The sequence below is a fragment of the Moschus berezovskii genome, chromosome 2 (genome assembly GCF_049115385.1).
Source record: "Moschus berezovskii isolate FMDL1 chromosome 2, NW_MosBer_1.0, whole genome shotgun sequence".
Lineage (NCBI taxonomy): Eukaryota > Metazoa > Chordata > Mammalia > Artiodactyla > Moschidae > Moschus > Moschus berezovskii.
In genome coordinates, this window is record NC_142461.1 from 3,314,288 (window position 1) to 3,598,797 (window position 284,510).

Sequence of the window (284,510 nt, forward strand, 5' to 3'; positions counted from 1 at the left end):
GCCCTTCAGCCAGGGGCGCAAGGATTAGAGTCTGAGTGGGATCTTGCTCTCGGCTCCCACCCTGGCAAGCAGAAAACCCTTGCCCAGCGGTCATCTCCTCTGCTTGAGTTTCTTCCCCTAAATTCAGTTCCTTCAAGGCAGACGCAGCTCTGGATTTAGATATTCTGGGACCCGCTGGGGATCCAGTAGGAGGGAGGGGTGGGGGGGAGAGAGGCAGAAGGGGGAGGGGGCGTGGGAGGCAGAAGGGCGTGGGCAGGGTTCAGAGAGGGTGAGTAGCCCTGAGTGACTCCAGGCCCGTGCTCCCAGGGACATCTGCTGAGCACCGCCTGTGACGGGCGCCCTCTCCTGAAATTTCCGTGCACTCTGCAGTTTAACTCTCACAGCTGCCCTAAGAGGTGCCCCCATCTTGCAGATGTGGAAACTGAGGCACAGAAAAGTCCAAGTGAGGGAATTCTCTGGCGGTCCAGCGGTTAGGGCTTGGTGCTTTGACTGCTGGGGGCCTGGGTTCCATCCCAGTTCAGGGAACCAAGGTCCCACAAGCTGCACAGTGGCCAAGACAAACAAACAAACAAAAAAGGTTCAAGTGGGTGAGCTAGGGTTTGAAGGAGACTCAGGCCCTGTCCTCTGTGTGCATTGGGGTGGGGGCAGGGGAGGGGAAAATGGGGAGGGGCATCCGGTTTGACCCACTGGAGAATCAAGTCCCCACAAACCCCGCCTGCCTTCTGGGCAAATCCAGGTGTCACCTGAGCCCACAGGGAGGAACTTCCAGCCTCAGGTGGGAGAGGTTTCCAGAGAGGTTCCAGAAAGCAGAAGTTGGAGCTGGGGAAAGGCTTGCCTTCTTCTAAGGAAGGCTTTGCTGGCCCTGCATGTGTGTGTGTGTCTGGGGGTGAGTGGACCATTGTACCAATACAGTGCTGGATTCCCTGGCCTTAAGGACCCTGAATATTCAGATTTATCCAAGAGAGGAAACGGAGAGGGTGATGGTTCACTTGTTTTGTGAAGCTGACTCTTTGCTCTGCACTGGGTATTCTACAGTGGGAAGGGGTGGGCCAGGGGTCTTCCTTGAAACCTGAGTCCCTCTGGTGAATTTAATGTTTGATTGCAGGCACCAGGCCCGGGCAGGGGCGTGGGTGGCTGCTGTCAGCCGTGCTGTTCTGGGGGCCCTTCCCTGGGGAGTTGGGGGGCTCCTGACCTGACCGGGCCTCAGCTCCACGTGGGACCGGGCCCTCATGCCTGGCTCCGGACTGTGGAGTTGGCATATCCAGGGCTGAGCCCCGGGTGCCTGAGTTGTTGGTAAGGATCTCCGGGAAGATGCTGGGTTCTGGAGGGTGTGAGGACCAGCAGGCCTGACTCGGAAGCCGGTGTCCTTGCTGCCCCAGCCCCGTCTTTCCCCAGGAAGCTGCCAAGGCAGGTGTCCTGTGTCTTTTCACTGCGCTCGTCCCCGAGTGGGAGACACAGGCTGTCCCTTCCTTGCTCCGTACCTCCGTTTCCATGGTGCTGGGTCAGCCTGTGTCCCCTCCCCTCCCCCAGGGAACCTCTCCCTGTGTTGCTGGCAGCCTCGGATGTATCAGAGGTTGGCATGAGGCCTCTGGGGATCCTGAGGGCTTGCATCTGGGAGTGGATGGTGGGGTGGTAAGAAGGTACGCAAGCTGGGCTAGGGACGCCCTAACTGTGGCCCCCCAACAGCTCCAAGGAAGGCTGGAAACTCCAGGGAGCCGGGGTATGCCGTGGCCACACGCTCGTCTGCGGGGGATCCGGAGTGGGATTTGAACTCTGCCCTGTGGGGCACCCAAGCTTCCAGCCCTGGCCATGGCTGAACCCCAGAGAGCTGCTCGGCCTAAGAGACACAGCCTCAGCCGCTGGGGCGGGGCGGGGAGCCCTGGCCTCTTGCGTGCTGCAGACAGTTCCTTGCCTTCCTCTCCTGTGAACCTTTCCGGGTTATCCTGCTGTTTCAGACCTCGGCTTTAGTCAACACTGGTTGTGTCCGTCAGCTTGAGCAACTCTCGTAACCTCTCGGAGCCTCAGTTTCTTCATCTGGAAAATGGGGGAAATGCAGTATCTATTTCCCAGAACTGGATAAGTGAATATGTATATGTATGTATGTGTGTATATAAGCCTTGGAGGGCTTCCCTGGTGGCTCAGACAGTAAAGCAGCTGCCAGCAATGCAGGAGAACTGGGTTTGACCCCTGGGCTGGGAAGATCCCCCGGAGAAGGAAATGGTAACCCACTCCAGGACTCTTGTCTGGAAAATTCCATGGATGGAGGAGCCTGGTAGGCTACAGTCCATGGGGTCGCAAAGAGTCGGACACGACTGAGCAGCTTCACTCACTGTAAGCCTTAGATCAGCGTCTGGCCCACAGTCAGGAGCAGCTCTAACTACTGGGAAGCAAAGAGGGAGTGTGCCGGGCTAATACCCACAAACCCCTCCTGGCCTTACTGTGCTGATAACTGTACTCCCGAGTTCAGTCCAGAATTGAGGCTCTCCGCCCTCCTCACCCCCCAGCTGTCTGACTGCTGCTCTGAACAGCTGCTTCCTCATCACCCACCTCCCTCAATCTCCCCTCCAGACTCTGAACCCCTGGGGGTCCCCAAACTTGGGAAACCAGCATCCAACTGCAGGGAACAGCACGGTCTAGAGGAAGGACACTGCTCGGCCTGACCTCTGGGGGCCCTGGGACCACCCCTCTGCAAAGCACGGGGGTCGGCTTGGGGGACCCCCTTCCCGCTCTGGCATTCTGGGTGACCCATGACTTGTTCTGTGACCCTCAAGGCAGGAGGAAGGGACGAGACCCTGGGGGATGTTCTCAAGTCTTCAGGAAGGAAGGTCCAACGGTTATATTAAAAAACAAACAAATAAACAGCTGAGCTGCTGCTTAAAAAAACAAAATACAAACCAACAAAAAAAGCTGCTAGCAAAGAGCTGACCCCAGCATGAAGTTGGGGGTAGTAGGGGTTCTTGGGGGCTGGGTGGGAGGGCGGGCTCCCTGTCTCCTGGCCCAACCCAGACCAGCCTCCTGGTCACCCCCCAGGGGAAGGGCACTGCCCTGAGTGGGGTGCCTGCTGGCTGCTCTCATCGCATGCTGGCCGTGGTTTTCAAGGACGGGGCTCCGCTCCTGTCGTGGGGCTGAGGTTGCTGGGCGCAGAGAGGTGAACCTTACCGCTGGACCCACGCGGCTCCTCGATGGGGGGCCTGGGGATGGAACTTAGGGGGCTCCCAGGCCGGGCTTCTGCTGGAGCTCAGGGCTGCTGGCTCAAGGAGGCCAAGCGTGGCCGGGCCAGGGCTTAGGGAGAGGCTGGGCCTGGTGGACTGGGTTGGAGCACCCCATTGTGGGCCCAGCTGGCCCTTAGCTGTGCCTGAGATGGGGTGGGGAGCTAAGGGAGGCGGCTTCTTCCTCAGCATCTCTCCTTCCTTCTGGGCGTCTGCTACAACCTGACCCAAGGGACCAGTCCTCACCCTCCAGGGCGGCGGGTCTCCTGAAGCATCGTTATCCCAGCTCCACTGAACCTTGTTATGAACCTCACGCCCATCTGAGTCCCTTAGCGGGGTCCCGGCCCCCAGCCCCAGTTCCAACATCCCCCCATCCCAGCCCCAAACCAGCCCCGCGCTTGCCTCCGCACGGCTTCTGTTCCCAGGCTTCACTCCTATCCCAAGGGAGCGTACCATCCTTCCCTGCCCGCCTGACCTGGCCTTGCTGAGGAGCCCTGCCAGGGTTAGGCATTGGACAAAAGTCCCTGGACCTCTCTGAGGTCTCGCCTGGGGAGCCCCAGGGAGCTCCTGAGGTGGGCCTCTGCTGGCGTGCTAGGCTCAGACCCCGACTCAGAGCCTAGGCCCCTGGGGATGGAAAGGGAGTTGGTGGGGTGATGGAGCCTCCTGGGTGCTAAGGGTGCTGGAAAATTATGTTGCCAGTTAGGAACACGTCCATTCTGTTTTCTTAGGTGTGGTTGTCCTAACAAAACACGGGCTTTGCTGTGGGTCTAGGGAGTGAGACTGGAAATGTGTGGGTGAGGGCCTGGGTCAGGACGCAGACTCCCCTGGGATGGGCAGGCTGTCTGGACTCGCCTCCCACCACTCTGCCCGCTGCATCCCTCCCCGCTGGGCTGGGAGCAGGGGTCCCCGGAGCACTGGGATCCAGCGAGATGGGACTTGTCTCTGCTTCCGGGGACTGTGTGCAGGGAGAGGGGGCAGGATCTGAGCTGAACTTGCTCAGAGCCCTGTGGAGGTGGTTGCAGCCCTGCAGGCCAGCCCCCGGGCCCTCCCTGGAAGCCCCGTGGAGCTCGCCCAAAGGGTCAGCCTGCAGGGGCCGGCAAGATCCCCAAGCACCTCTCACATCCCGGCTCTTCACCAAGTGCCTGCCCCTTTTGGCAGAAAGTGGGCTGAGGGTAAGGGTGGTTCTGAAGGAGGTGTCCAGTCCTTGGCCAGCCTGATGGAACCGGGCATCCGTGGGGCTGATGGGACCATACTTGGCCCTTGCTCCCAGTTCAGCCCCACCCAGGCTCCTCTGGGGACTGTCCTGTGGCACAGAACCCCAGTCAGACTGAGCCAGACCACTTCTTAAGCCTGCCCTGCGTGTGAGAACCACCATGGAAGCTTGTAAAAAAATAAAGGCACATCCCACCCTGGAACTTCCACTCCACGAGTACCCAGGGAATTCTGATGCTCTACCAGGTTTGAAAATTGGCAGTCCATGGCACCCCACTCATTTTACAAGTGGGGACCCTGATGCTGGAGGGTCCAGGGTCTCACAGCACATGTGGATGCCTGACTCCCAGTCCAGTGCCTTTTCCCCGGTGTCCTGCCCCCAGAGGACCGCCTTGTAAGCATTGCCCTCATTTCCGAATGTCTCTGAAGTTTCTCTCCACGGTTTTTGCATTGGGGGCGTGGGTGAAACCTGCAGAGGATGAAGCTGGGGGACTCTGGGAAAATCCCCCCGAGCCCGCCCTTCAGACACACATGCTGCCCTGCAGCGCCCTCTGCTGGCAGATTCTATTATCGCCTTGGTGCCTTGCTCCAGGCAATTCCAGGGTCAGGCAGGCCTTTGGCTTGGACTGTCTCTGACTCAGCGGGTAGAATGGAGCTGCAGACTGTGATGTGTGTGTCGACTGGACTTGGAGCATCCAGAAGAGAAATACAGTCTAGTTCGGGTTTTTTTTTTTTTTTCCACCCGAGGTTCAGCCAGTCAAAGCGGCCCAAGATTTCACAGTGACACGGAGATGGTTAGCTTTCCTGATGCTGGAATGCTGACAGCCACGGTGACAGGAGATGTGGCCCTGGAGGACCCACAGCAGTGCAGTGAGGAGGGAGCTAGTGACTGCTCAGTACTCAACCGGGTGCTTGGAAACAGTCGGGTTTAGTACGTGCCACAGTCCATTGTCACACAGCATCACCGCTGCCCTTTATACCACCCCCCTTTTTAGTTGAACAAAGTGACGTCCAGAGATAAAAAGTAATCTGCTCGGGACTTCCCTGATGGCCCAGTGGCTGGGCCTCTGCACTCCTAATGCAGTGGGCGGGGTTTAATCACTGGTTGGGAACTAGATCCCACGTGCTGCTGCAATGATCGAAGATCCTGCAGGCCCCAACTCAGACCGGTGCAGCCTGATAAATACATGAAAGTTAAAAGTAACTCTTGAGAGCCCCTTGGACTGCAAGGAGATCCAGCCAGTCCATCCTAAAGGAGACCAGTCCTGGGTGTTCATTGGAAAGATTGATGCTGAAGCTGAAACTCCAATACTTTGGCCACGTGATTGTGAAAATCTGACTCATTTGAAAAGACCCTGATGCTGGGAAAGCTTGAAGGTGGGAGGAGAAGGGGACAGCAGAGGATGAGATGGTTGGATGGCATCACCAACTCAATGGACATGGGTTTGGGTAAACTCCGGGAGTTGGTGATGGATAGGGAGGCCTGGCGTGCTGCAGTCCACGGGGTCGCAGAGTCAGAGACGACTGAGCGACAGAACTGAACTGACTGAAAAGTAACTTACTTTAAAGCTACAAAGCAAGTTCTAAAGGTGACTGACACGTGGAGTGTGTATTATCTGTTGGTCTCTCTGCTCAGAGCTTTCCATGAAATGCCTCATTTAATCTCCACGGAGCCTATCTGATCCTTGTAGGATTAGCAGCCCCGGGTCTGAGGTTCCTACAGGAGAAGTAAACGTGTCCAAGGCCGTGCTTGGCAAGGAAGCGGTAGAGATAGGGCTTGAACCCAGGGAGTCGGGTTGGCGGGCACACCTGTAACGCCACTGCCGCAGCCCTCTGCCCAGCCTCCCGGGCCCTGCCGGCCTCACCTGCGGGCTGTGCTCAGTCCTAGGGCTCCAGAAGCCGCGGGCACAATGCTGCGGGTCCTGGTGGGGGCTGTCCTGCCCGTCATGGTGCTGGCTGCGCCTCCGCCCATCAACAAGCTGGCCCTGTTCCCGGATAAGAGCGCCTGGTGCGAGGCGAAGAACATCACGCAGATCGTGGGCCACAGTGGCTGTGAGGCGAAGTCCATCCAGAACAGGTGGGATCCCGGGGGGCGGCGGCTCGGCGGGGTCCGCACAGGGGAACAGAGGGGAGGAAGGGGACGGGCGGCCCGCGCGTGACCCCGCCGCAGCGGCGCGGACAGCGGTCTGTCCTCTCACAGGGCCTGCCTGGGACAGTGCTTCAGCTACAGTGTCCCCAACACCTTCCCGCAGTCGACCGAGTCCCTGGTGCACTGCGACTCCTGCATGCCGGCCCAGTCCATGTGGGAGATTGTGAGTACAGCCCGCCTCGGCCTGCCTCTCAGAGCCTGGGCCCCGCGGGTGCAGGGGTCGGGGCTGGGGCTGGCCGTCCACGAGTGCCGTGTGGTGGTTCACACGTCTGCCCACAGCGCGTGCAGGATAGGAGCTCTTCCTGAAGCTTGCCTCTGACATCGGCCCCTCATTGAAATCCTTCCAGGGGCGTCCTGCTGTTCGCGAATGAGACCCAGATCTCCGCTGTGTCCCTTAAGGCCCATCCACAAGCCATGCTCTGGCTCCCCAGTCTTCCAGGCTTCAGCCTGCCTTTCTCACCTTCTGTACCAGCTTGACCCTTGACACCAACCCACCTCCTTTCATTCTCTCATACCTACTTGGCTCGCGGTCACCACAGGGTCTTTGCACCTGCCCTTTGCATCCAGGAAGCAGAGTCTGGGCTTAGATCCAGAGGTTCAGGGGAAGTTAAGTGGGCAAAGTCTGGGGCAGCGGGGAGCGGGGTGGGTGGGTGAGGCCCTCCCAGACAGAGGAAATGGCACGTGAAAATCTCAGGCAGATGAGGCAGCAGGGAGCTGGCGGGAGGGGGGCAAGGTCGAGGGCAGGGGCGGGGGGTCTGCGGCAGGCGGCCTGTGGGGAGTCAGGAGCTCTGTGCGAGGGCAGTGGGAGCCCTGGGGGCTGGTTTCAGGCAGGGCGGGCCGTTCGGGGGTCTCCTGGCTGCCTGGGGCTGGGGAGGAAGGTGGCAGGACGTGGGAAGACAGGCCAGGCAGCAGGCTCCTGCAGGGACTCACCCCCTTGTCTCCCCCGACTGTGCCCAGGTGCTCCGGGGGGGCTCAGGCTTCCGGGGTCTCTGGGGTGATTCTTGGTCCTGTGATGCGGGTCGCCCTTGGGGCCTCCCTGCCTGCCCCAGGCCCTTGGAAACGCCGCTCCTCTTCCATCTGCCCTGCCCAGGTGACCTTGGAGTGCCCCGGCCACGAGGAGGTGCCCCGGGTGGACAAGCTGGTGGAGAAGATCCTGCACTGCAGCTGCCAGGCGTGCGGCAAGGAGCCTAGCCACGAGGGGCTGAGCGTTTACGTGCAGGGTGAAGACACGCAGGGCGCCCAGCCCGCCGCCCACCCCCACCCCCAGCCCGGCGGGCGGACCCCCGAGCCCGAGGACCCCCCGGGAGCCCCCCACGCCGAGGAGGAGGGGGCTGAGGACTGAGGCCCCCCGAGTCTCCTCCCTCCCGCTCCCTGTGGAATGTGGGGGTCTCGCCCTCCTGGGGAAGAGTTGGGGGGAGAGACTGAAGCCCCCCCTTTGGCACTGGACGGACTTGGATTCAGACTTGGACTTGGAACGCTTCCCGGTTGCCACGGAGATCTGAAGGGAGTGGGGCTGGGGCCAAGCTGCACGATTTAATATATTCCAGAGTGGGGGGCAGGGGCGGAGATCTTCAGGGATCTTTTTCGGGGCCGGGGGAGCTCACTTCCTGACCGCCTCTGAGATATGTGCCCTTGATTGGCGGGGACAGGGGTCGCTGGCTAGGCTGCTGAGTTGGTGAGGCCATCCAAATTGTGCCAAGGCCCACCGCCCCCCCCAGAGCAGTATCTCCTGGTGGCACTGAGGTGACGGAGGCCCCCACGCCCCCAGGGCAGCGTCTCCTGGTGGCACTGAGGTGGCCCTCCTATGGTTGGGAGTCAGGCCTGGGCAGGCCCCCGCTGACTCCTGGCCCTGGAGTGGGGAGCCAGGCTTGCTGGCTTCCTTGGCTTCCCTGGGGGTGGCGGGAGGCAGGGGTGGTGGGACCTTCTGGGCTGGGGGGAGGGGATGACCCCCTCCATCAGACAGCACCCCTCCCTCCCCCCTCCCTCTTGCCCACCCAGATCTCAGTGCCCCCTCCATGTTCCAGGCCCCTCAAAGTTGATGGAGCCAACCTCACCCTCTTGGGGAACCCTCTGATGCTGGGGAGGGGGTCTCCCTTACCCAGAGAGTTCCCAGGAGGGACGTGGTGGGGCGTGGACTCGGGCTGAGCCTCAAGAAACGAGGGAGAGGAAGCATGAGGACTCGTGGGGCGCCCCGTGACCCTGCGGTGCTCCAGCAGCCCTGCCCCGCCCCCGCCCCCAGCTGCACTTTAGCCCCAGAGGGGGCGGGGGTCCCCGGGGGGGGGGAAGGCGGGAAGGGAGGAGCCCCCCTCTACACCCACAGCTGCCTGCATCCACTCTTTTGTCCCAGGGCCCCTGCCAGCCCCCCAGCCCCCTGCCAGGGGGAGCCCTGGCCCTCACAGCTGACCCGACAAGAGCTTCTGGAGCTTGTAACCAGTAGACTGTCTCCCCGAGGGACCCTGAGTTTTCTCATGAATAAATTCCTTCAACGCCCGTGTTATCGTCCTCGCCGGGAGGCTCTGCTGACCCAGGGCGCCCCTAGGAGAGGCCTCAGGCTGTGCATCGAGCCCTGGGAGGACCCCCAAGGCAGAGCGTGGTCTTCAGACCCCCCACATCCTAGGGGTCCCCACTTCCTTGCAGCCCCTCCTGGCTCCCCCACCTCCTTCCTGTGGAGGCTATTTCTGGCCTCACACGTACCTTGGGTGGGCCTCAAGAACCCCGCTTCTGACTTTGACCTTTGACCCCCTGGGCCCATGACATCTCCTACCCTCAGAGTGACCCAGCTTCAGCCCTTCCCAGTGCCCCAGCCTAGCTTGGCCTCAGAAGGGGAAACAGACAAAAGCAGTGGTTACAGACTGATATGCGAAGCGGGATGCTTTGCTAACTTTATGTGAATTGACTCACTTCACCCTCACCACTCCCTGGCGATGCAATAACTGCCCTCATTTTATAGAAGAGGCATCAGAAGTGCAGAGGAATTAAGTAACTTGCCTAGGGGTTGAGAAAATTCTCCACTAGGACTTGAACCCAGGCAATCTGGCTGAATCACTCTCCCCGTATAATCTTAGGAACTGCCATTGGTTCAGTTCAGTTCAGTTGCTCAATTGTGTCTGACTCTTTGTGACCCCATGAATCACAGCATGCCAGGCCTCTCTGTCCATCACCAACTCCCGGAGTTCACTCAAACTCATGTCCATCGAGTCGGTGATGCCGTCCAACCATCTCATCCTCTGTCGTCCCCTCTCCTCCCACCTTCAATCTTCCCGTTTGTTGATTGCCTACTATGTGCCGGACTTGGTGCTTGACAATGCTTGGAGTCCTTTTCCCCTCAAAATGACCCTATGGGTTTGGTATCATTATCTGCATGTGGCTTCCCATGCTCTGGAAGTCCTGGCTCACGGACTCTGCACTGAGAACGGGCAGGTGGTGGGAGAACTCTGTGATCCTTCCTTCCTCCTGGGCACGGCTGTAGCCACCATACCAGGCAGTTTGTAGATCCCTGCTAAGTTGCTTCAGTCGTGGCCGACTCTGCAGCCCTACAGACTGTAGCCCACCAGTCTCCTCTGTCCATGGGCTTCTCTAGGCAAGAACACTGGAGTGGCTTGCCATTTCCTTCTCCAGGGGATCTTCCCAGCCCAGGGGTCGAATCCATGGTTCTTCTGTCTCCTGCATTGGCAGGCAAGTTCTTTACCACTTGCGCCATCCGGGAAGCTATATCATTTCTCACCCATGGAGGATCTTCATCTTGCAAATGTGAAATGAGCGCCTTTTTGCTCTCGGAGTGCTTTCCCCAGGCTGGCAGACAGTGGCTCCTGGGTTCCAGTCTAGCGCCTTCTGGTGGTAACAGCTGTGTGTGCACACCTGGTCTGTCCTGGGCACCGAGCGCTTCCTGCACGGCTGCTCTTCACTCTTGCGTAGGTTGTGGGCTTCCCGACTACAGAATGGTGCTCCTTGTGATTGAGCAGGACACAGCGACCCTGGGTGGTCCTTTGTCCCTGGTCGTGGAGTTGGGTTGGAGAAAAGTATGTTTCTCCCGCACGCAGCCCTCACTGACCCCCCAGTCAGGCCGGGGCGATCTCTGGCCATATTAGTGAGTCCTTTGTTTTCCAGGTGGCTCAGAGGGTGAAGCGTCTGCCTGCAGTGTGGGAGATGCGGGTTCAATGCCCGAGTCGGGAAGATCCCCTGGAGAAGGAAATGGCACCCCACTCCAGTACTCTTCCCTGGAAAATTCCATGGACGGAGGAGCCTGGGAGGCTACAGTCCAGGGTGTCGCAAAGAGTCACGTACAACTGAGCAACTTCAGTTTACACAACTGGAGGTGGGGGCTGACTGGAGGGCACAGAGAAAGTACGCAGGGACCAGGTTCAAACGGAGGACTTCCTGGGGTGGTGTCCTTGGTTCTAGGCCTCTGAGACCCGAGCATCGTCTTGGCAGAATGAGTCTTGATTAGCGGCTGCCTTCATCCTGTGTATGAAACAAGGTGGGGCACAAATGGATAGATACATAAAGAAATTAATAAGAGGCTGGTTGGAAAGGTGGCAGGAAGCCGGGCTGCGATGCCAAGGAGGTGGCCTGCTGGTGGCAGGCCTGGAGAAGCAGCGGGAGCTCAGACTTCACATTCTTTGCAGGAAGAGCCGAGGAGGTGTCTGCATAGAACCGGGTTTCAGCGAGATGAAAAGCAGTCTCGTGGGAGGATGAGGTTTGTCGGGGAAGGGGGTGCTGGTGACCAGCTGGGAACTGCAGGAGTCCAAGCAGGAGGTGATGGAGGCCAGAGATGGGGGTGGGGTGGGGGAGGGCTAGGGAAGCAGGGGCGCACAGGGGAGGCGCTGCTGATGGGCGTGCGGGCAGCCGGTGCAGAGGGCCAGGCCGAGAGGACAGGGACGCGCCGCTCGTTGTGCCCGTTTGCCAATGGGAGTGAGATGCGAGTCTCTGCCTGCTGATCTTTCCCTTGGTCAGCCTCAAATTGAACCAACAAGAGGACCCAGAAGAAAAATTGCAGGTCCCCCCGCCACCGTGCACCCCCAAGCCCCGCAAAGGTGGAGGAATTGAAAAGCTTGACAAGGGAGAAACCCTAATGCAGCACTGTCCACCCTGGCCTTCCTTCAGATGGGCGTGTGATTAGCGCCGGCTCCCTGCCTTGTTTTTCCCTGTACAGAGCCAGGAGCTCCCGTCTAGTTTTCCTCACCTGCTCTGAGCCTCTGGGAAATCCAGAATTTCCAGATTCAAATCCTGGCTGGGCTGTTTCTTGAGCCAGTCACTGAAGATCTGAGTTTTCCCTTAGCAAGCTGGGGAATATTGATCACACCCACTTCCCTCCCAGGGTCGTGGTGAGCTTTGTATGAATCAGTGCACCTGTAGAGCTTGGAGCAATGGCTGACATAGAGTAGGGCCTCAACGAATGTCAGTCATTATAATAATCATTCTTCATGGGGCTTCCCTGGGGATCCAGCGGTTAAGACTTCACCTTAAGCTCACGGGCTGCAGGCTTGATCCCTGCTTAGGGAGCCACCACCCCGCATGCCTCAAAGCCAAAACACCAGGACCCAGAACAGAAGCAGTACCATCATAAATGCAATAAAGACTTTAAAAAGCGCCCACGTTGAAAATCTTTAGAAAACAATTATTGAGAATAAGTGATTGGCCTGCAACTGCTGATGGTTGGGCTGAGAGTTTTGTTCATTCCCTCACTGAACATGTATTTATGGCAACCTAGCACATGCTGAGGTCACAGCGGTGAACAGAAGGTGGCTCCTGGCAAAGAATCAGCCTGCCAGTGCAGGAGACGCGGGTTTGATCCCTGGGTGGGGAAGAGTCCCTGGAGGAGGAGATGGCAACCCACTCCAGTACTCTTGCCTGGGAAATCCCATGGACAGAGGAGCCTGGCGGGCTGCAGTCCGTGGGGTCGCAAAGGGTCAGACAAAAAGGAAGAACAATATATGCTGAGGATACAACAGTGAACAAGAGACAAATCCCTGCCCTTAGTTCACCAGTTGGTTCATGGCTCCCGTGAGAGCCGCTCTGAGCAGGCCTCCCAGCCCGCCTGGACCCTGGTTTCCCATCTCTGTCATGGAATGCTCTTCTTGGTCCCTGTGCTGATAGGCAGGGAGGCTTGGGACAGAAGACTTCCTCAGTCTTGGCACAAGCCTTCTCTCTCGAGGGAGGGAGCACCCCGTGGCTAGAAATAATCAAGAAAAACTGAGCATCCTTGATGGTCCCTCTCTACCCCGAAATGTTAAGGACGTCTAAGACTGTATTATTCCATGACTGAAATGACAAATTTAAGTGCAGAAACTTCTGAAAAGGTCCTAAATTCAAGATAATAACTGTGGCCACAAGGTGGCACCACTACCCAGGCCCAGTCTTGAAAAAGTATTTTTTTGAGTATAGCAAAGTACAGTTTATAATGTAACAAGCATCTGTGAATCTATCACCCAGAACAAACAAATGCTAACAGTTTTGGTCACATTTTCATAGTATTTGTTTTTTTCCAGGCACACCATGAGGCTTGCTGGAATCTTAGTTCCCCAAGCAGGGATGGAACTCAGCTCCAGAAGTGAAATCTCAAGTTCTAACCACTGGACAGCCAGGGAATTCCCTAGATTTTAAAAATATTTTATTTTTAAAAAGAAGCACAGTTGATTTACAATGTTGTGCCAATCTCTTCTGTACAGCAAAGTGACTCAGTTTATATACATATACATTCTTTAAAAAAATATATTTTTTCCATTATGGCATTCAGTTCAGTTCAGTTCAGTCGCTCAGTTGTGTCCGACTCTTTTCGACCCCATGAATCACAGCACACCAGGCCTCCCTATCCATCACCAACTCCTGGAGTTCTCTCAAACTCATGTCCATCAAGTCTGTGATGCCATCCAGCCATCTCATTCTCTGTCGTCCCCTTCTCCTCCTGCCCCCAATCCCTCCCAGCATCAGAGTCTTTTCCAGTGAGTCAACTCTTCACATGAGGTGGCCAGAGTATTACAGACTATTGAAGATAGTTCCCTGTGCTATACATTGGGACCTGGTTGCTTATCCATTCTAAATGTAATAGTTTGCATCTACCAAACCCAAACTCCAAGTCCATCCCTCTCTTCTTCCCTTAGATTTTTAAAATTTTAATAAAGGAATCAAACTGAAAGAGTTAAAGCAGGGGGCGCTTGCATGCTAAGTCGCCACAGTCGTGTCTGACTCTGCAACCCCATGGACTGTAGTCCGCCATGCTCCTCCGTCCATGGGATTCTCCAGGCAAGAATACTGGAGCAGGTTGCCATTTCCTCCTTCAGGGAATCTTCCCCACTCAGGGACCGAACCGGAGGCTCTTATGTCTCCTACACTGTCAGGCAGGTTGTTTACCACTGGCGCCACCTGGGAAGGCCAAAGCAGAGGGAATAATATCCAATTTCACTATATACTTAAACATCTTAAAATATATTTAACTGACTTAGTTTTGGCTGCACTGGGTCTTCATTGCCGCCCGTGGGCTTTCTCTATAGTCAGTCTCCTGTTTGCTGCAGAGCACGGGCCTCTCACTGCGGTGGCTCCCCTTGCCACGGAGCATGGATTTCAGAGCCCGAGGGCTTCAGCAGTTGGCACGTGGGCTCTGGAGCATGGGCGCAGTAGTTGTGGAGCATGGGCTTAATTGCCCCACATGTGGAATCCTCCTGGACCAAGGATCCTAACCACTGAACCACCAGGGAAGTCTTCACTATATACTTCTAACTTTCTCAAAGCTAAAATGTACCAAGCACATTCTCCATGCCAAATGATTTCAAGGCTCAACCCAGGTGTGTGTCCACTACCCCAGTTTTATAGCTGCAGGGACACGAAAAAGCTTGGCCAAGGTCACAGAGCAAGTAACAGAATTGGGATTATGAACCCAGGAAGCCTCACAGACTCAGTGGACACGAATTGGAGCAAACTCTTGGAGACAGTGGAGGACAGAGGAGCCTGTCGTGATGCAGTCCACTGGGTCACAAAGAGATACGACTGGGTGACTGAACGACACCAACAACACTTGGCTCCAAAGTGTATTCCACACAGGACTTCTCAGCTTTGCTGTTGCTCACATCAGAAATCCCTGGGCTGGGGAGCTCTGCTCAATGTTATGTGGCAGCCTGGATGGGAAGGGAGTTAGGGGGAGAATGGATACATGTATATGTATGGCTGCGTCCCTTTGCTGTCCACCTGAAACTATCACAACATTGTTAACTGGCTATATTCCAATATAAAATAAAAAATTAAAAAAATTCCTGGGCTGAAGAAGTTACTGCAGAGCTGAATGCATTCCCATTTTACAGATGGGAACACAGAGGCTAGTAGCTAAGACTGACACAGCACCATGGTTTACTGATGACACCAACAACCCTGAGAGGTGGGTGCTGTATTGTTCTGCTAGTTACTGCAGAGGAGCAAACAGTGGCCCAAGGAGATGGAGTCGCTGGTTCTAAGTCCACAGAGCTGGTTAGCAGTGGAGCTGGGATTCCAAGTCTGCACTTTCTTGCTCTCTGCCCAGAGCTTGGTATTCTGTTCCCTGAGGCAGGACAGAAATTGTCATGATGGTGCAGGTGGTGTTGGGGGGAGAAGGCAAGCCTCCCCTTGCCACATGGACCTGGCTGTGGGCAGGGACGGGACTCTGGGTGCCACACAGCAACTCGGGGCACGGTATGCAGGGTCTTGAACTTTCTCTGGCTGTTGGGCAGGCCTGAGTTTCAGTTCCACTTGATCTCTTGGCAGCTGGTGACCTTGAGAGAGGCCTTTGGCCTTTCCTAGCCCAGTTTAACAGTTACATCTTAGCATTGGTCTGTGGGTAGGAATAATAAAATAAAGCCCCTGGAACATAGCAGGAGGCATTATTTTCCTGTTTCTGTGGAAGAAAAAGACCCCAACCACCTGAGATTTTCTTTACATTCTTCCCCATTTCCTTTATTTCTATAGCAATTATCATTCTGGGTTTCCTAGGTGGCTCTGTGGTAAAGAATCCACCTTATAATGTGGGAGATGCAGGAGAAGTGGGTTTGATCCTAGTTGTGAAGATCCCCTGGAGGAGGAAATGGCATCCCAGTCCAATATTTTCCCTGGAGAATCCCATGGACAGAGGAGCCTGCTGGGCTACAGTGCATAAGGTCACAAAGAGTCGGACACAACTGACCACACACACAATTATCACCCTATGGCCACTTTAAATGTTTTTTATGCTTAGTCAACTCTGTGAAGTTGGGTCTTTGCTCTGGTTTCTGTCGTGTCCCAACTGGATGGAACAGTGTCTGACACCTACTAGGTGTCCTTATAAATGTTTATTTATTGATGATCAAGACCGTTCCCAAGAAAAAGAGATGCAAAAAGGAAAAACGGTTGTCTAAGGGGGCCTTACAAATAGCTGAGAAAAGAAGAGAAGCTAAAGGCAAGGCAGAAAAGGGAAAGATACACTCATCTGAATGCAGAGTTCCAAAGATTGGCAAGGAGATATAAGAAAGCCTTCCTCAGTGATCAATGCAAAGAAATAGAGGAAAACATTAGAAAACAATACAAAGCAGAAACATTACTTTGTCAACAAAGGTCTATCTAGTGAAGGCTATGGTTTTTCAAGTAGTCATGTATGGATGTGAAAGTTGGGCCATAAAGAAAGCTGAGCGCCGAAAAATTGATGCTTTTGAACTGTGGTGTTGGAGAAGACTCTTGAGAGTCCCTTGGACTGCAAAGAGATCCAACCAGTCCATTCTAGAGGAGATCAATCCTGGGTGTTCATTGGAAGGACTGATGCTAAAGCTGAAGCTCCAGTACTTTGGCCACCTCATGTGAAGAGCTGACTCATTGGAAAAGACCCTGATGGTGGGAAAGACTGAGGGCAGGAGGAGAAGGGGATGACAGAAGATGAGATGGTTGGATGGCATCACCGACTCGATGGACATGAGTTTGAGTGAACTCTGGGAGCTGGTGATGGACAGGGAGGCCTGGCGTGCTACAGTCCGTGGGGTCGCAGAGTCAGACACGACTGAACTGACTCACTGAATCCATGACACTAACCTGTGACACGTCCAGTAGAGACTCCTAGTTCCGGTTGTGAGGGGCGGGAGGAGGAGGCAAGGATACACATAGCAGCCTCACACAAGGTGTTCCAGGCCTATCTACCTGCAGTGACTGCACCCCATCTGGCCTGGGGATCCCCTGTTCCCACTCTTTGGTAGACTGAGAGTGCCAACAGCTTGATCCTTCACCGTTAGTGCCAGGCACTGTCAGGGGACAGGATGGTTTCCGCTGGGAAGGACTTCCAGGAGGAGGTTGCCATTTAAATTTAAGGTCTGAAGGAAGCGCAACAAATTATGTATTATATAGGGCTCCCCAGGTGACTCAGTGGTAAAGAGTCAATGCAGGAGATGCAGGTTCCATCCCTGGGTGGGGAAGATCCCCTGGAGAAGGAAATGACAACCCACTCCAGTAGTCTTGCCTAGGAAATCCTATGGACAGAGGAGGCTGGCGGGCTAGAGTCCATGGGGTTGCAAGAGTCAGGACATGACTTAGCGACTAAACAACAACAACAAAATATATGCGTAACATATATGTACACATGCCTCAAGCGATCTGCCCAGTGTCTCCCCACCGGCTCGCCCTGGTAGCGGGTGGGCAGCCCCCTGTTGGAAGCAGTCCTGGGTGAAGGTGGCCCACAGCTCCCTTCTCCGAGTTCCTCCTGCGCCAAGTGTGAGTGGGGAGGCGCAGGCAGGGGGTGGTTGGTAGAGGCCGCTAGAGCTGGGAGGCGACCTGGCCCGGCCCGGCCCGGCCCTCGGATCATCCCTCCACAGGCCCAGGGGTGCCGGGGACCCCGCCCGCCTGCGGGGCCAGGGCTCGGCTCTGCCCGCCCACCGCGGGGCGGGACGCAGGCTCCGCGGCGCGGGGACCGCGCGCTCCTGGAAGCAGCCACCGCGCCTCCGCGCGCGCCGGGCCCTCGCGGCGTCTCCCGGGTCCCTGGGCGCCGGCCCGGCCCGCGGCCGCCGCCGTCTGTCCCGGGCCCGCGGCTCCTGCCGCAGTCGCCGGCGGCGGAGCAGCGCTCCAGGTACCGAGCCCGGGCGGGAGCGGGGCGGAGACACGCGGCCGGGTGGGGAGGGGGTCCTTCTCTCCCGGCGGCCCGGCCGGCATCCTCCAGCTCGCCGCGGGGACCGCGTCCGCCCGAGCCCGGGGTGCCTCTGCGCTGGGTCCGAGACCTGCGCTCCCCGCGGGGGGCTTGGCTTTGGCGCGTGGGGCCCCCACCCTGCGACGCCCAGCACCCGGGTCCTCCTTGGCACCTGTGTCCACTCGCCGAGAGGGGCCTGCCCCGGCCTGGAGAGCGCCCAGTGGCCCGGGCTCTCACCTCCCCGGGTCCCTGCCCTCGACCCAACGTACCGCCCACCCCTTCCCGGGGCTCTGCGCCCACCCGGCCAGACGCCCCGAGTCCCCGTTCCGTCTCCTGACTTCCCTCCCACTCGCTCCTGCCAGAGGACCCTGCTCCTCAGGTGCCCCCTCCCAAACTTCCTCCCCAGGTGTTTGCTCCAGGTGTTTCTGCATCCCACCCAAGGAAGCCCCAGACCCCCTCTCCATCCCCCTGGGGTGCTGACCCTTGACCCAGAGGGCCCCGCCCATCCCCGCCTTCCCACCAGCCAGCCTCCACGCCCACCCCGCCTCGACCTCCGGACCTCCGTGGGGCCTCGCGTCCTCGCCCTCCGCCCCCATGGTCCCAGAGCAAGGCCCCGCCAATCACAGCACCCCAGACTGGGGCTCGGGGCCGCCGTGGGCTCCCGGGGGCAGCGGCTGGGTGGCCGCCGCGCTGTGTGTGGTCATCTTGCTGACGGCGGCGGCCAACTCGCTGCTCATCGCGCTCATCTGCGCGCAGCCCGCGCTGCGCAACACGTCCAACTTCTTCTTGGTGTCCCTCTTCACGTCGGACCTGATGGTGGGGCTGGTGGTGATGCCGCCGGCCATGCTGAACGTGCTGTACGGCCGCTGGGTGCTGGCGCGGGGCCTCTGCCTGCTCTGGGCCGCCTTCGACGTGATGTGCTGCAGCGCCTCCATCCTCAACCTCTGTCTGATCAGCCTGGACCGCTACCTGCTCATCCTCTCACCGCTGCGCTACAAGCTGCGCATGACGCCCCCGCGCGCCCTGGCTCTGGTCCTCGGCGCCTGGAGCTTGGCCGCGCTCGCCTCGTTCCTGCCCCTGCTGCTGGGCTGGCATGAGCCGGGCCGCGCGCGGGCACCCGTGCCGGGTCAGTGCCGCTTGCTGGCCAGCCTGCCCTTCGTCCTCGTGGCGTCGGGCCTCACCTTCTTCCTGCCCTCGGGCGCCATCTGCTTCACCTACAGCAGGATCTTGCTGGCCGCCCGCAAGCAGGCCGTCCAGGTGGCGTCCCTCGCCACCGGCACTGCCGGCCAGGCCTTGGAGACGCTGCAGGTATGGGGCGGGGGCGCGCAGGGAGACCCGGGCGTGGGGGACGGAGAGGAATGAGCAGTCATTGGGTGCCCACTGGGCATCCACAGCTCAGTATACAACTGCTGGCACTTCCAAGTGGTCATTCCCAGCGCCCATCTTCCTTCTGAACTCCAGACTCAATGCCCAACTGTCCACAGGACCCGCCAGGATGTGGGCAGGTTTCTCAAGGGTAACCTGTGCAACAGGGCATTCAGGGGGTCCCAGCTGTCTCCACCTGCTCCTCACCCGTCCTCCCCATCACGGCATCATCATGGCATCATGGCCCAGAAACTTAGGAACAATTTCTCGCTCATACTCATGGGATTCATCCACAAACCCCTCTGTACCTGTGTCATCTCCATGGACACCTTCCTGATCTCCTGCTCCAAGCCACCCTTGCTTCTTACTTTGGAACCTTTTTCTTCCTGTGCTGAGTCTTCAATGAGGTGCTTAGCTGCCCCACCACTCTTGAGCTCTTTCCCCAGCCAGGGGCTGAACCTGTGTCCTCTGCATTGGAAGACAGACTCTTAACTACCGGACCACCAGGGAAGTCCCTTACCTGGGAGCCTTTGATAGTCTCCCGCTGCCTCCAGCCCAGATGCACTCCTGTCCATTTTCTGCACAAAGGAAACAAAAGGGCGATCCCCTCACTCCTCTCCTCCAAACCCTTCAGCGGCCCCTATGGCTCTTAAGATGGAGAGACCTGGGCCAGGATTTGGCCTGGGACCTGGTCCCGCCAGCCTCTCCAGCTGCACGTCCCCCCCTCTACCCACTCCCCGCTTCTCTGCACCAGCCCTGTGTGTCCTTCTGACGCTCCTAGAACGCGCCAGACTGTGTGCCCAGGGCTTTGCACTGGCTGTGCCCTCTGGAATGTTCTTCCCCTGGGGCTGTCCTTGCCTGACTCTTTAGTTCACAGGTTATTCCTTCCCAGAGGCCCACCCTGACCACCCTGTCTGCCGTCCGCTACCCTGTTATCCCCATCTCGACCCCCAGTTTATTTGTTGCTTTGTTCATTGTCTGCCTCCCTCACTGGTGTGTAAGCTCCCACAAGGGCTGGACTTATCTGGGTGGGTTTCAATCTCCACTGCACCTAGTAGGTGTCCCCTGATTCCTTGTGAATGGGGTGGGTGCTCTTAACTGCAGGCCCTGCATTGTCTAGAGTGGAGCAGGTTGCACAGCACCTGAGTGCTAGCACCCTACTGTCCAGGGATGGGTGTTCAGACTGCCAGGCCTGAGCCTCGGAGAATTAGACCACAGGCCCCCAAGAAGGTCCCAGTGGGCTCTCTAGTATCCTCCAGGTGTGGCCTCAGGTGTGGGAGGTGTCTGCAGGATGGCAGGTCCCTTGAGGGGTGGCGGTTACTGGATAGATGGAGCTGAGAGGCTGATATCCTGGTTGGCAGCCCCCAGGTGGCTCGTCCATGTCACCCCTGCAGTGAGGCCCATCAGCTAGGATGATGGCGTCCTGGGTAGACAGGAGGCCTTGGCTGCAGGCAGCTCTCTGCGCTGATTTGCACTCACTGGAGAACCTTCTCCAGTCTCCGCAGGTGGCTGTGACCCTGACTTGGTTCTCGAGCTTCAGGATGGCTGCCGTGGGCTATCCACACTCTCTCCCTGGGTTCTTGTGAAGGAGCGTTTCCCAAACTTCAGGCTTTTGGGAACTGCCTCATGGCATCTGCCTTGCTAAACTGCCGCCCAGCCTCACACAGTCTGCGAGTCTCTGCAGCCATATGTACTTAGCTTGGAGTCATCTCATCTTTTTACTTCCATGAATTTATTTAGAAAGGAAACTTCTCATCTCTTTCACTAACGGAAATATCAGTACCCTTGCCAGAAATAGAAGGTGATCAGAACCATGACTTCAATGAGGCCGCAGAAGCCCCAGCAGCATTGCTGAGGTCCAGCTTGGATGGCTGGCGATGCTGGAGCCCAAGGCCTGCTTTCTCCTTGTTAGAGGTTGGAGGGCCGTTAAAGATACAGCAGCAGCAGCGTGAGACTTTCTCTTGACATAAGCAGAGGAGCTGGGAGGCGCTCTTCAGGCCTCTGCTCTTTCCCTGTAACTCGGTTATTTTGTTGGGGGCTCACTCACCACCCAAGCCCCTCTTCCCGCCTCGGTCTGCCCTAATGACTGAGGAGGTGTGGAGTTGGCTGGTCGTGGTGGGCTGCAGTGGAGAGGCCTATGTTCTTGGTGTGGCAGTGCCTGTGACGCGCAGACTTTCTTTCCGTGAAGCTACGCAGCTGGCACTTGGACTTTTAACAATACTTTTATTTGTTTATTTTTGGCTGTGCGAGCTTTGCTCCAGCTGTGGCTCCCGGGCTCAGTTGCTCCGTGGCGTGTGCGATCTTCCCGGGCTGGGGATCGAACCCGTGTCTCCTGCATTGGCAGGCGGATTCTTTACCACTGAGCTACTGGGGTAGTCGCTGGACACCCCAAGGGGCCAGTAACCCCGTCCCTGTTTGACAGGTGGAGGGCTGCGTGTGGATGAGGGGAGGTGACCTGCCCACAGTTGCACGCCTGGTCAGGGAGTTTCAAGCTTGGAGCCCGGGCCTGAGCCTTGTGCTGCCGGCCGGTGGTGACGGGCCCCTGAAACCCGGCTCCAGGGTCCCCACCCTGGGCCCCGTGCTCGGCTCCACTGGCTGTGCCTCTCGCTCTCCTCTGCCAGGTCCTCCTGCTCTGCCACCATCCGAGGCACTCCCCGGCCTCCAGCCTCGGACCTGCTTGCTGTGTTCCCCGTTCACTTCCTTGGTGAGCTCGCTTCATCCCGTGACTGGGAGTGCCACGCACACACTGCGGGCCTCCAGCCTGGACCACTCACTTACTTTGCCCCCAACAGAATTTGGGATATTGTTTTCCAGGCTCCAGAGGTAGTCCTTGACTTTTCTTCCTTATATCGACTAATTGATGTGAGTTGCTCAGGCCAGGAACCTTGGAGGCTGCCTCTTTTTCTCTTGCTGCACACCCTGTGTGCTTTCTATGTTTGAAACACATGTAGGCCCGGACCACTTCTCATGTGCCAATTGCTGCCTCCGCACCCCCACCCCCACCCCGCAATGGCTGAGCCCTTCATCTGATGCCCGGTTAGTGCATTGATCTTCTGCTGGCTTCCTGAGCCCATTCTTGCTTCCTTTCGACTTACACTGCAGCCATAGCAATCCCTGGGAATTCCCTGGTGGTCCACAGCTAGGACTCAGCACTTTCCCTGCTGTGAGCCTGGGTTCGATCCCTGGTCAGGGAATTAAGATCCCACAAGCCGGGAGGTAAAGCCAAGACAGAAGAAAAGTGCAGCCCTGCCGTGTTATTCCTTGCCCCTGGTCTGGTCTCCTTTCCCCCCACCACCGCCTCACTCTTTCTGTTTCAGCCGCGCTGGGCTCCTTGTTGCTCCTTGAGCACCAAGCACACTCCTGCCTCAGGACCTTTGCACCTGCTGTTGCCCCTGCCGGGAGAACCTCACGTCACCACACAGATCTCCCCCTAACTTCCGTCCCTTTCCTCTGGCCTCTGCTTGGCTGTCTCACTAACCGCTTGGTTAGTGACAAGACCACACTTGCACAGAGCCCCTCCAGCCCTTATTTCCTAAGTTGCTCTCAGCAGCAAATAGCACCACCTGACAAGTTGCATACTTTCCATTTATCGTTGGCGTGTTTGCTTCCTCCTACTAGAATGTAAGTTCTGTGAGGGCGAGGACCTGTCTTGACTGCTGCATTCTCAGCATCTGAAGGAGTGTCGTGAGTGTCCATGCAGAGTGATGGAGGGAGCGAGATGGACGCAGTGCTTCCCAGAGCCCAGGGCTCAACCCCAGCTCACGTTTCCCCTTTCTCTTGCACTGTAGCAGCAGTTCTTGTAGCTGATGGACCTGCGCTCTTCGGTACATTCATTCACGTCCTCGGTGCTGTGTTGAGTACTTCTCTTTTTATTTACTTATTTAACTGCACTGGATCTTGAAAGTGAAAGTCGCTCAGTCGTGTCCGACCCTTTGCGACCCCGTGGACTATACAGTCCGTGGAATTCTCCGGGCCAGAATACTGGAGTGGGCAGCTTTTCCCTTCTCCAGGGGATCTTCCCAAACGAGGGATCAAACCCAGGTCTCCTGCACTGCAGGTGGATTCTGTACCAGCTGAGCTACCAGGGAAGTTCCGGGCCTTAATTGCAGCATATGGGATCTTCAATCTTCATTGCGGCATGTGGGATATAGTTCCCTGTCCAGGGATGGAACCTGAGCCCCCTACATTGCGATCACAGAGGCTTAGCCACGGGACCACCAGGGAACTCCGCTGAGGACCTCTCTTGTGCAGGAGCTGTCCAGGGCTGTGAGTGCGGGCGTGAGAGAGTCTGAGAAGGTCCTGCCCTCTTGAAATCTACGTTCTAGTTGGAGAGAGAGGTGGTAGTCAAGAAACCCTATCATGATGAGGGTTCTGGAGCTTATCAGAAGGGTGTCTCTTCTAGTAAACATCAAAAATCTATCACTCGCTGTGCGTATGTTTGCAAAATCAAGGAAGTCACAAAACCAAAGGCTGAGAGGCATCTTCATGGGTCATTTAGTCTCTGGGCTTCCCAGGTGGCGCTAGCAGTAAAGAATCAGCCTACGAGTGCAGGAGACATAAGAGACGTGGGTTCAATCCCTGGGTTGGGAAGACCCCCTGGAGGAGGGCATGGCAACCCACTCCAGTATTCTTGCCTGGAGAACCCCATGGACAGAGGAGCCCTTCTTGCCTGGAGAACCCCATGGACAGAGGAGCCTGGCGGGCTATGGTCCACGGGGTCACGAAGAGTCGGACACGACTGAGCGACTTGGCACACACAGGCACTGCCTCTGAGGCAGAATGACTCTCGGCCTCTCAAGCCTGAAATACATCTGTGTGAGTATCTCCCGCTTTCTGGAGCACCTTTTCTCTTGATTTGAATAAGGAAGTGTCAGACTGCACCATCCAGCAAGTACCTAGCTTACAGTCGCTCAGCTTGCTTTCCAAACCACCCAGATCCTAAGCAAGCTTTCTGCCGGCTAGCTTCCGTACTGCCTGGAGAACTGCCTGTGTTTGGGGATTTGGCTTCTGGGAGGCCGCCTTACTCTGGCCTCCTGGGTTGTGACCCTCTTTCGCCACCTGAGGTGGCGCATCCGGCCTGGGGGTGGAGGCGTTTTCATTGTCTGGACCCAGCGGAACTGATGAGAAGGAGCAGAACTTGGAGGGGCGGTGCTAGGCCCCCTTCCTCCCCTTCCCGGTCCCACTGAACCCTTGGCTGCTACCTTGATCCAGTCTCTCGCTTTCCCACAGAGGGACGGGGGCTGGCTCCCAGTCCCTGAAGTCCTGGCCCTTCCGGAGTTTCGGACATGGTTGCCGAGCTGGCTGGAGCATCTTTCTCTGCCTCTATCTGCCTGTTGATGCGAATGAGCTCTTAGAAGGCCACTGGCTGGCTCAGTGGTTTCAGCCAGGTCCTCCCAGCCCCGGGGGCTATGAGAAAGGAGTCCTGCTTAGAGGTCAGGCAGGGGCTGTGGGCTGGAGGTGCAGAGAGGGGCGTGAGACGTGATGATGGAGCCCGTGAGACAGGGCAAGTGTGTGCACGTGCGTGTGTGTGTGTGTGTGTGAAAGGTGGGCGCCCCTGTGGTGATGGCGCTCACCCTTGGGGGGCTCCGGAGGGACCGCTGTGGGCACTCAGCCTCCTGGGGAGCAGCAGGCGGCCCGGCTGGGCGTCCCTGTGCCCTGCGCCCTTTCCTCTCTGCCAGGACTCTGTGACTCTGTGGTCACGCGCTCTCCCCAGCACCGTCCTCTCGCCCCGTCGCCCCCCGTCCCTCCGCCCCGTGGCTCCGCCTCACCCCCTCTCCTCTGCACCAGCATCTTCCTCTTCCTCCCTCCCTCTGTTTCTCCTCCTGGCCCTCCTCCCCCGGCTGTCTGCACCCTCCATCACCCAGCTATGCATCCCCCTGTCCCAGCGATCGGTCTTCCCTCCCATCTCTGCCTCCTCCCCCTCAGAGGAGGCTGTGATCCCAGAAATATCTCGGAGGCGGAGGAGGGGGTGAGCAGGAGCAGAGCTGAGCGTGACAGGCTGGGCTGCCGCTCTGAACGAGGAGCCTGCTGCAGCCGGGCCGGGCGGGGGCTTGTCTGTCTGTCTGGGCCCAGGTTCAAGCCTCTTTCTCACTGCAGCCGGGCCGGGGCGGGGGCTTGTCCGTCTGTCTGGGCCCAGGTTCAAGCCTCTTTCTCACTGCAGCCGGGCCGGGGCGGGGGCTTGTCCGTCTGTCTGGGCCCAGGTTCAAGCCTCTTTCTCACTGCAGCCGGGCCGGGGCGGGGGCTTGTCCGTCTGTCTGGGCCTGGGTTCAAGCCCTGCGTCTTTCTCACTGCAGCCGGTGACTCTGCGTGGGTTGCTCACCTCCCTCCCTCCCAGTCATCACCTGAGGCTGTCTGAAGCGTCATGAGGTGATTTCTATATACCTGGTGCACAGCAGTTGCTTGTTGCTGGACAAATGTTAGCTCTGTCCTTTCCTCTTGATGGTAAAATGCGTGGCGCTGGGAAGTTCACCCCTTTGAGTCTTCCTGGGGGAAAATAACCGTGGCTGCCATCAGCAGCCTCATCACCGTTATCAAGAGCTGAGGTGAATACAAATAGCAATGAACACCGACCGTGACCACTAACTTAGTAACTAGCAGTGCTCACTGTGAATAATGGACAGTACTCACACAGCACTCGCTAGGTACCAGGCGCTGTTCAAGTAACTTTCTATTATCCTACTTAATCCTTATTACAGGCCTACAAGGTGGATGCCGTGCAAATTACCATTTTACAGATGAGAAAGCTGAGGCCCAGAGACGCAAAGTACCTTGCTTAAGGTTGCTCAGCTGGTTAGTAGCAGAGTCACGGTTTGAACCAGGCAGTCTGGCTCCAAGGCCTATCTCGTCACCCTCACACTACGATTAGATGGCTGGGCTTCCCGGGGGCGCAGTGGTAAAGATTCTGCTTGCCAATGCAGGAGGTGCGGGTTGGAACTCTGGGTCAGGACGATCCCCTGGAGCAGGAGATGGCAGTCTGCTCCAGTGTTCTTGCCTAGAAAATCCCGTGGACAGAGGGGACTGGTGGGCTACAGTCCGTGGAGTCTCAAAGAGTTGGACACAAGGTGACTGAGCACACACATGCTTAGGTGGTCATGCAAATTTGAAATTACACGAGGGGATGTGTAAGTGCACTTTGTTTATTTTTTTAGTCCTGGTTGCAGGTCACGAGGCATCTGATCTTCATCCAAAGATAGATCACTGAGATAAGCTTCAGAAACAAACTTAGGGTGTTCTTTAAGAATTCAATTAAATTTTACATTAATAACACATAACAGCAAGGAACTATCCAAGAAATGACTCTTACCACCTCCATTGGTAGACCGCCACTAACAAACTGGGATTTAACGTTTATTGAAACATCCTTTTCTCCCTAAAATCACCCTCATTTTTACCAAATATAACCAAATTAAGACTTGTTTAAAAAAATAGATCTGTTCTCAATAAACTTGACCTGATTATTTATATAACCATAGACCCCCCCCTTTTTTTTTTTGCTGAGACTTTTATGGAGTCTCAAACTTTATTTTTTTTTATTAGAGGCTAATTATTTTACAATATTATATTGGTTGGTTTTGCCATACACTGACATGAATCCACCCCGGGTGTACATGAGTTTCCCCTCCTGAACCCCCCTCTCACCTCCCTCCTCCCTTTATCCTCCCTCTGGGTCATCCCCGCACACCAGCCCTGAGCATCCTGTAACATGCATCGACCCTGAACTGGTGATTCATTTCACATATGACAACATACATGTTTCAATGCCATTCTCCCAAATCATCCCACCCTCACCCTCTCCCACAGAGTCCCAAAGACTGTTCTATACATCTGTGTCTCTTTTGCTGTCTCGTATACAGGGTTATCATTTGCATCTTTCTAAATTCTATATATGCGTTAGTATACTGTATTGGTGTTTTCCTTTCTGGCTTACTTCACTCTGTAAGTACACTTTAAAGTGAAAATTCATCCATAGCGATAAAGTAAACCCCACTGACCTCATCCCGTCACCTCCACTCCTGTCTCTCCGGGCCTCGCCAGTTCTTTTTCCCTGTCTGTGTGTTTGTTTACGAGCCTGAAGAAACGTACGGCCTCGCTTTGTGTCTTCTTTTAAACAAAGGTCACCATGCTGTCTCTGCCTTGCACCCTGTCATCACTTGATCATGCGTCCTGGAGATCTTTCCGTGGATTGATTCATTCTTTTAAACATCTGTATAGTATTTTATAGTGGGAATGTATTTATCCTTTTAAACATCTGAATAGTATTCAAAGGCTTCCCTGGTGGTTCAGCTGGTAAAGAAGCCGCCTGCAATGTGGGAGACCTGGGTTTGATCCTTGGGTCGGGAAGATCCCCTGGAGAAGGGAGTGCAACCCACTCCAGTATTCCGGCCTGGAGAATCCCATGGACTGTGTACAGTCCATGGGGTCACAGAGAGTCAGACACGACTGAGCGACTTGCACTATGGTGTTCTAAACCAGGGCTTATTTAACCACTCTCCTCTGACGGACTTGTGAGCTGTTGTCAATTTCTTTCTGTCATGAATGGAGCTGCAGTATACATCCTTGTTTGTGCTGAGTGAACAGACAGGTGTACGGGTGTTTATGGACATAGGGACCTGCAAGCAGACTTCCCTCCTGGAAGGGCACTGCCAAATTGTCCTCCGATGGCTGCCCTTTGACAGTGACAAATGCCACAGATGTGTGCTGATATAAGCGACGTGCAGACAACAGAACATGCCACGAGGGATCATGAGGTGGCTTTAGGGCAGAGAGAAGTGAGAAGGATGGCATCACCCGGACCCCAGGGTGTGGGCTGGTGGTGGCCCTTGGCTTCTGTTCCATGAGGGCCTCTTGGTGAGAGTGGTGGGGCTTTGCTTGGGGCTGTCATCCTCCAGAATGGAAGCAGCTTGGTAAAGTGGAAAAGGCTCAGCGTCTGGAGCCGGAGGTGACTTTAATTCCCTGAGTCAACTCTTGTCTGCTGTGTGACTCCTGACTAGTTATTTTGCCTCTCTGAGCCTCATCTGCAAGATGGTTATCCTACCTTCCTCCCGGAAACACCAAATGACAGAATGAAGATCAGGTGCAGATGCACTGTGAGCACTCAGTAAGTGGGGATGACAACGAAGGGTGACTGTGGTGCTTTGGTGTGAGAACAGTGTGACCTTGGGAAGGTCCCCCACTCTCTCTGAGCGTCAATTTCTTCCCTCTTGCCTGCTTTCTTGAGTCAATTCTTTGGGGAGAAGAAGAGGCAGGAAAATTCAGGTTTCTTTCCTGGAAGACTGGAGAGGGACCCTCGGATCACGATTGACCCCTCTGGTTCGCCCTCCCATGATGACGGCCCCTATCTTATCTTCCTCAGTGCCTTGATTCCCTAGTGCCCGAGAGCCCTGGCAAGATCATGGCTGTCTCTTTCCTCCTCACCAGGCTCCCAGGGGTGAGGGGGTACCTGTGTGGCTGGGGCCTGCGCGAGATGGTGTCTCCCTCCTCCCCTTATGTCTGTCCCCATTGACGGCAGGAATCCAAAGTCAGAGCAGCTTTTAGGAGATTCCTTTGGGAAAGCAGGTGTCTCTCCCTCCAGGCTGACCAGTGGGGCCACAGGAGGCATGGAGAGTCCAGTCTGGAGAAGAGGAAATGCGCAGGGAGAGAGCAGCAGATCCCTTTTCTCCCTGGCTGCAGCGCAGTGAGGCAGAGCATGTGTCCCGAGCTCTGCGCTGCTTTGGAAAGCCTGAGCTGTCGGCAGGAGACGAGGCTCCCGAGGGCGCTACGAACTTCCCCAACCTCATCCGCACACCGCTGAACGACATCAGGGCTGCTGTGCGCTTGCGTTAACTGGGCGCATGCGTATTATCCGCAGCCTCACAGCGACTCCGTAAGCTGAGCGTTTCCTCCCATCTGACAAATGCGGAAGCGGATTCTCTCAAGATCGCTGAGTGAGCGAGTGGTCGGGCACAGTTTGAAGGCTGGTCGCTTGTCTTAAAAGCCCAGCTCTCACCTCTGCGCAGTGCTGCCCCACCAAGAAAGCAGGAAGAATTAAGGGCCTCTTTTAGGCTTCCCTGTGTGAATTTGCCCTTGATATTTGTCTAAGCAGATTTCACCTGGACAAATACATCGAAAAGCAGGAGTTACCAGGTGCCTGTCTCCCCTCTCCTGCTCACCGCCACCCCAGATCCCATAGGACAGGATGCAGCTGGGGTTTCAGCACCATGGACAGGAACCAGGCCTGGGTGTCCTGACAAGCCGGCGGGAGCAAGGCCGGGAGGGGGAGTTCCTGCACGTGGAGGGTGGGCGTGGGGTGGGTGGCTTTAATGCTCCCTGGGGCTCACGCATCTTGGCTTTGCTTCCTCCACCCCCTTTCCATCTGCGAAGGTTGCCTGGGAACCTGGCTTCTTTCTTCCTGCCGCCTCCTGACTCGTACCCAACCTGTCTCTGGTTGCCTCAAGAGCTAAGCTGGGCTCTTGCATTTAGGAAGTATTGGGGGGAATCTCTGGCCTTTAAATCCCAGGTGTATTCCCAGGCACCACACACACCCTTTCATAGTCCAGTGAATTATGCTCACCCCAGTATTTACATAAGATCTCAACAGAGGTGGGTTTCACTTTGTGAAAAGCAGACGTATGAAAATCCAAGTTGATTACAACACGTGGTTTAGAGGAGGGCTTCACGTTGCAGCTTTTGTGGATTCCTAGGTTTCAGGGATGGACTTCACAGTGGTCTCTGAACTCTCTGGCTATGTGGGAAATTTTCTCTTCTGTGTATGTGTGTGTGTGTTTGTAAACATTTACAACCTGTTTTCTGGGGAGTCAGTTGTGTAGATTCCATTTGAATTTCAGTGGGCTCACAAAGCTGAAACAGTTAAGAGAACTGCTGGGCTAGTGGGTCATCTGGTACAGAGGGCCTTTTAATGTTTTGGGACTCTGGTCTTCAGTTTGTAAAAGTCCATTCGAGCCCCTTATGCCTTGTCTCCCGTGGAGCCTCTCCGTTTTCCTCCTCTTCTCCCCCAGCTCCTGCTCATGAAGTCCATGTGTGGGAATAAAAGATGTCTTTAAGTCCACAATGAAATCTGATTTTAAAATACCAAGGTCCCTCCTGTCCTTAGTGATTTAAAAGATATTTAATTGTACACATTTGTTTGGGGCTAATGTTTTCAAAATAAACTTTATTTTGTGGATCATGAAAACAGTGGGGCAAAATTGTCACTCCACAATATGAAGAGAATCAATTCACAGGCAGAGAGATTGCCAAGCCTCGGACAGCAGCTGTCTTCTTTCGTCAAGTTCTGTTTAATTGCAGCTAATTCTTGAAGTGCCCAAGTGCAGTGCAGGACAACACCGCGCCCAGACACAAACCCGACAGTTCAGGAGGCCCACACTCCCTGCAAAGCACAACACCTGACACTGTCCAACATACACGATCACGAGCCCCTAGGAAATCTCACCGCCCTTCCTAGAGCTCCTTATGCACTGCTAAGTCAGGGTCAGGGCTTGGTGCAGGACCAGGACAAAAGCTCAGTCTATTTCTGGGATCAAGGCTCAGTCTGGAGCTAAAGTTGGGCTCTGTCTGGTCCAGGGTGGAGGCTCAGTTTGAGGCTGTGGTTATGTAGGGCTTAGGTATCAGGGGTCAGGGCCATGAGCAGAGCTTAGTTCATTGCTGAAGGGCTCAATCTGAAGCCAAGGTCAAGGTTCAGCCTGGAGTCAGGGTCAGGGCTCAGTCTAGGACTACAGTTGGAGCCCATTCAAGGGTCAGGGCTCAGTGTATCAGTCTGGGGCCAGGAATAGGTTCAGACCAAATCATGTGGCCTTCCTCTCTGCAGGTGCCCAGGACCCCACGCCCAGGGGTGGAGTCAGCCGACAGCAGGCGTCTAGCCACCAAGCATAGCAGGAAGGCCTTGAAGGCCAGCCTGACCCTGGGCATCCTGCTGGGCATGTTCTTTGTGACCTGGCTGCCTTTCTTTGTGGCCAACATAGTCCAGGTAACGCTGCCGCTGGGGGTGGGTGAGTCCCCGCCTTGCTGGGGAGGCCCCGAATCCAATCCCCCCCACCCCACACCCCTGACCCCGCATCGCCAGAGCTGGGGAGGGAGGCGGGCGGGCAGCCACTCGGAGCGCACATGCTTGCGGGTCTGTCCCATCCATGCTGGGTGGGGTGGTCTGCGCCCCGGCCCCAGGATGTCTCCCACCTCCAGGCCGTGTGCGACTGCATCTCCCTGGGGCTCTTTGATGTCCTCACGTGGCTGGGCTACTGCAACAGCACCATGAACCCCATCATCTACCCACTCTTCATGCGAGACTTCAAGCGGGCCCTGGGCAGGCTCCTGCCGTGTCCCCGAGGCCCCCGGGAGCAGCAGCCGGGCCTCGCCTCGCCCTCCGTGCGGACCTCTCACAGCGGCGCGCGGCCCGGCCTGAGCCTGCAGCACGTGCTGCCCCTGCCCGTGCCGCCGGACTCGGACTCGGACTCGGACTCTGGCTCCGGGGGCTTTGACGGCCCGCAGCTCACGGCCCAGTTGCTGCTGCCTGGCGAGGCCACCCGGGATCCCCAGCTGCCTGCCAGGGCCACTACTACAGTCAACTTCTTCAGCATCGAGCACGCGGAGCCCGAGCTGCGGCCACGGCCGCCTGGGACCCCCACGAACTGACGCGGGCTTGGAGAGCTGGACAGGATGGGACCAGGTCCCCTGAGGCCTTGGACCAGCTCTTGGCTAAGACCAGGAGGCTACAGGTCCTCCGGGGAGCCATTCTGAGCTCCAGTGGGTGGCACTGAGTCAGCACCCCTGCCCACCGCGGGCCTCCAACCTGGACGCTTAGTTGCTGGTTTTAGGACAGTTTTCTCCAGGATGCCTCACCACTGAGTGTAACTGGTGGGTGTGTAGAGCAGGGTTGGAGGACTCCTGGGATTGGGATAAGGCCCTCTTGTTCCAGCTTAGGATGCAGGCAATCATCTCCCTTGCACATCCTATCAGCCTGCAAGGGAGCCATGCCTCTGTCTGCAAAGGTGGCTCAGCGCTGGGCCAGACCCCTTGCTCCGCAGGCCATGACCATCAATCAGCATTAGCTCCTGGGAGTCTGTTAGAAGTGCACGTCCCTGCCTCACCCCAGACCTGCTGGTCGCCAGGTGAATCGTGTGCACGTTATGGTTTGAGATGTGCTGGCTCAGGGGATCTTTAACCTGAGGATGTCTGGCTAGACAGTTTTCAGACCAGCTAGGCTCTCAGGATATACGCACTGCATAGAAAATATCTGAGCCTGGGAGTCAGGCAGGCAAAGTTTGAACCTCTGCTTCACTGCTTTCCAGCCCTTGTACAAGTGACTTAACCTCTCCGAGCCGGGTATTCCACATGCAAATGGGGAAATGATGCCTGCCTCCCAGGGCGTTATGGGCACAGAACGCCCAGCACTCGGCAGGTGGTTAGTGGGTGGTCCCTGCTGCTGTTATAACTCCCGGCCATCCAATCCCCCGGCCCCTGGTGGAGGGCCAGGAAGGGCCACTGTTCCCACTTTCTTGCCCCCGCCTTCCTCCTCCTCCTCAGCCCTGGCCTGCAGCCCACGATCTGACTCTGTCTCCCCAACTCCTGGCTAGGCTGCTGCCCTGCCCCTCCCGGGGGCACATGGGTAGCTGCTGGGTTCTTGCTCAAGATCAAGGATGGGTGTTCCCTACCGTGGGCTTCCTGAGGCCTAGAAGGGAACCATCTGATGAGGACATAACCAGTCCCTCTCCCGCTGCCTTCTGGCATTCCCTGGGGTCAGTGAGGGAAGCAGGCAAGGGCACTGGGTCAGCAGAGTTGTAGAGAAGCCATCCCTGTACAGGGTGGTGCCCTGGGGTAGGCAGGTGGACTCCGGCGCTGGACTTTCGTTTTTCTGTCGGGGAACTCTTGGTTCCCAAAGTCTACCCGCTTTAGGTTCCCTTTCACTCTGAGGTTTTTCTTACTCCATTGCCCGCCTCCCTCCCATCTTCCCATCAGGTTCTACCAACCCCAATCCCAGGGGCCTCCCTGGGTGGCCCGGTGCTGTCCATGGTGCCGAGCAGACTCCATTCTGGCCACGCCACTGACTCTACAGGGGCCACGGTGCTTGTCGGGCTCCCCTCTACCCCAGGCTTGCCCCAGTGGACTCTCAATGAGCCCGAGCTGAGGTAGCAGCTGCAGTGTGGGCTGAATCTACTTGAAGGGCCACTCGGGCTGGAGAAGCCGCTGGTGAAGTGGGAAGAGACTCTGGGGGCGGGTGTCCTGTGTTCTGGTCCAGACTCTGCCCAAGCTTGCTCCCTCAGCAACGTCCTTTCCTCTCTCGGGGCTCAGTCTTCCATAGGTGACATGAGTGGTTTGGACCAACAGCAGCAGGGGCTCTGTGAATATTTGCTGAAGGAACAAATACACATCCCCCTGAGAACCAATTCCGCTCCAATACTCTATTCCCCCAATTCTCTCCAATCCCAGCTGCCTCCTCCCGCGTTTGTCAATATTTTCTCTGCCTGGGCTTCGGTTCCCCCGAATGCACAGTGCAGGAGAGGGATCATCTCTGGCTCTGTCCAGAGCCAGTGGGGGGACCCAGGAGGAAGGTTTCAGGGATGCGGTTACAGCGACGAAGAGCTCGGGCTCTGGAGGTTAACTGACCGGGTTTTGAGGCTGATCACGTGTGTGTGATCTCGGGCAGGTTCCCTAAACGCTCTGGGCCTGACAGTGAAAATGAAGACAATAATAGTACCTACCTCATTGGGTTGTTGTGAGGGCAACTGAGACAATCCGTATAAAGCGCTCTGCACACGGTAAATACTTAATAAACGGTAACAAGTATTATTCTCTATTATTATGACCATCACACCTCTGTTCCTGCCATAGGAAATTCTGCCCCACACACTTCATTCTTGTCCCAGGCCCAGTTCCTGTCCACACTGCCTGCCGATCCAGCGCTTGTGCACCCTGCTCTGTAACAATTCTATTCAGGGCCCCCCTGTGGCATAACTTTGGGGTGGGGGGGCCTTCACGTCACATGTTTCTGATGGCCGCCCCTGTGGTTGTGCAGGGCTCAGCCTGGATGGCTGCATGCAGCAAATCTCGTCGGATCTCCCAAGGGCAGAGAGGGTAAGCTGTCCGCTCCCCACTGGACCCGCTCTGCGGGTGTTTCCACGGCGCCTGTGGGCTGGAGCACAGCCCTGGACAATGGTTGGAGGGTTGGGTGGACACCAGGCTCTTGAGGCTGGAGAGCATGGCAGGGTGGCTCCAGAGAGCTCCGGATGGGCAATCAGACCCCCAGCACTGACCTGAAGCATAGGTCAGCCTGCCTGGCTGGTTCAGCCCTAGGGATCCGTACTGTGCTGGCTTGACTCTGTGAAGCTCTGGCCTCCATTCCTCGGGGAGGGGACAATGTCTTCTTACAAGCCCCTGTCCTTCCAGTACCAACGTCTTCAATTTAGCAAAGGCAGTGGTAGAGATTCTCCACCTCTAGAGCTCGCGGCGGGGGAGACGGTGAAGTGGGGTAAGAGGGTGCTCCATGTAGCAGTCTGGGAAGGTGACTCTCCTCGGGTCAGTCCAACCCTGGGCAGGGCCCCTGCGTCTCATGGGCACAGGCAGGGCAGCCCAGTGGGTTGGCGCCTAGGCCATGGCTGCAGAGAGGGGGGCTCTCAGCAGGCCTGGTAGCAGCAGGAAGGGAGGCCCCTTCAGACTGGTCCAGTCCTGCTGGCACCTGGGCGTGGGGGAGGTCAGGAGGCGTGGCTGCTTTGGGGGTGTCTCCAGACGTGGGAACCTGGGTTTGCCCATCCTGGTTGGTGGTCTGATCCGATGAAGAGGTGGCTGCTGCCTGGCGGGATTCCTCTTGGGGCAGGCTGCCTGAGGCCAGCAAGAGCCCCTTCTCTTCCCAGCTGGGCTTGGTGCGGATGCCCGTGGCCTTCAGGATGACGTCCATCTGCCTGGCGTAGTCCAGGTGGCCACTGACCTGCAGGAGGGCGGGACGTGAGCACCACAGAGCCCAGTCCTCCCAGGACCCCTGGGCCTCTCCAACCAACCCTCAATGATTCTCCAATCCAGAGTGAGTGGGAAGCCTCTGGGTTCAAGGCTGCTCTAGAATTTATTAAATAAAGATAAAGGAAGCTTGAGAAGACTCTAGAGAGTCCCTTGGACAGCAGGGAGATCAAACCAGTCCATCCTAAAGGAAACCAACACTAAATATTCACCGGAAGGACTGATGTTGAAGGTGAAGCTCCAGTACTTTGGCCACCTGATGGGAAGAACTGACTCACTGGAAAAGACCCTGACGCTGGGAAAGAGTGAGGGCAGGAGGAGAAGGGGACGACAGAGGATGGGATGGTTGGATGGCATCACCGACTCAATGGACATGAGTTTGAGCAAGCTCTGGGAGTCGGTGATGGACATGGAGGCCTGGCATGCTGTGGTTCACAAAGAGAAATGACTAAGCGACTGAACCACAAAGGAAGCTTCTCCACAGAGTCTGGGTCCTGTGGGGGCAAGAAAGAGCCTCCCGATAGAAGTCTGGAGTGGCAGTTCCCATTCTCTGTCTGCAGCTTTAGGTTGCAGTGGAAGGGCTCTGTGGCTCACCAGCTGAGGGACCATGGGCAAGCCCTGTACCCCCCTGACCTCCACTTGCCTCAACTGTAAAATGGGGGCAGTAAGAGTGAGTACCTCAGAGGGTTGCTCTGAAGGTTCCCCCAGGAACAGTTCTGAAATTGAAAATAGAGCTATGGCTAGAAAGACTGCAAGGTACTTTCCACAATTCACTCCTCCTTCCTCTTAGTCGTAAGAACCACAAGTGATAGCTGGACATATTCTCCAGCTTCCCTGGCCGGTGAGTGTACTGTGGAGATGTGCTCTGGCCTGTGAGATGAAGCACAGTGTTATTCGGTGCTCCTTGGAAGTCTCTTCAAAAGGGGGAATGCTTCTGCTTTCTCCCTGTTTCCTCTTTCCTGCTGGCTGGGATGCAGACGGGATGGCCAGGGCTTCAGCAATCATCGTGAGCCATGTAAAGATGGCAGAGTAGCAAGACAGAGAATTTTGGCCCCTGAAGGCTGTGGAGCCTCTACACCAGCCCTGAAATGCCTCTTCTGGCCTTTTCCTATGTGGCAGCATCACTTCTTGTGTGTTTAAGCCACTTTATCTGGGCCTCTGCTACGGACAGAATCTTCACTGACACAGGGGTCAAGAAGTGCCTGCTCCCTCCCTGAGAGAAGAGAGACTGCTCACTTCTGTGCTGGGATACATGTCAGTGACTGAGAAACAGGGCTGTAACTGGGGTGCCGACGCCTAACTGTGATAACGGACAATGCCTGGCACACAGCGGGTCCCTAATACACTGGAGGAAATGCACTTATCGGATATACTCCTTTGACAGGTCCTGGGCTAACTGCAGATGAAGCAACTGAGGCAGAGATAAAGGGGCCCGCCCCGGATCACACAGATGTCAGAGCTCCTCTCCTCATGGAAAATCAAGTGTGGTGGGGAAAACCTTAAAAATCATACTCATTTTACAGATGAGAAAAGAGAAGCCCAGAGAAGGGCGGTGATTTGCTTAACGACACACAGCATGTGAAGAGTGCAGCCGTGTGGGGTGTTTGACAGGCTGAATGTGGAAGCTGCTTCGCTCAAATCTTCTCCCTGAAACAGAGCCTCACGCTATCCCCAGCCAGCTTAGGGGGCCTGCTTTAGTGCCAAAGGCAAGCACAAGACTGAACAGTCCCTCAAGACTGAAGAGGAAGGTTTTTGTTTGAAAAGAAGACATGAAAAGAGAGGGGAGGCTTACTGGAAACCCGAGGAAACTACACAAAGGCTCAGCTGGTAGCATCAGCATTTCCATTCAAATCACAAATTACACTGGGTTAGTCCAGGGACTTTTCAAGAACACAGAAGACAATTCCCTGTACAGTTTTGTTATTTTCTCATGATAACCAGAACCTGCCTACTTCCTGCTGTTTTCTGTACAACTGCTTTTGAAGACCGTTCAGTGAAAACACATGCATACACACAGAAGAGGCTTTTCAGATCCCTGGGTTCAGGGTGGAGGTCAAGGTAGGGAGGCATCCTTTCCTAGAGGGTGGACATTAGTGGCTGCATGGTGCTAGAAAGCACCTAAGTTTGGAATCAGAGAAATCGGGGTTCTAGACTTGGCTCTGTCTCTTACTAGTAACAGAGGTGAGTCTGTACAATGTCCTGAACACCAGCTCCTCCATCTGTAAAAATGAGGGCCATGATACCTCATACCTTGAATATCTGCTAAAAGAGTTCAACAGCCTGGGACTTTGCAGGAACTATTCTGCTCCATATATGACCCAACACTCTTTTAAAAAAGGGACATTCCCCAGTTGGAATTAGTGATACCCATCTCATGGGAGTGGTGGGAAGAAATAATATAAACCACAAGGCACAGCTCCTGGTACACAGTAGGTATGCCATACATATGAGTTCCTTTAGTTTTCTTGGAAGGAGAGATAGAAGGTAGGGAGTTAGCTGGGCTGATCCATTTGGGAACCCAAAATGGCTGCTGAAGCTCAAGCCATCACATCTGAATTCCAGCCAGCAGAAGCCCAGACCCAGAGGGATAAACAAGGATGGCCTCCTATACCTTTTCAATGTTGGCAAAGGGCCGGTACTAGGGCTGGGTGGAGGCAGGCAGGACAGGAAGGAAGGGAGGTATTTGTGGCCACAGCCAATGCCAGATGGAAATTCCACTGTGCAACTGCCCCAGAATGCACAGCTCTGGCCTTTCTTGGCCACAGGTTGGTCCAGGCCTCAGCCAATCCTGGCCCCTGAGCTGCTATTCTGCAAAGACGGAGAGGGAGAAAGAACTGGCTGGCAAAGTTCTAATTTTACAGGGATCTGGGGGAACAGGAGAGCAGGAACGAGGTGGGTGGGAAAAAATGTCTTCTGTGCAGAGGAACACTGCTGTGGCTGACGCTGGGTGAAGGTTTCAGGACTTCCCCGGTAGTCCAGAGGCTGAGACTCCGCACTGCCAATGCAGGGGGCCCGGGTTCAGTCCCTGGTCAGGGAAATAGATCCCACGTGCCACGACTGAAATACCCAGCATACCACAACCAAGATGGAAGACCCCGGGTGCCACAACTGAGACCCTGGGCAGCAAACAGAAAAGGCTGCCGTCCAGACCATCTCCCTGGCCACCCGGACTGGGGTTTTCCTCCTGCCTGGGGACACGCGGAATGTCCCTAGGGTCGCGACGCCTCCCTGGTGCTCCCACGCTGCTTAGGGACCCTCTTGGGGGCTCCCCTGTGACAACACTCACAACATGCCACCATTCTCATCTGCTAGCTTCAGTCTGAGTTCTGATAGACTATGTGGGGGAGGGCAGGACCCGAACCCCCACATCCAGCCCTGAACCTTGTAGAGGTTCAGGCTTATCTACGTGGGCTGAGGGGGCCTCAGGGCTTCCTGCTTCCTGCCTTGCAAGACACCTCGACTTCCTAAACCAAAGCTGCTGCCACCTGCCCAACCGTTTCCAAGACTATCAGACCCCTTGGGGGCGCCTTTACCTCTCAGGACTCAGTTTCCTCTTCTGTAAAATGGGGCTAATAAAGATACATACACCACATGGGCTGGTTGTGAGGATACAATGAGATAATACATGTCACAGGCTTAATGGCTCAGGGCTGGAGGTCACTGACAAGAAGCCACAGAAATGTGTGAACAAAGGCAGCGTGAATGCAGTGGTTAAGAGTCCCAGCTTGAGGGAGGGTCTGGGTTCATCCGGCTCTGCCACTCACAAGCAGCGTGCCCTCCTGCAGCCTCAGGTTCTATACCTGTACAGTTCAGTTCAGTCGCTCAGTCGTATCCGACTCTTTGTGACCCCATGGACTGCAGCACGCCAGGCTTCCCTATCCATCACCAACTCCTGGAGCCTGCTCAAACTCATGTCCATCAAGTCAGTGATGCCATCCAACCATCTCATCCTCTGTTGTCCCCTTCTCCTCCTGCCCTCAATCTTTCCTGGAATCAGGGTCTTTTCCAAGGAATCAGTTCTTCACATCAGGTGGCCAAAGTACTAGAGTTGCAGCTTCAGCATCAGTCATTGCAATGAATATTCAGGGCTGATTTCCTTTAGGATTGACTGGGTGGATCTCCTTGCAGTCCAAGGGACTCTCTAGAGTCTTCATTAGCACCACAGTTCAAAAGCATCAATTCTTCAGCGCTCAGTTTTCTTTATGGTCCTGCTCTCACATCCATACACGACCACAGGAAAAACCAGAGCCTTGACTCGACGGACCTTTGTTAGCAAAGTAATGTCTCTGCTTTTTAATATGCTGTCTAGGTGGGTCATAGCTTTTCTTCCAAGGAGCAAGCGTCTTTTACTTTCATGGCTGCAGTCACCATCTGCAGTGATTTTGGAGCCCCCAAAATGAAGTCTGCCACTGTTTCCATTGTTTCCCCATCTATTTGCCATGAAGTGATGGGACTGGATGCCATGATCTTAGTTTTCTGAATATTGAGTTTTAAGCCAGCTTTTGCACTCTCCTCTTTCACCTTCATCAAGAGGCTCTTTAGTTCTTCTCTGCTTTCTGCCATAAGGGTGGTGTTATCTGCATATCTGAAGTTATTGATAAATCTCCCAGCAATCTTGATTCCAGCTTCTGATTCCATCATTCCTCATGATGTACTCTGCATATAAGTTCAATTAGCAGGGTGACAATATACAGCCTTGACATACTCCTTTCCCGATTTGGAAACAGTCTGTTGTTCCATGTCCGGTTCTAACAGTGGCTTCCCGACCTGCATACAGGTTTCTCAGGAGGCAGGTCAGGTGGTCTGGTATGCCCATCTCTTGAAGAGTTTTCCACAGTTTGCTGTGATCTACACAGTCAAAGGCTTTTGCATAATCACTAAACAGAAGTAGATGTTTTTCTGGTATTCTATTGCTTTTTCTATGATCCAACAGATGTTGGCAATTTGATCTCTGGCTCCTCTGCCTTTTCTAAATCCAGCTGGAACATCTGGAATTTCACAGTTCACGTATTGTTGAAGCCTGGCTTGGAGAATTTTGAGCATTACTTTACTAGTAAAGAGATGAGTGCAATTGTGCGGTAGTTTGAGCATTCTTTGGCATTGCCCTTCTTTGGGATTGTAATGAAAATTGACCTTTTCCAGTCCTGTGGCCACTGCTGCGTTTTCCAAATTTGCTGGCATATTGAGTGCAGTACTTTCACAGCATCATCTTTTAGGATTCGAAATAGCTCAACTGGAATTCCATCACCTCCACTAGCTTTGTTCGTAGTGATGCTTCCTACGACCCACTTGACTTCACAAAATGTCTGGCTTTAGGTGAGTGATAACACCATCATGACTATCTTGGTCATGAAGATCTTTTTTTGTACAGTTCTTCTGTGTATTCTTGCCACCTCTTCTTAATATCTTCTGCTTCTGTTAGGTCCCTACCATTTCTGTCCTTTATCAAACCCATCTTTGCATGAAATGTTCCCTTGGTATCTCTAATTTTCTTGAAGAGCTCTCTAGTCTTTCCCACTCTATTGTTTTCCTCTATTTCTCTGCATTAATACCTGAACAGTGGGGTTATTATTCCTACTTCACTGGACAGCTATGGGGATCAAGTGACATAAGGTCTGTAACCCATGCAGAGCAGTGTCTGGTGTGTTGGCTACTGTTACTATTATTGAGTGTCTATTCTGTGCCCTGGTGGCTCAGTTGGTAAAGAATCTGCCTGCAAAGCTGGACACCCAGCTTCAATCCCTGGGTTGGGAAGATCCGCTGGAGAAGGAAATGACAACCCACTCCAGTATTCTTGCCTGGGAAATCCCATGGACACAGGAGCCTGGCGGGCTGCAGTCCAGGGATCGCAAAGAGTTGGATACGACTTAGTGACTAAACCACTGCCATTTAGCCCTGGGCTAACTCCGGGAGTTGGTGATGGACAGGGAGGCCCGGTGTGCTGTGATTCATGGGGTTGCGGAGAGTCAGACACAACTGAGCGACTGAACTGAAGTCCTAGAAATCAGTTGGCATTTCTTCTGGAACACCAAGGTTCCAGAGACCCTTGACTGGGTCTCTGCCCTCTAAGAAGCCTCATGAGGTGGTCCCTGGGGAGGCAGAAACCCCCATCTGCTGCAAACCAGTCCCCACACAGGAGAGGCTGAGAGCGTCAGGCAGCCTGGCCTTCGTCTGCTTCATTCCCTGGAGATGCGCTCTGACTGTGTCAAAGCCTGACCCCGGCTCACCCCTGCTCAGGCATGTCCTGAGGTCAGGAGCCTCTGCAGACCAGGTCTGTGTCACATGACTGCCGCTGGGCTAATGCAGAGGGCTCTGTCCATGTGGGCCCGGCCGGGAGAAGGCAGGTCCTTAGGTCTCAGCCCTGAGCACGGGGCAGGCAGCGCTTGCCAACAGCGGTCATGAGGACTCTGTTGCCAGCAATGTCTCCTCCAGCAAGAATCTTCAAGGAAAATAGGGGGGCAGCACGAAGGCAATGCTAATTACCTCTAATTACCCAGAAGAGAAAAGCACTGCTTTCTGTGATGCATCCTAATGCGATAAAGAGCTATTATTAGGCAGGAGCTGGGAGGCTGCCATGAAGTCATCTGAGCCCGGAGAGGAACCTCTGCAGCTGCTGGTCTCGGGGGCATAACTGAAGGTGGAGACGGGGGCAGGCGAGGGGGGACTAGCGCTAAAGGGCCTCCTGCGCACCGAGCACCGCGCATGCGCCCTGAAAGGACGCGGCGCCTGAGGCAGAGAGGCCAAGTCACTGGCCTGAGGTCACACAGCCAGCGCACCAGCAGCGGAGGCCGGGTTCCGAGCCGGGCCTCTGGCGTCAGCGGCGGGGCTCTTCCCACTGCACCCCATTCAGAGGCTTCCCAGGGCAGAATCGGCATCTTTCAAGGGCTCTGTAGCATCTCAAGGAAAGTTTCACTGAAAAGGAAATTTCAGCCACGCTTTTCCACACTTGGTTCCCGTGGCAGAGGGAGGCCCTGGTGCGGTGGGGCATCAGGTCACACAGAGACCCCTGGACACGGGCCGGGGGCCTCAGCGTCTGGTGGTCTCCTAGTCTCGTGGGCCAAGATCTCCTCACGCCCACTGGAAGGCGGACTGCGCAGACCCGGTTTCAGAGACCGGCTCTACGCCTCTGGTTCTGAGTCTGTCGTCTCAAGCCTCGCTCCGTCATGTCTTAGCGTCGCCCGCCAGGCTCCTGTGACCATGGAATTCTCCAGGCAAGAATACCGGAGTGGGTTGTCATTCCCGACTCCAGGGAATATTCCCAACCCAGGAATCGAGCCTGGGTCTCCTGTGTCGCTGGCAGATTCTTTACCGTCTGAGCCACCAGGGAAGCCCACTGTCTCAGGCCTCAGTGTTCTCATCTGTGACTTGGGGACGCCCACATCCTACTCAGCGGGGTTGCTGTGAGGCTGATATTGCATGAAGCAAGTCTCTCAGGGGAAACGATGATCTAAAGAGATTACTCCAGGGTTGAAGCTCCTATCTGTCCCGGCATGACTGCCTCTTGAACTAGGAGTGATCAGTCTCATGGGTGGATGAGCCTAAAAACTCCTTACTCTTGGACCGACATCAGCCTCCAAAGCTGCCAGTTAGGAAGACACAGGGCTGATTTAGTTGCCTTCCTCTGGTGGGTCAGGACTCGTAAGCCAGGGCCCTGGGAGTCTGGGGGAGTGGAGATATGAGCCAGGACAAGTTGGCCCCCGCAAGATGGTGGCAGCCCGGGTGAGACACCCAGGGGTCCTCAGGGCAAGGTCACGGCCCATGAGCTTCAGGGCTGGCAGTGCCTGATAACGTTCTAGTTTATGTTTCTGTGCCAGAACCCCCCCATGCTCTCTTCAGGCCTCGGTTCAGCTTTAACAAACACGCAGCCAGGGACTTCCCTGGTGGATCCAGTGGCCAGTGCAGTGGATGTGGGTTCGATCCCTGGTCGGGGAGCCAAGATCCCACATGACTCTCAGCCAAAAAACCAAAAGCAGAAAACAGAAGTAACACTGTAACAAATTTAACAGAGACTTCAAAAATTTTCCACATCAAAAAAAAAAAATCTTTAAAAAGCAAGTCAAAAAACCCCCAAAACGTCATGCAACCTAGCTGTGCTGGTGGGGTCAGGGTGTCCGGCTTCCCCTACCACAAGGTGAGTGTGTGTGTGTGTTGAGGGCTGGGGTTGGTGGGCCAGGCTGTTGTTGAAGCTGAAGGGAGGAGCCAAGGTCGTCCCGGGTACCCCTCCCCAGGGACGTTTTCAGATGCCCAGGGAGGGACCTGGTCTGCCTGCTTTCAGACAGGATGGTGTGGCTGGCTCGAACCACACTTATGCGGTACCTGGGGAAACTGGTTTATGCTTTGGAAATGCTTGGCACTTGATAAACGGCAGCCGGTAGTGTCGTAACTGGAAACCAAAGCTCCTGTTCTCGCGGGACTTTCATTGCAGGGACTTCCCCTGGTGGAGTCTGCTTGAGAATGTAACTGCAGCCCACGACCCTCCCCTTCCCCGCGGCCAGTGTCTCTGCCACTGGTTCCCATATCTACCCAACCAGGGGCGATGCCCACTGGCTTCAGACCTGGGCTTGAGTCCTGCTCTGCCATGCTCCTGCTGTGAGACCCTGGGCAAGTCCCTTAGCCTCTCAAGCCTCAGAGTACTCATCTGTACAGTGGGGATGCGGACACTGAAAAAGGCTCAGGGCAGAGCTGGGCGTTGCGTCAGTACATGAAGCTACCGTTAACTCTCCAGGACAGTCATGTAGCGGGGGGACGAGGTTCCTTTAAGCCTGAAGAATGGATCTAGAGACCCGGATTAGGTTTGTGCGGCTGCTGGGGTGGGGCCGTCTGCCCTGCTTAGTGAGATGTGGAAGGATCCTTGCGGAGTATGTTCAACATGCAGACGTACAGGCTCCATGCCTAGAAAATGACGGAGGAGGTCTGGGCAGCGGGGCTCTGGGACCTGCATTCTAAATAAACTCTCCGATGAGTCAAAGGTCAGGGACCCTGGAACACACTTTGCCTTCCGATGCAGGGGGTGTGGGCTCAATAGCTGGTGGGAGAGCCAAGATCCCACACGCCTTGCAGCCAAAAAACCAAAAGCATCAAACAGAAGCAATACTGTCACAAGGTAAACACCTTCCCTGCTCCCTATCCCAAGGTTCTGTGCGTGCGCGCTAAGCCACTTCAGTCGTGGCTGACTCTGTGCAACCCCACGGACTGCGGCCCGCCAGGCTCCTCTGTCCACGGGATTCTCCAGACAGGAATACTGGAGTGGGTTGCCACGCCCTCCTCCAGGGGATCTTCCCGACCCAGGGATAGAACCCACATCTCTTACTTCTTTTGCGTTGGCAGGCGGGTTCTTTACCACTAGTGCCACCTGGGAAGTCCACTCCATGGCTTCACAGCCTGGCAATCAGGTGCTTCTCTTCTGGTCCAGCCTGAATGCCTCCCCCTGTGTCCTCTGGTTGTTCTGGTTACTTTCCGGAGAAACAGACTGTCCTGACTAGTAATCTGTGCTCGGGGAGTGAGTGAGGGCTGTGGGAGGAGGAGTTGGGGGAGGAGTGGAAAGAGGGCAGTGATGTAGGGGCAAGAACATGGGGTTTGGAGGTTCAAATCCAGGTTATCAGTTGCACGTTGTATGATGGGAACTTTCCTAAGCCTCAGTTTCCTAATCTGTGAAATGGGGATAATGATGCCTGGCCCTCAGGCCATGTGCAGGTTAGAGAGGATATGTGCCAATGGCCTGGGGGTACTGCCCTGGCACGGATGGTGCCTGTGAACAGGAGTTACCGCTTCCCAAGTGACTTCTTACAATCGCTCTCTTCCGGGGTGTACCAGGCCAGGGCCAGTGTCCCTGGGACGTGGGTCGCTGGGCTGGAGTAAGATGTACACCGTCCCCACCCCTCAAAGTCGGCCCCAAGGGGTTCGGGGGTGCTCACCACGGAGGACAGGTCCACGTTCTCCACCCTCCTGTCCTGCAGCAGCACAGGTTGCAAGCCGGCCACGCGGAGCCGCGCGGAGGACGTGCGGTAGACAAAGCTCAGCAGCCAGTCCGCCCTGTGGGGGAAAGGACGCAGTGAGAAAGGGTGGATGTCAGCCTTAGGAGGGCCTGGCCTGGCCCCAGCGAGCCTGGTGGGATGGGCGCTTCTGCGGGAAACCGGGGCTCACTGCGCCCAGGGATGGCGGTGGCAGCTGCAGGCGCCGATGCTTTGGGAGCACCACCGGCCTGGCAGCTCCGAGGAAGCCGCTTGGTTCCCTGCCGGCTCCCCAGGGCAAGAACAGCGCTGACGAGCAACAGACAGTATCTGCTGAGCGGATCTGAGGGAACTGGATGCCGTGCTCCAGAAATCAGCACGAGACTGGGAGCGATGCATTCAGCGGCTTGTGGGCTCCCAGTTCCCCAGGATGTCTGGGCCGAGGCTCCCGGGGAGATCAAAGAGAGGCAGCAGGACATCTGTCTCGGGGAGAGGACCACGGGGGTCTCAGACACATGCTCTGCAGGCTGGGACTCTGGGTGTGGGGGCCCCGCCATCTGTGAACGGGAGGGACTGAGGCAGGTCCGGCCTGCAGCCTCCTACCCTCAGCCACTAGGAGGCCAGGGCGACCCCCAGGTGGGTCACAGCCTGCAACACCCCTCCTCCGCTCTCAGGGGTGCTGTGAACCCCGCACTCTGTTCCCCATCACTCCTAGCCAGACATCCGCCCTACACTCCGGGGAGAGGGTAACCGGGCCCTCTGCAGCCTGACTCTTCAGGTATACCGGGCCGTGTCCACAGCAGGCCTGGTCTACAGGGCCCATGGGTCAGCGTTCCCCCTCGAGACCCTCCGCCCCGTCTGGGGTGAAGCTGGACCCTGTGCCCCAGCAGGTCCATGCGTGTGGACACTTCTGTTCCCCTTCAGCCTCCAGGACTGGAACTCTACTCAGCACATCAGGCTGTCTTTGGTTTAGACCGAGTCTGACTCTGGTTAGGAAGGTCCCCTGAGTGCATTATTTTTGTGAGCTTGTTTGAAAGCAGGGCTCTCCCTCCCTGCCATGCTGGGGGGACTGGCTGAGAGTCAGGGCTCCCTGCCCTGCCTGTCTGACCCACTGTCTGACCACAGGCGAGGCCCCCGAGCTGTATGGGACCCACGGTGTGGCGGGCTCTCTAGGCTCCCTGGTAGTTTTGACCCTTTAGGATCTCTGACCACGTGGGTGCCTGTGTGGTTACCACCCTGGACACCCCTGGAAGGACCAGGGTCCAGAGTTGAGGGGCTCTCAACAGACCGTTGGGCTTCCCAGGTGGTGCTAGTGGTAAAGAACCTACCTCCCAATGCAGGAGGTGTAATGAGACGTGGGTCAGGAAGATCCCCTGGACGAGGGCATGGCAACCCACTCTCGTATTAGTGCCTGGAGAATCCCAAGGATTGAGGGGCCTGGTGGGCTACAGTCCATGGGGTCACAAAGAGTCGGACACGACTGAAGCACTTAGCACGCTCACATGCAGACAACAGACCCGCCTGTCGTGTCCCCCCGACTCCATCGTCTGAATCACCCACCAGGCCCCTCAAACAGAAGCCGGCAGGACCACGTCCCAGGTCCCCCTTCCCCACCATGGCCACTGATCACTGAATCCCCCTGCCCTGCTCCCCCAGGACCTTCTGCTCCAGCTCTGAAATCCAGCAGCCTCTCCCCCCAGCCCCTCCCCTTCCTTAAACTCTCACCCGACCACGGCCCTGTCCTCTCAGAAGCTGACCGTGACTCCCCATTGCCCACAGGCTTTCTTTCCTAGAAAATTCCTTAACTCCCTCCAGAGTTAAGCAATACTTGCACATCCCAATGGCTAGCCTCATACTGAAGGCCCAAGAGAGTGTCCCTCAGAATGATGGCTAAGGGGAGGAGGGAGACTGATCCGAGCTGTTCTATCAGCTAATCATGAGACACGTGCATCAAACACAGGGTGTGAGGGAGGCCCCCGAAATGGTTCTGACGTGGAAAGTCATAAATGAGAGACCTGCCTGCGGTACAGTGGGTAAGAATCCACCTGCCAGCGCAGGGGACACGGGTTTGACCGCTGGTCTGGGGAGAGCCCACACGCCGTGGAGCAACTAAGCCCGAGGACCCCAAGTACTGAGTCCGAGCGCCCAGAGCCTGTGCTCCCCAACAAGAGAGGCCACAGCATCCAGGGGCCCGTGCCTCGCAACTCGAGAGTGGTCCCCACTCACCGCAAACGGAGAAAGCCCGCGCCTGGCAACAAAGACCCAGAACAACCAGAGAGATAAGACAGAAAGAAGGTCGTAAACCGGCAAGGTCGGCATCGTTCCTGCCACGGTCCATCTTAACGGCGACCACGCTCCACTTAACAACGTTAACTGCACTTGTTTATACACACGTACAGATGAACTTCCAAGGACAGAGGGTGGTCTACAGTCCACGGGGTCGCTAGAGTTGATTGTCACTTAGCGACGACAGACAGGGCGAGATCATGTGTCAGAAGGTTCCACAGCCTCGAAACTGTGCTGAACGAACCCAGCACTTTTGTTTCATTTTGCGGTTTTTGCAGAGGCCTGCCAGACCCTCTGCACCCAGCGTCTGCCTCTCTCGCGGGGGGTGGGCCACCAGCCCCTGCCTGGGACCACACGGAGCTAGTCCTGCCCTGTCAGTCACCGGCTGCATGACCTCGGGTAAGTTGCTTGACCCCGCTGAGCCTCAGTCTCATCACTGTGAGTTACCTCGCGGGGAGGGCAGGAGCACGCCCAGAGAGGGCGCACTGTGCACCCAGCACTCACGCCCGTGAGCCCTGGGAGGCACTGGGTGTGACGGCGCCCCTCGCTCTGGGCCTTGGCGGTGCTGCGGCCTCTCTTGCTGGGCCCACTGTTTCCGGCTCTTGATGGGCTCCTATCCACCCCTTCACCGTCGAGCTTGCATGTGCCCCTCCAGGGAGTGGCCCTGGGCCCCCACCTGATATTAGTGACCCCTGTCCCTCCGGCGCCTGCCGCGTGCTCCCCTTGGGGTGTCTGTTGCATGTCCTCCGTGTGTCCGTCCCTGGGTCTTCTCCTTTCCCGGGCAGAGAGCTCACTGAGGGCAGGACCGTGTCCTGGACCTGCATCCTGCCTCCCAAGTGAGTCGTGAGCCCCCTTGCGGGGTGGGGTGCCCAGCAAGCCCGGCCTCAGTGGCCTCAGTGCTCCAGGCCAGGCGGACGCATGAATCCCCTGACAGGCACCACGGGACCTGCGGAAGGCTGTGCCCTGGGTGCTCACAGGCCTGGAGCCCCTGGTGGGCAGGGGTCCGCCCTCCCACCACCTGCTCCTTCTAGCATCAGCCCCTCCCCACACGGTGCTGGAGGAGAGACCACGCGGGGAGTCCCCTGGAGCTCAGAATGAGACCCTCTCACTGCAGATGCCCAGGGGTCAGGCAGACAGCTCACCTGAGTTCACGTCCTGGCTCTGCTGTGTGACCTTGGCATTTGACCCTCTCTGAGCTTCAGTCTCCTTGCAGAACAACAGGGAGCAGCACCACTCAGCCCGCCGGCTTCCAGGGAGTGTGTGAAAGCGGGCGAAGAACTTGCAAGTTTTATTAACATACATTATAAATTTATAAGTGTGTATAGTTTGGTAGCTCTGGCCTGAAGCTCCCCTCACGCCCTCACTCACTCTCCATCTTAAGTAAGTTCACCGCAACTAAAGCGTCTTGGGGGCCAAAAATGTGAATGCCTGGCTGCCGCTTAATTTAATCAAGAAACTACAGTTATTGTTTTGGTTTGGACATTCCTCGCCTCTTCTCTCCTTCCTCCTCCTCCTCCTTTTTTCTCTCTGAGAGATGGCTCAGGATCTCACACAGTGATGGAAACCCAAGCGTATGAGCCTCAGGCTCTCAACAGAACAGACGGGTTTAATAAGATTTTGCTGCTTTCATACCACACACATGCAATTTTAATTCTTTCCCTTTGCTGTTTATGAAACACACTAAAAAAAATCCTGTGCTGTGACTGTGCCCATGTTGCTTACTGGGCACCTACAAACAGCTGATCCTCACCCCACATAATCTCCTTTAATCTTCCCAGAACTCCTGTGCAGGACGGCCTCTTATCCCCATTGTACAGGTAGGAATACTGAGCTTCAGATTTGTTTGTACAAAGCCATCCGAGAGGTAAAGGATGGAGCCAAGATTTTAACCAAGGACTGCTTGATGTCAATATTGTGTCCATTCTTTTTCTTTTCTCATTTCTTAAACTGTCCTTACTTAAAAATCTCTTTTATAAATATATAAAAGTCTCTTTTATTAAAAAAGGAGTACATATATACACATATGTAACTAAATCACTTTGCTATGTACTTGAAACTAATGCAATCCTGTAAATCAACTATGTATCAATGGAAAAAAAAATCTTTTAAGCCGTCCTTCCAATCCCTGTCTACTCTTCATGGGTATTAACTGTTATTCGTGTCTCATGGTCCCTCTGGACCTCCCTGTTCATTTCTAGACATACAGATACATATATGCACACGCAGAAACTTTTTCTTTTGAAAGTGGGTCCATAGAATGTATTGTTGCCCTTGCTTTTTTTTTTTAAATTATTCCCCTCTTCGTGGTCATTTAGGTCACTGGGTTGCTTTCAATTTTTATTAAGGAAGCTGCAAGGATCCCCTCTGTGCATCCACCTCTGTGCATGTGAGTATCTATTTATGCAGGATCACAGGAGCCAGAATCTGTGGTATCAGAAGGCTGGCACATTAATAACTTGGATGAAAGTGAAAGTGAAGCTGCTCAGTCATGTCTGACTCTTTGCGACCCTGTGGACTGTAGCTCACCAGGCTCCTCTGTCCATGGAATTCTCCAGGCAAGAATACTGGAGTGGGCTGCCATTTCCTTCTCCAGGGGATCTTCCCAACCCAGGGATCAAACCCAGGTCTCTTGCATTACAGACAAACGCTTTATCCTCTGAGCCACTAGGGGAATCCAATAACTTGGATAGATATTGCCAATTACCCCCCAAAAGGATTCACTAAATTCAGCTACCACCAAGAAATACATACAGTGCCCATTTCACCACATCTTCACCAACACTGAATGTTATTCATGTTTCAGATGTTCGATGATGTGTGGATGGTAAATAGTGTTTTACTTACTTCAGTTGGCATCTATTTCATTAATAATGAGGTTGGATATCTTTTCAAAAGTTTATTGACTGCATTTATTCCATGCTTATGTGTAGATATCTTTTGGCCATTTTCTCTTTTATCTTTTAAAATTTTTCAGGCCATACCATGTGGCATGTGGGATCTTAAGTTTCCAAACAGGGAGTGAACCCATGTCCCCTGCATTGGGAGTGTGCAGTCTTACCACTGGATGGCCAGAGAAGTCTCTGGCCATTTTCTTATTAGATTTTTTAATTGATTTGATTGAGCTCTTTATATATTATGGCTCTTTATCTTTGTTTCTTTGTTCTCTCTACCATATTCTGATTCTAAGAACTCAGCTTAGAATATGAGTGACAGGGTTTGGGTGAGAATGGATACATGTATGTATGGCTGAGCCCCTTCGCTGTTTCCCTGAAACTACCACAACGTTGCTCATCGGCCATTCTCCAACACAAAATGACAAGTTTAAAGTTTGAAAAGAAAAAAGAATATGAACGATAAAGTCATACTAACTGGTTGAACTCTGACGTCTTGGTTAATGCCCTCTATCCATGGCTAAAGATCATCTTTATCTTTAGCTCTGGACATGAGCTAAGTTATCAAAATGATAAAGACTTTCCAAATCTGTTCTATTCAGCTGCAGGTTCCACTTAGGATGGTTGGGCTTAGATCAAAACTAAAGTTAACTGGCCTAGTGACTTAACTTCTCTGAGCCTCAGTTTTCTCACTTGTAAAATGGAATCAATAATACGAACCCCTTAGGGTTTTGGGGTAGGATCTTCCCTTCCTCCCCAGTGTCTAGGGCACCACCTTGGCTGAAGCCCCTCAAGTCCTTCTCAAATCCCCGGCCAGGATGCTTCCTTTCCAGCCCCACAGCCATCAGCCTTTGTAGCCCTCAGCTCTTGCTGGAGGATTGGTCGTATGCGTGGGTGCTGGGACCCCCAAGGCTGTCATCCCCGCCCTGAGACACTGTTCTGAAAGCCTGGACAATACCCACTCCCTTCCTACCAAATAATGCACACGAGGGACTTCCCTGGTGGTCTGGTGGATTAAGAATCCGCCTTTCAGTGCAGGGGACATGGGTTCGATCCCTGGTCAGAGCGAAGATCCCACATGCCACGGGGCAACTCAGCCTGCGTGCTGCAACTACTGAGCTCGCACACCACGACTAGAGAAGACTGCATGCCGCAGCAGAGACCCAGCACAGCCGAGAAATGATGAACAAGTAAAGCACGCCAGGGCTCATTAGTCAGCATTTCAAGACCTCGCATTTGGGGCTCACTCTTTGCTTCTCAGTCTCAGCCCACTCACCCATGTCCCTCTTGCCCCAGATCACGGTGACCAGCCTGGCCTCTCGAGTCATCCTATAAACTGGTCTCGGGCCTGACCCAGGGAAGTCCTCCTCAGGACCTGTCCCTCTCGTGCATCGTCCCATGAAGGAGGCTGCCCACTTCGGAACCCCGGCCTGGGTCTTGCTCCTACCAGGGCCAGTGCCCCACTGTTCCCTGAGAGCCTCCAGGACAAGGGCCTGGCCTCAAACATCTGTGTCCCCAGGTGACACATGGGGACATGAGGTGCTCAGCTAGGGTTGTCACGTCCCCAGGAGCACGGGGTCTGGACAGACCTGCAGTAGCCATTGATGATCCTTCCAGAAACCACCTTCCGGAAAGGCTCCCAGTGCTTGGCTTCTCCATCCACAGGCGCACCCAGCAGGACGACGTCCTCAACGATCCCTTGGCAATCTGGAGAGAGACCCCAGAAAAGATCATCAGCGCCCCTGGCCGCAGTGGGTCCCGCGAGGGACTGTCCAACAGCGGTGGAAGAAATGGATACCACGCCCACATGCACGCACATACTCACTCACTATTGTTCAGTCGCTCAGCCATGTCTGACAGTTTACGACTCCGTGGGCTGTTGCACGCCAAGCTTCCCTGTCCTTGCAGGCGCAAACACACTGGTGCACACAAAGATGCAAACACTCACACGTACTGCGGCTTCTGCTCACCGAGTTTCAGGCCCTGGGTCAAGCCCTCTGGTGCCTAATCTATTCCTACAAAGCCCACACACTGAAACTACCGAGCCTGTGCCCCACAGCTAGAGAAGACTGCCACAGCAAGACCCAGCGCAGCCAAAAAGTAATGAATGAATTAACAAAGCACACATCATCCCTGCTTCAGGGTTAAGGAAAACCAAAGACACTTCAGGGTCACACGGCCCGTGGGTAGCACAGTCCAGGTGGGCACCCACATCTACATCCACCATCCGTGAAGCTCACGGCTGACCGTGGACTCGGATGGAGTGTCTCCCCTTAGAAGGGACTCGTGGCCCCTCACTCGTTGCATGTGCCAGGTGGGAGATACCACAGCCTTCCTCTGCAACAGGTCCCCGGGGGCCTGCACGGCCTGGCGGTAAGGCGGGAGTGCAGGGGAGAGCCGGCGAAAGGGCGTGGAGTGGACGCATTGGCGCTGACTGAGCGGTTCAGGGAATTTCAGGCAAGGGCTCCTCTCACTGCAGCCCGTGGATGAGCACCGGCCCGTGGGGTGTCCGTCCTCTAAGCACAGGTCAGAGAAGCAGCGTCTCTTTGATCCCCCTGCAGACTGGAAGCCCACAGCTCACACAGGGGCGTGTGAGCCGCACTCTGAGAAGCGCTGCTCTCCACCCACGGGTGAGCACGTGCGTGCCCCCCGCCCCCGGCCACTCTGCAGCCCCTGAGCCAGCTGTGTCCTCGGGCCTGGCCTCACTCTTTACAGCTGCCTCCTCCTCTAACCTCTGGGTTCGGGGGGGTGGGGCTCGGCTTGCCTTGGTCACAGCTGTACAGCACAGGGCCTGGTCTATCCTTGGGGTTCAGGAAGGGTGTGAATGAATCGGTGAGTAAATGGCCATCCCCTGGGACAGCCAGGATACGCACTTCGTAGTTGCAAAGCTCTGGGTTCAAATCCCAGCTTAGTGACTTCTGAGCTGAGTCACTTCTCTGAGCCTACAAGTGGCTATGGTACTGCCTTGAGGGTCTCTGGACTGCATGGAGATCCAACCAGTCCATCCTAAAGGAATCTGTCCTGAATATTCACCGGAAGGACTGATGCTGAAGCTGAAGCTCCAATACTTTGGCCACCGGATGCGAAGAACTGACTCATTGGAAAAGACCCTGATGCTGGGAAAGACTGAAGGCAGGAGGAGAAGGGGACGACAGATGATGAGATGGTTGGATGGCATCACCAACTCAATGGACATGAGTTTGAGCAAGCTCTGGGAGCTGGCGATGGACAGGAAGGCCTGGCGTGCTGCAGTCCATGAGGTTGCAAAGAGTCGGACACGACTGAGTGACTGAACTGAACTGAGGGTCTTTAGGGGGATGAAGTCATGGTGGGGAAAAACCCAGGGCAGTGAACGCACAGTGGAAGCTGTCAGGTCGCCTGCCTGCCTTGCTCTCCCACCTCCCAGCACGTAGCTCCTTCTTAGAGTCCTGAGTGCCCCTACATTTGGGGAGTTACCTGCTCCGTGTTATTCTTGGGGAGTGGGCCCTAGAGGGACAACTCAGCCAGCCCTGCCCGTCTCCTGCTGAGAGACACGGGGCAGGTGGCTTCCTCTCCCTGGGCTCCGGTTTCTAACCAGAGCGCGTCTGGTTTCCACTTGAGCTGCGTGTCAGAGTTTGAGTAAGGGGTTCCAGGCTAACGGGAATCTGAGAACCCCTGTGCTCCTCTGGCTCTGGCAGATCAGATTCCCTGGCACAGAATCCTGACGTCACTCCGTGGCTTCCAGGGAGAGGATAAATGTGGCAGAAAGATGTGAAACTTCAGGAAGCTGGTGGTTTGTGTTGAATGGTACAGATGACTCAGATCCTCTTCCACATAAGGGCTATTTCAGGTGCCTGTGTTTCCAGCGAGGCTGTAGATTTTATTCTGAACCTGCTCTTGGCTGATGAAGAAACACAGGGTCTCAGAGGGGATGGGGTGTGCCGAAGGTCACACGGGCAGTGAGAACACAGCTGAGCCTAGAACCAGGTCCTGGGCATCCCTCCAGCAGTAGCAACTCAGAGCGCAGCCATCACGGGGGGCTTATCATCGCCCCCACAGTGCCAGCGGCTGTGGGCCAAGACCAACAACAGAGCTTTGCACTTTCTCTGGACGCCGGCCACTCAGGGCACCTGCCTGATGAATCTCTTTATCTCAGGAGCTTTGCTGCCCCAGGGGCCATCACCTGGCTGGCTGGGACCCCTTGTGGCCAGCAGTGGGACTGCGGCATTCCCCACCAGGTCACCTAGGGCGACCGCCAGGATGCCGTGACTCCCATCCGACAGCTGTGATGAACAGCAAAGAGGTAGCTGCCTTTTGCTGAACTGAGACTAGCAGCTGAAACTCATAAAAACGGCCAGAACAGTCAAATCCAGCCAGGGTGGGCAGCGAGCTGGAAACGTATTTACTGAGGCCTGGTTGAAAACTGACTTAACGAGACCTCCTCCCCTTCTGACGGTTACATAGTCAGAGGTGCCCTCCTTACATTTTAAAACATGATTTGTTCCCTGGGACAAAAGGCAAACCTGGAGATAAGCCACAAAGCAGTCTCTTGGTGACACACAGGTGTCAGCTAAAAAAACTTAGCAGGAATCATTTTAGATCCACCCAAGGGAGAATCCTATGTCCTGTTCCCAGAGTGATACGGTCCAGGAGGGGAAGTCTGAGTTAAGAAAACTGGCCACTGAATTAGATGCCGGGAAAAAAAAATGTCAAAATTCATTGTTTGGTCCAAAACTTTATAATACCAGAAAATTTCGGTCTTCCAGGTAAAACACAGAACATCTTCACTCAGGTACCGCTTTTAGAGTCAAGAAGGTCCCTTCCACGGGCACAGGTGACTCTTCACGTCACAGTGGAGTTCCCTCGTGGTCCAGTGGCTAAGACTCCAACTCCAAATGCAGGGTGTCTGGCTTCAATCCCCGGTCAGGGGACTAGACCCCACATGCCACAACTAACAACACAGCTAAATAAATGTTTTAAAAAAGAAACTGGGATTTAACATTTTAATAATAATAATGAATATAAGACCACCTTACTGCCGTTTAACTGCAGGGACCATAAATGTTTTCTGAAATGTGTGGGATTTATTCCAATTGTTACCATCAACTGTTCTTCCTGTGGATTTTTACGGTGTGAAGATAGTCCCATAGCTTTATGAACAGTCAGGGGTCCAACAAGCATTGGTCACCTTCAAGTAGAGGACACAGGCATGTCCAGCTTTTAGGCATGGATTTCTCATTTTTTAAGCAATCCTGTGTATGTTTTCAATACAAGGCTTTTACTGTGAAGGTGGAGGCCCTTCACCCTGTTAGGACTTTGGAATTAAGGCAGCTCCATCCCTCCAGCCGTGGAGAAGAAATGCTCTATCAGTCCTGGTTTTTTTTTTTTTTTAACTTTTTAGTTATGTATTTATTTATTTGGCTGCACTGGATTGGAGTCGAGGCACACGGGGTCTCCCACCTTTGTCGGGCCCGCGGGGTCTTTCGTTGGGGCAGGTGGGATCTAGCCCCCTGAGCAGGGACTGGACCCGGCCCCGCAGCGGGAGTGGGGCGCCCTGGCCACTGAGGCGCCGGGGAAGCCCTCGCCAGTCCTGTCTTCACCTCTCCACTTCCGGTGCTTCTTGTCACTCACGCGCGCTGTGAGAAGCGTTACTTTTCCAAACTGTCTTTGGCTCCTATCTCTTGTTTTTATTCTTAACACAGCAGCCAAAGTGATCCCTTTAAAAGTCAAGTCATAGGCATGAGGCAGGTACCTTCTGGGGGCGATGGAAATTTTCGACAACCGAGCCGTGCGATGGTTTGGACTGTACGTTTGCTGAAGATCACTGACTTGTACACTGAAGGTGGGGGATCGTGCAACATATAAAATCACTGCAGGGAGAGTCAGACCGTTTCACTCTCATGCTCAAGACCCTCTCCTGGGGTAAGTCATCTTCAGCAGCTCCTGAAGCCCGCCGAGACATCCCCCAGGCGTCCCCTCGCTCGCTCTGCTCCAGCCAGACTGGCCTCGCTGTTCCAGAACATGCCAGGCCTTTCCCTGAGCCCCCTTTCGCTGATCCCCTCTCCCGATGCCCTTCCCGCTGACATCCACATGCCTCCCCCCAGCACCTCTCTGCTTAACTGTCACCCGCCAAAGAGAGGAGGATGCGACCTCCCACCCTGACCAGGAATCCCATCTCTCTTCTCTGATTTCCTTTTCACCACAGCACTTGAGACCATCTGACTTATGACCTAGTTGTCTTTTAAAATCTCCTTTGCAGTCTGTCTGCCACTACATGGGAGCTCCCCGAGGGCTGAGACTGTTCTTTCTCATGTTCCCCAGGGAGGTCTGTATAGTCAAAGCTATGGTTTTTCCAGTAGTCATGTAGGGATGTGCGAGTTGGACCATAAAGAAGGCTGAGCGCCGAAGAACTGATGCTTTTGAACTGTGGTGTTGGAGAAGACTCTTGAGAGTCCCTTGGACTGAAAGGAGATCAAAAGAGCCAATCCTAAAGGAGATCAGTCCTGAATATTCATTGGAAGGACTGATGCTAAAGATAAAGTTCCAATACTTTGGCTACCTGATGCAAAGAGCCGACTCACTGGTAAAGACCCTGATGCTGGGAAAGACTGAAGGCAGGAGGAGAAGTGGGTGACAGAGGATGAGACGGTTGGATGGCATCACTGACTCAATGGACATGAGTTTGAGCAAGCTCCAGGAGTTGGTGAAGGACAGGGAAACCTGGCGTGCTGCGGTCCATGGGGTCGCAAAGAGTCAAACACAGCTGAGCGACTGAACGACAACAGGGAATCCCCGGTGCCTACAGCAAACAGCACCTGGCAGAGGTGCTGTGCTCAGTAAGTACTTGTGGGAAGAATGAAAGAAAGCCACGGGACTCGGCAGTGTGAACCCTTTGTGGTGAGAATACATGCAAAGTTTTTTTTTTTTAAAATTTTCCTCCTGGTACAACTTCTTCCGAGAGGTGCCAGTCGAGGATCTCTGTAGCCGGGATGATGAAGAGCACGTGCTGACTCTGCTGAGAGTAAATGTGAGAGTCTTTAGCCACGGCTCTCAGTTTTTCGGGCTTCCCTGGTGGCTCAGTCAGTACAGAACGCCCCGGCAATACAGGAGACCCGAGTTTCACCCCTGGGGTGGGAAGATCCCCCAGAGGAAGGCATGGCAACCCACTCCAGTATTGTTGCCTGGAGAATCCCACGGACAGAGGAGCCTGGTGAGCTACAGTCCACAGGGTCACAAAGAGTTGGACATGGCTGAAGCGACTGAGCACTCAAGCATGCGCTCAGCTTGGTTTCCAGGGTTCTGCTCCAGGGGAACGGCTGCTACTGGGACTAGCTGCAGTCTGCAGTGGGCAAGAACATGAACGGTCCTTCCGAGGCTGCCCTGACTGAGCCGACCCTCCCTCAGTCTCCTCCCCCTGGCTTCTGACAGCGTGAGCCAGAGGCTCATGGTGACCCTCCCAAGAAGCACCTGACATCAGCCATATTCACAGAATCCCTTGGGCTTGGCCGACATGATAGGAAGGCTTGGGATCTCTAGACCCTTCAGGAACTTCCTAGTGTAGCTCAAGGTGCCCCATCTCTGGGAGCAAAGATGCGGAGCGAATTTGAGGGCCTGCACAAGTGCAAATCACCACCGGCCAACTAAATGCCACCTGTCTCACACGGCGGGTGTCCTGATTCGAAGACAATCAGATGGCTGTTGCAACTCACAGAATTTCTGGATTCAGGTAGCTTTTTGTCATTACATACTTTCTCCACCAGGAGACGCTGAAAGAGTGACAAGTGCCACATGCAGGGCTGGGAAACGTTTGCCAGCAGAAAGGGCCCAGGGGCACAGAAGGTTGGGAATTGCCAGTCTGGGAGAAGTTGCTTGACCCTGAGCACAAAAGAAATCTTCAAATGCTGGTTTTGCCTGAATTGAAGTCAGTTATTTAGTAACTTGGAGCCTTAGCTTCCTGGTGTAAAATGGAGATAAAACAATCATACTGACTTTTCAGGGCTGGAGGGAGGTTGGTGTATGCTCAGGGTGGTGCCTGGCACATGCCCCGTCAGTGGGATCCACTGTTTTTCCCATGCAGACAATCAAGTTGGCAACGAGGTAGAAATGGTGGGCAGGAGGCACTGTTTTTGGAGATGGCTTCGCCATTACAGTACCATGCCTATTTCTAGCCAGCTGCTAATTGCAGGCACTATTTGAGGAGTCAGTGGTGGGGAGTGGTGATGCCGGGCATGTGGTCGGAGGACGAAGCCTCTGGAGGGAAGCAGCTGTACAGTTGTAAACTACGGTTAAACACTTCCTCATTTACTTAAAAACATTTTTTTGGCCCCACCACTCACCTTGTGGGATCTTAGTTACCCAACCAAGGATTGAACCTGTACCCCTGGCAAGGAAAGCACACAGTCCTGACCAATGGACTGCCAGGAAAGTCCAAAAATTAAAAAAAAAAAAAGTTATGGTAAAATACTCGTAACATAAGAGTTTTCATCTTAACCATTTAAAAAAAAATTTTGACGTGGACCTTTTAAAAAAGTTTTTATTGAATTTGTTACAATATTGCTTCTGCTTTATTTTTTATTTTTTAGTTGTGAGGCTTGTGGGGTCTTAGTTTTCCGAGGAGGGATCCCAATCCCTGCACTGGAAGGCTAAGTCTTACCCACTGGCCCTCCAGGGAAGTGCCTTAACCATTTTGAAGAGTGCAGTTCAGTAGCGTTAAGTACAGCCACACTGCTGTGCAAACATCTTGCTTTTTATTACTCAGGACTTAGATAAATCAGTCTCTATTTTGTCTACTGCTCTTATCGCCAGATTCCTGATACGACACTTTTACCGCCTGGTGCTCCTGGCAGTCTGGAGATTGTCTTAGCTTTTCAAAAACAAAACAAAACAAACCACAACCCCCCACCCCCAAGAGCTGAGAATGGCTAGTTCTTCACAACAGCAAGTATCCTTTCACTCTAGAGCCTTGGTCTTTAAAATCCTCTGTGTTGTTGTTTGATCACCAAGTCATGTCTGACCCTTTGCGATCCCCTGGACTGCAGCATGCCAGACCTCCTTGTCCTTCATTATCTCCTGGAGCTTGCTCAAACTCATGTCCATTGAGTCGGTGATGCCATCCAACCATCTCATCCTCTGTCGCCCCCTTCTCCTGCCTTCAGTCTTTCCCAGCATCAGGGTCTTTTCCAATGAGTCAGTTCTTCGCACCAGGTGGCCAAAGTATTGGAGCTTTAGCGTCAGCATCAGTCCTTCCAATGAATATTCAGGGTTGATTTCCTCTAGGATTGACTGGTTTGATCTCCTGGCTGTCCAAAGGACTCCCATGAGTCATCTCCAGCACCACAATTTGAAAAATCAATTCTTTGGCGCTCAGCCTTCTTTAAGGTCCAACTCTCACATCTCTACATGACTAATGGAAAAATGATAGCTTTGACTATATGGACCTTTGTCGGCAAAGTGAAATCTCTGCTTTTTACTATGCCATCGAGGTTTCTCATAGCCTTTCTTCCAAGGAGCAGGAGTCTTTCAATTTCATGGCTGCAGTTACCATCCGCAGTGATTCTGAAGCCCAAGAAAAAAAAAGCTGTCATTGCTTCCACTTTTTCCCCTTCTACTTGCCATGAAGGGATGAGACCAGAGGCCACGATCCTCGCTTTCTGAATGCTGAGTTTTAAGCCAGCTTTTTCACTCTCCTCTTTCACCCTCATGAAGATGCTCTTCAGTTCCCCTTCACTTTTCTGCCGTTAGAGTGGCAGCATCTGCACATCTGAGGTTGTTGATAAACTGTGTTTTTGTCAAACTAAACACTCTTAAAATGTACCAAGTAGGGCTAGCTCTTTCAAAGGGTCCACAGAGAATCCTTCTGTACGATGAGGGGGGACCTGTGTCACTGGGAGTGGCCACTCCCAGCTTCATCTCTGTCATTCTTTCCTCCACGCCGTGGGCTTCGGACAGTGAGGCAGGCCCTGGCGGTGCCCGCCAGGTCTCTCCCACCAGCCTCCTCTAGGAGCCACACAGAAATCTCACCACACGGCAGCAAAGGCCACATCACGTGCTCCCACAGGCCTACCACACTGTCAGTAATGAGATGCTCCCGGGCTGCAGGGACCACAGTCTGAGGAGCAAAAAAGGACGTTCCTCCTCCTGGCAGGGGGTCGTGTGTGCACAGAGCGATAAGGGGGAAGTTGCCTCCTGATGGCGGGTCCAGAAAAGAGACCTTGAAGAAAACGCATCTAACACAAATGAAATCCATGCCAAAGACACGCGTACACGCATGATAAACCCACAGACGCGGCGGAGGGCAGAGGGAGAGGTCCAGGAGCCGGAGAGAAGGGAGATGAAGGCATTTCTGACTGTCCCCCTCCTCCCAACCCTTCAGGGGAATGAGGTTCAGACTAGAAAGAACCGTTTAAGGGAGCCCATCTGGATGGATTATAGGGATTTGGGATGATTTCTTTATGGAAGGAGTAAGCCTTTGATTCCCGTCTCTTCCATTCGGCAAAGTGGTAAGGCTGTTACTAGCATCCGGGGGCCGGAAGAATTAATCTGCATGCCTGACCTCTCGTGGCTGTCCACCCGCCTCTCCACTGGGGGGCTAAAGCGGAGTCTGGCTGCAGACAAAGCAACTGGGAGATGCGATTCCGTTAGAAGGGAAAGGAATCACATCAAAGGCGATGTATGCTATCCTGGAGATGAAAGAGCCAGTTGACTGAATGACAGTCTGCTTTGCATTTCAACTGGTATCCAGTGACAGCCCGGACGCAGTTCTCAGCTAACTGAGAGTTTAGGAACTCAAGGGTCAGGGTGTTTAAGTGTACCTGAGCTTAGTGAGGGGCTCTTTTGCCTGGGTTTTATCCTTCAGATGTCACAGGCAGTGATGTCGGTCTAACTTCATGGGCGCTGGGAGAGGAACTGGACAGAGAGATCTTGCTGCAAAGGTTTTTCCTCTGTTGCTTGTTTTTAAACGAGGTTCTGGTATTTCTATTTCTTAATCTCCTTCTCTTCTTTATCATCATGATCACAGCTTACCTAGCCTAGGTGCTTTATACATACACTGTTTCATTTTCTCCTAGGAGGTAAGCAGGACTCCTCCCATTTTATGATGGGAAAAACTTGCCTCAGAGACACTAAGTAATTTGCCGCAAGTCACACAATGAGGGGCAGGTGGAATTCAGTGATCCCTACATCTTCTCTCCTACTCTACTCTCCTTTCCTACTTCCTTAATCTGGAACCAAAACATGTGTCTTTTGATAACCGCAACATCTTCTGAAACTGAATATTAAAAACAGAACAACACAATTTGCCAAGATAAACAGTTCTAATTCGGTTGATTCAAGACGCACACTAGCAGGCTGGAGTTTGCTGTAAGATTGATATCCTGATGTGGGCCCCAGCCAAAGGCACAGGACCTTTCGCTTTGCTAATCTTGGGAACACCTGCCAAACCACGTGGGTGGAAAGACCACGCAAAGAAAGAGGGGTCTGCATGAAACATGTCACACTGTGCAGTTTCTGATGGGGAGTCACAGCTGTCAGCCCATACCCTAACAAGTGCACTAAATTCCCCATCAGAAAGGTTAAACTGAGGATGATGACATAGCTTAGAAATACAGCTGCTGGTCAGCTTCAGGCTGTGAGCCAGTATAAAGGCAGCAATTTCATTATCTATATGCATTTACATAAATACAATGTCTTATATACTCTATTGGTTAGCTACTGCTGTGTAACAAATAATCCCCAGACTCAGTGACTTGAAGAAGCCATTTGTTATTTCTCATGAGCCTACCAATGGGCTATGCTGTTCTGCTGAGATTATCCTGGCATGCTTGATCCCACTGGGTTCACTTACGTGTCTACGACCAGCTGGTGGGTGGGCTGGGGGCTGGCTATGATTACATGGCTTTGCCTCACGTGTCCTCCATCCTCCAGTGGGCTAGCCTTGACTTGTTCCTAAGGCAAGGGTGAAACCCATGTGTAAGGCCTTCTGAAGCTTAAGTTTTAAATGTATATGATATCATTTCTTTACTTACTTTTTTTAGTGAATGGAAGTCACAAGGCCAGCCCAGATTCAAAGGGTGGAGGAACTGACTACACCTCTTGATGGGAAGAGCTTCAAGGTCATGTTGAAAAAGAAGTGAAAACAGGGAGGGGTGGAGAAGTCTACCGCAGATATACACAATATATCTGAAACACTGCAAAGTACCACCAGCTCACGTGCAATAAGCAGTGGGTTAAAGATCCCTGGTGATGCCAGTATGAGGCGAATGTCTCTTTGAATTCTCACCCAGTGAGAAGAGAAGTGGGGGGAACCCCGGTGGGACTGTTGCCTGGGGACTAAAACGGCCCAGCCAGGATGTTGGCAAGTGGCTGTTTTCAGGGATGTGGTTTTGGGGCCCTGAATGAAGGCAGGATCCTCCTAGAGAACTGGAAAATAGGCCAAGGCAGAATCCTTTAGGCAAGATCAAGGTGGGGTGTTCAGGCACTGATTTGATCAAGTGCCAGATCAAGCAACCAGGTCCAGAGGGCCAGTGGTCAGAGCTGCAGAGCGGGGTCTGGAGGCTTTTATTCAGTTAAGATAAAGGCAGCTAGTGGTTACGAGCACGGTCCTGGATTCCGGGAACAGTGCTAGATGTTCTGTCTATATTATCACAGTAATATTCACTGTTTTTTGAAGTAGAGTTCCTTGAGGAGTTACTGCAGCCTGGGTCTCTTCAAGGTAAACTTACTCAGTCTTTGAAAATATCTTTTGGCTTTCACCTCGAATGATAGTTTAGCTGGATGGATATACAATTTCAGATTGACAGTTTTTTTTTCTTTTCTGGTTTCTATTGTTTTGAGGAGTCTCATCGGTCTAGTTGAGGTTTCTTTGTAAGTATTATTTTAAAAAATTCATTTTAAAAGTAATTAAATAATTCCTTTTTATCTCTGGAGTTCACTATGATCTGGGTAGGTGTAACATATTTATTCTGCTCAAGACTCATGTTCCTTGAACCTCAGGAATCATGTCTGTCAGTCAATCTCAGTCAACAAATTGTATCTCCTATTCTCTCCTTTTTGGAGTTGGAATCAGGCAACTGTTGAACATTAACTTCTCTTTCCTGTCTTCTATCTCTTTATCGCTCCACAATGCATTGTGAGTAATTTCTTCAAGCCAATCTTCCAATTCACTATTTCCCTCTTTAAGTGTAAGTAAGTGCTGGTCACTCAGTCATGTCCGACTTTTGGCAATCCCATGGCAATCCCAGAGGAGCCCACCAGGCTCCTCGGTCCATGAAGTTCTCCAGGTAAGAATACTGGAGTGAGTTGCATTTCCTTCTCCGGGGCTCCTGTAGGGGAAATTAGAATGGTACGTCTCAAGTCCAAGGGAGCCCCCTGGGCACGTTCATTATCAGAGTGATCCTCTCCTTTGTAAGGCACTTCTGACTGCCAGATTGTTGACCTGTGAGCCATTCAGGAGCCATTGCTCTTCTGACCTTAACATATCTAATATGTACCCTAAAGATCTTTCCTTTGGGAAAGATTTCTCTTCAGCTTTGTCTAATCTGTTTAACTTTTCCACCAAAGTTTTAATTTCAATGACTGTTTTTTTCATTTCTAAACGTTCCACTGGTTTCATTTTAAACTCCCTGTACTTTTTTTTCCCAACGTCTTACTCTTTCCACTTATCCTTCAATGTTCTAATTTATGTCCTTAATGATTGTAATCATGCTTATTTTTTGAGGGGGGCACTCCTTCAGGCCATTCTATGAAATTGAGGATCTAATCTTGATGTTTGCTTCTTTGTGCTTTTCCCATATGGTGTTTTTTGTTTTTTTCAAGTGTTTTTATAAATTTCCTGGAATAAGACCTCATCTTTAAAGCTGCTCTTACATGGGAATCTGTACAGTTCGGATTGAGGACCTGTATGATAATGCCTATGGCTGGGAACCTGGATGAAAATCCACAGTGGCTATTACCATTCTGCTGTTGCTTACAACCTGGTGTCCACAGCATTGTCTATAGTTTAGCAAGTCTGAGTCCACTAAACTTCTGAGGCTCTCTGGACTCCAGTGTCAGGTTCCCATTCTGACAGCAGTGGTCATGTTTCCACCGGGCAATTTACTTAAAGTGCCTAGATCTGGGTTCAAAATAAGATTTCCCCGTGGTTGCTTCCTCTTACCCGCTCCCAAGCTTTACAACTCTTTACTCCATTTCTGAAACAGATGGCACAGTGATTGCTGGTCAGGAACAGTCAGGGCAGAGATCACTGATAAAGCTGCTGGCAGTAATGTCTTTATGACTAACACTGCCATATCCTTGCATGAACATCCCTGCCAAACTGTGGCGCCTCGGATCCCAGAGTGGGCCCAGTTCTGGCAGCAGCTCGCCTCTTTGAATGACCCTGTGAGCATGAACGCATGTCTCCGGGCCTGAGTTCAAGTTCCCGGTGGCGTAACTGGAGGCACACCATAAACTTGGTCATTGCTCTTCCTCTTCTCTGCCCATGACTTTCTCCACACGGGTCTGCACAGGGCAGCGGCCTCTCAGCGACCTCTGCGATGCTGTGCAATCCTCACAAACAACCCCATCTGAGTTCCCTTCCATGTTTTAAAAAAAGTGCCACAGGAACCTGATCTTGTATAGTTTTTGGTCATTAAAGAAAAAGGGGACATTGCTAATGGACTAAAGGGATTTGATTTTTCTTTCTTTTCTTAAGAGAAGTTTTTTTCAGAACACTTCCTCCTGATTTTCATCTGGGGAGGAGAAAAAGTTCACTGAAATGACAGCACATGTTGGGTAGCTATTGCCAAGAAAGCCCAGTGGTGCTTAGGAGGGCAGACCTTCTGCTCGATGACATGAGCAGGGGTCCGATGGGGCCACGGGAGCCAGGCCAGGCCACGCCTGTCCATCTCCTCATCCAGAAAGGGCTGAAGAATCGCTGACTTGCAGGGCTGTTGGGAAGACTCTAAGAGATGATGCCAGGAAACACCTTTCCCAGTAGGAGCTCGGTAAATGCTAGATCCTTCGCCTCTTTTTATCTCCCCCCACCTTTTCTCTGGCCACACCTTGCAGCCTGTGGGATCTTAGTTCCTCGACCAGGGATCAAACCCAGGACTCCAGCAGTGAAAGCGTGGAGTCCTAACTATTGGACCGCCAGGGAACTACCCCGCTGCTTTGTATCTCTGATGTCTAATAAATACAGACAAGGAGGATGTGGCTGGCTGACGTGGAAACCTCTCAGCTGGAGGGAGTCGGTGCTCAGTTCCGCACAAGCCCTCCAGGGAAGGCTGCCGGCCGGACCCTCCCCGGCTGCCGCTTGCTGGAAGCCCGCTCCCTGCTGGGCGCGTGAGGTGCGTACTCCACAAGTCACCACCAGGTGGTGCTGTGGCAGCCACAGACGCTGCAGGTGTCCCGGGACACTCTGCCAGGACCTTCCAGGAAAGCCACCTGCAAGAGTTGGGCTGACCACACCCCAGAGCACCTGCCATGCCCCAGGATCCCTGAGACGAGCCCCAAGAAGGCTTCAGACCTGACCCTGCCTTTTACTGGCTGTGCATCCTGGACAAGCTGGGTAAACACTGAGTTGTACCATTCAAGAGACAGGTCCAAGGTACCCCTGGGGCGGTGGAGAGGGCCTTGCAATGGGTTATGGGGCCTAGGCCCACCCAGGTTGGCTGGGACCACCAAAGAGACACTTCATGGGAAAAATCTGGCGGGAACGGTGACTCAGTCAGCTGGCTTCATTGAGTGCGGTTCAACAAGCCCTTACAGGACTTCCCTTGTGGTCCAGCAGCTAAGACTCTGAGCTCCCCATGCAGGGGCTTAGGTTCGATCCCTGGTCAGGGAACTAGATCTCACGTGCTGCAAATAAGACCCAGCGCAGCCAAATAAATAAATAAATACCTATTAAAAAACAAACAAAAACCCCCACAAGCCCTCTTATGGGGTATCTAAGGCTGGGCCAAGGCTGGAGAAGACTTTTGAGAGTCCCTTGGGCTGCAAGGAGATCCAACCAGTCCATCCTAAAGAAGATCAGTCCTGAGTGTTCATTGGAAGGACTGATGGTGAAGCTGAAGCTTCAATACTTTGGCCACCTGATGTGAAGAACTGACTCATTGGAAAAGACCCTAATGCTGGGAAAGATTGAAGGTGGGAGGAGAAGGGGATGACAGAGGATGAGATGGTTGGAAGGCATCACCAACTTGATGAAGATGAGTTTGAGTAAACTCTGGGAGTTGGTGATGGACAGGGAGGCCTGGCGTGCTGCAGTCCATGGGGTCGCAAAGAGTCGGACACGACTGAGCAACTAAACTGTCTCCCTTGCTTGCTAAGCTGTGAGCTATGTTCAACAACAGTCCCCTGAAGCCTCTATCCCCAGCAACTACTAAATTACTAAATGTAAAATTACACGAGTGAGAGTCCAACTCAGGACTTGCCACCTAATTAACATTCTTTCAAGTACCCAGGTGCTCAAAGCTGAAGAAATCATTGTCTCCCAGTCTGAGTTTCTGGAGACAACCCTGCTACCACCCTCCTGACAATTAGGCCGCACCCTGGAGAGGTCATTCTCAGCCGTGGTGTGGTCTTCACGGTACTGGGTCTGGAAACCTTTCCAGTGAGCAGAAGGCAGAGTTGTTTGAGGCTCTGATGGCTAATTAAGCCTGAACCTGAGCACTTGGCTCCTCAAAGGAGAGCGTGAAACGCTCAGACAGAGTTAGGCAGGTTGAAAAGGAAGGTCTTACTACCAGCAGAGCCGGCATCTCCACGTCCCCTTGTGGACCTGAGAACTAGGATCAGTGCTTTCTGCTTTTGTTCTGATGGCTAGGACGTGAGCAGCTGAAGCCACAGCTCAGTTACAGCGGCTGGACAATAACAGGAGAGGGATTAACCGTAGCAGTGACAGGGACAAAGACGGCAGTTTCCGGGCGCCTGCGGCTGCCAGCCATGTTTGCCAAGTGCCTTACATATATTACCCGATTCAGCTCTTTCAGCCATGTGCTGAAGCAGGTGCTGCTAGAGCCACTTCACGGGGGGAGAACGAGGCACAGGGGCTAGGGGCATGTGCTTGGTTGGCCAGTGCAGGGCTGAGATTCGGGTCTCGGCCTGCCTGCGGGGTCCACTCTCCTGCATCAGAGCTTCTCAGCCGGCTTGTGTCTCCTCCTCACATCCGTGCTTTTCTTTTGGTCCTGATGTTCCCTATTTATCCATATTTCCTGAGAAGTCCTGCAAATCCAGGAGATGGGTTTTGCATAAACAAATAAATGTAGGTCTGAGCACCAGTGAGCCAAAGGTGGAAGAAACAAAGGAGGAAGAAGAACATTCTAGAGACTGGAGAAGTCAGAGTTCACACGGGGACACTTATGCTGGGGTGGTAGGGACGGGGGGCTCCCAAACTCAACCTCTGTCACTAAAATCTGAACTGTGGGGAACACACCACCCACAGGCAGGAAGGTTCTAACCTTCTGTTCTACAAAACAGAACTGGAGGTTTTCTAAAAGACAACCACTTTGGGGATATTGGTTAAGCAGGCTTGCTAGTCACGGACATCTTAGATTCAAGGGCAAAAAAACCCCTAACGGTTTTCTTTACGGAATGCTGTGACTGAGATAGCCCATTACTATGCAAATTGAGGAGACATGAGGTGCTTTCTTCCCCTGCTGGGCTCCCCAAACCCCCGATTCTTCAGTTATTATCAACCAGACTCATGCAAGGGACTCATTTATACAAAATTCTCAGGGGCGGGTGGTAGGGGCGGGGCGGTGAGGCCCAAGAGGGAGGGAAACTGAGAAAGGTCCCTGGATGGGGATGTGTTCGGGAGGGGGCACCAGTGCTCACCATGGCCGGGAAAATAATTCCTGGAGGCCACCATTCCCTCTGCCTGCAGAGAGAAGCTTTGGCAGATAATCTGTTTTCCAGGAGCTCGGACACAGAGCATGGACATCTGCTCCATTTACAGGAAATCGACAATTACTGGTGGACTGAAATGAATCAGCGTTCAGTTCCCAACGCTGTCTCTTGTGAATGTGCTTGATAGGGGCTCTGATCAGCTCTGGGTTCAAAATGGGTAAAATCTTGTTTCTGAAAAGCCTGAGAGAAGACCTGGGGGCATGCTGGCCACCTAGGCGCTGAAGCCCTTGGGGGTCTGTTGTGGTGCCAGTGGCCTCCCTGGAAATACATGAACACGAGCAGCCTTGACAGATTCTCTGAGCAGGGCCTAATGTTCCACAGCCCACAATCCACCGACTCTCGGATTAAACCGATTCCTTCCCACATTCCTAACCAACCTGGGCAGAGTAGTAAGCTTCCTGTCACTGGGAGCAAGTAAGCAGATGCTAGTAGAGACTTCTGATGGATGATGTCAAGGGGATCCTATATATGTAGGGGTCTGAACCAGATGATTCCAAACTGTCTGTTGGAACCCTGAGTCTAGGAATCCATAATTTCTGATGTTTGTGGGATAAAATGAGCACTGAAGAACTGATGCTTTTGAACTATGGTGTTGGATAAGACTCTTGAGGGTCCCTTGGACAGCAAGGAGATCAAACCAGTCAGTCCTACAGGAACTCAATCTTGAATATTCACTGGAAGGACTGATGCTGAAGCTGAAACTCCAATTCTTTGGCCACCTGATGTGAAGAACTGACTCACTGGAAAAGACCTTGATGCCGGGAAAGACTGAAGGCAGGAGGAGAAGGGGACGACAGAGGATGAGATGGTTGGACGGCATCACCGACTCGATGGACATGAGTTTGGGTGGACTCCGGGAGCTGCTGATGGACAGGGAGGCCTGGCGTGCTGCAGTGCATGGGGTCGCAAAGAGTCAGACACGACTGAGCGACTGGACGGTAACAAGCAGCACTGTGCGGTCACGCCCACCGTCCTAAAAGGGCAGCTGAGCCATCAGCCCGGGTCCCAGGCCCTCCACGTGCAGCTAGTGTAGTGTGCCTCTGCTCTGTGCCAAGTCCCCTGCCAGGCGACACTCGGGAGAATGAAATGGACAGAGTCCCTGCCCCCAGCCTCTTCACTGGTGAGAAGGATCTCTACCTGCATCTTAGGTTCGTTTGCACATTAAGGGAAAACTCACGGGACTTCCCCGGCAGCCCAGTGGTTAAGACTTTGCCTTCCAATGTAGGGGCTGTGGGTTCTATATCTGGTCAGGGAGCTAAGATTCCACAATCCTCCTGGCCAAAAATCCAAAACACAACACAGAAGTGATATTGTAACAAATTCAGTAGAGACTTTTAAAACGGTCCACATAAAAAAAAAAAAAAGTTAAAAAAACAAAGGAGAGAAAACATGCAAAGCACTTAGTGTGGGTGCCTGGTACAGACTGAGTGGAAGCTGCTCAGCCGTTTCTGACTCTGTGACCCCATGGACTGTCGCCCACCAGGTTCCTCTGTCCAGGGGATTCTCCAGGCAAGGATACTGGAGTGGGTAGCCATTCCCTTCTCTAGGGGATCTTCCCAACTCAGGGATCGAACCTGGATCTCTGCATTGCAGGCGGGTTCTTAACTGTCTGAGCTACCAGGGAAGCCCTAGGTACAGGGCATGCTCACTAAACGCTTGTGGTTAAGTCCCGAGCAAGCCCAGGAGGCCTCCGTGTCCCATTTAACTCCTCAGCCTGAAGCTTAGAGGTAAAGTGGTTTCGCCTAAGGGCACTTGGACAGTGATGAGCAGGGCCTGGCTTTGCACTCAGGTCACGGTCTCCTGTATCTTGAAGTCTCCAGGAGAAGCAGTTGGATGCAGCCAACTTACAGATGCAGGATGGAAGGGGGAGCCAGGGCTGATGCCATGGGCATGGGTTTGGGTGCCTAGAGTGCAGCAGGCCCTGTGGGCTCTTATTGGCCGAGCAAAAATACGTACAGGTGAGCTGGCATATCTCGGGACTTCTTGCCAACGGTGTGGACAGGGCCACCGGCCAGAGACAATGTGCCGGGTCACTAATGAATTCCCTTCACATCTTTTGAGAATGAAGAGAAGCATCAGTGCATAAACAGCTGAAGCAGAACTGATTTCTCGGTTCACATGGCCACTTCCTGGCTCCTCTTCCATGAATCAGTCTGAATTGAGCTCTCTTTCCACTGTTTTGAGGCCTTTGAAAGTGAATGCATAGGAACAGGAGCAATCCACTGGATCAGGGGCCCAGAGTCTCGTGCTTGGATGGTAGCCCTTCTTGGCATCGGGCCCCACACTCCACCCCCGGCCACCTGCTGGGGGCCAGAAATACCCTTGGTCAGAGGATCAGTCACTTCCAAAGCAAATTCCTCCTGTCGGCGGGCAGATGGACCATTCACCTGCGAGTTCTGGCTGCGTTCCTCTCCTGCCCGAAGTTTGGCAGATCCCCGTTCTGTCCTGGTTCTGAGCGGGCAGATCCTGCACACACCAAGCACGTGCTGGCTGACCATGCATGCCGGGAGGTCCAGGAGCGGAGTGGCCTGGGTCACTAGGAGCTTTGGATGACTCCCTGGCTGAGGTCTCGGGGCCAGTGGGGTCCACGTGCTGATGTAGCTCCAGCCTTTCACCACCCAAAGGCCTTGGCACCGTTCTCTGCAGGCGGCACTCATGGAGGACACAAAACATGGGTTTCATGTCCTTCATCAACTGACAGGTAATCAACCACTGACAGGTTCCGGGTGCCTCGGATGTGCCGAGTCCTGCGCCAGGAGCTGGTGACACACAGGTGAGCAGCACAGACAGGGCCTGACCCAGAGCCCCGGGTGCAGAGTAACGGGAGAGCGAGGGAGCGGGACCGAGGGCCAGGGCCAGGCGCTGGGGGCAGCCTCAGCTCTGCCACCTCCCAGCTCCAACTCTGGGGGCCCCTTCGGCTCTCTGAGTCTCAGAGTCCTTGTCCACGCTTTATAGAACATGGTGAGTCAGATGCCTGCCCCACGAGGAGGCTGTGAGGATCCGAGTTAACAAAAGCGACACCATCAAGCATCGGTACAGACATCCGTCCCATCTGCAGTGACGGATATCAAAGCAAGAGCAGGGACTTCCCTTGTGGCTCAGCTGGTAAAGAATCTGCCCGCAATGCGGGAGACCTGGGTTCGATCCCTGCGTTGGGAAGATCCCCTGGAGAAGGGAACGACTACTCACTCCAGTATTCTGGCCTGGAGAATTCCACGGACTGTACAGTTCAGGGGGTTGCAAAGAGTCGGACACAACTGAGCAACTTTGACTCACTCACTACGTCGTCAGGGCTTCCCAGGTGGCTCGGTGGCAAAGAACCTGCCTGCCAATGCAGGAGTCGCAGGAGACTCAGGCTCAGTATCTGAATCAGGAAGGCCTCCCGGAGAAGGAAATGGCAACCCACTCTAGTATTCCGGGCTGGGAGAGCCCATGGACAGAGGAGCCTGGCGGGCTTCAGCCCACAGTGTCACAAAGAACTGAACACGACTTTGCGACTGAGCATGCACGCACGCACTACTTCTGCAAGACGTTTTTCATCACGTCTTGTCTGATTCTCTGGGTCCTGGGCTGGAGCCAGTCCCCATCACCACAGCTCAGAGTTTTGTCTGCCTGGAGCCTGCTCCCTGCCGGACTGGACCCAGCTCTATACTGGCTTCATCTCTGGTCTTCTGGTGGGTAACCTTCTGGGGATCATCCCTGCTTTACCTGTGTGGGGGTCCCGTGGCTGGAGCTCCTGGGTACCATCAACCTCTGGCGCTCTCATCCTAGCATCCTCAGGACCTGCCACATTCTGGCTTCCCATCAAGGGATTCTTCTATCCTGCAAGCTATGAGGCAGGGTAGGGGAAGAAAGGAAAGTTCCCTGTTTTGTAGATCAAGAAACTAATGTTTCAACGGAGAATTAATTAGAGGCCAGAATCCAAGTAAGGTCTTCCGGGGAAGAGTATTGGTGGGAATACTCACTGCCCTTTCCTGGATGTTAGAAACGTCCATTTGCCTTGCTCTAGCTGAGGAAACATGAGTGAAAGTCATGTGTCAGTTCCAGGTGAAACTGAAGAGCTAGTGTGTAATTCACCACACTCTCGACCTCCTACTGAGGGAGCTTCCACTGGCCTGGATGGTTGAGTGACTACAAAGATCAGAGCCCCGGCCTACCCACAGCGGACAGGAAGCACAGTAAGAAATGAACCTCCGCTGTGCTACACCTCTAAGGATGTGGGGGATGTCTGTCACTGCAGCGTAACCTCACCTGTCCTCACTGATACACTGTGAATGTTTATGTTAGATGCTTCACTTACAGAGCGTGCACTCTCTGTTGGCTTCATCCCAGATACACGAGGCAGAGACTGTTCACACACAGTTCCTGCCCTCAAGGGGTTCGTGGTCCAGACACCTATTTGAAAGGAAGCTGCCCACACTGAGCTTGACGGAGGAGCAGGACCAGGTGAGGGGTACCTTGGGGGTGGCTGCATATCCCCTAAGCAGTAACCCCTGCTGTCTGCAACATCACTCAGAAAGGAAATGAAGCTGTGAGATGGTTAATGCCACAGGCAGCTTTTCTTGGGGGAGGCGGAAAAAGGATGGTCTGTGCCTGGGTGGGAGCAGAGGGCCGGGGGAGGCTGGCTAAAAGATGCTGTGCTCTGGGTGACTCTAGGATTTATTGCTACAGCTCATTACTCGGTCTCAAGGGAACCCAGAAAACAATTAGTACATTCAATTGCATTAGAGTAATTCCTTTTTTACATTTCCCCCAACTCAGATAATGACAGCTTTCCTGCAATTAGGAGAGGGTCTTCTCTGTGTAAAGATTAATTGGGTGTTAAATGAGCAGGGCTGCCTGAAACCAGACAGCTGAGCTGTAATGAATTAGATGTGAAACGGCAGCTCTGGGCAAAGGGTGAATAATTCATTCATGACCACAGTCAGCTGCAGACTTGAAGGTGCCCCGCCAGTAACCCAGGCCAGCGCTTGGGAGAGGCTGTCAAATGAGACGGGGTGCGGGGGGAAGGCAAGTGCAGGAACAGAAAGGAACAGAACCTGGGGGCCCCCACTCTGATGGGCCACGGTTAAGGTCACTTGTGTGTGTGGTGTTCTAATCCTATGAGCCCCCCTGGCCTTTTTTTTGGCCTCACTGTGCAGCCTGTGGGTTCTTAGTTTCTGACCGGGGCTCGAACCTGAGTCCTCGGCAGTGAAAGTGCACAGCCCTAACCACGGAACCTCCAGGGGATTTCAAGCCAGCTCCCTCTTGTAAAGTTTAGTATTCTTGCCTGGAAAATCCCATGGACGGAGGAGGCTGGAAGGCTGCAGTCCATGGGGTCGCTAAGAGTCAGACATGACTGAATGACTTCACCTTCACTTTAGCATAAAATCAATGCTCAGTAGGAATGGCCAGGCTCTCATACACCAGCATTTGTGCGCACGACTGCATGTAACACTTAGAGCCTTGACGAAAATACTGTTACTACTCACGGTGTTGCCCGAGTCCCCTGGAGTTCAGAAAGGTGAGACTTGCCTTGCAGTGGGTGTAGGATTCAAAGGGGATGCCCAGATTCCAGAGCCTACATATTTGCAGCAGCTGAGCTGGGTCTCTTGCTGGGGAAGAGCTCTGTGGCCCCGTCCCCAGCTGAGCACAGAGGCCTGCGTCTGCGCGGCCCTTCCGGCTCTGTCTGCCTCTCATCTTTGATGGGTGGGGACTGGGTGAAAGTGAAAGTGAAGGTCACTCAGTCATGTCCGACTCTGCGGGTGGGCGTGTATTGTTTCTATGAAGCATCAGGAGTTCCCTTCTTTCTCTCTGGAAAGGCAGAGAGAAACGAGGGAAACACAGGACTCTGAGGCCTGGTATCAGAGGCTCACTGTCTACCTGGAGGTGCTGAGGGGGCCAGCAGGGCGGACGGGGTCAAAGGGCAAGGCCTACCCCCCACCCTCCCCTCCCGCAGCATGTCCCACCCCCACCACGGCAGTGCAGCCCACGATTGGAATAAGCCTCGGCCACCACGGGCAGACCCCTTCTCGGAGAGCTCTTAACCAAGGGCGAGGCAAAGGGCGACTGGGGTGCTCTCTCACCTCCTGTCCGGACACGGTGGGATGGATGTTACTAGAGGGAAAACCACCAGGCTGATGGAGACGATTCTCATTCAGAGAGTTCTGGCTTCAAGTTTTTCCTTTAGGAGTGACTGGGTGGGGACAAAAGCAGCTGCACTTTTGACCACGGGGCTTCTATTCAGATTCGATCAAACTCTTGTTATTTGGGAAGCTTCCCATCCTAGCTCCTTCTATGTTTAAAGTCCGCCCTGACACAGAGAACAGTGGGGGCGGCAGATTCCTTGGGGCTGGATGAGTTGCTGCTCTGCGTGTGTTAATGTGTGTGAGTGTATGGGAACGTGTGCAAGGGTGTGTGTGGGTGTGAACTGTCCGGGGCTGCCCCCTGCCCTGCCCCCAGAGCCTCCCTCCGCAGAACCTTCTCTGCTCTTCATTCGCCCCACAGTTCAGAGGCCGAGCGTGTCAGCGTCATTCCAGCGCCTCAGCCTGTGCGGGCTCCTGTCCTAACCGTGACCCGCCTTCCAGCTCGGCCCCCCCACAGGCTGCAAGACCACCAGACTCAACATTTCCAGACACCCGAGAGCCCCTCCTTTGTCCTGCTGGCCCAGCCCTTTGGGATGCCTCCCCCTAGGGCCTGTGGGGGACTCCTGCCCACACTCTCCTCTGCAGCGGGCGGCGCTGGGACTGAGGGCCCGGAAGCCCGAAGCCCTGGGGTCGGATCGCGGCTCCGGCTCTTGAGGGCCCGAGCGGCTCCTCCGTGCAGCTTCATTCGTTTTCTTACCCCGGGAGCAGCAAGTCATCCTCCCCCAGGGCTGCGGGCAGACCGAGGCCCTGGCACACGGGGAGTCTGCACCCGGCTCTCGAGCACATCAGCCCACGCTTGATTCCCTTGCTCAAAGTCAAGTTCCCCGCCCTTTCCTGAGCTCTCAGAACGTGCTGGGTGCCAGCGAGACGGTGGGGCACAGGCAGACCTCATCCACCTGGAGTTTGAGATCTAATATGTGTGCCAGAAAGCAGATGTAAAATGACAAGATCTAATACGTGTGCCAGAAAGCAGACGTAAAATGACAAGCTCCGTGGGCTTCCCTGGTGGCTCAGCTGGTAAAGAGTCTGCCTGCGATGCAGGAGTCCTGGTTCGACCCCTGGGTTGGGAAGAGCCCCTGGAGAAGGGAACGGCTGCCCACTCCAGTGTGCTGGCCTGGGGGGTCCTGTGGACTGTCTAGTCCACGGGGGCGCAAAGGGTCGGGCACGACCGACGTCCACTTTCACTTTCTACCTACTCGACACCATAGTTCCCCACGTGTAGCAGGCCCTCATGTTAGAGTTTAGAGGAAAAGGTGTTTACTAATGGAAACTAAACTGCAGACAACAAAGGTCCGTCTAGTCAAAGCTATGGTTTTTCCAGTGGTCATGTGTGGATGTGAGAGTTGGACCATAAAGAAAGCTGAGCGCCGAAGAATTGAAGCTTTAGAACTGTGGTGTTGGAGAAGACTCTTGAAAGTCCCCTGGACAGCAAGGAGATCCAACCAGTCCATCCTAAAGGAGATCAGTCCTGAATATTCATTGGAAAAACTGATGCTGAAGCTGAAACTCCAATCCTTTGGCCACCTGATGTGAAGAACTGACTCATTTGAAAAGACCCTGATGCTGGGAAAGACTGAGGGCAGGAGGAGAAGGCGACGGCAGAGGATGGGATGGTCAGATGACATCACCGACCTGATGAACATGAGTTTTGAGTGAACTCCGGGAGTTGGTGACGGACAGGGAGGCTTGGCGTGCTGCAGTCCATGGGGTTGCAAAGAGTCAGACACGACTGAGCGGCTGAACTGAACTGAACCTGTGGAAGGTACTTTCACATTCATGGTCTCATTTTAATCTCTCGAAGAGTCTCTAAGGTGAGTGTACCAAACCCCACATCAGATGAGGAAGCTGAAGTTCAGAGAGGTTAAGTGATTTTCCTGAGGTCCCACAGCTCATCAGTGACAAACCTGGCACCCAGATCCAGGTCTGCTTGATACCAAAGCCCCAGTTCTTATCAGTTGGCAGTGAAGATCCAGGGGAGGAAGCAGTGACCAGAAGGAAGCTGGTTTGGGAACCAGCCCTGCAAAGGCGGAGAGGCAGAACACCTTCCTCCCCCTGGTCTCCAGCCTCACTTGCCAGAGGCAGCTGACGGTCGATCTCACTTCTGATGGCCTTGGCCAAATGGTCAATGGAAATGAATTCAACTTGTTTAGCAGGGGAATCGAAGAGTTGGCTTGTATTAATGTAATGAAGCTAACAAGTAATTTATGCTCAGTGGAGCCAAAGGTGTGCCTTTCTCCTCTGAATTGAGAATCGGTCAAGTTAACAAGACCACGTCACCCAGGTGGCCTTGTTCTTTGACCACCTGATGCAAAGAGCGGACTCACTGGAAAAGACCCTGATGCTGGGAAAGATCAAGGGCAGGAGGAGAAGGGGGCGGCAGAGGATGAGACGGTTGGGTGGCATCACAGGCTCGATGGACATGGATTTGAGCAAACTCCAGGAAACAGCAGAGCACAGAGCAGCCTGGCGTGTGGCAGTCCACGGGGGCGCAAAGAGTCAGACACGACTGAGTGACTCAACTGTTGCGTACTGAGGTACTCAGTACTGAGGAGTACTGAGTACACCCAGGTACCGAGGAGCCTGGCAGAGGGCCTGCTGCATGGGCTGGGGGATGGCTGACCAAGAAAGGAGCAGGATGATGGCGGTGCAGAGGGTGACAACCCCCCAGGGTGGGGGGGAAACTAGAGAGAGCAGGGGTGGGTGCACGGCCGCCCTGCACTGGCAGAGACATCCCAGCCTGAAGGCCAGGAGAGGCTCAGGGGCCAGCACTGGGCCGGGGGCCTGACCGCCATGGTCTCTGCCGTTTGCCGCTGCTCAGAGGTAACATGAACCTCCTGCTGCAAATGGAGAGATGGACGCATGGGGAGGCTGCATCCTCATCCAGCCCAGGCTCCCCAGCTGGGCAGAGACAGGACCCAGACCCAGGTCTCAGGCTGGCAAAGCCCACGCCCTCCTAACGCCAGAGTCAGAGTCCACCATGTGGCTCCCTCCCCATCTCCACTGTGGACAGAACGCACTGCTCCACCCTGCTGATCTGAGCTTCCCTGGTGGCTCAAACGGTAAAGAATCCACCTGCGATGGGGGAGACCCAAGTTCTATCCCTGGCTCGGGAAGAACCCCCGGAGAAGGGAATGCTCAGCCCACTCCAGTATTCTTGCCTGCAGAATCCCATGGACAGAGGAGCCTGGTGGGCTACAGTCCCTGGGATCTCAAAGAGTCAGACAGGACTGAGCAACTAACACACAGGTCCTGCTTGTGTGGTTTGACCGTCACTTGCTCTGACCAACAGAATGGGTGTTAAGATTAAAGATCGTTGACAGCTCTCTGCCAGTCGCCCCATCTCTGCTGGTGCTCTGCAGGGCAGTGGACCACCCCAGGCCCCGAGCTCTGCACCTCATCCTCCCGTAACCCGCCCCGGGGGGCATCCCCGGCTGACAGATCTGTCTCAAACCAGCATTCAGTCCCGGAGGCCTCACCCACCTGAGGCTGGGGCAGGGGCATCCAAGCTCTCCGCTGCCCTCACGTTGAAGGCACGTCACTGAACGTGCCACGCTCCCACAGGTGTCTGTAGTGGGTGGAACAGCGCCCCCTCCCCCACCGAGATATGCGCTCACAACCTGTGAGTGGGACCTGACTTGGAGAAACTGTCTTTGCAGAAGACACCAATTAAATCACACACAGGTACTTGGTACCAGGTGGCTCAGTGGTAAAGAATCTACCTGCCAATGCAGGAGATGAGGCGATGTGGGTTCAATCCCTGGGTCAAGAAAACCCCTTGGAGAAGGAAATGGTGACCCACTGCAGTATTCTTGCCTGGAGAATCCCAAGGACAGAGGAGCCGCGCGGGCTGCAGTCCGTGGGGTCGCAGAGAGTCGGACACGACTGAGCACGCACGTGCGCGCACTGAGATGAGGTCGTCCTGGCTCTGAGCGGGCAGCCCTGAAGTCAGCCAAGCTGTCCTTCGGGGAGGAGAGAAGGCGCAAAGGGGAAGGTGACGAAGGTGAGGCAAGGGTGCGACGTCGCGCCTGCCAGCCGTGGAGTACGGCCGGCACTGGACGCTGCGGGAGGTGAGGCTCCCGCAGAGCCTCTGGAGGGAACGCGGCCCTGCCAACACCGCAACTTCAGAGCCCCCCACCCCTCTCCCACTCTAGAACCCACATCAGGATTTCCCAGGTGGTCCAGAGGTTAACAATCTGCCTGCCAACACAGAGGACACGGGTTCGATTCCTGTTCTGGGAAGATCCCACATGCCTTGGGGCACCTAAGCCCGTCGCCACAACTACTGAGCCTGTGTCCCAGAGCCCGTGCTCAGCAACAAGAGAAGCCGCCACAGTGAGAAGCCCATGCACTTCAGCGAAGTTGCAACTAGAGAAAGCCCGCATGCAGCGACGAGGACCCAGCGCGGCCAAATTCAGTAAACACGTAAATAAATTAAAAAAAAAAGCCCCACATCAGAAAACCAAGGCCATTATTGCAGGACTATCTCGCATCCACTCTAATCTACATATGGAAGAAATAAACAATTTTCCAAGTAACTATTTTTTCTTTTTCAAACCATTTGAAGCTTTTAACTAAGATCTGGGAACACAGTCACAAGACTTGAGGTCCCCGGTGTGGAACCTCCGGCGTGGGGGATGGACTCAGGAAGGGTTTTGACCTGTAACAACAAGCCAGCCTTACCTTTCTCCTGAGCCATCTCCTGCAGACAGAAGTAGATGACTCTGGCTCCCAGGCTGAAGCCGATCAGGGTGACAGGCCGCCGGCCCTGGGGGAGAAGGGACACAGGTGAGCACAGCGGTTCCAGAAAGGCTGTCCTGACGACGGCAGCCCTTGTACACTTGTCAGCAGCTGCCTTGCACTTTATGCACGGTGGCTGTGCCGTTCCTGACCCGGGCTCTGATGTCTCCACCAGGAGAGGCGCTTATGCAGGAGGGCACCTGCTCGGGAACCGGCTTCCTCTGAGGCTGACAGGCAGTGTTTCACTGGGTTAATGCCCTTTTATCTCAGACCGTTACCCAGCAGCCGTCTCTCCTTCCCCGTCCACCTCTGTGCGGCAAGTGACCGCAGTGAAGGGGGCCCTTCTGGGCTGGGAGAGGGGCCGGGAGGTACCCCCAGATGTGATGGAGAAGAGGCCAAAGGGTGACATGGAGCAGGGGGACAGCTGTTGTGTTCCGAGACGGGAAAGCAGGGTGTGAAATGCTGGCCTTAAACTAGGAGGGGAGACAGTAAGTTAGACTGCTACGTACAGAATGGAAGGCTAATGAGAACCTACTGTATAGCACGGGGCGGGGGAAGTACAGTCTGTTTGCAGGACGCATATTAAGTTAACCTTGACAATGCACTGAGAGCCCCATGGACTGCAAGGAGATCCAACCAGTCCATCCTAAAGGAGATCAGTCCTGGGTGTTCACTGGAGGACTGATGTTGAAGCTGAAACTCCAATACTTTGGCCACCTGATGCGAAGAGCTGACTCACTGGAAAAGCCCCTGATGCTGGGAAAGATTCAAGGCGAGAGGAGAAGGGGACGACAGAGGATGAGATGGTTGGATGGCATCACCGACTCAATGGGCACGAGTCTGGGTAAACTCCGGGAGTTGGTGGTGGACAGGGAGGCATGGCGTGCTGTGGTTCATGGGGTCGCAAAGAGTCGGGCACGACTGAGCGACTGAACTGAACAATGCATTCCAACATACAGTAGGGGCAGACAAGTACTGTTTGAGTCTACTTACACAAGGTGCCTGGAAGAGTCAGATTCATAGAGTCAGAAAGGACCCTGGTAGATCCAGGGGCTGGGGTTGTGGGGGAGGGGAAGGGGGATGGGGACTTAGTTTCATGGGGTCAGAGTTTCAGTCGAGGAAGGTGAAAAATTTGGGAAGTGGGTGATGGTGAGAGTTATACAGCAATGCCTCTGAACTGTACACTTGGACACGATTAAAGTAGTATGTCTTATATTATGTGACTTTCACCACAATAATAATAATAAAAAAAACATACAAAGGGATTCCCCTAATAAGGCTTCCCTGGTGGCTCAGACAGTACAATGTCTGCCTGCAATGCGGGAGAGCCGGGTTTGATCCCTGGGTCGGGAAGATCCCCTGGAGGAAGGAAATAGCAACCCATTCCAGTATTCCTGCCTGGAAAATCCCATGGACAGAGGAGCCTGGTAGATTATGGTCCATGGGGGTCCCCTGGTGGTCCAGTGGTTAAGAATCCTTTCCAATGCAGCGAGCACAGCTTTGATCCCTGGTTGGAGAGCTAAGACCCCACGTGTCTCAGAGCAACTAAGCCTGAGCACCGCAAATGCTCAGCCTGCGCACCGCAACGGGAGTCCGCGTGCCTCGATGAGGGGTCCCCCACGATGCAAGGAAGACCCGCGGCAGCCAAGTAACAAAACACATAAAGAAAGAAACGGGCTCCAAGTTACATGCACAGAGGAATTTTCGGACTAAAGAACTTGTGGAAAGGGCAACCTGGAAAAGAAGGTCAGGAGAGGGGTCTGAGGACAGGAGCTACAGACATGGAAGCAGACGGCAGGGGCAGGTGAGTTTCACGGGACCAACCGGCCTCAGCACTCCACGCCTTTCCCTTGCTTTTGGGCCAATACGTGCATCCACTCTTGCTGCCCCACCTCCATTTACTTCCACAGAAGTCCCTCCATTGAATCATAGTCCAGTTCCACGGGAACTCTGCGGTCAAGGCTGCCAGTCACTGCCCGACAGCCATTCTCCTTTCATCCTTAGAAGCAAAACTCTTGAGCTTTTCTGCCCCCACCCCCTGTCCCAGCTAACCAGACAAAAACTAAGATTCTCCAACTTCCCTGTAGCCAGGGACGGCCTCAGGACTGAGTCCTGGCCAAGGGATGCGACGGGCTTAGCTGCCCCGAGGCACGTGGGATCTCCTGCCCTTCCACTTGTACTTCCTGCCTCTGACTGTCTGGAATGTGGATGGAACCGTGATGGTTTTACGTGGTATCTGGACCAATGGAGACGTGCTCAGAGCGTAGCTCTCTAGACATCTGCGAAGGAAAAGCTGACCCTGACCACACCTGCAGAGGCCTCTGACAGTCCTCACCTGAGTACTTGCTAGAGAGGCACAGTCTGTAATTCTTACTGGTCTGTCCTAGGATATATTTTTGCAGGGCATGGGCCCACCACACATCATTCGGGACCTTAGTTGCCCAACCAGGGATGGAACCTGGGCCCCCTGCAGTGGAAGTGCAGAGTCAAGCCAGGTAAGTTCGCCTAGGACACTTTCGTGACTTGAGCAGGTGGAGCAGTGCAGACCCTTTAAGGCCACCGGGTGACCCCGACATGGGCTCATCGTAGGTATGACATCCGCCCACCAGTCAGCTCCCCTGCTCCCTCCCACCTCCGCCCCAGCCAGCCCTGGGTACCTGCTGCCGGGAGAGCAGAATGTGGGCCAGGTGTTTGCCAACCTCCGCCGATCGATGGAGGCACACGCCCCAGGGGTTGTCAATGACGTTGGCGATGCTGAGGAGTGAGGCTGGCCAGGTGAGGGCGGCCACAATGCCTGGGGAGGAGGGGTACAGGTGATGAAGACAGTCAGGGTGAGGGAGGGGGTCCTTCTAGGGAAGTGACTGGCTGGCCACTGGATGCCCGAGAGAATGCCTGCAGTCTCTATCTTGGGATCTGTAAGTTTGCCAAGTGCTGCCAAACTGCTAAATAGCACAGAAAAGGGAAGCTCACATGTTTCTGATATGTGGACTAGATCTCTCAGGTTCAAACATCTGCCACGGGTGGGAGTCCAGAGATGGCCCCAATCCGTCACGCCACCTTGTATCCCTCCCACTCTGTCTATAACCCTGCAGTGCCCCTGCCCCCGCCCCCTGCCCGTCCACGCTAGGCTCCATCACGTGACCTGCTTTGGCCAATAAGAAGCTGCTGGATGAGAGGCATGAAATGGACTGGTGCCTTTGGCGCACTTCTCCCGGGGGTGTGGGTTAGCTTGCGACCCCAGGAGGGGAGGAGAGACGAATGGAGCACAGCCCGGTCACCCTGGTCGACCCAGACAAAGCTGGCCGACATCGGTGGGTGGCTAGCTGACACACAGATGCATGAGCAGGCCCAGCAAAAGTCAGCCAAAGGAAGCCGCAACACTCCTGAGCTACTGTGATAGATGACTGCATTTTAAGTCATTGGGTTATGGGGTGGCTTGTTACACAGCAGTTACGAACTGATACACTGGGTGATAATGTGATTGGCTGTTTATCTATTTCCTCCCTATGAAGACCATAATAACCATGTCACAGGGTCCCCAAGGGACTAGCACAGTGCCTGACTCCCTGGGGGCCTCAGGCATGCAGACACAGAACCAGTGTGGCTTGGGAGTGGTGGGCATGCCGCTGGTGGGGGACAGGGGAGGCTTACCAGACAACACCGTGTACTTCAGGGCCTCCTGGGCCACCATGTTGGCAAGACCGCTGAGGATGGTCTCCAGGGCGTTGCCGAGCTCCATCAGGTACTTGGCCTCCCAGGCCAGGCAGTACTGCTCACGGCTGCGGGCCAGGGCAGCCCATGGGGCGCTGAAAGTGCCTGGGGAGAGCACAGGCAGGTGGGGTCTCTCCTGTCTGGGCTGGAGGGGGCCCCCACTGTCCCTGACAGGCAGGGACAGAGGCCCACTCCCCTTGCGGGGGAGACAGGAGGGCCACCCCTGCCCACGGGCAGCAGCTGACGGTGGAGCAGGTGTGCCCCCAGATGGAGCGCGGCGCTGCCCTGTGAGCGGGCGGGCTGGGGTAAGACCCGGTTCCTGCATTCCTGAGCAAGGTCGTTAGTGACCTATACTGAGCACTATCCCCTGCTGAGCCTCACTCTGCAGAGCTGTCCAGTGGGGAGATTACTACTTATCTCCTTTCACCGAGTAGCTGTAAGAATTAAGCATTCCAGCGAAGATGTATGTAAAGGGCTCTTGCCTCGCCCTCTGCAGTGATTCTGACATCAAGCTGCCGAGGGCCTACGTGAGGAACACATGGGCCACACGGGCTCGCTCCCTGAAGCAGACGCATTGCATTCACACCACCGGGGACGGTCTGCAAACTGGGGTGGAGGGCTGGGGCCAGCTCTGCCAGGAGCTCGCTGACTCCCCCGACTTTTCTGAGCCTTCATTTTCTCACCGAGGGATTGGAAATGGGAGGGTGATGACAGCAGCACCACGTGCCAGTGCCAAGCAGGAGACGAGAGCCACGACACTGGCAGCCCTCGGCCGCCTGGTCCTCCCTCGGCCCTGAGGGCAGCGGCCCCTCTCCGGCAGGACACTCGGCCCCTGTGACCTGGCCCTTGCCGTCCTCACAGCCTCATTGTTCGTCACGACACTGGCAGCCCTCGCCCGCCTGGTCCTCCCTCGGCCCTGAGGGCAGCGGCCCCTCTCCGGCAGGACGCTCGGCCCCGGTGACCTGGCCCTTGCCGTCCTCACAGCCTCATTGTTCGTCATGTCACCCTTCGGAGACACACGCTTTTGATTCCATCCCTTCGTTCACTGTTTCATTCCTACACAGACATTAACCGGGGACCCAGACCACGCCAGGCCTGGAGCCTGACCCTGAGGATGCAGACCCCGGTCACTGCAGGAAACATGCAGCTCTGCACTGAGGGTTTTCTCAGGGACTCTCTGATTTAATCCTCAACGCAGCTTCGGAAATGGAGCCCCACAATTACAGGGAATAACGTTATTTCATTTTACAATGCAGGAGACTGAACCACCCAGATACGAAGCCCTCAGCCCAGGGAGGGAGAGGACCGTGCAGACCTCACGGAGTCGCTGGTCTGTGGACTGTGGGAGCACGGAGGAGCCCTGTGCGTCTCTGCCTGTGGCCCAAGTGACCTCCCATCCTTGCTTTTCGTCGAGCTTCCAGCTCGCTCGCCTCATCTCCAGGGAATCCCCTCTGGCTCTCTGATGGGCCTCGCACACCCTGCGCTTTCCTGCCCTGAGTCCTCATCACGGCCTACGACTATCCATTTATTTTTGCCTCATCTGGCGCCCGTCTCTCCTGCAGCCCGTCTGCCAAGCACTCGACTTGCAAAGCCTCATGAAAGCAGGATGAGTGAAGGGAGGAAGGAGACAGCTTCCCCTTGCCTCTGGGTTCCGGGTCAGCCAGGCGCCTCGATCTGCCCAACCCAAAGCCCTCGTCCCTACTGGGGGAGCTCTGCTGACAAAGACCCCTGAGGGGCTGCTCCCCCTCTCTGCAGGGACCTGGGCAGAGCTCTGCAGCAGCTCAGGGGTTAACTGTCTCTAGTTATGGAGGAGAAGACAGCAAGCTCCGAGAGAGGATGTGGGCAGATTGTGTGTGTGACTGTGTGCGTGTACACATGCGTGCATGTATGTAAGGCCGTCCATGTGTAGTATACATGCATATACGCGTGTAGCGCATGTGCAAGCACGTGTGTACACACACATGTGTGCATGTACGTGTGTACATGTGAGTATGTAGATGCATATGTATACATGCATGTAAGTGTGTGTGCATGAGGTATGTGCGTGGTGGGCTGTGATGCTGGCCCAGGCTCTGGACCCAGCTGGGCAGCTTCCTGGTCCCAAGGCTTGCAGCAGGGCCCACCGCCCTTCTGAGCCTCGGTTTCTGCAGGTGTCAGAATGGAAAGAGGGCATCTGACTCACAGGGGTCACGGGGACCACATGATAGGCTGCGTGAAAAGCATCACGTAAACTATAAAGCGCTCTCCTGCATTCTGTCACCCCGTGGCCAAGAACATGGGCCACGGAGCTAGACAGAAAGCGGGTGAGCCGTGCCCTGTTCCCTGACTAGCAAGGCAGCTCTGGGCAGCCCTTATCAGCCTCAGTTTCTTCATCTGTAAAATAGGGGTGATAACAATGCCCACCTTTGTGGCTCGGCATGAGGGCGTGAGTGAGCCAATGCGTGCAGAATGCCTGGCTCAGCGGTGAGCTCCTAGGCCACTATCATGAGTGCGTGCAATCCTATGTATAAAGGGACAGACCCGAGAAAGTCTGTTCCCAGCACAGGCAGGAGCAGTCCTGTGCGGATGTTAGACTTCTTTCCTAGCATCGAGGAGGCAGGCGATATTTCCCTCCGGAACTTCGTCTAGCTCGGCTGCATTTCTTATAACAGTCCCCCTCCGCCTGGGGCGCATACCGCACGAGGCTGCTGGGGGAGAGCACTGAAGACCATCTCCTCCCCGCTACCCCCCAGATGAACTTGACTTTGACCTGGAGCCAACTCAGCCAGGGGGTAAGGCAACCATAAAAGACTTGCTCTCCACACTGGTCAGAGCTGCAAGCTGCTTGCTGGGCCCCTCGTCCTCCCTCCCATCTTGGTCTTTCCGTAGCACAGACAGCGCATGAGACAAACGAGGAGGAGCCCGAGAGCCCTGGGTCAGGAGGCCTGGGGTGGAACCCTGCTGCGCCACCTGTCTGCCACGTGACCCCTCCAACTTTCCTCTCCGTCCAGATCAGGGAAAGAACAGCTCTGCTTCAAAGGGTCACACGAGGTAACGCACATCAGGATCCTAGCGCGTGGGTGAAATGCCTGACTGAGGGTGCCAGCTGCTCAGTCAATGCCAGAGACCGCTATGCAGGGGCTGGCCGGGGTGAGCCTCACCAGTAAGACTCTGGGGCCCAGAAAAGCCTCTCAACAGAGCCTGGGCATTTTCTCGCCTGCTTCCTGCTATGTCATTCAGAAGAACTGTGGGTTCCCCGCTGGGAACCCACCAGGCTCTGAGCGTGTGTATCTGGTTGGGATGCTCCAGCCTCCCGGGCCCACCCTGCTCTCTCCCTGGGCTGATAACCTGGCTCATCCTGTTTGTTGAGCCTCACATGGGCACCTGCAACAGTGAACCAGCAGGAAGCGGTACTCGGACTTTTATTTCTCAGGGCCACCCTGGCTGGAAGTCCCCCAGATCACACATGTTCGAATTACAGCAGCAAAGAGAACTAAGTAATGCTTGTGGAATGTCACGAAAAACCTTCTACAGGTCACCTTGTTTAATCTTTGTGAGTGCCCTGACAGGCAAGAATAATCTGCTTTGCCTCACAAGTGAAACAGCCAAGGCACAGAGAGGTTAAGTAAATGGCTTGAGGTCACACAGCCAAGATGTACCGATTTCTCACTTACGTGCTGAAAGTCCACTGCTAACCTCCACTGGTTCTGAGAAGTCCTCCCGGCCACAGCTGACACACTCCTGCGGGATGTGGCCCCACCCAAACTCGTCTCCCAGCCCCTGGCTCCAGCCATCCTCTGCTTCCTTTGCACCAGCAGACCTTTTAATCTGCCCTTTTACGTGGTATTCATTGCTTCCTCTTTCTTTACCTGGCTAACTCCTAGCTGATGAAACTCTTGGCCGAAAGAGTTTCCTCTAGTGACTTTTCCCTCACTCCCCAGAAACTCTGTGCTTCCCCTATTGTGCCATGCATACAGCATCCCTGTAATTCTCTGCTCAGTGATCTGTCTCCTGCCTTGGACCATATATTCCACGGGAGCAGAGGCCATGACTGTGCTGCTCACCACTGGATTCCCAGGGCCTAGCTCAGTGTCTGGCACAGAGTGTGCTCAGTGCTCTGTAAAGCCTGCTGAAAGGATGGACTATGGGTGGATGTGTGGGTGGATGGATGGACAAATGAACAGATGGATGGATAGATGGATGGATGGATGGATGATTATATGGACGGACAGACAGAGGAATGGATGGACAGGCAGATGGACAGATGGATGTGGGAGGGAGGGTGGGCGGGTAGACAAACAGATGCTGGATGGATGGATGGGATGAAGTAATCTCACCACTCTGAGACTCTGGAGGCTCTCCTACCCACCCCTGGAGACATACACTGGCCAGAAGCCTAGGCAGCGTCTGGCCGCAGCAGCAGACCCAGCTCAGCCGACACCCGCGCACCCCACGCCCTGCTCTGCCCCGGTCCTCACGGTATCGTCCGGATGCCAGCCATCCCGTGACGGCGATGGTGATGTGCAGCTGCCTGCCTTCCGTCAGGGGCAGAAACGTGAACTCCTCAATGGCCCCAACACGCTTCTTCATCTTGTATCCTAAGGGCCCAGACACAAAAACGAGGGTGGGGGTGACTGGGGAGCCGGGGAATGTTAGGCTGCGTGGCTCTGTGCACTCACACACTCATCACGGTGAGTGCCAACTGTGTGCCCTGCTCCTCAGCAAACATCTCAGTTTTGAGCTCGTTAACGCTGGTGCCATGATTGTCCCTGATTACAGATGCGAGTAAGAGGCTTCCAAAGGAGGGTGAGCCCGCGAGCGGCAGAGCTGGGATTGAAACTCAGAGCCCAACTTTATAAACCACTGCTCTGTCCTGATTCGGGGGGTACTATATCTTTTTCCTGCCCACGAACTTCAGGAGCATAAACACACCCATCTTAGTAAAAGTGCTGTGAGCGGACCAAGATTTTTTTTTAAAGATTTTTTAAAATGTGGACCATCTTTAAAGTCTTCATTGAATTTGTTACAGTACTGCTTCTGTTTTATTTTGGTGTTTTTGGCTGCAAGGCATGTGGGATCTCTGCTCCTGGACCAGGCATCAAACCCTTACCCTCTGCATTGGAAGGCAAAGTTCTTAACCACTGGACCACCAGGGAAGTTCCCATGAGCAAGATTCTTAATGTGGGAAGCTACAGGCCACCTGGGGAGAGGAACAGGAAACTGTGTGATGAGGGGCCTAGTGACACACGTGGCTTGGAAAGACTCCCTCCCCGCCCCCACCCAGATGATGCTGGTGAATGAAAGGTAGCCGTGTGTCTCTTACATGGGGAAGCTCAAGCGTCTCTGAGGCATCCTGCCTGGAAACTACCCAGGTGGTGACAAGAGGGCCAAAAAGACCCTCTCTAAAGAGTCTACACTGGGGGCAGTTTCACAACCTCAGCCCTCCTGACCCGTGCCGAAGCCTGCTGCAAGTTCTGGGACTCAGAGAAGAGGAAAGCCACGTCCTCTTCCTCCTCTGTCTCCCGGGGAGTCCCCCTGGTGAGAATCTGGGCATGTCCCTTACGGGGCTGGGCCATCCGGGGCCACAGACCCCTCACGGCCGCCGCTGCTCTGGACCCTTACCTGTCAGGCCGGCTCCAGCCGCGCCGAACAGCGAGGTCATGATGGCGATGCCAGCCGCTGAGCCCAGAGCTGCGGCCCCGGCGCTGCCGATGATGGTGGCGGCCCCGGCAGCGACGAGAGGAGCGGCCAGGCCCCCGGTGACGCCTGCAAGGACAGCCGCCCATGCTGGGGACAGGAGGGCACGAGCACGCGGCCCCCCGACATACACGCAAACACACTGCCTCTGCACGCTGCGGGGAGGCAGCCCCCCAGCTGATCCCCCTGCAGTGGACACCAAGCGGGGGGACGCGGGGGAAGGCCCAGCAGTGCCGCCGAAGCACAGGGTGGCTGGAGCAGGGAGCTGGCAGACAGTGGTGTTCAGGGGGTGGCAGACCACACAGGAGCGGCAAGCTGCGGCATGCAGCCTCAATTTCTCCCCAGAGCAAGTGGGAGAGAGCAAAGGACCTTCAACACGCAAGTGAGCAGGCAGCCCATCGCGACTGTGCGCCCTCAAGCCAATCCCTGCAGTCATCCCACACTCACTGCCCGGCCACGTGTCCCGTCTCATCTTACCAATCACCGTCCCGCCTCCCACGGTCGCCAGGCCTATCAGCAGATAGCGCTTCCACTTCCTCCTGTTCTCCTTCTTCTTCCGGGATGCCTCAGCAGACCTGCAGGAGAAGAGGTTGCTCTCGAGGGCTGGTGGTGCCTGAGCAACCTTGATGCCGCCCCTCCTCCCCAACCCCCCAAACTAGCACCCATGCCGTGGCTCTATCATGCAGAGCAAGGCACCAAGGCTGCCCCGGGTCCATCCACCATCGACGGTCTTAAAAAACTGAAAATGCTCTAAAAACCCAGTATGCGGGATATGCTACTTACCCAGTCGATCCATCCTAACAGGGTTGCAATTTGAATAATGAAAAGACAAAGAAGTAATAACGATAACGGCAGAAGCAGCACAAGGTATCTTTCCACAGATGGACTTGGAACGAGTACCAGATAGTTAGAGACTCCATCACCTCACTCTCCCTCCCCACCCCGCACCTTGCCATCTGCGCCGACCTCCCCCTGTGATGTTTGGAAACCAATTTCCCTTGAGAATAACCCTTTCGGATGTGAGAAATGTCTGTGCTGGAGACCTTGGCCTTGGGGCAACAACTAGAACAGTCCGGACTTGAGATCTGAAGGTGACAAAATGTGGTAAAAGGGAAGCACTGATGGAAACTGGGGTCAGGTGAATCCTGAGAATACTTCCCGGCACTAAGGCCAACTTTCCTGCCGACATGCGGCCCGCGGTGCTTTGGGGCAATAAGGTGCAGGAGACAAGGGTGGGAGGCTGCAGTCATTCCCAGCGCGAACTCTGAACTGAACCTGGAGTTTGGACAACAACTCAGTGCTGGAGCAACAGCAGATGCCAGTGATAATAAATGAAGGGTTAATATTTATTGAGGACTTTTAACACGACTGCCACTGTGCTTTGCACTTCGAATGACTTATCTTATCCCAGAAGCAGTTTTCCTTTTTATTGTCTGCGTGTCACAGCCGAGTTCGGGGATAAGCGTACCCGGCTTCTGAGCAGCAGTGGGGAGCAGCATGGGGAATCTCTGTCGAGCAGAGCCTGACAACCGGCCCTGCACGCGGGGACCCAAATGGAAGCTGTTCCCACGAAGCTCCATTTCCCTGAAATTCAGTCCCTCCTTTCGTAAAAAGGGGGATAGGAACGTCTCCCTCCTGAGGCTGTTGGTTTGTAAAGATTAAATTCATTAAGGAACTTAAGTCTCCTGCTAAGTCTCCTCCTGCTCTGCCCTGAGACCAGCAACAGTTGACCAAGATCACTCTGTCATCCTGGGACCAAGACAGTGGGGACTAAATTTAATTTAATTCGTGCCTTCAATCGACAGACTCTCACGGAACGCGGACAGTGGGCGGGCACTTTTGTGCGCTGGCAAACAGGATCACGTGATCGTCAATCAGCACTGTTTCCTACCCATCTCTCGCCTCCTGAACCACAGTTCACCCTCCAGTTAGTGGGGAGAAGTGGGATTGGAGACGGGCATTCAGAGACCTGCTACGCATTTTGGTTGTCGGCCCGCTCACCTCAGCCAATTGTCTTAAATTCCTTAATGAATTCCTTAATGAGTTTAATCTTTACAAACCAGCAGCCTCAGGAGGGACACATTCTTATCCTCCTGGGGGTATATGGTTGCTTCACTACCGAGCGGAAACCAGTTCTCCATGGTCACAGGCGCTGGTTTCCCATGGTTGAAACACACGCCCTCAGACGTGCGGCAAGAAGTTGAACCACACGCATCCATTATCACACGATGGTGATGAAGGGCCTGGACTGTGCAGTCAGGTTTCAAACCCTGTAAACGAGGCTTGGATCCTCCCTCTGCTGTGGTGGGCCATCAGCGTTCTCCAGATGTTCAGTTATGCCCTGCGCTGGTCCTCCCTAAGGAAAAATGATCCTTCTCTGCCCTGCTGAGCTGAGTGGCCCCATGACCCGTTTTGGCCAGTAGGGGGAAGGGATCTGTGTCACTTCCTGCTAAGACCCCTTCTGCTCTGCCCCGAGACCAGCAACAACGTTGACCAAGATCACTCTGTCATCCTGGGACCAAGACAGCGTGGACTAAAGCCACAGCCAACCTGAAAGAAATTCACCTTTTTCTTGCTGTAAGCCACTGAGACATGGAGGTCATTTGTTACTGCAGCAAAACCTAGCCTATCCTGGTGGACAGAGCCACTTACTAACCTCGGGATTAAGTACAAGTAACTCGTCCTGTCTGAGTTTCCTCATTCATGAAGAGGGGATAATAAAAGTCCTGAATTCCCAGGGGTATTGGGAGGGCTGAGCGAGAGTCCACACAGGGTACTGGCATGCTGTAATCATTCAGTGTGTTTATTGCTCCCATCATTCTTTCCATGGTTATGATAATTTCCTCAACACAGGCTGGAGATATACTTTGGCCCTGAACTGCTAGCACCATTTGGGGCAAACAGGAAGGCTGGAAATGAGTTGCTTTCAGTAGAGTTCAAGGCCTGGGGAGAAATTCCAGCTGCTGGGGGAACACATATGAGGAACATACAGGGGCCACAAGCAGCTGGCTCTGCGGACCGACCAGCAGTATCTGGTTCAACAAATGTTGCCTGGGAAACACTCTGCAAACTGGGGGCAGAAAGGTTTCAGCCCAGCTCTGCCACGAGCTCACCGGCTCACCTGATTTTTCTGAGCGTCAGTTTTCTCACTTCGGGACTGGAAATGATGATAGCCCCAGAAGGTGACCAACATCAACCAGGAGAATTCTCCCTCCCTCCTAGTTCCTCCTCTGCCTTGAGGATGGGGTCACCTCTCCAGCAGGACACTCAGGCCCCCTGTGACCTGGCCCCTGCCTTCTTCGCAGCCTCATGGCTCATCAATTCCGAACTTCCACTTTACGCTCCAGAAACACTAAACTGCCTGCAGGCACACCTCCGAAGCCCCAGTCCTGTGCTCCTGCTGCCCCTTGGCTGCCAAGGACCGTCTCACCTCCCTTTGTCTGGCTAAACAGTACTCTCCTTTCCAGAGTTGTCTCCTCCAGGAAGCATGCCCTGAGCCTCAAGGCTGCCTAACTGCTCCTACTCCAGACTTTCCTAACCCTCTGTACTGTATTAGTCTGGGATTCTACACCATTGATTTTCTTTTTTTTTTGGAAATGTAAAATGGCATCCACATTTTGAATTGTTCTTAACAAAGCATTTGTAGATACATACACGGGGGAAAAGCTTCAACATTTCACCTAAGAAATACAGAACATGAGATTGAGATAGAAGTAGACAGGAAAGAAGAAATGAGAAATCAGAATTGGCAAAGATTTAAAAAATTGAAGGTAAAGAAAATTCTCTCCCCTGGTGGCTCACAGGTAAAAGCGTCTGCCTCCAATGCGGGAGACCTGGGTTCGATCCCTGGGTCGGGAAGATCCCCTGGAGAAGGAAACGGTAACCCACTCCAGTATTCTTGCCTGGAGAATCCCATGGACGGAGAAGCCTGGTAGGCTACAGTCCACAGGGTCGCAAAGAGTCGGACACGACTGAGCGACGGAACGGAACGGAACAGAAATGACGAGGTACACAGAGATCATATTTATCTAAAATTATAAGGGACACTGAATTAAAAGTGAGAACATCAAAAAGAACAGAAATGAACAAAAGCAGTGAGAAAGGATCAGAGAGAAAGTCATAGAGACCGAGGGGAAACACACCTGGAATGGTCAGCTCTAAGACCTATCCTGCTGCTGCCGCTGCCAAGTCGCTTCAGTCGTGTCCGACTCTGTGCGACCCCAGAGACGGCAGCCCACCAGGCTCCCCCGTCCCTGGGATTCTCCAGGCAAGAACACAGGAGTGGGTTGCCATTTCCTTCTCCAATGCATGAAAGTGAAAAGTGAAAGTGAAGTCGGTCAGTCGTGTCCGACTCTTAGCAACCCCATGGACCGCAGCCCACCAGGCTCCTCCACCCATGGGATTTTCCAGGCAAGAGTACTGGAGTCGGTTGCCATTGCCTTCTTCGTAGACAATTGATTTTCAGAGGGTAGGCCCTGGATCAACCACATCAGGATCCCCAGCGGGGAGGTGTTAAAAGCACTACTTCCTGGGTGAGGAAAACTACTTGTAACAAGCCCTCTGGTTATCTCAAGTTTAAGAATCACAGGGGTGAACCTTCAGGACATAGATCAAACCTTTCCTGCACTCCACCCACAGGAGCTGGCTCTGGGACTGGCACCTGGATGGGACTCAGAAGATGTTCCTTGGAAAGGAAGATTTGGAGGTGAACATCTCACTGCAGTAATCTATTCTCCCGCTCATTGTCCACGTCTATGAAAACCAGAAAGCACATACATTTTGGCTGAAGAAAATACTTAGCCAGAGTTCAGGCCACTCACCAGCAAGAATGAAGCTTCCAGGATATTAGAACAAATCCCAGGGAGGTTCGCGCCTGACTGAATTTAAACAAGAGGAGACGCTGGCTGTGAGTCACAGCTTTGATGCTTCCTACACTAGGAGGGGAAAATTCAGAGCACGACGCTAAATCCAAACGAAGCCTTGCTCCTTTTCCTGACGTTGCCTGCTGTGGAGGCACCATGGCCCCCTGTGCCATCACAGAGCCCCTGGCCACACGCACGACCGGGGATGCCGGAAGTGACCTTGAGCTGGAGTTCAAGTCAGCCTCCCAAAGACAGAAGTGAAAGTTGCTCAGTTGTATGTGACTCTTTGCAACCCCATGGACTACACAGTCCATGGGATTCTCCAGGCCAGAATACTGGAGTGGGGAGCCTTTCCCTTCCCCAGGGGATCTTCCCAACCCAGGGATTGATCCCAGGTCCCCCGCATTGCCGCAGATTCTTTACCAGCTGAGCGATCAGAGGCTGAAGCCAAAACGCAGATTAGGGCTAAATCCCAGGCTGAAGTCACAGCTACCTTGTGAGGAGCAAAGCTACCTTGCTCATCTCACGGCTCCACAGAGCAATTTCCCTCACGGCCCCTTACCTCCCGTGAGAGGGGCTCCTTCCTCTTTTCTGCCCTCGTCGTCACCCTTCTCGTTTTCCCAGAATTATTTATTTATGACTGTGCTGGGTCTTCATTGCTGCGAGCGGGCTTTCTCCAGTTTGGGGGAGTGGGGGGCTGCTCTCCAGATGTGGGGCACAGCTTCTCACTGCAGTGGCTTCCCTAGGTGCGAGGTTCTAGGGGCACTGGCTGGGCTCAGTACTTGTGGCTCTTGGGCCCTGGAGGGGGCTCAGTGAGGTACACGGGCTTAGCTGCTCCGCTGCACGTGGAGTCTTCCCACACCGAGGACAGAACCAGTGTCCCCTACGTTGTCACATGGATTCTTATCCACTGGACCCCAAGGGAAGTCCACCCTTTTCTTTCTTTTTTTTTAATCACTTTCTCCAGTCAACAGAGATGGGGTGCTTATCTCTGCGGAGTCTAGAGACACATTCTGAGTAAAAGCTCAGAAAGTCCATAGAAGAGTGATCTTTGCTGCCTTCTTCAGAACTAAGGAGGAAACTGGGGGTTCCCAGCCATGCCCGGAGGGGATGCAGTGAGTGACATTCAGACTGGATAAGGAAGCTGAATCGGATGGTGTCTCCGATCACCTGGGCACCCCTGGGCGAGTGACGTCACCCTCTGACCTTCTGTTTCTTCCTCTGCCAAAGCCTCAGGGGACTGCAGTGAAAATCCAATGAGACAGTATCTTGTACCGGCATCTAGAGGGCACTCCATAAAGGTTAGATGTTGACCATGTTATTATGATGGGCTCAGTATCAACCTCCAGCCCGGCATTCGCTGTTTACTATGTGCCAGGGACTGTTCCAAGCTTTTGACAAGAAGGAACTAGTTTAATCCTCTGGAGAGCCCTATGACAGAGATACGATCACTACCCCTGTGCTAGGGACAAGGAAGCTAAGGCATAGAGAAGTGAAGTCCCCCAACCAGGAGGGAGAGCTCGGCTGGCCGCAGGGCTCAGAGAGGCCCCGAGAACAGAGAGGTGGGACCCTGTACCCTGAGCCCCAGCTGCACAGGATCGCCCCGGGTGCCAAGGAGCTCACCTTGCAGAAACTCAAAACCGCAGGGTTAAAAGACACCTACACGCAACTCGATCCTCTTCTCGGACAGGTGAAAACACGGGTGCTGATGCCAGAGGGGGAAAGTCGCGGGCCCCGGGCCACACAGAATGAGCGGCAGAGTCAAACAGAGGACCAGGCTGCTTGGCTGACCAGTCCCTAGGCTTTCCCTGGGTCCCAGATTCTTCCACAGACCACAGATGGAGCCTAGAGGTCCCCAAAGTCCCTAAAATTTAGTTTAAAAAATGACACCTGTGGAGTATTTTTCCAAGGAAAAGGCCCCACAATGAAATAACAGCAATGTTGTTGCTCGGTCTCTAAATTGTGTCCGACTCTTTGCAACTCCACAGACTACAGCTTTCACTATCTCCCAGAGTCTGCTCAAACTCATGTCCATCGAGTCGGTGATGCCATCCAACCATCTCATCCTCTGTCATCCCTTTCTCCTCCTGCCTTCAATCTTTCCCAGCATCAGTGTCTTTTCCAATGAGTCAGTTCTTTGCATCAGGTGGCCAAAGTATTGGAGTTTCAGCTTTAGCATCAGTCCTTCCAATGAACACCCAGGACTAATCTCTTTTAGGATGGACTGGTTGGATCTCCTTGCAGTCCAAGGGGCTCTCAGGAGTCTTCTCCAGCACCACAGTTCAAAAGCATCAATTCTTTTGGTGCGATAGCAAATGTTGATATTCATCATCTAGTAACTCTGTGCAGAGCTTCCCAGGTAATGCCCGTGGCAAAGGACCTGCCTGCCCATGCAGGAGATTTAGGAGACATGGGTTCAATCCCTGGGTCACGAAGATCCCCTGGAGGAGGAGGGCATGGCAACCCACTCTAATATTCTTGCCAGAAGAATCCCTATGGACAGAGGAGCCTGGCGGACTACAGTCCATGGGGTCACAAAGAGTCAGACATGACTTGGCAACTGAACACACACACACACAACTCTGTGCAAGGCCTGCTCGATGCACTTTAGGTATAGAAACTTCATTTAAGCCCCACACGAACCCTTTGAAGAGAGTGCTATTATTATCCCCATTTGCATGTGAGGAAACTGAGGCTCAGAGAAGTAAAGGAACTTGGCCAGGATCACACGGCTGGTAAGTGGCAGAGGTGGGCTCTGCTTCACAGTCCCTGATCTGGCATGACTGGTATTCTCGGAACAGAACCTCTGGGTAATATGTTTCTTTCTGACAACCGATTTCCAAACAATACTCAAGAGTTTCTTTCCTTTCAAGGCATACTTGAAATGGTACAAATGTCCAATATATCCAAAGGTGCTGGGCAGCCCTTGTGACTATGGTCACTGGCCTTGGGTCCAGGTCTTTCTTTACTGACACAGCTCTGGGAGTCAAAACAAGGCTATTTTGGGGTTACTTCAACAGATTAACTTTCCTTCTTTCTCAAGGAAACAACCCCCTCCCTTTGCCCTACAAACCCGGGGGTGGGGGTGGGGTGGGGAGGGCGGATCCAGTTCTGAGCTTGGCTTCAAAGCTAAATTCTCAGCTGGGTTGAACTGGCATAGTCTGACTGCTCAAAGAAGTCCTTCGTGGCTGAACAAAACTCAAGGCTGGGAGATGTGCCTGGTTGCAAGGAGGACGCAGTTAGGCTATGACTGGGACTGATCTATTACTCTGGGATTAGATCCTCTGTAGAGTGTTCGACAAAGAGCTGAGCTCTGGCCAAGTTTGCCAGGAAAACTTCCCTCGACACACACCTGACCATACAGAGAGAGCAAAGCCCATCAGCCGTGGCAGGCATGGGGCCACGTGGGGAAGGTAAGAACTCCCAGGTGTGGAACCCTTGCTGTGTGCCAGCCCTGGGCCAAGCACTTAATAATACAGTTGCATCTGTTTTCCACAACAACCCTAGGGAGAGATTATTCTCCTATACTACAGATAAGAATATTACAGCTTAGAGAAAGGGGGGCCAACCTGCCCAAGGTCAAAAGATATACAGGTGTCAGGACCCAGGCCACTCTGACCCACAGACAAGGTGCCATATGAGCTGAAGCACAGTGGGGTGTCAAGACCACAGGCTGTAAAAGTCACAAACTCAGGGCTCGAAGCAATCATCTGCTCAATCCCCGTCTCTTGCAAATGAGGGTGGAGGCCAGAGCAAGTCAGGGCTGTACCGGGATTCTCCAGAGTCTCTTAATGGGTGGAAGTGGTGGACATCTCAGAAGTCCACTGGAGTGGAAATCCGAGATTCCAGCTAGATGGGAGGACGGGCAGACCAGACTCCTATCTGAGAAGTGGAAGGCCTCTACTCCCAACAGGCGGGGCCAGGGCCAGGGCTCCCTTACTCAGAGTCCTCCTCTTTGGTTTCCTTCAGGCTCTCGAGGAAGGTCTCTTCCAGAAGGTCGAGCTCCTCCAAGGGCGCTCGGAGGAGGGAGGCCGTGTGGCAGATGAGGACGCGGGCCCGAGCATCGTAGCGTCCTCGAGAGAGAGAGAGAGAGAGAGAGAGGCGGCGGTCAGTTCAGCTCCCAAGCACAGAGATGCTCACCGCAGTGTGATGCACGAGACCCGAACCCGAGCCACGTCCCAGGCTCAGGGCCCCCCGACAGCCGGTCCATTTATCAGAGAACAGCTTCCGGGACAGGGCAGTGGGTGACTATTACAAACATGAATCAGAAGCAAGGTGGCGTGCCGGGAGCCAGCGAGGGAAATCCTACCTGTGGCAAAGGTCAACTGGGGAAGAGGCCTGACGGGCAAAGGCTAATCAGGACTCGAGGAACCCCCTGGACTTACCTGAGCATCTACCCCAAAGAAAACCGGAGTCTGACTGCCTTACTATCTTACACCTCTTATCAAGTCCTCTAATACTTACGGGGGCTTCCCCCCAACCACCTTTCTCTGAAAACATTAATTCAGAGCTGTAGTTTAAAAGTTCTCCTCGGCTTAATAGGAGTGTTCCAATCCAAGCCCCTCTGATAGCTTTCTAACTTGCATGACAAGTTTGTCCGGGCTCTTACAACTATGAGTGTGACTGTTTATAGCCTCCCAGCCATGCAAGGACAGAAAGCCTAATATTTTAAAATACAGGAATCTGTTGAAGAAGTTAAAATCATTAGAGTAGTACTAAAAAAGATTTCATTGTTGAATCAATGCTTGCTGCAAAGTTTCCTCTATCTATTGTATCCTTGGAAATATATTAATCACATATAGAGAATATAAGTAGTAGCCTTTGATTTAACCACATCAGATCTTAAGTTAATAAGTTCCTTTCTTGCAGCTCACTACACCGGTGCCTTATAGGAATGTAACTTTGTTATGTGTCTAGCACCTAACTTTAGGAAAGTCACCTTAAAAGAAAAGTCTTTTACTTGCTAACTAACCTATTGTCAGGAGAGAGGGCCATAAAACTGTTAGCAGGCCCCCTGGCCAGAAGATGATGTAAACCACCTAAAAACTTTTATCACGAGATACACAAAAATAAGCCCTGATCCTGATAAGAGTCAAGACTGCTGACCCCACGTGATTTTGGTGTGAATCTATACCTCCCTTTCTCTGTTTCTTATGCGCATAACTTAGGGTATAAAAGCGGCACTGGAAAATAAAGTTTTGGGCCTTGCTCACTGAAGCTTGGTCTCCCCGTGTCGTTCTTTCTCTTTTTCCGTCCTTTTCTCTATTCTCCTTTTTCTGGTTGAGATCCTTGGAGCGCTGGGCCCTCTGAGTTTACTTATCTGCCTGGGCTTCTAAGACCCACTCGAGGGGGTGCCCTGGTGGGGTGCCTCCAGTGATTCGAGAGGGCACCTGCGGCCTATGTAAACAGAGCAAACCCCGTGCTGGGGTTTTATTGGTTTCCAGCGTAAACCAAGGAATCATCAGCCCCTGTCTCTCTCTTTCTCTCTCTCTCTCTCTGACGCCGACGCCGTTCATCCCGAGGATACCCTGGGCCATATCGAGGCTGGTCCCCGATAGTGGCGCTTTTCAGAAAAAAAAAAAAAAATTCAAATTTTCACATCCCAAAGCTGTTTAAGGAGGTGACGTCATGATGAAAACCAAATCCCATTCCACACTGACTACAAGGCCCCTGGCCCACTCCACGACCTCACCTTCTAGAATGTTCCTGCTACAAGGCCTTTGCTCTTGGGCTGTTTCCACCACTTGGGAGGCTCGTTCCCCTGATCTTGCGGGGCGCCTCCTCCTCCAAGTCTCTGTTCCAACGCCTCCTCAGAGTGGCCTTCCCGACCCCGACACACATCACTAGACCCCTCCGCCTTGTCTTTTGTTCCACACAGAGCTTGCCCAACTCTGACATCATGTCCATTTACTTCTGTTTTCTCTCTCCCCGTGAAGTATAAAGCCTATACGTATAAATTCTGTGTGTTCTCTAGTCTTTAGGAGAACACCCGGCATAAAGAATAAATGTTCAATTAATGACCCAGGTAGGGGCCATTCCGGAGAAGGCAATGGCACGCCACTCCAGTACTACTGCCTAGAAAATCCCATGGACGGAGGAGCCTGGTAGGCTGCAGTCCGTGGGGTCGCTAAGGGTTGGACACGACTCAGCGCCTTCACTTTCCCTTTTCACTGTCACACAATGGAGAAGGAAATGGCAACCCACTCCAGTGTTCTTGCCTGGAGAATCCCAGGGACGGGGGAGCCTGATGGGCTGCCCTCTATGGGGTCACACAGAGTCGGACACGACTGATGCGACTCAGCAGCAGCGGCAGCAGCAGGGGCCATTCGCCTTCACTCAGGCAGAAGCAGAAACTGTGAGAAGCGTCCCACAACGTTTCAAGCAGAGACTCCGGGCCCTGTGAATACTGCAGAACCGGCTTCCGCTGCTGGGCATCTGCAATGCTGCATGGTAACTCTGCAGTCCTTCCTGGAACGAGGGGCCTTGGAGTGAGCTGTGGTCTGGCAGGATGTGTCCCACTGCCCTCAGCTGCCTCCCTGGATGCGGATCTGGTTGCGTGCTGGGAAACAGACACCGGCAGGTCATGTCTTGGGGTTACTGATCTGCTGATGTTCCAAGAATAAGGGAGCTCCCTGATCCCTCCTAGGATCACAGACCATTGAACATAGGTCATAATCGAGCTGTGGAAATTAATAAGCCTTGGCCATGGTGATTAATTGCTGGTGATGATAATCAGCCACTAATTCATACTCCATTGGTCAAGGCTGCCGTGATTTAGTTTCTGGAATATAGACTGCCAGGTACCAGGTGATTAAAACCTTCCAAGGTATTCCTGGACAAGGGACTCTGGAAAGTCAGCCTCGTGGAAGGGTCATTTCAAGGACCTTGACAGCCAGACTGCTGGACTCGGAGCTGAGGCTCTGTTTCACGCAGGTGGCGAGTGGTAAGGAGGTGGGCAGGAATCCCGAGCTACCCAGGACAACTTGCCAGGCAACTAACTGACTCCTCAAGGGCCAGTCCATCCTGTCTCAATAAAGAGCCCAACCTGGGGCTCAGGCCAAAAGCCTGTGCATCGTTTTTGATTTTTCTTGTCGCCCTTCCCCTGACACCCAATCTACCAGCTAATACTGACAGCTGCCCCTCCAAAACGTATCCTGAGTCTGAGCAGAGCTCCCTATCCCTGTTGTCATGGCCACCGTGACAGCCACAGCACTTCGCCAGCCATCTCCCCGCTTTCTCACCTTTCACCTTTGCCCCTACACTTTACTTGCCACACAGCAGCTTGAAAGATAAAGTCACAAATGTGGGAGGTTCTCTTCCCCGACTTGAAACTCCACAGTGCACTTGGAATAAAACCCACATTTTCCCCATGGTCTGCAAGGCTGTACACCATCTGACCCCTTCCTACCAGCTTCTCCCACCTCACTTTCTACTGGTCCCTATTTCATGCACCAGGGTTTGTCCCACCAAGAAGCCAAGCTCATTTCTGCCCCAGGGCCTTTGCACTTTTTCTAACTAGCAAACCCCTGATCTCAGAAGGTCTGGGGCACTCATACCTAGAAGCAGCAGTGTGATGAAGACTCCTCCTGCAACCTCTGCAGGGAAGGAAACCAGCATCCACGGTGCTCCTAAAAATGCCGGGAGCCACCCGACAGGCTTGCAATCGGGACTGCTAATCCTCCCAATTATGAAATTAAGAGACACCTGCTCCTTGGAAGAAAAGCTATGACATACGTAGACAGCATATTAAAAAACAGAGACATAACTGTACTGACAAAGGTCTGTATAGTCAAAGCTGTGGTTTTCACAGTGGTCACGTATGGATGTGAGAGTTGGACCATAAAGAAAGCTGAGCACTGAAGAACTGATGCTTTTGAACTGCAGTGTTGGAGAAGACTCTTGAGAGTCCCTTGGACTGCAAGGAGATCAAACCAGTCCATCCTAAAGGAAATCAGTCCTGAATATTCACTGGAAGGACTGAGGCTGAAGGTGAAGCTCCAATACTTTGGCCACCTGATGCGAAGAACGGACTCCTTGGAAAAGACCCTGATGCTGGGGAAAGTTTTAAGGCAAAAGGGGAAGGCGGTGGTAGAGGAAGAGATGGTTGGATGGCATCACCGACTCAATGGACATGAATCTGAGCAAACTCCAGGAGACAGTGAAGGCCAGGGAAGCCTGGCCTGTTGCAGTCCCTGGGGTCACAGAGTCAGATGTGACTTAGCGACTGAACAGCAACAGCGGCCACACCATCCCAGGCACAGCCCTAGGCTGTGGGCCACAGACACACATACAAGGGACCCAACACCCAGGCAGTCTATTCTCTAGAAAAGCTTGGAGGGGGACACGAACTCTGCCCTGAGCGGAGCCGGAGTAGCAGCAGCCTTCAACTGCTGGGCAGCCCCAGTACCCACCCCAGTCTCCATCCTTGGAGTCCAACTGGTCCCTCTGGCCTGGGAAGAGCAAGGGACAAGTCCACAGTCACCTGGTGTGTTTGGACAGACCCAGGGTTAGAACTCACACCCCTGGGCTCCTTGCTCACCCTTATCTCAACAGAGAAGCTACTGCACTTTGAACTGCACCACCTAACACTGTGCTGTGCATTAAAGGATGAACGGCACCCATGAAGCTTGGCACTAAATGCCAGGTCCCCCCTAGGCACCATGCTAAGCCCCACCTGCCCTACATAGCCACATGCACCTCCTCAGGGGTACAACCTCAGCAGTACAACCTCCACTCCCAGGCACTGAACCAGCCTCTGCTCTCAGTATGGCTCTGAGTTTGGGAGCCGGGATGACCAGCCTGGGGTTGACCTCGCCTCTCGTGGAGAGCAGCAGCATCCCAGACCTTTGGGAAGAGATCACTGCCAAGCCCTTCCCTTGGGGGCGGGGGGCTGCCCTCAAGACCAAAGGAAAGGAACTCAGGCAGAAACTCAGGCAGTTGACACACAGACTGGTGTTTGAATTTTCATCTGATTATCTTTATAGCTGAATGGCTTTGGACAAGTTTCTTGATCTCTCTAAGCCTCAGTTTCCTCATCTGTACAATGGGGGCAAGAATATCTTTTTAATCTGGCTTTCTCTGAGATGCAATGAGAAGACACATGTGATGAACCTGGCCAGTGCCTAGGATGCAGGAAGTGGTCAAGTGTGAAAGTTAAAGTGTTAGTCGCTCAGTCATGTCTGACTCTGCGACCCCACAGATGTTAACCCAGGCTCCTCCATCCATGGGATTCTCCAGGCAAGAATACTGGAGCGGGTTGCCATTCCCTTCTCCAGGGGATCTTCCCGACCCAGGGATCGAACTGCGGTCTCCTGAACTTCAGGTAGATTCCTCACCGTCTGAGCCACGTCCTCAGATAAAGGTGGCTGGAAAGTGAAAGTGTCAGTCACTGAGTCTTGTTCAACTCTTTGCCACCCCATGGACTGTGGTTGAGAAAGGGTGGCTGATAGTACCCTTTTTATGGTAAACTGTCATGTTTCCTAGATCCTTACATGCTAGGAAGCAAGGACTGCTGGAGTGAGGCTGTGAGCTGCTAAGTCAGCCTGGGGATCTGTCTTACCGCTCCCTTAGGGTCCGAGGGCACTCTCAGGCCACGTTCATACAGCCACTTACCCAGCCCACTGCACTGCCATCCCTCAATGGACCAACTTTTCTTTCTTCTTTTGGGCTGTGCCATTTGGCTCGAGGGATCTTAGTTCTCCAACCAGGGATTGAACCTGGGTCCCAGCAATGAAAGTGTTGAGTCCTAACCACTGAACTGCTGGGGAATTCCCCCAACTCTTCTCATTTTCTATTTATTTATTTACTTGGCTGGGCTGAGTCTTAGCTGTGGCATCCAGCATATAGGATCGAGATTCCTCGATCAGGGATTGAACCCGGTCCCCCTACATTGGGAGCGTGGAGTCCTAGCCACTGGACCACCAGGGAAAGCCTCCCCCTAACTTTTCTATTTGTATATGTTGTATAGCATTCGGAATATTAATACCCAGTTTCACGCTCAGTGAATTTTTTTCATACAAAGAAAGCACACCTACCTCCAGTCCCATGCCCCCCGGGCCCCCACACTGGGCGCTGGCTGACTTACAAGCCAGGGTGTTCACACTGGTGGGGACAGCGTGGCTGGAGGGGTGCCGCTTCTCAGATCCACCCGACTCAGGGCAGGACTTGACCTCAGATGGTTCCGGGTGTGACTCCTGCCTTTTTGCGGCTCGTTCCGGGGGGACAGTGAAGGGCACTCGGGTGGCAACAAGTGTAGTTCAAGGCCAGTGGTCATGGGAGCCGAGGGGGCTCTTCCGAGACCCTCCTCCAGCTCTACCTGCTTAGAAGCCGCCCCGTCTGGCCGCTCCTCAGGACCCTGCCGCATGGGGTGCTCACTCCTGGTTCTGGCCTCATCAAATCCCCTTAAAGGCAGCTGTAAGGATGAGGGTTCTATCATCTCCTCGTGGGAAGGAGAACACCAGTCAAGAGTGCATGCTGGGGAACTTCCCTGGCGGGTTCAGTGGTTAAGACTCCAAGCTTCCACTGCCAGGGGCGTGGGTTCCATCCCGGGCTGGGGAACTAAGATCCCACATGCCGCATGGCCAAAGATAAGGGTAGACTCTGGAACCACGATGCCTGGGCTCAACTCCCGCCCTCCTTCTTCCCAGTGGTGCGACCTCAGGCAGCTGATTTCCCTTTCTGGGCCGCCGCGGCCTCGTCAGTACAATGAGGGGGCAGGGGGCAGCATCATCTACCTCCCAGTGTTGTTGATGGGCTGAAACAAATTATAAAAGCACTCTGCTCAGGGCTGGCACACAGTAGGCACTCCATGAGCATCGGCCCTGGGGAGGATTCCTCCTGGCGCCCAGCAGAGGGCCTGGCTCAGTTCTTACTGGCTGAACGGGTCAATCAGTTCAATACTGATAACAAGCTTGCCGAGTCTTGAGGATCCTGACGGAGACCCGGGCCACTAGGTGACAATGTGTGCGTCCAGCACGATTGAAGACGACCTCTCAGGCTTTCCTGATTCATCGGCTAGGAAGGTTTTGCAATTCAGTCATAAAGACTGGGTCAGAAAGTGGAGCTGAGTTTGTGGTGAAGGCGGTTCTGTCTCCTGGAGCTGCACCTCCTTGGGTCCCATCACTCGGAGCCAATGCCATCTTTGGACTCAGGGTACAGAGGGCGAGAACCATGATTCAGCTTACATCTCTGGCTCATAATTCACCACGAGACTCTCTGCCTTAAATGGAATTTGACACTTATTTTGAAATTTCACCTCTGCTTACCTCACCTCCTGAGCCTAATTTCCTCTCAGTGGAGATAACAGTTACCTATTCTAGCAGTTGATCTAAGGATTATATATTACACGATGCAGTCGTTCACCATCTTTGGTACATGACCCAGGAGAGCCACTGGGTAACTTCTATCTATTCATTTGTTTGTGCAGGCTGCGTCTCATCTTAGTTGCAGCATTCAGGGTCTCTGAGGCGTCACGTGGTCTCTCTAGCTGCGGTGTGTGGGCTCGGCTGCCCTGCAGCACGTGGGATCTTAGTTCCCAGACTAGGGATTGAACCAACAAGTCCTGCATTGCAAGGCAGGTTCTTAGCCACTGGACCACCAGGGAAGTTCCTAGGTCACTTATAAAGACCTAGTAAACCAGCCCCACCTGGCCACACTGTGGGTCCTGGACCAATGGTTCTCCACTAGGGATGTTTTTGTGCTCCCCACCCCCACCCCAAGAACATCTGGGAATGTATGGAAACATTCTGATTGTCCCAAGTCAGGGAGTGCTGCTGGCGTCTAGTGAGAAGAGGCCAGGGATGTGGCTAAAGCTCCCACTAGGCACAGCGGGACCCCACAATAAAGAATTCTCCAGTCCCCAACGTCTACAGTGCCGCCGCTGTGAAAACCCAGTTTAATGAGCTCAGATTCAGCTTAACCGTCAACATATAAAAGCCTTATTTTTCCAGCTAGGTGGGCCAGAGGCTTTGTGGGTTGTTACTGGGTGAGGAGAAGAAAATGGTTAGTGTGCAAAGAAATTCCACCCTACCGCTGCCAAGATGGCATCATTCCGTGACTAAGATCCCAATACCATCAGTAAAGGTCAACCTTCCAGGAAGTTCTGAGACGTGCAGCTTTTCGTGTTGATTTCTTGGGCTGATTTCATGACTAATCACCCTGCCTCACACCCAGAGGAATGCAGCCGCACAGACAGCTTTCTTCTGTGCTGTGTGTCCCACCCCCTCAGGCTCTGCAGAAAAAGATGGCTCAGCCCTGCAGTCCAGACAACCACCTTGCCAATGCCTAAGCCTGCGCTCAAGGCAAGCTCCTCCATTCTTCCTTCTATCCATCCATTCTACTATTCCTCCATCTATCCAACAAACACTAAATGCCCACCACCTGTCCATCAGCCTTGCAGACACTGGGAAACAGTGGTGAAGAAGCCAGACAAGAGCCCTACCCTCATGGAGCTTACGAGAAAGGCCTTGAACAACTGGCCGAACCATGACACTGACCTTGGGCTTACAAGATCCTTGACTGTGTTCTTAGGACTAAAGACAGCTTTGTTTTGCTTTGAAGTAGCACTGAGCTCTTGTCTCTTTGTATTTGGAATTAAAGTTCAGAGAAGTTAAGTGACTTGACATCACAAGTGTCTCAGAGACAGGATGAGAGTCCGGGTTTCCTGGTTCCCAGGAGTTTCCCATTTCCGCATGACCACCATGGCCCTGCAGCACTCAGGGCCTGCGTCCTGTGTGCCAGCCCTTTTCTCAGCACTTGACCTGGGTTATTTCACTCAATCCTCACCACCGCCCCATGAGGTAAAGAGTACTGTGGCTCCCATCTGATGCCCAAGGAAACCGAGGCAGAGACATTCAGCAACTTGCCAATGAATCTTAACACCAGGCAGGCAGATCCCCCAGTGCTCCCAGTTCTTGGTCCTTCAGTTCAGTTCAGTTGCTCAGTCGTGTCCGACTCTTTCCAACCCCACGGACGGCAGCACACCAGGCCTCCCTGTCCATCACCAACTCCTGGAGCTTGCTCAGACTCATGTCCATCGAGTCGGTGATGCCATCCAGCACCTCACCCTCTGTCGTCTAGGGCCTTGGTTCTTCATTAACAAGGACAGAGTTGGACACGACAACAGTAGCCACTCCCACTCTGGGCATCATTTTCTCAACTACAGGCTTCCGCTTTACCCTGAAGGCACTTTGCAGATAATGTGTTGTTTTGTTGGTTGGTTTTTTGTTTGTTTTTTACAAATTGAAGGTCTATGGCAACCCTGCATCCAGCATCTATCAGTGCCATTTTTTTTCCAACAGCATTTTAAAATTAAAGTTTGCCCACTGGATTTTTTCAGTTCAGTCACGCAGTTGTGTCCAACTCTTTGTGACCCTATTTTAGACATGGTGTTATTATACTCTTAATAGGCTACAGAATAGTGTAAATACAAACTTTTAGATGCACTGAGAAACCACATATGGTCACGTGACTTGCTTTACTCTGGCAGGCTGGAACTGAACCTGCCATCTCTCCGAGGCCCACCTGTGTCCGATGAGGGCCATCTGGATGGTTTGTAGCGCTACCTACCTCTGCCTTCTGGGGAACTTTTAAGCCCTTCCACCTGTTCCCTCTGGGGGTCTTGGTGTGTCACTGACTGTGCTCCTATTTGTAGATGTCAAAATCTGGTGGGGCTTTGAGACAAACCAAAGATGCTGTCAGAGACTGGTATTCTTTAGACACGCATGCTTAGTCGCTGAGTTGTGTCTGACTCTTTGTGACCCCACGGATCTCTCTGTCCATGGAATTTTCCAGGCAAGAATACTGGAGTGGGTTGCCATTTCCTCCTCCAGAGGACTTTCCCGACCCAGAGATTGAATCTGTATCTCCTGAGTCTCCTGTCTTGGCAGGCAGATTCTCTACCACTGCCCCACCTGGGAAGCTGGCTTAGACATGAGGGATTATTATTTTCCCGTGGGGATGCCTCTGCATCCCTCCAACTCCCACGGGTAAAATCTGAGAAGGTTTTTCTTAACAGCACTTATTTTAGAATGTTGGCTTTGCCATTTAACAGCTCAGACCAGTTACTTTACCTCTCTGAGCCTCAATCTGCTCATTCGTGAAGTGGGAATGTCTACATAAAAGGATGGTGATGAGCATGCTGTGAAACAATGTTTGACAAGGGCCAGGGACAGTCACCAGCATGAACAGGTGCTTCACAAGTGGTGGTTACTCTCAAGAGAAATTTAAAAGGCAATGCCAGTCTAAAACTCCAGTACTTTGGCCACCTGATGTGAAGAACTGACTCATTTGAAGAGACCCTGATGCTGGGAAAGATTGAAGGCAGGAGGAGAAGGGGATGACAGAGGATGAGGTGGTTGGATGGCATCACCAACTCAATCGACATGAGTCTAAGTAAACTCCGGGAGTTGGTGATGGACAGGGAGGCCTGGTGTGCTGCGGTTCACGGGGTCTCAAAGAGTCAGACGTGACTAAGTAACTGAACTGAACGCCAGTTTAAGAGGCTGCCTACGAGAACGCCCCCGGGAGGGCATGAAGTACCAGACGATGATATTACAGACAGGCCATTTCAAACCCACTCTAACTATTCTGTGAGAGCCAGGCCAAGGTCACCCACAGCAAAGGGCAGTAAGTTAAGGTGTCCTGGGGTGCTCATGGGCGCTCAGAAGGGTTGTGATTGGCAGGTGCGGGCAGGTGGCAGGCTAGGATGCACGTGGCTCAGGGAGACAGAAGGGAGAGTCTGGCACACACAGGAGCTGCTTCCCCCAGTGATAAGGCCGTGGGACAGAGGGCTGGCCTGGGAGGCTAGAGACCGGTTCCTACTGGAAGGCCACCGGCCACCGTGTGCTTCTGGGAAAGCCCCTTTCCCTCTCTGGGCCCCAGTCGCTCCTCCTGGAAAAATGAGTCTCACCCAAGAGGACCCTGACCCGCCAGATGGGAACAAGGCCCCCACAGCACCCCTCAGGGGGCAGGGAGGACTCCAAGTCTGCACAGCCCCCGGCAGCCGCCTGGGCTCCCAGCAAGGGCTCGGGACCTGGCGCTTTCTCATTACCATGACGGTCATGTGAGAGTGTGTGTGTGTGTCCTGCTACCCTGCTCTCCAGAAACCTGTGCCCCAGACCTCCGGGCAAACCATCCCTCCCTCTAAGAGCATCCAGGACGATCGAATATTCCCTCATTTCAGTTTGCAAAAATAAAAGGGGTTCCGCTGAGGATTCTCTGACCGACTCCACCACATCCTCAGACCACAGCTCAGCCACGTGGCCTCATCAGCTAAACAGAAGCGTTTCTTCAGGGACTGCCCTGGTGGTCCAGTGGGTAAGAACCTGCGCTCCCAAAGCAGGGGGCCTGCGTTCGATCCCTGGTTGGGGAACTAGATCCTGTATGCTGCAACTAAGAAGCCCTCGTGCAGCGAAGACCCTGAGAGCCCCAAGTAAGACCCAGTGCTGTGCTGTGCTGTGCTCAGTCGCTCAGTCGTGTTTGACTCTTTGCGACCGCCAGGCTCCTCTGTCCATGGGATTCTCCAGGCATGAACACTGGAGTGGGTTGCCATACCCTCCTCGAGGGGATCTTCCCAACCCAAGGATTGAACCCAGGTCTCCCAGTGCAGCCAAAATAAATAAATATTTTTTTTTAAAAGAAGATGTGTTACTTCAGGCTGTGCCTGCCTGAAAGCAGGGGCTGGGCCCGATCACCCTTGGGTGATCCCCATTCAGCTCTGAGATACAGAGTTAAAACTTTCACATGGCTGGAAAAGGGTCACACTGGGGTCTGAGCCTCAGAGCTGCGCTTCTCAGACTGTAAACTCCATGGGAATGGCCTGGGACTCTGTGAACGTGCAGAGCTCACTGGGCTCCGGCCCCTGTGACCCTCCTCTGAGCATTCCCTCCTGCCAACGCTCCTGTGTGTTCTACACGTACTCGTGAAATTCTGTTCTTCCTCCTCTTCTTACCCCTCCAATCCCCCATGAGCCAGAGTTTCGGTGGGGACTCAGGGAAACTTCTCCTGTTTATAAAGTGCTTATTTGGCTGAATTGGTCTTAGCTGTGATATGTGGGTCTTCCGTTGAGGTATGCAGGCTTGCTAGTTATGGAGAGTAGGCTTAGCTGCCCCGTGGCATGTGGGATCTTAGTGCCCTGACCAGGGATTGAACACGTGTCCCCTGCATTGCAAGGCCGATTCTCAACCCCTGGACCACGAGGGAAGTCCCTGAAACTTCCCCTCATTATGTGGTGCGGAGGCTGTTGGAATGTCATTTTGAATTCTGTGTTCCTTCTCCCTGATGTCAGCAGAATAGACCTCGGAGGGCAAGAGCCAGGCTCCAGAGCCACAGAGAAGGTGAGACTGGACGGTGTGGGGAGGAATCAGTAAAACCTCAGGAAGCATCACGCCGCTGGCGCTTGGCGTGAATGGAGAGCTCCCCAGCCCCCCAGCGCTATTGGCTTCCCCTTCCTTTCTTGCTCTGACAAGGCCACGGGCATGAGACCATAGAGGCAACACCTAACACTGGCTTCCCTGGCTGAGGTGGAGACACGTGCCCACAATTTACAGAACTTAGAAACTATCAACTCACCATCCTTGAGTGAGAAGCTCAGAAGGTCCTGAGGGAAAAGTAACAGGAATTAGCAATAGGTTGGTATGTCACCAGCCTGCTCATTGGACATATATTTACCGACTCTTAACAATAAGTGGGAAAACAAGGCAGACAAAACACCTCTGCCCTACACTTGGGTGGCAAGCCAGGCAAACAAGCCAACACATAAACAAGGAAACGTGGAAGAATTTCAGGGAGTCAGATGACAGAGGGGAAGGGCTGTTTTAAATCTGCTCTGTTGGCACCGAGAGTCTGGGTCAAGCGTCTGCCTGCTTCAAGTGCACACAGAGCAGGTGAGTGACATGCCCAAGGACACACAGCAAAGCTGATACTTCCAAAAAGAAGCACCGCAGCTTAATGGTTAGGAACACGGGCTTTTGAGTCAGATGGCCAAGGTTCGAATCAGCTGTGTGACCTTGAACAAGTTACTAAACCTCTCTGTGCCTCAATTTTCTCATCTATAAAATGGGGATGATCACTTTACCTACCTAATAAAATTGCTTTGAGAATTAAATGAGTTTATGTGAGTAAAGGTGCTAGCATATAAGAAGCAAAGTTTAAGTAATAAGTCAACAGTAAACATTCGATAATGATAATTCAACACTAGCTATGATCATCATATCATCAGATATTATGATGTAATATTTAACCTTTGAACTCCCCCCACACAACTAGAAGTGATATTCAGGCTGACTCTGAGAGGAAGCTGTCTACTTTCCCCAGCAGCTGCTACTGGGGCAGTGGGTGTACCTGAGTGATCACCAGTGGGTCATCCTTCAAGATGGGGTCCTTCAACAAAACCTGAGCAAACACGTCTGCTCCTTCACCTCCCAGACCACTGGCAAAAGCAGTCATAGTAGGCAAGACGGCTTCAGACAGGTCCAGCCACTTCACCAGGCCAACCACAAAGTCTGTGCAGAAGGATCTGAAAGACAAACACAGCTGAGATCCTAAACCATGCAACTCACAAGACGAGACATATTAAGGGATGGGAAGAGCTGGCATCTACAAAAAACCATGGCAACTGTGGCCCATGGAATATAACGAGAGAGCCAAACCCGATTTCAGGAGAGCAGATCTGAGCTTACTCCACCAAAACTTTAACCACAAGGAGCTGATAAACCCATAGGAATGAGGGCAATGAGCAGTTAGTTACTGACCAAACACCCTGAGCCCAGCCTGCCCTGAGGGCTGTGAAATCAAACATGAGCAAGACAGGTCTTGGATAAGAAGCTCATCGAGGGGTAGAGACCCAGGCGGAACTAACTGATCCAGCGCCACGGGACACGCTAGGACAGAGGTAGGAATCCAGCCCTGATGAGTCCAGAGAGGGGGCCCTGAATCCACTGGGGAGGCGAGGAGCAGTGACCAGAAAAGGCTTCCCACAGGTGGAGACCTCCTGCTTCTGGAAACAGCCACGGACATGCTTTCTAGAAACACACTGGCCACCGCAGAAGTGGACAAAGTGCGGAGGAAGCTGTGCCCATCACCACCGTGGGGACTCTGTCCATAGTGAGTATTTGAGCTGAGTCCCACAGGGGCCCCTGAGTGGGGGATGGATGGGGTACTCCAGGGCAGAAGGGACTCCAGGAGATGCAGGAAGCCCATGGCATTTTGGGGGGACTTCTCTGGTGATTCAAATGGTAAAGAATCTGCTTGCAATGCAGGAGACCCAGGTTTGATCCCTGGGTGGGGAAGATCCCCTGGAGAAGGGAATGGCAACCCACTCCAGTATTCTTGCCTAAAGAATTCCACGGACACAGGAGCCTGGCAGGCTATAGTCTGTGGGGTCACAAAGAGTCGGACATGACTGAGTGACTAATACTTTTTCACTTTCATGGCATCTTGGGGACCCCGGCAGAGACCACATCAGGCTTTGATTCCAAACTACCACCGGGATGTGGAGCAGGAGAATCAGACGGGAGGTGATTAGACAAGTTCCGAGAAAAGGTTTCCCAGAAACAAGCTGAGATCCCTGGTCGTGGAGGTGACCTTAGGAGGCTCCCCGCTGGCACTGCTTGGCTCTGGTCTCCATGGCTCCCAGGCAGTGCACCCAACCCATTCCTCAGAGCCGCTGCTGCCAAAGCCCAAGCAGAGAGATCTGTGCAGGTGGGTGCAGGACTCAGGTTCAAACCCTGGGAACACCACCATTTTGGTCAAGGTCCCCAGGAAGTAGCTCTGAAATGATTACTGGGGATTCCCTTGGGGTCAACACCTGTGGATGGGCAGGGAGGATGAAGAACTCGGTGGGCGGGAGGGAGCTGAGATCCAGTCTCAACAGAAGTCTCAGCTGACCCTGTGGGGAGCTTTGAAGATGGGGTGACCCCTGAGAGATGTCCCCCAGTGGGGCGAGAGGGCTGGGCCTTCATACCCTCACATCAGAGAGTCATCGGACAACAGCTGCCCCAGGAAGGGGGCAGAACCCTGGGCAGGGTGGCTCTCTGCAGCTGAGGCAGGCTCAGCCCCCTCAGTGACCGGTGGAAACGTCCTTCACTGCTGAGCGAGGCTATGAAAGTAACTTGACCTCTCTGTGCCTCGGTTTCCTTATCTGCAAATGGGTGTAAGAGACTGATTTCATAAAACTGCTTGAGGATTAAATGAGAAGCGCCATATAAAGCACCCCAAGCAGGGCTAGGCACGCAGCAGATAATCAATGTTGGCTAGCAGCACTATTTTATAAAAAATTTTGAACATATTTATTCATTTGGCTGCACTGGGTCTTAGTTTCAGTGTGTGGGATCTAGTTCCCTGACCAGGGGTTGAACCTGGGTCCCTGCACTGGAAGCGCAGAGGCTTAGCCACTGGGCCACCCGGGAAGTCCCAGCGTCACTATTTTATTTACAAGGTGACCAAGGGAGGTAGCGAAGAGGGCTGAGCTGGGCTCTGAAATCTGACCCCGGGGAGAGCCCTGGCTCCCTCAAGGCCTCCTTCAGTTCTCTCAGCTTCATTTTCCCCTGTTGTAAAGTGAGGATGATAACTTGTAAAGTGAGGATGATAACAGGGCTGCTTCAAAGATTGGCCAGAAAGATTAAATCACAAGATAAAAGCATCTGGCACACGATCACCCTCAATAAATGTTAGCTACTGCTATTACAATTATTATGATTTACCCCGCTGGAATTACTGGAATTACCCTGGGGTGATGTGTGGGTGTGAATGGGGGGCAGGGATGACTAAGTGAACCAAGTATTATTTACACGTCAACGTGTATGCAGAAAGGGCCTGGGGCTGAGGGCAGCGGCGTGGCCTGGCCCTGTGTCCATGGAGGAAGTCTGGCAGTAGAGAAGCACTGCATCACAAGAGTGGAAGGGCAAAGAGCATGAACTCTGATCAAACCCAGCTCTGCCGTGAGCTGTGTGATCTTGGGCAAGTCACTTAGCCTCTCTGTGCCTTGGAAACACTGGCGAGAAGAATGAAACCCATTTCACAGGGTTGTTGAAAGGATTAGCTAAGTTAATAGGTGTCATGCGCTTAGAACAAAACTGGCACATGTAAAGCCCTATAAAGGTGTTTCTTTGGATAAACAAATGAATGAGAATATATGTAAAATGCCAGCGCAGCGATCTATTAAACAAGGAAATAGCTTGCAGAATGGCAGGGTCCTGGTAAATGCTTCTAATGAGGCTGGTGAAGAATACTGGGTGGGTAGTCATTCCCTTCTCCAGGGGATCTTTCCGACCCAGGGGTTGAACTCGGGTCTCCTGCATTGCAGGCAGACTCTTTACCATCTGAGCCACCAGGGAAGCCCCAGTCAAAACACATGACAATCAATGGCAATCGCAGAGCAACTATGCACCAGCCTCCGTGCTTGGCGCTCAACACACATGGGCTCGCTGACTTCCGGATACAGACCCACAAGGGTGGGAAGCACTATTTTTACCTCCATTCGGGAAACGAGGATGCTACTCAGACCCACAGAGGTTAAGTGACAGCTCCAGGGTGCAAGCCCCCAAGTCTTGGACTCCAGAGGCCGTGCTGAACCACTGCAGAAACCGCCCCCTCCCCAAGTGCGTTTTGGGTCTTAAGATAACCGAGATCAACCATGTGGAAAGAGATGCACGTCTACGCTGTGTCATGGCAACCCACTCCAGTATTCTTGCTGGAGAATCCCATGGGCAGAGGAGCCTGGCGGGTACACAGGATCACAAAGAGCTGGACAGGACTGAAGTGACTTAACACGCACACTCGCTCAACTTTCAGGAAGGAAACACCCCCAAGGCAAATGCTTCCGGCTCAGTTACAGCCATGTGTGCTTCAGACCAGATTTGGATTTTTTGGCGGTGGGTGGTGGGGGAGGGGGCGCACACAGAACAATAACTCCTCCCTGCGCCCTCCCAGGTGGAGGCAGTGCCCAGCACAGGTCTGGCACACAGCTCAGGTTCATCAATATTTCTTTATGTGAACAAAGTACACAAAGCTCTTCCCCCGCGTATCCACCAGCTTATCAGGCAGGGATTTATCAGACTGGGGAAGCTTCTAGAAAGATAAGAGCTTCCTAAGTATGGCACAGGTATGGGTTGGAGCAGGGAGAGAGTTGGACCCTTGCAGGAGATGGACCCTTGCTTGCTTGGGAACAGAATACCCAACAAGATAAATTCTAACCTCCATAAAGAAGGAGAGAAAGAAAGAAACCAGGGCTTCCCTGGTGGCTCAGACAGTAAAGCGTCTGCTCACAATGCGGGAGACCTGGGTTCAATCCCTGAGTCGGGAAGATCTCCTGAAGAAGGAAATGGCAACCCACTCCAGTACTCTGGCCTGGAAAATCCCATGGATGGAGGAACCTGGCAGGCTACAGTCCATGGGGTCGCGAAGAGTTGGACACAACTGAGCACCGTCACTTTCTTTACTTTCTTGCCAGGCTCTGCAGGGGCCATCTGCACACTCCTTCCCCAGGACCACCCTCTCTGGTGGATGGTCGCTTCTCAGCAGCAGTGACTCCCCAGCGCCTTCTTCTGGGCCAGTAGAAGCCCCCTCCCGTGACGGAGACAGAGAATGACAAGTGTCTTTAGTTTTTCCGTGCCTCCCTTCCAAGCAAGGCTAGTGTATCTGACTGGCTCTAACCAATGACATAGAAGGGGAAGCCTTCACAGGGTATCCTGGGAAAGAGTTCCTGCCTAATGAGAGAGACTTGCAGAGCATCCTTGTCCTCCCCTTTCTTGCCCTGAGTCTTATTCTGTGAGGGTGTGATGTACAGCACTGCAGCAGCCTTTCTGTGATCAGGAGAGGGAGGTAAGGGAGCTACAGAGAAGCCAACCCAAGGCTTTTTGAGGCGCTGTATCAACCCTGGAACTCTCTTCCTTTTGATTTCTTAGCAAGTGAGAAAAACCTCTTATTATTTAACTCTCTTTTAGTACAGTGTCCTGTTACTTAGAGCCCAAAGCTCCCTGACTGGTAGGGGTAAGTTCCAGTTCATTTTATAGATAAGGAGACTAACAAATAAGTAAGTCACAGAGTTAGCAAGCATTAACATTTATTGAGTGCCTGCTGTGGGCCAGACACTGCTACATGCTTTACCTACATTATCTCCTTTGACTCTTGTATCTACCCCGCAGGGTGGGCATTATTAGCCCCACTTTGCAGATGAAGACACTGATGCTCAGGGAAGCTAAATAACCTGCCAGGGGTCACACGTCATCGGAAAGTGGCAGGGGTAGGATTTGAACCCAGATCTAAGTCCTGTGGTTTGTCTCCTGTGCTTACAGAGTCAGTATTTGTCCATTCCTTCCTTTCACAAATCTTTACTGTCTTTGCTACACCAAGCTGTGTGCAAGGCACTGGGAACTCAAGCGATGAACAGGGCAGTTCCTGCCCTCCAGGGACAGGAGTGGGATGGCAGGTACGGGAAGAGCTACAGGGCAACCTGGCAGTGGTCATGGTGACAGGTCACTGGACAGACAGGTGTATCTTGTCCAGGAGGTGAGGAGGATCTGGGAAGGCTTCCTGGAGGTGACCCCCAAGGAGATGAATATGCGCAAGTGTTTGGCCTGGTGAGAACGACAAAGATAAAAAGAACACAAAGCCCAGCTAAGACTCAAGGCACAGAGGCGTTTACTCACAGGGGTCCATGCTGGGACTGAGCGGGCGGTACTTGAAAATAATGCAGATGCGAAAACTTCTTGCCATTTCCTGTCCCCCACAACCCACCACTTCCTGTCTCAGCAACACTATCTGCGTTCTCCGAGGCCCTCCGCCCCAGTTTGGGGCCTCCGTCTGCCCCTCCGCAGCACCCGAGCTGTCCCCAGCCCCAGAAAAGGCCACCTCACCTTTGTTCCTCCACCTCCAGATCACTGTCCTGGTTTCTCCAAACAACTTCACCGGCTTTCCAACAACCCTCCTCCGGCCCTCCAAACTCTCCCCTGCAAATCCCTGAAGGCCAAGGCCATGCTCTTAGCCACTCGACTGTTCTGACTCCAAACACCGAGTCTCACTGAACCCATCCCCCATCGAGGCACTTAGCCCATCCGTCCACTCTTAAAACCAGCCATCTGGGGACTTCCTGGTGGTTCAGAGGTTAAGAATTCGCCTTCCAATGCAGGGGACACAATTCGACCCCTAGTCCTGGAATATTCCACATTCCCTCATAGCTCAGTTGGTAAAGAATCCGCTTGCAATGCAGGAGACCCCCGTTTGATTCCTGGGTTGGGAAGATCTGCTGGAGAAAGGATAGGCTACCCAATCCAGTATTCTTGGGCTTCCCTGGTGGCTCAGCTGGTAAAGAATCTGCCTGCAATGCAGGAGACCTGGGTTTGATCTCCGGGTCGGGGAGATCCCCTGGAGAAGGGAAAGGCTACCCACTCCAGTATTCCGGCCTGGAGAATTTCACGGACTGTATAGTCCATGGGGTCACAAAGAGTCGGACACGCCTGCGCGACTTTCACTTTCAGGAATGAAGCCCACACACCGCAACTACTGAAGCCGGCCCGCCCCAGAGCCCGCGCTCAGCAATGAGGGAAGCCGAGACAACGCACACCGCGGCCAGGGAGAGGCCCCCACTGCCTGCAACTAAGGAAAGCCCAAGCGCAGTAACGAGGGCGCGGCACAGTCACAGATGAATAAATAAAAATTAAAACACACACACAAACCCAGACACCTGATTTTAGCCCCCTGATTGTAAGCGCCAGGAGAACAGGGGCCAGGCCTTGCTTTTCTTTGCTTTCTCCACAGGGCCTCGCACAATCCTCAGTACACAGTAGGTGCTCACTGAATGCACAGACATCTTGTGCCGCTATCAGGGGGTGTCCTTGAGTGCAGGGGCAGAGGAGGCCCTGTTGATCTTATTCACGTACCCTTTCCATGTACTTCAAGCGGTGCCTGGTCAAACAGCAGGTGCTCCTTAAATGTCTGTGAGGGTATAAATGAGTGGGTACCGAATGAGGGATCCTGTCCCCCTACGATGTAGTGAGCTCCCTAAAGGCAAGGACAACAGCTTTCTCCTCTTGGTACCGTCTGGCAGCACCTGGAAGGCTGCCAGAAATCAGCTCCATGAAATATCCCTCTGTGAGATAGAAGCACTCACCTTTGCTCGGGCTCCGGAAAGAGCTGGGACAAGGAGATGCTGCAGAGGGCGGCGTAGGTGAAGCGGTTGGCCTCAGTCAACTCCCGGCCCGTGGGTGGACGTGGCTCCCCCTCCACACCCGGTTCAGCCACCTGGGGCAGCCTCCGGCCCGACCCGTCCCTTGTGGCCATTTCCAGTCCTGTAGGGAAAAATCCCAGTGAAAGACTGCTTTCAGCAGTTTGGCAAAGCCTCCTTCAACAGGACACATGGATTCATGTCAATGTATGGCAAAACCAACCAATATATTAATGTAAGGTAATTTGCCTCCAATAAAATAAATTAAAAAAAAAAAAAGAAAAAATGGATAAATCAGCCCTCATTCAAATGATACATTTCTATTTATCATCTTTAAGAGACTGGGCGGTGTAGGAGGGGGAGATATTTTCAAATGTGTTTATCACAGAGGCTGAGTATCCCCAGAATGATAACAACTCTTACAAGTCACTAAGAAAAAGAAACAAAGCGAATTTAAGATCAGCAAAAGACCTGAATAGGTACTTCACAAAAGATATCACGTATCTTCACAAAAGTGGTGTTCACGCAGAGGTGTTCAATATCATCATGAATCAGAGAAACAGAAGTAAAAACCCCAGTAAGACAAGGCTACTCACCCATCAGAATGGTTAAATTTAAAAGCCTGACAACACCAAGTGTTGACGAAGAAAAAAGACAGATAGAACTTCCGTATATACTGGCGGGAGTGTGAATTAGTCACTGAGGACACGGAAATTAAAACTCCAGTGAGAGACGTCCCTGGTGGTCCAGTGGCTCGGACTCCACTCCCCCAGTGCAGGAGGCCTGGGTTCAATCCCTGGTTGGGGAACTGGATCCCATATGCTGCAACCAAAGGCTTGAATGCCGAAACTAAAGATCCTGCAACTAACACCGCACACAGCCAAACAAATTTTAAAAGGAAAAAAGCCCAAGTCCACTCACCTATCAGGATGGTTAAAATTAAAAAAGACTATAATACTAACAGAATAAGGAGCAAATAGAACTTTCTTACACAGCTGGTGAAAACGTAACTTGGTACAACTGTGGGTAAAATGGTCTCACTTTATCCACTAAAATTAAACAAATGTCTTCCCTACACCCCATCAATTCCACTCCTGAGAAATGAGGGCTTATGTCCCCCCAAAAGACATGTACATGAATGCTCAGAGAAATTTCATTCATAATAGTTCTAAACGAAACCACCCACACGTTCACCCAATAAACAACCTATGTCTATTCATACCACGGAATACTACACAGCAAGGAAAAAGAACAAAGTCTGACTCACAGACTTCAACAGGAGTGAATCTTAATGATAAGCAGACAGTCATTTGCTAGAGTATATACTGTAGAATTATGTTTATATGAACTCGGAGAATAGGTCAAACCAATCTATAGTGAGAAGGGTCAGAAGAGAGGTTGTCACTGGGAGGAATACTGTCTCAGAAGGGATACAGAAAGGCTTCTAGGTGATGAAAACGTTCCATATCTTGACCCAGGTGGTGATTTTAAAATCCACCGGACTGTACACTTAAGATCTGTATTTTGAGGGGGCTTCCCTGGTGGTCCAGCGGTTAAGAATCTGCTTTCTAATGCATGAGACGTGAGTTCGATCCCTGATTGGGAAACTGAGATCCTACATTCTGCGGGGCAACTAAGCCCACACACTGCAACTACTGAGCCTGTGCTCTCTAGAGTCCATGTGGCACACGAGAGAAGCCTGCATGCCACAAAGAAACCCAGCACAGCCACAAAAAAAGGGGCGGGGAGGGAGTAAGGTCTCCCTGCCCTCCGTCTGCCAGGGGCTGAAGTGGACGGAGGGAAGGCAGGGGTGGGGACAAACCAAGCCAAGCCAGGCCTCCAAGGGCCCTGGGAGGGGGTACCAGGAAGGGTAGCCAGCTGTGACCACAGGTACCGTGGATACAAATGCAGGCTCAGGACCAGACAGTGTGAACCCAAGGGGCTCCTTCTCATAGGTGTGGGACTTCAGGAAACTCGACCTCTCTGTACTTAGATTCATTCACCCACAAACGGACTGTAATAGTAGGTGTCTGGAAGATCTGTGGAAGCAACGAGGAACACTGCCATGCAAGTCTGTATTTATAAAGCACTGAAAACAGAGCTTGGCACCAGGCTCATACTACATACACGTTAAAGAAATAAATGTATAAAATAATCAACAAACAAACAAATGCTCAGCACAGTGCCTGGCACACAGCGAGGTGCATAAACAAGAGTAAGCGGCAACAAAGGGAGCCGCTTTAGCAGGTTAGCACACACGGCCTCAGCTAGCCTGACGAGCCAGGCACTAACACAGGACCCAGTGTCTCCCTGTTCCTGGGGAGCAGGCTCAGAGGAGGGGGATCTGGACCTGGGTCACATGCCAGGAAACAGCAGAATAGAACCCAAAGCTAGACCGCTCAGCCAAACATCTCACCCACCGTCTCTTGGTTTTTTTTTTGTTTGTTTTGCACCATCTCCATTTTAAACATTCGTCTTATTGCCCAGAGATTTCTAGTTTAATACCCATATGCCACACTGACTTTGGCTCACAACTCATTCTCATCCAGCTGAGCAATAAAATCTTTTGTTCTCAAAATATTACATCTGTGGAGGGGTTATTTAAAAGTTTGTCGGCAACTAACATGGCATCTGTTTTTCAAAATAACTCTGAGCTAGTTAAAAGCCACAAACCAACATCTGGACAGCAGGTAACAGCTTACAAAACACTTTAAATCCATTTAATTCTTACAATTGCCATGTAAGGTTAAGTAGTATGTGAGGCATTACGACTCCTGTAACTGTCAGCTCAGAGAGGTCACGTGGTCTCCCCAGGGTCACACAGTAAGTACGTGATGAAAATCAAACCAGACTTTGGTTCCAAATCCCACGTCCTCTCCTCTGCATCAGGCACAGGGATTCTCCTCCCCTTATTTCAGATGGAGAAACTGAGGCCCAGACAGGTTGAGACCTTGCCCAATGTCACCCAGCAAGACTGGCCTCCAATGGTTGCTCTAGGAACCCAGGTTCGAGATCTTTTGGAGTGGATTTCTCTAGCTCCTTGCTGTCCAAGGGACTCTCAAGAGTCTTCTCCAACACCACAGTTCAAAAGAATCAATTCTTCAGCACTCAGCCTTCTTTCTGGTCCAACTCTCACATCCATACATGACCACTGGAAAAACCATAGCTTTGACTAGACACACCTTTGTCTGCAAAGTAATGTCTCTGCTTTTCATCGTGCTCTCTAGGTTGGTCACAGCTTTTCAAGGAGATCAAACCAGTTCATCCTAAAGGAAATCAATTCTGAATATTCACTGGGAGGACAGATGCTGAAGCTGAAACGCCAATATTTTGGCCACCTGATGTGAAGAACTGACTCGTTTGAAAAGACCCCGATGCTGGGAAAGATTGAAGGCAGGAGGAGAAGTGGACAACAGAGGATGAGACAGTTGGATGGCATCACCGAGTTGCTGGACATGAGTTTGAGCAAGCTCTGGGAGCTGGCGATGGACAGGGAGGCCTGGTGTGCTGCAGTCCATGGGGTTGCAGAGAGTCGGACATGACTGAGCGACTGAACTGAACTCTGGCTCAGACAATCAGCACAGACCATGGCAGTGGACAAAGGGAACAGCAACAAACCATGAACTAAGACGATGACGGGGGCAGTGCCTGGTCTTGATGTCTTGGCAATTCCTACCACCTTTAATCAACACCACCATGTGCCATTTGGAGACTGGAGTGATTGCTGCTCCTGCCCAGAGGAGCCCAAGGTGGTATTTTATTGGGCTTGTATTTGGGGAACCCTATGTTAGTTCTCAGCTCAAGAAGAAACAGCCTTCTAATCAGAGAATCCTAAGCTGGCCTGCCTCTAACCATGGCAGGGAAGACGGTGTGCTGAGTGCCCGAAGAACTCAGCTCAGGCCAAATCCATCCATTCGTTCACCCACTCATTCAACAAAATACACTCATGCTGCTGCTGCTGCTACTCATGATGCCCCTATAAATCCATTCTCTGCACAACAGCCCAAGCGGCCTTGCTGGCATATGCAGCGGTCATGTCACTCACCTGCTTAAAGTCCTCCAGAGGCCTCCCATCGCCCCAGGAGGAGGACTAGTCCTTCCATGGTGGCCTACACAGTCCTGATCTGGCCTCTGCCCGCCTCTAAACCCCGGCTTGCACACCCCATGCCCACCTTGTTCACCGCACTACAGCCACGCTGGCTGTGTTTTCACCCTTCAAATACGGAAGCTGGTCCTCCCCCGGGCCTTGCACCCGCTGTCCTCCCAGCCCGGGACGCTTTGCATTTGTCCTTCACATCATTCTGGCTTCAGCCAGAATGTCACCTCCTGTGAGAGGCCTTCCCTGATCCCCCAGGCCAAGCTACTCTGCTTCTCTAACCCAGCACCCCTGTTCTATTTCTGTAACACTTACTTCCGTCTTAAGTAATGTATTTTTAGATTATTTACTTGTGTACATAATTAGAATGCAAACTTCTTGAGGCAGGCCCCGGGTTGTTTTTTCACTGCTGTACCCCTAACTTTCTGAGCCAGCCATGGAATATGGTTGGTGTTCAATCACTACTTGCTGGATGCATGAAGAAGGGTATATGATGCAGGATGCCCTGTTCCGGGAGGCCTTGGGGCAGATCACGGGACAAAACTGACAAATTCCCTGCCCTTATGGGGCTCACATTCAGGAGGGAGACAGGCAATACTATACCGATATGTCATAATCATAATAATTTAAGTAACTCGCCCATAATCATATAGCTAGTAGGTGGTGGAACTGAGATTTTTTTCAGAGGAACTGAATGCATGATCCATGCTCTTAACAGTCTGCTAAGTAAGTAAGTAACAAGTGAAAGCGGTAGTCGCTCAGTCGTGCCCAACTCCTTGCAACCCCATGGACTGCAGCCCGCCAGGCTCCTCTGTCCATGGGATTCTCCAGGCAGGAATACTGGAGTGGGTTGCCATTCCCTTCTCCAGGGGATCTTCCCCACCTAAGGACTGAACCTGCACTGAGAACCTGGGGTCTCCTGCACTGCAAGTGGATTCTTTACCACCTGAGTCACCAGGGAAGCCCAAGTAATAAGTAAGTAAGGAGACAAACGCATAAATATTCAGTTAAATCCTCAGTGACTGTCAGGGATGAGCTATCAGGCTGAGGGGAGCATGACGTGACGAGGAAGGAGCGGTGACAACGTATCAGACGGAAGGCCGTTCCAGCAGCGGCCTGCAGGAGCTAAGGCAGACCGGGGAGGGCAATCTAGGAGAAACAGGAGTGCGGTAGAGACGGCACACAGATGGCGGCAAGCCAGTGGGATGAAGGCTGTGGCAGCGGAAACGCAGACAGACAGACACACAGACACCCAGAGCTGGCTTCCCGGAGGAGGTGACCTCAGGCGGGGTGGGGTCAGTGGGAAGAGGATATTCCCGGTGGAGGACACAACGTGTCAGTCCCAAACGCAGAGAGAAGATGCTTTCGAAGAACCAAAAGGATGCTCAGTGGAGCCAGCGCTTGGACAATGGGTGGGTGTAGAGGCGGGGAGGGAAGAAAGGAGGTTGGAGGGGAAGCTGCCAGGGGCTACACCCTGCGGGACCAAGTCCAACCTGACTGTGAAGGCCAGGCCACGTGCAGAGCTGAGTGAGGGCACGCTGGACCTCCCAGTGCTATTTCTGCAACTGCCTGTGAGTCCATAATCAGTTAGAAAGAAAAAGCAGTGGGACACTGCTGCAGGATTTGAGAACCTTAAGTTAAAATAAACCCAAAATAAATATTCGCCTCCACTCCAAATCAATCAGTTAATTGACCAAACACGTACCAGGTAAGTACAGCAAATATGCACAGGTGCTGTCTTACGTGCTGGGGACCCAGCAGTGACTAACACACAGACGACCACCTTCCCCCATGGAGACTCACTGTAGCAGGGAGACAGACAACACCTAAACTCAAAACATTTAAATTAAGATCATTCTACTTCATACGAGGAGTTGGAAAGAAAATGGAAAGAAAACACTGAAAAAGAAAGATCATTTTAAATAATGACAGAGGTTCTGAAGAGAAAGAAACCTTATCTAATACTTACCCAGATTTCAAGAAACAACCTTGGGCTTCCCTTCTAAGTCTGAAAACAGGCTGTCCAGATTCTTGTAAGTTCGTCAGAGAAATATGCAAATTGCCCTGGAGGAACAAACCAGAAAAACCAGCCTGTGGGTCCATAGGGTGTGGGACTGGGAGGAGGCCTGTGAGAAAGAGGGAGGTTAGTCCCGGGGCTCAGGGGAGCCCTGACCCTACTTCCGGCCTTTGCCCCCCAGGTCTGTAAGCATCGATCATTCATTGAGTGCAGCCTGGCTCTTGGCATGAATCGTCGGTTCCAGGTCTTCACACCCTGAGCCATGGGTGCCGCACCCACTGCTTGGTTAGCTTGGCGGCAGAGGGCTGGCACTGGATCTCCTCCGTACCAGTATTCCGGGGCCTAACCGTTTGTGTGCCACAGGGTGAGTGTTCAGAAATTGCCTGTGACAGGAGCAAATAATGAACTAGTTTTGAGGCGTAAGCAAAAGCTAGATTTTCCTGGTTATTCTCTCTGGAAAGGCACTCTTCCCCTCCCCTCGAGTGTCAGATGAGGAAGGCAGATGGAACACAGGCCCAGCATCTGGACTTACCCAGAGACGTCCCAGAGCCCAGCAGGGGAGGAGAGGAGGTGCCTCTGAAGAACCAAAAAGATGCTCAGAGACCCAAACCTCAAATCATCTGAGCTTCCTCCTAACAGGCCACTTTCTATGTTCAAGGAGCCAGGATATCTTCTGCCTCTTCAAGCTCCTGTAAGTCCCCTTTTTGGCCGTGCCTTATGGCATGCAGAACCTTAGTTCCCAGACCAGGGATTGAACCCAAGGCCCCTGCAGTGGAAGTGCAGACCCTAAACCCTCCAAAGGGTTTTAATCAATTAACGGTGACAACACCCTTCCCCTGGATGTTACCTCCCTACGAGGCACAAGCACGTAGAATGACTATCAACCAGGAGATTCAAGCCACGAGTGCAACCACATTAAAAAGACAGACACGCACAATGTCTAGAACAGTCATCACAGGGATCTCTGGATGGTCGGGTGCCAGAGACTCTTCTGGATTTCCCCAGTGTCACAGAGATGTATTGCTTGTGAACTCTGAAGACAGTTCTTTTGTTTCTGTCTCTACCTGCATGGAGGGGATGTTGGACTTACATCAGGGTGGCTGACAGTGACTGTGCACTGGGGTGGTGGTGGCTGCAGATTCTGTATGATTTTAATCTTTTCTATATATGTTTAAATTTTATGAATTTTCAATAATGACTGTGTATTGACTATAAGATCAGAATGGATAGATTTTTAATATTTTTTTTTTGATGGGGACCATTGTAAAGTCTATGAATTTGTTACAATACTGCTTCTGTTTTATGGTTTGGTTTTTTGGCCTGGAGGCATGTGGGATCCTAGCGCCCCAGCCAGGGGTCGGACACTCACCCCCTGCACTGGAAGCAGAGGTCGTAACCACTGGACTGCCAGGGACGTCCCCGACAGATGACGACTTTAAATCACAGCATGGTGTGCCGATGTCCGCTCAGACTGGCATCTCTCCCAGCTCTGAGTTCAGTGATGCTGGGAGCCTGAAACGGGCCACAGAGGGGCTATTTCCATCGCAGAGACTGGCAAGCGCCACAAATGAAGGGAGTCTGTTTTCCAGGGAGGTGGTTAACAGTACACCGCGGGATACACAATACGGTGCCAGCTACGTTTCTAAAATGTTTCACAGAGCAAAAAGATTACAAGGCAATACATCAAAATGTTAATGATCCTGACATTCAGTTCAGTTCAGTTGCTCAGTCGTGTCCGACTCTTTGCGACCCCATGAATCACAGCACGCCAAGCCTCCCTGTCCATCACCAACTCCCGGAGTTCACTCAAACTCATGTCCACAGAGTCGGTGATGCCATCCAGCCATCTCATTCTCTGTCGTTCCCTTCTCCTCCCACCCCCAATCCTTCCCTGCATCAGAGTCTTTTCCAGTGAGTCAACTCGTCGCATGAGGTGGCCAAGGTATTGGAGTTTCAGCTCTAGCATCAGTCCTTCCAATGAACACCCAGGACTGATCTCCTTTAAAATGGACTGGTTGGATCTCCTTCCAGTCCAAGGGACTCTCAAGAGTCTTCTCCAGCACCACAATTCAAAAGCATCAATTCTTCGGCGATCAGCTTTCTTCACAGTCCAACTCTCACATCCATACATGACCACGGGAAAAACCATAGCCTTGACTAGACGGACCTTGGTTGGCAAAGTAATGTCTCTGCTTTTTAATATATTATCAAGGTTGGTCATAACTTTCCTTCCAAGGAGTAAGCGTCTTTTAATTTCATGGCTGCAATCAGCATCCATAGTGATTTTGGAGCCCAAAAAAATAAAGTCTGACACTTTTTCCACTGTTTTTCCATCTATTTCCCATGAAGTGATGGGACCAGATGCCATGATCTTTGTTTTCTGAATGTTGAGCTTCAAGCCAACCCTTTTCACTCTCCTCTTTCACTTTCATCAAGAGGCTTTTGAGTTCCTCTTCACTTCTACCATATGTAAGTGAAAGTCATTCAGTCGTGTCCAACTCTGAATAGTCCATGCAATTCTCCAGGCCAGAATACTGGAGTGGGTAGCCTTTCTCTTCTCCAGCAGATCTTCCTGACCCAGGAATTGAACTGGGGTCTCCTGCATTGCAGGCGGATTCTTTACTAACATACACACTACCATATGTAAAACAGATAGCTAATGGGAAGCTGCTATATAACACAGGGAGCCCAGCCTGGCCCTCTCTGATGACCTAGAGGGGTGGGAGGGAGGCTTGAGAGGGAGGGGATATATATCTATACTTATGGTTGATTCTGTTGTATGGCAGAAGCCCACACAACACTGTAAAGCAATTATCCTCTACTTAAACAAACAAAAAAAATGTTACTGATCCTTTTCTCTTGGTGGCAGGGCTGTAGGCCTAAAAGTAATTGGTTTTTATTCTGTTTTTCTGGATTTCTAACATTTTCCTGTTGCAAGCTTATTAGAGCTTTTTTAAAAACAATATTTACCTATTTATCTGGCTGAGTCAGGTCTTACCGTGGCACACAGGCTCTTCCGCTATGGTGTGTGGACTCTCCACTCGTGGGGCAGGGGCTCCAGAGCATGTGGGGTGTGGCAGGTGGGCTTCGTCGCTCTGTGGCTTGTGGGACGCTAGGTTGTCCTAACTGGGGACTGATCCCAAGTCCTTTGCATCCCAAGGTGGATTCTTTACCACTGGGCCATCAGAGAAGTCTCTACTAGAGCTTTAATAATTAAAAAAAAATTGTTTTTAATTAAAAATTGTCGTGTTTTTGATCACTAGAAGGGGAGTGCTTTATCTCACAAAGCCCTGGCCCCATGTGGCTCAGCTGAGCCAGTGTGGGTGAGGTCATGATTAAGTCCCATTCCTTTGACCACCAGGTCTTGTAATCAACAAGATGGACAAGGGCAACTCTCAGCCATCCGTGAAGGTGGGGTGGAGGAGCTCCACAGACTGGCCAGTCGGATGGGACGGGCCCCAGACTCTTGCAATCGAGGGAAGTGTGGTGGCGGTTGAGGTTGGAGGCGGAGGGTGCCACCTGAATTGTATATACTGGTCCTCAGTGGCCTCCACTCCTTGGTCTGGTTAGGGATCAGGATCCAGTCCAAAGCTGAACCGAGAGTCTCAAGCAGGTCTGAGAAGCTGGACTGATTCTGAGAGAGACAGCAAACGGGTGCTGGATTCCTGCAGTGAGAAACAGACCCTGCTGGTCAGGGCTGAAGGTGCCTCTGTGCCCGGGGCCACCTCACGTGTACAGGGCCCGTCCAGCAGCACCCTGGCTCAGCACGTCACTGATTAGTCCCGACTCTCTGGGGGTGTTGTCCCAGGTGACACGAAGATCGCCAGGAACCCTGAGAAAGGGCCCCTCTGACCCAGGAGAGCCCCGTCGCTCAGGGAAACGACATGCACATGGGAGGCGCCCAGGGAGGACACCGGTCCAGGCGGGACTCTCGGCCCAGGGGTGGGGTGGAGGCGGCCAGTCTGGAACACGCGCATGCTTCACTGCAGCACAGTCATGACTTTTGTCTTACAGGTCATATTATCAGTCACCAAAGAAAACACAGGCTGGGTTATTTTTGTCAGTAGCAGGGGGAGATGGCCGTTCCCAAACCTCTGTCCTGGGTTCTACAGGCACCCATGGGAGGTGCTCGACCCACATTTCTTGATGGACGCCATAAACGATGCAGTGGGATTCCTTCGTGGAGCGGCAGAAGCCCCAAAGTTAGTGCTGAGGAGAAAATCAGCTGCGGTCAATACCATCCTTTGTTGTTGCTGTTTAGTCGCTCAGTCGTGTCTGACTCTTTGTGACCCCGTGGACTGCAGCCCGCCAGGCTCCTCTGTCCACGCGATTCTCCAGGGAAGTGTACTGGAGTGGGTTGCCATTTCCTCCTCCCGGGGATCTTTCTGACCCCGGGATCAAACCTGAGTCTTGGGCATTGGTGGGTGGATTCCTTACCACTGAGCCACCAAGGAAGCCCCGAAAGTCCTTTAAATCATCATTAAAACTCCAAGGCCTTTGGACTTCCCTGGTGGTCCACTGGTTAAGACTGCACTTCTACAGCTGGGCGCACAAGTTCAATCCCTGGTTGGGGAAGTTCTGCATCACCGAGTCTTTAAAAGATGTCACGCAAGAATGAACTTCTCTTGTTTTTCTTAAAAGCGAGCCAACTGTGGCCTTTTTTTTTTAAGTTTTGATGTGTGTGTGTGTTGGCAGGTGGATTGGGGGTAGGGGAACCCGGTGCAGCTGGGATGTGATGTCCTTTTTCTCTCTTTCTTCCTCTTTTTCTGAGGTAAATGGCCACAGGTGAATTTTTAAATGAGTCTGCAGTACAGTGAAATAACCATCAGTAGGGAGGCCTTCCCTGGTGGTCCAGTGGCTGAAACTCCACACTCCCAGTGCAGGGGGCCCGGGTTCCATTCTGGACTGAGGAACTAAGAGCCAGTGTTCTATGTCGCAACTAAGAATTTGCATGCTGCAACTAAACCCCCATGCAGCCAATTGATAAATAAATGAATAACATATACATCTGTTTTAAAAATAAGCATTACTAGAGAGATGACTACAGCGGCAGAGGAAGGCTGAGGACTAATTATTCTGGACCCAAGGAGAAGGAAAAGCATCGGGCCAAAGAAATCCTTTGTAACAAACAGCTACAGCACCGTTCTTAACCAGAAATTCTGAAGACTGTAGTTCACACACACACACACACACACACACACACACAACAAGACAATCTTGACATGGTCCTAGAAGTGGGGGTCCTAGGCAGGCCCAGCTTACTCCCCACTCTCAGCATTTTAGGAGACAAACCCATTCATTTTATACCTCTAACAGGAAGTTAAACTGGAAGTCGGTGGTAAATGCACCATCTCAGGAAGTGTCCAGTCAACAGTTTCAACACAGAAGAACCCGGAGGGTTTTGGACAATCCCAGCACGGACTGGAAAGAACAAGAGGGCGTTGACATGGAGGGCAAGCTCCGGCCCACCCTGGCTCTGGGAGCCTGGAGGAGGGGTCGGGGGCTGCGGCGGGGCGGGAAGGGTGACGGGTGCTCGAGGGTGGACGCGCAGGCTCTCGGGTGTTTCGGCCTCATTTATCATCGCGCCCTTCTTCCCTGACTCCCAGCCGAGTACAAGCTGCCATCATCTCTCCGGCAGGAGCCTGCTCTCCCACCGCTTTCTGCCCTTACCCCCAGCTATCCACCCCACAGCATCTAGAAAGCTCCACTCAAACGAGAGTCAGATCACGTCCCTCCCCTGCTCCAAACCCCCAGCCGCTCCCTTCTCACCCAGAGGCTCCTTACGGTGACCACCGGGCCACGTGCACCCTGCCCTTCTCCTCCCCTCTCCTCCACTCATTTGGCTCCAGACACACCATCCTCCTGGCTGCCAGTGGATCCCGCCAGGCGTGCTCCCACCTCAAGGCCTCTGCACTGGCTGCTCCCTTTGCCAGAAATGCTCTTCCCCTAGATAACCACATGGTCAACTCCCTTCTCTCCTTCTGGTCTTTGCTTAAATCTCACAGCTCAGGGAAACCATGCCACCCCCAGCCTCTCATCCCAATCCCTGTCAACCGGCTCCTCTGCCTGGGCCAAAACAGGCCTCACTATCTGACACACCATATCCTTTCCTGGTTTATGTTCACTGCTTACTGTCTATCTCCCTCTGCCCACAAGGAACATAGTAGGAACCGATAAACATCTGCTGAATGAAGGGTGGTTTCCACTAGGGATAACTAAAATATAATTAAAGAGGCAAATCTGCCTGGCAAGGAAGGGGGAGAAATGGCAAAGTCTGCAATGGTTCATTTGACTCACCGGTTTTCAAATTGGTCCACAGGGTCCCAGGGACCTCTCCTACTCTGAGGGGCAAGAGAAGACACTTGCCATCCATGTCCACCTTCAAATTGTAACAGTAAATGATCTAACAATGCCACTTCTGGTTACATACCCAAAAGCACTGAAAGCACAGTCTCAAAAAGGTATTTGTACACCCATATTCATAGCAGCATTTTTCACAACAGCTAAAAGGTGGAGCAGAGTACACCAGGCAAAATGCCAGCCTGGATGAAGCACAAGCTGGAATCAAGACTGCCAGGAGAAATATCAACAACCTTAGATATGCAGATGATACCACTCTAATGGTAGAAAGCAAAGAAGAACTAAAGAGCCTTTAGAGGAACTAAAGAGGAGAGTGAAAAAGCTGGTTTGAAACTCAACATTAAAAAAACTAAAATCATGGCACCTGGTCCCATTATTTCATAGCAAATAGAAGGGGAAAAAGTGGCAGCAGTGACAGATTTTATTTTCCTGGGCTCCAGAATCATCATGGATGGTGATTGCAGCCATGATATTAAAAGATTCCTATTTCTTGGAAAGAAAGCTATGACAAAGCTAGAGAGTGTATTTGAAAGCAGAGACATCACTTTGCTGACAAAAATCAGTATAGTCAGAGCCGTGGTTTTTCCACTCATGGATGTGACAGTGGATCATAAAGAAGGCTGAGCACCAAAGAATTGCTGCTTTCAAACTGTAGTGCTGGAAAAGACTCTTGAGAGTCCCTTAGACTGCAAGGAGATCAGACCAGCCAATCCTAAAGAAATCAACCCTGAATATTCACTGGAAGGACTGACGCTGAAGCTAAAATTCCAATACTCTGGCCACCTGATGCAAAGAGCTAACTCACTGGAAAAGACCCTGATGCTGGGAAAGACTGAAGGCAGGAGGAGAAGGGGGCAACAGAGGATGAGATGGCTGGATGGCATCACCGACTCAGTGAACAAGAATTTGAGCAAACTCCTGGAGATACTGAAGGACAGAGGTACCTGGCATGATATAGTCCATGGGGTCTCGAAGAGTTGGACATAGACTCAGTGACAACAACAACAACAAAAAAAGGCGAGCCAAGTGGCCATCGGTGGATGAAAGGATAAACAAAACGTGTTATACACATACAACGGAACATTTTTCAGCCTTAAAAGAAGGAAGGAAATTCTAACACGCTGCAACATGGATAACCCTTGAGGACATTATGCTGAATGAAATCTACTAGTCCCAGAAAGACAAACACTGTGTAGCTCCATTTATACGAGCTATTTAGAGTAACCAACATCGTAGAGATAGAAAGTAAAGTAGGGGTTGCAAGCGGTTGGGGAGGGGGTGGGGAAGTTGTTTAGTGGGTACAGAGTTTCAGATTAGCAAGTTGAAATGGTCTGGAGACTGACTGCAGAAGAACGTGATTATACCTAATGGTGCTGAACTGCACACTTGAAAATGGTTAGGAGGGTGAATTTTATATTCTGTGTATTTCATCACAATTAATTTTTTTAATTAAAAAATTATAACTATTAGTACTTGGTAAATGTTAGCCATATGCCACTCTTTTCCATCTCATTTCCTCCCAATAATTCTATAAGGTAGATGCTATTATCTCTGTTTTATAGATGGAGAAAGAGGCCCTGACAAATAAATGGAAAGGTCACTGCATAAGTGATGTGGCATTTGAACGTGTGCCTGGGTCTCAGCTCAAGGAGAGCCTACACTGCTCCTCTTTGGTCTACTTTATACCCTGAGGTGGCCCAAAAGATTTCTAACACAATCTGAAAACTGCCACATTAGAATCTCACTGGCTCCACCTTGAACCGAGCAGGACCTACAGGGCCTTTACGTGACAGACCCTCTTGCCCATGTCCTCCGACTGCCTCTTGTTTATGGAAAAGCTGTAGTTTCCCAGGCCTCCCCGGAGCCAAGAATTCATGATCGAAAGGACTGTGTCATGACAAAAGTAGCAGTTTGGCCAGGAGAACTGGTAACAATTTAAACAGTGAACCAGTCATATGGCAGTCAAAAATTCTTAGTCCTTCCCTGAAGTCCTTAGATAAGAGTATCTGATACACATTCCCTGAGTTGTTTTACAGATGATAAAACCCCTATCAAATGGAAGGATGTAATTACTCGATGACCGCAAGAACACAGCCCCCAGACCTCCTGGAGCCTGAGGCCTGCTAACGTTAACCCCTGTGATGCCACCCCGTGACCTCACCACCAACCACTCAGAGACCTGTGCACAGACTGATCACACGCCCTGTGACTCCCCTCCTTCAGTTGGTCTTTAAAACCGCTTTCCTGAAAATTGACGCAGCCACTATGGAAAACCGTATGGAGGTTCCTTAAAACCAAAAATAAGAGTTGCCATATGATCCAGCAATCTCATTCACAGGTATATATCCAGAACAAGCTATGATTTTAAAAATACACACGCGTCCCAATGTTATATCAGCATTATTTACAATAGCCTAGACCAGGAAGCAACCTAAATGCCCAACAACGGATGGATAAAGAAGATGCATTAAACAGACACACTGGAGCACTGCTGAGCCATAAAAGGATGAGATGATGCCGTTTACAGCAACACGGACGGCCTAGAGACTGTCACACCAGGTGAAGTCAGTCAGTCAGAGGACGACAGATACTGTTTGATATCACTTGTATGTGGAATCTGAAATATGCCACAAGTGAACTCCTCTATGAAACAGAAAGACTCGCAGACACAGATGAACAAGGTCCTACTGTATAAAACAGGGAACTCCATTCAATTTCCTGCAGCAAACCATAATGGGAAAGAATGTGAAAAAGGACTGTGTATATTTATATGTATAACTGAATCACTTTGCTATACACCAGCAACTAACAACACTGTTAATCAACTATGCATCAAAACAAAACCAAAACGCTTCCCTGAAACTCATCAGGGACTTTGGTTTTTTTTGAGAATGGCTGCCCTGAACTCCTGATCTGCCACTGTATAATAAATGCTGCACTTTTTCCTTTACCACAACGGGTCTCCGTAGATTGACAGTAGATTGGTCTGTGAGAGTGAACAGATTCAAGTTTGGTTCATTAACGACCCTACTTTTCAACGTTATTTTCCTCCACTCCCCTTCTGGCCAGCCTTCTCCCAAGCTGAACCGCCTGCTCCTTTCAGCCTGTGCTGGGTTTCCCGCCTTGGGACGCAGCTCAAGCTGTTTTTTTTCCTTGGTGTGGATCCTCATCTCCAAATAATGCCCTTCTTCAAAGTGAAAGTGAAAGCCTTAGTCGTTCAGTCGTGTCTGACTCTGTGACCCCACGGACTGTTGCCTACCAGGCTCCCCTGTCCAAGGAATTCTTCAGGCAGGAATACAGGAGTGGGTTGCCATGCCTTCTTGCAGGGGATATTCCCCACCCAGGGATCAAACCCGGGTCTCCAGGATTGCAGGCAGATTCTTTACCATCTGAGCTACCAGAGGAGCCCCCTTCTTCAAAAGCACAGCTTAAAAATAAAATCAGGGACTTCCCTGGTGGTCTGGTGGTTGGGAGTCCACCTGCCAATGCAGGAGACACAGGTTTGACCCCTTCTCCAGGAAGATCCCACATGCTGAGGAGCAACCTGTGGCCACAGCTACTGAGCCTGCACACATTACTGAAGCCCCTGCACCTACAGCCTGTGCTCTGCAATGAGAAGCCACCGCAGTAAGAAGCGCACACACAACTGGAGAGCAGCCCCTGCTCGCTGCAACCAGAGCAAGCCTGCAGGCAGCGATGGAGGCCCATACAACCATAAATTCAAGTAAGAAAACCAGTGACGATCTCCTGCAGACTTACTCTCCTGATCCCATTTCAGCCTCACCACTGCCTTACGAGGAAGAGACCAACACTGTCCCCACCTTACAGATGGGAAAAACTGAGGCTCACAGAGGGGAGGGCCACACAGGTGGCAAATGGCAGGACCGGGATATACACCTCCCCAGGTGCATGTGACTTGAGACCTAAATCCACCTCCATTTTACTGAGGGGTCTCAGGGGCTGCCATGAGGCTTCTGGGATTTATCCATCCTGCCACCTCTGAAGTGCTGCTTATGCTTTCTCTGAGGGGCCTCACCTCCTCTCAGGCACGAAGGCTGGTTGCCTGCATGCCTGTCTCCCCAACCAGGATGGTCAGGGCGGCAGTGGATGATGCCCAGGACACCTGTGCTTTCCCACCTCCTCAGCAGAGCGCCTCCTTATGCAGGTGCAAGATAGCATGTGCCACCACTGCCCCGTGTGGCTTTTCTGCATCCGATTGGCCACCACCAGGCAGTGGCTGATAGGTTTGTTTGGTTGTGCTCTGTCTCCCTCACTAGAGAAAGCTCCGTAAGGGCAGTGGCTTTTGTGCCACGTTCCCTGACGTCTCCGAGAACAGTGCCTGGTAGAGCAGAATGAATGAATGAACACCTGCCCTCACAACTAAGAAGCGATGTCTGCAAGTTTCCTTTTTTGATGCAGGACAACAGAAGGTTAGACAAAGCAAGTCCACATGTGCGCTCAAGAGCTACTCCCAAAGACATTTCGTCACTGAGCATCTCAGAGCAAACTCCCAGCAGCCCCAGAAATCATCAGGGTTACAGCTGGAGGTGGGAGCGTGTGACCGGGTGGAAGCTGAAATTAATCCCAGTGATATCCTACACAATTACACACAAGTATAATTACACTTTGACATAAACCTCCCACTTACCTGGGGAAGTCCTGTGGCCCGGGGAACTTGGAATGCCAGTCAGGGTTGGGATCAGATCTGATGGATGAGGTGTTAGCCTGGAAAAAGGGAGGTGAGGGAGGAGAAGCAATCCAGAAGAGCCTGGGCAGCCGCGCGCTTGAGCGCAGAGGGCTGATAGAGTGGTCTGAGACGGAGCTGGAGGAGATGGCCAGGCGCAGGTGGGGCCCAGGCGCAGGGCCTCATGGGCCATGCTGAGGTTTTTGTTCTTTACCCTGAGAAAGTAGGACGCCACAGAAGGGTTTTGAGCAGAGGGTGGTACAACTGGATAGGTCTGGCTGTCAAGAGGAGGGTGGCAAAGTGGCAGGTGGGTTCAATACCCTTTCTAGCCCCTTTCTGCTCGTTGTAACATACTCAAGGCAGCGAGCCCCCCCTCCCCCCCATTTCATCTGCTGCCGCGGTTTAAAATGTACAGCAATGGTTACAAAGCCATCAGGTCATAAAGGATGGAGTGAGGATAAACCACCCAATGGCACTTCTCAGGTCCCACACGTGTGGGCCCAGGAGGCTGATCCAGCCACTTGTAGCCTTGTGGTCCCAGAGCAGGGAAAGGTGATTTCAGGCTCACGAGAAACTCTCCAGGCTGTGACCGTGATGAACCTCCCTCCCCGCCACCCCAACCAGGGCGGCATGCGTCTTGTGGACCGCTGTACCCCCAGTGTCTAAATGGTGCCATTCTGGTACATGCTCGGCCACGGCAACCAAGGCAGCCAACTGTGCCATCCAACCACTCCTAGGCCTTGGAAAGGCTAGCCTTGAAAAGGCTCCCAGGGTGGCAGCTTTACACTGGGCCCTTTGTGGCTTTGGCCTCTTTCGTCCCCATGACAACCCTGGGGACAGGTATTTTACAGGTGAGGCAACCGAGGCACAGAGAGGTCACTTAGCTTGTTCAGCATGACTCTGGCAGCTGCAGACTGAGGGCCTGAGCCACCTCTGTGTGATGCAGTACATGTGACTGTAAAGGTTCTGAAAGCTGAAATGCAGATGGTGGCACACACTCTATTTCCTGAGACAGCAAAGCAGGGAAACTCAGGCTCCCAGCCTTCAACTCAGCCACTCCGCTCTGCCTCTTACATTTCTTTACAGACAGCACTCACAGGTTATCCACAGGGTCACTAGAGTCTCTAAATAAACACTACACCCTGGCTCACGCCTGATTCGGCAAGGCCTCTGATGTGAGCCACAGCCTGTACCCTGCTTACGACTTCCCAAGCCTTTCAGCACAGCACCACCAATGCTGTGGAGCATCGTGACTCCTGCCGTATGATGAGAAAACAGGCCAAGAGAGGTAGAACAACACACCCAAGATCACACGGCTAGCAGCTTTCCAGACTCAGGTCAGTTCAGGGCTGCCCTCTACCCACCCAGCCCCTCCTCCCAAATCCCTGGGGGTGGGGGAGCTCAGGCTGGCAAAGCATCCCAAACAAGGCCCGGCAGGGCCAGAGACTCAGAGGACTTGGAGTTGTGAGCTTTCATCTCTTCCTGCCCTCTTCTCTGACTACAGGGGGAGAAGATTCCAGTGCTCCTCCTCCTCCCTCCTCCCTCTCAGGCTGAAGGGCAGGGTTTATTCCACTCTTTGCAAGGTACCCCCACCCCACTACTGCTCGCCCACCTCCCCCAGGGCAGTCTTGCCGACTGCTGTATTCTCAATGCCTAAACTGTACATAGTAGGCGTTCAATAAATATTTGGTGGACGCCCCCAAAGCTTAAAGGGCTTCACGTTTCTGCCCTGAAAGGAAGGCTGAGTTAGTTAACAGAGAACTCACTGTTGACTCCCACGCAGTGTTAGGCAGTGGTGTCCAGACCAAGGCCTGGAGTCTCGCTGGGCTGTGGCCCTGCCTTCCTGCGCCACCCTAAGCAGGGCAGACAGGAGACTGGAGCGGGGTGTGTGTCTGTGTGAGGCCCTCCTCTGTGCCAGGTGCTGGGTCAGGCTCTGGAATCGGAGAACCCAGGTTCTTATCCTGACCGCCTTCCCAGTCGAGTGGTCTTGGGGAAGTTCCCTCCTCTCTCTGAGCCTCAGCTTACCCAGGTGTAAAATCCCCGCCAAAGCTAGTAAATCAGTAGCAGAAATTCATCCTTCCTCTAACAGGAGTCAGGAGGAGGCCACCTGGGCTCCCTGTGACCCCGGGGCCTTTTCTCCAGAGGTTATTCTCAACACTCTCTCCTCCCTCCCAGTTAAGTGCCTCCTGAAAGCTCATAAGACTGCAGGCCCAGACGGCGGCGGGGTGAGGGGCGCCCGAGGGGCCCCGTGAGCCAAGGGGAAGCCCGGCGACCCCGGGTGACCTTGGGTTGGGCAAGCACCGTCCCCGCCGTGGCCCGGCCCAGAGTCCTCATTGAGCAGGGGCGGCCCGGCCTCAGTGTCCCCATCTGCGGCCAGGGCGTGTGGCTCTAGCGCACTTCCGGCTCGGACGGAGGGCAGGAAGCCGCCCGGCGGCCTCGCGTCCGGGCCGGTCTGCGCCGGGCCGCCGCCGCGCGCTTGGCCCCGGGGCCGGTGGGGCGGGGGCCGCGGGCCGCGGGCCGGGCGGCGCGGGGCGGGGGCTCCGGCGGGCGCGCCCCTTACCTGGAGGTGGCGGCGGCCGGAGGCGGGGGCCGGGCTGCTGCGGCCGCGCCCCGCGCGCTCCCGGCGCTTCCGGCTCCGGGCCCGGCGCGCGTCCCGGGGCGCCCGGCTCGGGCAGTGGCCCGCCGGCCCCGCGCCGAGCTCGCTCCGGGGGCCCGCGCGGCGCCCTCGCGGGCTCGGCGCTGCGGAAAGTGCGCGCCGGACTCTCGGTCCCCCCGCGCGGAGAGCCGCGCGGCCCCCCGGGGGGAGTCGTGAAAAGCAGATGATGTGAAATCAAAGAGCCGGCCACCGACACAGCCTTCCCGCCTGGTAGGCAGCCCTGTGAAGTTCACAGAGCGTTGAGATCTATCCATGCTGTCAAGTTTCCCTTCCGTTTCTTTGCCTTTGAGGTTTCCCCTGCCTGGCGCTGCAAAGATTGCAGGCGGGAGGAGAAGGGGACGACAGAGGATGAGATAGTTGGAGGGCATCACCGACTCGATGGACATGAGTTTGAGCAAGCTCCGGGAGCTGGTGATGGACAGGGAGGCCTGGCCTGCTGCAGTCCATGGGGTCGTAAAGAGTCGGACACTACTGAGCGACTGAACTGAACTGCCTGGTGCTACGACCCTGGCTCTCCATGCCTCTGACTCCCCTCCTCACCCTCCTCCACACCCCCCACCCCCACCCTTAGCGTGGCATCTGTGAGGTTTCCCCATCCACCCAGCACGTCCAGTCAGCGAACAAATCGTTCTGAACACCTACTATGTGCCAGGTATTGTTTAAGTGCCTGGGAAATCCCACTCCAGGCTTCCCACTCTGTTCTATGTTAACTGTAGTGCTTCTCACTTGTGAAATTGTTTTGGTTTATCTTCCCGTTTCTGTTTATTGCCTGCCGTCCCCACTAGAATTTAAAAGCCAGGAGAGTCAGTCAGCCCCAGGGACTGGGAATGATTCTGAACCTAGTAGTTGGTTCAGAATGATATAACGAATGTGTTCAGTTCAGTTCAGTCGCTCAGTCGTGTCTGACTCTTTGCGACCCCATGAACCGCAACACACTGGGCCTCCCTGTCCATTACCAATTCCTGGAGTCCACCGAAACCCACATCCATCAAGTTGATGATGACATCCAACCATCTCATCCTCTGTCATCCCCTTCTCCTCCTGCCCTTAATCTTTCCCAGTATCAGGGTCTTTTCAAATGAGTCAGCTCTTCACATCAGGTGGCCAAAGTATTGGAGTTTCACCCTCAACATCAGTCCTTCCAAAGAACACCCAGGACTGATCTCCTTTAGGATGGACTGGTTGTATCACCTTGCAGTCCAAGGGACTCTCAAGAGTCTTCTCCAACACCACAGTTCAAAAGCATCAATTCTTCGGCACTCAGCCTTCTTTATAGTCCAACTCTCACATCCATACATGACTATTGGAAAAACCATAGCCTTGACTAGATGGACCCTTGTTGGCAAAGTGATGTCTCTGCTTTTTAATATGTTGTCTAGGTTGGTCATAACTTTCCTTCCAAGGAGCAAGTGTCTTAATTTCATGGCTGCAGTCACCATTTGCAGTGATTTTGGAGCCCAGAAAAGTGTGAATGGACCTTATTCCTCTAGCAATCCTGTGAATTCTCATCACACCTATTCTACAGGAAAGGAAACTGAGGCTTAGGTCAAGGTTGTGCCGAAGTCACAGTGATCTCAGGTGGCCTCGGCCTGCAGTGACTGAAGCAGAGCTTGGGTTCCCAGACCAGAGATTGAGGTCAGGTTCCTTTAGTGAGAGCACCAGATCCTAGCCACTAGGTTGGCCAGTGGCCAGTGACAAGGCCCTGACCCTTTGGCTGTGCAGAAAAGAATTCCCACAAAGATAGAAAGTAGTTAAACAAGTGAGGTGTTTATTAGGAGGTAAAAAAGAGTACAGTACTCAGAAAGAGTTGCTAACCTGCATCCTCATGGTAGTTTGAATTACCTTTATGGGGCATTTTTTCCGGGTTTTCTTTGACCAATCATTTTGATTTGCCTGATTCTGAGTCTGTATTTGGTGTATTTCAGGATCCTGTCTGAGGTTTCCCTGGTGGCTCAGATGGTAAAGAATCTGCCTGCAATGTGAGAGATGTGGGTTCCATCCTTGGGTTGGGAAGACCCCCTGGAGAAGGGAATGGCTACCCACTTCCAGAATTCTTGCCTGGGAAATCCCACGGACAGAGGAGCCTGGCGGGCTGCCGTCCATGGGGTTAGACATGACTGAGCGAGCATCAGTTTCACTTTCAGGATCCTCCCACGTGTCCTTGCTCATCTCTCAGCCAAGGTGGATTCTGAGGAACACGCTTATGGGTACTTGATATCACTTACTATGCGGTGATCCCCCCTCCCTTTTTGACCTCCAAGCAGCCTTTCTGTACATGTGCGGTCAGGGAGTTCTTGAGAATGACGAATATATGGTCTCTTATCTCTTTTTCTGGGCAGGGCCAAGCCTCCGTCGTCATCCCACTGTTGCGGAGCTTCTGTCTCGTCATGCCACTGTTGCGGAGCTTCTGTCCGCAGGGGAGAAAGTGTTCAGCCCAGGGCCCATCCGTCTCCTGCCTCTGAAGCACTAGTGATGAGCCCAGGTGAGCCACTGTGGCCACAAGGCTGTTGCTGCTCCTCCAGGTGAAGACAGCCCAGTGCTGTGAGTGGAAAAGGCACTGGTCAGGGTCAGAGACCAGCTTCCAAGAAGCCTGTGACTCACGCATCTTGTGGAATGTTCTAGGCTTCTGTCTCCTCATCTCACTGGGCACTCAGGACAAAGAACAGCAGCTCTCCTTTCCTATGCAGCCATTGTGAGGGTCAAATTGGTGTGCACCCCTCGGAGGCATGGGAGGTATATCTCTGAGCATACAAGCCTTGTCAGTTGCAGAATTAATAACTACATGGACATGAACATGGACAGAAAACCTCCAGCCAGCCATCCTGGGCTCAGTGTCTCTTTTAGCCAGATTGGCTTTGTGGTTCCAGGCACCACTCTGCCCAACAGCCTTGCCCTGTCCGTAGTTCAAGAGAGACCCTGTGTCAAACGCTCTTGACTCTAGACATTGGAGCAGTTACAGCTTTGCGGAGTGTTCACCCCTGACCCCAGTTTCCTCCCCACCCCAACAATGAACAGCACATGGGACCTGACCCAGAATCCAGGGTACAGGAAGGAAACGTAGAGAAAGTACCTTTGTCCCTCTGGTGTATGCACTGGAGGTTTTTGAGGTCTGCTGTTGAAAAATTTACTTTCTTCCTCTTAAAATGAGGATCATCATGGTTCCTACAAGGGTTGTCATAGAATGAAAGATGCAGATGAAGTGCTTTGAATGCTGCCTGGCACACAGGACAAGCTCAGGAAACATTAGCTGCTCTCATTCTCAGTAAAAGCTACCTCTACTGGAGCTGGGACGTGCCTGGTGTTCCAGGGGCTGAAACTCCACACTTCCAGTCCAGGGGGGCCCGGGTTCGATCCCTGGTCAGGGAACTAGATCCCACATGACCACAACTTAGAGTTTGCATGCCGCAACTAAAGATCCCGTGTGCCACAAGCAAGACCCGGTTCAGTCAAGATAGCTATCAGCTCCTCCCGAAGGAGTGTTTAGGGAGTTGTGCTGGAAGGAAGAGTCTTTTTATCCCCCATTAACTAATTCAGCCCGAATTTACTGAGTAGCTGGCAGGGTTCTAGGCATTGCAGAGACAGCGAGGAAAGAACCAAAGTGTCTCCAACAAGTCATGGAGCTGACAGTCCAGGATGTGGGGGAAGGGAGATGGACAGCCAAACAAATAATACATCATGTTGTGTGATTACTACAAAGACACAGTAAGGCAGGGTGAGGAGAACCCTGGGAGGGGGTGCTCTTGCAGAGGTCAGGGAGGCTTGCTGGTGTCTGATACAGACAGGGCATCCCAGGCAGACAGCAACTGCGAGCTGTAGAGACGGGGAAGGCAGCTGACTCTTTAAAGGAGAAGGATGGAGTGGAGGGATTTGAGGGAGAGGAATAGATGAACTTAGAGAGGTGATGCGGGCCGTTTCACTGTGAACTCTCTTTAATACATAATTTAATTTTATTTCTTTCTTTACCCTTGGCTTTGCTGGGTCTCTGTTGCTGCACGCGCTCCTCTCTGTGCTGAGTGGGGCCACTGTCTAGTTGCGGTGGGCTGGCTTCCCACTGAAGCGGCCTCTCCTCTTGCAGAGCATGGACTCCAGGGTGCTCGGACTTTAGTAGCTGCAGTATCTCGGCTCAGCAGTCGTGATCCTGGGCTCCAGAGCACAGGCTCACAGGCCAAGCGATCCTGCAGCATGTGGGATCCTCCTGACTGGGGATCAAACCTGTGTCTCCTGCATTGGCAGGCAGATTCTTTACCACTGAGCTGCCAGGGAAGCCCCACTATGAGCTTTTTAGAAAGGCTAATGTGTGGCCTAGGGTTTCCAGGTTTAGCAAATGAAAATACAGGATACTCGGTTACACTGGAATTTCAGATATACAAGAAATAGATACTTTTAAAGTATAAATATGTCCCCATATTTCCCAGGACATACTTATACCCAAAAGCTATTCAATGGGTGTCTGAAATTCCACTGTAACTGGGCATCCTCTATGTTGTGTAATGACCCTACTTGCGCCCTACCCCTAGAGGTTCTGATTCTGCTGGGCTGGGGTTAGGCCAGGCCTACGTATTGTTCACAAACTCACTAGGTATTTTTAATGTGTGCCCAGGAGCTGCTGATGTAGGGCCTTGTTCATGAATTTTATTCGGTAAGAAATGGGGAGTTGTAGAGGGTTTGGGGGCAGTGATGTGACATGATTTCACGTTTCTAAAGGATTCCACTGGCTTCTGGAGGTGGACACATGGATAAGAGTGGACACAAGTGAGTGGTTAGGAGACTGTTGCAATAGTCCAGGCCAGGGATGAGGCCTGTATTTATTGAGTGCCTACTACAGACTCGGCACTGTAAAACTCTGTAAACGTATATTGTGGAGCTGTAGGTTCCTGGGTACTGCCCCAGTCTGGCCCAATTTAGAATTTCTCAGGTGTGTGGAAGACTAGGAATTTATATTTTAAAAAGTTCCCTGGGTGATCAGTCAGGTTTGCAGCAACCACATAATTGGATTTGATTCTCGCAGAAATTATAGACATTGCCATGGATATTGTTCAGAGACTGTTACCCTCACGGCTAGCTCTTCATGTCCCATGTATACTTTCTATCATTTAATCTTATGCAGTTTATACTGTTATTAGCCCCACTTAACAGAGGAAGGAACTGAAACTTGGTGCTGCTGCTGCTGCTAAGTCACTTCAGTCATGTCCGACTCTGTGCGACCCCACAGACAGAAGCCCACCAGGGTCCCCCGTCCCTGGGATCCTCCAGGCAAGAACACTGGAGTGGGTTGCCATTTCCTTCTCCAATGCATGAAAGTGAAAAGTGAAAGTGAAGTCGCTCAGTCGTGTCCGACCCTTAGCGACCCCACGGACTGCAGCCTACCAGGCTCCTCCATCCATGGGATTTTCCAGGCAAGAGTACTGGAGTGGCTTGCCATTGCCTGGGGGGGGTGTTAAATAACTTGGGCAGGCACATCAAGCTACATGATCGCAGAGCCAGGATTTGATCCCAGATCTGATCGGTTCTGCTATCCTGCCATCCCATAGGGTCAAACATCAATTCAGGTTTAAAGATATTTAGATGAGTTTTAGAGGATGGCTTCCCAACAGAACGAGACTCCTTCACTGTGTTCCACTGATGTCTGTCCTTCCAGGATGTGGGTGGGGGCTGGCCTGGCATGAGTGTTTGTTGGATGGTTCTGAATTCTGGGGGTGACGTCTCTGAAAGCAGCCCCGTATCCCTTCATGTAGAATATCCGTATGACGCTGTCATGTTGAACTTGATACTGAATGACACAGAAGATCGTTTATGGTCACTTCTTTCCTAATGACGCTCAGAAATAAACAGGGTACCATGGGGAAGGACTGGACACGCCTGCAGAGGAGAGTCAGGGTGGAGGGTACTGTGGGTGGTTTCTTGTTACCATGGATACTGCTATGTTGCTGACCAATCTCTTGTTTGTGTTCCTAAGGCGTCTTTGACCGAAAGAACTAAACATCTTTCTGTTAATGGGACCATCAACTAGAATTGGCTAAGCTGAATGGCAGTCATTTAGGGTCAAAGTCACTTGGGTTAATATTTTCCCCCACTGTTCTTGTGTGTTAGGTAATACTTTTGTAGTTCTCTGCTTTATCTCTTACGTGGAGGCATGAGTGATGACCCCTACTTGCTTCTCATCTAAGAATGTTTGTACTTGCCCCTGATCTAATATTTTCTAGTGCATGAGACTCTTATCACTGGTGATCCATGAGGTATCTTCAGCTGGTACAAGAACTTGCATTAAATCACCTTGAGTCCTACATGAGAAAGTTATTCCCTTCAATCCTTATTCTACTGAGAACACAGTTTGATACTATTGAATCTTTTTGTTGTTGAGGTACAATTTTTATTTGTTTCTCATAAACTGATGATCAAGGCCATTATTTAAACCATTTTTCTTTGTGACTTACAGGCTCACAAACAAAAGGTATGTATATTTCTTTTTATTTTTTTAAAATAACTTTATTGGATATCTTTGACATATACAATTATATATATTTAAGGCATACAATTTGATGTTTTGATATATGTATACCTTGTGAAAAGACCACTCCAAACAAGCTAAATAATTTAATCCACCATGCCTACATAGTTTCTGTGTGTGTTGAGAAGATTTGGTTTAATTTCTATCCTCTTAGCAAATTTTCAGTGTACAATACAGTATTGTTGCCTATATGGGCTTCCCTGGTGGCTCAGGCGGTAAAAAATCTGACTGAAATGTGAAAGACCTGGGTTCGGTCCCTGGGTCGGGAAGGTCCCCTGGAGAAGGAAGTGGCACCCCACTCCAGTATTCTTGCCTGGAGAATCCCAGGGACAGAGGAGCCTGGTGGGCCACAGTCTGTGGGGCTGCAGAGAGTCGGACATGACCAAGCGAATAACACTTCCACATTGTTGCCTATGGTCACTGTGCTGTGTGTTCCATCTTCAGAACTTACAGTCATTCATCTTGTATGATGGAGACTTTGTACCCTTTGACCAACGTGTCCTGGTATCTCCCTCCCCCTTCCCACCAACCCCTGGAAACTTCCATTCTAGCGCTCTGCTTCTGTGGATTTGACTATTTTAGATTGCACACCCAGGTGAGAGCATGCCATACCTGTCTCTCTGTGCCTGGTGTGTTTCATTGAGCACAGTGTCTTCCGGGTGCAAGCATGTTGTTATGGTGGGAGTGCTTTCTCCTTTTCTAAGACTGAATAGCATTCCACTGTGCTCCTATAACAGCTGCTAATCATGCGACGAGCTGACTCACTGGAAAAGACTCTGATGATGGGAGGGATTGGGGGCGGGAGGAGACGGGGACGACAGAGAGTGAGATGGCTGGATGGCATCACCGACTCGATGGACATGAGTTTGAGTGAACTCCGGGAGTTGGTGATGGACAGGGAGGCCTGACGTGCTGTGATTCATGGGGTCGCGGAGAGTCGGACACGACTGAGCGACTGAACTGAACTGAACTGAATCTTTGTTTAGCGAAGGGAGAACAGGCTCAGCTCAGAGCCACTGGCTTTCCAGAATACTGAGTTAGGAGTTAACCACTGTATTATTTATTCAATAACCTTTTTACTTTGGAAGCAAAGGAGTTTAGATTGACGGAAATGTTCCAAAGACAGTACATAACTCTCACCTAAGAACCATATAGTCCTTCACCGTGTTTCCCCAGTGTTCACCTCTTGTATAACCAGGTTTTTTAAGACAGAGAAACCAGTACTGTAATAGGGAAGAACAAATCTGACTGTATTAGATCTGTTTCTTTTACTTTAACCTTTGTATTCCTTTGCTCTTGCTTCCAGTTAAGAATGTTGCCTATGGCTTGAAATGCACAGGCTAGCCCATTCTCAAGGCTCTGATCTTTAAAGATACAACACTTTTCCATTCACATAGAGATAAAAAGTTGCAGAGCAGAGAATAGCACTTGCCTTGCTGGAGGTTCACAAGAACATCCTGACCTGACCTACGTGGACAGCTTCAAGAGTAAAGGATTTTGGCACCAAGAAGCTGGTGTCAACCAACCACACCCTCTCCCCTTTAAGTGTAGAAGAAGCCTGCATTCTACCTCGGGGAGGATGGCTCTTTGGGACCCTAGTCCACCATCTTCTTGCTCTGCTGGCTTTCTGAATGAAGTCACTATTCCTGCCCCAACAGCTTGTTTCTTGGCTTGCTGACCTGTTGTGTGGTGAGCAGTACGAGTTTGGACTTCAAACAGCATTGGTACATCACCATTAACTGAAGCATAGACTTTATTGGTTTTTGTTTTTTTTTCCTGGGCTTCCCTTGTGGCTCAGCTGGTAAAGAATCCGCCTGCAATGCGGGAGACCTGGGTTCGATCCTGTGGTTGGAAAGATACTCTGGAGAAGGGAAAGGCTACCCACCCCAGTATTCTTGCCTAGAGAATTCCATGGACTGTATAGTCCATGGGGTCACAAAGAATTGGACACGACTGAGCAACTTCCACTTTTTTTAAATATTTACTTATTTGTTTGTTTTTGGTTGTACTGGGCCTTCATTGCTGTGCATGGGCTTTCTCTAGCTGCAGTGACTGGGGGCTACTCTCTTGTTCTGGCGCTCAGGATTCTGACTGCGGTGACTTCTCTTGCTCTGGAGCACAGCCTCTACAGTGCTTGGGCTTCAGTAGTTGGGGTGCACGGGCTTAGTTGCTCCCCAGCATGTGGGATCTTCCCAGACCAGAGATTGAATCCACATCCCCTGTATTGGAAGGCGGGTTCTTAACCACCAGACCACCAGGGAAGTCCCATTGGCTATTCTACTAATGTCTTTTACAGTCCCAGAATCCAGTGTGGGATACCACAAGGCACTTAGAGTTTTTTATTTTCAGCATGGATTTCACTTAAAAAATCTCTTTATTACTTTCTATGATAGCAAATCATCTTGGCTTTTTATTTATAGTAGTGATATGTTGTCATTCAGGAGCTAGGTCATGTATGACTCTTTTGCGACCCTATGGACTGTAGCCCACCAGGCTTCTCTGTCCATGGAATTTTCCAGGCAAGAATACTGGAGTGGGATGCCATTCCCTTCTCCAGGGGATCTTCCTGACCCAGGTATCAAACCCAGCTCTCCTGCCTTGGCAGGTGGATTCTGTACCACTGAGTCACCAGAGAAGCCCTAAATAGTGACATAGTTCATTTTAGACCATTAGGCAAAATGGGATTATTTTTTAAAGACAATAATAGTAAAAGTAGCATGCAGGTATAGCAAAAAATTCTCAATTTCCTCTGGTTTGACTTCACCCATGGGGAATCCTCCCCACAGACTGGCAAGATGGTCACCAGCCAGACTGATGATCTTCCAGCCAGACTGATTTCTGTCACTAGTCTTTAGAAAGCATGTTTCTGGGAATTCCCTGGTGGTCCAGTGGTTAAGACCCTGCACTTCCACTGCCAGGGGCCAAGTTTGATCTCTGTTTGGGAAACTAATATCCTGCAAGCTATGCAGCATGGGCAAAAATACAAAAAACAAATTAAAAACCACAACATTTTTGTTAGGCTGGCTGGCCACTGCCGTATCACACACTGCCCCAAGTGCGGCCAAAACCATGATGACACTGATGAGTTATGGAGCATAAAATCCAGAGGGGATGGCTCCAGAGCTGGCCCCTAAGCTCCATGACCTAGGTGGCACTAGTGCCAGTGCAGGAGACGTAAGAGACTTGAGTGCAGTCAGGAAGATGCCCTGGAGGAGGGCATGGTGACCTGCTCCAGTATTCTTGCCTAGAGCATCCCACGGACAGAGGAGATGGGCAGGCTACAGTCCATAGGGTTGCAGAGAGTCAGGCACAACACAAGCAGCTCAGCACGCATGACAAGACCAAGGTCTTTGCATCTTTCATCGTCCCGGGATGTTGGCTGTTGTCCTTCACTGTGTCATCCTGTGCCCCAGAGACGGTTCTTAAGCAGTTGTGTTCAAAAGCAGAAAAGAGAAAAAGGAAGCTCTCCTCATGAGCCTTTCCTCATAGGTTTCTCTTCCATGATCAAGGTAGAAATGATTTTCCGGAAGCCCTTTGCTGGGATCACATATCTGGATCACTTGATCATTCCCGGCTGCAAGGGAGTCTGGGAAAGCAAAGAATCTGGCAAAGGGAAACTGGTTCAGATCCCTGCAGCCAGGAACAGGCCAGTCCTAACATTTGTGGAGCTCAGGGCAAGAACGTAGAATGATTAAAAAAAACATGTCCTAACCTTCCAAACAGACACACCTTCAAACAACATGGAAGATCAGCTGTGAATTTAGAATCCTCCAGCTTCTCAGAGTTTCAGGCCAGGATGTGGCTCCTGGCTCACTGCCCCTCTTCCTTCTCTTTCCAGCCCTGGTTCCTTCCTGTCCCACACAAGGACTCCCACACATCCAAGCCCTGTCTGCCTCCCTCCTGCAAACAGCTGCCCTTTCACCACTCATCAAGCCTAGGATTGTGGGCAGTGGCTGCACCCTTAAGAGAGTGGGTCAGGGGAGAGACTCATTCCAGCAGGCTGGAAGTGGGCTTGGGGCTGTTTGGAAAGGGAATATTGAGGTACCGGGTACCCACAGTGTGGGCTAGGTGGGCACATCCTCTTGGCCTTGTAGACTCTTCTCTCCATCAGGAGGGGTATGGCTGGGAGAGGCCAGATGGGGGCCCTGTAAAGGATGGGGCCCTGAGCCGGGACTACATTGCTGGCATTGATTGAACACGTTGCTGCATGGACAAAATCAGGTTTCTCTGAAGCAGAAGGTGGAATGGCTGTTGAGCAGGTGGCCCTCAGTGCCCCAGGGTAAGTTCAGTGGGGCCAGGAGTCTTGTGTCTCACTGACTCTTGTGTCCCTAGGACCTAAGCTAATGCTCATGTTAGTGTTAATCACTAAGTCGTGTCCGACTCATTGTGACTCTGTGGACTGAAGTTCACCAGGCTCCTTTATCCATGGGATTTCCCAGGCAAGAACACTGGAGTGGGTCCCCATTTCCTTCTCTAGGGGATCTTCCTGACCCTGGGATCGAACCTGGGTCTCCTGCACTGCAGGCAGATTCCTTACCACCTGTGCCACCAGGGAAGCCTGGTGATGCTTAGCGTATGGTGTTATTGGATGAGTGAGTGAGTGAATATCTGTTAGCACCACTTGAAACTGTCCCGCGTCCCCTCACACAGGGTTGGATGCTGTTGAAGGCCAAGGAGGTTTATTTAGGGTCTGTTGTAGTGGAGCAAAGCCCTGGACTCTTCACACCACCCCTTCGTAGCCCCCTCTCCCCGCCACACTCACCTCAATGGACACATCATTTCATGCACACAGGCACAGGCCTCCCTGTCACGGGCTGCCAACAGGAGTCTGTGCTGCCAGTGCAGAGTTTCAGAGCCGGGGGACCCTGAGCACGTCTGTGCCTGCACTTTCAGAAGCACGAGTGGGCCCCAGAGTCTGGCATGCAGCACCCTCTGCCGCTAGGTACAGCCCTCTTCCCTGTTCCTGGCTGATTCCTGACCGAGGCAGGTCCACCCTCTGCCTCTGACTATGCTGTGCATTTTGCAGTTTCTATGCTTTTCTCACACTGTTCCTTGCAATGCTGTCTTTCACTCCACTCTTTCTGGCTATTCAAATCAAACCTTTGCTTCAAGATCCAACCAGTTCCCACATCCTTCCTGAGGCTTGCCCTGGCCACCCAAACCTCCTTCCTCACGACTCTCCTAAGAGTTTACATGTGCCATGTCCTGTCCTGGGGCACTCTTCCATTTACTGTTCAACAGAGATTGTAGGAGAGAATGTATGTTGTGGGAGTGGATCTGGTAAGGTGTTTCTATTGTTAGTTCTAATCCTGTTATCTTAAAATGTATGTTGTGGGAATGGGAACGTTTTGTTTGTTTCCAAGGCAAACCATTCCATAGCACGATAATACAAGTCTATACGCCTACCAGTAATGCTGAAGAAGCCGAAGTTGAATGGTTCTCTGAAGACCTACAAGACCTTCTAGAATTAACACCCCAAAAAGATGTCTTTTTCATCATAGGGGAATGGAATGCAAAAGTAGGAAGTCAAGAGATACCTGGAGTAACAGGTAAATTTGGCCTTGGAGTACAGAACGAAGCAGGTCAAAGGCTAACAGAGTTTTGCCAAGAGAACCCCTGGTCATAGCAAACACCCTCTTGTCCTTGGTGGGGCAAGATGGTCACTGGAAAGTCTAGACAAACATTCTAACAGCCTAGCAACTACGGCAGAGGAAACAATTCCTCCAGGTAACTCCAATAATATTCCTGGGTAGAGCTCTCATTGGCTTAGCTCTGAACCAGATCCTATGGCCAGGGAGCGTGATGCTTTGATTGGCTGGTTTGGGAAACATGCTCTACCCACAAAAGATGAATATCGTAATATTACTATCAGAACTCACTTGGACTGAGATTGGGTTGGGAGGAGGCAGGCCTCCCAAAGAAAGATCCAATCAGGTTGGAGTTTATTTCTAATTAGCTTTGGTGGGTGGAGGTTGGCTCACACACCTGCTGCTCTGTTTACTCAATGGCCCCTTGTTCTTTTGCAAACTGCATCCTCCCTTGTTTGAAGTCCTTCTCCTCCCCAGTCACATGATTCTGTTGGGGCAGCCAGTCACAGCCCTGTTGGTCACAGAGGAGGGCATGTGACCCAAGATGACCAATCAGAGCCCTTCCTTGGGAGTTTTGATCATTTAACCAAGGGAAGAAAGTCTTTTCCTTTCTTTCTGGACATAAAGCTAGGAAGACATGATTTGGAGCTGGCCAGTTTCCAAAATCATGGAAAACAACTGGTTGGCGAGAACAAGACTCAAGTGCAGAGAGAAAAGGAGACGGAAATGGAGAGAAGCAATCTTTATGAAGTCCGTGTCTTAGTTTCATCACTGCCAAGACCCGACAGAAACCTGCCTTTGCCACCATTTGGTTAAAGGGGCCAGTCCATCCATCTTTTTGCCTATCTTGGGCACATCCTGTGTGCAGTTTATGGTGCTAAATGGTGTCTACGGTGAGCTCATTTGATGCTCATAACCCCATGATTATCTCCCCGTTTTGTGGATGCTGACATGAGGATTAGAGAGTTTGAGAGTAAGTAGCAGCCAGTAGCAGAGTCAGGATTCAAGTAGCAGAGTCAGGATTCAAACCAGACAGTCTTCAGAGCAACTCAGAAAGCTCTAAATCCCTGGGTGAGTTGGGCATGGATGGGCCAGGCATTTCAGAGTGTGGTCAGTCCTGGGTACCAGTCTCACACCCGGCCTTGGCTCTCAAGCTGCCTAGACTCTATAGTGTTGTTCTGTTAGGCTTAACGTCTTATTTTTTCACTATGAAATACGTACAGAAAAGCACATGCAAAATGTAGACACTGTTTATAAATAATTAGGAAATAAATATCATCTATGTAACTATCACCTGAGTCAAGAAATAGAGCGTGACCAGCGTTCCAGAAGCCCCACTGGGTCCTCCTCCACAGCCAGAACCTCCTCGTCTAGAGTTACCCTTCGTCTTAGACTGTTCAAGTCGAGAAACAGAAGGGAAGAAGACGGAGCACAGCCTTTAAAGAACGACACGGCCATTGTTGCTGCTTAGTCGCTCAGTCGTGTCTGACTCGTTACAACCCCATGGTCTGCACAGCACGCAAGGGTTCCCTGTCCTTCACTATCTCCTGGAGCTTGCTCAAACTCATGTCCATTGAGTCAGTGATGCCATCCAGCCATCTCATCCTCTGTCGTCCCCTTCTCTTCCTGCCTTCAGTCTCTCTCAGCATCAAGGTCTTTTCCAGTGAGTCAGCTCTTTGCATCAGGTGGCCAAAGTATTGGAGCTTTAGCTTCAGCATCAGCCCTTCCAATGAATATTCAGGGTTGATTTCCTTTAGGATTGACTGGTTTGATCTTCTTGCTGTCCGAGGGACTCTGAAAAGTCTTATCCAGCACCACAGTTTGAAAGCATCAGTTCTTCAGTGTTCAGCCTTCTTTATGGTCCAACTCTCACATCCACACATGACCACGGGAGAAACCATAGCTTTGACTATGCTGACCTTTGTCGGCAAAGTGATGTCTCTGCTTTTTACAGGATACGACAAAAACTGGTTAGAACCAACTAGGTCCAAAATGGCAGAAGAGTCAACCTCCAGTAGACCTTGAGCCTCATCCGCTGATGAAATTGCCCAGCACATAGAAACGAGCGACACTGTGTTCGGAGGCTCTCTCTTGCCCTCTGAGATAGCCCACTCTCCAGCTATGCCGCGTGCTTTTCTCCAAGTGTTAATATTCTTACCCGTCATTTCATCTCCAGAGTCTTTGGTAATGAAGCAAGGACCTCACGTTCACTGGCCACAGTCTCACGGGTGGTCTGATTTGGGCACATGTGTGCACACCCTATTTCCCTAGCTAGGGAGAGGCTGACGGGCATGATGGCGGTGAAGACTGTCTCTTCCACTGTGTTTCTTTGCCGCCCCTACTCGCCAGGTGAGTAATAGACGCTTATCCGTATTTGTTGACACGTTGCCTGGGATGGGTGAGCACGTGTGTTGGGCGCTGTGCCAGGTGTTTGACACATTATCTCATTGAATTGTCACAAAACCTGTATCAGGCAGGCTTGATTTTCCTGAATTTCCAAACAAGGAAACTAAGGTTCAGGAAAGGCATCTATCATGCTCAAGGTCACACAGACGATAAACAGTAGGACTTGGTTTTGAACCCAGGTATATCTGCCTGAGGGCCTGCCTTTTTTTCCTGGTTCATTCTGATGGAGGCAGGGAAGATGAGGAAGGGAGAGAGGTGGGCGTAGGAAGCGGTTTTAAGTGCAGTGACTGAGAAGGGCTGGAGCCGGGTTAGACCCCTGCTTTCAAACTCAGCGCAGCCACTCAGGCAAGTTCCTTATCTTATCCATGTCTCAGCTGCCTTCCTGAATAGGGGCTCTGTGTTGATTCGTTGAGATGACAGTGTCAAATGTCCAACAGAAAGAATAATAGGATTGTTGTAAGAACAAGAGAGTTAGCTCTGAGGAAGAAAGCTCTAAGGAAGCACTGAGAACAGTAGCCTGAGTGTAGGAAGCACTTGCTAAACATTAGCCAAGATGGTGGCTGCTGTGGTTTGGGGACCGCTGCACCCACTGCTACTTTGCAGGCACTTTCTTTTGCAAACGGACTCCAGTGAAGAACCCTGGGCTAGTTGTCTACACAGAGCTAGAGTCTGTGGACTTCCCTGGCAGTCCAGTGGTTAATAATCCACCTGCTAATGCAGGGGACATGGGTTCAACCTCTGGTCTGGGAAGATCCCACATACGGTGGAACGACTAAGGCTGTGTGCCACTGCCAGAGAGTCTGCATGCCTACAGCTCACGCTCTGCAATGAGAAGCCCACGCCCCACAACTAGAGAGCAGGCCCCACTCATTCCAGCTCGAGAGAATCTACACGCATCAAGGACGACCTAGTCAGCCAAAAAAAATATGCATACATACATACATATATATACACATATGTACGTAAGAATGAGACTTTGTTTCTTCTGGGGATTCTGAAACCAAGAAACTGGAAACCAGTCTCCCCCAGCAATGGCTGGCCTGAGATCCAATTCCATGTTTTCCTGTCCAATCCCACATTTGAGCAGAGCTGACCTGGCCACCATTTCCTTGGTCCTGACATCTGGGCAGCCTCACCACAGATTCAGGCTGGCTCTCAGGAGGGCTGGGGCAGGGGTGCAAGAGGTCCTTTACTCCTTGGCCTGTGGCATTGCCTCATTTTCCAGGTTTTGGAGGGGCTGAAGTTCATGGTGGGATTTTTCAGCAACCAGGAGCCTGGACGGCTCCTGTATTAGGTCATGAACTTTGGTTGCAAGGAACAGAAACTGACTCTGGCAATCTAATGAAAAAAAAATGTGGGGAAGGAAACTGAGAGCTCACTGAAGCAAGTAGTGGCTCAAGGGTCAGGGCCATGGGGACCATCTGCTTTGTTGCTGCCACTTTAAACACTCGTCTCTCCTTCATCACTGACTCCAGATTCCAGTTCTGGAAAAGATCATGTGGTCTGTATCGTGTGACTCCTTCAGTTGAAACGGGGGGTACCCGGAGGAAGGACCAAGCACCCCAACTGGTGCAGGGGTTGCTGGTGGGACTCTTCCCTGGCTGAGGTTAACCGCAGAGCAGTTTCCCCAGCAAGAGAGATGGGGGATCCACAGGAGGGGCCGTCGAATGTAACAAAGTCAGAGGAAACAAGGCAGATAGCCCTGTCCTCTTTGAGCAAAGAGGCTCCTATGGGGAGTTCCTCAAGCATCTGAAAAGATAGGCTTTCCTGCTTGTCCATGCAGACAGGCTGCTAAGAAACAGTGTGAGGCGGTGAGAAGCGTAACTTTAGAGTCAAAGTGTAGGTGCAAATTCCGGCACCTCCCTCACTCACTTGTGACCTTAAGGTTGCTCAGGTGTCTTAAGGACTTGGGTTTTAACTCTTTAACCTGTGAAATGGGGATGATTATTCAGTAGTTCCCATATGGTTGTTTCTAAGGTTAAGAATAATTTAGGAGCTGTGGGCTCTGATTATAATTTCATCTCTGACGTATTGGGCTCTGTTTGGGGGGAAATCACAGGGCTTTTCTGAGCCTCAATTTGCCATGCATGAAATGGGAGTGAGAACTTAGTCTTCGGTTACCAATCAGACTTGATTTGGAGCCTGACATGTCTATGTGTGTTGCTACAAGACTCTGGGCAAGTTATTTTGCTGAACTTGAAGCAGCCCAGCTAAGGGGTCTAGTTCAAGCCCAGGCACAGGATAGATTCCATATCGGTTCCTAGGGCTGCCATGCCAAGGAGCCACAATCCCTTGTTCCTTAAACAACACTGGTGGCTCAGATGTTAAGAATCCGCCTGAAATGTGTGAGATCTGGGTTTGATCCGTGGGTTGGGAAGATCCCCTGGAGGAGGGCATGGCAACCCAGTAAAGTATTCTTGCCTGGAGAATCCCGTGGACAGAGGAGCCTGGCGGGCTACAGTCCACGGGATCGCAAAGAGTCGGACATGACTGAGCGACCAAGCACAGCACAGCACATTGAGTCCAAGTCTGGTCTGCTCCCTCCCTGACAGGCCAATAAACCAGGAGATGAAGTGTTGAGGCAAGAATAGCAACTTTATTTGAAAAGCCAGTGTCCAAGAAGATGGCTTACTGGAGTCTTAAGGTACCCTCTTATTGGGGTCTGGATGTTAGTTTCTTTTCTAGAACAAGAGGGAGAGGGAGTGAGGAAGTAAAGGGAAAAGGCCACAGTGGTGGTGTTTTAGTTGCTAAGTCATGTCTGGCTCATTGCGACACCATGGACTGTAGCCTGCCAGGCTCCTCTGTCCATGGGATTCTCTAGGGAAGCATACTGGAGTGGGTTGCCATTTCCTTCTCCAGGGGATCTTCCTGACCCAGGGATTGAACCCTGGTCTCCTGCACGGTAGGCAGTTTCCTGCATTGCAGCTGGATTCTCAACCAACTGAACCACCAGGGAAGTCCAAAAAGGCCATAAGTCTTGCAAAATATCTCCTGGTTTGGCCAGCCTCAGGAAGGGGATGTACTAATTTCTTCTTTCCTGTGGCCAGTCACAGATAGGCAGGGTCAGGATGTTTCCTTGTGAGCTGAACATTCAGGCAGAGGGGCAGGGTTCCGGAGGCAGGCTGCCGTATATGCTCATGGCTGGAGACCACACGCTGTAGTGATTGCAGTGACAGAAGCAATGAAAGCAAAGGTTAAAGAAACACATCCGACACGGAACCAGATTTTGTTCTTCCCTGTTACAGTACTAGAAACTTCTTGTCTCATACTGTTCTGGAGGCTACAAGTCCAAGATCAAGATCTCAGCAAGGCTGGTTCCCGCTGAGAGCCCTGAGAGAAAGTCTATTCCAGGCGTCTCTCGGAGCTTCTGGTCACTTTCTGGTCGCCTTTGGCATTCCTCGGCTTGTAGAGACATAACCCTTTGCTGCCTTCACCTTCACGTGGCTGATCTTCTGATGAGTCTTCATGTTGTCTTTCTTCTAAGTGTGTCTCTCTCCATGACCAATTTCCCCGTTTTTATAAGGACACCAGTCGTATCGGATTAGAACCCATGCTGATGACCACCTCATTTTAATTTGATTATTTTTTGTCAAAATCTATTTCCAAATAAGGTCACATTCTCCTGAATGGAAAGGAAGTCCAAAACAGAGGGGATATATATATACATCTCATATATTTTGCTATATAGTAGAAACTAACACAGCATTGTAAAGCAACTACAATAAAACTTATTAAAAAAGCAAAAAATAAATAAGTTCACATTCTGAGGTAGTGGAGATTAGGGCTTCAACATATATTTTTTGGGGGAAGGGAGACACAGTTCAACTTTGTACCCATTAGTTTCCCTTTTTCATCAAAGTTCCTTATCAAATAAGATTAAATATCTTGTTCAGTACCTGGCACAGAACAGACCTTCAATAAATATTTGTTGCGTAAATGCACCAATGTGTCTTAGATTTCGTGGTGTCCTGAATTTTCAGAGAGTTCCCTACTGACTCAAGAAATAGCCTCCTTTAAGAAAGTGACTTCAAGGTCCTCATGCAAGAATATAAAGTTCATGTGAACAGCTCCAGGCAGATTCAAGAGCTCAGATCTAATTTCTTTTTGAAGTGCTCCGTGCTCTTCCCATAGCCTGACAGACTGCAGGAAGGTCCTTCATTCCTGGAAATATTTTCCACTGCCACAAAGAAATTCATTGTTCCAGCAAAGACCGCAGCGCTCCCTCCAGTCATTTGAGAGAGCTTCCAATGATGAACAAGTGCTGTAGGCTGAGATGAGAACCTGGCTGTAGGTAATGGGACCAGTGACCTTCCACAAGCTTCTACCCCTGGGGTCCCCAGAGTCCCCCAGCCAAAGGGGGAATGCCACCTCTTCTTAATTTTTCACCCTTCAGGCGATGGGCTCACAACGTGCCCAGGAGTGTTTCATCTGATATAGTACAGTGACTAAAAGTCTAAACTCTGGAATTGGACTTCTGCTGTCTGGCCTTGGCTCCAGCACCACCTTACTGTGTGATCTTGAGCAAGTTACTTAACCTTTCTCTGTGCCTCAGCATCCCTATTGGTAATTAGAGTTAATTAATAATAGCACCTACCTTATAGCAGAGCGCTGAAGAATTGATGCTTTTGAACCATGGTGCTGGGGAAGACTCTTGAGAGTCCCTTGGAGTGCAAGGAGATCAAATCAATCAATCATAAAGGAAATCAGTCCTGAATATTCATTGGAAGGACTGATGCTGAAGCTGAAGGTCCAGTACTTTGGCCACCTGATGAAAAGAGCCAACTCATTGGAAGAGACTCTGATGCTGGGAAAGATTGAGGGCAGGAGGATAAGGGGACGACAGAGGATGAGATGGCTGGATGGCATCACCGACTCAGTGACGTGGGTTTGAGTAAGCTCCGGGAGTTGGTGGTGGACAGGGAGGCCTGGCATGTTGCAATCCATGGGGTCGCAAAGAACTGGAGACGACTGAGCGAATGAACTGAAGTGAACCTTATAGCAGATGTGATATCATATGTAACGCACTTCACTCAGTGCACACAGACCATGTTAGGGATGATTGTTTTCTTATATTACTGAAGACATTGCTGGTGTTGAGGCTGGTTAATGGAGGAGGTAAATTCTAGTGTCCAAGTTTTTTTTAAAAAAAAAATTATTTATTTTATATAACAGCCAGGTCTCTGTTGCAGCACGTGGGATCCAATTCCTTGACCAGGGATTGAACCCAGGTTCGCTGCACTGGGAGTATGGAGTCTCATCCACTGCACCTCTAGGGAAGTCTCTAGTGTCCAGGTTTTAATCCATGTCCTTATAAATAGGATTGAATAAAATAAAGAGAGTCTGTACTCATCGTTCCTGTTAGGGCTTTCTAGAACTCAGTCCATTTCTCCTGTCTTCTCTCTTTTCTTCTTTACTTCCTTACAATCCTAAATGCTCAACCATGGATTTTTTTTTAAAACTAATTTCCAGACAACTCTATGAAATTCGTTTCATGGATAAGGAATCTGAGATGCAGCAAGGTGCAGTGACTTCTGAGTGAGAAAGCTAGAATACAAGCCAGGTTTTGTCTGACTTTAAGGCCACAGAATAGGGAGACAGGGCTGAAGGGGGTGGAATTTGGCCTCTCCCTGCAATTCCTGTCCATCCTGAGGACCTAAGCATAAAGTTGGCTGCTAGATTGGCCTGTTCTGGACAACGCTCCTACCCCGGACGGGTTTCTCCACCCCATTACCAAGGCTGGGCCCCTGCTCTCTGTCACACTGAACAGGCCCCATGGAACCCAAGGGGCTCGATGATTGATGAGAAAGCCAGCCTGTTGGGACGGGATTCTCATTCAGTAGCACTTAAAAAAAAAAAACAAACTACAATGTTGTGACAGTTTCAGGTGAACAGCAAAGGTATTCAGCCACACATATATGTGTATCCATTCTCCCCCAAGCTCCTCTCCCATCCAGGCCATCACAAGCTTTTTGTTCTATGTTTTTTCTTTTTAATGTTTCTTTATTTATTTAGCTGCCCCACATCTTAGTTGAGGCATGCGAACTCTTATTTGTAGCATGTGGGTATTAGCTCCCTGACCAGGGATTGAACCCAGGCCCCTGGCATTGGGAATGCAGGCCACCAGACCACCACAGAAATCCATCCGGCAGCACTTTGAATGCCCAAGGAGCCCCGGGCAGGTGGGTGGCACCCTTCCCTACTTTATAGCAAAGCGCGGCTCAGGAAAGCCCTGTGAGTCCGGCTGGCCACAGCCTGGGTCTGAGCCCGGCTTTGAGCCCTGGCCTGCCACTCCGGCTTCTTCACTCATACCCTTTCGCAGCACTGCTGGTCTCCTCTGTTTCTCTCCAGGGCAGCCTGGGCTGACATTAGCTTCCAGTGCTGTCTCTCCCGACACTGCCAGGAGCCGAAAGGTACTCAAGGACCAGTTTTGCTTCAGGACAAAGGGACAGAAATGTCAGCATAGAGGACACACTGGTGGGGTCGGTGTGCCAACTCGGCTTCCTTTGGGGGAGGCTGGCACTGGGTGGCAAGAGTAAGGAAGGTCAGCCCCTTTTATCATTTTCTGTTCTTTCTCTTTAGCATGGACATTAGACGCTAGGATTCTCTGGCCTCTCTGAGGACCTGACTACTGGAGTTCGAAGACTCCAGAGGTTAGTTTCCTATGCTGCCCCACAAGCCCACTAGCAGTGACCAGCTTCCTGGTTGCTTTGGAACTGCCCGCAAAGGAGGCAGTATATTGGAGCAGGCAGAACCCTGGGTTAATCTCCTAGGGAGCTCTGGCCGTGGCTGGCTGAGCAAACTTAGGCAGATGAATTGGCCTCTTTGATCCTCAGTCTTCTCTTTGGCATGGTGGGCTCTTCTTCATAAAGTTGTTGTGAAGATTCAACCAGATAATGAATGCAGAGCAGTGAATGTTGTGCTTGGCACATGGTAAGAACTCGGTAAACATGAGCCCACCATTACTTTGGTGGAAACGGTGCTGTTATTAGCGATGGAAGCCTTGGTGGAGGGTCCAAGAACAAGGTGGAATGGGAGTGAGGTGAATGAAGAAAGAACGCTCTTCCCCTAACCTACTGGCTACCCTCCCAAACTGCACATGCCCCAGGCCAGTTCTGGAAATGCCAAACAATTCTTGTCATGTCTTCATCCTGGGGAGACAAGGTGTTCTCCAGGCCCACCTGGCCTTGGCTTAAAAGGATGGGGACACCCACACACCCTCACTCATGCTCCCTCCCAGTACCTGGAGGTAATAACGCCAATAGCGTGGGTGTCACAGAGTTGCCCTGAAAGCATCTTATAAGAAAAAAGGGAAGATTTTGTTTGCAGATTGCAAGAGCTAATTGAATACAGACTTATACCTCGACTTTTCTGTACATGACTCCAGAGGGGGCTGTGACCCTTGTTCATTGTTTGGGAGCCCAGCAGTGCCCTCATCTTCTGGGTTTCAGGAGACTTAGGAATAATCCAGTCCTACTAGCTCATTTGGGGGAAATGAAGCTCAGAGAGCCAGAAGGCCCAGTCAGGAACACACGCAACAACTGTCAGCAAGGGGGCCTGGGGGGGATGATGGATTGGGCTCAACGAGCCCCTCTGAGGTTTCAAGCCTGCCTCTCAACTATGGGGTCTTTGGAGGATATCACATGACATCGCCCATCTTTCACCCCCCTGCACCCCGACGGGTCCCCCGGGCTGGTGCCCGGCTCTGGGAACCACAGAAGGTCATTCCCCCAGCAGAAGTCTCCTCTTTGTTATGGAGCAGAGATGGTCAGAGAAGACGCAAGAGCCTTTCAGATGACTGACTCCCCGTGCGAGGTGGGAAAAATGGGTTTATTGGAGAGGACCGTTGCATTTACGGGGCCTCTTATCTTTACGACAAATTCTCAACTGGGCATCAGGATGCAATAAGAAAGAAAACAACATCTGTAAAGATTTGGTTCTAGGGTGTGGGATTGTGTGCCTCAGATGGGCAGCTGGACCTGCCCCTGGAGGGGGGTCCTTGTAACCCTGAGGCTCTCTGTTGTGTTAGGGCCTGACGACATGAAACTGAGAAATCCTGGCAGAGCTGCTGGGAGCAATTCCCAGACCCACCGGGGTTCTCCCCACTCCTCCCCAACTCAGCCAGCCAAACGTGGGCATCCCCTGGCCGCAGCAGGAGTATCACTGCTCTGCACAATTTCTCTCTCTCTATCCCTGGGAGCAGGTCAATGGGAGACCTGAACCACCAGGACCTTTGCAGAGGCAAAATGGGCATCAGACAGACAGCATCAGGGAGAGCACAGGAGGACTTCCTGTGGGCTCTGACTTCCCAGGAGGGAAAATATGTCACAGCCAGAAACAGAAACAAACTACCCAAACACATAAAATCAAAAGGAAAGAAAGAAAGAAAAAGCCCAGAGAAATTCCAAAAAAAAAAAAAAAAGGAGTTCCAGTTCTATTTGTTCTACAGTACCATTAATATTTGCAATACTCTCATCCAGGTATAGAAAGAAAAGTCAGGGGCATTGGACTAAAAGGAACAGGACAGCCCCTTCCTTTGCCGAGTTCAAGTAGTTCTTTCCCCATCCCCAAAGAGTTTGTTAAAAGCCATGCTATACCCGTGGCAGGCTTAAGTCCATTGTCCAAAAGCACAGTTCTTGACCCAAGACAGCCGTTCTGGCTTTGGCTGGCAAGTCCAGCGGGCATTTACCCTCCCAAGGGAGCCGGTCCGCTGCTTAACCGCTTCCTCTGTTCACTGTGATGGTAAGCGGGCGGCAGAGGCAGAAGGGACCTCCGGCTCCGCCAGGTCGGAGATCGCTCAGGCGATGGAGGCGATCTCGCTGGGTTTCTGCTCTCTGCAGAAGAGAGTCCTGGGGGAGGGCCCGCAGCAGCCCTGCTGGCCGGGGTGAGAGCAGAAAAGCAGAGCCAGCAGCAGGGCCAGGGTGACGAGGAAGCTGAGCACCCACCGGATGACGCCGGGGTAGATGAAGGGCAGGATGAGGACGATGAGCAGGACCAGGAGGAGAAGGTGCGCGGCCAGGCGCCGGGCCGCCGCGCGGTTGGCGCTCACCGCGTCCTGCTCCTCCTCTCCGGCCGCGCTGGGCTGCCCTGCCGTCGAGGCGGCAGGGGTCGCCAGCCCCTGAGGTCGGAGCGGCACCTCCAGGCCCGGCCGGGCCAGCCGCGCCAGCACGCTTTCCTGGTCGCGCAGGGTGCAGACGAGGCCCCCGGGGACGGCCGTGACCTTGCGGCACAGCGGGCAGGGGATGGACCAGGCGTCGTCCTGCACGCACAGCAGCAGCTTCAGGCAGACGGCGCAGAAGGCATGCTGGCAGCCCAGCAGCTTGGGCGGCCGGGCGCCGCTGTAGGGCTCCCGGCACACCAGGCACTCCAGGTCGCCCTCCGTGGGGCCGCCAGGACCTCCAGCGCAGCCCGTGGGGTCGGAGGGGGTGGCTTTTTGGCAGACCGGCTGGGGCTGCTGCGGGATCTCGGGGCAGGCCATTCTGGGCACCGGAGCCCCCAGGACGTGGCAGCTCACGGCCTGGACATCGACAGGCGGAAATCGGTGGGTGTTGCTGGAGCCGGAAGGCCGTCTGGCCGCAGGCTGGCTGGCTTGAGCCTCCTTCTCCTCCTTCTAGTCTGCCACCACTTTCCCAGGGCTGCTCAGCTTGTTTCTTGGCTCACATTGTCCCTTCAGTTATTATTATTTCTTTCCTTGAAACCTAGGGTTAATCAGTAACTCTCCGCCCGGAGACTTTGAATTGCCTGATAGAAGGGCCACAGGGGCAGGGAGGGCCAGTGCGGGAATCAGGATTTTCCTGTTAGGGCTGGTGCGTCATGAGTGCCTGCGGGACTACAGCTTGTGAGCTTCAGGATACATTAGAATCACCACCATCACCACCCCATCCCAGGAATCTCTCTTTTTTAAAAAAAAAAACCAAACATTTATTTAGGGCTAAGTCAGGTCTTGGACTTCCCTGGTGGCTCAGCAGTTAAGAATCCCCCTGCCATGCAGGAGACGTGGGTTTGATCCCTGGGTCACGAAGATCCCCTGGAGAAGGAAATGGCAACCCACTCCAATACTCTTGCCTGGAGAATCCCATGGACAGAGGAGTCTGGTGGGCTACAGTCCGTGGGGTCACAAAAGAGTCGGACACAACTTAGTGACTAAACGGCGTCAGCTCTTAGTTGCAGTGTGTGGGTTTTCTCTCTAGTTGCAGTGCTTGGGTTTAGTTGCCCCACAACATGTAGGATCTTAGTTCCCCAACCAGGTATTCAACCTGAGCGTGCTGCAGTGGAAGGCAGATTCTTAGACCACCAGGGAGGTCCTCCCAGGAACCTCTCAAAATACAAGTTTCCAGGTCCCCAGACCCAGAGATTCAGCAAGGTCCTGATGGAAATCTCAGAATTTGCCCCATTTATAAACATCATCATCATTCTAACCCAGGTGGATTGCGGGGACCCCGATTTAAGAAACATTGTCATGGGTGGATCTCCGTGAAAGGTTTTGGATGTCAGGATTAATGGGGAAAAGTTTGCACTTTGAGCCCATTTGCAAGCAGGCTGCCTTGTGAAGAAGAGAGAAGTGATGGGAAAAGTATTCTGAGTGTCAGGGGGTGAAAGCCCAACCAAACCCAGTAAAACCCCAGCAGCTCATCGGTATTTATCACCTGTCACGGCCATCTGTTCCTTTACAGAAACGGTAGTTTTATCAACTGCTCCTGATTCCCGAGCTGTGCACGTCGCAGACCTAACAATAGGTGTGTTTGTTGTGTGCCAGACACACTGCAGACCCAGGGGTAACACGAACAGCTGCTGTTTATTTGGGCCTCCTTGGAGCCGAGCCTCGTGACAGAGTCCTCACTGTGATCGCCCTGCACCTTGCCACAGCCCTGGAAGGACGGCGCTGCTGAGGCCTGGAAGCAAAGGCGGGGTGTGGTCAGGGCAGGCCTGCTGGCCACCCGCCAAGGGGCCTTCCGTGGGGCCAGGACCCCGGGGACCTACCAGCACGCAAGGTTGAGTTCCCAGCTTCTTGGGTCCAGGACCTCAATCTCATCTGTTGGTGTGGGCAGTTGGCCTTCAGGCAGCTGACTCCAGTTAACAGGACTCACGTGGGACTGACAGATACACACTGCTTGGCGGTTAAGAAGTCGTGATTCCTGGGACTTCCCTGGTGGTCCAGTGGTTAAGACTCCATCCTCCCAATGCAGGGGGCGCTGGTTGGATCCCTGGTTGGGGAATGAAGATCCCACATGCCACTCGGTGCGGTAAAAACAAGCAAGTTGTTGTTTCAGTCACTAAGTTGTGTCTGACTCTTTGTGACCCCATGGACTGCAGCATGCCAGGCTTTCTTGTCCTTCACTGTCTCCCAGAGTTTGCTCAAACTCATGTCCATTGAGTCACTGATCCTATCTACCCATCTCATTCTCTGCCTCCGTCTTCTCCTTTTGCCTTCAGCCTTTCCCGGCATTAGGGTCTTTTCCAATGAGACATCTCTTTGCATCAGGTGGCCAAAGTATTGGAGCTTCAGCATCAGTCCTTCTAAAGACTATTCAGGGTTGATGGCTTTTAGGATTGACTGGTTTGATCTCCTTGGTGTCCAAAGGACTCTCAAACGTCTTCTCCAGCACCACAGTTCAAAAGCAAACAGCAAAAACTCTCAACTTCTCCCCCGCCCCCTGCCGTGACTCTCATAATGGGAAAGAATATGAAAAAGAAAAAAATTATATATATGTATAACCGTATCACATTGTTATACAACGGAAACTAACAAGACATTGTAAACCAACTATAATTAAAAGCTAGGGGAAAAAATGTGATTCCGTTGCTTGCCCTGAATATCAGAGAGTGGGGTGACATGATCCACTTCCTCAAAGTAATCTCACCGAGGCCATGCTGAATCCAGAATCATGAGCCTGGCCCTCCTTCACTGCTCCTGCCGCCTGCTGAGGTCCACAGGGTCCAGCTCCTCTGACGCAGCCCTGCTCTCCTGCCTCAGCCCCCCAGGCCCGCTGTCTCTGAAACCCACTCCACTCTCTCCCTGTCATCACACCTCTTCTCCTGCACCTTCCACGTGACAGCTGTTTCTTTCCACTCTGCTCTCCCCCAGGTCAAGCTGAAGGGTGGCTCAGATCCAGCCTGTCTCCTCCGCAGGCCTGACATCCCTTTCTCCTTCTACGGTGGCCTTTTTGGGGGTAACTGCTGCTGTCCACTCTCATTCTGTGTGATTTGCAGCTCTGCAGCAGTGGGGAGGCAATGCAGTTCAGGGCAGGCCAATCAGCATGTTCACCCCACTGGCTAAAAGAAGTGATTCAGACTTCAGAATGTGAGCTAAGCCTAAGCAACGAGATTCAATTCTGGGACTTCAGCTGGAATGACTGGCAAGTTTCTCTTTCCAAGCTAGAGGACAGAACCCTTAGTTGCCAGGACCACACCACGTGGCACAAAAGAAAGATGAGAAAAGAATCAGAAAAAGGTCTGATGACATTGAATGCCTGGATCTAGCCACACCTGAAGCCAGAACTCTTTGGATTTTTTTTTTAGTTATAATAACCGATAAAATCCACCTGGATTTTTATTCTTAAGTCAGTTTGAGTTGGATTTTTTGTCCCTTGTAAGGGCAAGTCATTTGAGTAACATAGCAATAGATGAAGAGATGAAGAAAAGTAGCCTTTAATTGCTTTCTGACACGGACAATCCAAGTGTACATGGCCAAGAGAGAACGAAGGCCTGTGGGTTACTGTGCCAGACAAGACTGCCTCTTCACTGCTTTGACCTGCATTATATAAAGCTCCTTCTGTTTGCTAGACCCCAGGGAGGGTTGGGATAGGAGAAGAAAGAAATCTGTTGATCTGCATTCATTTATAATAAGAAACAGAAAATCAGCTGGACAACACAGTTCAGTCAGCTTGGCTGTTGACACCCCCTCTCTGCTAGCCAGCGTGTGTATGGGCTACGTCGCTTCAGTCATGTCCTACTCTGTGTGGCCCTACAGACTGTAGCCACCAGGCTCCCGTGTCCATGGGATCTCCAGGCAAGAATGCTGGAGTGGGTTGCATGCCCTCCTCCAGGGGATCTTCCCGACCCAGGGATCAAACCTGCTTCTCTTAGGTCTCTTGCATTGGCAGGCAGAGAGATTCTTTACCACTAGCGCCACCTGGAAAGCCCCTAGCCAGCTCTGAGTGAGTGATAGTGGCTCACTTCTCTCCGACTCTTTGCGACCCCATGGACTCTGACCTGTCATGCTCCTCTGTCCATGGAATTCTCCAAGCAAGAATACTGGGAAGCCAAATAATAATCAGGAAGGTAGCTGGGTGAGGTTGAAGTCAAACCAAAGGAAGTTATTTGGGGTTAGTGTCTAAAGAATAACCTTTGATGTTGTTGGCAACCACTGTGAAGAAAACATATATTGAGTATAACAACTCAGGTATTATAGAAATATATAAAGTAGAAAGTGAAAGTTCATAAAGGTGCCTTGGCTTAACCATTTACACTGGTTTTATAGTTGGGCATCTGGCTCCAGTCACTTCACTAGCTGTGCGACTTCTGGCAAGTCTTCTCAACTTCACTGAAGCTCAGTTTCTTATTTTGATAAAATGGAGATGGTAACACTGTAGGAAATTGTGGGAGATTACTTAAGGCCCCACCTCCATCAAACCCTGCTCAGGACAGACTGAGTAATTTATACACCTTGCTAGGTAACTGACCTCAGTGTAACTGATCTCACATAGGGACACACAGATAAGACATTTTGATGATCTGTTTAGCTGGTGTTTCTTAAAGAGAAGTGAAAGGGGCATAGCCTGAAGAGGGGATACCAAGTGGGGATACCAAGTGGGAGATTGGGATTGACATATATACCCTGCTGCTGCTGCTGCTAAGTCACTTCAGTCGTGTCTGACTCTGTGTGACCCCGTAGACGGAAGCCCACCAGGCTCCCCCATCCCTGGGATTCTCCAGGCAAGAACACTAGAGTGGGTTGCCATTTCCTTCTCCAATGTGTGAAAGTGAAAAGTGAAAGTGAAGTCGCTCAGTCATGTCCGACCCTCAGCGACCCCACGGACTGCAGCCTACCAGGCTCCTCCATCCATGGGATTTTCCAGGCAACAGTACTGGAGTGGCTTGCCATTGCCTTCTCCGCATATATACCCTGCTGCTGCTGCTAAATCACTTCAGTCCTACTATGTGCAAAATGGGCTTCCCTGGTGGCTCAGCAATAAGGAATCTGCCTGGGTTTGATCCCTGGGTTGGGAAGATCCTCTGGAGAAGGAAATGGCAACTCACTCCAGTATTCTTGCCTGGGAAATCCCATGGATGGAGGAGCCCAGTGGGATACAATCCATGGAGTTGCAAAGAGTAGGACACAACTTAGCAACTAAACAACAACAATATGTAAAATAGGTAACTAATGAGACCATACTGGATAGCACAAGGAACTCCATTCAGTGCTCTGTGGTGACTTAAATGAGAAGGAAATCCAAAAGGGGATATACGTATAAATATGACTGATTCCATCCCCAAGAAAAAGAAATGCAAAAAGGGAAAATGGCTGTCTGAGAAGGACTTATGAATAGTTGAGAAAAAAGCGTAGCGAAAGGCCCAGGAGAAAAGGAAAGACTTATCCATCTGAATGCCGAGTTCCAAAGAATATCAGGGAGAGATAAGAAAGCCTTCCTCAGGGATCAATGCAAAGAAATAGAGGAAAACAATAGAATGGGAAAGACCAGAGATCTCTTCAAGAAAATTAGAGACACCAAGGGAACATTTCATGCAAAGACAGGCACAATAAAGGGCAGAAATGGTATGGACATAACAGAAGCAGAAGATATTAAGAAGTGGCAAGAATACACAGAAGAACTGTACAAAAAAGATCTTCATGACCCAGACAACCACGATGGTGTTATCACTCACCTAGAACCAAACATCCTGGAGTGTAAAGTCAAGTGGGCCTTAGGAAGCATCACTACGAACAAAGCTAGTGGAGGTGATGGAATTCCAGTTGAGCTATTTCAAATCCTGAAATATGATGCTGTGAAAGTGCTGCACTCAATATGCCAGCGAATTTGGAAAACTGAGCAGTGGCCACAGGACTGGAAAAGGTCAGTCTTCATTCCAATCCCAAAGAAAGGCAATGCCAAAGAATGCTCAAACTACTGCACAATTGCACTCGTCTCTCATGCTAGCAAAGTAATGCTCAAAATTCTCCAAACCAGGCTTCAGCAGTATGAGAACAGAGAATTTCCAGATATTAAAGCTCAATTTAGAAAAAGCAAAGGAACCAGAAATCAAATTGCCAAAATCTGTTGGATCATAGAAAAAGTAAGAGAATTCCAGAAAAACATTTACTTTTGCTTCATTGACTACACTAAAGCCTTTGACTGTGGGGATATCAACAAACTGTAGAAAATTCTTTACACCTTAGCCTCCTGAGAAATCTGTGTGCTGGTCAAGAAGCAAGTTAGAACCAGACATGGAGCAATGGACTGGTTCCAAATGGGGAAAGGAGTACATCGAGGCTGTATATTGTCACCCTGCTTATTTAACTTATATACAAAGTACATCATACGAAACGCTGGGCTGGAGGAAGCACAAGCTGGAATCAAGACTGCCAGGAGAAATATCAATAACCTTGGATTTTCAGATGATACCACCGTTATGGCAGAAAGAGAAGAGGAACTAAAGAGCCTCTTGATGAAAGTGAAAGAGGAGAGTGAAAAAGTTGGCTTAAAACTCAACATTCAAAAACTAAGATCATAGCATCTGGTCCCATCACTTCACGGCAAATAGATGGGAAAACAATGGAAACAGTGACAGACTTTATTTTCTTGGGCTCCACAATCACTTTAGATGGTGACTGCAGCCATGAAACTAAAAAATGCTTGCTTCTTGGAAGAAAAGCTATGACAAACCTAGATAGCGTATTGAAAAGCGGAGACATTACTTTGCTGACAAAGGTCCATCTAGTCAAGGCTATGGTTTTTCCATTAGTCATATATGGATGTGAGAATTGGACCATAAAGAAAGCTGTGATGCTTTTGAACTGTGGTGTTGGAGAAGACTCTTGAGAGTCCTTTGGACTGCAAAGAGATCAAACCAGTCCATTCTGAAGGAGATCAGTCCTGGATATTCACTGGAAAGACTGATGCTGAAGCTGAAGCCCCAATACTTTGGCCACTTGATGCGAAGAACTGACTCATTAGAAAAGACCCTGATCCTGGGAAGATTGAAGGCAGGAGGGGAAGAGGATGACAGAGGATGAGATGGCTGGCATTACCAACTCAATGGACACGAGTTTGGGCAAGCTCTGGGAGTTGGTGATGGACAGGGGAGGCCTGGCATGCTGCAGTCCATGGGGTCCCAAAGAGTCAGACACTACTGAATGACTGAACTGATGGTTGATTCACTTCACTGTTATAGCAGAAATTACACAACATTGTAAAGTAACTGTACTCCAATAAAAATTTTTAAAAAAGAAAATTGAGTCCTTCCAAATCTTCAAATAAAATATAATTAAAAATTTCTGTGCAAACTCATTAATTCTCAGTAAAACGTTTTTCCTGCCCTTTGTAATGCAGTTTCTCCCATCCTGTGCTTCACCCAGCCCTGGGGGTGTAAGGAGTTCGAGCAGGACAGCCTCAGTGAGGTTACAGTTTCAGAGTCTGCTGCGAGTTGGGGAAAGCAGAGCCAGGTCTCTTGATGGACCATCTTGGAAATCCCACCAGGCAGGTAACCACAGACCTGTGCCCTGCAAAGACATTTCTGATGTGAGCTTTAGATCTTGTGTCAGGTTTACTGGCAAAGGCATGAGAGGGCAGTGACATCATGAGTCACTGATGTCAGTGACAAATGGCCTGACCCTTGCGTGACCTCTGGTCTTGACCTTGGCCAAGCCACTCTCACTGCACACCCTGGTGGCCCCAGAGAGCTGTGTTCCAGCAGACACCCGCCACCCCCGCTCCCCTCCTCACCACAGGCTGGCTGGGCTCTTCATTCACCCTCTCGGCCAGAATACCCCGCTTCTGTGCTCCCTGGGACGCGGCTGGCTGTGCCTCCGTCCTTCTCAAAGCCTCCATGTGTCTGAGGGTGGATGGGTCGGGGATCTAGAGGAACAGGATTTGGAACCAAAATGACACTAACAGGATAATGAAGACAAGGGAGGAGAGGGAGGGATCACGCAAGAGAGAAAGGGAGGGCTTCGGGCGCCAACTGTGGGAGGTCGGAAACACGGGGTGCTTTCCCGCTTGCTTTTCAAAAGGTGGGAGGGGGGTACGGGAAGGGGAACTCATGTACACCCGGGGCGGATTCATGTCAATGTATGGCAAAACCAACCAATATAATATTGTAAAATAATAAAAAAAAAACTATGTAAAAAAAATACATTCTTACTGTAAAAAAAGAGCCAAAGGAATACTGATGGATTTAAAGAATTTCCCACTTGTTTTTAAAAAATAAATTATGTAAAAACAGATCCATGCTTAATGTAAAAAAATTACTGATAAATATAAAGAAAGATATCAATAGCCTGCCGTCTCTCAGCCCACAGAGGGCCCGTTCTCACTTTGGATGTCTTCCTTTAGCTTTCTTTCTGTGCATGCTTATACAAAAAAAATTTTTTTTCTGGATGAAATGGGACTCTGCTATTATATTTTGGTAGTCTGTATTTTTAATGAATAGTTTACATATACCTTTTCCCAGGTTAATTAGCACCATCACATTCTCATGAAGGTTGTATGGTATCTTGTTGTATTTAAGTATATTCTAGGGACTTCCCTGGCTGTCCAGTGGTTAGGACTGTGTGCTTCAAATGCAGGGCCACGGGTTCAGTCCCTGGTCAGGGAATTAGGATTCCACATGCTTCAAAGTGAAGTAAAAAAAAAAAAAAATTTAATTAAAAAATAAACTTTAAGAATGCTTTTCAGTGGATCGATTTCCACAAGCGGACTATTTAGGTTGTTTCCATTTCCCAGTGTTACTGACAGTCCTATGACTTTCAGAGTGTGTGCCTTCTGGGACATGCACTTCTTATATCTGGCCTTTTCAACCTTGCAGATATGCACATTATCTCCTCAATCTGCCATTTTGGCTGAGGATCATCTGCTGCTTCGGGTCCCAAACTTGGGTTTATGCTGAGTTTTATGAGCCTGATTTGAGACCTGAAGCTTGGGCAATAGAGGAGGCCACTTCTGTCTGACTCAGAGTTACCCCAATGCATCTACGCCTGGGGTTAGAGAAATCAGACAACAAGCCCCTAGACCATGTTTTCTTTGAATTTGGAATGGCTGTAGGGTCTAGACCCATTTCTCACTGCCACCTCTGCACTTCCTTTCCTGTCCCACCCTCCGCCATCTCTGTGGCTAGCTCTCATTAACCCTTAACTTGGAACCCTCCCTTGACCCGCTTCTGACCGGCTCCTGGGGCGCATCCGGTAACTCTTTGAGTCTGTGTCCCCTTAACTGCTGCCTCACTTGCCGCAGCTCATCCCGGGGAGCCCCGCGTTTGCCCCTGGCGCGGGCTCCCGGGAGCACGCCTGGCCCCTTGGTGACGGCGGCGGAGCGTCTCACGGGTTGAGACGCGCCCCCACCCTCACCCTCTGGCTCTTCATCTCGGTGTGTGGGCTTCTCTGGTTGTGGGACACGGGCTTGCTTGCCCTGTGGTGTGCGGGATCTTAGTTCCCTGACTAGGGACACACATGTGTCCCCTGTATGGGAAGGCGGATTCTTAAGCACTTGACCACCAGGGAAGTCCCTCTGCGAGCTTCTAAAAGGCACTTCTGAAAAAAACGGGATAAGTGGACAGGAGGGGTCCGTGAATATGGAAAATAATCCATCCTTTACCTGAGATTGGAGACTCACATGGACACTTGAGTATTTCACACTCCCAGAAATTCTGCAGCTAAAAAACTTGCTTGATTTTGTTTAATCCTGACTTTATCTCCAATTTATTTCCTGTGGAGCTCCAAAAGAACACTGTATACCACTCTGGGGTTCTGAGGAACACAGTTTAGGAAATGCTACTGGATCAAGCAAACCCATTAGAGAGTTGCATTTGACTCTACTTTCTAAAGGCTCTCACTGAGTTGTATTTGGAACTGCTTGTTGTCTTCTTCAAAAGATACTCCAGGAAATAGGCTTAGGAAACCCGTTACAGCCTGTCCATTCAAGGATGTGGCCAGGGACACCTACGTACGATGCCATTCAGGGTCATTTGTACACATGCATGCAAATTTCCTTTTTGAGCCAAGTGCTGGGAGAAGTTTTGTTTCTTCTGAGCTAGTCTGTGTCTGTCTACATGACTCAAGTATTCTGAACTTCATAACTATAGTTTCCCAATTTGCTGTAGCTACCAGGCAGCTCAACCACAGCAGCTCTGGAATAGAACACTTGGCATGTGGACCTGCAGTCCATTCCCAACCCCTAAGTCTAGTTAAGGGCTTCCCTAGTCCTGAAGTCTGATGTTTCTTCTTTGTATTTATATTTCACTTCTATGCCTTTCTTATAAATGATTCCAAAATGTTTTCCAAATCATTTCCAAAATGACAACCTCAATAAAGGAGAAGGCAATGGCACCCCACTCCAGTACTTCCGCCTGGAAAATCCCATGGATGGAGGAGCCTGGAGGGCTGCAGTCCATGGGGTCGCTAAGAGTCGGACATGACTGAGCGACTTCACTTTCACTTTTCCCTTTCATGAATTGGAGAGGGAAATGGCAACCCACTCCAGTGTTCTTGCCTAGAGAATCCCAGGGACGGGGGAGCCTGGTGGGCTGCCGTCTATGGGGTTGCATAGAGTCGGACACAACTAAAGTGACTTAGCAGCAGCAGCAGCAACCTCAATAAAACAAATGTGGCAATAAGAATTTTATTGTTTCACTGTGCATATATAAAAGTTCCATTTGTACTGTACTGTGGTCTGTTGAGCGTGTAATGAATGTTGTGGCTCAGTTGCCCAGTTGTGTCCAACTCTTTGTGACCCCATAGACTGCAGCATGCCGGGCCTCCCTGTACCTCACCATCTCCTGGAGTCTACCCAAGCTCATGCCCATTGTCTCAGTGATGGCATCCAGCCATCTGATCCTCTGACGCCCTCTTCTCCTCCTGCCCTCAATCTTTCCCATCATCTTTCCCATCTCAATCATCAGGAACTTTTCCAATGAGTCAGCTGTTTGCATCAGATGACCAAAATACTGGAGTTTCAGCTTCATCATCAGTCCTTCCAAGAAGTATTCAGGGTTAAGATTGACTGGTTTGATCTCCTTGCTGTCCGAGGGGCTCTCAGGAGTCTTCTCCAGCACCACAGTTCGAAGGCATCAATTCTTCAGCACCCGTCTTCGTTACGGTTCAGCTCTCACAACTGTACATGACTAAAGAAAAAGATGTAAATAACTAAATTAAAAAATAATACTGTTGGAAAAACAGTGCCGGTAGATTTGCTCGATACAGGGTTGCCATGAACCTTCAAGTTTTTAAGGAACGAATTATCAGCGAAGCAGAGTAAAGTGAAGTGCAGTAAAATAAGGTCTGCCTGTGCAGGGCAGGAGACGTGGGTAGCGGGGAAAGTGTAGCCTAGCATCCCTTCCTTGAGATTACAGCCCCGGCTCCTGCCTCCTCAGCTTGGGCCATCCTGGATACGACGTGTGCCCATCAGAACACCTCTCCCCTTGTCCCCTGCTCGCCACGTTCCAGAAAGCATGGACCTGGGATCCGGACCACTGGACCATGTGAAAACTAATCCTCTCAAGCGTGGCCTGTGACTCACTAAACTCCTCTCCAGGGTGATCCGCCCAAGGTGGGGAAGTTGCCAAACCAGTCCCCCTTTACTCTCAAAATGTCCATTCCTAGCCTTTGCAGAGTCCCCCTGGGAGGAAGACACTTGATTAGGAATAATAAAAGATCCTGGGCGCTTGGGCTTTGAGTTGGGGGTGGTTTGGCTGTTTTGAGCAGACTGGCAGGTCAGATGGACTTGTGTCTCCGAGCAGCCAGCTCAGCCTCTCTGATTAGTTTCCTCATCTGCATAACAGAGATCAAACTCTTACCGAGTCCAAGCTGGTACTGCTCACCGCACGGCAGGCCAGTCAGTTGAGAGACAAACTGTAGGGACAAGGAGTAGAGACTTTGTTCAGAAAGCCAGCAGACCGAGATGGTGGGCTAGTGTCCCAAAAAACCATCTCCCCTGAGTTCCAATTCAGGCTTCTTTCATATTAAAAGGGGACAGGGGACATTCCCTGGTGGTCCAGTGGTGAGGACTCTGGGCTTCCACTGTAGGGGGCATGGGTTTCATCCCTGGTTGGGAAACTGAAATCCTGCATGCTGAGCTTTGTGGCAAAGGAAAAAAAAAGAGCGTGGGAGTAACGTCAGACGTCTACTGGTTCAAGTCAGACTCTGGAATGGGTTTGTTCAATTCTTCCTTTCTGCAGTCATTCACAAGCGGGCCTGGTCAGGATGTTTCCTGTGAGCTGAACAAATGTATTTTAGCTTAACACTCATTACACGGGAGACAGGGTTCCCAAAGATGGGCCATGATGTATAATTTAAGCTTTTAGGCAACATCCTTTTAGTGATTAACATGTAAAGCAAAAGAAACAGATTCATTATGGAGTCAGATTTGTTCTTCCCTATTACAGAAATAGGGTCTGTGCCAGAAATCTTTTGGTCGTAAGAATCAAAGAACTCAACTCAAGCTAGCGTAGCCCACAAAGAAAGGCCATTTCTCAGCTCACATGACTGAGAAGCCCCGAGGAGGTCTGGCTAAAGATGAACTGGATTGTGTCACTCTTGTGAGAGTTTACCATCCTCACGATACACCTAGAGATAAGTATTTCTACATTAGGGCTGAGAAATCTAGGTCATGGAGAGGTGAAGTGGCAGCCAGGATGCAAGCGAGGAAATCTGGTTCTACCCACTAGCCACTCTGAGTTAGATTCCTCCGTCAACAGCCGGGCATGAGAGGGAACACTGGCCCCTCAGGTGAAGAGGGAGCCCCAAACCCCTCCTCGCCCCCCCCACCATTTCCATCTGGCCTCAGCAATCTGTCTTGAGCCCCAGGACTCATCGCCTGAGGCCCTGTATCCTGGTGTTTGTCAACAATCACTGGGACTCCAGACTCCCAGGTCACCCTTATCTTGGGCTCAATAACCTCCAGAGGACTCTATCACGTCCTTATCTGTCCCTTCTCTGCCCCTCCTCACCTCCCGCTGTGCCCTCTGGAATTCACAGTTGGTGATCAGCAAAAATCCCCGTGTCCTGACTCCTTCCCTCGGACAGGACCTTGGCTCCTCCTTGGGACACTGCTGACCCTGCTGCCTTCGGGAGCTGTGGCTGTTTTCCCTCCCGCTGCCCTTAAGCTGCTGGGCGTGGAGATGGGCCGCTGGGCTCCTGGTGCTGATGGATGCGTACAGACCCTTCATCCACTCCTCCTCCTAAAACCTCTTCGCTTTGGAGGAGCTTCTGCATTCTACCAGCACTCTCTTTTTAAAACATAATTTCGTATATTTACAAACATCTATTTGTCTTAGTTGTGGGCTGCGGGACCCTCAATCTTCATTGTGGCATGTGGGATCTTGAAGTTGCAGCTTGCAAACTCTTAGCTGTGGCATGTGAATTCTTTAGTTGTGGCAGTTCAGTTCAGGTCAGTTCAGTTCAGTTCATTTCAGTTCAGTTCATTTCAGTTCACTTCAGTCGCTCAGTCGTGTCCGACTCTCCGCGACCCCATGAATCACAGCACGCCAGGCCTCCCTGTCCATCACCAACTCCCGGAGTTCACTCAAACTCATGTCCACAGAGTCGGTGATGCCATCCAGCCATCTCATTCTCCGTCGTCCCCGTCTCCTCCCGCCCCCAACCTTTCCCAGCATCAGACTCTTTTCCATTGAGTCAACTTGTCGTATGAGGTGGCCAAAGAATTGCAGTTTCAGCTTTAGCATCAGTCCTTCCAATGAACACCTAGGATCGATCTCCCTTAGAATGGACTGGTTGGATCTCCCTGCAGTACGAGGGACTCTCAAGAGTCTTCTCCAACACCACAGTTCAAAAGCATCAATTCTTCAGCGATCAGCTTTCTTCACAGTCCAACTCTCACATCCATACATGACCACGGGAAAAACCATAGCCTTGACTAGACGGACCTTGGTTGGCAAAGTAACGTCTCTGCTTTTTAATATATTATCAAGGTTGGTCATAACTTTCCTTCCAAGGAGCAAGCGTCTTTTAATTTCATGGCTGCAATCAGCATCTGCAGTGATTTTGGAGACCCAAAAAATAAAGTCTGACATTGTTTCCACTGTTTTTCCATCTATTTCCCATGAAATGATGGGACCAGATGCCATGATCTTTGTTTTGTGAATGTTGAGCTTCAAGCCAACCTTTTCACTCTCCTCTTTCACTTTCATCAAGAGGCTTTTGAGTTCCTCTTCACTTTCTGCCATAAGGGTAGTGTTATTGCCAAATTCAGACTTATATTGAAGAAAGTAGGGAAAACCACTAGACCATTCAGATATGACCTAAATCAAATCCCTTATGATTATACAGTGCAAGTGAGAAATAGATTCAAAGGACTAGATCTGATAGATGGAGTGCCTGATGAACTCTGGACAGAGGTTCATGACATTGTAAAGGAGACAGGGACCAAGTCCATCCCCATGGAAAAGAAATGCAAAAAAGCAAAATGGCTGTCTGAGGAGGCCTTACAAATAGCTGTGAAAAGAAGAGAAGCGAAAAGCAAAGGAGAAAAGGAAAGATATAAGCATCTGAATGCAGAGTTCCAAAAAGTAGCAAGGAGAGATAAGAAAGCCTTCCTCATTGATCAATGCAAAGAAATAGAGGAAAACAACAGAAGAGGAAAAACAAGAGATCTCTTCAAGAAAATCAGAGATTCCAAGGGAACATTTCATGCAAAGATGGGCTCGATAAAGGACAGAAATGGTATGGACCTAACAGAAGCAGAAGATATGAAGAAGAGGTGGCAAGAATACACAGAAGAACTGTACAAAAAAGATCTTCATGACCAAGATAGTCACGATAACGTGATCACTGACCTAGAGCCAGACATCTTGGAATGTGAGGTCAAGTGGGTCTTAGAAAGCATCACTACGAACAAAGCTAGTGGAGGTGATGGAATTCCAGTTGAGCTATTTCAAACCTTGAAAGATGATGCTGTGAAAGTGCTGCACTCAATATGCCAGCAAATCTGGAAAACTCAGCAGTGGCCACAGGACTGGAAAAGGTCAGTCTTCATTCCAATCCCAAAGAAAGGCAATGCCAAAGAATGCTCAAACTACCACACAATTGCACTCATCTCACACGCTAGTAAAGTCATGCTCAAAATTCTCCAAGCCAGGCTTCAGCAATATGTGAACCGTGAACTCCCAGATGTTCAAGCAGGTTTCAGAAAAGGCAGAGGCACCAGAGATCAAATTGCCAACATCCGCTGGATCATGGAGAAAGCAAGAGAGTTCCAGAAAAACATCTATTTCTGCTTCATTGACTATGCCAAAGCCTTTGACTGTGTGGATCACAATAAACTGTTAGTTGTGGCAGGTGGGATCTAATTCCCCGACGAGGGATCGAACTTGGGTCCCCTTCATTGGAAGCACAGAATCTTAGCCACTGGACCCTCCCAGAGAAATCCTTCCTTTCCTTTTCAAACCTGCTTCAGTCAGGCTTTCATGCCCACCACTCCACCAGTGACTCCATATTTCTAAACCCAATGGACAATCCTTAGTCCTTAATTTACTTCCTGGGATAAGCAGCGTTTGACCTGGTTGATGTTCCCTCTCTACTTGACTCTCAGTACCTACTTTTTTCTCTCATCGCACCAGCCACTACTCAGTCTTCTGTGCTGATCTTCCTTATCAAGAGGACTTGGCTGTCTTCCCTTCACCATCCATGCCCATTTCCTTGGGAAGCTCATTCATCTCATGTTTTCTGCATCACCTAGATGCAGACAACTCCCGAATTTATGTCTCCAGCCCCAAAGTTCACCCCTGAACTCTAAACTGCATATCCAACTGCTACATCTCTCTTTGGATGTCTGGTTGATTTCCCAAACTGAACTTCTGTTCACCTTCTACCGCTGAAACACCCAATCTACCTGCAGCCTTCCTGCTTTTTTTCCAGTTGATGGCAGCTTCATCATCCAAGATGCATGGGTAAAAACCCTTGGAGTTGTCCTTGGTGCTCCCCTTCCTTTCACAATTACAGCCACTTGGCCAGCAATCTAATTTGCTCTGTCTTCAAACTATCTTGTAAATCTAACACTTCTCACCACTGCCCCTGCTGCCACCTTGTCTGAGCCACCACCTTCTCTCACCTGGATTCTTGGCAACAGTTCTTGCTGACGGGTCCTCCTGCCCCCACTCACACTGTGCGCGTTCTCAACACACCGGCCACAGTTACCTTTTAAAAATGATTGTCATCTCATGTCCATCCTCTGCTCAAAACCCCGCAGGGACTCCCAGCTCAGACTAAATAAAAGGCAAAGTCCTTACAATGGATTCTGAGGCTCTCTATGAGCTGCCTCTGATCTCTGCAATGTCCTTCCCAACACACTTCACACACTGACTTCCGGTTCAGACTGAGGGCTTTTGCTGTACCTGTTCCCTCTGCCCAGAATTCTCTTCCCCAAGATACTGACTTGTCTTTCAAGTCATTGTTAAAATGTCATCTGCTCCGTGAAATCTACCTTAACTACCTTATTTATTTCAATAGACTCTCTCTTCCAGCTCAGACTCCTTATTCCATTTATCCTGCTGTAGGTACCCTTCTTCCAAACTTATCATTTAAAAAAATTTATTTATTTGTCTGACTGCGCTGGGTCTTGGTTACTGTGGCACATGGGAACTTCGATCCTCGTTGGGACATGTACGATCAAGTTCCTTGACCAGTGGTTGCACCTGGGCCCCCTGCATCGGGAGCACAGAGTCTTAACCACTGGACCACCAGGGAAGTCCCATAGTTATCATTTTTAACATACTGTATAATTTATGTATTTATTGTTTTTATTGTTGATGGTCTGTTCCTCGTTCTGCTGAGATGTCTGATGGACATCTCAGACTCAGCATGTCCACAACTAGACTCCTGTTCCCCGACTCCAACAACCACAACCACTTGATCAACCAGCAGCCTTCAGAGAACAGGTATCTTTGCCTCTCTGATTCACTCATGTATTCTAAGTGCTTAGAGCAGAGTTGGGTCCACAGGAGGCACTCAGTAAGTGTTTGTTGATGAACAAGTGGCTATAGGTCTGTGTGTCTCCATGGCAGACCGTGTTTTTCTTGGCTGTTGGAGAGCCTTTATCCTCCCTGTCCTTTTTACTTGCTGGCAAAATGTTAATTTATAAGGAATTAACAAGATGGAAGCTGGATTAATCTGCTAGGACTGCCATAATGGAAAACCACTGACTGGGTGGCTTAAACAGAAGAAATTACTTTTCTCAGAATTCTGGAGGCGAAAAGGCTAAAATCACGTTGTCATTAAAATTGGCTTCTGGTGCGGCCCCTCTTTCTGGCTGGTGGAGGGCCGCCTTCTTGCTGAGTCCTCATATGGCCTTTCCTCTGTGCGTATGCAAGGGGTGGGGGTTCTGGTGTCTCACCTTTTCCATATAAGGACACAAATCCTGTTGGATTAGGGACCTATGATCTCATTTAAACTTATTATCTCTTTAAAGGCCTTATGGCCAAGTACATTCACAATGTGGATTAGGGCTTCAACATATGAGTTGGGGTTGGGGACATCATTCAGTCCATAACAGAAATTTATTTTTCTATCCTCTGAAGTCTTGCTGGGGGATCTAGGACTGGTGTGGGACTCCACAACATCAAGGATGTCTATCTTCTTTCTCGACGTTTAGTGGCCCCCATCCCAAGCCGTGCTCCAGGATGACTGCTCAAGTCTGCACTCCAGCCTGCAGGGAGAAGGAAAGGGAGGCAGAGACACTGCCCTCCACTAAGGGTGCTTGCCAGAAGCTACACAGACCAATCCCACTTACATCTCATCGGCCAGAGTTTAATCACATGGCTACTCCCAGCTATAAAGGGGGTGAAAATGTGTCTTTATATAAGACACCATCTGCCTGTTTAAAATTTTGGCTTTATTACTGACACTTGCATAAACCTAATTTAATTAATGAGGCTTTTACTTGCATGTAACCTTAGGAAAATTACTTAGCCTCTTTGAGCTTCTCTTCTGACAACTGTAAAAGAAACTAGTCTGTGTCGGACTTTTTACTTTAATATTTGTTATTTATTTTATTCATTTGGCTGTACTGGGTCTTAGTTGTGGCCTGTGAACTTTTAGTTATGGCCTGTGGGTCTAGTTCCCTGACCAGGGACCCAGGGTCCCTGCCTTGGGAGTGTGGAGTCTTAGCCACTGGACCACCAGGGAAGTCCCTGTGCCATAGTTTATTCATTTGTCCAGCAAATATATATGGAGCACCAACTATGAAGCAGTCAGTGGGTTAAGTATTAAGGACACAGTAGTGAACAAGAAAAACACAGTCCTTGTTCTTGGAGACAACAAATGAAAGATGTCAGTGGTGAGGGAAATAAGGATTTGAAAACAGGGTGAATGGTCCTAAGTGACTGGGTGGTTATTTAGACTGCAGGGTCAGGAAGTGACAGTTATGCTGAGATCTGAATAATCTGAAAGTGCTCAGTCAAATAACAGCCACTGATTTTAGTGATTATAATGGAAAAGGAACTGAATTACCAGGAGTCAGTTGACCCAGGTCTGTCCCTTGCCCTGCCCTCACTTGTTTTGTGTCTTTGCACAAGTCATCAGCTGGTCCAATTCCTTGCTCTCTTTTCTTAGAAAGAAAATGGTTCCCTTTCACCTTGTATTCCTGAACAATTTAGTTCTAAGATCATTATGTGAGGCAGAGCAAAGCAGGGGTCTGCAGTGGTAGGAGGTGGGATGGGAAGCTGCGATGACCTGGAGTAGGGTAGGGAGGGTGACTCCACACAGGTGCAGGGAGTCAGAGGTTAGCAAGGAGAGGAGAATGTCTGCGTGCAGTATTCCTTGGTGTGTGCGGTGGGAGCCCAAACAGTGAGTAGGGTATTCTGGCATGGACTGTCAGAGCCTAGTGGGATGAGGAGATGTCTGCACAGGGCTGAGGTGGTGGTATGTTTGGGAGATTTGTAATAAATAAAGGTTGCCCAAATACGTAAATATATGAAAAATTAGGAAATCAAGGTGATGTCAGTGAAAAATGTCAGAGTAAAGACATCTGAAATTTCTTACCTTTATAAAAGCGAAAAGGAAATATGGTCAGAATCGAATTTTTTTCGGAGCTCTAGAAATTAACCAAAAGCTTGAAGCAGTGCAGGGAACATTTATTCAAAAAAGATGTCTAAATCTTAGTAAGAATAATAAGCTCTATGGTATTTTTTTGACTGCATGGCTTGTAGGATCTTACTTCCCCAACCAAGGACTGAATCTGGGCCCATGACAATGAAAGCCCACATCCTAACCACTGGACCACCAGGGAATTTCCTATGGTATTTTAATGTATGCTAGCCCCATCAATCTCTCTAGCTCTGTGGTAGCCATGAAAATTACAAGCCCACAATCTCAGTAGAAACCAGCAGCCAGGAAGTTGATGGCGAGGGAACAATAGGGTTGGAGAGCCTTCAGAATACTACTCTCAGATAACTGCCATTATTTGATTTGAATGGTGGTTAACTGGGAGACCTCACTTGTAGGGCTGTCTTTATTTGACCTTCACCCAGTTTGAAAGTCCTTTTTTCCAAAGACATTTGTCAGAAACACTTAGAGGGAACTGTTGAACCTTGTGACTACCTGAGGTGGTGAATAACAGTTGGGATAAGCAATAGGCTAAACAAAAAGCTTGAAAGGAAAAGTTAGGGAATGAGATGAAATTATAGGGGCTATGAATAGCTCTGGCCTTTTCCTGGGAATCTAGGAAGCCACATGCATGTGAGAGCTGTGAGTCTGTGGTTATTCATGTGCTCAGGAAAAACTTGCAAAGATCTTACGGTCGTATTTATGCTTGTCCTTGAGGATCGCACAAGAAGGAAGTGAAGACTAAGGCAAGGCTATCAGCTGTCTGGCTAAATGTTGAAGATGTGCCCCAGCACATACATAAAGCCCAGTGGCAAAGACTGGGAGACTTATAGGTTCTTAGTGTTTAGGGCAGATAGCAATAGCAAAAGCAATAACAAATATCAGCAGTAAACCTCAGAGAAGAGCAATGTGATATTGAGAATTGCCACATTATATTATTTAAAACATTCAGTTTTCAACCAAAAATTAAGAGACACGCAAAGAAACAAGAGAGGATAGCCTATACACAAGGGAAAAAAGCAATTATGGAATCCTTCCTTGAAGAAACCACAGACATTGGACTTAATAGAAAAAGGCTTTGAATTAGCTATTTAAATATATTCAAAGAACTAAAGGAAACTATAGCCAAAGAAGTAGAGAAAAGCATGAGAAAAATGTGTCACCAAATATAGTATGTTAATAAAAATATAGAAAAATTGAAAAAAAAAAGAACCAAATAGAAATCCTGGAGTCAAAAAGTGTAATTGAAATGAAAACTTCGTTAGAAGCGCTGACTGGAAGATTTGAGCAGGTGGAAGAAAGAATCAGCAAACCTAAGAATAAGTCAGCTGGGAGTGCCAGTTGGAGGAACAAAAAGGAAAAGAGATGAAGGAAGACAGACCGAGAGCGTGAAGCACCACGGAACGTACCAAGGTGCGCGTCCTGGGGGTCCCAGAAGGAGGGTGGGCGAGAATGGGAAGAGGTTTAGAACGAACAATGGCTGAAAGGTTTTCAGATTTGATGAAAGCTACATTTTACATGTCCAAGAAACTCGAACTCTAAGAAGGAGAAACTCAAAGGGTTCACACCAACACATACTATAATCCAACTGCTACAAGCCAAAGACAAAGAGAATATCTCGAAAGCAGCAAGAAAGAAGGTACTGACCACATATGAGTGACCCTCAACGAGATTAACAGCTGATTTCCCATCAGAAACCATGGAGGGCAGAGGGGCAGTGGGATGACATATTCATTCAAAGTGATGGAAACAAGACATGGGAATACCAGACGACCTTACCTGCCTCCTGAGAAACATGCATGCAGGTCAAGAAGCAACAGTTAGAACTGGTCGTGGGACAATGAATTTATTCATTCAGTTCAGTTCAGTTCAGTCGCTCAGTCGTGTCTAACTCTTTGCGACCCCATGGACTGCAGCATGCCAGGCCTCCCTGTCCATCACCAACTCCCAGAGTTCACCCAAACCCATGTCCATTGAGTCAATGATGCCATCCAACCATCTCATCCTCTGTCATCCCCTTCTCCTCCTGCCTTCAATCCTTCCCAGCATCAGGGTCTTTTCAAATGAGTCAGCTCTTCACATCAGGTGGCCAAAGGATTGGAGTTTCAGCTTCAGCATCAGTCCTTCTAATGAACACCCAGGACTGGTCTCCTTTAGGATGGACTGGTTGGATCTCCTTGCAGTCCAAGGGACTCTCAAGAGTCTTCTCCAGCACCACAGTTCAAAAGCATCAATTCTTCGGCGATCAGCTTTCTTTACAGTCCGACTCTCACATCCATACATGACCACGGGAAAAACCATAGCCTTGACTAGACGGACCTTTGTTGGTCTCCGCTTTTTAATATGCTGTCTAGGTTGGTCATGACTTTCCTTCCAAGGAGCAAGCGTCTTTTAATTTCATGGCCGCAGTAACCATCTGCAGTGATTTTGGAGCCCCCAAAAATAAAGTCTGACACTGTTTCCACTGTTTCCCATCTATTTGCCGTGAAGTGATGGGACCAGATGCCATGATCTTAGTTTTCTGAATGTTGAGCTTTAAGCCAACTTTTTCACTCTCCTCTTTCACTTTCATCAAGAGGCTTTTGAGTTCCTCTTCACTTTCTGGCATAAGGGTGGTGTCATCTGCATATCTGAGGTTATTGATATTTCTCCCGGCAATCTTGATTCTGGCTTGTGCTGTAAAGATTGTAGATTAGTGTTTGATGAAGGATAGAGAGAGAAGAGATTTGGAGAGTGACTGCTAATGGATTTGTAGTTTCCTTCTGGAGTAATAAAAAAGCTCTAGATATAGATTCTAATGATGGTTATGCAATTTTGTGAAAATCAATGGATTGTAAACTTTAGACTGGTGAATTTTACAGTATGTGAGTTATATCTCGGAAACAAAAAACAGGACTTAATTTCTCACTGTTGGAGGAGAAAGATACAAGTACCGGAAGGGAGAAAACTAGAATAAAGTCTGAAGTTTTGAACTGGAACTGGATGTCACATGTGAACCCATGGCTTTCAATATATATATATCCAGAAATAAATCTAGGTTTAGGTGTGTGTATGCTTTCCTTTTCTTTCTTCTGAGAGGGCCTAGGAACAGTGACACCCTCATAGCAATGAGCACAGCTAGCTAAATCGGTTCTTGGTTTCTAAATACCATTCTCCACTAAGGACTTTACCATGGAGTCCAAGGAAACAGGGAACCTTGGAGAAATGGCCGAAACCATGGCTGGGATGGAGACAGTACAAGGTGAGCTAAGAATATCAGATTCCAGGAAGTAAGGTTTTCAAAGAACAATGTCCCATTGTCCAAGTCAAGAAGAGTTTGGTACAGAAACAAGTAATGATAATAATAGACTCAAACTCATGAAATAAAATAGGAAGCCACGAGTCTATATAGATCTAATCAATAAAGAAATAACTTGAAAATGTCCTGAAAGGACCTTCCATACAACACTTAATGACTGGGAAAGCGTGAAGAATAATCAAATGGTGAAAAAGCCTGGCAAGCACCGCTGTAATCAAGAGATTAAAATGAACATCATCAGTAAAGGGCTAGAACTCAACGATGCTCCACTTGATAGGATCCAGTGATTCAGCACTGCTTTGATAGTGTTCCTGCCAATGATGTAAAACCAAGATAGAATCGTGAGGAAGTATCAGTCAAATCCTTGATATAGAATATCAAATAACGTTCTATAAAATACATACCTGGTCTGTAATCTTTAAAAATGTCAAGATCATTAAAGTCAAGGAAAAATTGAGGAGCTAGTCTTGACTTGAGGAGTCTAAAGAGACTTGGTGTCTGAATACAACATGTGATTCTCAACTAGATTGTTTTGGTATAAAGGACTTTGTTGGAACAATTGGTGAAACTTGCATGGGGTCTCTGGATTAGTGTTCATTTCCTGATTTTTATAGTTTTAATGTGGCTTAATTTGATGAGGAAATGTCTGTGTTTGTGGGAAATACATGCCATAGAATTTGGGGGTGATGCATCACGTCAGCAGTTTATCCTCAAATGGTTCAGGTAAAAAGTTTCTTTGTCAGAGTTGTGCTGGAGTCCATTATGCTTATATCTTTCCTAGTCTGCCCTCAGTAACATCATGCTGGTAGCTTGCAATTGGCTGTACTGGGATTATTTACACCATGGAAATTAGCAAATGTAACAGCTCAGGGTTTGTTTTTTTTTTTTTTTATGGAAGCCAATAAGTAAATTTATTTGAGATGCATTTTATTTATTTTTTTAAAATTTATTTTATTGGAGGCAAATTCAGTCAGTTCAGTTCAGTTCAGTTCAGTTCAGTCACTCAGTCATGTCCGACTCTCCACGACCCCATGAATCACAGCACGCCAGGCCTCCCTGTCCATCACCAACTCCCGGAGTTCACTCAAACTCATGTCCACAGAGTCGGTGATGCCATCCAGCCATCTCATTCTTGGTTGTCCCCTTCTCCTCCCACCCCCAACCTTTCCCAGCATCAGAGTCTTTTCCAGTGAGTCAGCTCATCGCATGAGGTGGCCAAAGTATTGCAGCTTCAGCTTTAGCATCAGTCCTTCCAATGAACACCCAGGATTGATCTCCTTTAGAATGGACTGGTTGGATCTCCCTGCGGTACAAGGGACTCTCAAGAGTCTTCTCCAACACCACAGTTCAAAAGCATCAATTCTTCAGCGATCAGCTTTCTTCACAGTCCAACTCTCACATCCATACATGACCACGGGAAAAACCATAGCCTTGACTAGACGGACCTTTGTTGGCAAAGTAATGTCTCTGCTCTTCAATATACTATCAAGGTTGGTCATAACTTTCCTTCCAAGGAGTAAGTGTCTTCTAATTTCATGGCTGCAATCAGCATCTGCAGTGATTTTGGAGCCCAAAAAAATCAAGTCTGACACTGTTTCCACTGTTTTTCCATCTATTTCCCATGAAGTGATGGGACCAGATGCCATGATCTTTGTTTTCTGAATGTTGAGCTTCAAGCCAAACTTTTCACTCTCCTCTTTCACTTTCATCAAGAGGCTTTTGAGTTCCTCTTCACTTTCTGCCATAAGGGTAGTGTCATCTGCATATCTGAGGTTATTGATATTTCTCCCAGCAATCTTGACTCCAGCTTGTGCTTCTTCCAGCCCAGAGTTCCTCATGATGTACACTGCGTATAAGTTAAATAAGCAAGGTGACAATATACAGCCTTGACGTACTCCTTTTCCTATTTGGAACCAGTCTGTTGTTCCATGTCCAGTTCTGACTGTTGCTTCCTGACCTGCATACAGGTTTCTCAAGAGGCAGGTCAGGTGGTCTGGTATTCCCATGTCTTTCAGAATGTTCCACAGTTTATTGTGATCCACACAGTCAAAGGCTTTGGCATAGTCAATGAAGCAGAAATAGATGTTTTTCTGGAACTCTCTTGCTTTCTCCATGATCCAGCGGATGTTGGCAATTTGATCTCTGGTGCCTCTGCCTTTTCTGAAACCTGCTTGAACATCTGGGAGTTCACGGTTCACATATTGCTGAAGCCTGGCTTGGAGAATTTTGAGCATGACTTTACTAGTGTGTGAGATGAGTACAATTGTGCGGTAGTTTGAGCATTCTTTGGCATTGCCTTTCTTTGGGATTGGAATGAAGACTGACTTTTTCCAGTCCTGTGGCCACTGCTGAGTTTTCCAGATTTGCTGGCATATTGAGTGCAGCACTTTCACAGCATCATCTTTCAAGATTTGAAATAGCTCAACTGGAATTCCATCACCTCCACTAGCTTTGTTCGTAGTGATGCTTTCTAAGGCCCACTTGACTTCACATTCCAAGATGTCTGGCTCTAGGTCAGTGATCACGTTATCGTGACTATCTTGGTCGTGAAGATCTTTTTTGTACAGTTCTTCTGTGCATTCTTGCCACCTCTTCTTCATATCTTCTGCTTCTGTTAGGTCCCTACCATTTCTGTCCTTTATCGAGCCCATCTTTGCATGAAATGTTCCCTTGGAATCTCTAATTTTCTTGAAGAGATCTCTTGTTTTTCCTCTTCTGTTGTTTTCCTCTATTTCTTTGCATTGATCACTGAGGAAGGCTTTCTTATCTCTCCTTGCTATTCTTTGGAACTCTGTATTCAGATGCTTGTATCTTTCCTTTTCTCCTTTGCTTTTCGCTTCTCTTCTTTTCACAGCTATTTGTAAGGCCTCCTCAGACAGCCATTTTGCTTTTTTGCATTTCTTTTCCATGGGGATGGTCTTGGTCCCTGTCTCCTGTACAATGTCACAAACCTCTGTCCAGAGTTCATCAGGCACTCTATCAGATCTAGTCCCTTAAATCTATTTCTCACTTGCACTGTATAATCATAAGGGATTTGATTTAGGTCATATCCGAAAGGTCTAGTGGTTTTCCCTACCCTCTTCAATTTAAGTCTGAATTTGGCAATAAGGATTTCATGATCTGAGCCACAGTCAGCTCCTGGTCTTGTTTTTGCTAACTGTATAGAGCTTCTCCATCTTTGGCTGCAAAGAACATAATCAATCTGATTTCGGTGTTGACCATCTGGTGATGTCCATGTGTAGAGTCTTCTCTTGTGTTGTTGGAAGAGGGTGTTTGCTATGACTAATGCATTCTCTTGACAAAACTCTATTAGCCTTTGCCCTGCTTCATTTCGTGCTCCAAGGCCAAATTTGCCTGTTACTCCAGGTGTTTCTTGACTTCCTACTTTTGCATTCCAGTCCCCTATAATGAAAAGGACATCTTTTTTCGGTGTTAGTTCTAAAAGGTCTTGTAAGTCTTCATAGAACCATTCAACTTCAGCTTCTTCAGTGTTACTGGTTGGGGCATATGCCTGGATTACTGTAATACTGAATGGTTTGCCTTGGAAACGAACAGAAATCATTCTGTTGTTTTTAAGATTGCATCCAAGTACTGCATTTCGGACTCTTTTGTTGACCATGATGACTACTCCATTTCTTCTAAGGGATTCCCGCCCACAGTAGTAGTTATAATGGTCATCTTGAGAACCCCATGAACAGTATCAAAGGACAGTGGTTGAATAGATGGCTAAATTCTAGTTCAACAGGACATTCCTTGATTTCATCTGTCAATTCTAGATTCAGGACATCAGTAAGTTCTCTCCCCTACCTGGTTGAACTGTCCAGGCAGTCATAAAAGACCAGAATTCTTGGTATTGTGGTCTTTTCTTCCCACAGTGGAAACCCTGGATGGACCCTGGCACTACCCAAACCTTTCTGGTTGGATCACTGTATATCACGAGGCTACCTCTTTGGCAGAAAGGTGGTATGAATCAAGGGTCTCTTGAACCTTTACAGCAGTAAACACAGCTTACACATGTTTAGCCCTTATTCTATGTTGATAGCCTGTTTTAAGGCCCCCTGGGAACATTCAGGTCACCACTCCTCAGTTCCATCTTATAGTAAAGAAAGAGAGACAGAAACGGACAGAGAACAAATGATGGATGATATCCTAGGCGTTACTGCCAGCCCAACCTTGGTTCAAATCCCAGGCCTGACGTTCATTAGCCCTGTGATCTTAGGTAACTCACTTCTTGGGCCTCAGCGACTCCATCTGTAAAATGGGAGGGGAAAAACAAGTATCTCACAAGTTTGCTGTGAGGATTGAAATGATAGTGGAAGGAATGATAATAAGAAAACATATATAAAGGGCTTAGCCCAACTGTTGGAAATACCTATGTAATCACGCACAGAAAAAAACTTAGGAACTTCCCTGGTGACCCAGTTGTCAAGAATCTGCCCAACAGTGCAGGAAACATGGGTTCACTCCCGGTTGGGGAAATAATGTCCCATATGCTGTGGAGCAACAAAGCACTACACTGCAACTACTGAGCCCATGAACCAGAACTAGAGAAACTGCACTGCAACGAAAAATCCAGCCACAGGTAAGACCCGGCACGGCCAAATAAATATGAAATATTTTAAGAAAGAAAAAAATGGAAGGAAATTGGACATATGCACAGTGGTTAGGTGAATGACTAAATGAGGAAGATCCTGAAAGATGCTTATCACTAATAGTCACTCAGAGAAATATAGGTATATTTTTCTATTAGTATTTATTGGTGATGGCCTCATGAATGATGCTCATTTTGTCCTTTATATTCTTTGGTCTTTTCCTCTGTATTTTATAAAGTAAAAGCATAATACTATTTGAGACAGCAATTACTTCTGGGGCACCCACCAGATCCTGGGCACTGTGTTGGCTGCTTGGCATGAATTCAGAACAGACGAGGTCTTTGTGGAAACTTCAGGCTGAGACAACAGGATGGTATGTTTCCTGCTTTGGTGTGTTGCACTATCTGTAGGCTAGATATCGTGCATGGGATATGCAGTGGTCATGTGTGGATGTGAGAGCTGGACCGTAAAGGAGGCTGAGCGCTGAAGAATTGGTGCTTTTAAACTGTGGTGCTGGAGAGGACTCGTGAGAGTCCCTTGGACAGCAGGGAGATCAAACCAGTCAGTCCTAAGGGAAATCAACTCTGAATACTCATTGAAAGGACTGATGCTAAAGCTCCGCTACTTTGGCCACCTGGTGTGAAGAGCTGACTCCTTTGAAAAGACCCTGATGCTGGGAAAGACTGAAGGCAAACGGAGAAGGGGGCAGCAGAGGATGAGATGGTTAGATGGCATCACTGACTCAATGGGCATGAATTTGAGCAAACTCAGGAGACAGTGGAGGACTGGGAAGCCTGGCGTGCTGCAGTCCATGGGGTCACAAAGAGTCGGACATGACTTAGCTACTGAACAATGGGATAAGCAACAAAGCCCTCAAGGGCTCAGCACTTCTCTCAGGCTTTTGGATCGTTCTTCACCATCACACACCCTCTTTCTGCTTCCCTCACCCTCTCTCCACTACCTTCCCATCATAAAGTACTAGAAAGGGGCATTAAAGGTCATCTACATTGTCCATCAGCTTTACAATGGAGCATCAACCTGCAGGCTCTCTTCTCCCACCACGTTTTCGATTTTTTCCGTTCTGTTCTCTTTCCTGCCCCTGACACCCCACTGCTACTTTTCTCCTTGGTGAACCTGCGGTGGTAGGAGAGGTTCCAGGCTGATGCTTTTTCTCTTGCTGGCCTGCCATGTGCCCTGTGTCCTCAGGCTGCAGGGAGCACCTATACCCCTCCACTGGTGGGGGTGTTTACTACCTCCCCGTCAATGTCCTGATCTTTAAGAGACAGAGTGGGTAATATCAAAATACTGTAGACCGGATGTTAAGAGTCTCCAAGTTCAAGTCCCCAAATACCAGTGATACAAGTTGTAATATAGTCTCTGCTTATTGTATCCCAGGCTCCGTACTGAGCCCTTGTGATATGTTTTCTGGCTGATGCTGAGATACCCAGGAAGATGATTGATGAAAGATAACTGCACAGGGTAGTTTATTCTAAAGAATGGATGAATACTAGCAAGGCCACTCAGTTGAATCCAGTGGTTTCAAAAATTGCTCAGGTGCTGAGAGTCCCCTGATGACCTAGTAGTTAGGATTTGGGGCTTTCGCTGCCGGGGCTTGGCTACAATACCTGTTCGGGGAACTGAGATCCTACAAGTCCCATGGTGAGGACAAAAAAAAAAAAAAAAGTTAAAAAAATAAATGGTTCAGTTGGTAAAGTATCTTTGGTTACAGTGGGCTTCCCAGGTGGCGCTAGTGGTAAAAAACCTGCCTGTCAATGCAGGAGACGCAGAGATGTGAGTTCAGTCCATGGGTGGGGAAGATCCCCTAGAGAAGGGTATGGCAAGCCCTTCCAGTATTCTCGCCTGGAGAATCCCATGGACAGAGTTGCCTGGCAGGCTATAGTCCATATGGTCGCAAAGAGTCGGCCACGACAGAAGCGACTTGGCAGGCACGTGCATGCACTTTAGTCACTGTACTCTTTGTGGAACATTATAAACCTTATATAGCTGTATCTCTGTATCTCTATCTCTATCTTTATATCCTTCCCTCAAAGAACAAATTAATACAACTACAATATATGATCCCTTCATTAAAAAAAAAAGAGAGTGGTTGAAACATGGCTTCCTTTGAGTTTTCTCTCTAACTTCAGACTGTGACTTCTTTATTTGATTACTAATTTTTGATCATTTATCGGATCGTAAACAAATACTATATTTATTGGGAGCCTTTATGGGTCAGATTCTTAGCAGATGAAAGTTTGGAGGGAAAAACACTTTTAAGTGAGAAAAAAAATTAAAATTGGCAAAGTTTAGAACCCTCCTGGGAATGCTTACATTTTCAAAGAAGTTTCCCTTCTTTTTCACCCAAAAGGGACAGCTTTAATTGTGGAATTTAAGCTAGTGGTGGTCCCAGTGGTTAAGAATTGCCTTCCAGTGCAGGGGACATGGGTTCAATCCCTGGTCAGGGAACTAAGATCCAATATGCTGAGGGGAAACTACTGAGCCCTTGCACTCTAGAGCCCACACACTGCAACTAGAGAAGCCTGCATGACACAGTGAAGAAACAGTGCAGCCAATTAAAAAAAATTTAATTAATTAATTAAAAAAACGGTAAGCTAGTGTAACATGTCAAAATAGAAGGTCTGTCTGGAGGCACAGACACCCTTCCAAAGTCATGCAATTGAGGTGGCATCTACCTTGTCCTGGAGAAGCCTTTCTAGTGCGTGGGCCTCAATGGCTAAACATTCTCCAAGCTTCTCGCTCAGATAAGGTGGGAATAGGAGTCCTCAGGAGCCCCCTCACGGGACATGACCTTTGTACAACTCTGAAGAAATGAGAACACAGTAACGGCTGAAAGAGCATGACCCAAGTGGCATTGGCCCCATCTGGGTGGTGGAGCAGGTGTTTCCAGGTGTGTCCGGGTTACCATGTGGACAAGCACGCAGCCACCTGCTATTTTCAGAGACACCCTCTCCCCTTCCCAGTGTCATCTGCTCTGGGTTTTAGCTTCTTCAGTTGACTCTGAGTGAGCCTGGGCCCCGGGGAAGCTGTCTGTCCCCACTTTGTCTTTTAACATCTAGAAACACATCTGTAGGTGGGGAAGGAAAGGCAATGGAAAATCACTGACTTCAGAGTGTTGGACCGAAGTCCTGCTGCTTCCTAACTAGGTGGCTATGGCGAGGGCCTTAACCTCCCAGGCCTCAGTTTTCCTGAAAGTGAGGGTCACGATAGAATCCTCATTACAAGGTTAGGCGAGAATTAAATAAATAATACATGAAGGTGTTTTTAACACAGTGGGGAATGCTCAGTTAACAGCAACTTGGAGAGTTATTAATGTCCTGACAATTCAAGGTGTGGACTCACCCAATCCTTAGGGAGACTCATGGGCCTGCATCTGTCTCCCATCGCCCTCTCCCCGGCACTCCAGTGTCTACTCCGCACACTTCTTAGAAGACAAGTGGCTTTCTCTCCACGGGGGTAAAGTCCCCCCACCGCTGTAGGGCATTCGGGGGGGAGCGGAATGGAACGGGCGTTGGATTCTGATCTCTGTAGGTGACTCACCTGCTTTGGTTTGAAACCTGCCTTTGCAAAATGGGGACAATAAAACATTTTCCCCTTCACGGCCCCACCCTTGTCTCCCAATTTATGAGGCTGACAGAGCACTGATTAGCCTGTAAACTGTCCCGGTCTCCCTTGGAGAATAACATCTAACAGAAGCGATGAGGATGGTTGCTTCTTAAGAACTGAAGATTTGTTTTCAGAGCAACACTTCCTGTTACCTGCAACTGAAGACTTTGTTCTATACAGACTCGGGCAGGTATAGGTGGAAATATCATGGAGTTCCATCTTGGAGAACCAAGAGTCTTTGAATTGACATTTGTGCCTGAATCTTTGTGGTAAGATAAGTGACTCTGAGACCCTTGACACGAAAGTTCTTGTTTAAAACTTTGTGTTTAGGAGCACAGACTTGAGTGGGACTCTCAGGTTTGAATCCTCACAGCTCAACTCTTGCTGCTTATGTGGCTCTGGGCTAATTTATTAATATCTCTGTGACTGAATTTCTTCATCTGTAAAACAGGAATAATGTTAGTCCCTAACTTACAGGATTGTTGTGAAAATTGAATGAGTTAAAAAAATCTAAAGTTTTTAGAACAGAGTGCCTGACATAGCAGGGAGCTTGATACATGTTAAGTTTCTGTTTGTATCTATCCATCTATCCATCTGTCTTTATCTATTATCTGTCAATCTTCTGTCAATTGATATCATTATCTAGACTGAGCAGTGTAAATTAGAAGAAAGAATCTAGGGTTTGAAACAGATATATCTCTTGCCCCAGTCCTGCCTGTACCATTTAAAAGCTTTGTGATCTCTGAGCACAACTGTTCCTAAGTTTTTGTATCCAGTAATAGCTGGAAGCTGGAGATGTTACCCGAGTCCAAGCTTGCTCTACTTGCCACATGACAGGCCAATAAATCCAAGAAACAACACGTTGAGGGAAGGAATACAACTTTATTTGGAAAGCTGGCCCCGAGAAGATGGCAGACTAATGTCTCAAAATAACCATCTAGTCTGGGTCTGGAAGCCACGTTCTTTTATAGAACAGGGGTGAGGAGGGAGAGGTGAGGAAGCAAAGTAAAAAAGCCATTCATCTTTCAAATATATCCTAGAATGGCAAGCTTCTGCGAGGGGGTTGTAATTTCTTCCTTCCTATAGCTATCCACAGGTGGACAGGGTCCTGAGCAAAGGAGCCTTAATATTCAGGCAGAGGGGTAGGGTTCCCCAAGGCAGGCCATTATGTATAAACAGTGTCCTTTCAGCGAACAAGGAGACAAGAAGAAAAGGTTAACGTAAAGGAAACAGATCCAACATGGAGTCAGTTCTCCCCTGTAACAGAGATACTTAGCTGAGCTGTATAAAATACAAAAACATCCTAAAAGTGTCAAATAGCTAACAAGATAGTGAGCAGTATTGGTAGAGATCTGAGAAAAGACAGGACCCAAAAAAGTTGAGCCCAACACACAGGGTCACTTGTATTGTTCCACACATTTGCTGAGATCAATAAGTAGCTTTCTCAGAGCTGGTGGAGCTAAAGTAGAGTTGTGAATCCCATCAAGGGTAAGGATCCTGGTAAACCATTCCCACTTTGAGCTGAGACTCAAAAGGGCTATACTCTAGGAGATGGGCTAAGATAGAAACAAGCAAGCTTTAGCTCAGACTGTGGCCAATCTCTGAGCCATCAGGGTAGCCCTGATGGAAAATGCATACAATAATACCAATATCATGCATTCTGTATAGGGTTGTAAGAATTAAATTTAGATAAAACATGTACCAGGCCTCCAGTGATTCAATAATGCTATATATTTGAACACGTTGAGCCTCTGTTTTCACATTTGTCCAGTGGGGAAAATCACTCCAGTAGAGCTGTTTTTGGTATTGGCTGAGACAAACTATACATCATTGCTGAGTTCCCACCATGTGCCATTTGCTGTGCTAGGAGCATGATATTCATTATCTCATTTTCAGGTGGATGAAAACATGAGACATATAGTTGTCTTCTTACCTCTTAGATGTCTGAGAACTAAAAGCCTCACAGGAGTCTCATCACAGAAGTGTCCTGAAGGAGGAGGAGGAGGAGGAAGAGAGAAGAGACGTTTTAGATCTTGGGAGATGCTCTTGATCTTCAAGTTCTACTGCTAATTCTGAGCTCAAGGAGGAAAGAGATCACTTTGTTGAGCAAGATTCTCTCCTCCTGTATCCCAGGAAATTAAAAAAAATTGACAACACAAGTCAGAAAGGGTCCCAATATTTCTCAACCTATAGTCACTAACCTTTTAAGAAATAAGTATCTATTATAGTAAAATCCTTTGGGAAAGGTGAAGGGGTAGGGGGTCAAAAATCTCATGAGGCTGATTTCAGAGGATTCAAAGCCCTGTATTTATTTGTTGGGAGTGTAGTTGCTTTATAATGTTGTATTAGTTTCTGCTTTACAACAAAGTGAATCAGCTATATGGGTCCATACATCTCCTCCCTATTGAGTCTCCCTCCCCACGACCCCACCGCTCTGGGCCATCACGGAACGCTGAGCGGGGCGCCCCGTGCTGTGGAGCAGGTTTAACACATGGAGGTGTCTGTGAGTTGATCCCAGTCTCCCAATGCATCCCGCCCCGAAGCCCAGCTCCGTGCACACATCCGTTCTCTACATCTGCGTCTTTATTCTTGTCCTGCAAATAGGTTCACCTGTCCCAGCTTTCTAGACCCCACACACGTGCATTAATAGACAGTATCATTTTCTCTTTCTGACTTACTGCACTCAGTATGACAGACTCTAGATCCATTCACTTCTCTACAAACGACTCAACTTGTTCTTTTTCATGGCAAACCCCTGTATTTAGTTATGTCCATCCAGCAAGCACTTTGAGTAGGCACTGTATGACACACTCATTCAATTTTCTCAACTTTTTTAAGGTTGTATTAGTTAATGTTATAATACTGGATGCTATACAACAAATACAGCCTAACATTTCAGAGGATTAACACAATCACAGTTTGTCATTCCCCTCCCTTAACAGTCCATTGCAGGTGTTCCTGCTCACTGGGTGGTTTTTCTCTTTGAGGTGGCTCAGGAACCCTGGTCTGGAAGTGACACATTTCTCAGTGGTAAAAATTTGTCTCTGCATCTGGACGCAAGAGGGGCTGGAAAACAGATGGTCGGGCAGTTCAGACTGTGGCAGAGGAGGCATGGGCTTTGGTGGACAGCTAGTCATCTGTTTTGTAAATACCATCGTCACCGCCAGCATCCCCGTTTCTGGATGGGGAAACGGAGGCTGCAGCCTGAGATAGCTCACCTAAGGTCCATAGCTGGTAAGTGATAGAGGCTGGACTCGGACCCCGGTGGTCCATCTTCACATCCCAAATGCTGGCCATGGTATCCTGCTATCTCACCATGATGGATAGCACGCAGCACCCACTGCGAAGGAAAAGAAAATATCAGACACGCTCTTGAAAGTTTATTTTCAAGAAGAAAGCTTTGGGGACTTCCCTGACAAAGGACTTCCCTGCAGTGGTTAAGACTGCGTTTCCACACCAGGGGATGCGGGTTTGATCCATGATTGGGGAACTAAGACCCCACATGCCCTGCAGTACTGCCAAAAAGAAAGAAGAAAGCTCTTGAAATGAGCTCAGCAAGCCCTTGAGAACAAGTGCTCTCACAGTCACTCAGAGCTCAAACGCCGCCCTCTCAGAGAGGCCTTCCTTGCTCCCCCAACCCTCCAACAACCCTGCTCCCCAGATACTCTGCCTCCTGTAAAACTGTGTGTTTTCTCCATAACACTCTCATTATCTGAAATCAGGGACATATTTGTTTCTTGTGGATGGACTACATCCCTGACTAGAATAGAAGCCTCCTGCAAGCAGGGAGCTGGTCCCCCAGCGCCCGGCACAGAGCCCGGCACACGGGAAATCCTCCATAGAGTTCTGCAAGCTGGGTGGGCGTATCTGCAAAGTACAGATGAATTCATTTATTTATTATCAGATTCTCACCATGTATTAGTCATTCAGGCACTCCTTCCCAAATGCCTGGGCCTACTCTGAGGATTCGAATCTGATGCGTAGAGCCTACTCGTTGGAAAGCACCTTGCTGCTGGGAAATACTGAAGGCAGAAGGAGAAGAAGGCAGCAGAGGATGAGATGGTTAGATATCATCACTGACCCAGTTGACACGAACTTTAACAAACTCTGGGAAACGGTGGAGGATAGAGAAGCCTGGAGGGCTACGGTTCACGGAGTCACAGTCAGACACGACTTAGTGACTGAGCAACAGCAACAATAATCTGAGGACAGAGAGATGATAGTCCTTGGTAACTACGGATAACTTGTGAAACCTTGGAAGGCTTCCTGTAGGAGGTGTTATTAGAGCTGGAGGGAATATTTAATTGTGAATTGGAGAAAGGGGTGTGTCATATTACTTCTCTTGATGCTTTTACATCTTCACTTGGTCTGTAACCACATACACTGCTCCCCTGGGCTTTGTAAACTGCTATTGTTCAGCACAGAGACCAGCCTGGCTACCACTTTATGATGGCAAAGGTCCTGAACCCTATCTACAATATAAAGAATAGAAAAAGGACTCACAATGGGACAAGATGGGCTTGTCCTTTCTGTCTCTCTTAGAGGGGACAGGGGCAGGTTCTAGGTTTACAGCAAAGGGTTGGTAGCTTTCTTTAGATTATAAATAAAAATGACCCAGGCATCCTTATGATGGCCAGCCCACCTCAAATTCCTGATGTCACAGCAATGCCAATGTCACAGCTGTAAGCATAAGTGTCCCTAAGGAGAAGTATTGTTTAGTCACTTTAGTCACTCTGCGACTCCATGGATCATGGCGCACCAGGCTCCTCTGTCCATAGGATTTCCCAGGGATGAATACTGGAGTGGGTTGCCATTTCCTTCTCCAGGGGATCTTTCTTATTCAGGTATCAAACCCATGTTTCTTGCATCTCCTGCATTGGGATGCTGATTCTTTACCCATGAGCCACCAGGGAAGCCTAAGGAGAGGTACTCAATGCTTTTCTTAGAAATCCGAGTGGCTACTCTCCAATTTTCTTTCTGGGTAAACCAAGGCAGTAGATATGACAGCTCCTCATTTTCTGATACAATGAATATGCTTAGATAATATCACAAGTGACACGCCTGCAGGAATCAAAGGGTCAGGGTCAGCTGCTGGAGAATGAACCATTTGACCTTTCCCAGTAAGAGACTGCTCCACTGTGAGTTCTGACGCTAGCAGGAAGCTTTAGGAACAGGATAAGAGCAAAGAACCAGGTGTCCCAAAGACATGTTTTTGGGAATGTTTTTCTTATTACCATTGTAATAAAGTTTCAATGTCTGAAATTCAGAAAAATACAAACATGCAGCAATGCAAACAAAAGAAAAATAAAAATCACCTCCATTTTCAAGAGCCCAGAGATAATCAGCTTAGCATTCTGGTGTCTACTCTTTCATTCTTTATGCACGTATATGTGTGTCTTTTTTTATAAACAGAAATAGGATCTTTGTGTGTGCTTAGTCGCTCAGTCCTGTCTGACTCTTTGCAACCCCATGGACTGTGGCCCACCAGGCTCCTCTGCCCATGGGGATTCTCCAGGGAAGAATACTGGAGTGGGTTGCCATGCCCTCCTCCAGGGGATCTTCCCAACCCAGGGAATGAACCCAGATCTCCCGCATTGCAGGCAGATTCTTTACTGTCTGAGCTACCAGGGGAGCTTTATCTCTTTGCAAACTGCCTTTTTCATCTAACGACACACTACATATACATGATTCCATTCCATTTCATTTGATTGATCATCTTTCATGAGACTATTTGGAATGTCTACAGACATTCGATGGTATGACAACATCATAGTTCATTTGTCAAATCTACTCTTGGTGGATATTTAGGTTGTTTATAATTTTTTCCCATGATAACAAATGCTGTAATGGTTATTTCAGAAGCTCAGCATCCAGTCAAGTGGTGTGCATATTTTAAAAGCATAACTTGTTTTTTACCAGCAAAGTGAAGTCCTAGTGGCTCTAGCTGAACAAATTAAAATAAAGGCTAATTTAAATCAAGTGTGTGTCTGTATACAACAGTAAATACAAAAATTAAATGCTCATTTGTTTGAATAGATCTACTCCACGGGGATCATTTTGACCCCAATTCCTTTTTCATCTAACTGGAAAAAAAGGAGATGTTTGCCTGGGGAAGAGTAGGTAGGTGGAACCACCAGATTTTACCTCCTTTTGTTATCAACTAGGGTTTTTGGCCTCCTTAATCAAGAGAAATTGATCAAAGGCCAGACAAGAAATTCAGGCAAGGCTTTACTGGGGCCCCTCCTGCAGCAGGGTGGAACGAGAACAAACAACAGTTTCCCTTGCTGGCTCGCTCCTCGAGGAGGGGCAAGCTGGTTCCTTATGTGCTGTGTCCAGGGGTGGAGCCAGAGGGTGGCTCAGGTGGTTTGCCCGCCTCTTTGGTGATGTGTGTGCAGGGAGTGTGCTCAGTACCCTGCTTTGCTCCCAGGTCTTCAGGAGCGACAGTTGGGCTTCTTGGTCTCTTTGTGTCTTGTTCATATCTGCCCCATCTGAGCCTGCACCCAGGTATTTTTAGTCGCTTATAGTTTCTATTTCGAGTTCCAGGCAGAGACGTTTGTCCAGGTGCAAAGCATTGCAGGACTGCAGCAAAAGGTCGAAGGTCCCAACATGTCTCATTTTCAGGAGGCTTTTGCACCTGGAGATTTCATGTAGGATTCTTAGGTGAGCTTGGGCACATTTTTTTTTTTTTTTTAATTTGCTGATACACACCCTTTCCCCTCTCCATCTTCTCTAAGAAGAGAAAGGGACACAGAACAAAAGGCAGCTTCCTGGGATGTCAGAGATGTACCTTCCTCAAGGGACAGACATGTTCTTGGAGAGGGTTGATGACAGCCATTTCCAGGACCAGCAGCTGGCACCATGAGATTCTGGGTTTTTGTAACTGTGCGTAGTTTTCTTTCTCTCTGAATGAGCAGGTCCAGCTTCAAGTGTCAGAAATAGTTTCTTGCCAAACCAGCCTGCCAGCAAAAGCTGCTCCTTTTTATAGGATAATTGGTATAGACTAGGCAGGTTACATCCATCAGCTTGCAAAGTGGGCATCGGTATTTATTTTGCAGATGAAGAGACAGAAATTGAATGGTTCGCTAACTTACCCAGCGTCACATGTTCAAGAAGCGGGAGGTCCAGGATTCTAACTCTCCTCTGATTCCAGGGGTCCTAAACTCCTGTCGCTGTGCCTTGTTGCTACTCTGGTTTATTGCCGTCCTTGCGTTTTCCAGTTCATTTCACAGATAATATGAACTCCTCAGAGTTAAGAAGATTTTAGCTGCTAAAGGAATTGTTTTTTGTTTTTCTTTTGGTTGTCTGTGTTTTAAGGTTCCAGCAATGCCACTTCCTACCAGTCATATATTTCAATTGTCGAAACTACTGGAGATGAATTCTCAGAGCGTTCTGGATCATGTTGACACATTCTCAATGCCGTTTTCTAAAAATGTGGGCTGTTGCCATGGTGAGAGGGACCCACCATCTTTCAGGAATGGCCTCAGGATCCTCCGGGATCTTTCCCCAATGTTCCTGCTCTGCCCTTCACTTCTGGATGGCAGGTCCTAGCACCCCAAGTCTGGCACAAGAGATGTGACGTCACCGTGAAACGTGCAGCCTTGACGTCCACCTCCCAGACACGAGAGCCTTCTTATCACCGGAGCGCTCTGCCTTGGGCGCCCAGCAGAGGAGTCCAGGCTACATTTTCCAGCACAGCGGTCCTCACCCACTCACTCCCTGCATTTGTCCATCCCACTCAACACCCCTAATGGGGACTCTGAGGCCATAGAAGGTTAATACAGAGTTCCGGCATGGAAAGCCCAGTCTAGTGGAGAGAGGCTGATAGCAACCCTGAATATTTAATAGAAAAATTTGAGAATGAATCAACACAAGTGACATGTATCAGCACGGATAAAGTTAATAAAATATAATGTTCATACAGATGCTAAATAGGTACATGAAAAGATGCTTAATATCGCTGATTGTTAGAGAAAGGCAGATCAGAACTGTCATGAGGTACCACCTCACACTGGTCAGAATGGCCATCATTAAAAAGTCCACAAGTAACAAATGCGGGAGAGGGTGTGGCGCAAAGGGACCTCTCCTACCCTGTTGGTGGGAATGTAAATTGGTGTAGCCAATATGGAAAACAGTAGGGTAGTTCCTTAAAAAACTGAACATAGAGCTGAGTGGGACCCAACAAACCTACTCCTGAGCATGTCTATGGCAAGAACTGCAATTTGAAATGAAGCTTGCACCGCAATATTCAGTGCAACACCATTTACGATAGTAAAGATGTGGAGACAGCCTGACGTCCATTGACGGACGGATGGATAAAGGTGTGGTATACACACACACACACGTACATATATAATGAAATACTACTCAGCCAAAAGAATGAAATAATGCCATTTGCAGAACATGGATCAACCTAGAGTTTATCACACCAAGTTAAGTAAGTCAGAGAGAGAAAGACAAATCCCATATGATACCACTTATGTGTGGAATCTAAAATATGACACAAACGACTTATTTACAAAACAGAAACAGACTTACAGACATAGAAAAGAAGCTTATGATTACCAAAAGGAAAAGGAGATGGGGAGGGATAAATTGGGAGTTTGGGATTGGCAGAGACAAACGAAATATTATATATAAAATATATAAAAATTATGTATAAATTATTATATATAAACAAGGTCCTACTGTATAACACAGGAAACTATATTCAGCATCCTGTAATAAACCGTAATAGAAAAGAATGTGAAAAAGAATAAACACATGCATAACTGGATCACTTTACTGTACACTGGAAACAATGCTGTAAATTGTTTTGATCCCAACTGTTTCAATAAAAATGGCACATTGAAAGGATAATGCTCAGTAAGCAAGTCATTGACGACTCATTCACTTTGGTATCATTTCTGTGAAGTTAAAAATGCTAAACCATACTGCATATTGTGTAGTGACATAAACCTGTGTATGATAAACAACAACTTTATGAGTGTTGTTACCCCAAGGAACTGGGGAGGGAGCAGGTTTTGGGGAGCAATGGCTGTGGGCTTCAGTTCTATGCAACATTTTATTTCCCAAGAGAGGAGGGTGGTCAGGCATGTTAGTGTAGATTGCATTATTCTTCATCCATATTTGTAATCGTTAAAGGCAGATGTTTAAAATGCACACACGTGGACATATAGTCTCATCTCACTTTTGTCTTTAAAAATGCGTTTGTGTTCATCCCAGAGAAAAGATGGGAGGAAATGTTAGGTTAAAGCACATGAAACTGCTATTTTTGTAGGTTATAAAACGGTTAATTGTCAGCGATCTCACATGAGTCAACCTGATACACTGAAATGGCAGCAATCACTATTTCTGAGAGTGGGATTATGGGTGAGTTAAAAAAAAATGTTTAACGTCTTTTCAGGTTTTCTCCCATGATAGGTTATATTTTTCACATCAGAAAAATTTCCCTGCGGCTTGTCTGGGAAGAGAGAAAGCCGTCTCTCTGCTGCCCCCTTGTGGGCCCTGCAGCACAGGGCTCCTCTGCCCAGCGCCTGCCGGTGAGTTAATCCGCGCCGCAGGGTGGGGTCCCGGCGCATGAGCAGATGAAGCGGCTTCAGGTGGTTTGTTTGCCCAGGTGTCTGATGACAACCACGGACACGGCGGGCGATTAGGATCGCTGGCACAGACACACCAAAAAAGAAATTGTTCTGGAGCCACAAAGATAAGTCCTGCAGCTCAAGGGCTAGCAAAGTCATTTTGAGTGAGTATGAGCATCTCCTCCAGGAATGGGGGCTCCCATTCCCAAACCCATCCCTTTCATCACCTTCAAGGGGCATGGCTAAAATGGAGAAATCAAGTGAGGGGCGCGTGGAAATAAACACTCCTGTCTTTAAAATTTTTTTTATTTGTAGAATATCACTTTATTACTAAGGGAATGTTCTTTTCAAAGAAATTGGGACAATTTGGTCTACATTAATTTGGCCTTGGAGCACGGAATTAGGCAGGGCAAAGGCTAATAGAGTTTTGCCAAGAGAACGCACTGGTCATAGCAAACACCCTCTTCCAACAACACAAGAGAAGACTCTACACATGGACATCACCAGATGGTCAACACCGAAATCAGATTGATTATATTCTTTGCAGCCAAAGATGGAGAAGCTCTATACAGTTAGCAAAAACCAGGAGCTGACTGTGGCTCAGATCATGAACTCCTTATTGCCAAATTCAGACTTAAATTGAAGAAAGTAGGGAAAACCACTAGACCTTTCAGATATGACCTAAATCAAATCCCTTATGATTATACAGTGCAAGTGAGAAATAGATTTAAGGGACTAGATCTGATAGATAGAGTGCCTGATGAACTCTGGACGGAGGTTCGTGACATTGTACAGGAGACAGGGACCAAGACCATCCCCATGGAAAAGAAATGCAAAAAAGCAAAATGGCTGTCTGAGGAGGCCTTACAAATAGCTGTGAAAAGAAGAGAAGCGAAAAGCAAAGGAGAAAAGGAAAGAAATAAGCATCTGAATGCAGAGTTCCAAAGAATAGCAAGGAGGGATAAGAAAGCCTTTCTCAGCGATCAATGCAAAGAAATAGAGGAAAACAACAGAATAGGAAAAACAAGAGATCTCTTCAAGAAAATTAAAGATATCAAGGGAACATTTCATGCAAAGATGAGCTCGATATAGGACAGATATGGTATGGACCTAACAGAAACAGAAGATATTAAGAAGAGCTGGCAAGAATACACAGAAGAACTGTACAAAAATGATCTTCACGATGAAGATAATCACGATGGCATGATCACTCACCTGGAGCCAGACATCTTGGAATGTGAAGTCAAGTGGACCTTAAAGAGCATCACTACGAACAAAGCTAGTGGAAGTGATGGAATTCCAGTTGAGCTATTTCAAATCCTGAAAGATAATGCTGTGAAAGTGCTGCACTCAATATGCCAGCAAATTTGGAAAACTCAGCAGTGGCTGGAAAAGGTCAGTCTTCATTCCAATCCCAAATAAAGGCAATGCCAAAGAATGCTCAAACTACCGCACAATTGCACTCATCTCACACACTAGTAAAGTCATGCTCAAAATTCTCCAAGCCAGGCTTCAGCAATATGTGAACAGTGAACTTCCAGATGTTCAAGCAGGTTTTAGAAAAGGCAGAGGAACCAGAGATCAAATTGCCAACATCCGCTGGATCATGGAGAAAGCAAGAAAGTTCCAGAAAAACATCTATTTCTGCTTCATTGACTATGCCAAAGACTTTGACTGTGTGGATCACAATAAACTGTGGAAAATTCTGAAAGAGATGGGAATACCAGACCACCTGACCTGCCTATTGAGAAACCTATATGCAGGTCAGGAAGCAACAGTCAGAACTGGTCATGGAACAACAGACTGGTTCCAAATAGGAAAAGGAGTATGTCAAGGTTGTATATTGTCACCCTGGTTACTTAACTTATATGCAGAGTACATCATGAGGAACGCTGGGCTGGAAGAAGCACCAACTGGAATCAAGATTGCCGGGAGAAATATCAATAACCTCAGATATGCAGATGACACCACCCTTATGGCAGAAAGTGAAGAGGAACTAAAAAGCCTCTTGATGAAAGTGAAAGAGGAGAGTGAAAAGGTGGGCTTGAAGCTCAACATTCAGAAAACGAAGATCATGGCATCTGGTCCCATCACTTCATGGGAAATAGATGGGGAAACAGTGGAAACTGTGTCAGACTTTATTTTTTTGGGCTCCAAAATCACTGCAGATGCTGACTGCAGCCAGGAAATTAAAAGACGCTTGCTCCTTGGAAGGAAAGTTATGACCAACCTAGATAGCATATTAAAAAGCAGAGACATTACTTTGCCAACCAAGGTCCGTCTAGTCAAGGCTATGGTTTTCCCCGTGGTCATGTATGGATGTGAGAGTTGGACTGTGAAGAAAGTTGATCGCCGAAGAATTGATGCTTTTGAACTGTGGTGCTGGAGAAGACTCTTGAGAGTCCCTTGGACTGCAAGGAGACCCAACCAGTCCATTCTAAAGGAGATCAATCCTGGGTGTTCATTGGAAGGACTGATGCTAAAGCTGAAACTCCAATACTTTGGCCACCTCATGCGAAGAGTTGACTCAATGGAAAAGAGTCTGATGCTGGGAGGGATTGGGGGCGGGAGGAGAAGGGGATGACAGAGAAAGAGATGCCTGGATGGCATCACCGACTCGATGGACATGAGTTTGAGTGAACTCTGGGAGTTGGTGATGGACAGGGAGGCCTGGCGAGCTGTGATTCATGGGGTCGCAAAGAGTTGGACATGACTGAGCGAGTGAACTGAACTGAACTGATAATAGTGAAATACTGTTTAAGAATCAGTATTACTTCCTTTAAATTTTTTAAAATTTTATATCAGAGTATAGCTGATTAACCCGCTTCCCTGGTGACTCAGACAGTAAAGAATCTGCCTGCAGTGTGGGAGACCCGGGTTCGATCCCTGGGTTGGGAAGATCCCCTAGAGAAGGGGATGGCAACCCCCTGGGTTGCCTGGAGAATCCCATGGACAGAGCCTGGTGGGATACAGTCCACGGGGTCGCAGAGTCGGACATGGCTGAGTGACTAACATACACAGAGCCAGTTAACAATGTTGTGATAGTTTCAGGTGGGCAGCAGAGGGGCTCAGTCATATATATACATGTATCTGTTCTCACCCCAATTCCCCTCCCATTCAGGCTGAAAAACCTGTGTCTTCTAATCCCCTCAGGAGCCAGGTAAAATATTCTATTTAGTTGCCAGTAAAATTAACAATGTAGGATATTAAACTATTCGCTTTACATATAAATGTAATTTGGTATATGTAATATATTTTTAAATAAAAATTTATATATATATATAATTTATATACATATTTATATATTTATATCAGTTTTACAGCCATTTAAGGGAAAGTGGAGAGAGTCAGCAGTGGTAAGGTGGAAAAAAAAGAGAAGTAAGGGAGAGAGGAGGCAGGAAACCAGCATTTAATGGATCGGGTGCTTTCTTAGGGCTGTGATATGAACGTCTCAGAAAAACTCAGAGAAGGAGCCACCGCTGCCCTCATTTCCGGGATGAGGAAACCGCAGCTCGGAAAGATGACGGAAAGCAGGGCTGGTCACACAGGCGGCTGGCAGCAGACACGGGATCTGGACTGAAATCAGCCTGACCACTCCGAGAGTCTCTTCTTGTTCATCGACCATATGCTGAGGGAGTGAGACAAAGGAGGCACTGGCGATTCAGAGACGACGAGAGGGGAAAACGAGGAGGACAGGAGGCAGCCATGGGGAGCAGCCGCAGCAAGAGCAGCGGCCGCGGTGGGAAGAGGCAGAGGGGCGACAGGGCTGCACGGTGTGCACAGACGCAGCCCCGCCCCGGACAGAGGACGCCCGAGAGACGGGAGGGACGGACAAGCAGCTCATTCGGCTGTGGCACGCGGGATCTAGTTCCCTGACCGGAGATCGAACCCACGCCCCCTGCGTTGGCAGCGCAGAGTCTTAGCCGCAAGACCGGTAGGGACATTCTCAGACTTTTGCTGAATAACATTCTTCCCTGTGGCCCGCTATGAGACGCAACAGAAGGCAATCACACTGTGTTGCATTGTCACAACATTAATGAAAGGCCTGGCCCTGATGCTCTCTTCCTGAACTTGTCCTTCTCTGAGACTCTGCCAACCAGCCAACTGCACGGAGCACCCACCGTGCCCAAGTGAGCCTGCGGGGTGGTTCCGGGCGTGGGGCGAGGGGACGTTCTTCGTCCTGAGTGTTCGATGGCTACATACGCGCTGCATGCCCATCAAATGGAATGACGTGTCGCTAACTCAAATTTTGTACTAAAAAATCTGTGATAGTTTGGACACGGCTGAGTTGACATTTGTTTTTGCTTAGAAAGCCATGTCCTGGGACTTCTCTGGTGGTCCTGTGGTCAAGACTCTGCCCTTCCTGTACAGGGGGCATGGGGTCTATCCCTGGTTGGGGAACTAAGATTCCGCACCCTGTTGAGAGGCCAAAAATTGAAGAAAAAAAAAAGCCAGGTCCTCACAGGAAGAGCAAGTTAACAATACAATGAGATTGATCTGAGGGTGGTACAGTGGGAAAGGCAAGAAAGCAAGATGCTAAGAACACGCTTAAAAGACTCAGGGAAAAGCAATATGCTTATCACCAATTGATCTTACCAGATAAAGCAGGTCCCCCAAAACTCTATTGAGCTTCAATGTGAAGGAAAGAATAGATTTTATTAGTCCAGTAAAAACGATTTTGTTAATTTTGTTATATACATAATACACAACCATATTGTACTCATTAAAAAAAACATATAAAGATAAGTGCACTACCGTTCTTTCCTCATTCCTGTCAATTTGGTATTTATCTTTCCAGACCTTTTTTTTTTTTTTACATATTTAAGAAGATTGCTGGGAGAAATATCAATAACCTCAGATATGCAGATGACACTACCCTTATGGCAGAAAGTGAAGAGGAACTAAAAAGCCTCTTGATGAAAGTGAAAGAGGAGAGTGAAAAGGTTGGCTTGAAGCTCAAGATTCAGAAAACAAAGATCATGGCATCTGGTCCCATCACTTCATGGGAAATAGATGGAAAAACAGTGGAAACAGTGTCAGACTTTATTTTTTTGGGCTCCAAAATCACTGCAGATGCTGATTGCAGCCATGAAATTAAAAGACGCTTGCTCCTTGGAAGGAAAGTTATGACCAACCTTGATAGTATATTAAAAACTAGAGACATTACTTTGCCAACCAAGGTCCGTCTAGTCAAGGCTATGGTTTTTCCCGTGGTCATGTATGGATGTGAGAGTTGGACTGTGAAGAAGGCTGATCGCCGAAGAATTGATGCTTTTGAACTGTGGTGTTGGAGAAGACTCTTGAGAGTCCCTTATACTGCAAGGAGATCCAACCAGTCCATTCTAAGGGAGATCAATCCTGGATGTTCATTGGAGGGACTGATGCTAAAGCTGAAACTGCAATACTTTGGCCACCTCATGCGATGAGTTGACTCACTGGAAAAGACTCTGATGCTCGGAAAGGTTGGGGGCAGGAGGAGAAGGGGACGACGGAGAATGAGATGGCTGGATGGCATCACCGACTCTGTGGACATGAGTTTGAGTGTACTCCGGGAGTTGGTGATGGACAGGGAGGCCTGGCGTGCTGTGATTCATGGGGTCGCGGAGAGTCGGACACGACTGAGCGACTGAACTGAACTGAACTGAGGAATAGCCATGGAACAACAGACTGGTTCCAAATAGGAAAAGGAGTACCTCAAGGTTGTATATTGTCACCCTGGTTACTTAAATTATATGCAGAGTACATCATGAGGAACGCTGGGTTGGAAGAAGCACGAGCTGGAATCAAGATTGCCGGGAGAAATATCAGTAACCTCAGTTATGCAAATGACACCACCCTTAGGGCAGAAAGTGAAGGAACTAAAAAGCCTCTTGATGAAAGTGAAAGAGGAGACTGAAAAAGTTGTCTTGAAGCTCAAGATTCAGAAAACTAAGATCATGGCATCTGGTCCCATCACTTCATGGGAAATAGATGGGGAAACAGTGGAAACAGTGTCAGACTTTATTTCTGGGGGCTCCAAAATCACTGCGGATGCTGACTGCAGCCATGAAATTAAAAGACGCTTACTCCTTGGAAGGAAAGTTATGACCAACCTAGATAGCATATTAAAAAGCAGAGACATTACTTTGCCAACCAAGGTCCGTCTAGTCAAGGCTATGGTTTTTCCAGTGGTCATGTATAGAAGTGAGAGTTGGACCGTGAAGAAAGCTGATCGCCGAAGAATTGATGCTTTTGAACTGTGGTGTTGGAGAAGACTCTTGAGAGTCCCTTGTACTGCAAAGAGATCCAGCCAGTCCATTCTAAAGGAGATCGACCCTGGGTGTTCATTGAAACGACTGATGCTAAAGCTGAAGCCCCAATACTTTGGCCACCTGATGCGAAGAGTTAACTCACTGGAAAAGACTTTCTGATGCTGGGAGGGATTGGGGGGGCAGGAGGAGAAGGGGACGACAGAGAATGAGATGGCTGGATGGCATCACCGACTCAATGGAGGGGAGTTTGAGTGAACTCTGGGAGTTGGTGATGGACAGGGAGGCCTGGCGTGCTGTAATTCATGGGGTCGCAAAGAGTTGGACACGACTGAGTGACTGAACTGAACTGAACTGAAGAATAGCCAGCATGGACTTCCCTGGTGGTCCAGCGGTTAAGAATCTTCCTGCCAATGCAGGGGACACGGGTTCAATCCCTGGTTGAGGAACTAAGATTCAACATGTGCCCTGCGGCGACTAAGCCCGTGCGCCTCAACTACTGAGCCCATGCTCTCGGGCCCGCATGTAGTAGCTACTGAAGTCTGTGTTCAGGCTTCTAGAGTAACTGCTCTCGAGCCCATGTTCTTCATCAAGAGAAGCTGCTATGATGAGAAGCAACTGGGAAAGCCCACGCACAGCAGCAAAGACCCAGCAGAGCCAGCAGTAAATAAACATAAATAAGTAAAATTTTAAAAAAAGAACAGTCAGCCTCTGTGTCTGGGAGTTTCCCACCCATGGATTCAACCAGTGGTGGATCCAAGGTTGGCTGAATCTGCGAGCGGGGAAACTGCGGTTACACAGGAAGGACTGTGTTACAGCCACTTTGTATAATGGGTTTGGTACCACAGGGGTCCTGGAGCTGTTTTCCCATATACCAAGGAGTGACCATGCAGATGTAGAGTAGAAAACACACGGTTCTTCTGTTTTGTCGTTTTTTACAACGGTTACCTGGGATGGATTGCTTTGCCATATGTTCTTTCATTCCCCCAACATCCAGGAAAGCCACCCATGTGAGCTCCTCTTTCCCTTCGCCATCCCTTTAAACGGCTGCATAGTATTTCACGAATGACTACTTCACAGCTGAAGCAGCTCTGTTCCTGTTGATGGATTTTTACTCTAATTATTTTCCTTTACTCACACTATGCTGCCTCCTAGTGCTCGTGTGTAAGATTTGTTTTAGAATAGTTAATGAGATGCGATATTTCTAAGTCACTAGGCCTTTGAATGTCACCAGAGACTGCCCAGACTAGTTTACCTCCCAAGAGCAGTGTGTGAGATTTCTCATTTCCCCATACCCTCTCTGTATATTCTTGCAAGTCTTAAAACTGCATTTCTTCACTGAAATTCTACTTTCTTGTTGTTAAGTCACTAAGTCATGTCTGACCCTTTGGGACCCCATGGACTGCAGCACTTCCCTGTCCTTCACCATCTCCTGGAGCTTGCTTAAACTCATGTCCATCGAGTCAGTGACGCCATCCAACCATCTCATCCTGTCGTCCCCGTCTCCCGCCTTCAAGCTTTCCCACCATCAGAGTCTTTTCCTATAAGTCAGCTCTTCGCATCAGGTGACCAAAGTATTGGCACTTCAGCTTCAGCATCAGTCCTTCCAATGAATATTCAGGGTTGATTTCCTTTAGGACTGACTAGTCACACTAAATATTTTTTTAAATTAATTTTTGTAAGGTCGGACCCTGGTGGCCTTCTTGGCTTCCCCTTCCTGGTGGCTATCTTGGCTCCTTCTTCCCCTCTCCATCCCCCGCCAGAGGGAAAAAGTCCCGCCAAACCGCTGAGGAATCTCTGACATAATAACCCTCTGCCGAGATCTATCCGCCCCCTTCCTGACCTCCAGGGTGACCAACCCGGTCTAGCTGACCACTCACAATCTCGCATTCCCGAGCTTTACCTTATCTTAGGCCTGTCCAGGTTATATGATGCCACTTCCTGCCCAGAAGGCATAAAAATCGCACCCTGCCTTTGTTCGGGGCAGAACTCGTGGCCATACTTGCGGTCAGTGGGTTCTGCCCGGGAGCGCACTGCCAATAAAGCCTGTTACTTTCCCTTGGTGTCTGGGTTATTTCCTTACAGCTTGAGATGCCCGTTTCCGCGACCTTACAATTTTATTTGGCTATGCTGGGTCTTAGTTGCAGCATGTGGGTTCTTCATTCTTCCTTGTGGCATGAGGGATACTTTCAGTTGCAGGTTTATGGGATCTAGTTCCTTGATCAGGGATCAAACCTGGGGCCCCTGCATTGACAGCATGCAGGCTTAGCCACTGGACCACCAGGGAAGTCCCTAGTCACACTTAAAAAAAAAAAACTAATTTGGACTATATGCCAGTCAATGATGTTCAATGATTCTTTTAATTAATTCTGGAGAAACCAGAATTAGAACATTTATTTTAATTCACTAGTCCTCCCTTCCTTTGACCTTTAGATATAATTTATAAGCAGTATTGACTTTCACTCAAAGGGAGACATTGTTAAACACAGGCCTGTGAGGACAGAAGAAAGACAAGCTCTTTCAAAATTCTAGGCATGGCTTGACAGGTCAAGGAAGGGCTGTAATAGGGAAGAACAAACCTGACTCCATATTAGATCTGCTTTTTACTTTAACCTTTGATTCTATTGCTTTTGCTTCCAGTTAAGAATGTTGCCTACAGCCTGAAATACACAAGAGAGCCCATTCTCAACGCTCTGACCTTTAAGGGTATAACACTTTTCTATTCATATAGAGAAAAAAAGTTTCAGAATAGAGAATAAGATTTGTCATATTGATGGTTTACAGGAATATTGTCACCTGACCTGTGTGGATAGCTGCAAGAACGAAGGATTTCTACACTAAGATGTCTGGAAAAACCAACTAAGACCCTCTCTCACCTTGTCTTTGAAAATGGCTTGCTGAGACCCTTCTAGGAGTTTGGAGTTTTGGGGGCTCAAGTCACCCATCTCCTTGGGGCTTCCTAGGTAGCATTAGTGGCAAAGAAGCTGCCTACCAAAGCAGGAGATGCAAGAGACACTGGTTTGATCCCTGGGAAGATCCCCTGGAATAGGAAATGGCAACCTGCTCCAGTATTCTTGCCTGGACAATTCCGGGACAGAAGAGCCTGGGGGGGCTATAGTCCATGGGGTTGCAAAGAGTGGGACACGACTGAGCGTACACGCACGCACACACGCACTCCCACCTCCTTGCATGGCCCTGCAATAAAGCTTTCTCTGCTCCAAACACCGATGTCTCAGTTTGTTTGACCTCACTATGCACTGGCCACATGAACTCGTGCTCAATGGGCAAGTCTTTGCAACTGTCAAACTCATGTCCATCAAGTTGGTGATGCCATCCAACCATCTCATCCTCTGTCGGCCCTTCTCTTCCTGCCTTCAATCTTGCCCAGCATCGGGGTCTTTTCCAACGAGTCAGTTCTTTGAATCAGGTGGCCAAAGTATTGCTTTTTCAGGTTCAGCACCAGACTTTCCAATGAATATTGGTGTATGTACTCCTTTCCCAATTTGGAACCAGTCCATTGTTCCCTGTCTGGTTCTGACTGTTGCTTCTTGACCTGCATACAGATTTCTCAGGAGGCAGGTCAGGAGGTCTGATATTCCCATCTCTTGATGAATTTTCCACAGTTTGTTGTGATCCACCTAGTCAAAGACTTTAGTGTAGTCAATGAAGCAGAAGTAGATGTTTTTTTGGAACGCTCTTGCTTTTTTGATGATTCAGCAGATGTTGGCAGTTTGATCTCTGGTTCCTCTGCCTTTCCTAAATCCAGCTTGAACATCTGGGAGTTCTTGGTTCATGTACTGTTGAAGCCTAACTTGGAGAATTTTGAGCATTAGTTTGCTAGTATGTGAAATCATCTATACTCCAATAAAAACTAAAAAAAAAAAAGTCCAGTTTCAAAACACCCCCCACAAATTTCACTGGGTTGTTGTAATTATTAAATAAGGTAGTGTTCGTAAAGCAGTGGACTAATGCCTCGTACACGGTAAACACTATACAGTTTATCATTACGATTGTATGTGTTCTTCGCTGTTACTCCCATTTTATAGGTGAGGAAAAGGTGAAGCAACTCACCCACGATCCTGGGGTGAGTTAGTGATAGACGTGGACCACAGTGTGGGTCTCTACCGTCCTGTCCAGGGGTTTCCCACTCCTAGCACTGCCTCCCAACTTAACCAAATGTAGGCAGAGGGGTTGCTGCAGGCCTTGGAATGTCTGTTGCAATTAAAGACAGGGTCAGGCATAATTCACGTTCTCTCTGAGAATAAAAGCAGGATCTGTAGAGGAGGAATTTCAGGAACTTCAGAGAAGCACGTGAGACATTCCACAACGGTTCAGTCTATTCCTGTTTCCTGAGCTTTTTCCGGCACGTGAATCCGTCTTTCCAGTCTGCTCCTCCTCTTTCTTTCTATCCCAGACTCAGCATCATCTCACCATCACCTGTCTTTGGATGGCTACAGTAAATTTCTGTCTGGCATCCTACCTTCAACACATTCTCCTAACTAGAGCCAGAGATATATTGTAAAGGTAAGCCTACTCATGTCAGTTCTGGATGAAAATGCTTCCGTGTCTCCCCATGGCTCTAAGGACTTGGACTAAACCCTTTCCTCTAGCCTGCAAGACAGGGCTCAGAACGGACCCTTCCTATCTCATAACTCAAGTTCTGGACTCCTTGGTCAAATTAAACCTCCTTCAGTTCCTCAAAATAGAGCTCTGGTGTTGGACACACAATCCGCTCTCTTTTAACCGTCTTAGTCTGGCCAAGTCCTACTGATCTCTGAGCTTCAGCCCAGAATGCAGCTCTTCTGGGAAAACTTTTTGCATTTTTCACTCTTGATAACATATGTCATGCAGCATGGAAACTGCTGTATCCTCGCCTATGTATCTCACTGGATTCTGGGCTCCCTGAGGACAACAGCCGTGCCTCTTTGATTCAATGCTACACCTGCATCGAACACAGGAGCTGAAGATAAATATGCTAGTTCAAACTGAGGAAACGGGGGCTATCCCCAAAGGGGAACTTGTAGGTAGAATGAGAAAATAAAATTATTCAGGCAGAAACTTTAGGACCATTTCCAGAAATGGTGAAAGAGGGAGACAACACAGTGGCAACACCTGTGGAAAGAGGCAGCGTTAAGAAAGAGAGCTCGGAATAAGGCAGAGCAGGGTCTGCAGGGGAGAGGTGACTACTGATGGGGTTAGCTTTTAGGGGAGCTAGATGTGGATTAGGGTTACCCAGCCACTTTGGTTTGCCTGGTGCTGTCCCCGTTTTAAAATCGAAAGTCCTGTGTCTAGTGAAAACCTTTGGTTCAGGCAAACCTAGGTTGGTGGTGTTCGGATGGAATCCAGATTATTAGAGGAGCTAGTGGTTCTGGACTGGAGAAGGCAGTGGCACCCAATTCCAGTACTCTTGCCTGGGAAATCCCATGGAGGGAGGAGCCTGGTGGGCTGCAGTCCATGGGGTCGTGAAAAGTTGGAAACAACTGAGTGACTTCACTTTCACTTTTCACTTTCACACATTGGAGAAGGAAATGGCAACCCACTCCAGTGTTCTTGCCTGGAGAATCCCAGGGACGGGAGCCTGGTGGGCTGCCGTCTATGGGGTCACACAGAGTCGGACACGACTGATGCGACTCAGCAGCAGCAGCAGTGGTTCTGGACAAGGGCCACTTCTCCCTGAGCTATGAGAGAAGGCAGAGAAGGAGAGAAGGGCAGGATTAAATCAGGGGCGTGGGCTAAGCCGTCAGGCTTCCCCGGTGTCTCAGACAGTAAAGGGTTCAGTCACTCGTTGTGTCTCTTTGCGACCCCATGGACTGCAGCTCGCCAGGCCTCCCTGTCCATCCCCAACTCCTGGAGTTTACCCAAACTCATGTCCATTGAGTCGGTGATGCCGACTAACCTTCTTATCGTCTGTGCTCCCCTTCTCCTCCCTCCTTCAATCTTTCCCAGCTTAAGGGTCTTTTCCAGTGAGTCAGCTCTTCGCATGAGGTGGCCAAAGTACTGGTTTCAACTTCAACATCCTTGCAGTCCAAGGGACTCTCAAGAGTCTTCTCCAACACTACAGCTGAAAAACATCAATTCTTCGGCACTCAGCTTTAAGATAGTAAAGAATCTGCCTGCAATGTGGGAGACCCAGATTCCCTCCCTGGGTTGGGAAGATCGCCTGGAGACGGGAACGGTAACCCACTCCAGTACTCTTGCCTGGAGAATCCCATGGACGGAGGAGCCGGGTAGACTACAGTCCATGAAGTCTCAAAGAGTCGGACACGACTGAGCGGCTGTATTATTTATCGTTCCTCACTGGAGGAGAAAAGGAAAGATATAAGCATCTGAATGCAGAGTTCCAAAGAATAGCAAGGAGAGATAAGAAAGCCTTCCTCAGTGATCAATGCAAAGAAATAGAGGAAAACAACAGAATAGGAAAAACAAGAGATCGCTTCAAGAAAATTAGAGACTCCAAGGGAACATTTCATGCAAAGATGGGCTCGATAAAGGACAGAAATGGTATGGACCTAACAGAAGCAGAAGATATGAAGAAGAGGTGGCAAGAATACACAGAAGAACTGTACAAAAAAGATCTTCATGACCAAGATAATAGTCACGATAACGTGATCACTGACCTAGAGCCAGATATCTTGGAAGGTGAAGTCAAGTGGGCCTTAGAAAGCATCACTACGAACAAAGCTAGTGAAGGTGATGGAATTCCAGTTGAGCTATTTCAAATCTTGAAAGATGATGCTGTGAAAGTGCTGCACTCAATATGCCAGCAAATTTGGAAAACTCAGCAGTGGCCACAGGACTGGAAGAGGTCAGTCTTCATTCCAATCCCAAAGAAAGGCAATGCCAAAGAATGCTCAAACTATTGCACAATTGCACTCATCTCACACGCTAGTAAAGTCATGCTCAAAATTCTCCAAGCCAGGCTTCAGCAATATGTGAACCATGAACTCCCAGATGTTCAAGCAGGTTTTAGAAAAGGCAGAGGCACCAGAGATCAAATTGCCAACATCTGCTGGATCATGGAGAAAGCAAGAGAGTTCCAGAAAAACATCTATTTCTGCTTCATTGACTATGCCAAAGCCTTTGACTGTGTGGATCACAATAAACTGTGGAAAATTCTGAAAGAGATGGGAATACCAGACCACCTGACCTGCCTCTTGAGAAACCTGTATGCAGGTCAGGAAGCAACAGTCAGAACTGGACATGGAACAACAGACTGGTTCCAAATAGTTTAGGAGTGCGTCAAGGCTGTATATTGTCACCTTGCTTATTTAACTTATATGTAGAGTACATCATGAGGAACGCTGGGCTGGAAGAAGCACCAACTGGAATCAAGATTGCCAGGAGAAATATCAATAATCTCAGATATGCAGATGACACTACCCTTATGGCATAAAGTGAAGAGGAACTCAAAAGCCTCTTGATGAAAGTGAAAGAGGAGAGTAAAAATGTTGGCTTGAAGCTCAACATTCAGAAAACAAAGATCATGGCATCTGGTCCCATCACTTCATGGGAAATAGATGGGGAAACAGTGGAAACAGTGTCAGACTTTATTTTTTTGGGCTCCAAAATCACTGCAGATGCTGATTGCAGCCATGAAATTAAAAGACGCTTACTCCTTGGAAGGAAAGTTATGACCAACCTTGATAATATATTAAAAAGCAGAGACATTACTTTGCCAGCAAGGTCCGTCTAGTCAAGGCTATGGTTTTTCCCGTGGTCATGTATGGATGTGAGAGTTGGACTGTGAAGAAAGCTGATCGCCGAAGAATTGATGCTTTTGAACTGTGGTGTTGGAGAAGACTCTTGAGAGTCCCTTGGACTGCAAGGAGATCCAACCAGTCCATTCTAAGGGAGATCGATCCTGGGTGTTCATTGGAAGGACTGAGGCTAAAGCTGAAACTTCAATACTTTGGCCACCTCATGCGACGAGTTGACTCACTGGAAAAGACTCTGATGCTGGGAAGGGTTGGGGGCGGGAGGAGAAGGGGACGACAGAGAATGAGATGGCTGGATGGCATCACCGACTCTGTGGACATGAGTTTGAGTGAACTCTGGGAGTTGGTGATGGACAGGGAGGCCTGGCGTGCTGCGATTCATGGGGTCGCGGAGAGTCGGACACGACTGAGCGACTGAACTGAACTCAACTCAACTCACCGGCTTGGGAACCAAGCCTCGCTCTGGCCTTTCCCTGTTCTGTTCTCTCGCGTCCCAGCGGCGCCGCAGCTGGAGGAGCGCTCACCGCTAGGGGGAGGAGCGGCGCAAACAGACACGGGTGCCCCTCTAGCTCTCCCCGGCGAGCTCTCTATGGCGCTTGTCGGCCCGGCCCGGCCGAGGGGGCGGGGCCCCGCCAAGGGACCGCGGTGCCGCCCCTCCACGCCACGTGACCGCGGTGCCGCCCCTCCACGCCACGTGACCGCGGTGCCGCGCCCCCTCCCCGCCACGTGACCGCGGTGCCGCCCCTCCACGCCACGTGACCGCGGTGCCTCCCCGCCCCGCCACGTGACCGCGGTGCCTCCCCGCCCCCGCCACGTGACCGCGGTGCCGCCCCGCCCCGCCACGTGACCGCGGTTCCTCCCCCCCGCCCCGCCCTCAAGCCGGCGCAGGCGCGGTGGTCGCGTCGCCGTCGCCGGGCTCCGCAGCCCGCGCCGCGTCGCCTCCTTCGGCTCCTGAGGCTGCCGCCCCGGCGGTCCTGCGGCTCTTCCTCCTGCGGCTGCGGGCCGCGGGGGCCGAGGCCATGTCCCGGAAGCAGGCCGCCAAGGGCCGGCCGGGCAGCGGCAGCCGCAAAGCCGAGGCCGAGCGCAAGCGGGACGAGCGGGCGGCGCGCCGGGCCCTGGCCAGGGAGCGGCGGAACCGGCCGGAGTCCGGCGGCGGCGCGGGCTGCGAGGAGGAGTTCGTCAGCTTCGCCAACCAGCTGCAGGCTCTGGGGCTGAAGCTGCGGGAGGTGCCGGGGGACGGGTGAGGCGGGCCCGGGAGCGCGGGCTCGGGGGGCGGCGCCGCGGCTCGCGCCGGGGCTTGGCGGCCGTCTCCGGACGACCGCGAGCCCGCCGGGCGCCTGCTCTCGAGACGCCCGGGGCGTCCCCAGTGGTCCTCGGCCCGCGAAGTGTGCGGGGTCCTGGCAGAAGGTCTCCCTTACCTCGGGGCCCGGGAAGCACCCCCCCCAAAAAGGTGACTATGCCGAGACCTGAGGGACTGAGGTGGAGCCGGTCAGTCAGAGAGCAGGGCCCTGCGAAGAGCTGTCACGATGACACACGAGGCGGTGTAAGCGCCGCTTGACGGGACGCTCGGACTCCTCTGAGCCCTCACTGTTGGGTATTGCCCCCCTGCCACACTCGGGAAATTAGGCCTGCGACGGCCTGTCGTTTGCTAAGCTGAAGGCTGCTGCTGCTGCAGCTAAGTCACTTCAGTCATGTCCGACTCTGTGTGACCCCATAGACGGCAGCTCACCAGGCTCCCCCGTCCCTGGGATTCTCCAGGCAAGAACACTGGAGTGGGTTGCCATTTCTTCTCTTAATTCTTCCTTGCATGGACTTCAGTTTGACCTCTGTAAGCAGTGGCGCTTACCCAGGGTTGCTTGGGGGGGTTTAGACAGGAGTCTAAGTCCAGCCTTGTAGGTTCAGCTTTATGAAAGAACACAGGGTAAACAAATGGGATAGTAGGAGGGAGAGAATGGATGATGGGAAGGAAAAGTGACCCCAGGAAGAGGGATATGGATCCAGGAGTGTGGGGGAAAGAAGGGTAGGGAGAGGGAAGGAGATCATTTAGCATCCCCATTGTGGGGGTAGGTGAAAGGGAGTCTGGTTGCAGGAGCGTGGCACTGTGGAAGAGGCAGTATTAATAACAGCCTGGCTATTGTTTCTTCCTTCATTGGGGGGCTCAGCTAGGCCAAGAGGCAAGAATAAGGTGAAGCTGAAGACCATAAAGAATTGCCTTAGCCTTAATCATGGAAGAGGGGCAGGAAAATATTTTTTGAATTACATTTTGTTGCACCTTATTAATCAAGACTGTTTATGACCTGGTCTTAATTTACCTTCCCAGTTTTCCTACATATGTGCAGTGTTTTAGGCAGATTGGATTTAGAGCTCGATTGCAGTTTATTCACCACCACATAACACAGTGCCTGGTACGTTAAAGGCATTCAGTGCATTTTTGTTGAATAAATGATGATAAGAATATCATAGAGGAAGGCCACCTAGACCCTTAGCAGGGCCCCTTAAAAGAGCTGTTTTCTTAGTGGAGTCGCTACAGTTAAAAGGTTGCTTTGCTGGGTCTTGCTTTTAGTCTAATACCTTGATTTTTGTCAAATATAGTTTATTAAATATTCTGGGCATTAGCCACTCATAAGCACAAGACATTGGTATATAAACCGAAGTACCAGTTGAATTTGGCGGGACTGAGCTGGTGTCTGACTCTTCCTTACAAATGATTGGATTGCTTGTGTCTGCTATACTGGGGATGGTATGCCCACTGTCAGTGTGTCCAGGAAACTGACACACTTGACAGAAGGTTGCTTATGAGCAGGAGTTGCAGCACAGGGAGTTGCAGAATCTTGAGGGAATTTTCATAATGATATGGGAAACTTTGGGAGTACTACTTCTGCTCCCCTGCCCCGGAAGAGAACATATTTCTTTAGTTAATTCGGCAAACATTGGTTGAGGAAGGTGCTGGGAATACATTGCCTAGTAAGAGAGAAACAGTTCAACAGGTCTCAAACATTCTGGTCTTAGGATCCCTTTACACTTTTAAAAATGAATGAGGACTCCAAAGAGCTTTGGCTTATGTGGATTATAGTTATCAATATTTACTATATGAGAAAGTAAAATAAAGTAAAAACGTGGTACACAAACACATTATATTAGCTTTCAGAGTGATAACATCAGATATCATATATCAAGTAGCCTCTAGAAAACTCCACTGTACACTTGTGAGAGAGTTAAGAGTGAAAAGGATAACTAACATATTAGTTTCGGAGTCAGAACTCTGAAAAGGTTTCCGAGACACCTTCCCTTCCCAAACTGGGGCCATACTTTAAGAATGAATGGTATAAATAATTAAAATACAAGTTGATGTATTCTTTACAGTGACTGATTGTAGTGTACTATTGAGAAGGAAGCGGCCAGCACTCCCTAAAGTGGCCAGGGAAACCGCGTTCATTCAGCACATGTTTATTGAAACCTACCCTGTGCTAGATGCGTCTCAGAGAAGGTCATTCTCAGACTGGGTCATCAAGGACCAGTAAAAATATGCCAAGAGAGCATTCCAGACTGAGGAGTAATATGTGTAAAGGCCCAGGAGCACTTTATTTTTGAGAGATCTGCAAGTTGTTGAGTATGACAAGGCCGGAGGCCAGCTTGACTGCAGTGCTCATGTCTCTCCCTTCTGGTGTCCCTGTTGTTTGGACAGTGTTAGGTAAAATGATGATGGTAATTCCTCCTCTCTGGGCTCCATGACGCGAACCCCTTCCCACTCATAAGTTCTTCCCATGGATGCCACGCAGTGGGCTGTTTAGTCATCTTTAGTATTGTGTCACTTTTGGGTATGGTGAAGACAGGCTTTATCCCTGTGCAGTGGACGGTGCTTCCTGTGTTTGTTACGGGTTAGTAGATACCAATGGATTATTTTGTTGATGTTTCTTGAGTATTCTTGGTGAAATCCGAAGTTAGGTAATGAAAAAATAATCAAGTCTCCACTCTTCTGATTTTCCATTTTGGTCTGATAAGAATATTGAATAGCCTGAGATAGCATTTCGCTATAAAAGTGTATTCATCGTCGGCAGTGTGACATTTGTAGCATGGTGGAACCTTTGGGTGCTTGGGCATAAACCAGCTGGTATTCTGTAATGTAGCCTTTATGTGAGCTGGATCAGTGTAGTATGATTATACTGGATCCAGTATAATCAGGGAGCTGCTTATGGGGTGTTGTAATGCTTCATGGGCCATCTTCATATTTATTGTGTTGTCTGGAGGGTGGACCCACATAAATTGGATTCAGTTTCAAAACAGGAAATACTTTAACCTTGATGTGGTCCTTAAGAACATGATTGAATGTAGCATGAACAGAATCTCTAATTGGATTAGGCAGTACAATATTAACATTTCTCTGAATTATATCCAGTTGTATCCTCCTAAATGTAGCCTCAAATTACAGGACTAACTAGTAGTGTTCTAACGTTAAAGCATTAAAAAATCATTAATTTTAGCTACTTATTTCTGTCTCAGACAAGTTGTTTTATTTTTTAAGTTTCACCTTGTGTTTATAATTGTAGGGTTTCAGTGATAGAAGGGCATCCGCAATATCCATTAGTTCCTGCATCACCTGTACAGCAGCCTCATCTTTTGGGTCTTGCTCAGTGGTTTTCCACCTTGGTGGCACAGTAGAATCACTTGGGGAACTTTGGAAAAAATACAGTGAATGGACTCTGCCCCAGATCAGCCACACCAGAATTTCAGGCAGTGGGGTCTGGTTGTGGATAATTGAAAAAAAAAACTCCACATGTGATTCTAAAGTGCAGTTTAATGGTGAACTGCTGATTTAGAGTCTAGATCCTAGCTAGTGTTGCTCAAACTTTAGCATAAAACAGAATTACCTGGAGGGCTAATTAAATCTTTGGAGAGACTAGATTGCTGGGTCCCAACCCCAGAGAGTTTGACTCAGCAGGCCTGGGGCGGAGGGCTCAGAATTTTCATTTTGAATAAGTTCTCAGGTGGTGCTCAAGTTGCTAGTCAGAGATCACACTTTGAGAGTCAGTGTTTGAGCCTATCACTGCCTGATTAAAATCAGAAGCACATGTATAATTTGAAAATTTTTCAGTAGCCATATTGAAAAAGTAAAATGAAACAGATGAACTTAATTTTAGTATATATGGCAAGCTACTGTATCTAAAATATCATTTCAACATATAGTCAATGTAACAAATTTCAAATGAGATACTTTATATTTTAAAAATACTGTTCAAAATCCAGTATTCTCCCTTGACAACACACATGAATTTGGATTAGCCACATTTCAAGTGATTGGTATACACTATACAGTCCATGAAATTCTTCAGGCCGGAATACTGAAGTGGGTAGCCATTCCCTTTTCCAAGGGATCTTCCCAACGCAGGGATCGAACCCAGGTCTCCTGAATTGCAGGCTGATTCTTTACCAGCTGAGCCACCACAGAAGCCCAAGAATACTGGAGTGGGTAGGCTATCCTTTCTCCAGCGGATCTTCCCAACCCAGGAATCGGACCAGGGTTTCCTGCACTGGAGGTGGATTCTTTACCAGCTGAGCAACAAGGGAACAAAACCCGACCCACCTCCCATTTTTCTGCATATTGCACTATTACTGCACCCTCTGTGTGTGTGTGAAGTCGCTTCAGTCGCGTCCAGCTCTTCAACCCTCTGGACTGTAGCCCGCCAGGCTCCTCTGTCCATGGGATGCTCCAGGCAAGAATACTGGAGTGGGTTGCCATTTCCTCCTCCAGGGGCTCTTCCCAACTCAGGGATGGAACCCATGATTCTCTGTCTCCTGCATTGGCAGGCGGGTTCTTTACCCCTAGTGCCACGGCGAAGCCCATCTGCACCCTAAGAGCCCGTTAATTATTTTCATGTCTGTGTTGCAATAGTGTCTCAGGCTAAATTATCGAGCGCCCACAGCCCTTGCATGCTGCTTGTGTAATGGATGACTTCTGTATGCGTATCTGCAGGGAGAGTGCCATGGCTCTGAAGTGGGGAGGACACCGGCTGGAGATGCTTCTGTCACAGCTGGCAGGGAGAGCAGCGGTTGTGGTGCTGTTGGTCGGCAGAGGCCAGAGAGGCTGCTGCGCACCCTCAGTGTGTGGGACACAGGACTGTCCAGAATGCCAGCAGTGTGAGGGCGGAGAAGCTCTGCTGGAGTGTAGCAGGCGAGGGGGTGGGCCCAGAAAACAGGCCCTTGGGGCACTGGCCGCACTGCTCTCAGGAGGCTGGCGAGTGCTCTTCCTGGGCTCCCTGAGAGAACCCAGGTCATTCGTAGTGTCTGTTCACATTTCCTGTGAGCAGCCTTGTAACTGTTAGAAAAGGAAGTGATTCATCTATCTTGATTTTTCATTTTGACTGTTTTTAGTGAGCTCAAGGAAATTTTTTTAAAATACAGAAAAGTATATTTAATATTTCAAGTAAGTTTGCCACTCCTAACTCCACTACCCAGGGACAACTTCACTAACATTTTGGTGCCTGGCATTGAATCCTGGATGTGCCACCTACTGATTTTGTGACCTTGGGCACTTTACTGTAGGTGAATAGTAATTGTGCCTGTCTCACAGAGTTGACTGTAAGGACTAAGTGCTTTTTATACCTGTAAAGTGTTTGGAACAGTTCCTGGCACATTGTCAGAGCTGCTTAAATGATGGTTTCAGTGCTTTTTCCTTGCATACATTTGTGTGTGTTTCTGTATCTGCACACAGTATGCAGATGACCATGGTTGAGCTCATGCAGTGTACTCAGCTTTATACCTACTTTTTTGACTTGTGTGTGGAATATTTGCCCCTGTTACTGAGAGTTCTTAGAAAACATGTTACTTTCTGTAGAACACCATGAATTTATAGCAGATGTAAAATAACTTCGTATGTAATTTTTTGCCAAATTGTACTCTTAAATGGAATTTAGGAGTAAACTAGTGGTAGCAGTTGGTCAAGGTTTAAGAAAAGTTTGAGAGAAGCTTAAAATTGAGACCATCTTATCCATTGCCTTCTTTTTTCCCCCCTGTGGTTGAAAAAAGACCACCATTGTTAGATTTTAGCAACAGATCCTTCATTCTAGTGTATAGAACTGTTATGTTCCAGTCCCTTCTAGAATGTTGCCCCAGATAGATGCAGAGTTTCTTGGATTCTTTTGTTTATAGAATCTGTTGCCTTTTAAATCTCCCTTCTTCCCTGACCCCCCCCAAAAAAAAAAGTATAAATCTTTATACGTTTGAAGAGATTCCTGCCTCTCCAACTTTCTGTTGAAAACTTACTTTTCTAAGTTGAAAATAAAAAAACCTCCATCACCAAACACTTAGGTCTAAAGTCCTTTGAGAAGTGATAAGTTTATATTTTGGAATTAGAATGTCATAGATTTTCATTTGGAAGAGTAAACAGTTTGATGTGAAAGTGGGCAACTGTTTGGCTTCAGAACAGCTCTTTGCTTAGTTTTGAGGATGCCAGAGTGTGGCTGGGCTCTGTGTTTGTGATATAGTTTGGAATTTTAGAAGCTGTTAAGGGGTGTGAAAGTAAACTTTCAAAAGTTGTTACCAGCATTTTAACTTTAGGAAGAAAACAAAAGGAACACTAGGAGAATTTTCATTTGGCAGCAGCAGGAACAGCACTGTGGCTCCTTGAGTCGGGGTGGGACACCAGGGAGGGAGAGTGTCCCTGTGAGCTGTGCCTGCGGGCTGCCCCAGTGCTTTCCTTCCCACGCCCTTCTCCACTGTGTCCTCAGGACTCAAAAAACAGGATGGCACATTTGATTGCTTCTATTGGGAGCTTGACAAATGCTATGTTTTTGATACTTATTAGGTGAATGATTAGCTAGCTGGGAAACCATAGTGGAAGGGCTTTCAGAAAAGAGGTAGTAGATATGATTTACCATTTTGGAAGGAGATCTGGGTGTCATAGATAGCCCTTAGGTGTGGAGTGGCCATAGTGTCTGGACCCTGTCTTCATGTGGTTAATAAATCACCAACTCCACTTGTTGAAGCAATGGAGGCTCGGAGAAGTTCAGTATCTTTCCTGAGTCAGCCAGCTCGTAAATGGGGAATAGGATTCTTGTTTGTTGCCTCTCAAAAAGGTGATGTGGTTGACTGTCTTCCCTCGTGCTCTCCTGCCCCTGGTATCTGGGAAGAATCCTGGACAGTCAGAGAGCTGAAGCTTTGGCTCTTCTCTGTGTGAAAGATTTCCTTGGATGGCCTGCCATGAAGCATCATTGTTTTAGATGAACTAAGTTCGTTTTTAAAAGGTCTTGACCAGCATTTTTGTTTTGATAGAAATTGCCTGTTCAGAGCTCTTGGTGATCAGTTGGAAGGACACTCACGAAATCATCTCAAGCACCGACAGGAGACAGTGGACTACATGATAAAGCAGCGGGAAGATTTTGAACCCTTTGTAGAAGATGACATTCCTTTTGAGAAACATGGTAGGTTCACCGTGGGACACTGGATCCTCCAGGAGTAATGCATTGGGTAATTAAATCCGTTAGCATCCCCGACCCTCCCAGCTAGGGGTTTGATTACATAAATTATGGCATTTTTTAATTAAAAAAATATTTGTTTGCTCTGTAATAGGCAGCATGCTCGGCAGTTAGGAATCAGTAGGTTTAGATGTAGGTGCTGTTAATAAAAATGAAAATGTTCGTTAACTTGAAAAGTGACTTTATTTGGGGTGGAGGGGAAGGGAGAAGGGGGGAAGCAGGTTATAAAACAGTGTGTTTAGATTGATCCTATTTAAAAAAGATTCTATTTATTTTTGGCGGTGCCTTGTCTTCGTTGCTGCACACGGGCTTTCTCTGGCTTCAGTGAGGGGCTACTCTTCACTGTAGCGAGTGGCTTTCTCACTGCAGGAGCTTCTCGTGGAGCACGGGCTCTCAACGCACAGGCTTCAGTGGCTGCAGCTCTAGGGCTTTGGGGTGCAGGCTCAATGGTTGTGGTGTGTGGACTTAATTGCCCTGCAGTATGTGGGATCTTCCCAGACAGGGATTGAACCTCTGTCCCCTGCATTAGCAGGTGGATTCCCATCTACTGTGCCACCTGTGCCTTCCAAGATTGACCCTGTTTATAAAAGGTATATTTGTACAAAACAAATTAGGAAAAGTCTGTTGTTGTTGTCTGACTCTCTGCGACCCCATGGACTGCAGCACGCCAGGCTTCCCTGTCTTTCAGTACCTCCCAGAGCTTACTCAAACCCATGTCCATTGAGTTGGTGAGGCCATCTAACTATCTCATCCTCTGTTGTCCCCTTCTCCTCCCGTTTTCAATCTTTCTCAGCATCAGGATCTTTTCCAATGAGTTGGCTCTTCGCATCAGGTGGCCAAAGTGTTGGAGCTTCAGCATCAGTCCTTCCAATGAATATTCAGGGTTGATTTCCTTTAGGTTTGACTGGTTTGATTTTGTAGTCCAAGGGACTCTCAAAGAGTCTTCTCCAGCACCACAGTTTGAAAGCCTCAATTCTTTGGTACTCGGCCTTCTTTATGGTCCAACTCTCACATCCATACATGACTACTGGAAAAACCGTAGATTTGACTATGCGGACCTTTGTTGCAAAGGGATGTCTTTGCTTTTTAATATGCTGTCTACATTTGCCGTAGTTTTTCTTCTAGGAAGGAAGTGTTTCTGAATTTCATGGCTGCAGTCACCACCTACAGTGATTTTGGAGCCCAGGAAAATAAAATCTGTCACTGTTTCCCCTTTTCCCCACTTCTGTTTGCCTCACAATGATGGGACCAGTTGCCATGATCTTAGTTTTCTGAATGTTGAGTTTTAAGCCAGGGTTTTCTCTGTCCTCTGTCACCCTCATCAAGAGGTTGTTTAGTTCCTCTCTGTTTTCTGCCATTAGAGTGATATCATCTGCAAGTCTGGAAAGATGCTAACAGTTTATGGTTGTTAGTTATGGTTTATAACTCTTGGCTCCATTTATTTTTCAGAAACCACTCTCTGTCTTTCAACAACTTCTATTAAGGGGAGACAATAGGACCTAATTTCTAGGGGGTTTTGGTAAAGAGTAAACTAGATTATGAAATAAGTTCTTAGTAAGTGCCAGCCATCTGGGGATCCTGGGACTATTGAGTATTTAAATTATCTTCTGTAAATTTTCTTATTTTTAAGTGATCATGAATTACTTTTATAATCAGAAAAATCAGTAAGGTCATTTTAATTTCTTCCCCAAACACAATCTGATTTCTTTGAGGTAAGTCAGGGATTTAAATTAGTACCTTAATAGGCTCAAATCTAGTAAGAAAATACTTCTGAGTTTTAAGCTTTGATTCTGACAATTATTTACTGAGACTGCTGTGCTAGGTGCTAATATATTTATGTTTTACAAATAGCATTTTCATCGCAGGGCTCACAGTCTTATCTGTCTCAGGAAAGAGAATCATTCTGTGTTTTGGAGCGCGGACTCTGGGAACCAGTCAGGAGTGGGTGGGGGAGAGACTGAGAAGAGGCTGCGGTGGAGGGCTCTGCACATTGGTAGATGAAGGAATGAGCGCATTTCCACCAGGGCTGTTCCTGGGGATGATGAGTGGGTCCAGACCAGCCCCCAGTTTGGTAGTGTAATTGACAGGCCTCACTGGAGGGGGCGGGGGGAGGGGCTGGTGTTGACAGAGACAGAGATGATTTTGAAGTTGTGCTTGGGGAATGGCGAGGGTTCAGTTCAGTTCAGTCGCTCAGTCGTGTCCGACTCTTTGCGACCTCATGAATCACAGCATGCCAGGCCTCCCTGTCCATCACCAACTCCCGGAGTTCACCCAAACTCATGTCCATCGAGTCGGTGATGCCATCCAGCCATCTCTTTCTCTGTCGTCCCCGTCTCCTCCCACCCCCGATCCTTCCTAGCATCAGAGTCTTTTCCAGTGAGTCAGCTCTTCACATGAGGTGGCCAAAGTATTGGAGTTTCAGCTTTAGCATCAGTCCTTCCAATGAACACCCAGGATTGATCTCCTTTAGAATGGACTGGTTGAATCTCCTTGCAAGTCCAAGGGACTCTCAAGAGTCTTTTCCAGCATCACAGTTCAAAAGCATCAATTCTTCGGCGATCAGCTTTCTTCACAGTCCAACTCTCACATCCATACATGACCACGGGAAAAACCATAGCCTTGACTAGACGGACCTTGGTTGGCAAAGTAATGTCTCTGGTTTTTAATATGCTATCTAGGTTGGTCATAACTTTCCTTCCAAGGAGTAAGCGTCTTTTAATTTCCTGGCTGCAGTCAGCATCTGCAGTGATTTTGGAGCCCAAAAAAATAAAGTCTGACACTTTCCACTGTTTCCCCATGAGGGGCTGGTGTTGATAGAGACAGAGATGATTTTGAAGTTGTGCTTAGGGAAGGGCTAGGGTAGCTGTGCTTTAATAAAAGGCAGCAGGAGGAACACATTTGAGCAGGAAGCTTTTCTCATTCATCACTGGAAAAGCACTCATTCATTAGGCACAAGCAGCAAAAGAGACACAGCAGTGAAACTCCATTGAGTAGTTTATTCTAGTCATTGAGTTCTCACGGTCCTCTTCCTGGATAATTTTTTTTCTGGCAGGCACCAGTTAATTAGACGGTCACCAGTTTACAGATTAAATATGAATATATGGAGAAAGTTTTTTTGTTTAATGGTATATAAAATGAGTCATTGATTCAATAAATATTTTATGTGAAGAGAATTTTTAGTTTGTGACTTGAAATTCTGCTTTGACCCTCTTCAGTGAAGACCATGTGGTAGGTTTAGGGGTGTGGCAGGACCTTAGATGTACAGATGCTGTGTCATGGTTTGAGTATCATAGTGGGTAGTGGCTCTGATTGCCATAGCAGAAAGAAAAGGAAACCTGGAAGTCTGCATGTTCTCCTTGTGTGTCAGTGGAAGCCTAGACTCGTTGTATTTCCTGCTCTTATAGTTATGTGTTTTTAATGTCTACCTCGTTACACTGTGACATGGTTGAGGGTGGGAACTGTGTCTGTTCCCCACTGTGGCAATGGCTGGCACATAGTCAACACTCATATTTTTTGATAGAATAATTGAATGGCTCACTTCAGGACCTGGTTATCCTTGCATCTGACTGTGTCTTTGCTTTGGTCTATGGCTTTGGAGAATCATCATCATCTTTTCCCTAACTAAACAGATACACCAGAAACCTGAATGTTCTTAATGCCTTATCATATTACTCACTTTTGTGTCTTGTCACTTTTCCTCCAATGTATTTTTCCTCACTTCTACTGCCTCATAGCATCAGGCCTCTTTGACCATTTGCCTAGATTTCTCCAGTATTTTGGATTGGTCTCATTGCCTCCTGACCCCTTCACTTTGCTTTCCATGTGGAAACCAGAGAGGTGATCTAAACATATATCAAATAGGTCTTCCCCTGTCTAACACTTGTAGGCAGCTCCCCATTGACCTCAAGAACGTTCTAACTCTTTAGCCTTTATGATCTGTGATTTTCTGGTTTCCCTACCCTCTTGCCATTTCCCAGTATATTTTCTTGCTCCCCAACCCTGCCATCTCAGCATTCTAAGTTCCTGCCAATACTCTGCAGTCCGTAAACTCATTGTGTTCTCTTTCTTGCTTCTGCTTGGAACATCATCCATTCCTCTTCTGTTTGTCTTTTACCTGCCCTTTGGGAAGCAGTGTAGTTGTCTCAACTGAGAAGCTTATCTGGTACACCTCCCCTTCCCTCCCCACTGTTCAGACTGGCTTATGTTCCCCACCTGGAGTTAGCCAAGCTGCAAGGTTTGAAGACACAGTCTTACTTCAGACTTCCCTGACTTCTGACACCAGCTGCAAATTTGTGGTTTCTCAGAACCATTCCCAGGTTTGATAATTTGCTAGAAGGACTCACAGAGCTCACTGAAGTCTGTTATATTCACAGTTATATAGTGTATGTACAAGGAAAAGATCCAGGTCAAATTAGTCAAAGGGTCGAATCGTTGGAGAAGACTCTTGAGAGTCCCTTGGACTGCAAGGAGATCCAACCAGTCCATCGTAAAGCAGATCAGTCCTGGGTGTTCATTGGAAGGACTGATGTTGAAACTGAAACTCCAATACTTTGGCCACTTGACGCAAAGAGCTGACTCATTTGAAAAGACCCTGATGCTGGGAAAGATTGAGGGCAGGAGGAGAAGGGGATGACAGAGGATGAGATGGTTTGATGGCATCACTGACTCAATGGACATGAGTTTGGGTAAACTCCAGGAGTTGGTGATGGACAGGGAGGCCTGGTGTGCTGTGGTCCATGGGGTCGCAAAGAGTTGGACACAACTGAGTGACTGAACTGAGAATCTTGGATGGTTACACAATGGCAAAATATCTGAAGGTTACACGATACACAGTATTGTCAACCAGGGAACCTCACGCAAACATCAGTGTCCAGAATTTTTATTAGGCTTGCACCATGTAGATGTTATTGATTGACTGCCTAAGTGGTTGAAGTCATTCTCTAGTCCCTGAGGTCTTTCTAGTGTGCCTTGACCAGAGAGATGCACTGAAAGTCACCTCATGTGTAAACTTAGCATAAACAGTGAGATGTGGCTGAGGGGCCACTGTGAATAATAGAGACACCCCGTCACTTGGGAAATGCCGTGGTTTTAGAGGTGTTCTCCCAGGAGCCGGGGGCAAAGGTCAGACTTCTCTGTGTAAGGCCAGATGCTTTACTGCATGTTTCTTTCCTGAAGCACCTGCGTATCAGTGGTGTCTGTTTTCTTGTTGTTTGTCCCCCACTGGTTGTAAACTCCTTGAGGGCAAATTGTGACAGGCTGTATAATGGAGTGGCCAGGAGCGAAGATCTTGGAGTCAGGATGCCTGGGATAAAACTCAGCTCTGCTGTGTACTGACTTGTGACCTTGAACACAGTTGCAAACTGCCCTCTGCTTTAGTTTCCTCATCTGTAAGATGCTGTGCATGATAATACCTCTTTCACTTCTTTCAGAGGGCTGTTTTGAGGGTTAAAGTGATTTATGAGATAGAATTAGAGAACGAATTATGGACATACACTGACTACTAGACTCTGACAAAGCTATTGAGCTTTTCCAGGCATATACCCTGATTTCTGATTTTTGGAACTAAATAAATACCAAAGCATGTTTGCATTTGGGTTTTTCCATTATAAAGACTTTGTTTTTCTTTCTCTCCTATTTCCTTCCATACAGTGGCCAGTTTGGCAAAGCCTGGGACATTTGCTGGCAATGATGCAATTGTAGCCTTTGCAAGAAATCATCAGTTGAATGTGGTGATTCATCAACTTAATGCCCCTTTGTGGCAGGTAGGTCATCTGTTGAGGAATTTATGTTAAGCCTTATTTAAAAATTAGCTTTGGGGATATCCTAAGATAATGGGGCTGGACTGATGATATTGAATTATGCAGGGTAGCTTGGACTGTGAACCTCACCAAGCTTGTGGTGGCTTGGAATTAAACCCTGCATTACAAATGGAGTCTGAAGTGTAATTCAGAGACTTAAAATGCCAGAATATTACTCAGCAGTTAGTTAATTGGGTGATTTGGGACAGAGAGCCTAATGTGGAAGTAGCATAGATAATTTTGTAAAAATTCTCTCAATGAGAATTCAGAGGATTTGCATACAGATTCTGGTTTGAATATACCTGTTCCATGTGTATGTTTTTTTTTTTAGATGGAGAGAAACAAAGCCCAAACTGACTGTAATAAACTGTTGGTAAAAAAGAACTTTTGAACAGCAAAATTTCATGGCCTAGGGTGTCAAGCTCTATGTCTGTGCTCTCCCCAGCCATCCGTAGTATTCTGTTGGTGTCTCTGCAGCAAGTAAGATTTCAAACAAGTGTTCAGTTTGTGCTGTGGGATGGCAGAGCACGATGTTGAGCCGCTTAGGCCTCCCTTCGCCTCCTCATACCCCTTCGCCCTTGCCTTTGGTATTCTAAGTTACCTTTGGTGTTCTAAATTAACCTGATTTCCCAAACAGTCCATCAAGCCAAACATTCTGGAGTATGGAAGGTCAAAGGTCAGGTGAAAATGTACACAGCCCACCCCTTGTTTGCCCTCCTTGTACTTTTCATCTTGTGGCTCAGCTCCCAGAGTCTGGTCAGGTGGTTTCCATCAGACCTCCTCGCTCCCCTTCTCTACTACTCCCCCATGTCTAGCTTTTTTTAATTTAGAAAGTAAAACATAGTGATTATAGAACAATTTGAAAATTCAGAAAAGCCCATAAAGGCAAATAAAAATCACCCAGTCAAACTCCCTAGAGGTCATTGCTGTTCACATTTTAGTGTGTATCTGTGTTATTCACACATACTCTGAAATATAAAAACATTCATGTTTAACTGGAAGAGACAGATCACAGTGTCACATCTTTAAAACTGGTTCAGTGGTAAAGAATACGCCAGCAACGTGGGAGCTACAGAAGACTCTGGTTCTATCCCTCGGTCCAGAAGATCCTTTGGAGGAGGAAATGGCAGCCCACTCTAGTACTCTTGCCTGTGAGATCCCATGGACAGAGGAGCCTGACGGCTATAGTCCATGGAGTTGGAAAGAGTCAGACACAGCTGAGCGACTGGGCATGCACACACACCTAGATACATCCGTATGTACATATCTGCACACACTGTATATCCCTGTATATCATATTGTTACAAAGATAACAGTGACCTTTTTCTCCTCATTATTTTACTGTGAAAAGTGAAAGTTTCAGTTGCTCAGTCATGGCTGACTCTTTGGGACCCCATGGACTGTAGCCCGTCAGTCTCCTCTGTCCAAGGGATTCTCCAGGCAGGAATAGTGGAATGGGTTGCCATTTCCTTCTCCAAGGGTACTTCCCAACCCAGGGATCAAACCTGTGTCTCCTGCATTGCAGGCAAATTCTTTTTTGTCTGAGCCATCAGGGAACCCCATTTTCTTGTACCATTTATATATATATTCCTTTGTAAATTGCTTATTCCTTTGCTTAGCTTTTGCTCTTTAAAAATAAAGTCAATTATAGATATATAATTTACATATATCAAAATTCACCCTTCTCTGGTGTATAGTTTGTGTTTGGACATAGTCATGTAAACGCTACCACTACCTCAGTTCAGTTCAGTCTCTCAGTCATGTCCGACTCTTTGCGACCCCATGAACCACAGTACGCCAGGCCTCCCTGTCCATCACCAACGCCTGGAGTTTACCCAAGCTTATGTCCATTGAGTCGGTGATGCCACCCAACCATCTCATCCTCTGTCATCCCTGTCCCTCCTGCCTTCATTCTTTCCCAGCATCAGGGTCTTTTCAAATGAGTCAGCTCTTTGCATCAGGTGGCCAAATTATCGGAGTTTCAGCTTCAACATCAGTCCTTCCAGTGAACACCCAGGACTGGTCTCCTTTAGGATGGACTGGTTGGATCTCCTTGCAGTCCAAGGGACTCTCAAGAGTCTTCTCCAGCACCACAGTTCAAAAGCATCAATTCTTCAGCACTCAGCTTTCTTCGCAGTCCAACTCTCACATCCATACATGACCACGGGAAAATCCATAGCCTTGACTAGACGGACCTTTGTTGATAAAGTAACATCTCTGCTTTTTAATATGCTGTCTAGGTTGGTCATAATTTTCCTTTCAAGGAGTAAGTGTCTTTTAATGGCTGCAGTCACCATCTGCAGTGATTCTGGAGCCCCCAAAATAAAGTCTCTCACTGTTTATACTGTTTCCCCATCTATTTGCCAGGAAGTGATGGGACCAGATGCCATGATCTTCGTTTTCTGAATGTTAAGCTTCAAGCCAACTTTTTCACTCTCCTCTTTCACTTTCATCAAGAGGCTTTTTAGTTCTTCATTTTCTGCCATAAGGGTGGTGTCATCTGCATATCTGAGGTTACTGATATTTCTCCCGGCAATCTTGATTCCATCTTGTGCTTCTTTCAGCCCAGAGTTTCTCATGATGTACTCTGCATATAGGTTAAATAAGCAGAGTGACAATATACTGCCTTGACGTACTCCTTTTCCTATTTAGAACCAGTCTGTTGTTCCATGTCCAGTTCTAACTGTTGCTTCCTGACCTGCTTACAGGTTTCTCAAGAGGCAGGTGAGGTGGTCTGGTATTCCCATCTCTTTCAGAATTTTCCACAGTTTATTGTGATCCACACAGTCAAAGTCTTTGGCATAGTCAATGAAGCAGAAATAGATGTTTTTCTGGAACTCTCTTGCTTTTTTGATGATCCAGCGGATGTTGGCAATTTGATCTCTGGTTCCTCTGCCTTTTCTGAAACCTGCTTGAACATCTGGAAGTTCACGGTTCACATACTGTTGAAGCCTGGCTTGGAGAATTTTAAGCATGACTTTACTAGCATGTGAGATGAGTACAATTGTGCGGTAGTCTGAGCATTCTTTGGCATTGCCTTTCTTTGGGATTGGAATGAAAACTGACCTTTTCCAGTCCTGTGGCCACTGCTGAGTTTTCCAAATTTGCTGGCATGTTGAGTGCAGCACTTTCACAGCATCATCTTTCAAGATTTGAAATAGCTCAACTGGAATTCCATCACCTCCACTAGCTTTGTTTGTAGTGATACTTCCTAAGGCCTACTTGACTTCACATTCCAGGATGTCTGACTACCTACATATAGAATATTTCTACTACCCCAAAAAGTTACCTCATGCCTCTTTGTAGTCACGAGTCCCTTCTCTTCTTCCCCAGATTCTTGTCACCACTAATCTCATTTGTCTCTTGTAGTTTTGCCCTTTCGGTTTTTCCTGGTAGCTCAGCTGGTAAAGAATCCGCCTGTAATTCAGGAGACCCTGGTTTGATTCCTGGGTTGGGAAGATACCCTGGAGAAGGGATAGGCTACCCACTCCAGTATTGTTGGGCTCCCCCGGTGGCTTAGACAGTAAAGAATCCACCTGCAATGCAGGAGTCCTGGGTTCAATCCCTGGGTTGGGAAGATCTGCTGGAGGAGGGTATGGCAGCCCACTCCAGTATTCTTGCCTGGAGAATCCCCAGGAGAGAGGAATCTGGTGGGCTGTAGTCCATGTTGTTGCAGAGCTGGACACGACTGAGCAACTAAACACAGCACAGCACAGTTTTGCCTTTTCAGAATGTCGTATAAATGGAAATATTTCACTTTTTGTGTCTGGCATAATGTCCTTCTAACAGTCGTAGTACAACAGGATAAACTAGCTACTCCCTAGACGGGTGAGGACTCTTTACAGGGACACGGTGAGCTGGAGGAAACGATATCTGCATGTGCTGCTTATTCTCTGGGGGTAGTGTCGGCACATGTCCTCCGAGGAGAGCTGTCATGTTGACTGAGGCTCTCTCTTCCTCAGGATGTCTTTGAGTCACAAAGACTGTTTACCTCCTTCATTGTGCCAGTTTTTTGTCCTTAAATCTTTTCTGCTTAGCAGGAGTCATCAGAGTCATTTGAATGCACAGCATGACGATCCTGTTCTTGCAGCCAGCTTGGTAACTACAGCTTGCCCATTCCTCCATCAGTAACTCTTTTAAAGTTTCTTAATTTTCTAGATAGTTTTGGAAGATATTTCATAGTTACTTTTTTCCCCTCAAGTTCATTTATTTCTATTAGTGTCCCCTTTTATGAATTGCTTAATATTCAAAGTATGTGTTTTCAAAATAAATATATTTTCTCTATACTGGAACTATCCACTAGGTTTCCCCCATCACCCCTTACCCCAGTGAAGCATCTTATAAAATTTGAGAGTTAAACCTGAATTGGTTGCTACTGTCATGGGTAGGAGCGCTTCTATTCACAGTGAGGAGGTTTATACTCAGAGCCTACATTTTTTTTTTTTTTTTTGGCTGCAGATGGAACATACGCTTCTGTAAGCAGTACAGACACGTGTAAGGTAGAAAATGAAAGTCCTCTGTGATCTCCCTCGCCGTGAGCAGCACAGTTAACAATTTGGTGACTGGTGCTTGAGTTATGTTTTCCTCTGGATAACGCATACACAGTGTGTTGTTATTATTTAAATATGTGAGTGCTGTAGGGATGTTGTCACTCGGATTCTGATTGGCTAATGTCCTTTCCAGTAGTCTTCCTGGGAGGTGAGCAGTGCTCTCTCTATTTTGTATGTGTCAAAACCAGACTCTGTGCACTTTGAGACCTAGAGACTCTACCTGGAGAAAACTTCTGTGATTCTGACTTCTAGACCTGTGTAGGTCCTGTTTGTTCCATGGTTTTGCTGTGTTTTTAGACCACAGATACTATTTAATGATAATGTCTTAACCGCCTATGACTTTGCGCAGAAATAAGGAGGTGCTAACATTTGGGGGCTTTAACAGACAGACTCAGCTTTGTAAAGGACAGGTTGAGGGTTACCGTGGAGTTTCTGTGGAGGTGGTGGTTGGGGGCAGTGCCCAGGCTCCCTCCCAGGGCGTGTGTTTTGCGTGGCTCCTGGGAGCACTGTCTGGTCGGGTTGAACTCCAGGGGCGCATCCACACAGAGTGCCCTGCGAGCAGTGCCTCCGGGGTGTGCAGTGCGGCAGTGCTGCTCGACTGCGTGTAGTTTCGTTTTGAAATTGATGGAGACGGGACATGTGTGTGTTTCTCAGTATGTGTTTGATGAAAAATGCTGTTTTTGTTTTAAGGACAGGGTGGATTTTCTGTGAAGCCTAAATATCAGGTCCTTCAATTTTATGGCCCCCTTTCAAGGTCTTGGGAGGGATGATAGCAATTTTATATTTGTAATTTTATATTTTTTTTCCTCAAAGAGGGCCCCTAGTTGTCTGTCACAAATTTGCATCTGCCTCTGGGCCTTCCTTCTTGGAAGGAACCTGAGCATTTGAGGGGCTGAGGTGTCCTGATGCTCCTGAAACTTAGACTTCCTTAGCCTCGTGGTAAATTCGCCCCTGGTTTTTGAACATGCCTTTTCAAATGGCTTTATTTCCATTTAGTTGCATATTAAGAACATGGAATCATACACACACGAGTGGGAGAAAGAATTCAAAAATTGCTCAGGACGCGTCACAGTCATACTCCCAGTTGCTCTTACAGAGAACCTGTTGAGTGGGCACCCTGGGGAATCAGGTGGGCTTTCTCTTCAGAAGCGGACGCTGTGCAGATCCTCGCTGGCATCTCCTCTCCCTCTGCCTGCAGATCCGCGGTACAGATAAGAGCAACGGGCGGGAGTTACACATCGCCTACCGGTATGGCGAGCACTACGACAGCGTACGCAGGATCAACGACAACTCAGAGGCGCCCGCGCGCCTGCAGACAGAGGTGAGCAAGGCCGCTGTGCTCTGTGCGCTCAGCCCCGCAGGGACCCGGTCGGGGGCTCCGCACCCTGGAGCCAAACACCAGTCACGTTTTAATAGAAAGTTGCCTTTAAGAATCTGAGGGCTCAGTTCATTTTTTTAAAACTTCGTTCATTTAGGTGAGGGCAGTGGATAAAATTGTCGTTCTTCTGCTTTCCCTCACAGTGATGGCTGTGATTGCATGAATATGATTTATATAAACATTTAAAATTACTTCCATGTTTTAAAATTAATTCATGCTTCATATCTAAAATTTGGAAACTATAGAAAAAGTAAAGAAGAAAATAAAACGTACATAGAATCAACAGTTTTGTTACTGTTTTCAAATTTGGTATAGCTTTTTCCGATTATTTCATATGTCTTTCCTCACATGATTAGACACTTTCTTTGTAATTTAAAAAAGTGACAGTCACTCTGTCACCCTTGTGTACCTCTCTGGTAAACAGTGGATGGAACCAGTGTTCCTAGTATATCATGAAATTACCTAGAGATGTCTCCATATCAAACAGTTATGTGGGTGTGCACGTGTGTTCTAGCTTTGCTGGGACACAGTCTCCTTATCCACAGTTGTAGCACCCTCTGCATAGTGTTCTGCTCTGCACGTTTCAAATGGAACACATCTCAGAGTTTAATTCACAGCAGGACGTAAGAAACTGCCTACATCTTTTTAAATGGCTCCGTAGTTATTTAGTGTGTGGATGCATTATAATGTGCTTAAATAGGCCCTTCGATGGACTTTTAGATGGCTTTCAAACTTTGTTTTTACAAACAGCATACAGTGCCTTGTATGCATGTCTTTTCACACATGCGCGGGTTTTGTGGAATAAATTCTGGAAGATTCTTACTACATCAGAGGATGTGTGCATTTATAACTTGGAAATGGCAAGCCACTCTAGTACTCTTGCCTAGAAAATCCCATGGATGGAGGAGCCTGGTAGGCTGCAGTCCGTGGGGTCGCTAAGGGTTGGATACGACTGAGCAACTTCACTTTCACTTTTCACTTTCAATCATTGGAGAAGGAGATGGCAACCCACTCCAGTGTTCTTGCCTGGAGAATCCCAGGGACGGGGGAGCCTGGTGGGCTTCCGTCTATGGGGTCACACAGAGTCGGACACGACTGAAGTGACTCAGCAGCAGCAGCAGCAGGTGTTGCCGAGTTGTTCTCTGTAGAAGTCTTACCAGTTTACACCCCCACTTGCAGTGTGTCTCTTCTGTACCTTTGCCAACACAGTGTGTTACCAAGTTTTTAAGTCTGTGTCGCTTAGGGAAAAAATTCTTAACATAGTTTTCATTTCTGTTTTTCTTATTAATGAGCTTATACATCTTTTCTTGTGTTTAAAACCGGTTTGTACTTTGTTGTGTGTGAACTGTATGCATGTTCTTTATTTATTTTTTTTGTTCAGGCTTCTTAATGATTTTTGGGAAATCCTTTATGTACTGGGGAAATTAGCCTCTATTTGTGGTATGAGTTGCAAAATTTTTTTCAGTCTGTTATCTGTCTTTTTATTCTTTCTCATATTGTCTTTGCTATGAAGGAATTTTAGATTTTTATGTGGTTAAATTTGTCTCATTTTCAAGACATAAGGTAAATGTCTTCTAGGTTTTGGGTCATAATTAGGAAGCTCTTTCCCATTCTGACTTTAAAAAGAACTCTCACATAGTTTATTTTAGTACTCCTGTATGTTCATTTTTTTAAAGGAAATTTGGTCATGTCTATTTGGTACTTGTATTGATATACAGATATGAGTGTATGGATTCAACTATATTTTTCCTTGTTGTTACAAACTGTTTATTTTTATAATTATATGTCTTTTTCTCCATTGATTTAGCTTGCTGCTTTTTTCATATACTAAATTCCCATATGGGTCTATTTCTAGACATTGATTCTATTCCACTGTTTTTTTCTGTTCATATGTTCATTGTTTTATGTTTTAAAATCTAGTAGAATTTTTCACCCATCATTACTTTCTTTTTTATGGTTGCCTGTATATTTTTGCTTTTTTGTTTTATATATGAATGTCAGAATAAGTTTGTCTAGCTAAAAAGTCCTGGTAATATTTCCTTTTATTGTAATCTCATTAAGTTAATAAACAAGCAAAAGTTGACATCTGTATGATGTTGAATCTTCCTAGCCAGGAACCTGGTAATCTTTTTATTTGTTTAATTGACTTTTTTTGGTTATCTGCAGGAGTGTTTTTTTCATATAGATCTGTCCCATTTTTTGCTGACTTTATTCTTAGATGTTTTGTTTTCTGTTCCTCTTGTAAGGAAAGCGTCTTTTTTTCCCTTTACATTTGTATGTGTGAAATTTGATAACAAAATGTTAGTCATGTGTGTACTCAGCTATCCTACAGAGTTTTCTTTCTTTTTAATTGAGGTAAAGTTCATATAACGTAAAATTCACCATTTTCAAGTGTACAATTCCGTGGCACTGAATACACCCACAAAGCTGAGTGAACACTTCCTCCATCCAGTTCCAAATAATTTTCAACACCCCGAAAGAAAGCCTGGTGCCTGTTAAGCAGTTCCTGCCCATCCCTTTTCAGCCCCAGCCCCCACCAGTCTACCTTGTGTCTCTGTGGGTTTACCTTTTCTTGGCATTTTTTATCACAGAGTCACGCACTGTGGCGTTTTATGTCTGGCTGTCCTTAGCCTGATGTGTTTAGGTTCATCCACGGCATAGCACACAGCATTACTCGGTTCCTTTCCGGGGTCGAATAGATCTCCATCTTATTGACATACCGCATTTTGTTTATCCTTTCATCTGTTGATGGGCATTGCAGATGTTTCTTTTCTTTGGCTGCTGTGAATAGTGCTGCTGTGATTATTTGGGTACAGTATTTGAGTACTTGCTGTCAATGTTTTGGGTGTACAGTTGGCCTGTGAACAGGGGGTCAGGGATGCCAGTGACGCACAGCTGAAGCTCTGAGTGTGACTTGTGGTTCGCTTGCACACCTGAGCTTCTACATCTACAGTTCTGCATCCTCAGGTGTGGCCAGTCGTGAATTGTGTAGTACTATGGTATTTGATACTGGAGACGTCTGTGTAAGTGGACCTGTGAAGTCCACCTCTGTCAACTGTATATGGGAGTGAAATTGCTGGGTCATGTGGTCATTCTGTCTCTAACTTTCTGAGAAACTACCACACTGCTTTCCACAGTGTTTAGCTGTACCATTTTACTTTCCCACCAGCGGTGTATGGAGGGCTTCACTTTCTCTCCATCCTCACCAGCACTTGTTATTTTTCCTTCTTTCTTTTTAAAATTAATGGCCAACCTACAAGATGTGAAGTGGTGTCTTGTAGTTTTGATTTTCATTCCGTAATGATTAATGATGTTTAGCATCTTTTCATGTGCTTGTTTGCCATTTGTTTATCTTTGTTTTTTTTTTTTTCAGTTTCTATCTTTTATTATAATGATGCTATAAACATTCCAGGACAATAAACATATGCATTTCTGTTCAACTTATACCTAGGAGTGGAATTGCTGGGTGACAGGGTAAGCTTGCATTCAGAATACTCAGAATTGGTGGTAGGAATTTAAGCTTCAACCAGGGTTTACAGTTCAAAGTACCAGAAGCCAATTCTGGCAGATTTAAGAAGAAAGGAATTTACTGAAAGACCATTTGGTAGGTCATAAAATCACTGGGAGGATTTGAATAGGCGGCTCAGGAAAAGGCAAGGCGATTGGAGGGCCACATGGGTTGAAATGCAGCCAACATCACACTGTGAAACTAGTGCCAGGAGAACACTGTTTCAGTCACACTATATACCAGACTCCACAGTTCGCAGAGTCAACACTGGACTCTCGCCATCAGACTCACAACGCTGCATACCCCTGTTACTGCCAGAGAGAAACGCCTTAGTCTCAGCTTCTGCACATCTCTAGCTACTGATTTGAAGTCTGGTGTGTACACAGCTCATAGGCCAGGCCCAGGTCACAGCTGCAAGGGAGCCTGGAAAAGTGAGGCAGGCACTTTCCAAACAGAAGAATAGAATAGAGTGCAGCTATTGGGCATAAAAACCTGTTTATAAGACTGCTTCTTTTTTTTTTTTTTTTTTGAACAGAGGAAAATTTATGCGTCGAACCTGGACTGGTCACTTATGATAATATACATGCTACAATTCCATTCTCTCCAATCATTCCACCTTCACCCTCTCCCACAGAGTCCCAAAGACTGTTCTAAATGCCTATGTCTCTTTTGCAGTCTCTTATACAGGGTTTAGGTTACCATTCTTCTAAATTCCATATATATGCGTTAATATACGGTATTGATGTTCTTCTTTCTGGCTTACTTCACTCTGTATAATAGGCTCCAATTTCATCCACCTCATTAAAACTGATTCAAATGCATTCTTTTTGATGGCTGAGAAATACTCCATTGTGTATATGTACCAAAGCTTTCTTATCCATTCATCTGCAGATGGACATCTAGGTTGCTTCCATGTCCTGGCTATTATAAACAGTGCTGCAATGAACATTGGAGTACATGTGTCTCTTTCAATTCTGGTTTCCTCGGTGTGTATGCCCAGGAGTGCGATCGCTGGATCATATGGCAGTTCTATTTCCAGTTTTCTGAGGAATCTCCACACTGTTCTCCATAGTGGCTGTACTAGTTTGCACTCCCACCAACAGTGTAAGAGGGTTCCCTTCTCTCCACACCCTCTCCAGCACTTATTGCATGTAGACTTTTGGATAGCAGCCATTCTGACTGGTGTGAAATGGTATCTCATTGTGGTTTTGATTTGCATTTCTCTGATGATGAGGGATATTGAGCATTTTTTCATGTGTTTATTAGCCATCTTTATGTCTTCTTTGGAGAAATGTCTGTTTAGTTCTTTGGCCCATTTTTTGATTGGGTCACTTAGTTTTCTGGAATTAAGCTGCAGGAGCTGCTTGTATAATTTGGAGATTAATCCTTTATCAGTTGCTTCATTTGCTATTATTGTCTCCCATTCTGAAGGTTGTCTTCTCACCTTGCTTAGAGTTTCCTTTGCTGTGCAGAAGCTTTTGATTTTAATTAGGTCCCATTTGTTTATTTTTGCTTTTATTTCCAATATTCTGGGAGGTGGGTCTTGGAGGATCCTGCTGTGATTTATGTCGGAGAGTGTTTTGCCTACGTTCTCCTCTAGGAGTTTTATAGTTTCTGGTCTTACATTTAGATCTTTAATCCATTTTGAGTTTATTTTGGTGTATGGTGTTAGGAAGTGTTCTAGTTTCATTCTTTTACAAGTGGCTGACCAGTTTTCCCAGCACCACTTGTTAAAGAGACTGTCCTTTCTCCATTTTATATTCTTGCCATTTGTTTATCTTTGAAGAGATGTCTATTCAAGTCCTTTGCACATGTTTTAATTGGACTTCTTGTGATTTGGTCATTGAGATCTAAAAAGCTCTTTATATATTCTGGACACTAGATTCTTATATGACTTTCCAGAATTCTTTTTGTTTGAAGTAGTTTTTTTTCTGTTCTCTCTCTTTTTTAAAGGTGTAGAATTATCTGCAAATAATTATAACTTTTCTTTCTTTTCAGTTTTATACTTCTGATTTTTCTTTATTGGGGGGCTAATTGCATTGCTGTTCTCCAAGACATTGTTAAATAATCATGGCGGTAGTGAAAATCCTTGTTGTTGAGTGGGAATGTAGCTCCATTCTGTGGGTAATTTAACTACACCCACACTAAGAAGCCAGTGGTTGTTTGCAGTTATTCACCACCCTTCGTGGCAGTGGGATGAGCACTTTTCCGTAAATCCTTTCTATCCTGACATTATTTCCTTTGGATAAATTTCAAAGAATCCTGATACACATAACCGAACTGTTAGGGTAAAATTTTAGAATACGTTTTGCTTTTTATTACACATTCTATGGAATATACTGCACGTTGCTGGCTTCCACTTGCCCTTTTATAGGGCACGTGCCCTTGCTTATGTTCCACTCGCTGCATTAATAGCAAGCAGAGGGAGAAAGTGATTGGAAGCCATGGACGGATGACTTTAGCTTTTCTGAAACGGGCTTAGGTCATAAAGTCCTGTGGATACCAAGTGAGCGGCTCTTGGTGGCTTTAGAATTGGGACTTACGGGTTCCCGTGAGTGTGGTGGTAGCACGGGAGGTTGGCGGAGTCACGCTTCCCTGTGATGATTTGGTTTGGACAGGAGCTCCAGCAAACCACAGCTTGCTGGTGAACAGATAGGGCCTAGGGAACCAGGTGAGAGTCGGATGTGTGTCTCTTCAAGGTGAGTTGTCATGCTGAAAACGTTCATTGGGTGCGTATGTGGAAGATTGAATCTGTTACTAGGTTCCCAGCTCTAGAATCCAGCTGAGACAGGTGGGTGCTGCCCGCGTCAGCAGCCATTGCCAAAATGGTGGTCTCTAATGCCATTTTTACTCAGCAGTTTATCCCGTATCTTGGGCCTGCTTTTAAAAAAAATTTTTTTGCACCAGGTCTTCGTTGTGGCACTTGGATGCTTGATCTTCACCGCGCCTTGCAGGGTCTTCAGTTGTGGCTGTGAACTCTTGAGCTGTGGCATGTGGGATCTAGTTCCCTGACCAGGGGTCAGACCTGGGCCTGCTGCAGTTAGGGTGCGGGGTCTTAGCCACAGGACCAGTAAGGAAGTCCCTGGGCCTTTCTTCTTAATACTTCAAGTTGTGGCCTGGAATCTCAGTGTGTGAATGAAATTTAGCTTAGTGCTTGCTGTTCTTTTAAGATTGTTTCTGAATGTTTTTTCATATATTTGAATGTTTTGAGATGGTGGAGTGTTTTCCTGTATTCAAGATTCTGAACATTGTTTGCTAGAATTCCATGATTACCACTCTTTCTGTGTCCTTTAGTTTCAGGTGCTTCATCAAGATGAATCAAATAAAAGAGAGAAGAGCAAGGTAAAGGGAGTTGACTTTGAAGATGACCTGCGAGATGAAGTAGAAGATGCTGTCCAGAAAGTTTGCAACGCAACTGGGTGTTCCGTTAGTATTTGTCATGTGGTAACCGTGATTTAGCAGCAGTCCCTGACTTTTGGCACCAGGAAGTGGTTTCGTGGAAGACAGTTTTTACACAAATCAAGGGGACCTGGGGGATGGTGGTTTTGGGATGATTCAAGTTCAATACACTTATTGTGCACTTTACTTTTAATCATCTAACGCCACCGCTGATCTGATAGGGACTGGTCCGTGGCCTGGAGGTTGGGGATCCCAGGTTTATAGACAGGCATTGTTGAAAACCCGTCTGTACAGGTTTAACCTTTTGAGAAACTGCCACACTGTTTTATGGCCTCACTCTAGCATGCCAACACCCGGTGAGCCAAAGCAGCCCCATGATATTTGTAGTTTGATTTAGTTATGTAGTGTAACTTACTGAGAGCTGTTTATTCATTTCTGTCTTATTTTCTCCACTTTACCCAGTATTGTTCAAAACCTAAGAAAGTATGTGGATTTATTATTTTCTGACGAGTGCAGTTTTGTACGAATTCACTTATTAAATGGTTATTTCAGGTATTCACCTTACTGAGAATATTAAGACATTTTCTGTATGGAAAGTCTTGAAACCTTGCCTCAGTTACATCGTTTTACGTATCAAATTGTTGATGTAGAGATGGACAGGAAAGTACACCCAGATTTTGATGTGTTCCTTTGTTTCTTTCATAGGATTTTGATTTGATCGTTCAGAACCTGGAAGCTGAAAATTATAATATTGAATCTGCGATAATTGCCATGCTGCAGATGAACCAGGGGAGAAGAAACAGTAAGTCTGTGGTTGATATTCTTAAGCTTTCAAGATGATTATGTTGGTGATTTTTCAAATATTTAATTTTAATATTTTTATTAATAATTGGAGAATAATTGCCTCATAATGTTGTGTTGGTTTCTGCTGCACAGCAGCGTGAATAAACTATAAGTATGCATATACCCTTCCCTTGTGGGCCTCCCTTCCCCAGTCCCACCCCTCTAGATGGGACTAGACCACCAAGCTTAGCTCGCTGTGCTACACAGCGGCTCCCCCGGCTGTCTCTTTCGCCCACGGTGGTGTGTATATGGCAGTGCTACTCTCTCCGTCTGCCGCACTGTCTCCACAAGTCACTGCTTTATGTCTGTGTCTCTGTGCCTGCCCTGTAACTAGGTTCATCAGTGCCGTTTTTCTAGATTCCATGCACGTGCATTAATAGATGGTATCAAATTTCCATTTTTAATCAAGTGGCAGGTAGTTAACTATATTGTCATTTATTCATTTAGCAGTTGTTTATTGAGCACCTTGTGTATGCAGGTGGTTTTTACTGGGTGCTAGCTCTGCATCAGGGAGTGTGTCGTCTGGGGGTGGAGGGGCGTGGTGGAGGCAGGTAAGTAAATTGGCGTGGTCATATGTGATGAAGTTGGGGTACAGGGTGCTAGGGGGTGCATGGGAAGGCCACTTAGCCAGTTTTGGAGGATTGGACAGTGTCAGGGAAGACTTATCCTTTTAGAAAGAAGATTCCCATTATAATACCAAAATGATAACTGAAATGGAATGGAGAGAAAAATTACTTTTCTAATGGAAATGTTTACATTCCTAGCATCAATCAGGAGAAGGCAATGGCAGCCCACTCCAGTACTCTTGCCTGGAAAATCCCATGGACGGAGGAGCCTGGTGGGCTGCAGTCCATGGGGTCGCGAAGAGTCGGACATGACTGAGCAACTTCACTTTCACTTTTCACTTCCATGCATTGTAGAAGGAAATGGCAACCCACTCCAGTGTTCTTGCCTGGAGAATTCCAGGGACGGGGGAGCCTGGTGGGCTGCCGTCTCTGGGGTCACACAGAGTCGGACAAGACTGAAGTGACTTAGCAGCGGCAGCAGCAGCATCAATCAACTGGTGATAATTCAGAATTTTTCTTTGTTTAAGCTGAGTTTATTCTGTGATTCAGAGGAAGGAAAGAAAAATGTTAATATCTGTTTTTGCAAGTTACTTATTTTGAATCATTTCAGTACTCATTGCTAGACATTTTATGCCAGATACTGTTCCTGGCATTGTATTAATAGTCTTCTGATTGGGTATTTTATTATCCTCCTTATATGTTTGTTGTACCTTCTTAGAAAGCTGCTCCATGTGATTTTAAAGCAGCGCTGTGCAGTCTGTGTTATCCCGTACGGTATATACTTGACAGGTGGCTAAGTGAGACTGAGGAACTAAATTTAAAATTTTATTTAACTTATTTTTAATCTAAACAGCCACCTGTGGCTAGTAGCCACTGTATTGGAGAGCAGTTTTAGAGCTTATTTCCTTTCTGTTTTAGCGTTACAAATGAAAGATTTCCCCAAAAAATTCATGTTAAAAAGTGGTTTAATTTGATAAAGCACTCAGCTGGTAGGAAGCTGATGAAAGGACTGGTCAACGGGTTATTTTAAAATTTTTCTTCCAAATTTTACCAATAATTTTTTCCTTGTGTTCCCCACTGTATTGACTTGATACTAGAATTTTGCCTCAAGGAAACGTGCTCTCCAAATGACAGTGGTATAGGGAGCCAGGTACTTTGAGTCTTTTAACACTTACCACAGTGTGTAACTATCTTAGGTTTTCAGTTTAACAAACTGTCTTTCTTTGAAAGATGCAGAGGAGAACCTTGAGTCCAGTGGTGGAGTGCTGACGCAGTGTGGTCCTTTATGGGAAGAGGGTGGCAGTGGCACCAGAATCTTCGGAAATCAGGGTGTAAATGAAGGCAGGACTGAAAACAGTAAGGTGCGGGCCACCCCTACTGAAGAAAACAAAGCACATAAAAACCAGCTCCCAAAGGTAGGCCTGAAGGGCTGCCCGGGTAAACGGTGAGTGAGTGGGTGAGTGAGTGAAGTTGCTCAATCGGCGTCTGTGATTTGGCAGCAGTGGCGGGAACTTGGAGCTCGTGTTCATATGTGATTCTATCTTGATTTTATAAAGTGGTTATTGTTGGAAATATGGGGAGTGCATGGGGGATATCATAAAGCGGAATGAAGACCCCACTTGTCCTCTTTGGACTTCGCAGTGACACATGGAAGGAAATATACTCTGAGTTTCTCCACTGTACACACAGATTGGCTCCTTCTCCTGCCTAATGTCATAGCATGTTGGTGGCTTTCTTCGCTGATTGTGTGACTGCGTCCCGTTTGTTGTAAATGCCGTCACCTTCAGTGAACACTTTGTGTATAAATCTTTGTATTTTGCATTATTTGCTTGGCTAGAGTCCCAGATGGAGAAGGAAATGGCAACCCACTCCAGTGTTCTTGCCTGGAGAATCCCAGGGACGCGGGAGCCTGGTGGGCTTCTGTCTATGGGGTCACACAGAGTCGGACACGACTGAAGTGACTTAGCAGCAGTAGCAGAGTCCCAGAAGAAGAATTAACAGGTTAAAGAGCATGGATATGTGAATCTTTTTAAGATCTTCTGGTACGTTGCCACATGCTTCCAAGAAAGGTGGTGTTTCTCCCTTCCCAGCCCAACACTCACAAGTAATATATGACACTATGACTTTACTGAATTTGGGACGTCTTGTTAAGATTTTTACCAGGAAATTCTGAGCTCAGAATGTAACGTAATGTAAAAAGTCACAGGCAGAGGCTAAGATGCAATAAGCTTGTAAGGATTCTGTTAGGATTCCCTGGGGCATTATGCACAGAAAGGCAGCCTGTGGCATTTTTGAGCATTATCTCCAGCTGGCCTAGGGTTAATATTTCTTTGGGTCATTTTGAATTACTTTATGAGGAGAATGGAATTGACTTGATTTGCCAGCCTAGCACGGGGGTATATGTTTGTACTGACTCAGACAGCAGCTTCCTCTTTCAGGTCACAAACAAACAGAGGCGAGAACAGCAGCGACTAGAGAAGAAGAAGCGGCAGGAGGAGCGGCAGCGTCACAAAGCCCTGGAGAGCAGGAGCGGCCACAGGGACAGCAGCAGAAGCGACGCGGATGCGAGCGCCCAGGTCACCTTGGTGAAGACCTTCGCGGCTCTCAGCATCTGACTCTGGCCTCCTGGGAGTTGAGAGGGGCGGATGGCAAGTGCAGGGCTGTGTGCCAGGCTTTCCAGTGAAGCCGTCCTTTCACAGAACAAAACTCAACCCCCGGAATCACTGAGTTAGTTTCCTTCAGGCTGCCTCTTTTTTGTTCAGAGTTTTGTCCAGTGATGTGTTTTATTTAATGAAAGTGCAGTGAAGCCATTCATGTTCTGTGTTTAAAATATCGAGTTTTCGGGGTGAATAGTTAGGTTAAAAAAAAAAACAAAAACTTTTTAAGTGTGGTTTTATTTGCCCTGAAAATTTAGAGTTTGGTGACCCTGGGATCTGTCCTTAACACTTGCGGTGAGTTTTGCTGTCATTGTTCATGAAATAGTTTAGATTAATTGCTAGAAATTCAGAGGACAAGTTTCCTTTGTTTCTGTTTCATTTTCAAACAGACATTAATATGCAGGATAGTTTATAAATGATCTCCAACTCAGGTACATGTTTAGAATTAACTTTCTTCTACTCCAAGTTAATCAGAGAATAATTCAGGAAGTGTTTTTCCAAAGTAATGTGATAGGGAGGTTGTGGCCTATAGTCAGGGTGGCAATTAAACAACCACATTTCTCTTCCTGATCATGATGTTCAGATGGGATTGCAGGTACTGCTGGTTCATTTGTATTCAAGCCATATGATAAATAGGCCTGACTGTTAATTAGGCCTGGGCCTTGCTGGAGAATTGGTGGTGTTGCTGAGTGTTTGATACTTGTTTCTTAATGGTAAGAAGGTGTTTCATGGCTGCTTATGATACAGGTCTGGAATTCTGAAAGCATGTAGTCCCGAATCTGTAGTCGTGAAGGGGAAGATCATGGGAGTCCAAGGTTTTGCACAGGAGGAGCTTGAAGAGTTCTTTTTGTTTTGTACGGAGAGAGTGTCTAGAAGACTTGCTAAGGTTTTTCATGTTCAGATTTTAAGTGAATTGAGTGACTGTCTTTTCTTTCTTGCTATTCTAGATTTAGAGAACTTCCTTCAGAGGAAAAGTAACTTGAGCTGTTGCTTAATTTGTTGGTATTGTGAAAATGAAATCCCGTAAAATGCTGCACTTTCTTCTTTGTAGTTAAGCCTTGTTTGGGATTTTGCTCTCAGAAAAATTCTCCAGCACCCTCTGTAAGTCGTCAGGGACTTAGACCAGCTGGGCCAAGAAAGCACTGTGGCTGAGGCCTGCAGTGACTGCACAGTGCTGAAATAGTCAGGTTTGGGCAGTGGAGGCGTCATTCCTCAAACTGAGTTACATGGAGGTGAACTTTAAAACTAACCCTTGAAGTGGCCAATCTTGGACCGTTTTTGCCTTTTGAGGACCTAATTTTGGAAGAAATAATATACGCTGAACTGAAAAGTAAACTACTGGTTTTCTCCTCCATCTCAGATTTCAAAATTACAAGAGTTCCAAGGCAAACGGAAAACGCTAAGAAGGTTTTGACGTGTATAGACATTGCATTGTATGGGCTGCTCTTGGATTCAGCAGGTTGTCTTTATCAGCAGGTGATTTGCTTTCTTTGGTTTTGATTATGTGTTTTAATTTTCTGTCTGTTGGATTTGGTAACTTTTCGTGGTTGGAGCCTCAGTGATCTCTTGGAGGTGCCCCCAGGGCATGCTGGTGCAGTGCATCACAATACGCTTTGCACTCCGCAGAGTCCTGAGTTAGAGCTTCTGGCTCTCGGTACGAGGAGGTGAGCCATCTCTGTTGCCTTGCCGTCTCCAAGGGAGCATGGGCCAGTGCTTTAGGCTCTGTTCTCCTGGCTTTCCACTGTGACTGAGCATTTCTGAGTGAGCACTGTTTCTTGAATGTTTGTACTGTGAGGACTCAGGAGACCAGATCCTCTCACACGATTAAGCATAATTAGGAATCAGAAACAGCTGAGGGAGACCCATCATCAGAAGTAGTAGGATTGCTTTATTTCACACGGTTAAAGAACGTGGCCTTGGGCTCTGTTGGGTTTTAGAAGTTGCTAAAGAGTTATTATAGAATATTGGGTGCATTTATTTATGAATTACCTGAGGATGGGCTTCGCCTTTTCTTGGGTAAAGTAACTGGTTTTAAAAACTAATCTAGTGGCTTCAGTAATTTTCTTTTATTACTGTTTCACAGTTTTCCAGTTATAATTGGTCTGTGTTCAGTATGTTAATTTAGGGATGTGGTACATGTATCCAACTTAAGTGATATCTTCTAGCTAAGGGTTTAAATTTAAACTTCACTGCCTCTGTCCCACCAGAGTATGAGGTAGATGGAATCTGTGTGGTTGTTGGTTGCCTTGATAGGCTCTGGAGAACCACGTTATTGGCAGCCAAGTGGGGGCCTGGCGTGTTTATTAGTCCTGGCTGACTGGTCAGTGGTGATTACCTGGTTCAGTTACTCAGGTGTGCTGCATAGTAAGAAGTGAGGTTTTCTTAACCTCTGTGGCTGTTAGATGTTTGTTCTGTGGGTTATCTTGATAGCTTTGGTCAGGAGAAAGGGGATGGGGTGGTGGTCCATAGCTGCTTACTTGTCTTACAAGCTGTACATAAAAGTTTTATGAATTTTTTTTAAAGAAGAATATTTTTAAAGGTCAAAGTAAGAAATAAAATTTTAGTGGCAACAGCTTTGTACTGGAGAGGTAGATGTATTAAAACAGCATAGAACCACAGCTTCTAAATTAGTATAGTTGCCACCAGGAGATGTTAGAGAGAAGTTGTGTATGTATATTTGATTTTTCAATAGTAGCATATGCTTTTAGGAGTGAAGTCTGGTCGAAGAATTGTGGCAAAAAGAAGAGTCTCAAGGGTTGAGCTTGTCTTTAGCTTCCCCTGTAAGCTCTGAACACACTTCCACAGCCCGTGTGATTCTGAGGGCTGGTGAAGCGGGAGCTCTGCTGTGGGGCAGCTGGGGCCGGGCTTCAGGGGGCTAGTTTCTGATGCGCCGCCTTCGCCCAGGGCACTCTGCCGGCGGGAGATGCCGCCTGGGGAGAGCCGCGCCTGTGCTCCGTAGGTGGGGACCAGGTGGACTTGGCGCGGGGCTGTGCTTGCCTCGCAGGGAGTGCCTGTTGTCACTGTGCAGTTTCTCTCCTTCTGAGAAACTCTCAACTGCCTGGGTTTCACCGGGTCCACGTGGAACGCTGTCAGTTTACCTCTGTGAGACGGTCAACTCAGAGCGTGCAGTCGGTTGGAGGAAACTCGGACTCCGCGTCAGGGCTGACTCACCCTCAGCCTGGCCAGAAGGGTCGGGGTGGGGCTTGGTTTCAGTGCCGTGGCCGTGGCCCTCTCTGACTCCACTTGGGGTAGACACGTAGCTCTTCACCTTTTTACCTCAAGGCTCTATCTGTGGCAAACCTTTAGACCCAGAGTCTGATGCAGTTTTTTTGTTTATTTTTGTTTGTTTGTTTTGACGTTTTCATCATTCACTGTTTCGTTCATCTCAGCTTTCAGAACAAGCGTTGCTCAAACTCTGGGGCCTTCCGACGGTTGTTCTAAGGTGATTTGATAATGGCACTTTCTACAAGGTGTGTGTTTCTGACCCTAGAGCAAATTGTATGTTTCCACTGATGTTGTTAAGTTGCAGATCTTGATTTCAAATGATAGCCGATCTTCTGCCATCACCTGCGAGAGAGGGGATGGACCGTTGGTTTACAGCAGAGACACTGAGCACCAGTCACGAAGTGCACGTACAGTGCTGAACTCAGAAGGTGCCCCCAGAACCCAGCCCTGGGCAGAATTCGGGCCTTGCCCACTGCCGTCCCCGTGTGTCCAGGGTAACATGCCCTGTGAAAACCTCAGGCTCTCACCCATTTCCTCTGAGGGATTACCTTCCAGAGTCCTGCTCTCATAGTTCAGACTACTTTGTAACTCGATTAAAATGTTCAGCATCCTTGCAAAGTTCCTCGAGAAGGAGCTGATAGCAGTGAAGAAGAATTTCTGTGAAAGCATGAACGTGTGTGTGGTGACCTCGGTGGAAGCAGGGTGTCCCCCAGTCCAGGACCGCTGGTGCTCACTGTGCCGCAGCTCTGGGCGGTCACGACCACTGGGCGAAAGCTCGGCGGCCCGCCCTGCCCCTCCCAGCTCGGCATCCACCAGGGCACTGTTGCCAGCCGTCCGTGATGGGGGTTTGAGTGTGGCCCCAGACCTTGGTCTACGCTCCGATCCTTCAGCAGGTCCTTGGGCCACAGCTGAGGGGTGTGGCTGTGGGCTCCTCCCATGGTTCATCTTCTGGGGGGAATGGCCCTTGGCCTCCCTGGAGCAACCCATCCAGCATCCACCAGCAGCGAGCTCTGTGAGGGGAAGGGAGGAGCCGGGAGCCTGATGGCAGACCTCTGTGTTCCTTGTGTCGGCGAGGAAGCGCTGGTGGGTGTTAGTCCCCTTGACGAGGGCGGGCAGGTGGGTCTGTGGAGAGCACCGGGGCCCCTGTGGCTCAGCCACCTTCTCTTTTTCTCCTGATTGTACTGTACTTGCTCTTGCTGCAGTCAGGAGATACCCAAGACCTCCGTGGGGTCATGACCCAGAGACTTAGCAAGTCTTGCCTTATCCGTGGAGCTCGACAGGGAGAAACGTGACCACTGTCTGATGTTTGTAGTTCATTTCTTCCTTCTTTCCTCTGAACCATTTTGTTTTTTATTTACCAAAGTACTGTACTTGGCTATTTGCAGTGTTTCCAAAACCAAATGTTTTCTTTTTTTGTGTTTTTAATCTTCAATACTTGGTGCAATAGAAGCTGCAAAGATGTGCCACTTTATCTACGAAATGGAGTTTTGTATACCAATAAATTCTAGTTTAAAGACAGAGTTTCGAGTTGTCTTTGTCACCGTCTGACCGCTGTTTGATGGCACGAGATGGAGAGCCTGCCGGTCTTTCTCAGAGATTTTGCAGGAAGCTGGGCCTGTTCTGCCCGTGAATAGTTGTTTGGGATCTCACTGAGCTCAAGCAACTGATTGCAACTTCCGTCCAGGTGAGTGTGGCCGTGCACACTGGCAGGGCCCTCCTCCACTTTCTGCTTGGTGTCTAAGAACATCTCTCATAGTTAGCAGTTGTCTAAATACAGAGCAGCTATCTTTTGGCTGCCCCAAGGGTTTCTCTAGAACTCTGGGGCTTGGTTTGACCCCCATTCCAGGAGGGATCGCCTTCCCCCAGACACTCGTGGGCAGCAGTGACTGCACAGGCTTACCTGGAAGAGGTGCTCGGGACGGGGAGGGGGAGGCGGCCACAGAGTGCCAGAGGGACAGGGCCCCTGGGCGAGACCGTCAGGGCCAGTCCCAAGGCCGAGGTTGCTGCTGTTTCGCCAGCCGCACCGTGGCCTCGTGGTTCTGGTCTCTAGGTTTCCGCCTGATCTTGTTCTGTGTGCTCATCAAGCAGCCTGTGAATGGGCCCCACGGTACCTTGACACCGAAAGGGGTCACTACCACCCTGGGTGGGTGGGGACTTCTCCAGCAGCTGGCGAGGCCGTCCCTTCCTTCTTGATCACTGTCCACCCCGTGCGATGTTTGCCTCGATCTGTGACTTGGAGACCTCGGGGTGCACAGATGCTATCCAGTTCCTGAGCCCGCGAGGCCCAGACTCCGGACCCTGTTAACCCAGCTGAGAATCTCTGTGAAAGGTCTGCTAGGCCTGGAGTGCTGCCCCAGTGTAGGGGTCTGCTCCCCGCCGCCCCAGGCGAACATCCATGGTCTCCTTGGAACCGTTCCTCAGTGGTTCACCAGGGGCCGGGGGGCTGCTATGGCTTCCTGCCTGGGTCTTGGTGACCTGTGAGGTCGGGTGAGTCTGCAAGGGCAGAAGTGTCCTCAGGCCTCGGGACAATTAAAGGAATACAGTTTGTTGTTTATGTTTTTCTCCAGGCTACAGCCTTGCTTACTCTGGGTGAGTGATAGTTTATGGTGCCAAAGGGGAAAGTGGCTGTTCCCATGTCCCCTCTTGGTAACTGATCATGGTTGTCTAGAAGAAAGCAGGGTTGAAAAACCCAGCATTAAAGTTACCTGTTCCCCAGATGGGCAGAAGGTGTGTGTCAACCTTGAGATAGAACCAAAATTTGTCATAAATGCTCTGCTCCAGTATGGGTTTAGCTGGACTGCTGGACAGAGTGGGCACTCAGACCGTAGTGATACAGTGATTTAGAACTTTGTGCATTAAATAGGATCTAGATCAATCCTGCTGATTCATGGATTCTGGTTTGGCAGCAGAAAAACTTTTCCGTCTTATAGAAACTTGTATGAAATTCCCTATGTAGAGGGACTTAGATATATCAAGATATTCAGCTTTTGTTCAATTTATTCACCAATCCAAACATCCAGGAATTTATCATTTATTGAACCTGTGCTGTGTTGGAATCTTTATTTCTGGGCATTGAATCAGACATGGACCTTGTCCTCAAAAACCTTTCAGCCCAGCAGTGAAAGTGGACACATAACTGTGACCCAAGAGAAGACAGGCCATAACAAGAGGTACTGGTAGGAAAAGGCTGTGAGTTCAGAAGGGAAACCAAGGAATGCTCCATGGAGGAAGTGTCATTTAGATGCGACATGAAAAGGGAAATAGGTGTAAATGGGGAGTGAGGTTTTTGGGATCGAAGGGCCAGCATAATCAAACCCCTTGAGTGGGAGAGTGGGATGTCCCATAATCAAACCCCTCGAGTGGGAGAGTGGGATGTCCCATGAGTTTGGGACAGAGTTTACTAAGTTTGGACAATTCATTTGGAGACAGACTGGGGAGTTGTTTCATCAAACGCTTGTCACATGTCTTTTGCTACCAGAAGACTATTGGGTTTGCTGAATGAATTCCAAACATCAGGCATTCCCAATCCCTCCTGACCACGTGTTACTGGTGTTCCAAGTCTGCCTCTGTGTGCATTTTTGACCTTGACACACATCATAGGTGGCAGCCCTCCAGAAAAACGCTGCACACCATCTCTTGAGCCAATTTTGCCTCACTGCCTCTGTAGGACGTATGTTCAGGGCACAAAAGGTTAATGATTTCCAAACACATGTCTGTTGAAGATAAATGAGCTCTCAGAGTAGTGAACCAAGGGGCCGTTCAAATAAATTAGTACAGTATTTATCATGTGTATGATGCCACTTCTGTAAGATCACCATGATCATGTATCTGTGGATTCAGTTGAACAGATACTTAGCATCCACAGTGTGATGGATTCAATAGGGGAGAAAATGCAAAGTGACCTAGCACAGATGGAGCTCTCTGAGGCTCCAGGCACTTTGAATAAGTTGTCTCATTTAAAACCACCCAGTGAGGCTGATGATCCCGTCCCCATCTTACACAGGAGGGAATAAATGGGTCCAAGATCACAGATTTGAATTCAGGGCAGTCTGCCTGCACCATGTAGGAACCCAAAGTGAGAGCCCAAATAACTGGGGTAAGTATCCCTAGGAAAGGTAAGAACACGTTGCTTGGTCCTTCAGAGGGGGTGAAATCTCCTTCAAGTGGAAAAACATCATGGAAGAGGTAGCATTTGAGATGTGCCTCCAAGCACGCGGATGTGATTGTGGCGATGAGGAGTCTGTGAAGAGGGAGCCTTCTAGGTTGAAGGAAGCTACTGCAGAGCTGCAAAGGGAGGTGGGCCTGTCCTGGCAGTGGTGAGCATAGAGAAATACATGTGGCTGGATAAAGGCCTGGAAAAGCTCATGAAACCGAGCTTGAATGCCAGGGGTTGGTGGACAATGGTGGACAATAGATGGTTCAGGGTGGAAGAGTGATGTGATAGAAATCAAACTCTGGAAAAGGAAGCAGGTGTTGGTGGACTGGATGGAGAATGAAGGGCTGAGGAACATTTGGTTCTCAGAACCCGATTTTGGCTCCAGTACACCACTCGCTAGTGAAGAGTGACTGGCGGTGTCTGTCTGGAGGTTGGCCACACCACTCGCTAGTGAAGAGTGGCTGGCGGTGTCTGTCTGGAGGTTGGCCACATCACTCGCTAGTGAAGAGTGGCTGGCGGTGTCTGTCTGGAGGTTGGCCACACCAGACTTGTCTCTGTCTCCAGATTCAGCGAGGGACCAGGAGCATAGTTTGTATGAAAGTGTATTGAGGGAAAGAATGAAATCTAATACAGTATTGAGTTCTCCAGAGACTACAAAGAACCCTAAGGAAGCAGACAAATGTCCATGAGGTCATAATTGGACTCATAACTTGGGAATTCCAATGTGATTTGACTTCTAACCACTTATTCAGCAAGTTATTTGATTGAACACTTGGTTCATAGCTTGTGCTAGGGGCTAAGTGGGAACAAAAGCAAAACTCATCCAAATCCTGTTATCAAAATTGGAGAGGCAAGCTAAGAAACATTCAGTAACAGCTTTCTTTCAGCCTTGATTTAGTCCTATGCCCGATTCATTCATTCACGGATTCAATGAACTGAGAAAGCATTTATGACAGTGCCTGGTGAATGCCAAGTGCTTTATAAATGTTAAGAATTGTTACTATGACTGTCATTCATTTATGGGATTCTTTATCAGGTGCTAGGCATTATTTTGTGTACATTCATACATGCTAATTTATTAAAACCTTGATACAACCAACCTGGGAAGTGTCATCATTCCATTTGACAAGTGTGGAAACTGGAGCTATGGCCATATGTCAGGGCTTTTTGATTTCAGTGTACATACGAACCACCCGGGGGTCTTGTTAACCAGCAGGTCTGGGATCAGGTCCACGATTCCGCATTTCTAACAAGCTTCCTGAGCAGTGAGGTCTTGAATGACACACTTATGCTAACTGGCAAAGCAGAGGGCTCTACCTGGAACCTCCAACAACATCAAGTTCACGGTTCTACTTTCTTCCTTTCAGTCCTTTCTACCAAGTCAGCAGCTGGAAATCAAGTGTATGGACTATAGACACACACAAACGGTTTAGATGGAATCACTGACTCATTCACCAAATATTTATTGATTCCTGGGAAAACGGGCTGCACCGAGGCTTGTTCTCAAGTTCTAATTTTCACCCTGTCAGATGCTTAAACGACTGTCACGTCACCAGGGCCTCCTCCCAGCGATACATCACGCCCAGAACACCACCTTGTTTCCATTTCCCCCGAGTCAGAGCCTTCTTCCTGTGTTCCTTGTGTGTGCAGTGGCACCGTCATTCTGAGATGTCTTTAAGGACTTATTATTTCTCAGCTTGTTTATTATTGAAAATATGAGAGGTCTGATTTCACTAGCCCTGAAACACACTTTGCCCCTCTGACAAAGGGAAATCCCGGTTTAAACCAAATTTGTTTCCTCCCGGCAGCCTGAACAAAATGGGCAGCAGAGGGCGCCTCCGGACCACGCTTCCCACCCACCTGCGTCGCGCTGTAAGACCTCACCTCCTGCTGATTTTCCCCCAGGATTTGAGTCAGTCACAGCAGCAGAGCACGCACATCTGCCCCTCGCTTGTTTGTTTGGCCAGCACAGAACTTCTTCACCTTTTAAACTTATGATGATCGTCCTTTCGATGGCATCAGGCTCTTTCCCGCCCTCAGAGCCCTGAATGTTGTCCACATGGCGAGAAATGCAGAGAGGGAGTGAACGTTTCTTCCCTGTCCACCGTGAGCTTTGCCTGTGCGTTATCTCACATGCGTTATCTCACTGAACAGCCTCATCCCAGCCCTGGAAGACTTTATCAGCATATTACAGACAGTGGAGTATCATGTCTATGTTTAGGAGTAGACTCTGCTGAAGTTTATTTCTTCCCAGGTAGGCTGCATTCCAATTTGATGGGAATCCTTTGGTGCATTAAATTGGCTCCAAGTCAGCCTCAGGATGCTGGATGTAGGATATAGACATCTTTCCTCTTCCCCTGCCTGTATCAGGAGCCGGGCCTGGCATGGTATCCTCACAGCTGACCTTCTCTGGGCACTCTGGGCTGTCCATGATGCCAATCAGAGGGGCAAAGACTGACACCGACTCATGAAGGGCCAGTGGCTTGGGAGTGAGGACACCCCTCCAGGCAGAACCTTCCCTCTCTGACCTCCTGGGTGCCCATCTGCCAAGGGAGGGCTATGAATATGATGATTTGAGAGCCTCTTTTCACTCCCAGATGGAATTCCAATGGGAGGGATCTGAAGCCTGATGACATGGTGGGGACAATATTTTTAGGTTGATGTTTTGCTTGCTTTTCACATTACGCCATATGGCCAGAAATATTCCTGCTAGAGACTGCCATTATTATCTCGGATAAGACGGTAAAACGTTAGAAAAAAAGGGAATCACAAAAACTCACTGTAATGGGAGATTGAAAGGACAGTGTTGGAACTGCAAGCAGGGGCCGCCCGAGCCAGACCCATGCCGTGTCCCCGCGCTCAGCACGTTGCTGGATGCTCAAGAAACAGAGGAGTGAATGGAACCGGAGACTGATGAAACCCTACCACGACAGAATCTGAGGGCCAGTGTTAGCATCCTGAAACAGCATTCACATATTCAGAGGAGGGGACGCAGATCCAAGGCGATGGGTTGTAGAATCTTCTGGGTGTCCCAGGGCCCACCCTACCCCGGTGTGGCTCTTCTTAAGGGTGCTGTGGCCAGGGAGGCCAGGGACGGTCCAGGGCTGAGTCGGGCCTCTCAGGGAAGGATGGGCTTACAGGAAAGGAGTTTTCCGGCGGGAGAGCCTTTGGAGCTAACCCTCCCAAGGCCTGGGGCCCCCACAGCTGGAGGCCTTGGCAGGAGGCAGAGCGCACGTTTAGCAGGGCGGGGTGGGCCCGGTGCACAGCTTGTTGGGGTAATGGGCGTATTTGCGGTCGTAGGTGCCCAGGTTCCGGCGAAAGCAGAGCGCGGCCTTCTTGTCACACTCGCAGGTCCGTCGCTGGCAGCTGGTTCTGCCGGCTGGATGGGACGAGGGCCAGTCAGGGCCCGGGAACCTTGGGCCCGCCACTCCCAGCCACGTGCAGGGGAGCGCGCTGGGGTCCAGGGTTGGGTGAGAGAACGGGCAGGGTGCCGAGGCCCTGCTGGGGCCAGGGATGCTGGAAGCCTGGAGATTTGTCCTCGCTGTTCCTCCCTCCCAAACCCACTCCACTGCCCTAAGCCCTTTCCCCACGGGGAGACCCCTGGTTCACTGTCCCTTGTCCCAGCCCAGGGAGGGCTGTGTTTCTGGGCGACCCTTCTCCCACGTATTGGATTGCTAATGGTGCAGGCAGCCATCAGCCAGAGAGGAAAACTATCGAAAGGCGGCAGCTCAATCCCGGGTGACCTGGGCATGCCCCGGAGGGCCTGGGGCTTGGGCCTTCACCTGCCTCCTTCAGCGGGGACGGAGCCCGTTTTTCCAGCATTTATCTCAGGGCTCCCCCTCCATGCGCACCCACACCCAGCCTGGGGAGTGGGGCGGACATCCGTTCCATGGGCTCCAGGGGCCCCGAAGCCTCCTCTACCCCCACCGCCTCTGTCTGCCCTCGGGGGCTCTGGCTCCGTTTTGTCCCCAGCTCAGACATGTCCGGCCTCCTCAGGGTCCCTCGTGAAGGTTAGCCTCATTTCCCATCCAGGCTCTGCTCTCAGCTGCTCTTTCAGCAGAACTCAGACTTGCCGGGGGCTGAACAGCCATGTCAGCTCCCCTGGGGGGTTCTTGCCAGGGGCTGGGCTAAGCTGGCAAGGGCGAGATTAGGTCTCCCTTTTACAGATGAAGAAATAGAGGCTTTTGAGGGGTTCTACCCCTTGCCCAGAGTCACACGCGGGGAGGGGACTCCCTGGACCTGTTCACCTGACCTTCCCTCCACTCACCCTCTCCATGCTGTCCCTAGCAGGCGGCTTCCCAGCCTTGTATGAGCCCCCGTGACGGGGAGCTCATTATCTGCCAAAGCTGCTTTGCTGAGTGGATGGCGGTGGAACAAGAAACTCGTAGCCCAGCCTGCCTCCTGCGGCTCTAGTTCTTGTCCTGCCCCACCCCCAGGACAGACCCCAGAGATCTGAGTCTTCTTTAACCTTCCCAGCCCCGTTGTGCTGTGATCCCCCCAGCTCTGGGCCTGCCCTCCGCCTTCCAGGCTGCTCCTGGCTTTGAGGCAGGAAGAAGAGGGTTTGGTCCTCCAGTGTGAGTTCCCTCCACGGGGCTGGGCTGTGTGGAGCCCTTCGTTACACTCTGACTCGGGTCCAGCTGTTTCCCCAGGCCAGGGAGCAGAGGAGAAGGCTAACTGGTCCAAGTGGGTGTGGGGCCTGGCAAGGAGGCGCCCTGGTGCGGTGGGTCAGCCTTTGGTAGCGGGGTCTGCGGTCCCAAATCCGAGCTCCAGCCTCTGGGTCTGGGGCTCCGCCCTCGAGGCCATGTCCTGGGGACCTGCCCCTAGTGGCCACTGAGGCCCAGGGAAGGGCTGTCTGGGCACAGCTCCTCTGGGCGGGCTCAGCGCTGTCCCTCTGCTCCTCCCCTCAGAGGCTGGAGCTCGGGGGGAGGTGCCTCTGACTGGGGGAGCTGTTCCTGGGATCCCAGGGCAGGAGCTGATTGATGGGTCCTGGGCTCTCCAGACCGGGTGCCATGGGAGCATCTGGGCACAGGGACACGCCTCTCCCTAACGCTGTGACGATGGAAGACCCGCCTCTCCCACCCAGGTGACCAGGCTCAAGGGTCTCCATCAGGAGAGGGCTTCCTGGCTGTGTCCCTTCCCTCTCCCGAGGTCTGGGGGACCCCCAGGTCTGCTCACTCACCGCAGAAGATGCTGTGCCTGGTGGCAGAGAAGAGGTACCTTTCCATTTTGGGTTCGCAGCCCAGCTTCTCCAGGCGCCCGTAGCAGCAGTCATGGGCGTGGCAGCACCTGTGAAGGTCGTGGTTGGCCTGAAGGGGCCTGTGAGCCCAGCTGGGCTGGACCGGGGGCCGCCTGGGGGCTCAGGGCCCAAAGGGGTTCAAAAGGGAGGGGGGTCACGCTTCAGCTTCCTAGGTGCCCCCAGCCCCCCGCAGGATGCTCCCCTGTGCCTCCATCCTCCAGGGAGGGCCCCGGCTGGGCCGCCTTGAGGGCTCAGGGCCCAAAGGGGCTTGAAAGTAGGGGGGTCAAGCCTCAGCTTCGTAGGTGTCCCCAGCCCCCCAGGATGCTCCCCGCTTCCTAGGTGCCCCCAGCCCCCTCCCAGATTATCACCCAGGGTGCTCCCCTGCTGCCTAGGTGCCCCCAGCCCCCCGCAGGATGCTCCCCGCGCCCCCGCCCCCAGGGAGCCCCGGCCGGGCGCCTGCTCACCAGTCCGTCTTGTCCACCGGCCAGCGGGAGCCGCCGACTCCACAGTAGCAGCCGTAGTCATTGTACTGCAGCGCGGGCTTCCCCGTCACCCTCTCGATCATCACCCCAAACTGGACCAAGTTCCCACCAGCCGGGGCCGCTGCAGGGATGGAGTGGGGAGGGCATCAGCTTCCCTGGGCCCCACCCTCTGTGACCAACTGCAGTCCCCACGTCTGAGTGCAGGCGTCTCTCTGATCGTCTTGGGAGCCTCCACCTCCCCAAGCACCTCACTCCCGACGACAACAGTGCTAATCAGTAACATGACAGAGACGACAGAGGAGGAGACGGCTGGACGGCATCACCGACTCGATGGACACGGGTGTGAGCAAACTCTGGGAGCTGGTGATGGACAGGGAGGCCTGGCGTGCCGCGGTCCATGGGGTTGAAAGAGTCGGACACAACTGAGCGACTGGGCAGCTGGGCAATAACGCCAATCAATGGCGATGTCCCTGTGACGTCACTGCACCTTGATCTCCTGGTCCTCACCTGCACCGTGTCCCCACCTGACCTCCCACCCCCGCTCTCCTCCCACCGTCTCCCAGAACCATCCCCACTCATCCTCTAGGCTCCCTCCCGGTTTCCTGATCCTCTCGCCAGGTGTCAGCCCCCACTCCTGCCCCCAGGAGCACTCTGTCCCCATCAAGTCCCATCAGATGTCACTGGATAAGCTTCCTGACCACCTGGACTTCCCTGAGTTCCTCCAGGTCCCGCTGCTGCAGCAGTGGGGGTCTGCCCACCCGGGGAAGGTTAAAGGCAAAAACAGAAACTCAGGTGAGGGGTGGAGCGTGGGTGGCAGGAGCTGTCTGGGGCCCTGCCAGCCCCTCTCCGCTGTCCCCCCAGGCCATCCAGGTTGCAGTCGTCCAGGCTGGCTCCCTCTCCACTGGCCAGTTCTTCCCGGGCCAGCATTGGCCTTGGGGTGACTGATGACACCCTCCCTGGGGCCTGGCTCAGGAGCCCCCCAGGAGTGTTCCCAGTCGGGGCAGAGCAGGAGCGCAGGCATGAAGGTCACTTACCCAGGAGGCATAGGAAGGTCAGAAGAGGGGGCCGCTTCATCCTGGGGGGCAGGGAGGGAAGCAGGGGGCAGAGAAGCTGGGCTGCGGGAGACGGAAGCCAGCAGGGGCACCTCTGATCTCCAGGCACCTCCCTGATTAAATACCCGGGTCCTGTCCACTCCCCATCATTAACCCCCGATCACCCAGTGATGCAATGATGCTTACAGCTCTGACACTCTGGCCAAGTCCCCAGGGGAGGGGCCAGGCCGGGGCCCGCGGCTCTGCTTGCAGAGCCAGGCAGTGGGGCCAGCCTATGGGCCTTCTCCTCCCCCCTTCCCATCACCACCCTCTTCCCCAGAATCCCTGCGCTCGCCCCCATCGCGGAGCTGGGAGCCTGGGCCAGCTTTTCCTTCATGGGGTCTTTTTCTCACCCTCATTTTACTGACGTTGTTCCTGAGGCTCAGAGAGGCTGAACTCAGACATCCTGGGAGCCCCAAGGGCGAGTCTGTCCTGTGTCCATGCTGCTGGCTACTTCAGCTTGTCTCCAACTCCCTGCCCTGCTCCTTGACCAGCCCCCATGTGACCCAGACACTGACTGTAGCTTGGCTCTGGGCACCTGGGTGCCATGTGTCCAAGAACCTAGAGTCCAAAGGCTGGGAGCTGAGCCAGCTGGGCTTGGGGATTTATCTTTATTGTTCTTTCTTAGGCGTGATCTTGCTTGTTTGACAGGCAGCGAAAATCCTCCCAGTTGCGAACTCTGTCTCCCCAAAACCCTTGAGCAGTGGTGTAGCGTGGCTCCCGTAGAAACAGGCTCGGTCTGAGTCAGCTGGAAAACCCACATTCCAGCAGGGACTGGAAGCTTCCATCCTTTTGATGTCATCTTAGGGCCTGCATGGCGGAGACAGCAGCTTCCTACTCCGACTTGGCTCCGAGAGAGTCTGCTGTCCCTGTAGTCAGGTCAGGACATGGAGGCTGGGCTTCAGAGCATGGCTGGAGGTCAGCAGGACAGAGGAGGGGACCCGGCTCTGCTGTGATCAGAAATGTCGGGGTCCCACCGGCCTCAGCCTCACCATGGCCTCGTTTGCTGGCTGGAGTCCACTCAGGGAGAACCGGACACAAGATTCTGGGACCTGGCCTGCGACATCCCCCTGCCTTCCGTGTTCCTGGTCTTCTGGGATAACCAGATCGGCCACTTCCATCAACGTCTGGGGCCTGGGAGCTGCTTGGTCTGTGCCCTTGGAGTCCCGCTTCCACCATTTGTTATGTTTCCTTGTGAGGAATCTTGGTTTTTCCTGTTCCTATTATGGGGATAGAAGCCATCTCCTTTATGGGAAAGAAGGAACAGCTCAGCAGTCCCCGTACCAGTGTTTACTCTGCAGCAGGACATGCTAAGCTCTTCTCCAGCAGGATCCCCAGGAACCTTCAAACAGCCTTATAACTCTGTCGCAGTGATCATCCCATTTTACAGAGGAGCAAACTGAGACACACGCCTAAGTAGCTGGTGAGCCAGAACGGGGGCCGAGACAGTTCAAAGGGCTTACAGGAAGCAATACTAACAGCAGGCAGGGTGCCAGGCACCCATGATATCTTTGAAAAAAGTGAAAGTGTTAGTTGCTCAGTTGTGTCCAACTCCTTCGTGACCCCATGGACTGTAACCCACCAGGCTCCTCTGTCCATGGAATTCTCCAGGCAAGTATAATAGAATGCGTTGCCATTTCCTTTTCCAGGGGATCTTCCCCACCTAGGGATTGAACCCGGCTTTCCTGCATTGCAGGCAAATTCTTTACCATCTGAACCACCAGGGCCTTCAAAATCTCCCTTCTTTAAAGTCAGAGTGACTATAATCCAGCTTGGGTTATATTTAGCTTCATACCATTGTAGTCACAGCATTTGCTTTCCAATTTTTTTTTTTTTTTTTAACGAGGAGAGGGTCCATGAAAGGGAGAGTGGCCAAGGGTTCACAGTAAAAATCGTCCTGTAGCCTCGAGCTGAGCCACCAGGTGTAGGGCCTCCCCTTCAGGAGCTGACTGGGGGTCTGGCTTCAGCATCCTTTCCAGGGGAGGAGGCTGGGCCTCAGCCCACAGGAGGGGAGGATTCCCAACTTGAATTCCCTGGCCCAACTTGATATTCCCTATCCCGTCAGGGATAGAGTCCCTGGGGAGGTGTCACCTTGGGGTGGGGTGGGGAGGGCTGGTGGCAGGGATCTCAGGCAGTGATTTGGGATTAAAGGTTTTTTGACCCTGGACAGTAAAGCTGGGCAAACACTGACATACATTCTGCTGCGGCCCCGCCTCCAGCCCTTCCCATTTCCTGCTCAGGACTTCTCCTGGAACCCTTTCCATGCTGGGCTGTGTTCACCCACTGGGAGAAGACTTGGGGGGAAAGGAGCCAGAGAGGTGAGTCCCCTTGGCTAGGGTCACCCAGCTGTGCTGAGTCACCGTCTCTGGGGGGAGGGGACGTCCCCTTCTCACTTTTGCCTTTTGATTTTAACGAGGGCACTCCTGGCAGCCCCGGGCTCCTGGCCTGGGTCATTATATCCCAAACAGTGACTCACAGGGGAGCTACCTCCTAAATAACTGAAAATGAGCTTTGATTCCTGGGGGAGGTTTGCCCTACAGCTCTTCCTCCAGCAGCATAAAGGGTGTTTCCCAGGAAGGGCTGGGTTTCTGAGACAGTCCCTTTGTTGAGCCATTTTGAGTCCTGGCCTGGCCAGGATGGGGCCCCTGTGAGCTCTGCCAGGGTGCACCTGTGGCAGAAACCTAAGGACCGTGGGACCAGAGTCAGACAGGGAAGTCCAGGCAGGCTTCCAGGAGGAGGTGTCCCCAGCTGAGGTTTGAAGTGGGGACGTTTGGGAGACGTTTGGGGACGTTTTAGGCATTCAGGAAATGTGGTTGGTTTTATGGTTTTCTCACTAGTGGCACAATGTAGTTGAAAGCTCTGGGTGTCTGCATCACCAAGACGGGGACTTGAGTGTTCACCCAAGCTCCACCACTTGCAGGCTGTGTGACCTTGGCTGGTTCCATCACCACCTGAGCTCAGTTTCATCATCTGTGTTGTTGTTCAGTCGCCAAGCTGTGTCCAGCTCTTTGCGACCCCACGGACTATAGCACGCCAGGCTCCTCTGTTTTTCACTGTCTTCCGGGGTTTGCTCAGATTCATGTCCATTGAGTCGGTGATATTATCTAACCATCCCATCCTCTGCTGCGTCATCATTGCTGCTGCTGCTGCTAAGTCACTTCAGTCGTGTCCGACTCTGTGCGACCTCATAGACGGAAGCCCCCCAGGCTCCCCCGTCCCTGGGATTCTCCAGGCAAGAACACTGGAGTGGGCTGCCATTTCCTTCTCCAATGTGTGACAGTGAAAAGTGAAAGTGAAGTCGCTTAGTCATGTCCGACCCTTAGCGACCCCACGGACTGCAGCCTACCAGGCTCCTCCGTCCATGGGATTTTCTAGGCAAGAGTACTGGAGTGGCTTGCCATTGCATCATCATTAATGGGGGATAATTAGGCCTACTTTTCAGAGTTTGGGACCAGATGAAAAGGAAATGAAATGTGGAAAGCTCTTTGCAGGGTGCCATGCCCACGGGAGGAATCCACAAACACTGGGTCCCTCCTTAACCTGGTCGCAGAGGAGGCAGCTGCTGGCCTAGGAGCTCAAAGCCCTCATCCCTGCTGGAGGCCAGCGTGCAGCTGGGCCGAGTCTCCCTGCATTTCAGTGGGGTTATTGCCCCCACTTGCCAGATTCTAACTTCCACGATGGAGGAACAGGGAACAGAGCCCCATCTCTCAGCAATGGCTTCTTTCTCTGGCTTAAAGCTGTCCCTGTAGTGAGAAGTCACCATCCCTCCCCTTCTCGACATCATCATTGTCATCCTCATCACAATAAAAAAAGCAAAACAACCACCATTTAAGTTCCTACAGTGTTGCAGGCCCTTTGCGGAGAGCTCGTCATCTGCTCAATCTCATGACTTCCATGCTTGCCCCGGAGCCCGAAGGATCCTACAGACTCTCCCAGCAAAGTGCAATCCCCTTCATCCGAAAGAATTTATTGCTCTTCAGTCAATAAACTAGACTGAGGATCTCCTAGGTGCTGGGGCTCCACGGGAGAGCAAAGCCAGACCCATGGAGCTGGCAGTCCAGCAGGGAGACTGACATTAGTCATTGTAAACTGAGTGGGAACTTTCAAATAGAAATAGGTAGCCTGACCAAATGTCCCTTGGGTTTATGAGAGCGTTTAGTGGGGATATCTGATCTGGGCAGGGCTTCCCTGTGGAAAGAATGATTTAGCAGGGATCTCGAGATGTTAATAAGGAAGTGGGGAGAGTTTAAATGGAAGGAGAGTCTGTGCAAAGGCCCTGTGGTCTAAAGGACGTGGCACCTGGGAGGGGCTGGAAGGAGCCTGGGGAGTTGGGCTGGTGGTGCGTGGGTCTTGAAGGGCATGATTCACTGGGAAGCTGATCCTGGGACCTTGACCTCCCATTCACCTCACAGCTTGAGTCTGATGGACAAGCGGCCTAGAGCTTGCATGATGCAGGAGAGGGCCTGAGGTCCCCCATGAGAATAAGGCCCCTCTCTTCAAGACCTCAGCCTGGAAAATCCCATGGATGGAGGGGCCTGGTAGGCTACAATCCAGGGGGTCACAAAGAGGCGGACACTACTGAGCGACTTCACTTTCTTTCTTTCTGAAAGACCTGGTGATATTTTCATCCCAATGAGGAACCTCCCTCTGGTGGGAACAGGCTTTGGACAACTGTCGTCACAGAGTTGGGTCCTCCCATTCGTGACGGAGGGTAAAGAACAAGAGTCCTGGGCCTGGGCCTGTTGTCTGTAAGGTCGCTAGCACCCTTGTAAAGTGGCTCTGCTGAGCCTGGCTGAGCTCTGTCCAGGGAACAGTGGAAAGCCGGTAAGGGTTTGAAACAAGTGACTTGCTCGTATGTTTGGACAAGGTGACCCTGGCTGCTGAGAGGTGAGAAGCGGGCAGGAGAGCGGGGTACCGTGGACTCCAGGGCAGGCCCACGCTTCAGGGGACCGCTGGGACAGCACAGGTGGGTGGTGGAGCCGAGGAGGAAGGGTGACGAAAGCACCTCGTGCCACCCCTTGCCGGGCAGGTGCAGGGTCACCAGAGGGAGAGGAAGCCAAGAGTCTCTGTCCCAGGCGACTTCGGTGCCCCCGCTGGTCCAAGAAGGGAGAGGAGGGAGCAGGGACGCCCACACAGCTACGGGCCAGGGTGCTGCATGAGCTCCTGTGTGATGCTGGCGGGGGCTGTCTGTAAGTGCCTGTGCATGGTGGGGGGGGGGTCTGTAAGTGCCTGTGCATGGTGGGGGAGGTCTGTAAGTGCCTGTGCATGGTGGGGACATTCAGCCCTGCCCGCTGGGGGGCCCCTTTGCTCCAGGTTCTGTAGGGTCCTGGTTCAGATGATGCTGTGGGCTTCGCGATCGGGCCACCTGGTGGTGCTGCTGCTAACTGGGTGTTCTCGGGCAAATGACCTCACTTCCCACATTCTGTTTCCTCATCCGCACAGTAGGGACGTCAGTAGCATCCATCCCATAGCACTGTTGGGATGAAATGAAATAGTACCTGCAGGGGCTTCCCTGGTGGCCCAGTGGTTAAGAATCCACCCAGCAATGCTAAGGTTACCAGTTCGATCTGTGGTCCTGGAAGATCCCACTAAGCCCGGGGGCCGCAGCTACTGAGCCCACGCGCTGCAAATACTGAAGCCGCATGCCCAGAGCCTGTGCTGCAGAACAAGAGAAGCCACTGAAACGAGAAGCCCTCACACCACAGTGGAGAGCAGCCCCGCTCGCCGACTCCCAAGACCCTGTCCTGGTTGGTGGTGCTCCGTCTTACTCCTAAAATTTAGCATTTTTCGGGGCTGATGAGTCCTCATAGTGTGTGTCTAAGTATTAAAAGTTATCAATCAAGCCAATGGACTGGGAAATAGAGCATGTTCTATGTTTCCATCTAAATATACTTTCCCGACAATAAATTGAAGAAAATATGGGACGCCACAGTTTTTATAAAATTGAAAATCAGAAATATGGTCAAGTCGATTGAGTTTGATTATTCTCAAGTGCTCTGTTGATGGGCTGGTGATGTTTGAATGACTTGCAAAGACAGACGCGCTTCACAAATTATTATACATTTATTCCATACAATATATTTCTCCTGCTTTCATTTCAGCAAAATCAACTATGCTATACTCAGAATGCTCTCTAATCTGTGTTCCTCTGACAGTAATGATCTAAGAGATTTTTTGAAGATGTAATTATATTCAAAGTGTATGAAATCTAACTACGTCTCCTAAAAAAGTAAATCTAAAGACAAAAAAGTATCAAATATGCAGGTGATACCACCCTTATGGCAGAAAGTGAAGTGGAACTAAAAAGCCTCCTGATGAAGGTGAAAGAGGAGAGTGAAAAGCCTGGCTTCTAAGATCATGGCATCTGGTCCTGTCACTTCATGGCAAATAGATGGGGAAACAATGGAAATAGAGATAGACTTTATTTTCTTGGCTCCAAACTCACTGCGGAAGGTGACTGCAGCCAGGAAATTAAAAGACGCTTGATCCTTAGAAGAAAAGCTATGACAAACCTAGACAGCATATTAAAAACCTGAGACATTGCTGCCAAATGTCTGCATATTCAAAGCTATGGTTTTTCCAGTGGTCATGTATCGATGTGAGAGTTGGATTATAAAGAAGGCTGAGCACTGAAGAATTGATGCTTTTGAACTGTGACATTGGAGAAGACTCTTGAGAGTCCCTTGGACTGCAAGGAGATCCAACCAGTCCATCCTAAAGGAAATCAGTGCTTAGTATTCATTGGAAGGACTGATGCTGACGATGAAGCTCCAATACTTTGGACACCTGATGCGAAGAGCCAACTCATTGGGAAAGACCCTGATTCTGGGAAAGGTGGAAGGCAAAAGGAGAAGTGAGCAGCAGAGAATGAGACAGTCAGATAGCATCAGCAACTCAGTGAATAGGAATCTGAGGAAACTGGGAGATAGTGAAGGACAGAGGAGCTGGTGTGCTGCCGTCCATGGCGTCACAAAGAATCAGACATGACTTAGCAAGTGAACAACAAAACAACTTTTTAAAAAGGTTTTTCTTCTAAAGTACTCGAAATTCTCTATGAAAATTAAAATGCAAAATCTCAGTGATAGCACATGATATACAAAATTTTAAATGAATTTATTTGAATAAATTGACTTTCTGAAAGTTTTTGGTGAAAATTTAATCACATGCCAAATATTTTAATAAGAATAAAACCATTCCAAATTCTAATGTTCACTGTCATTCAGTTGCCAATATAAGAAGTTGCTCTCATGACACAGTGATATGCCCTGTGATTGTTCAGTTGTGTCCGACTCTTTGCAACCCCACGGACTGCAGTAAGCCAGGCTTCCCTGTCCTTGACTATCTCTCAGAGTTTGCTCGAACTCATGTCCATTGAGTCCGTGATGCTATCCAACAATCACCTCCATTTATATAAATGTACAAGTAATACGTATTGTTTGATCTCATCAAATAGTCCTTGGAGGGTTCCTTACTAGTTCACGAGCACCTCCACACCTGTGGTTTGAACATGAACAGACACAGGCAAAGGGTATTTGGAACTCATGGGAGGTGGTACTTTGTTAGGCAAGAACTTCCCAGGTAGTCCAGTGGTTAAGACTCTGCACTTCTGACGCAGGGGGTGTGAGTTCGATCCCTTGTCCAGGAAGATCCCACATGCCATGGGGCAACTAAGCCTGTGAACTGCAACTCCTGAAGCCTACATGCCTAGAGCCCATGCTCTGCAATGAAGAGCAGCCCCTGGTCACTGTAATTAGAGAAAGCCCGTGGGCAGCAGTGAAGACCCAGTGCAGCCAAAAATTAAGAAAGGAAAAAGGAAGAAGAACTAGTGCTTCCATCCCCTCTGAGAGGAGAGTCTGATGAGGTTGTTCAACCCCGGGCTCCTGCAGCTCGTGGCCTCCCTGGGAAGAAGCGTCTGTTGATGACATGGCTAGAGCACCGCCCACAGGGCAGAGGATGCTCTCTGGGGCCAGAGTGATGCTGGATGTGAGGAGGCTGCTGAGGGCTGGGGATGTCCTGCCCTAGGGCTAGGTGCTCGTCAGGGTGTGGAGATACTCCCGGCCTTCCAGCACATTTAGTGTGTGCGTCTGTGTGCTCCTCTGCCAGTGTGCAGGCAGGTGTGCACACGCGTGTCTGTGTGTGCGTCCCTTTGTGTGCATGTGATTACGTGTGTGTGTGACACTTGGAGCCCTCTAGAGCGTGGGGCCCTGGGCAGGGCCTCCTTGGCCTGCCTGTTCGGGTAGTCAGGGCTGATGGTGATGCCGTGTCCGTTCATTCCAGGGGCTTTACCTCTGACCTTCACCACAGCCCTGTGGCGTAGGTCTTAGATTTTCTGTTTCACAGACGGTGGAACTCAGGCTCGGTATCCTGCCAAGGCAGTAATTGGCCAAGGCTACCCGGTTCACAGGCTGGCTCGGATGACAGGCGGCTCTGACGCTGTTGCTCTATGCTGCCTCCCCGCGGTGAGTTCAGGGACAGGGCTGATGTCCCTCGCTCACTCCGTTGCCCCCTGGCTCAGGGTCTCATGAGTCGGTGGGAGCGGATGCACTGAAGCTGACCTCAGCCGCCTCCCTGACCCTTTGTGCTTTGGTCTTCCAGAGCCTGCGATTCCGCCCTCCCTGGAGATACCCAGGTACCTAAAACCTAACACTTGGGGCTTCTTGGTTTGTGATCTGGAGTTCCTGAAACTCGGCAAACTTCCTTCCTCCTGGAATCCATCACTGGATGTCACCACTGCCCTGGCGCTCAGGGATGTTACTCCTTCAGACCTTAAGAAGCTGAATGACAGGCTGGAGGGAAGAATCCCAGGTGGGGAGGTGAGAAACGAGGCTTTGGGTTCTGCCACCAACCCACCGCTCTTCCTGAGCTTCCATGGATTCTAATTTTTAATCTGTTTTTGGTTTCTTTCTGGCCACACCTCAGTGCTTACAGGATCTTAGTTCCCTGGCCAATGATGGTTGGACCCAGGCCCACGGTGTGAAAGCGCTGAGTCCTAACCATCGGACCTCCAGGGAATTCCTAGTTTGTTCCATTTTCTTGCAGTTCTAAACCACACCTGTGCCGTGGCCCTGGACCTGGTGGGACTCTTAGCAAGGAAAATCCCGGATGTGAAAGATGTCAGTTTCCAGGTATCTGTTGCTGGTGACCAGCCATCCCAGACCAGTGGCTTAAAGCATCAGCGATTTCCTCTTTCTCATGTTTCTTGGGATTGATTGTATGGTTCCTCTGCTGGTTTTTCCTGGACTTGCTCATGGGGTTGTCACCAGCTGGAGGGTCCTCTGGGCGGGGAGGTCTAAGATGGCCTCACCCCCAGGTCTGATAGTTGGTACCAGCCATCAGTTGGGACATCTCGACTCTCTTTCTGCCTCGGGATGAGAGATGCAGCAACTCACCCTCCACTTGGCTTGACCGGCTTCCTTCCATGGGAACCTTGGCGTTCCCAGAGGACAAAGGCAGAAGCTGGTCTCCTTCTTGAGGCTCCTGTGCTGAAACCCACCCATGGCAGCCCTTCTGCCACATTCTGCCGGTCGGTGCAAGTCGCAGAGCCAGTCTAGCTGCAAGGAGTGGAGAAACAGAGTCCACCTCTGAATGGAGGACCGAGAGTCCCATTACAAAGGAACCTACGCGCGGGGCCGGGAGGGAGAAACGGACAGTGTGACAGTGCTAGTCGCGCACTTGTGTGCGGCCCTTTACGTCCCCATGGACTGTGCCTGCCAGGCTCTTCGGTTCATGGAATTCTCCACGAAAGAACTTCGAATTCCCTTCTCCAGGGGTCTTTCCAACCCAGGGGTTGAACCCAGGTCTCCTGCACTGCAGGCAGGTTCTCCATCATCTGAGCTCTTTGTAGTTAGTTTGTAACAACTGATTGAGCTTCCCTGATGGCTCAGCAAGTAAAGAGTCTGCCTGCAGTGCAGGGGACACGGGAGATGCAGGTTCAATTCCTGGGTGGGGAAGATCTCCTGAAGGAGGAAATGGCAACCCACTCCAGTGTTCTTGCCTGGAGAATCCCAAGGAAGGAGGAGCCTGGAGGGCTACAGTCCGTGGGGCCTCAAGAGTCGGACACGACTTAGCGACTAAACGACCACCACCAAGAAGTTAAATGGATGCTGCAGAAACACAGAGCCTGTTGCTTTCACTATGTTTCCATGGGTATTTCTAGAACCACAGAGAGTAAATTCAGAAATCCTATTTAATTGGAAGCGGGTAGAGATAACGGGAAGGGCCCATTATTGTGCAGTTGGGGGAAAATACTAAATCCAAACTGATTCAATAAAATTGTGGAGTTGAAACTACTCCCCAAGGAAAATCCAGAAGAACCCCAACTAGATTTGGGTAATTCTGGAGATATCTACCCTAAGCCCTAGAGTCTTAATGTAAAGATATAAATTTTGCTGTTTTAATTTGTTGGGAAGATGCACAAGTTATATCCAGGAAGTCAGCATCCTAAGGCCCACCCAGGCGCCTCCCTGTCAGCCAGAAGACTAAACAATTCGATGCCCTCAGGCAAAGAGAAATGACAACCTTAGGAAGCAAAACTAGAAAGGTAAGATGTGGGAACAAAGAGCACATCTCAAAGACAAAGCAAAGTGTCTCTGATGTGCTCAGCAAGTCTTAAGACCCAGATGAAGGAGCTGCCAGAAGAAAGAGAGAAACTGCCAGAGCAGCAGAACACTCCCCGTGTTGCCTGGAGATACTCAAAATAGGGGCAAATGAATGGTTCCCAAGTCCCTACAAAGAGAGAGAAGGAATCCAACACATTCAGTTTAGCAAACATTTAGGTTCTAACACTGTTGATTGCCATGATGAAAAGATTCACGCTAACCCCAGGGGACAGATAAGCAAACGTGTGAGCGGCTGGAACAGCGTGTGGAGTGGGGCACAGGGGGGCACAGAGGAGGGAGCAATTCATCTGCAGCCTGGCCTTTGCGGAGAGCCGCAGAGAGGCAGAGAGGGGCTGGCCGCCGAGCTGGGGCCTTAAGGAGCGAGCAGGGCCCTGCTGGGAGAGCCCGGAGGCGGGAAGTGCGGAAGGAGCTGCGGTCCAGAGGCTCAGAGGCTCGGAAGTGCTGTGGGCATCTTCGCTTTTCTCGGCTCGGAATGCCCTCTCCTGTCCTTTTCCCTTCTCTCATTCAACGCGCTCCAGGTGGAGCTGCCAATCACAGTGAGGCTCCACCCCCAAAGGCAAGTGCATGACACAAACCAGCCAATCAGGCCCTCTCCTGAGACGCCGTATCTTCCGCAGAACAGTGCGCTGGCTCAAAGCTGATGGAGCAGAGCCATGCTGTTCTTAGAGTCCTAAAGAGACCATTCATGAGGTCTTGCTACTAGGCGTTCTGTGTGTTTGTGTGTTTATGTGACTGGGTGGATATATATATATATATAATACTTTGGCCACCTGATGGGAAGAACTGACTCACTGGAAAAGACCCAGATGCTGGGAAAGATTGAAGGCAGGAGGAGAAGGGGACGACAGAGGATGAGATGGTTGGATGGCATCCCCGACTCAATGGACATGAGTTTGAGTAAGCTCTGGGTTGGTGATGGACAGTGAGGCCTGGCGTGCTGCAGTCCATGGGGTAGCAAAGAGTCGGACACGACCCTGAGTCAATCGAACTGAGCAGGGTGTAGTGGGGAGGGTTTGTGTTAACATCTCTCCATTTTGTAATAAACACTTTTACTTTGAAAAACCATCTCCCCTCCATTCCAAGTGACCCTGTACAATCGTTTGCCATGGTGTCCTGCATTTTCTACCACTAGAGTGGACTTATGACCCAAGATGTCCAAACACAGCGATATTTCCAGGAATAGGCACCCACACTGGACCAATCAGACTCTTTCCTTAGATTTGATTTATGGGTCTCCCCTTTCTCTGGGGCCTTGAGCTATAAAGCCCTGGCAGTGACCATGTTTCTTGACTACATGGGAGAAGCTGTGTGTAGATTAAGCCAGTATGCTTAATGGTGGGTGGTGGAGAAGTGGGGAGACAGAGAGCGCTGTGCTGAGATTCTTGTATCCAACATTCTTTGATTTCCACTCTGAACCTTCAGATTATGTGAATCAACCAGTTCTCTTTAAGACTTATGCTACTTTGACTTCAGTTTCTGTCATTTGAAACTGAGAAGCATCTAGACCAACCCAGAAAGTTTCCATGGGAGGCAGAAATCTGGTCCCACTTGTACTCAGGAGACACCAGGACGAGTATCTGGGTGGTACATGGAGGTGAGATTGCACACCACATGCAGAGGTAAAAACCTCCAGAAAGATGTGTGGGCTCAACCATGGCTTGGAGAGAGAAAAGCCTGAGCTTTCCATATGGGCCAAGTGACCGCTAGGGAGTACAGCCATGGTGTACCAAGATTCCTTCCCAAATGCCCTGGCCTGAAGAAATCCTGAGGACTGTGGGACAAATCCAAGGGAGGTGGAAGAGATTCCTCCAAAACATGACTTAAACTGCCTGCCAACCTGGGTCAGGTGAGCCACATTGATCTGATTTGGAAAGTTAAAGCGATGTGACATTTCGTGGACTTGAGCGCCATGGGAAAGATCGTATTAATGACCTGCACCCTTCCTCCTTATCTTTATCACCGTCATCACCCGTCTTTACCATCCCTGTCATCACACCTCCAAGCGTATGCTGCTCCATGTTAAATGACACCACGTGTGAAACGCCGACAGCCAAGCTCAGGCCCATCCCGTTCTCATTTTTCCTCACCAAGGGTTAAAACATCTTCAAGTCTTTTCCTACCCAGGATCACCCTGTTACACTTTGATCTTAGACACAAAACATCTTCAGATTGAGATCTGAAATAATTTGTCCATCAAGTCCTTAACTGCTGAGATAACAGAACAAAGGTGATCTAAGAACAGATGAAAGCAAAGATAAGTGTATTCAAATAGAAACAAAAGGCCAGAACTAGACAAGGAAAAGTCTGTCAGTGAATTAGACCACATGACATAAGATCTGCCAGACACAGTTTCAGAGTTCCATATGTGGGAGACGGTCTGATCAGGGTAGGGTACCCCATAGAAGCAGGCTCTATTCATGTCCAGGAGTTGAATAATTACTTAACTCATAAAAAACAGACAGTCATGATCATTCATTAAATAAGTGTTTATTGAGCATCTCTTATGTGCAAGGTTATAGCCAGATGAAGAACAAATCAGATCTGTAGTCTATCCTGCAGGTCCGTCATCCCAAAGAGGAGATAACTAGCTGCAGAAATATCTTTGACCCAGTAAAAAGTAATATGTGGCTTAGGAACCATAAATTTAGAGATAAAATTCTACAGTATTTGTGTTAAAATGTTTCAAAATGTTAAAAAAAAATGAGTCAGGTGAAATAAGATGTTCATCTGGATCTGGGTTAATAAGAGATAGAATTTAAAGTTCACTACAAAAACCACCTACATGGGAAGGGAAAAATACTGTTTAATGACCTTCCTCCAAAACCCATATCTGATCTTCATTAGGAATATAAGAAATAAAGAATAGAACTAGGAAGCAAAGTACAGATGGCATCTGAGGCAAATCCTGTTCCCTTTCAGGTGGAGCTTCAGGTGACAATCTTAGCAGACATTGGCAGGTACATGAGAAGGGACTCAGCAAAACATGAACCACATAACTTACCTTGACCTTGAACTTGGAGCCAGCCTTAGCACAGGCACTTGGGATAGCAGAGGTCTTTAGCAGGTGCTGGAGAGCTGTGGGATCTTTAGGCTGTATTCACAATGGAAGCAAGGATTCATGATGATTCACGGTGGGGAAATGAGGCTTCCTGCAGGCACGTCCTACAGACCCTTCGGGTAGGACTTGCTGCATTTCCTGTGTTTCTCCAGCCAGCTCTGCAGACCAGCACTTAAACTTCAGCTAAATTTGAGTGTGTTTTTACAGGTAGTCCTTCTCAAACTTAGCATGCATATGAGTCCTCTGGGGATTTTCTTAAAAGGCAGATTCCGATTCACTGAGTAGGGCTGGACTTCAAGCACACAAGTAGGTTCCACTCCAGAATCAGGATCTGCATTAAAAAAAAATAGTTTTGAAATCGAAGTATAGTTTACTTACAGTACTATGTGAGTTTCATGTGTATACATAGTGATTCAATATTTTTAGAGATTATATTCCATTTAAAGTTTAAAAAAATATTAGCTGTATTCCCTGTGCTGAACAATATGTGCTTGTAGCTTATTTATTTTATGCATGGGAGTTTGTAGCTCTTAATCTCCTGCTCCTATCTTTCCCTCTTTCCTCTGCTGACTAGTAACCGTGAGTTTGTTCTGTATCTGTGAGTCTGTTTCTTTCTGCTAGAGTCACTGGTTTGTTTTTTTAGATTCCACCTGTAAGTGAAATCATACCGTGTTTGTTTTTGTCTGGCGTGTTTCACTAAGCCTAACACCCTCCACGTCCATCCGTGTTGTTGTGAACGGCAGGATTTTCGTTCTTTTTCGTGGCTGAGCAGTAGACTGTTGCGTGTGTGTATCTCACATCTTTGTCATTCCTCTGTGATAGACACTTAGGTTGTTTCCGTAGCTTGGCTATTATAAACAATGTTGCTACGAATGTTGGGTGTAGGTATCTTTTTGAATTAGTTTTGTTTTCCGCAGGTTTATACTCAGTTTTGGGATTGCTGAATCATATGGTAGTTCTCTTTTTAGCTTTTTGAGGAGCCTCCATACCGTTTTCCATAGTGGCCCTAAATGTGAGAGAAGAAACCGGGATCTGCATTTTAACCAGATTCCCGGGGAGATTTTCACACACAGCACATTGTGAGCAGTGCTGCGCTACAGCACGGAGACTTTGTCTTTTAGCTTTAAAGGGTGAAGTGGTCAGTATAGATGGGTCATCAAAATTCCTTTCCCTTTATGTCATTTTGAATGGCCTCAAAGCCAAGGTACTGAACTGTAGAGGACTGTTCTCAGCGTCCCCCGGGGACACCTGGAGGTGTATTTGGGGTCTGCAGGGGTATTTGGGTGGCAACTGGCAGGATGCTACTGGAATCCAGTGGATGCGGGTCAGGGACACTGCTAAGCATTCTACACTACCCAGGACAGCCCCCACAACAGAGAAGTATCCAGTCCCAACTGTCAATCGTGTTGAGGTTGAAAACCCTGCTGTGGAGGGATCAGCCTTGAATTTGGAGGGCTTGTCTAGTGTGGTCAATCCTACAGAAAGTCTCAAGTTAGCTCTGGATTTATCAATGCCAGAAGTTAGGCCCCAGTCAGATTCTAGATCCACCCATGAAAAGGTGGTAGATTTTATAACAGAGAAAAATTAAAAAAGGAATGGACACTTTTACTCTGAACATAACATGCCATCTGCCTGTAGTAAGGTATAGAACTGATGCCATTAAATTATTGTCAACTTGAGGGTTAAGGCAATTTAGGTGGCCTGCATTTATGACACTCTGTCTCTAGGGGTCCAGTTTCTTGGGAAATTAAAAAAGGAGCCAGAATAATTTGAGAAGTATGCCTCAAGGTTTTTGTTGGTTTGTTTTTTGTCTTTAGTCTGACAAGGAGCAGTAGAAGAAGGAAATCAGAATCAAGGAAGTCAGGCAGGTGAATTTAGGGGAGAGATTTCCTTAGAATAGGGGTTCTCAAACTGTGGTCTCTCTTGTCGACACAGCGAGGGGAAGGGTGGGATGAATGGAGAGACTAGCACGGAAACATATACACTGTCCCATGTAAAATAGATAGCCAGTGGGAATTTGCCTTGTGACTCAGGGAGCTCACACTGGTGCCCTGTGACCCGCTAGAGGCGTGGGATGGAAGGGAGGGAACATGTGGACATCCATGACTGCTTCATGTTGACGTATGGCAGAAGCAAACACAGCACTGTAAAGCAATTATCCTTCAATTAAAATAAATAACTTAAAGAAAATGTGGTCTCTTGGACATCCCTGGTGGTCTTGTGGTTAAGCACCTGCCTGCCAGTGCCTGGTCTGGGAAGATCGCACGTGTCTCAGAGCAAAGTCCACGCACCACAGCTCCTGAGCCCGCTCTCTGGAGCCCACGCTCCGCCCAGCAAGAAGCCAGGGCAGTGAGTAGCCCACTTATTGCCATGAAGAGTAGCCCCGACTTGCCGCAACTATAAAGTCCAAGTGAAGCAGTGAAGACCCAGCACAGCCACTAAATAAACAAACAGATAAATCTGGAAAAAAAAAAAGATAACAGCAGCATCAGCAACATCCGGGACCATGTTAGAAAGGCGAATTCCCAGACCCCACCACAGGCCTTCTAAGCCAGAAACCCTAGGAGTCGGGCTCTGGAACTTGTTTTTACAAGCTCTGCAGGTAATTCTGATCTCACTGCGGTTGCAGAACCACTGCTGTGAGAGAAAGACTGAGATGTTGGGAGACGGCCTAGAAACATGAAAGGAAAACTGAGATCTGGAATCCTCTAGCTGAGGCTGAGCCAGTGTGAAGTAATAGCCACAATCCCCTTAGATTCTGCTTGCAAGGTAAAAGAGTCTTCTGTTTAATCTAACATGCTCTGATGTTGGTTCTTCTTATCTGAGTGGTCAATGGAAAGTTTTACACAACTCTGTCAAGGATCCCACCTGTCAGACAATCGTAAAATGATACGTAAGATGGATCTCCTTATTGCTCAGTCCATGGGGTCGCAAAGAGTCAGACACAACTGAGCGACTGAACTGAACTGAGATGGGAAGATGGAGTGAAGCAGTTCTTTGGGGGCAGGTCAGGAGTTCACTCTTGGCTATGCTGACTTTGAAATGCCTACTAGACATCCCTGTGCTGAGTAGGCAGCTGAATAAAGGCATCTCCATTTGTAGAAATGCAGGTATGAACTTGAGAGTCCTTAGTCAACAGATGATACTGAAAAGCCGTGGGGGTTGATGGCGTCACCCTTGGAGTGAGTGTGGAGGCGGGAAGAGGTCCTAAGGCACCCTGGGGCAGCCCTGGGGGAGGCTGGGAGGAAGATGAGGCGTCTCTGGGTGGGAGACCAGGAGAGAGCGGGCCGGGGAGGCCAAGGGGTAGCGTGTGAAACACTGTGATAGGCCCCCTGAAAGGAGCCCTGGGAGTTCACCAACGTGGTCGTCGCTGGTGCCCTTAGGGAGAGCACGTGGTGAAGTTCTGGGAGAGAGGCTGGCTGAGTGGAATGTATATCAAGTCCCAGGGGAGAAGAGGTGGCCCCGTCAAATCGTCACTCAGGGAGACTTTAATAAAGGGACTTTTGGCAAACATGTGGGCAGGTGTAGGGAAATTTGTTATGGTGGGGTAATTGTTACCATGGCCGCATCTGAAAAGTCAAAGTTACTGAGCCAACAGAGAGGGGAGGGGAGGAGCCGGGGGTGTGGGCTTCAGCGGAGGGACACAGCCAGCCCACAGAGAGGGCCCAGGGGCAGAAACACCGCGAAGCGACCGCACTCTCCTCCCGGCTCCCATTCTCCTGCTGGTCCTCCCCAGGGCCCAACCCAACAGGAAGCAAGGGGATCTATTGATTCAGCCATAGAGGTCAGCCTCCCAGGATGCAGGCAGGCAGGGAACAGAACTGGAAGGGCAAACAGAAAATTTCCAGGACCGAGCAGTTTTGAGGAAATAAGGTTTGCTGTGTTTGTGTTTTCCCAGCATTTTTAATTCTCTTGTGCATGATATTTTCAGTAACTGTTAAGAGAAAGAATACACTATGATTTAAATTAAAGGGAAGAGCTTTTTGAGGACGACGACCAAGTCTGTGCAGCTGCCCCAGGAACCAGACCTGCTGTATCCCCTCTTCTACTTCCCGTTGCAAACAATAAAGGCTACTGGTATCATAAAAAATAAATAAATGAAAGGAAAGAGACTTTTTAAAGTTAAAAGTGATGAAGTCATGAGAAATGTTACATGTTTCTGTAGAGTGAATCTTTCAACAGAATGTTTTTTGAGAACAGAAAGCAAATCAGGCAACAAGAGGGACACAGTAGCCCTAAACAGAAACAGATCCTTATCCTCTTTCTTGAAATTCTTTCCTCCCATTTGAACTGTGATATCCTGGTTTTTCCTCATCTCACTGGCCGCTCCTCCATATCCATTGCAGGCCTCCTCCTTGACTTGATAAAAGTTCCCCCAGGCTTGGTCTTAGGCTCTGTACATGGAACTTGGACACAATGGCTGGCACTCATGCAACCGTATTTAACCATGAGATGCTACAGTTAGAATACCAGAGCAGCAAGACATAGGATGCTCAGTGCTCCATGACTGTGGGCTCACTTTTACACTGAGGACTACCTACTTCTGAACTTCTTTTCTGTGTGAGAAAAATAAACTTCCATCTTGTTTAAGACACCATTATTTCACAGTTGAACCTAATTCTGATACATCACCCCAAACCAAAGCTGAAAATCCATTTCACATCCTGCTTCCCATTTCATGTTTAGCCTCATTCTCTAGCATAGAATATGAGAGGTTCTGAAGTGAGCTCAAATGACATCAGAAAGGTACTCCAATAACAAATGCCAACCATAAGGTGCTCCTCATTTGAATATAAATCCTCTCCCATGATCAAATTACCAAGAAGAAAGTAAAATCTGAAAACGACCTAGTTCTAAATTTATTCTAAAATGCACATTCCCCCTTTCATTTAATGCATCTGGATTTAAGGCAATTCAGATACACCTTAAGCACAAGCTGGAATCAAGATTGCCAGGAGAAATATCAGTAACCGCAGATACGCAGATGACACCACCCTTTTGGGAGAAAGAAAAGAGCGAAACAGCCTCTTGATGAAGGTGAAAGAGAAGAGTGAAAAAGCTGGCTTAAAATTCAACATTCAAAAATGAAGATCACGGCATTCGGTTCCATCACTTCATGCAAATAGACAGGGGAACAACGGAAACAATGACAGACTTTGTTTACTTGGGCTTCAAAATCACATGACTACTGGAAAAACCAGAGCTTTGACTATATGGACCTTTGTCGGTAAAGTAATGTCTCTGCTTTTTAACTTGCTGTCTAGGTTGGTCATAGCTTTTCTTCCAAGGAGAACCATCTTTTAATTTCATGGCTGCAGTCACCATCTGCAGTGATTGTGGAGCCCAAGAAAATAAAGTCTGTCACTGTTTCCACTGCTTCCCCATCTATTTGCCATGGAGTGATGGGACCAGATGCCATGATCTTAGTTTTTTGAATGTTGAGCTTTAAGCCATCTTTTTCACTCTCCTCTTTCACTTTCATCAAGAGCCTCTTTAGTTCCTCTTTGCTTTTTGCTGTAAGAGTGGTGTCATCTGCATATTAATACCTAAAATTTTCAAACTGCATAGCTTTTATTTATCCTCAGCATCTTTTCCATATTCTCTTCCTTCTATATAATTTACTTTTAATTATATTTGTTCATTCACTGTCTCCTCCCTCCTGCAGATCCCCTCCTCCCAGAGCAGGAAGCTTGGCCAGACATCTGCTTTATGTGATGTGAGCTGAGTGCGTGAGCAGTGCTGGAACAGAGCAAATGCTTAAGACATGTTCACTGAATGGCTGTACCAAGAATCTAATAGATCTAACTCTATGCCCAGTAAACAGTGGCTATTCTTCCCAGTCTAGTATGTGTGGAGCGCAAACAAAAACTGATCATATGTTAGGTGCCAAAGAAAACATCAATTAGGGATTTATACAGGGGACACGGGTTTGATGTCTGGTCCAGGGAGATTCCACATGCTGTGGAGCAGCTAAGCCTGCGTGCCACAACTATTGAGCCCACCTGTGCTGTAACTACTGAAGCCCATGGGCCTAGAGCCCGTGCTTCACAACTACACAACTTCACTACAGTGAGAAGCCCATGCACCGCGGCGAACAGCAGCCCCACTCGCCAACTAGAGAAAGCCCTTGCAAAGCAGTGAAGACCCAGCACGGCCATAAATAAATGAGGAAACAAAATTTTAAAAAATCAATCAAGTTTTTTACAAAGTAGAAATAGTCCAGACCTAGTCTGCAACACAATAGGAAGCAGTAGTAACTAACAAAAGGAGAAAGAAAAGTCTCCAGTCACTGGAGAAGGGAACTCTTCTAAACGACTCTCATAGATATGAAGATATTCTTAATACTGCAGAATACGGAAAAGACAATAATGAAAACAACATTTCACAACTACAGGTTACAGATTAAACTGGACACAGAAAATGGATAGCCTTAAATGCGTTCATAAGGGAGGAAGAGTGAAATGAATAAATTAAGCATTCTGTGCAAGAAGTCAGAAAAAGACAGAAAGAAGTGTAGGTAGGATACAACAGAGATAGCAGACTGTAACAAGTAGAAAAGAAAAATAGAACCAGCAAGTCAAAGCGCTGATTCGAGAGGGGAACATGTCTAACAATAAGGTCTGTGCTTTTAATGAAGACAAAGGGTGGTGGGTTTAGTTGCTCAGTCACGTCTGACTCTGTGATGCCAGGAACTGTAGCCCGCCAGGCTCCGCTGTCCATGGGATTCTCCAGGCAAGAGTACTACAGTGGGTAGCCATCCCCTTCTCCAGGGGACCTTCCCCACCCAGGGATCAAACCGCGGTTTCCTGCATTGCAGGCAGATGCTTTACCCCTGAGCCACCAGGGAAGCCAACGGGGGACAAAGACAAAGCGGGACAGAACAAATGTGCAAAATCAGAAGTGTGACCAAGAGCTAACCACGGCTAGAGCAGCGATAGGTGCACCTTTTCTTCCCTTCTCCTAGGGCTGGGGGTGGGGACCATTTGCCCACAGCCCAGTCACCGCTGAGCCACAGCTGAACCACCGAGGTGAGGTTGTCCAGCTTCTCAGGGGTCAGTTGCAACACTGGGAGGATTTCCCGTTGTCCCTGCAGTTAGCTGTGCCTGGCTTCTCCCTGGAGAACAGCAAACCTGCGCCCGGCGTTGTCCCTTCTTCCACGGTCAGCACAAGTCTCATTCTGCTCTTAAACAAGGGCTCAGGTTTGAAGTCCTCTCCTTAAGGTCCAAGAGAGGCTTCCTGATTCCCAGTACAACTGAGCAGACGTCACCGGGTTTCTACTGTGGGTGTTGCCTCTCCCTTACGACCAGAAAGGATACAGCCACCCACCCCTGCCTCCTTGTCCTTGAGTCAGGGGGCAGGCAGGGGTCCTCTCTGGCCTGCTGCGCAGTCCTGGCTGTTTCTGTCTTGGGACTGGGTAGATGCTCCTTAGTTCTTTGGCCGGGCGATGAAGGATGGATGAATTGGTCTGTGTGGTGGGGAGGAGATGTAAGAGCTAGGGTGCAGAGCGCGGTGAAATTCACCACTGCTAACCTTATGATTATACAGTGGAAGTGAGAAATAGATTTAAGGGACTAGATCTGATTGATAGAGTGCCTGATGAACTCTGGATGGAGGTTCGTGACATTGTACAGGAGACAGGGACCAAGACCATCCCCATGGAAAAGAAATGCAAAAGAGCGAAATGGCTGTCTGAGGAGGCCTTACAAATAGCTGTGAAAAGAAGAGAGGCGAAAAGCAAAGGAGAAAAGGAAAGATATAAGCATCTGAATGCAGAGTTCCAAAGAATAGCAAGGAGAGATAAGAAAGCCTTCCTCAGTGATCAATGCAAAGAAATAGAGGAAAACAACAGAAGAGGAAAAACAAGAGACCTCTTCAAGAAAATTAGAGATTCCAAGGGAACATTTCATGCAAAGATGGGCTCGATAAAGGACAGAAATGGTATGGACCTAACAGAAGCAGAAGATATTAAGAAGAGGTGGCAGGAATACACAGAAGAACTGTACAAAAAAGATCTTCACGACCAAGATAGTCACGATAATGTGATCACTGACCTAGAGCCAGACATCTTGGAATGTGAAGTCAAGTGGGCCTTAGAAAGCATCACTACAAACAAAGCTAGTGGAGGTGATGGAATTCCAGTTGAGCTATTTCAAGTCTTGAAAGATGATGCTGTGAAAGTGCTGCACTCAATATGCCAGCAGATTTGGAAAACTCAGCAGTGGCCACAGGACTGGAAGAAGTCAGTCTTCATTCCAATCCCAAAGAAAGGCAATGCCAAAGAATGCTCAAACTACCGGACAATTGCACTCATCTCACACGCTAGTAAAGTCATGCTCAAAATTCTCCAAGCCAGGCTTCAGCAGTATGTAAACCATGAACTCCCAGATGTTCAAGCAGGTTTTAGAAAAGGCAGAGGCACCAGAGATCAAATTGCCAACATCCGCTGGATCACGGAGAAAGCAAGAGAGTTCCAGAAAAACATCTATTTCTGCTTCATTGACTATGCCAAAGCCCTTGACTGTGTGGATCACAATAAACTGTGGAACATTCTGAAAGAGATGGGAATCCCAGACCACCTGACCTGCCTCTTGAGAAACCTGTATGCAGGTCAGGAAGCAACAGTTAGAACTGGACATGGAACAACAGACTGGTTCCAAATAGGAAAAGGTGTACGTCAAGGCTGTATATTGTCACCTTGCTTATTTAACTTCTATGCAGAGTACATCATGAGGAACGCTGGGCTGGAAGAAGCACAAGCTGGAATCAAGATTGCTGGGAGAAATATCAATAACCTCAGATATGCAGATGACACTACCCTTATGGCAGAAAGTGAAGAGGAACTCAAAAGCCTCTTGATGAAAGTGAAAGAGGAGAGTGAAAAGGTTGGCTTGAAGCTCAACATTCAGAAAACAAAGATCATGGCATCTGGTCCCATCACTTCATGGGAAATAGATGGAAAAACAGTGGAAACAGTGTCAGACTTTGTTTTTTTGGGCTCCAAAATCACTGCAGATGCTGATTGCAGCCATGAAATTAAAAGACGCTTGCTCCTTGGAAGGAAAGTTATGACCAACCTTGATAGTATATTAAAAAGCAGAGACATTACTTTGCCAACCAAGGTCCGTCTAGTCAAGGCAATGGTTTTTCCCGTGGTCATGTATGGATGTGAGAGTTGGACTGTGAAGAAGGCTGATCGCCAAAGAATCGATGCTTTTGAACTGTGGTGTTGGAGAAGACTCTTGAGAGTCCCTTATACTGCAAGGAGATCCAACCAGTCCATTCTAAAGGAGATCAATCCTGGATGTTCATTGGAGGGACTGATGCTAAAGATGAAGCTGCAATACTTTGGCCACCTCATGCGACGAGTTGACTCACTGGAAAAGACTCTGATGCTGGGAAAGGTTGGGGGCGGGAGGAGAAGGGGACGACGGAGAATGAGATGGCTGGATGGCATCACCAACTCTGTGGACATGAGTTTGAGTGTACTCCGGGAGTTGGTGATGGACAGGGAGGCCTGGCGTGCTGTGATTCATGGGGTCGCGGAGAGTAGGACACGACTGAGCGACTGAACTGAACTGAACTGAACTGAACCTTGGGTGTTGGGGAATCTGCTTAGTAGCCCTGGGAGTCAGGAAGTCCCTCCTCAGCCCCTAAGGCAGAGGATTCAGAATTTGAGCCCATCCAAGACCAGAGTGAAGCCAATGGTGACAGAGGAAGAGGAAGCAGAGCAGAGCTGGGGTCAGCGTCCAGGTGAACTTTGAACGGTGGCAAGAGGATTGGTCAGTCTACCACCAGCCATGGTGATGCTATTTCCCCAGTTCTCTGTAAGGCGCAGTCTCTGGACTGCCCATCCAAGAAGCTGCCCAGGTACCGACACCACCTCCCCTCATGCACGCTATTCTGGGTGGCAGTCAGCAGGCTCTGAACCATTGGGAATTGGCCTTCTGTTCAACTATCCAAGGCCTGCCATAACACCAGCTGCCAGACAAGCACAGAGACCTCCCATCTCCTTCTCGCTCCTCGGGAGTGCTCTGTCATCTGCCTGTTTATCAGTCTAGTCTTGCTTTCATTTCCTATGCCTACTTGAAAATTACCACAAACTTGGTGGCTTGAAGACGCCACTTTTTGTGGCATAAGATGGCAGATAAGAAGGACGTATTCTCATTTCTCCCGCGAGAACTCTAAAACTACAAGTCGCTGCTGAACAACCATCCACTGGAGAATGCTGGATCTCACCAATAAAGATACCCCACATCCACGGGCAAAGAAGAAGCCCCAGCAAGACAGTAGGAGGGGCGAAATTGCATTTGCAATCAAACCCCATACCCGCCAGAGGCGCTCAGGGGCTCAGACAAACCTTGTGCAGCAGGACCCAGCGACCCCACTGAGACTGAGACAGACCGTGTGAGCGTCTCCCGTGGGTGCGGGTCGGCCGGGGCCTGCCGCAGGGGCAGGGGCTCCGCGTGCAGCAGGCCTGGGTGACGCATAAGCCCTGTTGGAGGAGGCCGCCATTAACCCACCATGGAGCCGCCAGAACTTACACAGAACTGGGGACAGACTCTCGGAGGGCACACACAGAGCCTTGAGCACACCAGGACCCAGGAGAA

At 50.0% G+C, this 284,510-nt stretch overlaps 6 protein-coding genes and 1 long non-coding RNA gene across 26 annotated transcripts in view; 4 read left to right on the top strand and 3 right to left on the bottom strand.

The window, feature by feature from the left end:
* Positions 1 to 9,064, top strand: part of NBL1 (NBL1, DAN family BMP antagonist) — an 11,550-nt gene extending 2,486 nt beyond the window's left edge. For 2 of the 4 annotated variants that reach the window (XM_055397767.2, XM_055397769.2), the window contains exons 2-4: positions 6,304 to 6,498; positions 6,622 to 6,733; positions 7,661 to 9,064. In XM_055397767.2, the coding sequence (XP_055253742.1) occupies positions 6,332 to 6,498; positions 6,622 to 6,733; positions 7,661 to 7,912 (531 nt within the window). In that variant the 5' untranslated portion in view covers positions 6,304 to 6,331 and the 3' untranslated portion in view covers positions 7,913 to 9,064. Of the gene's footprint in view, positions 1 to 2,462; positions 2,467 to 5,170; positions 5,353 to 6,303; positions 6,499 to 6,621; positions 6,734 to 7,660 lie in introns of those variants that run through there. The other 2 variants (XM_088843134.1, XM_055397766.2) reach the window with 2 other exon arrangements.
* Positions 9,065 to 18,265: 9,201 nt separating this feature from the next.
* On the top strand, positions 18,266 to 31,660 carry HTR6 (5-hydroxytryptamine receptor 6). The gene is made up of 3 exons (XM_088843181.1): positions 18,266 to 18,979; positions 30,840 to 30,998; positions 31,211 to 31,660. Exons 1-3 carry the CDS (start codon positions 18,266 to 18,268, stop codon positions 31,658 to 31,660), a joined length of 1,323 nt encoding a protein of 440 aa, XP_088699307.1.
* On the bottom strand, positions 29,392 to 137,085 carry TMCO4 (transmembrane and coiled-coil domains 4). 14 transcript variants are annotated; one of them, XM_088843165.1, is made up of 17 exons: positions 136,950 to 137,067; positions 134,354 to 134,430; positions 128,653 to 128,766; positions 123,298 to 123,392; positions 117,179 to 117,356; positions 110,413 to 110,587; positions 109,642 to 109,669; positions 97,013 to 97,145; positions 88,688 to 88,785; positions 88,136 to 88,279; positions 86,992 to 87,111; positions 82,475 to 82,639; positions 81,481 to 81,617; positions 78,767 to 78,851; positions 51,692 to 51,809; positions 44,890 to 45,007; positions 33,388 to 34,949 (listed from the first exon to the last, which is right to left on the bottom strand). In XM_088843165.1, exons 5-17 carry the CDS (start codon positions 117,346 to 117,348, stop codon positions 34,542 to 34,544), a joined length of 1,899 nt encoding a protein of 632 aa, XP_088699291.1. In that variant the 5' UTR covers positions 117,349 to 117,356; positions 123,298 to 123,392; positions 128,653 to 128,766; positions 134,354 to 134,430; positions 136,950 to 137,067; the 3' UTR covers positions 33,388 to 34,541. The 14 variants fall into 14 exon arrangements, 13 of the variants coding, with proteins under 13 accessions (XP_088699271.1, XP_088699291.1, XP_088699287.1 ...); XM_088843161.1 differs by lacking the exon at positions 136,950 to 137,067 and adding an exon at positions 136,156 to 136,817; XR_016038996.1 differs by lacking the exons at positions 123,298 to 123,392; positions 128,653 to 128,766; positions 136,950 to 137,067 and adding exons at positions 33,247 to 33,376; positions 136,156 to 136,818 and having other exon boundaries at positions 33,727 to 34,949; positions 134,354 to 134,604.
* Positions 110,583 to 116,780, top strand: LOC129538658 (uncharacterized). Its single transcript, XR_008682243.2, has 3 exons — positions 110,583 to 110,962; positions 111,051 to 111,174; positions 116,547 to 116,780. It is a non-coding gene; the product is annotated as an uncharacterized LOC129538658 (long non-coding RNA).
* Positions 137,086 to 160,341: 23,256 nt separating the features above from the next.
* On the bottom strand, positions 160,342 to 161,022 carry RNF186 (ring finger protein 186). Its single transcript, XM_055397081.1, has one exon. The coding sequence runs from the start codon at positions 161,020 to 161,022 to the stop codon at positions 160,342 to 160,344; it is 681 nt and encodes a 226-aa protein (XP_055253056.1).
* A 54,728-nt stretch (positions 161,023 to 215,750) lies between these two features.
* Positions 215,751 to 250,795, top strand: OTUD3 (OTU deubiquitinase 3). 4 transcript variants are annotated; one of them, XM_088843185.1, is made up of 8 exons: positions 215,751 to 216,106; positions 223,135 to 223,283; positions 228,987 to 229,099; positions 234,884 to 235,006; positions 241,866 to 241,997; positions 242,676 to 242,772; positions 244,610 to 244,794; positions 245,805 to 250,795. In XM_088843185.1, the coding sequence occupies exons 1-8, from the start codon at positions 215,886 to 215,888 to the stop codon at positions 246,060 to 246,062; spliced, it is 1,278 nt and encodes a 425-aa protein (XP_088699311.1). In that variant the 5' UTR covers positions 215,751 to 215,885; the 3' UTR covers positions 246,063 to 250,795. The 4 variants fall into 4 exon arrangements, with proteins under 4 accessions (XP_088699311.1, XP_088699315.1, XP_088699316.1 ...); XM_088843189.1 differs by having other exon boundaries at positions 245,818 to 250,794; XM_088843190.1 differs by having other exon boundaries at positions 215,956 to 216,092.
* A 5,387-nt stretch (positions 250,796 to 256,182) lies between these two features.
* Positions 256,183 to 274,222, bottom strand: PLA2G2E (phospholipase A2 group IIE). Its single transcript, XM_055397268.2, has 4 exons — positions 273,847 to 274,222; positions 259,118 to 259,256; positions 258,597 to 258,703; positions 256,183 to 256,796 (listed from the first exon to the last, which is right to left on the bottom strand). The coding sequence occupies exons 2-4, from the start codon at positions 259,216 to 259,218 to the stop codon at positions 256,654 to 256,656; spliced, it is 351 nt and encodes a 116-aa protein (XP_055253243.1). The 5' UTR covers positions 259,219 to 259,256; positions 273,847 to 274,222; the 3' UTR covers positions 256,183 to 256,653.
* Positions 274,223 to 284,510: the final 10,288 nt, after the last annotated feature.

What these genes read in the sequence shown, in the direction of transcription:
- HTR6 (XM_088843181.1), top strand. Translation starts at nt 18,266, where the DNA reads ATGGTCCCAGAGCAAGGCCCCGCCAATCACAGCACCCCAGACTGGGGC. An exon ending in AGGCCTTGGAGACGCTGCAG is followed by an intron (nt 18,980 to 30,839) that starts GTATGGGGCGGG and finishes TCCTCTCTGCAG; the next exon opens with GTGCCCAGGACCCCACGCCC. An exon ending in TTGTGGCCAACATAGTCCAG is followed by an intron (nt 30,999 to 31,210) that starts GTAACGCTGCCG and finishes TCCCACCTCCAG; the next exon opens with GCCGTGTGCGACTGCATCTC.
- OTUD3 (XM_088843185.1), top strand. Translation starts at nt 215,886, where the DNA reads ATGTCCCGGAAGCAGGCCGCCAAGGGCCGGCCGGGCAGCGGCAGCCGC. An exon ending in TTAATGCCCCTTTGTGGCAG is followed by an intron (nt 229,100 to 234,883) that starts GTAGGTCATCTG and finishes CTCTGCCTGCAG; the next exon opens with ATCCGCGGTACAGATAAGAG. An exon ending in ATAAAAACCAGCTCCCAAAG is followed by an intron (nt 244,795 to 245,804) that starts GTAGGCCTGAAG and finishes CTCAGACAGCAG; the next exon opens with CTTCCTCTTTCAGGTCACAA.
- TMCO4 (XM_088843141.1), bottom strand. Translation starts at nt 134,582, where the DNA reads ATGGCCCATGAGGCCCTGCGCCTGGGCCCCACCTGCGCCTGGCCATCT. An exon ending in GGGCCACAGGACTTCCCCAG is followed by an intron (nt 117,357 to 134,353) that starts GTAAGTGGGAGG and finishes TTTTCCCTACAG; the next exon opens with GACTGGAAATGGCCACAAGG. An exon ending in GAAGTACACGGTGTTGTCTG is followed by an intron (nt 81,618 to 82,474) that starts GTAAGCCTCCCC and finishes CCTCCTCCCCAG; the next exon opens with GCATTGTGGCCGCCCTCACC.
- RNF186 (XM_055397081.1), bottom strand. Translation starts at nt 161,022, where the DNA reads ATGGCCTGCCCCGAGATCCCGCAGCAGCCCCAGCCGGTCTGCCAAAAA.
- PLA2G2E (XM_055397268.2), bottom strand. Translation starts at nt 259,218, where the DNA reads ATGATCGAGAGGGTGACGGGGAAGCCCGCGCTGCAGTACAATGACTAC. An exon ending in CCGGTGGACAAGACGGACTG is followed by an intron (nt 258,704 to 259,117) that starts GTGAGCAGGCGC and finishes CGACCTTCACAG; the next exon opens with GTGCTGCCACGCCCATGACT. An exon ending in CAGGCACAGCATCTTCTGCG is followed by an intron (nt 256,797 to 258,596) that starts GTGAGTGAGCAG and finishes CGTCCCATCCAG; the next exon opens with CCGGCAGAACCAGCTGCCAG.